We start from the raw sequence: 288,358 nt of genomic DNA, 5'->3' as shown, positions 1-288,358 counted from the left end.
AAATCTATCACCATGCACTAAACTAAGATTTAAATGTATTAAAGATCTAAATATTAAGACAGAAACACTAAACTTGCTGGAAGTTAAGTTAGGTAGAACTCTTGAGGATATTGGCATAGGCCAAGACTTTAGGAACCAAACCTCAGTAGCATGGGAACCAGTAGAAAGAATCAACAACTGGGATTTCATCTTGTTAAAAAGCTTCTGCACCACAGGAGAAACCACCAACAGAGGTAACAGACAACCTACAATGTAGGAAAAAATTTTTAGCAGCTGTAACTCAGACAAAGGGCTACTATCTAGAATATATGAATAACTGAAAAAAAACAGACCCCCCAAATTCAAAGACCCAATTCAAAAATGAGCATCTGAAATGAACAGACATTTCTCAAAGAAATAAAAGCAGCAAATAAACATATGAAAAAATGTTCAAATCACTGGTCATTAGAGAGATGCAGATGAAAACAACACTGAGATTCCACCTTACCCCAGAAAGAATGGCTGCTATCAAGAAATCAACCAATAACAAATGCCGGCGGGGGTGTGGAGAGAAAGGAACCCTTCTCTATTCTTGGTGGGAGTGCAGACTGGTGCAACCAGTATGGAAATCAATATGGAGATACCTCAAAGAACTAGGGCTGGAGGTCCCATTTGACCCAGCTATTCCCCTGCTGGGTATTTTCCCAAAAGAATTAAAAGAATCATACCACAGAGATATATGTGTACCCACGTTTATTGCAGCACAGTTTGTAATAGTTAAAGTTTGGAAACAGCCCAAGTGCCCATCAACTGGAAACTGGGTAAAGATGTCTTTTTTTTATAAAATGGGGTACTACTCAGCCACAAAGAATGAGAAACTAGAGTCATTTATAGCTAAATGGATGCATATTGAGACCATACTCTTAAGTGTAATAAATAAGACACACGTGTAAATACTGAATAGTTTCTCTAGTGTGAGAAAGTGAGAGTGTAAATAAGGATTAAAAGGATTAATAACTAATAATTGATACTTTGAAATAGGAAAAGGTCCAAAGGGGTAGGGGTGGAGGGAGGACATGGGGAAAAGAAAGAGTGGAAAGGAAAAGTTATGAGAAAAGAAAAAAAATGGAAATGAAGTATGTAAATAGGAAATGGTGGAGGGGGTGAAGGGAGCACAGGTAATGGGGAAAAAATAAGAACCAAGGTATATCATGTACAGGTACAAGCACCCAATGATAAATGTAAATGTATTGTATACCTAAAATGTACCAATAAAAGAATTTAAGCAAAAAAAAAGAGAAAATCTTAATTTTTTTTCTGGTACCGGGTGTTGAACTCAGGACCTCACACTTGCCAGGCAGGTGCTGTGCCACTGAACTATTCTCTGGCCCTAAGAAGATGTTAAATTTTAAAATACTCACTTCTAATGAAAATTATATGAGACAAAATGTTTCTATGTATAAAACTGGCAGACATTAAGGGATCTAATGTACATCACCAAAAATTCATGTTAATGTCATGTACTTCATGATATATTGCAATCGGAAAGTACTTTCTCATAATTTTTCTTCCCATAATTTCATTCTAATTATCCAAAAAATATCAGACAAGCCTTCAAATAAAAATTATTCTAGAAAATATTCACTAACCTTCAAAATTCTGAAATTCATGTAAGATAAGGCAACATAAAAAACCTGTCATAGAATGAAGAAGATAGCAGAGACATAACGAAATGCAACATTGTATCTTGGCTGGGATTCTGGAATATTAAATGAAAGTAGATGGGTAATAATGACATACCAATGTAAGTTCATCAATTGAAACAAATGTACCATTTTGGTGGGAAACGCTGTCCATGGGAGACAGGATGCATATGTAAGGACAGGAGGTAAATGACAAACCACTTTACCTTCTTTTCAATTTTCCTGTGAACCTAAAATGGCTATAAAAAAGAAAGGTCCATTTAAAAAATAAAAGAGACATTTAAAAAAATTAAAAGTAGTCCAACTGGGAAGGATATTTAAAAGATTTTTGACAAAACAGTGTAAATTTCTTCATTTTGATAAATCTGCCATGATAATAAAAGAAGTTAATTCTATGAATACCTACATGATATATACATAGGATTTTTGTACTATTATTTTGCTATTTTTATAAATTTTAAATTACTTCAAAATAAAAATATGAAAATAAATTGGTATATCTTCCTGAGTCTATTTCAAGACTATTTTGTCTCATTGATCCCTACATCTAGATATTTTTCATACTCTATTATCTTGATTATTGTAGCTTTTCCCCCAAAAGAAGACCTAACAAGGAAATAAAACCTAGCATGATTCTTTAGGAAATTCATCATATAAACCCTATCCCCCAAATAAGCCACAGTTAAGAGCACCATACAGATATATTTAGAATGTACATTGCTACCCGTAATGGACATATTGAATTATAAAATAATCATATTAACATATAAATAAATGTTAATAACATTAATGTTTAAAATAAATGATAGTATAAATTATAATTAAATATTCATACATATACAGGTGGTTGCCTTTTGATAAGCAGTAAAGGCCTGTGCAAACAGATGAACTTATTGCTGAATAAGCAATCAAGGTACAGACCCAACACACAAATAATGTGTGCACTTGAAAATGAACAGACATGGTTATGTCTGAGTCTTGATAATTTAACATGTTATATATTGTAATGGTATACTTAATGTGCTTGTGTGTAATAAAGAATATTTTCTGAATTTTAGTGCCTGCAACTTTTTGTTGCTTTTATGTGAGCCATTGTTCTTAACTGTAATCAGTTTTGTTGTCACTCCTGGCTTGTAAGTCTTCAATTAACATTTGCTAAAATGATAGATTTAAAAGGAATAGTATTTTGAAACCCAGAAAGATGACTGCAAAAAGAAAGAGCTGTTCTGTCAAATACAAGAAAAGAATTTTGGAAGACTCCCAGGGCAAAATATTATGGCTTTTTGCAAAGTTAAAATTTCCAAATGGTCTGAAAATGGCAAGCAGAGTATGACTATCTCAGTTAACAGGTGGAGGAGGGAATTGCTAAGAACTGTAAGCATGGATCAGGTCAGCAACCATTATTTCCTGAGCTGGAAGACATCATCTATGAATGGATCACTGGGAGAATAGCAAAGGCCTTGGTTGTGTGTAGGGCTGATATTTAAGCATTTGCCCTTGCAGTGCTGCCACAGTTAGAAATATCCCCCAAGGGAATTCAAAGCATCACAACACTAGCTTGATGACTTTCTTCAATGATATGATCAGTTTCTAAGAAGATCTACAGAACTATTCAGCCTGAAAGATACTGAAGTTGTTAAACATGCACTTACATTTAAGTCTTTTGTTCATGGCATTGACATTTCTAAATACCAACTCTCCAACATGATTGCTATGGATAAAACTGCAATGTTAATGAGCCAACCATCTCAAATGACATTTGTTCAGAGGGTTGCCTTGTCAATCAACATTCCCTTGACTGGATATGAAAGTGCATGTGTTAAGTGTGTTTTGGTAATGTATATGGATGGAAAGAAAGTCCCACCTCTAAACATCATTAAGGAAAAGAAAGATAATTCTGAATGTGTCTGAGACATTTATGTCCTTGATCCCAATAAAACTGGGTGCACGCAAGCAGTTATAAGGAACTGGGTCAATTTTATGCTGTCACTTATTTTGTGAGGTGGCCAAAGAAGTCTGCTAGTCTGGGATTCAGACAGAACTCACTGTGATAAGGACAAGAAGAATGTTCTTGCAGAAAGAAGAATTGATGAAGTGATGAGTCCTAGACTCTTGATAATTGCAATAAACAAGCCATTCAATGACCATTTGTACATTGAAATCAATGACTACATTGAAAATAGAATGGAAAGATATCAGCATGGAAACTTTGTGAAGGCTAGCCTGTAAGAGTTTGTGTTGGCTGATGAATTCATGGGATAAAAATCACTGATAGCTGTGTTGCCAATCCACTATGAGCAGGGTATATTACAAGAAGTGCTCATTTAAAGAGAGCTCTGTTGCTAGATTTGAGAGATGGTTCTAAAGAAAATGGAGTCCCAAGAAATTCAGGGTGGAATTTGTGGATTGCAGAATAATGATGATGTTTCAGAAGATGACATGACTATATTTGAATGAATATAGGTCACTGTATACAAATCAGATTTTTGTACATGAATAAATGTAGATTGTCATACATGAATAATATAAGACATCAACTGATAATAAGCCCTATTGCACCTTTTGGAGCAAAAATTAACATAAGATCTGGTCTTATTTTTTGAGCAATATAGCAGTGAATACTGAAATTTGATTGTAAAAGTTCTCTGTTTTTCTTTCACAGAATTAGTACTTATAGGTCTTTTGTTTTTTCTTATTTTATTCCACTTTCAGAGAATTTTTTACAATTTCAGTACATTACCTCTACTGGTTATAAATCTCTCCTTTTAATTTTAAAATGTAGGCTTAAATTTTGCATCATTAATCATTATTTGATTGGAGTTTTATTTCAAAGAATGTTACTATACTTAATGCATAGTTTAAGGGCTCCTCAACAATGTTGTCCCGAGTTCTTACCTCTTTTTTTTTTTTTTCCAGTACCAGTGATCAAACTTGGGACCTTGTGCTTGTGAGGCAGGCAGTGGAACCAATGAGCTAAATCCCCGGCCCTCTTTCCTCTTTCTTCATGTTACTCTTGGTGCACATTTTGCTTTTACACATGTTATTGAAACATAATACAATATATTACAATCCTTTTTCTTTAGAAAATCGTGGTTTATAACAATATAAAAGAAAAATATTATTTTCCCTTAATTTCTTGATCTTTGTATTTATGTAAATACAGGTTTACCTTTGTACCATATATCCTTGATCAGAGAAATTTTAACTTGCAAGAGGAAGTCTATTGAGTTATTTTTTTCTAGAATAATCTTTATTTCTTCTTCATTCATAAAACTTAGTTTCTAACATGAAATTTATCCGTTCCTCTCTTTTCATTCTTACTTCCCTTTTTTCTTCCTTTCTTCTTTCAGTGTTTCATTTTCTTCTGTCTTTCAAGTTTACTGACAAAATATTTTTCAATGTTACTTTTCGTATTTATGAAGTACGTCATTTTTCTCTGGATATCATAGAAATTTTCCCTTTGTCTTTGGTTTTGATTGTGTCTTCATGGAGACAATGATTGAGGCTCTTCCTCAGCATTTTAGGGCTGTGGTAGAGAAAGGCATAGAAAAGCTCCAGATGAGTTATCATCCCATTTCCTCCATGACTACTGGGTGTATTCTATGTATGAGTTCCTCACAAGATCATGGAAAAGAATATACACAAGATATGGATTTAAAAAAAAATTTCTAGTACCCAAAGACTATTTAGCCTACTGTCAGTGCATGATTGACATTTGCCATTTTATGAACTATTTTAGGTTAATTCTAACCAATATCCAAAAGAGTCTATTCAAGGTCATCAATAATTTTGTCCCATTATTTCTCTATTTGTCTTCATTTCAAATTAATTGTCTGCCCCAGTAAACTTAGCTCTCTGAAAGGTCTAAAGATTGTGATTTTGTCAATTTTAAAATATTATTGTGTTGCTTAAAGCTTTAATGAAAGTTTTAAATTAATTTTCTATACTACAAGTAGAATCTGAAATTTTCTTTCAACATTGCGAGCTTTTTGTTTAAGACGATTTTGTTAGAATTTTTGTTAGCGGTCACCTACTTCATCTATAAGTCCTCAAAGTTCATATTTGAAATGCAAACTCCACTTTCATTGTCTCTTTGGGTTAAAATGGATCGATTTCATAAAATTCCACAGAAAAATGTTGTTTCCCTCTATTTGTGAGATGACTTATTGGTGCTCTTTCATTTGATTTGTGTCATTCTCTCTTTCATTTAGTTTCATTAAATTTCAGTGTCCCTAGGTCTTTCTGCATTACAGAACTGAAGCTAATGTTGTTTTCCATTTCTTTTTTTTTTTCATTAAGTTTACTGGTACATTTTAGGTATAAAATACAGTTACATTCCTTGCTGGGATCTTGTACCTTAACATGGTCTATCTTAGTTCTTATTTTTCCCCATTTCACTGTCCTCCCTTAAAATAAATGTTATTATCTTTTAAATTTCAATTTAATAATGTTTCTCCATTTCACAGAAATACCCTTTATATGAACCTGTTAAAATCTTTGTGTGAGGAAATTTGAATGTTCATTTATGCTCTGTAATATTCTTATGAATATAAATTTCAAAATATAATGTAAACAATTTAAGAAATAATTGTACTCTCCCTGCATATTTGAATACTTAAAATGTGTCTGCATATTATTTTCATGAAGTATCTTTAATATAGAATAACAGTGAATTTGAAAATTCATTTCAAAGAGCTTTGAATTCTAATGAGTTAGTTTAGGGTCGTGTGCTAGCATTTTTTCTGGAAAGATGAATACATTATTGTATCACAGGTAAACAATGTGAATCGTTCACTTTCTTCTTCCAGTTTTATTTATAGCATTGAGCTAAGTTTTATTTATGGTGTGACTGCCTATTTAGATATACATACAGAAGACTGTGCTAATTATTCTGGGTCACACTTGTATTTTTCTCTATCAATTAAAATGTTAGATTTTCTCAGAAATGAGTGATAAATACACGAGAATCAGACAGAAATTTAATAACTAAAAATAAAATAATAGACATCAAAATTTTTTCTAGATAACATGAAAATGTGATTCCACACACATATAAACATGCAGAAATGTTTTCATTGTTAGCTAATGTAATAAGCTTCCATATGATATCAACACTTCTCCATTTAATATGTTAAAACCTACTGTTTGTTACATGTAAAGTACTGTAATCAGAACTGTAGGAGGTACACAGAAAAGTAAATTTCCTGCCTTTTTAGAAATTAACATTTACATTCCATACATGTATTAAAAATGATAGACACCTGCAATCTCCTTAGAAAAGCAAACTTTTCAATATAACATTTGAAGGTAATTTAGCCCATTTATTTATTCATTCAGTAAATATTTCCTGACATTTGTAATGAGCCAAGCACCATTCTAGATGATAAGATTAAATTTGTAATTGTCTGTTTCTGCTCAACACAAGAAAGTGTGTGGACCAGAACATAGAGTTTATTGAGTATTGGACAGAGTAGGACTTGGAGAAGAAATGATAACTAAGTTGAGACTTATAGCACAAGAGCTAAATAAGTAGATAAGGAGGGGGGGAAATGTTTCATTTAGTCTGAGTGCAGGTACTCTACATTAGAAAATAAGATGAGAGAATATGAAAGAATATATAAGAGAAAATATATAATAATGAAGCCCTACAGTCTAGGCAAGTAATCTAGCAACCATAAAACTCATGAAATGAATTCTTTAAATCAGGCTGCCATGATTGGAAATAGTTGAGCACTTCAGTGAGACTTTGAAAACTTAATGTGGGCACACACTGGCTAATATCAAGAACAGTATATTGAAAATAATTGCAAGAATACTAACCTATATCTTTAAATATAATGTATGTCCTAAAATGATGTACTGTTGGGAGATATTTATATAGCTACATTTAAAGTGTTTAATAAATAATTTAAATGACAGTAAAGTATTAATATAGAGTCTGGGAGAGAAGTGAATAGATACGAACACCTGAATATGAAGAGAGGTGAAAGGTTTTTTTAGAAAAAATACAATATTTTTAAATGTTTTTATTTCAGAAAACTGAAAAAGAATTAATTTTAAAATTTCTCTTCCACATCTGCAATGATTAAGAAAACTTAGATTGATTTCCAAGAATGTCACAGTTTGAATGTCCCCCACAACTTATGTTGAAAAAAATTATTTTCTGTTGCTTATAATTTCTGAAATGGGACATATTTGTGTGTAAATGTATTGATTGAATATTGGTCGATCTGTCCAACAATTTGAAAAAGTTGATTTTCAAATGTAACCAAATTTACTACTTTAAAACTACTTTAAAGAGGAGATATAATATCTTTTTAGAAAAATATTTTCAGAACAAATGTAGATGTCAACTCGGGAACATTTTAATAAAAATCTGGGAGGACAAATGAGATAATATAATAAAATGTTATGAAAATTTTATGCAAAACACTATTTAAATTCATTATATTCTATTATTATAAGATATTCCTCATTCATTTTTGAATCTTTAATATGTGTAATATTAAAAGTTATACTTAATTAATAAAAGAGAAGCACGAAGTTTTTATGCACTTATTTAAATAAGTTACATATATTTAGTAAGCAGTTTGACTTAAAGAACATTGACTTTTATATAAAAATGAACATATACACTTTTGATTTAAAAGCATTTTTAGATGGGGACAAATGTAACATTGGAAGAAGTTGTGGAATTAATAATTTTATTCATCTGTTAACAAATCTCTTTGTTAATAATCTAAATATTCCATTACTAATTTTAATTGTGTTATTTTAGTTGTTTGAGTAATGTATGCAGTATTAACTTAATGTTTAGTTATTCTGGAAAATACTGTAACAAATTCACAATAATATTCCTGAAAGTTATTTTTCAATGTTCATTCTCATCCAATTTGATGCCATGTTGTATAGGGTTAAATAATGATTAAGAAAGAAAAGGTAGAGATAAAAGATAACTCATTTTTACCTTTTGTAAATATAGACAGGAAATGAAGGTGATCAGTAAAACTCATTTTTAATTTGTTTAAAGTTTAGCAAAAGATTATTATCCTTGTTCATAATAGTTTATGGGAATGCACAGCAGTCCATTTTATTATAAGGAACAAATTACAAAAAAGTATTATAGACAAGCACATCAGTCTATTTAACTATTAATTGCTGCAATTAAATAAATTTTACTTGATTTTTTAATGTAGAAGTATAAACAGCATGATATTTTTCATTAGTGTTAAAAATTATCTTTATTCTTGTAACTTGAGTATATTTCTGGGAGTAATACCTTAAACTACAATTTAGTTCCTGCTTTATGAACTATCCTTGTCCATACTAATAAAAATGTATGAGGTTTGCTAATCAGCTAATACTTTGATTTGATGGTTTCAAAATGCATACATATATGGAAATATAACAATGTGTCCTGTAAATATGCACAATTATTAATGTGTCTATTTAACAATTCAGTAAAATCTCAAGTATGCTTTCAGTCATATAATGGAAAAATTTGATCATTTTGGACTAAACAGCTATTTTAGTAATTCGACAATTAATGTCTACATGGCATGGTATGATAAGGTAAAGCTTTTAATATTGAATTAAATGTAAAATCTTGTAGGTTTTTTGTTTTGTTTTTCATTTTTTCCCCAATATCTAATATCTGTAGACTGCCTTGTGATACATTGTAATATTGATGGTGAAGTCTATTAGTTAAAGAAATAGCACACATGCCTCCCTTTTCCCTGTCACTACGATTTAAATAGAATGTGTCCAAAAACTTTAATATGCTCAAAGGCAGTTTTTTTTTTTAATATAATTGGATGATTGGGGCACTATACTCATCAGTGGTTTCATCTACTAATGAGTTTAGTAGGTAAGTATACAGTTAAGAGTTGAAGCCTGGTTGTAGGTAGGTCTCTCTCTCTCTCTCTCTCTCTCTCTCTCTCTCTCTCTCTCTCTCTCTCTCTCTCTCCTGGTCATCATCACATATGCAGTTTTTCTCTGCTATGCCACTCTGCTATACATTCTGGTCTTGAAGTCAACTGAGCATGGACTGATAACAGGAGCCAAAGTAAACCTCTCCTCCTTTAGGTTGTAGGTGTTTTCAGCTATTTTGTCCCAATGACAAGAATGTGTTCAAGACAGATACTGGTACCAGGAACTGAGTCGTTGACAGAAATATAACTGACCATGTGGTTTAGAAGCCTTTGGAATTTGTTTGCAGGATGAGTTTGGCAAGGTTTGAAGATGTTGTCTATAGAAGCCATATAATTCTGTAAGATGGACTTCATGGGATAGTTTGATCAGGGCTCAGGAGACTAAATTTTTGAGAGAACTACAGACAGAAAAGGCTTGAGTCAGGAGGTTTCAGATGGGAACAAGAACTCCATTGGCAGTTGGACTCAATGGTATGTGAATTATCCTCTGGCCGAAAATTTGTCTACATTTGCTTGTGAGACTTTTCAGGTTACTGAGATCTAGGAAAAAAGACTAATTAATTAATGTGGCTGAGGAAATTTCAGTGCAGCCCATTGTTGAGGTGGTGACATAGATACTTCTGACTGTTTTCAGTCAGTTTTGTAGTGTGATTCACAAATGAAAAACCCATTTGAAAAGTTTGGAGATTTTCCAGAAAGAAAGTGCCTGCCACATTAGGATCTTGGAGAACATAGTTGCTGAAAAGCTTAGCATTAAATAGAAAGCAAGTATTTCTCAATGAAATGACAGAAAAATGGCCTGAGATCATCTCAGGAATCAGCAAGACCCAACCTTTTACTGGCTCATGGGTGTAAAATAGTAAAGATACATTTATTTGAAAGACTTTGCTTTGAGAAGAAAGCCTTAGAAGATCTTGTTGGAGAAGGCCAGCCTAGGAAATTGGTTTCTCAGGATTCAGTTCACAGAGCTTAGCAATCCAGGAACCAGAAAACATCTGTCACCATTATCCAAAGAGGCCTGACTATTGCTGAAGGTGGAAGAAGAACTATCAGTACCCATGTGGTACTGGTTTTAGATATTCAGAATGCAAGACCTGTAGGGTCAGGGAGGCTTCCAGTCACATTTCAGAAGAAAGGCCTGGAAATCCAGGCAGTGTGTTCCTAGGAGGACAGTGGGCAAATCTATGAGAGTAAAGTCAAAAGTGCAGTGATTACTGCAGGAATTTAGAGATGCCAGGAATGTGGTTTGTCTAGAAGGAAAGGCAAAGACAGTGAGAAAAGCCATCTAAAGAGAAAGGCCACCGGGGTTGTAATCAACAGTGCAACAGTGGTGGGGCCCTCAGCCATTTGGAGCTCACTTCATTCCACAACTTGCCCTGAGCATTGGATAGGGAGATATAGAAGGTAATATTTGCCTGTGTTTTAGTCTTGCTTTGGTCAGATTACTTTCTATCCCAATATTTCTCCTTTTTGGAATGTGAAGATATACTATGTACCATTGTATACTGGATGTGTTTAACCTTCTTTTTTATTTTTACAGGAGCTTATACGTAAGAGTTTCCCTTGAGCCTCAGAAGAGATTTTAGACTTGGTCTTTTCAGCACTGGTGGAACTGTTACAATTTTGGTAACACTTAGAGATTGACTAAATGTATTTTGCATATATATGCACATAAGAATTCCAGGCAGTTTTATGGTTATCCCCTAAAAGTCTCATAATCAGAGAGGTGGGGCTTGCCAAAGGGACTGGATCATGGGTGGATTATGCTGATTGGTATATTCATCACTAATTTTTTCATCAGTTGATTGTGCTGCTGTGGATGCAGACTGGTTAGAGGTCGATAACTATGGATGTGAGCTGGAAGGGTAAGTCTGTAAGTCTTCCTCTCTGGATCTCTCTCTCTCTCTCTCTCTCTCTCTCTCTCTCTCTCTCTCTCTCTCTCTCTCTCTCTCTCTCTCTCTCTCTCTTCCTTTCCCCATAACATAAGCAACTTTCCTCCACTGGGCCCCCTCTACTATGCCATTCCTGCCTTGGAGCCAACTGACTGTTCTGAAAATGTAAGGCAAAATAAACCTCTCCATCTTTAAATTGTGGGTCTCATGTATTTTGTCCCAGTAAAAAAGTGACTAAGACACAAAAATAACATCTAACATTACAGATATCTGTAACTATCTGTGATGGGACATTATAAGAAACCTGTGCCATGTATCTGGGAGAGCCACATGGTATAGTAGGATTAACTACTGATATTTTAATGCAGCTACAAGGCTCTTAGCAAGGAGCTTACCCTGTGTGTGTTCATTTTCTGATTCTAAATGGAATCACTAACTGTATGGTTGGTGTGAATAGCAGTAGGCAAATTTCAGTGCTTAAGCTTTCTTCTGCACTGCTAGAGTCAGTTTTGCTAAAACTCTTAGGGTCTCCAGCAGCACCTAAGCAGCACTCCCTCCTAAGAAGTCCAATTACTTCAGGGCACTTCATCTTAGCTCCAATTTACGAGCAGCATCCTGGGGCATAAACCAAATGAGTCTGGAATGTGAGCAAGGAGGAGATGAGTAGATACAATTGAAGAAGAGAATGTCTACTGTAACTCAAAATAACCCAAAAAATTTTCCTTATTCCTGTCTATCTTTCTCTTATTATTGTTGCTATGTGAATGGCCATTTCTTGCACACACCAAATTTGTTATGATGAGCTTATTATTGCTCATATTCTTGTACATATATGATTTCTGTCATATGTCAGCAGATCTTTGGTTACTGTTAATTTTATTATTAAATATAGATAATATATTATTAAATGAAGGATCTGGTTTAGCAAGATTATAATCTTCTAAGAACAAAAACAAGGTGTGCCTTTTTTCTTTCTTTGTTCCCATGCACAAGTAGTGTACTGCAGAGAACTTGAAATCAAGTGAAGGATTTGTTAAAGGATGCTATGTAACTTTTAACACCAGCCACTAAAAAGGAGATGCTACATTTTTGTTCACTTCACTCTTTTCCTTATATAAATACTTTTTAGCATTCTATATCAAGGTGCTGTTTCCCTAAGAGAGTTTGTCTGTACTATGTGAGGCCAGTGATCCTGATTCCTTTTGATTGCTTATTTTCCTTATGCAAATATACTAAGATTTTATCAGCTTCTTTTTATCATGAAAGTGAGCTATTCTAAAGAACAGAATTTCAGAAAATTTAACTTGATATTGCTAAATATAAAGAAATAGTTTTAAAAATTAAATAACATTCATCACATTCTTTTCTATAATTTTTTTTAAAAAAATTCCTTAAGTTTATTGATTCATTTTAGGTATACAATATGATGACATTCATCATTGGGAATTTGTACCTTTACATGATATATCTTGGTTCCTATTTTTTTCCACCATTCACCTGCCCTCCCTTCACCCACTCCACCTCTCCACCGCTCCACATCTTCCCTATTTACAAAGACTTTGTTTCTGTTTTTCCTTTTCTCATATTTATTCCTTTCCCTTCCCCTACCCCTCCCACTTCCCTTTCCCTCCCACTTCCCTTCCCCTTTGGGCCTTATCTTCCATTTTCATCATAACATCTGGTAATAGATGGATTTCTCTGAGTTTTGATATAAATTATTTAAAGTCTTTTGTCCATATACTCAGATGTCAATTCTTGCAGCTATATTTAAATGAAAATATGTGATTGGAGGGGTAGCTTAGTTTGAACCATGGTTGTTTTACAGCTGTTACAAATGCTCAGCTGTTCGCACTGATTCTTTTCTATCCAGGGAAAGAGAATGAGTACTCATGGGTTTGAGGGAGCATCTCTATTATACATTTCATTATTCAGGCTCTTTTTTAGCCTAGGAGTTGAATGCTAGGGGCCTGACTTTTCCATACTGGAACTGACCAAGATAATTATTGGTATTTTGCAGCTGTTTGAAGAATATTTTTGTAGGCAGGATATGAAGAGTGGTGGATTTCTGCTATTTTGTCAACAACCCACGATAAAATAAGATCATGTGTAAGAATTTGAAACACAAGAAATGAAGTTCGAAATTTTTGTTTTCCAGTAGTATTCCAATGCAAGAGAAAGAATCAAAAAATAAAGTTCATAATTGCATTAGTTGGTTTTTTCATAGTATAACAAGATACCTGGGGAGGTTAACTATAAAGTGAAGAAATTTGTTTAGCTCACACATCTGAAGGTACTCCATCATGGTTTCTGCATCTGCTCAGTTTGAATGAGGCCCCTTTTCACTGTGTAACATCTTGGCAAATGGCAATAGTAAGGCACATGTGGGAACAAATTGATTAGATCACTGTTATGAAGCCAGAGAGAGTTGAGTGGGACCAGGTTCAGACTTTTATGAAAATTCTTTCAGGGGAACTAACCAGGGACCACATCAATCATAACTCTTTTCCAGGGTATCCCCCAAACTGACTGAAAACTTCCTATTGGGACTCATCTACTAAAGATTCCCAATCTCCCCAAATCACCAAATAAACCACATAAACCACTGAGTATATAATTTCCAACCATCTCCAAAGCATACCAAGTATGTACTGAACACAGCATTAACTGTTGACTATTTTTCTGAATTATCAAAAAGATATATTCTTATCATTCCTTTATGGGAAGTATTTGAAACTCCCAATATACCCCAAATTGGACACAATGAATTTCTGAGATGACAGCTCATCATTGCAATAAATGATTTTCATTAAAAATATTGAAATTAAGAAGATAGTTTAATGATATGAATATTTTTTGAAATTTTCAAAACTTGCAAATCTTTAAAAATTATACACAATATTCTATTTAATCATTCACAGTGTTGGGAAGTAGCGAAATCTGAGGTTTGAAAGTAGTTTGAGACTAGATTTTGAAAGTCTTTAAGGGTAAGCCAAAATAATTGTAGTTTATCCTCTCACGTACAGAGCTGCTTTGAAAAATTTTGAAACAGGAGAGTAGCAGGGGACAAATAAAGATGAGAAAGGAACATTTTATTGCTGAAAATGTGCAAGAAGAGTAGAAGAAAATATGCAAAACTAAAACTCTATTAAGACATAAGTGCAACAATTAAAAGATGTTTTAGGAACAACTCTCCTCTTTTGACTTCCACAACACCAAGGTGATTTTCTGATTCCAGATCTATTCTGTGTTTTGTCCACTGTGTGTCTATCTCTTCATGTGAAAGTTCCTTATTAATTAGCTCCTTTCTTCTCCTCTCCTCTTTTTTTTCTTTCCATTCACTTCTCTCCTGATTTTTTTCTTTTCCTTTCCTTTTCCACCTCTCTCTCTTTCTCTTTATTTTTTCTGTTCCATTTCTCTTCTTCCCTTCCTATCTCTTGTGTTTTCACCTCTCATGATATTTACCTCTATTATTATATTCATATATATATATTATACATAGCATCTCTTTCTTTCAGAAATACCTACATGTCTTCAAGTATTATCTCTAAGTGAATAACTACATAATACATAGTTTTAGCCCTTCAGAAATGCATTTGGTCTATCAAATTATAGATTGCAATTCCAAAAATCTGAATACAGTTATAATGAGCAACATACTTTGACTTATGGTGTAAAGTTAATTTAACAGATTTCTCTGACTCTTAGATATTACCTATATAATGAAAATGACCTCACTTCCTAGGGTCTAAGGATTAAATTAACTTTGTTTAACCACTTTGTTCAACACCTCGCTATGTAGACATTACCAAATTAGGATACATCTTAATACTGGCAAAAATATTTACATGATTTGTTCCTAAGATAGTTACTTTTTCTTTCTAAAATGGGGAAAATATAACTAAGGACATTAAAGACTTCTTTTAAGTAAAAGCAGCAAATAAACATATGAGAAAATGTTCGGCATCACTGGTCATTCGGGGGATGCAGATGAGGGCAGTGCTGGGATTTCACCTCACCCCAGGAAGAATGACTGCTATCAAGAGATCAACCAATGGCCAATGCTGGCAGGGGTGTGGAGAGAAGGGGGCCCTTCTCCATTGCTGGTGGGAGTGCAGCCCGGTTCAGCCACTGTGGAGGTCAGTGTGGAGATACCTCAGTGAACTGGGGCTGGAGGTCTCATTTGACCCAGCTCTTTCCCTGCTGGGTATTTTCCCAGGAGAATAGGAGGAATCGTGCCACAGAGATATATGTGTACCCATGTTTGTTGTGGCACAGTTTATGGTGGCTGGAACTTGGAGGCAGCCCAGGTGCCCATCGGATGGAGACTGGATAAAGAAGATGTGGTTTTTTTGTAGAGTGGAGTGCTGCTAGGCCATGGCGGGCGAGAAGCTAGGGTCATTCATGGCTGGGTGGATGCATGTTGAGGCCATACTCTTAGGAGGGGTGGATGGGACACACATGTGTAAATACTGAATGGTTTCTCTGGTGTGGGAAACTGAGAGTGTAAATAAGGACTAGAAGGATTTATAACTAATGATTGATACTTTGAAATAGGAGAGGGTCCAGGGGGGTGGGGGGGAGTGGAGAGAGTGGAAAGGAAAAATTATGAGAAAAGAAAAAAAATGGAAACGAAGTATGTAAATAGGGAAAGGTTTAGGGGTGGGAGCCGCACAGGTAGTGAGGAAGGGGTGAGGACCGGGATGCATCATGTACAGGTGCAAGCGCCCAGGTATAGATGTGAATGTGTTGTGTACTTGGGGTGTGCCAATGAAGGAATTTGAGAAAAAAATAAAAAAGACTTCTTTTAAGTGTCAAAAGATATGGTGTATATAAAATATATGTGCATATTTAATTCCAGAAAATTATTACACATTATCTAATCCTGAATAGAGGGATCAACTTACACTTCATTGTGGCTTAAATAAATTTCTCCTGATCCTACACTCTGGAGGCAAAAGTGTATTCCTGAATATAAACTTTGAAAGAGATCTAGACCACCATAATATTTTCTCTTTCTATGTTGAGGAATCCATATTAAAAATGCTTGTATTTTTCATTACATAATTATTAACTAGCTTATAAGGTATTTATGTTGAGACAAAAAATTATAACAAATGAAATAAATGCATAGAAATTAATCTTGAAAAATGTCTGTTCATTTCAGATGCCAATTTTTGAATTGGGCCTTTAAATTTGGGGGTGTCTGATTTTTTAAAGTCCTTCTTTATATTCTAGATAATAGTACTTTGTCTGAGGAACAGGTAGTAAAAATTTTTTCCCACATTGTAGGTTGTCTCTTAGCTCTGTTGGTGGTTTCTCTTGGACTGCAGAAGCTTTTTAATAGGATGAGATTCCAGTTGTTGATTCTCTGTGCTAATTCACATTCGACTGAGGTTTAGTTCATAAAGTCTTTTCCTATGCCAATGTCTTCAAGAGTTCTACTTAACCTGTCTTCCAGCAAGTTTGTATTATTATAATTAAGACTTTATGTTTTGTATTCTGTTTGGTATTTTTGAATACTTGAGCCACATTGTTCCTTCTAGATCAACTTTCTCTCTCCATATATTTTACCTAAAGAGTGAAGAAAATTAGTATATCAAACAGAAGGAATAACATGCTCAAAACCATTGAAGTATTTAGAGTTGGGTTGCAAATGGACTTGAGGTCTCTTGCCTAAATTTGAGGTGCTTTTTGTAGTAATACTACATGATAAATTTTATATCTTAAAAATATTATCTCAGTATTTTCTTGAGTTATGTCGATGATCACTGAAATTAGCTGAGTGAAAATATTCTTGAAAACTGCTATTAGGTTAATTACTTATTGCCACAGGAGCATCTAATTACTCAAGCCTGTAATCCCAGCACTCAGAATGCTGAGGCATGAGGATTGTTGCAAGTTCTAGGTGAGCCTGGGTTACATAGTGATTTCAAGGCCAGCCTGAACTAGACAGCAAGACCTTGTCTTAAAAAACTATGGAGTTTTATAGTACAAAACTTTTCATTTTAAAGCAAACTAAAATAATGTGAAGATAATCATATCAAAATATTACATACTTATTACTTTTAATTTTCTTTTGGAGTTACTAAGTGTAAAAGTATATGTAAATTTGAACTACCATACACTTAATAACTTTGACAAATTTTGTTTTCTTTACTTTTTAGGTATGATACACTTTATTTAATTCAATCCAAGTAGTGATACATTATTTAGCAAAATATTTATCTTCCAAACCAAAGCATGAAATTTAGTCTGTTTATGAAAATTGATTTTTAAATTTACTTTTCCCTTATCACAATGTTGAAAACATTTGGTGGAAATAAAATAATTGTATAAATGTACACAAATTGATATATTATGTCAAAATTATTATTCAAGGAATAACACACTACACTTACTTTTCATATGATGATAGTTCTAGAATCATGCAGATAAAAAACTTTTTCTCTATGCAAGATGATCATTGAATTTATTATTTTTATCAACATTTTAATACCAGATTATTAATTTGATAAAAAATAATTTTAAAAAGTTAAAATTTTGCTTTAATCTATTTCATCTTGTCAGTGTATTACTTTTTCAAATGTTGTCTTAAGAAGTCAGATTACTAAATAATAGACTCATGAGTAAATTAAGACTTGAAAACCTCTCAATAATTGCTTGAGGCCTGTACATTGAGTACATATTTCAATTATTAATTTAATTTTATCAATTCATATTTTTACTTTGAAATTCACATAATTAAAAACTACTCTAGCACTATGACAGATAAGTTTAATTTTCTAACTAAAATCCTTTCCAGTCCCCTTCTTTGTTGACAATAGCCCAGTTCTGTTTCAATAACTGCCATCTATAGATCCATGTGCACCTTCCCAAGGGTGGAATCATGGCTGGTCAAGTCATGTGTACATGTGACCTAAACTTCTCCATTGGGAAAGGTCATCTGGAGGATATTAGGAAAGGCTTTCACATCAATAAAAACTGTACACATGAAATGTTTCATCTTTGCTGGAATGATAAATGCTGCATGTGACAATTACAAATGCATTAGCCATTTGCAGTGATGAGGGAATAAATTTTCAACATGGTGAAAAGCCAGGGAAGAATTGCAAAAGATGACAAGATTTAGCTAATGTTCAATGTTATCTATAGCAGAAAACATCTCCTGAATGTAAAGGTAAAGATTGAATCTGAGATAGTTGGAATTATTGCTTAAAAGATTTCTTGACAAACAATAAAAAGCTGAATGTGGTACTAATATTCAAGGATAAAAAGAAAATGTCCTTCCAATGCAATTATTCATTTCCAAAAGCCCTTTCTTTCTTCTGTTTTTTGGCCATCTTTTGAGAATTGAGTTATGAGAAACAATATATGCAACATACAACCGATTCAGGGGCTGGAATGCTGGTGTGAAATGTTCTTATCCTTTAATTTTGTGACTCCTTTAGGGATGCTGTGTCATTAGTATTTAAATCACTTCATAAATATTTCACTTTAAATACCATTGTAATGTCTTGTGTATGGCTTAACTTGTGTCTAACATAATGGTTTTGTATAGTGAGACAATTTCATCAGGGCACTTACACAATTAAAAAGAGATTTAATAGAGCTCTTTATCTTTACTTTGAGTTGACCATGGAATAGAAAGCAAAAAGTCATTTAGTTTGTCAGGAATAGCTTCTTATATTTATGTACTTTGTGTTTTTAAAGAAAAATCAACATATATGTCTGACAGTACATAGTCAGGAAAACTGGACACTGACTTAAACAAAGGAAGTTGAAAAAAGAAAACAAAGAAGAAAGGGGGAAAATAGTCCAAGGCTAAAATAAAGTTTTATGGGGATACTGATGAAAAGGGTGGCTAAAGAATGGACTTTACAAATGAAGGTAAAAATAGAGGAAATTTCTCAGACCTTTTGTTAATTGTATTTTCTTTCACCTCCTTTCTGTTTTTTTCCCATTAGAGTGCCCTTTTACTATATTAAACATTTGCGAAATTTCTCAAATGCAAAATCATTATCATTCCATTACGTACATGATGGAAAATTCTCATCTTTTCTCCCTTTGTTTTCTACTAAACATACTTCTGGTGAGAATTCAAGAGGCACATTTCATTTTCCCAAACATCTATTTGTTATATAGTTTGATCTCATTTTAATTCAAAATCCTCATAAGCTTATGAAGAGAAGAGTTATGTTTTCTACTTTGCAACTTTTTTTTTACTATCAAGATAGTTATATAATAACTGCTGTCTTTTTAAAGAAATTCCTTTTGAAGATTTGGCTCAGGATGACAGAGTAAAATTATCTAGGATTTTTTCTCCATCATATTCTCAACCATAAAATAAAATTAGGAGGATATTTTTAAAGTACACTTAATTCTAGAAAAAAGAAAATTTAAAGGAAATATGACACCACGTTAATTTGAAAAACCTATATTATTGGTATACCTACCCATGAGAACACTTGAACAATCCACTTGACATTTTTGATATTCAGGTGTCTGAACTATAAAGTGATTAATTAGCATTAGAATTTTTCTGAGCTCAAATTTCTCATAGAATTAAGACTATCTAGCAGTAATGCAAAAATATATTTATGACTTCTGCCTCCAAATGATAGAGCAAAATGCTTTCCCCTATTTCTTCAATTAGGCATAACTAAAAGCCTTATATTTATATATAAAACATATTATTTAAGAAGACCCTGAAAGTGTTGAAAAGATGACAAGCTGGTCAGGATCTTCAGCCTGCAGAAACAGTGTGATAGTGACTTTTCTAGTTTTTAGTTTTCTTGGTATATTCTCGACTGTTTGTAGGAGAAGTCGGCAACCCAGAAATGTCAGTGGGTTCAATTAATATGGGACAAACCAAAGCTTGCTCTTTCTAGCCAATTGACTTGAAAAGGGAGGCATAACCATACAGTAAAGTTTTATTCATTATTCTTCCAATTCAGCCACATACCACAGACACAAATCATAGCCACCCCAACATCCACATCCACATGCAGACACACAACAAAGGCCCAATGAGGAACTAGGACATCCACGCTTGCCAGGCAGTATTGACGTAATACAAATACCTCCCATTACAAAGGTCAGAATAGTTTAAGTAGGGAATAGCATTTGTCAGTCTTGCCAGCTCTTTTGCAATCATTCAAAGTACTGTATCCTATATTTTACCTCCTCTTCTGTGTTAATCTTAGAAAAAAGAGCACATTATATGTTGAGGTGAGAAGAGATATAGGGAGAAATATCTGAAACTCTGGAAATGTTTAGACTAGTTGAAATAAATCAAGTTGTTTTGTTTAATTTTTTGTTGTTTTTGCAGACCCCACATTTTATCCTTCTGTTTAAACTATCTTTCATTCAATGATAAAATGTGTACAAATTAAATCAAAGTATATTTATAGTTTTAAAAAAAACATCAAATAGTAAAAAATAAATTATTTCTTCTAAATGTGTTGAATGAGATAGCATATTCTTTCTAAAATGCTGCAAGATCTATTTAACAATATATGGGAAATTATAGAATTTGACACTATTTTAATTAAATGTAAATAGGCTCACTTGAAGTATTTTTATTGCAGTTAATATCACAGAAGGTAATGAATAACATGGTAAAATATCCCCTTTGAGTTTAAGTACAGATCTTGAAACATTTCATCCACTGAATTTTTCAGCTTGTACATTTCAGGAAAATTGACATTGAATCTATACCTTCAAAGACATGAAATACTCAGCAGGTGCAATACTTACAATAAAATTGTCTCTTATTTTCATCAGGGACATTCTAGCATCCTTATCCATGTGCCTTGAAGGTAAAAAGAATATCTTGCAGTTTTTTCAAAATCATTTGCCATTATTAGATTAATGTTAAGACTTTAAATATATAAAACTTAAGCTGAAATAATATTTTATTATGGGTGATAAATATTAATTTTAATTGTTTTATATTGTATTGAGGGAGATGCTGCACATTATAGTTATTTTTTTAAACCCATATGAAGATAAAAAGGAAACTTTAAATTTTTCCTAAAGATTCTCATCCTATTAAAGAGTGTTAGGTTTTACCCACCATTTTATGTACATAGCAATATGGGTTTGTTAGCTTGCCTTACATTTCAAAAGTAGGAATCATTTCTGTTTTAGCTCAATGCCAGTTGTGTGCTGACTGCCTGCTGCTTCTGAACTACATATCTAGAATTTTGTAGTTTAATTGCCACTTGCACAGTGGTACTGTACATAAACACAGCAGCTGCTACTGTATGTTGGAAGTGGCTCAGAAAAATCTATGGACACTATTCAGCTTTGACTAAAAAGCCAAAAATTTTAGACCCAGCTGCATTACTCTAACAGCTTGGCAATATAACACCTTAACAAAAAGAATTCAACTCATTGGAAATCTTCTTACAATATGTTTGAGACCACACCAGAGAAAATTGCATGGAGCCATGTGGTCTAGTGTTAAAACTTTTGAAAAATGAAGATTTTTTTTTCTTCTTATCTAGTCACAGAGGTCCTCAGATTTTGTTCGTTAGTATTCTGTATTGCTACAGATAGCCACTAGAGATAAGAAAGCTAATATGAAACTTGGATATCTTCCTGCTACCAGGTAGATATTATGTTCTTTTTGGTTAAACCAATTAAAAATGTGAAATCAAAGGGGAAATACACAGAGACCTTCACAGAAGACCTTTGTTGAAGCAGCTTGCAGACTTTAATGAGTACTCTGATATTGGAAGAGGTAGACTAGTATCAAATTTAAAAAACAGGCATGAAAAAACTCAGTTGGTACTTAAGTTTCTGCACATTTTTTGAAAGGGAAAAATTAACCATTTTTATTCTTCACATAGGAACAAATTTCAGAGAACCACAATAAAAGAAATGAAGACATCTCATTTGTTTTAACTTAATACTTATCAATTCAGATATATGACCTTCCAGCAGTTTTCTGTATTTCAATATTTAGATGTTCAAGTAGCATTCTCTGAAGAATAAAGCTTCCCATGGAAATTTTAAATTAAGCATTATCATTTTACTAGGAAATAGCATTATTGCCTGATGTTATTTTCCTGAGTTTGGTGAATTTTGGTACACTCAATATCATCCAGCAAGAGCTTTTGCTCAAGTCAATTAGAAACACGAATCTATTTATTTTTCTAACACTGTTAAGCTACTCTACATCAAAAAGAATGAAACATTATCAATGGTTCTGTCAATTTTGGTATTTTAGGTACCTAAATGAAAGAGAAAGTGAAGGTCTTATGGACTAACATATCCCTTTAGAATACAGTAGTTCCAAATCCAATTGGTAATTTTTAATAGTTATAGATATAACTACTGTGATTTGTTCTGTTTATCAATGATAGAAACTATGAAGAGACAGCTCTGATAAACTTAGTTCATAGAGCTACATTAAGGAATTTCTCTGGGGTAAATAATCCACAACAGCAATCTAACTGTAAGAAAAGGTTTCCAAAGCTTTTATTAAATCAATAGACATATCTCTTGTGATTTTTTACCTAATTAACTCAAATAAATATAGCCAAAAATAATAAGGAATTGGCTAAATAAAAGCAATTCATCAAATTTAACAACATAAAATATGATTAATTTAATAAGAAAAATCAGATTGAGTATCATTCTATTTTAGATGTAAAAATTGATGTTAATATTTCAATAGCAGCTATAAGTAAATAATGCACTTATAGAAATCTAGGTTTTAAAATGCTTATCTTTTACTCATTTCCCACAGCTAATCAGTTATTAAAGTTTAAATGATTTTCTATACAAATCTTGATGATCAAAAATGAAATTGTTAGTAATCTGTAAACTCAGGTTTTTCAAATACTTATGTAAAAAGAAAATGTGAAGAACATTAATATTACTGCTAAACCATAAAGGTAGAAGACATGGAAAAATTTAAATACAATTAGTATAAATAATATATTAGAAATTCAATAATAATGTGCTTTGTTTCCACAACGAAAACTACATTAAGCACAATGATCAAAAGGAATAGATATAGAATTATCCTCCAAGTCTATTCATTCTATACTGAAGTACTTGGTAAAAATAAAGAGCCACAATGAATAATAAAATCCACTGATATTAGCTATCAGAGTGAGCTCTTATCATTCCATTTGACCCTGAACTTAAGAGGCTCTTTAAACAATTGTAATTATAACTATAACTTACATAATCTTTTTATACACCCATTAGTTGGTCAACATTTATGCTAGTATATAAATGAACTAAAACCTATCTCTGTATGTACAGCAATAAACATTTACTTTTTGTTCATGCCATATGAAAGTTGACCTTCAGCTTCAGCTTTGGTTTCTATCTGGCTTGTTTGAATCAGGTAGTCTTAGCCTCATATATCTGTCATCTTAGAATACACAATGAAGGATTTGTTTCAAATTGGATCATTTTGTTCTCATGGTAAAGAGAAATAAAAAACCACCAGGAAGTCATATTAGCACCTTTTGAGCATTTGCTGGGATACAGCATATGTTGGTCTGCTCAAAATCCATTGAAAGTAGTAAACCATGTGAAAAAAGACAAAAATAAAAAGGATAGATAAGAATGCTTCACTTCCCATTAAGTATGGTCAGGATGAGGGGAGAATAATTTTGAAGACATAGTTAGTTGTACTACAGTCCCCAGCCAACGTGGTACATGTGGGAGAGTTATTTATATCCATCATTTAATTATAATTCTTTCTATTTCACTTTAAGCAACTTAGTTTTTTAAAATATTCAACCCTTCAAATTTTTCTTTTTTCGCTATTTCCCAACCCAAGAAAGGTACAAATATGTAGGTGAACTAGGGAGAGTGATGACACCAGAATTCTTGGAGAAAACTGAAATTTAAAAAAGCTTTTATACTGTTTCATAGTGGACTAGTTTGGCTTTGCAATTGGTCCTATATATTGATATCCAATGAACTATAGCTGCTGAACTTGTGAGCCTTCTTTTGGCTCATTCAACTCTGAATGGTCTCCCCTCGGGGACTCAGCACTTTTTAGTGGTTCAGTAATGGGGCAGTTCTTTTTAACTTGGCACTGTATCTTCTTGTTGGGCTCTGAATACATTATTTTCAGCTACTTTACAGGGGTCATTGTTCCTTCACAGGAGTTATCCCATGCAGATTTTGTGGCTCTTATTGCTGTTAAATTAAATCTCCTGCCTTGAACCTTTGGCAATTTGAGATGTTTTTTCACCCTACATAGAATCTGTTGTAGGGGTGGGACTGTGAATATTTTAAACCTAGTAGGTCACTGTCTTAACCCATTGTATCCTTTATTTGAACTCCCAGTCTATAAAGAACTGACACAATCAAACATTCCATTTCTTCTTTAATACTTTATCTTCTTCCTTAGATCAATAGAGAATTGTCTTTCCTTGAAATACTACTATATATTTCAGTACTGTGTCAAAGGGCATTATCTTATTCCAAATCAGGAACTTAGAGCAAACAATTAGTATATCCTTTGATCATCATTGTTGTTAGGGATAGCATATTAATGATCTTTAATGGTGTCTTCCATTTAAAAAATTATGGAAATAGTCATTCAGTACTTTCCCTATTTCCATAGCTTCTTTTTTTTTTTGTACCAGGGATTGAACTCAGATCCTTGTGCTTGTGCAGCAGGCAGTGAAACCACTGAGCTAAATCCTCAGCCTTCCATAGCTTCTTTAATTCATCAAATTTATCCACTCCCATTTCTTACTAGTTTAATTGTCTATGAATCTAATGCCCCTTTTGTTTAATCACTATTTAATATTAGTCTACATTGAACATTCTAAAATCAACAATTCTTCTGAGCAAGAAAGTTTTAGATTTTTGTTTGTTTTCTATTTCTCTCATTTTCTCTTCTTATTTGATTCTGTTCATCTTTATAAACTCCAGCTCTTTGAAACACATCAAATTTTTCACTCATTACTATCATTAAATTTTGCCTGACTTCTCAACTCTTTCGTCCTCAAAGTTAGATACTACTACAACATTATATTTATACTACGATAGATTTATTTCCTTGGTCATTTTCCCTTGTAAACTTCTATCAAACTAAATTCCATATTTCCTTATTCTAGTTCCCCTCCAGACAAAGTATTTTGTAAAAGGTCATGAGAAATGGTGATGCACATCAAATCACACCATTGAAATTTTAAAATGTGTTGCTAATTCAAATTTTATTTATTTTTCTCTCACCTCTTGATTGTGATATCTACTATAGCTTCTTTAAACATTTTCCACGTTCCTCAAGAAATCCTTCCTTCCACAAGCTTCAGTGGCAGCTCTCTATCTGACTTATACCTTTTCTCAGAAAATAGAGAAAGAAACATATGCATGTTTCTCATGCTCCCTGGAACAAATATAGCATAACTGATCACTAAAAGTCAACTTGAAAATATTTTACAATTTGGGCATGTTGCTATTCACCTGAAAGACAAATTTTGAGAACTTCCTGTATATAGAAGTAAAATTATTTTTTGAAACTGATTTTTAAAATACATTGTTTTGGAAGATGAATTTGGTAAATGGAACTGGAAAAATCTTAAAATTGTCTCAGAAAATGTGACACTAATAGTATCCTTGATTGATCATTCATAGGCATATTCAGAGCATATCATCTAATTTTGTGATGTAGTTCATGCACACTAACTTGATAGATGTGTCTCACCTTAGCTCTTCCTACCCATGGAGCACAGCTGAAACACACTTCAAGTAATCACATCGTCACTCACAGGAGCACCTGAAAATTCTGCAAGAGAACAAATGGATATCATGGAAATATTTTTCTCATGTGTTTCAAAACAATAAACTGACTACTAAAATCATGATGTTTGTAAAAACAAAATAAATATTTAAATTATCTTTTATCCCTTTAAAAGATGTTATAAAATGACCTCAGGTAGTCAAAGAAAATATTTTCCTAAAATCCTAAATGAAGTATCCTAGGAATACAATTTTTACTGCATAGAAGATGGAAAATAAACACTCTTTTTGCAATGCCAGTAAAAAAGTCAGTCATTGTTTCAAAAACCTTAAATTCTGGGTTTTGAAGAAGACCTTGCATCTAGGATCTATTACCTCTGCTGCCAGATGCATAATACAATTTCTTGAGATCTAAATGATATATTTTCAAGTAGCATAAAATATTCCTGAAGGACAAGACACAAACATAAATTGTTTTAAATTTAATAAATGAAATCTAAACAAAATTTGAAAAAAGAAAAACAATAATTTCCTAATTAAAACATTGTAAGAAATTCTGAATAATAATATATTTTGTACTAAAGGTGCCAATAATTTCTCTAAATTTGATTGTGTTAGCCAGTCAATGTAAAATAATAATTGTCCATATTAGATTTTTTGTCAGTGTTAAAATAATCTAGTATCCTTCTGTATTTATCAAGGTAAGCCTTCCTTTCAGGAATGCACTCCTGAGAAACTTTAAAAATATATTATGCTTATTACTTTAATTAAAAAATGTAAATCAAATATTGAGGATAAGATCTCAAACATGTAATAAAGTGAAGAAAATGAATACTGAAGAAATAGGAAGATACAGTGGAAGGTTGTGTTTGAAAATGTGAATATATCTGACCTTATATAGAAATAGACTAGATTTTCTCAGATCTTCAAAAAAAATTATAGTAATAGAAAGGGAGGCAAAATATCCTGTATGAGCAAATATCCAGGCTAATGTGTCCAAGAGCTAGCTGGTTATAGGACAAGTTCTCTAATGAATTTTCTCCTTCTCCTCCTTTGGAGAAAATGGAAGGAAGCTGTCAATTGAGAGTAAAAATTGAGAAAGAAATGTTGAAAATGTATGGTACAAAAGAAGATATAGAAACTCTTCTAAATAAGTAGGTGAGGAGGTGGCTCAGAATAGGCAGTTTCATAAGCCCATGCTGACCTTATAGTAAACAATTGATAAGGTAAACTGAGGTGTTGGCCCATATTCCTCTGGTTTTCAGTGATTTGTTGTAAAGATTTTTTTATTATTTTGGGTTTATAATTAGGAGACAATTTTACTTTTTACTACAAACAATAGTAGACAAAAATATTATTGTCCAAATTCAGAAAATAATTTATAGATGCTCCATCATCACTATTGCAGCATAAAATTACTCAAAACTCTGAGATTTAAGGAAATGTCCATTTATTGAGTTCAAAATTCTGTGGATTTAACAAATGAGGCTGAATTAAATTAGTTTGATTGCATCTGTACAGCTGTTGGAAAGCTACAAGCTCTGTTAGAAGATGAACTGTCAAGGCAATGAGTGCTCCTGGGCTATGCGTGTCTCTTCATCCAATACCAGCTAATGATTAACACCACTACTCTTTCAGAATACAACTCTCCAATACCCAAACACCTTCACTTTTACTCAGAATACTATCTTATTATTAAGCTAATGATTAAGACTACTACTCTTTCAGAATCAAACTCTCCAATATCCAAATGCCTTCACTTCTACTCAGAATAGTTTAATGTCTTTATAATGACTAATCCCAAAGGTGATTTTGTATCATGCTATCCCCTGTGCGTTCTATCTATTCTCTTAGAATTTGTTACCTACTACATTTCATCTCATTCTTCTGTAAGCCATGCTCTCTTCCTTGTCCTTCTTAAATATGTCAGGCAATGCTCTGTATCTCCTCTTGCTTTGCACTTACCTGTCTATATAAGCAGGAATATATAGACACATTTTTAAATTTCATAACCAAAATAGCTACATGTCTTGTTTATCTCAGTTCTCTTGACAGAACCTTTTCATCATGGGTTTCCTTGTCTGTGCTAGTCTAAATTTCACCCCTTAATCCGCCTTATTTTCTCCATGGTCCAGTTATTATGTGGCCTAAAATTTGTTGTTACTTTGAATATAAAAACTCATTAACTCACACAATACAACAATGAAATGGACTTCCACCCATGAAAAGCTAAAGCAACTAAAGATATATACAGACACGTATATTAGCTGATGCCATGCTACTATTAAATGACAAAATCATGATTCAAATTTAAACGTCTGAGTACACTACCCACATCTATCAACCATTTCCTTATTTTGCTGAATTAATGAATGTTTAGCATCATTCATGCTTTAGTACTGTTACACTTTTATAAGGTAGATACTATTGCTGTCATGATTTAGTAAAGGAAAACTTGAAACTGGAGACCTGGACACACAGTCTATGGAGCCAGGACTCAAGTCCCATCCATTTCATGATAAAGCTTTTGACTCTGCTACACCATTTACTCTGTCTGTGATCTTATCCTAATTTTTCTCATGTTCATTTTGAATTAATTTTAGGATCTTACATGTGTCATAATGTTTTCAAAAATATTTTCTTCTACTTTGAACATTTTCCTAGTTAGTACCTTTTTATTCTTATATTTTGCATAGTTCTGCATTCTAGCATGCCTTGAAAGAAATTTTAATTACCCTTCCCTAAAGAAATTTAAGATAATAAGCCATGTTTTCATTGTAATTTTATTTCCAAGATTCTATATAGTTTTCATCATATACTAAATGTTCAGCAAATGTTTTTGAAATAATGAAAAATAGGTATATTTCTTGAAATAGTTGAGGACAAATTAAGTGTACAATTAATATCTTAATATAGTGCAAGTAAAATGAAATCATACTAAGTAAAACAAAAGGTTTTTTCCAACTTTATAAAGAAGTTGGAAATTTCTTTTTTTCTTTTGTTTTTTTTCTGTACCAAGGTTCAAACTCAGGACAGTGCCCAAGAAGTTGGAAATTTCCTGATACTCAACATATACAACAGATACAGGTAAATCCTTTCAACCCAAGTCAAGCAGGAGAGGTTGAAAGGCTGTCATCTTTGTTCCTTGAGGGACGTCCTGAGGCATTCTAGTGTCATGGAAAATTTTAACTGAAATACATTGGTGTGGAAGAAATATTAGTTGATCATCAAGTAACTTAAAGGAACCTGGATTTACCATTAACTAAGAGTATGACCTTAAATAAACCAGGTCATTTTTCTGTTTGTTCTTTAACTTATAAACTGAAGGATTATATTAGGTGATAATTAATATTCATTTCAAACATAAAATTCTTTGCATGATTAGTAGTTAATAAGTACAATTTAATTCTTGTTCTTTCTAATGTATCTTCCCTCTTTACACCCAGGGCATATATGTATTTAATATAGGCTATCCATAAGCATTGCTATTAAACACACACACACACACACACACACACACACACATACACACAGAAATAATGAGCATGAGATTGAGCAGCAACAAAATCAAATGGAGTCTTAACTGAAAGTTTAACTTGAAAAAGGTTATGTCTGGGCCATATATGACATTCTAACTCGATAAATAAAAAGAGATGAGGAAACCTTCAAGATGTCTGTAAAAGAGAAACAAGAGGATTCCAATTTATTTCAGGTACCTAATGTTTTGAAGGATTATACCTATTTTGTCCCTTCATATTTTTATTTTTGAAGCTTATGTACATATCTTCTCAGTGATCTTTAAACAGAAACATAACCTTGCCGTCATGTTTTGGTGTGATAGTTTGACAGCGTTATTGACTTTTCCTGGACATTGTAATACAAATGAGATATACTAAATGTATCTAAATATATTTAATATATAAATCTCCACATTATATTTGCTATTATTTTTTAATTTTAATCTTATTGGGTCAGAGACTATTATTGTATAATCAAATTTTTGAAATAATTTTAATTATTTATACTTTATTGATATATAGTTGTGTTTAACACACTTCTCAACTTATGAAACTCAGATCAAGGGGTTTCACACTAGATTTTCATTTATAATTGGTCAATGAGCAGATATTGAAAGATATTTTCATTGTTAATTTGTGCAGTTTTCTTAATCATTAATTTGATAAAATATTTGGTATGTATATAAATAATGTCATACACTATGTCACCACTTTTTCATTTGACATCGTTTACCATTATACATTATGTTCATTGATTCTAATTGTTATTCTAATACCACATGGGAAGAATTCACCACCATTTGTGAGTCTGTTAGAAATATACATGAAGTTTGCCATCCATATCCCTAATACTTGCAAAGAAGGTTGCATATATATCCTAGTACACGTAAATTTCTTGTTTCACTTGATAATTTTTATATGCATCCAAGAAATGAATGACTGAGTCATAATGAATGTGTGAGAAATTATACTTCACTCAGAGATTTTTTTTCTACCCACTGCTTTATGACTTGTATTCCCCAATGAGAACAGTATCCACCTGAATCAATTTAGTCAATAAGAGTTAAGGTAAACAAAATGACATTTTCCCATTCAGAATGGAGTCCTTAATAGCCATTGCAAATTCCTGTCAGATCTCTTGTTTCATTCTTCTCCTTCTATGAAAAGAAAATATATTTGAGATTTGGCAAATTTTGTCAGTCCAGACCCTAAATAAAGATGTATGAAGACACATGAAAATATGTGAAACAGAACTGACAACAGCCAGAGCCAACCGTATTACTTATTACTGACTTTATAAATTTTTGTTGTGATGAACCACTGTAATTTTAGAATGACATTTTCATGGCAAAGCCTAGTAAAAAATAACTCTTACAAACTGTGCATAATTAATTACTCTAACTACGAGAGGTGAGTTTATACAATGACCAATCTCCACACTACAGAACAATAAGAAAGGTGTTTGTATTGCTCTGTCAGAGCCAATCCTTGACATATCAACACATTTTCTTTTTTTTTTCAAATTACAGGAAGAAGAATGATTATTATTCTACTTTTGATGGTTGTGGTTATTAATGCTTTGAGTATCTCATATATTTGCTGTAATTTTAGCTTTTTTTCTCTGTAAATTGTGTTAGGTAAGCAATTGTTACATATAATTTGCAAGTTTCAGTTTTTTCTCATATTTGACTAAAGAATCTCATTTTTTTTCTTTTTTGTAATATTTAATTTCATGAATGTTGAATTGATATCTCAGATTTCCATTTTGCTACATTGGTCTACATTTGTTCTTGTGAAAATTTTACACTATTTTTTATTAGAGTGACATTAACTTCTAGGAAAAGGCTCATCCTCTTTTTGCTTCCTTTTTTAAAGGTTAAATTATATTAAAGATTTTCAGGAACATCATAGATGTTATAATATTTAGAAAATAACCCAAGGAAGTTTCTGGGTCTTTTTTGTTAATGTTTTATAGATTAACTTGTCAAATGGGGAAATATGTAACATTACTTCAATCACACAAAACAAAGGACTGCAAGGATTTTAGCTGTGGCAGCTTTCTCCAGTCTTCCCTGTTGTTTAGTTCTGTTTAAATTCTTAGTGTTATTAATATCTTAGCTAATTTTCCTAATTGGCTCTGGACTGTTTGAAGAAAAATCTTACATGTTGATCATTCTATTTGAAAAGTTTGGAAAATTTTCTTATTTCTAGTGTTTGTTTAGTGGTTCTATCCAACCCAACCCAAGCAATGACACTCTCAAAATAAAATAATGTTCTGGGGCTGGGGGTTTGGCTCAGTGGTTTCGTCACCTGCCTTGCAACCTCAGGGTCCTGAGTTAGATCCCTGGTACCCTCCTAAAAAAACCACTATGTTCCTTTTATTATATGCTGGTGTTAATAATACTATCCTTCAGATCTGTTTATCTCTATAGAAAAGAAGGCTGAGAAATATGCTTCTACTCATGTCTAGGAAAATATCAGTGACTACGTCTCTAAGTAAGAAAGAGAGCAAAAGTATTTGATGATAAGGTGAAGCTCTGCTGCAGCTGCTTTCTTCAATAGAATTAATACGTCTTTTATTCTTAAAAACATTTTTATGACCTCATAAAAGATACTGCACATAGAAATTATTAATAAATTCTTCATGAAAGATTTATATCTTGAATGAAGAATGGATTCCAAACTTTCATTCTATGTTATTAACTCAGTACCAAGGTGAAGAAAGATTCCAGCCTTAATGGCTTTATTCATATATGTAAGACTCGATGTTTTCCTAGGTCATAACAGAAGGGCTAAAAATTAATACCTTTTATTTAATGCTTTTTTTATTTTACTAAAATCTTAATTTTTACCAAATAAAATACAAGGATCCTTTAGAATATAATGTAAATTGATATAATATGTAATTAATGCAAGAATATTCTACCAAAACATATATGTTTAATTAAAGGTCTCTATAATTTCACATTTGTAAACTTGACCTTTAAAAATAGGGTAATACAAAAGTGTCCAATATCTTATTAGAATAATTAAAAATAAAATGAAGGAAAATACATGGCTTCAAAGTGACATTGGTTTTTTTTTCAGTACTTTTATCCAATAGCATTGGTATATTTTATACAAGTTTTTTTCCATGCCTTCAGGTATTATTAAAAAATGTCTTCAATTAATGTAGCATATGTACTCCACAAATTAAAATGTATGATCTACTAAGTGGAAAACTAGAGCAGAATCAGAATATATTGAAGAAAAATTACTGTTGTGCAACAGATGTTATTTCAATGACAATAATAATACAACATTTATTTCAAAGTTAAGAGTAAACTGAATTCTTCTGTCTTCCTAAGACCGCTTTGAAATGGAAATGATAAGAAACTTTATTGTTTTACCCAAATAAGAAGGTTTAAAGAAGTCAGAGCTATGCATGCCAAGAGATGAGACATTGCAAATAAAGTGGAGAAAAGTAAGTTTAACATGTGTGATCCTGACAGAATAAGGACAAGATAGAATGGCAAGGGATTTGAAATGGAGATGGTTAGTTGTAACTTATTTAAGTGTTATCTTGTAATAGTGGTGATGTAAATATTTATTCTGTGTGCAGGGATGTTGTAATAAACTTAGATAAAAATTAATATGAACATTGTTATTGAGCTCTAGAAGTGTCCCCAAGATTTCCTCTTTGATATTTTTTTTTCCTGTGTAGCACAAATTGTTTTGGTGTTATAACTACAGCCCTGGTTATATCATATATTAGAACTCTTAACATAAAATCAGATGAAAACTGATGAAGGCATTCAGAATTGTGTTAACTCTAAGTACAGAAAATAAAGGAAATAAATTTAAAAATATATTTACTTATGTGCTCAGGAAAATTGCACAGATATAACAAATAGAATTGACATATTGAGAAAATGTTCTGAGCTCTTTCTAAACAAACACTGAACTGTGGAAAACCTTGACCTGTTTTTTAACTGCTCTTTATCAGACAGCTTGTATGGGGGATTTTCTACAATAACAATCCTTGTTACTGTTCTTTTGTTGTTATCTAGAAAGAGCACTTTTAGAAAGGTAAGAGGAACAACCACTGTACACCAATGAGGAAAATTGATAGTTCACCATGGACAGCTGAGACCAGAATGTACTTCTGCTGAATACAGATTTGTTGGTTTTCCTCTTTTTCAGGAAGACAGTACCCCATTGGTGCTGTCGAAGTTCTTGCTTCTAGACTATGTAGATGCATTTTGAATGTGAAGAAAAAAATCACATTGCTCTTATTTGCTTCTGTTTCATTTTCAACAAGAATTTCAGAAGAGAAATAATCTAGCCTTCACTTACATTATGACTAAATAAGCAACAAAAAGCACATATAGGTAAATTCTTTACAGAAATTTATAAATTACTTAATCTACAATAAATTTCCTCCTATGTGTAAATTTTTTCCTTTCCAAAATATAAGCACATAGTTATTAAACAACCATTCCTACAGAGAATTGCTTCTCAGCCTTTTGGCTAAGATCAAGTGTAAACATTTCCTACTGAGAAAAGGAAGTGGCTTTGAAACAGCTGTCACCTAGAAATTTCTTTAAAATTATCTTTTAGCTCTATTTGTTTTTAACAAGGGGATTCTATTGAAATTGCTAAAAATATACCTTTGTAAATTGAGTTTTAGTTCATCTCTTAGTATATAACATTCTATGGAATTAGAAAACATAAGAAATGTGCTTTACATTGACCAATAGTGTTAATCTGACAATGAATAAATAAAATACCATTACCAATATTTAGTTTAAATTTTAGATAAAAATGATTGTGTTTATTACATATCTCCCAATTAGTGGCTCATTATTTCTAAGTTGTTATGCCAATTCTAGTTGAATTTGGAGCACTGATCATAGGGTATATTTGAAAATTCTAACCATAAGTATTTCTTGTATCTGTACACAGTAAATTTTCTTTAAACAATTAAAATAGTATAAATACAAATGAAATTACAGTCTATAAGCTTTACCAAATATTCAAAAATAACCGTTATGATTAAAAATTAGGAAAACTGGACTGATACAGATTGAAGAGATTATAAGGGAATTGTGAAACAATAACTTTAGAAAAGCTTACAGATCAAGATACCCATAAGTTTATTGAATATGCTGTTAGTTTTTGTTGTTGCTGCTGCTGTTAATTTTGTGATTATTTTAAATAACATGGGCAACTGTATTTCCTATCATGACAAACGATTGTGACAAATAGTCTTCTTTGCCATAAATTTGCCAAACTCAGCCTTGGTTTATATTGACACTTAAATTTATAAATCAGTATTTTTTTCTTTACATGCTGAAGATCTGTTAATCCAAAATTTAGTCAAATGTATAAAACTTTATGCCATCATTGGTTTTTAAGTGACAACTTCTATATACATCTCTTTTAAAATTTAAAAAGTGATATTGAATTAAAGCATCACAAAATGTTTAGGAAAGTATGTCAAAAAGGTTAAACATATAGGAAACTCTTACATTATAGATTTGCAGTTGTAAATACTGAAGCTAAGATATTAATAGGTAACTAGAAATAAATTGCTAGAATCATACAATCTATAATTACTATATTTGTATTCACACTGCATATCAATCATGTATTTAGTAAAATAGGTAGTTAAAATGTATGCTTACTGTTTCCTGGATACATTCAATTTACTACAATATCTACCCAACAAATTACAATCTAAATGAAATGAATGTTTACGATTCTAAATGAGTATATATTAATATTTTTTATTTGTTGATGAAAATAATTATTTTCAAGTCTTCAAATCCATGGCAAAAATTCACATTTAATCTAGGTAATTGACTATTCCCAAGTTTTATACTAAATATTTGAGAAATTGTGTAAATTTTTTCATGTATGCGAATATAATGTAGTAAGTTACTACAGGACTGTTTTGAGGATCTGAAAAATACGAAATCCTACATATAAAACTTTCAACAAATGTTTATTCTTCCTTTTGAGAAAGTGACAAGTTATCCTGATTTATTATTTTCCATCCATAATAAGGAAGACAGTTTGATTAAGATGAATATTGCTGAATGGTTAGAAGAGCAAATGGAGTCAAGTTTTCTTTAGACAGTTGTATAAATTATTTTATAGAGGTCAAAAGGACAGTAGGTTCTTAAGAATATGACCTTGACAAAATAAAAGCAACTTAATTTCATTATAAATGCAAAGGAATCTGATGTTGCTTAGAAAATATCATTGAAATACCATATTTGTTTATCTTCAGTGAAACTTAGGTGTTTTTCTATATCCTCAGTGACAATTATTTTCAAATCTGAATGTAAAAACAAAACGCCTGAGGATCTTCTTAAAATTCAAACCTGATTCAGTAGGTCTTGATTGGAAGCTGAGAGTCTGTATTTCTGGCTAACTCCCAAGTAAAGTGTGGGCTGTCATTTCCATGAAATATATTTAGTCTAGGGAATGCTGACACCTCTGGTTTCTCAAAATACACAAAGTTCTGAGATGTTCGTGGGTGCAGGTAAAATTCAGTGCCCCTCATATTTATACTCACTCATAATCCTAGTTGTAGGAAGGTGGTTTTATGGTTTAGTTTTCTATTTTCATAAAGATTGATAGCAATACCTTCTGTGACACATAAAAGAAACAATGAATAAAATTAGATCATATCTAAAAGTTTAGATGTAGTGGCCAATTTTTCTCCATTAGCTATCTCTGTCACTTATCCTTGACTTGACATAAAATGGATTTTTATTGAGAATTCATATCTCACTGACCTAAGGTAAAAGTACTTGAAATTTATGCAAACTGTAAAATGTGGGAGAGAAATAGAAGTCAATCCATTTATGGTAAATTTTGGAAAACCAAAATAAAGACATGTACCCTATAAATTATGTTTTGGCTAATAAACCACATGATTGATAGTATTCCCACAGGAGTGTAATAAAAATGAAAATTTCCTAGTGATGTCTTAGCTATCAAAAGAGGGTGGTGCAACACATTAGCGACATGCTTATATTGATGCTGGAAAAAAAAATCTACTTTGCTACCAGGCACATAACAGTATAGCAATACAGTTAGATTCAGTACATAATACATTACAATGATCATACAGGAGTATGGTACTGCTTTAGGTATTTACCATACTATTATGGTTTATCATTACTCTGTAGTGTTCTACTCTACTTATAGAAATACTATAGACAGTATATTGAATAATGCCAACATCAGCCTCATGCATCTCATGTTTACTAGTCATGTCTGCATCGAGGAGCCATATCAAGTGATTGACAAATACCATCTACGTTTGTTCTAAGCATGCTCTAGGATGCTTGCTTAATGCTGAAATTGTCTAATGGTGTATTTTGTTAAGGTTGTGGTCATTAAGTGACACACAACTGTATTTATCTTACCATTTTGCTTCATGAAATGTCCTTAATTATTCAGACTTCTACAACCTCACATAGCTTAGCATCCAAATATGTAAACGTCTGTGTTGGGATTGATGACAGGAAATATGGTGAGATTGTGCATTTGTGTATGTGTGATTAACAATGATGATGGTAAAGAGAAAAAGAGTGAAATGAAAATCATTAGGATAAAAGATTTTGAATTTTTCACCTAAGTAACTAATATTAAGAATTGAGATTTGCTCTTCCTTGTTCTCTAAGATCATTAGCTTTTGTATAACTTCAACCAGTATTTTCTGAGTAAAGAGTAACCTGGTTTCCACCTTTGTCATAAATGACCCTAATATGAATTTTTTTTTCCTTTTCTGAAATTCAGGAATATGCAAAGAGATAATGCTGGTGGTATCTTAATGAGTTTCGTTAGATTCCATGAAAGTTGAGTTCTTATTATTAATAGCTTTCTTGATCAGCATTCCTATTCAGATACAGGGAAAACCACTTCAATTTCTTATACATTCTACACATCATTTTCTTAAATTTTTTGATAACAGGTCCAATAAACACAATAAAATATGGTGAGACATACCACTACACATTTTATTATGTCTGAGAAACTAATGCATTATTTGACTTGTGCTTGTGGTTCATTATTTCACTTGCCAAAAATCAACAGAAGGAAAATCATTCAGACTAGATGGTCCACAATGCTACAGGATTATCAGATGAAAGATATCTGGGCCAGTTTCACTTCCAAAATGATTTGAATCTGAGGCAGTGCTTTTGGGGTTGGTTCTCAGATTATCTCTTTTGGTCATAAAATTTTATCTGAGGGTATTTTCAATTTCTTTTCCTATTTAGTCATGTATAGAAAATCTTCTATACCATATTCTATTTCAATATTTTCATATTGAAATTATTAATAAAAATGTGTTTCTATTAATATCTTTATCTAACCCCTTTATTGTAGCTCAAATAGGGATGAAATGAGAGGACCTGAAGTCTTAGTCTGATAGCTCACCCTCAGTTTCCATGTTGCTAACAGCATGAGAGAGAATATTAGAGCATTCTTCTTGATTTGGGGAAATTTAAGCTCTTCTACCAGCTCACTCTAAATATTCAGTTTCAACAAGATAATTTCAGAACAAGACCAATCTCATCATGTTTGGCATACAATTCACAGTGTATTTCTCTCTTACTACTTAAAATGTTCCATATTCCAAGCCCACATCAATAGATTATACTACCAATTTTATGTCTTTTTTTTCTATTAACTTTATTGGTACATTTTAGGTATACAGTACAGTTACATTCATCATTGGGATCTTGTACCTTTACATGATGTATCTTGAACCTTTACATGATGTATCTTGATTCTTCTTTTTCCCCATTTCCCTGCCCTCCCTTCAATCCCTCCACCCTTCCCTATTTACAAAGACTTTGTTTCCATTTTTTTCCTTTTCCAGTATTTTTTCTTTTCCCTTCTTTTTTGTTTTATTCATTAAGTTTATTGGTACATTTTAGGTATACAGTATGGTGACATTCATCATTGGGAATGTACTTCTTTAGAACAGGAATCTACAGATCTCCCCAATACACTTTAAGTGTATTAACCATGGACTATGCCTTTTCTTTCACACCAGTCCTGTCTTTAAAGTTTAGGCATTCAAATAGTTAACAAATCCCATTAAGAGGAAAAGAAATCTTGTTTTTAGTCACGAAACTTCAACACTGCCTTACATCAACAAGCAAAAATGACAAATTAGTAGAAATAGAAGGAAATAGTTTAAAAAGTATTGATTCTCAGTCGGGGATTTATCTCAGTGGCACCATGTCTGCCTCACAAGCGCAAGGTACTGAGTTTGATCCCTGGTACCAAAATAAAAGTATTGATTCTCATTTTATTAAAAAATTAATGAATAAAAGAAACCAAAAGGCCAGGGATTTAGCTAGTGGAGCCTGAAAACCACAAGATCCTGAGTTTGATCCTGGTATGAAAAAATTTAAAAAAATAAAGAAGCAATGAACATTACATATCTACCAGATAAAAATTAATATGTTTGGTAATATCTAGAGATGAAGAAGTCTAGATGAATGGGAGCTTTAATGTCTTGCCTATGGCACTGTAAAAAGCATTTGTATTTTTCATTTGCTTAAAATAGTTGAACGTATTTTATAGAGATAAGTTTCTTAGCATTTGACCTACAGAAATGTATGGTAACATTGTTTAAAATTCCTCAAACCAGGATGTAACTAAATGTTCTTGTATATGCCATTTTGTCCTAGTCAGATAGTGAACTTCAAATATCATTGAATATTTATGTTTTTCTCCATGCTAAGCCACAAGAAGATTTTAAAAGTTTATGTGAAAAATAGTAAGGCAGACACAGAGTATGTATCCTCATCTCATGTCTTCATTTATGGAACATTCAAAAGTATTTAAAAGATTTATTTTTGGATAGCAAAACTTATTATAAAGAAAAAACTGAAAAATTATAAATTTCAAAATAGTAGCACCTCCAAAAGAAATTAATGGCAAAATACATAAAAGGAGTTTTAAGTTATTAGGAGATATATATATATATAGTTATAGTTATAGTTATAGTTATACCTTGTGATTTGAAATTACACACATTTTTGCATTAAATACTTTCAATTAAGTGGTATATATGCTACAAATAAATGGTTTATTTGGAATATAAATGATTTATATAAATTATATAGTAGCAATGGCATTCACCAGTACGGTTTCTTCAGAAATACTCAAAGCCCTTATATAATCATGAGGAAAGTATCAGACAAGTCTCAGTTGATGATAATTCTGTAAAATACCTAAGTAGTGCTTCTCAACTCTGTAATGATCATTAAAATGAGAATCATTCAATGAAGAAGAGCCATAGAGTCTCTTATGGGTGAAACCTTGGAAGAGAAAAAGATCATTAAGTAAAAAGAAAGAAATCCAAAGAAAGCATGACTTTTAGTCAATAATAATGCATCAGTATATTTTATTAATTGTGATAAATTTACATATCAATCATATTAAGAATGAGGAAACCTAGTTATAGGGAAACTCTACTATGTTCACAACTATTTATAATTCTAAAACTATTCTTAAATAAAAATTATACCTACTCTCAATGTAGATAAGATTTTTATTAAATAAGTAAAAAAATCTACAAAAAATCATATTGAAAATTTCAAATACATCAAAATTCTTAGTGTCACTTCACAAAAAGACAATATATGGAAGGAGAAATGTGAGTCATTAACTAAGAAAAATACTGGACATACATAGAGATGACAAATAATTAGTATATTTCTCATTTAAGATACTTGAATTACCAAGATATCAATATCAGAAAATATAATGACATATATAAATATGTGTATCCTTCTATCTCTCTGTCTCCCTCTCTTTCTCTTTCCCTCTCTCTCTCTCTCTCTCTCTCTCTCTCTATATACACACACACATAAGCTAATAGGTTGTTATAATATATATGACATAATACATCTACAATATATAATATTGACATGTATAATATGTATAAATATAATATGTAATACATCTTAGTTGCATATAACATAGGAAAACACAAATGTTAAGAAACATAGAACAAAGATTAAGTATTATTAATACATAAATAGGTGTAAAGCTACTTATAGTATGTTTTACTCTAAGATCAGTAATCATTAATAATCTGAAAATCAACTTCTGCTGAACATGTAGGACCATTATAACTCTGAATTACAGTCTACCAGACAAGGACATATTGTATAATACACATCAATATATTAAGACAATTTATTTTTAAAATTTGATTGTACTTCACTTTTCAATTAAACAAGAATGATTAACGGTCCTTTATAGGTCCCTTTATCTGATTAGCCTCAAAAAATAAATGCTTATGTGTTGAAGTAAATATGTTTGTAAAAATAATTTGTAGTCAAATTCAAATTTTTAAGGATTTATTAAATAAAATAATTTTGTGACAACTATTTTCAATGGTCACAAAAGGTTTTCATAAGGGAAAAGAATCAGATATTCTCTATTTAAAAAATTATTACTCTTTAATAACTGATTATATCATTAAAAAGTTCTAACTCAATAATTTTAGAACATGAAATGCCTTTCTTTTCTAATGCTATCACTTGCCCTAATTTCTCCTACAATAATTAAAGCAGTAGATTTTCCAGAGTGATAAGATTGCTTCACTGTAGATAAATGAAAAAAAGAAAAAAAACCCCACAATTTAGACTTAATAAGGCACAAATGTTCTCCCAGAAAATAGATTATATTTTCACTGAAATTCTTTATTTTTAGTTTTAATACAGAGTTGGAATTTGTTTTACAATTTATTTTTTAAGTTACATATTTTTAAAGTTACCAAAAGAAGAAAGAAAGGTGATTTTGATATTTGAATAAAGTTGAATTTAGAAAAAGCCTGGATAGAAAAATTTAAATCAACCAAACTAATATATTTAATCATGATATTTATCATTTTTATGTATATTTGAGTAAAATAAAAATTAAATTTGGTTTTGTCAAGTACTTTTATTTTTTGTCAACTTTACATCCTTCTGACTTTAGTGTTTCTCTGAAACCTTGGCTTCTCTAGGCTTGTTACATCAATCAGAACTAATATATATGAAATGTTTTCAACTGGAAAATTTTACACTCTGAACGGAATCTTTTATTTCTGCACTATTGAATTAATTTCTTAATTTCACCTTAAACATTATTACACTTCACCAAAGAATCAAAATAAGCATATTCAAAACTAACTTTTGGTTTTTTCAATTCCCTTTCTTTTCTAACCTCATTTCACTTCCATAAACAATCTCAATATCAAGTTTTACCATCTCTATTACTCTTTTGTTATTTCCCATACCTTTGGAGAAACATCACAATAATGGAATTTTTTTCTTGTATTAAAAAGCAGAGTGGCTAAATATAATTATATAAAAGAGATTATTAACTGTTTATATATTATAAACTTTTATAATTATATATATTATATAATTTTAGTGTTTATTAACATTTTGTTGGTTTTCTCACTAAATTGAAAATAAGTATCTTAAGGTCAATATATACTATATTCACTTTTGAAATTTAAGGATTTCCAGGTATCTTGCATGCGAATTTTCATCACAAAGATCTTAATTTTAATCTAATAAAAATAAATGAGGCTATTTTATATGCTTATTGTCTTTTATTTATAACTTTTTATAGTTCTTTAAATTGTCTTTTCTTTCAGTAGACATGAAATTAGACAGGACATTGCGTTTTCTTATGAGTATGTATTTTGGAGTTTAAAACATAGATTATCATACTACCATGATTATTATCTCTTTATTTAATGTTCAGAAAGTATTATTTTTAAATAGTTATATATGTTTATTTCTTTATTATTTGGTATATTTGTTTTATATTGAAAAACTTCACTCCTCTCTGGACATAATATATACATAAAATGTTAGTTCTTTAATCATTTATAATTTATTTCTTAGATGTAATAATTCAATAATTAGAAAAGAGCTTAATGTATTCAGTGAACTGAAAATACAATTTTCCCCCAAAAGCATATTCTCAAATAATATTTATTGAGAAATGTTTCCTTTAAAATAGATTTTAAATATATATTATTTTACATATTATTCACTTTTCAAGAATTTGCTTGTCAACCCCTCTTTATAGCCTTTCTGTACTCTTATTCCCATGTCACTTTTCAGCCCAATTTAGCTCAGAAGCCCTTTTTAAAAATAAGCCTAGGGGCCGGGGATTTAGCTCAGTGGTTCTGCTCCCTGCCTCGCAAGCACAAGGTTCCAAGTTCGATCCCCGGTACAAAAAAAAAAAGAAAGAAAGAAAGAAAGAAAGAAAGAAAGAAAGAAAAATGCCTTTATCAGTGTGTTAACCAGATGTGTAGCATTCGTATGTTTGTGTTTCTGTTTCTACTCAGTGCACTTGGTAAACAGGAAGTGTGCATAATTATTACTGTCATTTTTTACAATAGTGACTGCCATGCTTTAAAAATCTACAAGTTGTCGGTGAATGTAGGACAATGGAAAATGTAGTTAATATTTGATTGTCAATTGAACAGCATGTAGGCACCTGAAAATTAACTTGTTATCTTATTTTAAAATTTTACTGAAGGATCTATTTTCTTAAGATTCGGATTTGGGTAAACAACATCACAAATTATCCAGTGAGTTAGCTAAAGCTGAGAACTCATCTTTGAAATTTTCCTTTACCTATGTGTCCATCTATTCACTCTGGAGCTATTAAATAATTTCTGTGTCTTAATCTATCCAGTTTTCTTGATCTCCAGTAGCTAAACTTCATTTCAGCCACCATCTTTATTAGTTGGAATTAAAGCAATGAGGCTTTTAACTAGAAATTTTCTCTTGCTTCCACCATTATCCACTCTGATTCAGAATAGACTTTCAAAGTAATTATCATGGTGTTTCTTCTGAGGTACTACCATTTACTGTGTGAATGGCAACATATTTATATTATTAGGTAGTTCATTGAAAATTATCCAAAATATGCAGAAATTATTACACAATAAGTCCCCAACTTATGAAGGAGTTCCATTCCAGGAGAACATTTGTAAGTCAGATTCATTCATAAGTTTGACAAAGTGAGTCTTATACACATTTTACACAAATATATAATGTTAAGCATAAAAACCAAACCCATACAAACAAAAATACCTTAGGTCCCTGACTGTACTGTACTGCTGGACATTATTGCTCTGTAGAGTAAACACACAGTAGGACAACTGTGACAATGTCTGGCAGACATGTGAGCTACTTCTGTGATTTGTTTGCCACTATGAATGTTCCTAATATGTGGTCTGTTAATATCTGTGAAAGCTCCCAACCTGAATGTTTGTATGTTGAGGACTTACTGTACTTCAAATTAAAGCCTACTGGAGTTCTATAAAGCAAATTATTTACCTTTGCATGCTCAAGTCTTAGCACATTGACTATATCATAATACTTGTTTAATCAATTAATCAAAAGACATCAATTAATACAAAAGAAATTCCACCTACTATGAATATTTTAAGTTTTTATTCCCACAAATATACTCAAAAAATGTGTGCTTGTCCTCTGTGCTATTTGAAATAACATGTCACCTGTCTAGCATGTATCTGGTGGGAAGAGAGATGAAAAAAATGGTAACGGGAAGAGACTATGGGAAGTCTGTGACATGAAATGGAGAGAATGATGAGGGAGAAATAGTATAACTAGAAAATGGGGTACAACAGGATCAGTATGGAGAGTGTTTTTGGAATTTTGATTGTGATAATTTTATAGCATGCTAAAGTATGATATCTTCAACTGTACTATCAGTGAAAATTGGATGAAGGCAATTTTATAGGACAGTACGAGCTAATTGAAGGTCATATTTATAGGCGATTCTCCCAGGAAACAGGCTGAGAATGGAGAAAGGTCTTCAGAAAGTTGTGAAGTATGTGCTGGGCTAAGGGGAGGAGGGTGATGTGGGGGAAATGTTTTACACTATTGGAGCTCTGGAGTGGGGATTCTCTTTAGCATTAGAAGGTTTGGCCTTTTTCAGGTCTCTGCATGTGAGTTGGTTTCAGACATGAGAAATAATCTGCTGGAAGCAATTCCTAGAGATATTAGTTTTGAGCCACCATCAACCAACATTCCTGACAGCAGGGGAAAGCTTGCCTCTCTGTGTTTTGAAGAGAGAGTCTGGGGAGGATATCTGAGTGAAAAACTATAGAGTTTCTTCTTTTTTTTTCAGTATACTCCATATTATTCACAGCTATTTTACTATAAAGATAAACTTGAGTCATTTGTGGAAAAATGAATGCACCCTGAGACCATAAATTTAGGTGAAGTATGTCAGACACAAAAGGTTAAATATCACATGGTTTTTCCTATATGAGACCAAAAATATAAATAAAGAGCAAAAGAAAGGATAAATATTAGGAAAAAGGAGATAGATCTTTTTCAAAACAGAAAGGAACCAAAAGATGAAGAAAGGGGTAGGAAAGAGAAGGGAAGGGAATGAAAAAAAGAATTAAGATGTATTATGTGCATGTAACAACTCACCACAATGGATGTAATCATTATGTATTGCAAGAGTCTACTAACATAAATATTTTTAAAAAGAGAAAAAAGACTCATTCAAATTTCTGAGGGGTGGTAGAGGTAGGAGAGCCGTTCAAATTTGTCTAACACTGAGTAAAGCAATGAAGAGGACAAGCAGCTGCATTTGAGCTGCTTCCATTTAAGACCTTACCATTAGGAAGGGCAGTTTTCTGTCAGAAAGCTATTCCCAAGAAGCCACTCTGGAATGTGAGATGTCATCAGACCATGTTCTTGCTGGGAGAATGAATGAGCTCTTTGGTTCTGGAGGGGAACTGAGGCACACCACTATAGCTATTGATGATTTAATCAGTCATCTCAGATCCAAAACAATAAAATAAAAACTAAAGAATGGAGAGATCAAATATAGACAATTCTTTCACAAAGCTTTGATATAAAGTAGAAAAATAAATATTTTTCTAGAAAAAATATGGATATAATTATCTAAATACTAATAGGAGTGGGGTATGAATGGCTTAGAAATGGAGACACTTTGGGTCTCTTTTGAGAAGAAGGTGGTAGTGTGGATGAGCAGAGCACCTTTTGCTCTTTGAGGCCAGTTGATTGAAAAGAAATGTGTGCCATAGTATAAAATCTGCTGAGCTTCTCTGTGTATGTCTGAGTTTTCTTTCCTCCAAATATTTTGAATAATTTTGACATGTAGACATAGAGACAAATGATTGGATTGATTCAGTACAAGATTTTACTAAACGTGAGAACGTCAAATTACTAGCTCTGCATGTCGAAGAACCCGGACTCTAGCTTAACTGGTGTGTCAGGCAGAGCTTACTAGAGAAACATTTAGTGCAGGATATAGAAATATATAAGAATTTAAAAGATCAGTTTACAATGGCCACCCACAGAGTCAGGTGTGGAAGGTTGCAAAAAGGCCATCTGGAGATATGAAGGATGTAGTCAAAAGCCTGGAGCTCACTCTAGTGTCGCCTGTGAATCCGTATCAGGAAGGTGAGGGTTCTGCAAAGGAAGGCTGAAGAGTCTGTGTTGAAAGCCAGGAGACAACATTCAAGGTGAAGATAAAGACTAGAGCTTCTCTGAAGAAATAGAAATGAGGTTTCCTTCCTTATTTCCCTTTTATACAATTCAGATGACAAGCCAACCCAGGGTTGGTCTTCTGTCTTTCGGAAATCCCCTCAGCCATACCCAGAACTATGCCAATCCAATTTAGTTGAGAGTTTCTTACTCAAGTTGACACAATCAATTAACTATTACAAGTAAGGAAGAAAGAACATGAGTCATAAAAAAGCTGACGTATTATGAGAATAAGTGAAATAAATGAAAAGAGCAATATTTTATACAATCACATACTAAATACAATAGTTATTGTCATATCAATGGTGATGATGGTAACAAGGACAGATCACAAAAAAATGCTCAACCAAAATGAAATAGAATTAAAATCACCTCATTACATAAATGAGAAAAAAAATGACTATAAGACTCACTTATGCAAAATGTTGGCTGAAATACTGACAAAAGTAGCATAAGTATTCTGTAATAAAATTTATTGGAGATGTCTTGGAGAATGCCCAGGTGACCCAAAAGATAAACAGAACTTGGATATTATAATGAATTTGTCAAGGATTATAACTTTTATAACCAGATATTCTTCATTTTTATAGTTCAGGTTACAATAATTTGTCTCATAAAAGTGTATAATTTAGGATAATATTAACCTAAATTACATAGGAAAATGCAAATGTAATTGTATTGTATTCTTCAATATCTACTTGATTTCTTCTCTGAAAAGATGTTATGGATAGAAAATTTAAGTTTATAATTTCCAAATGAATTATCATGGAAATAGACTTTGCAGCTGAACTTGAAAAATAGTTTTATATCAGCTGGTTAACATTAAAATATTTAGTTCATATATTGGCTATTAATGCTAAATATGTCATAATATTATTGTTTAAATCAGTAAAAGTAACATTAAAGGTATATAATGGAATTTGAAAAAAGATAAAATGAACAAAATAGGGAGTTTAGAATAACTTAGATTTATATCTAATAAGTTTGAATGCATATATTCACATTAACTTCACACTATCAGTTTCCTCAATGTTGTGTTATGATAAGAAATAATGGCTTCCTTGAAGAGTTCACATTTATACAGGTTTTATATTTTACTTGCCAATCTGACTTAGACTTTTTCCACAGTTTAATTAAGATTCTCTTTAAAAACAAAATGGAACAAATAATAACTTTGTTTCTCACAAAAGTCTTTTGGCAATTGCTTATCTCTAGGAACATGTGAGAATCCTAAAATAGATCTGACTAACAATCCCTGTTTATTTTCATTGGGATAGTTCTTTATCATTTCCTCCTACATAGAAATTTCCTATTCCTCTCAAATTAACTGTATTCTAGAGATATATTTTGTTGTTGTGATTAGTGAGTAATTTTTTGGACTGATGTAAAGAAATTATTCATGAAATACAATGCTAACATTAGGCACATACTATTAATCTCTATTGAATCTTTCATGAAATATCCAGAATTAAGAGAAGCTGAGCCAGTCCCAGCACCTGGAAGGAAGCTCCCCCGCTGGCATCCAATGCTCCTAGGGCAGAGAAGGTGAGCCAGAAGCACACCCCCCCCCTTGGAAATGAGAAGACACATAAACAGGCCTCAAAAACAGACTTCCAGATCACCTACAGCAACCCCAAAGGGAAATGAGATGGAACAATCTGATACTCAACCACTTGGTCTCTCTGAATTGGCAACAAAAGAGGATCTGGGAAAAATGAAATCAGAAATAATTACTCAGATAAGAACAAAGATTGTGCTCATGGTGCAAGACATGATTAATAAATCTAAAGAGGACACAGGTTGAAAAAATAGAGGATCTGAGGAACATGATGGAATCCCAACATAGGAAAGAAATGGAATCCATAAAACAGATACAAACAGATTTCCAGGAGATTAAAAACTCCATTGAAAGTCTGTGCAGCACAATGAACCAATGTGAGGACAGAATTTCAGATATAGAAGAAAAGATTACAATTAGGGACCAAGAAAAGAAAAATTGCTTTCAAATTGTAAGGGAACACAAAAAATCAACCCAGCAGCTGCTAGACAATGCAAAGAAGAATAACATAAGACTGATTGGAGTCAAAGAAGAAACAGGAGAGAGTGCAGATGACATAAAAAAAAAAACTGTTCACAGAAGTGATGTCAGAAAACTTCCCAAGGAGGGGAAAAGTACTTGACATACAGATAAGTGAGGCATATAGGACTCCAAATGGCCTTGATCAAAAAAAAAAAAATCTACCCATAGGCATATAATAGTTGGATTCCAGAAACCCAACAGAAGAACAAAATTCTACAAGCAGTGAGAGAAAAGAAACAAATCACATACAAGGGAAAACCCATCAGAATCACAGCAGACTTCTCAATGCAAAACCTCAAGGCAAGAAGACCTTGGAGTTATGTATTTCAAGCCCTAAAGGAAAAGAGCCTCCAACCCAGATTGATGTACCCTGCAAAACTATCTTTCAAAATTGATGGAAAAATAAGATACTTTCATGATAAGTAGTACCTCAGGAACTTCATGAATATCAAACTAGCACTCCAAAAAATTTTAGACAATATCCTAGGAAAAGACAATGAGAATCACAACACCAGAAAACCCAGCAGAATGAATCCATAGGTGTGACAAATTAAATGCAAATGAGGAGAATCCAACAAAAAGAAAAAGTCATGACAAGGTTTTTAAAACTTTTAACTTCATCTCCCTAATGAGTGTATAATTCAATCTTGTTATTGTACTGATTAGTATTTTTCTGATTCTAGAGCTGCACATCTTTCCTTGTGCTATACTGGCTATTTATCATCTTCTTGTGTCTACTTTTTAATTGGGTTATCTATTAATGAGCTCTAAGAATTCTTTATATATTCTGGCCATAGGTTATATGCATTGTAAATATGGTCTGTTTAAGGACTACTTTTGATTTTAATGATGTCATTTAAAGTTCTAAATTTTGATGGAATCTCATTTATCATTTCTTTTTCTTTTATACATCATGTTTTCTGTATCCTAGGTAGTACTTGCCTACTTTAAATTCATAAACATTTTCTCACAATTTCTTCTTAAAGTTTTATACTTTTAGGCTTTCTTATTTAGGTTCATTGATTCCTTCAAGTTATTTTCATGTATGGAAATAAAGGGGTGAGGTTATTTTTTTATATATGAATACCAGGTGTTCTAGTGCCATTTTCTGAAAACACTATCTTTTTTTCAGCTCTTGAATTGAGTTTATATTCTATAAAATGCTAATGTTAAATAATCTTTCAAAACTCAGTGGACCATATATGTGTGGTTCTATTTCTAGATTCTCTGTTTTATTCCAATGATGTATATGTCTTTCCTTACACCAACACTGCCTTGATTACTGTAGCTTTAGAAGAAGTCTTAAAATTAGGTACTAAACGTCTTCCAACACTGTTTTTTGTTTTTTTTTAAATTTTTCTAGGTCTTTTGTACTCCTACATAACTTTTAAATTTCAATATCCAATTCTTCATTTATAGTAAGTATACACAGACCTGAATTTTTATGTATACCTTGTGTTTTCTAATCCTCCTAAATTCAAATACAAGTTCTAGAGGCTCCTACGGGATCTTAGTATTTTCTTTGTAGATGATCATTTCAGCTACTTATAAAGATTTTGCTTCTACTTTGCCAATCCTATCCTAATTGTGTCATTTTATTGCCAGACTATTTTGGTGGGGACTAGGTTTCAAAGTTTAATGGACAGATAAAGAGTAAGCACATCTGCCCTTGTTCCTCACCTTAAGGAGAAGGCATTGCATCTTCTGCATTCATATAAGGCATACTCACTGGAAGTATGGAGTACATGTCTTTAATCTGTTGAGAAGGTTCTGTTCTACTTCTAGTCTCCTGATATCTCTTACCATGAATATCTGTAGAATTTAGTTCAATACTTTTTCTCCAACTAGTGACAGGATCATATGGCTTTTTCCTTTCCACTGTTAAAATGATGACTTTTGGGGGTAGATCTTCCAATGCTGAACCAACACTGACATCCCTATAACAAAACAACTTTCTACATCCTGCCAGATCTGACTTCTAATAGGTTGTTTTGTTAAACAAATTTCTGTCTATAGTCATACTTTTTTCTTCTATTATCTTTATCCAGCTTTAGGATTAGCACAATGTTGATTTCCTAAAATGAGGGGAGAAGTGTTCCTTCTTTTTTCTGCTTTAATTGTTTGATATAATTTATCAGTTAAAATGTGTATGAGCCTGCTGTTGTCATATAGGTAGGATTTCAAGCTAGAAATATACTTTCTTTAATAGGTGCTATTCAAATTTTATATTTCCTCCAGAGTTAGTTCTATTAATTTGTCTTCCAAGGTACTTCTTAGAAGTTGTCAAATTTATTTCAAAAAAGATTTTTGTAATGTGCTCTCTATATCCTTTTAAATTCTGTAAAATCTGTGGTAATGTCACCTAGATCTTGATATTGTAATTTTAAAAAATGTATAATTGATATTGTGTAATAGGAGGAAAAGGTCAAAAGGAGCAGGGGAAGTGGAAGGGGTAGGGGAAAGGAAAAAAAGGGAAAAGAAAAAATATGAGAAAAGAAAAAAAGTGGAAACAAGGTCTTTGCAAATAGGAAAGGGTGGAGAGGGTGAAGGGAGGTCAATTGAAGGGGAAAAAAATAAGAACCAAGATACTCATGCAATGGTACAATATCCCAATGATGAATGTAACTAAATTTTATACTTAAAAATGTACCAATAAACTAAATGGGAAAAAAAAAAAGAGAAATATCCAGAGTTTTGCCTCCTTTCTTGAGTCGTGCCATTCCACTTATTATCACATATTTATCACAATTTTATTGGCATTTTATTTGGTAATTTAAAAGCAATAGCAAGTGGAGACAAATATCATACCTGGTCTTATAAATTTTATGCTCCATCTAGAAATAATTTACAAAATTGGAAATTCTAATTCCACTAAAAGGAAAAGAAGTTCATATGACATGAAACACTGGAGGAATTTGACCAAATCATGGGTGTTCCCTTGAAAAAATAGTAAAATGAGAGTACCACAGTTTTTGCAGGGTACAGAATTTTTGTTACAGTATAGATAGTGTGATGTGAGAAAATAGTAAATAACCAAAAACACGTGTATATGGTCAATCTGACAAAAGTGGATGGAAAAGTATTCATAGTCTACCAGGATAAGAAATTTTATGGCTCTTTAAGAACAATAAGGAGCCACAAAATGTTTTCCAGAAAGGGTGAGAAAACTATTATTTTTATTGAGAGCTAGATTGAGCCTCCTGTATGGGAAGAATGGAGGAGAATGAAGAAAGTGGAGGTAATATAACTGAATTTTATTGCACTAGAAATACTAGAAAATATGTTTTTGGGCTAGATGGAGATGAGGCAGCTAATAAGAAGTAGAATATTTCAATAAATTAGTATTCAAGAGACACAAAGTAACTTTATAATGCTTGGAGAAATGGAGAATAGGAAATGGGGGATGCAAATGTTATTCCTGGATTTTGGAGGGATAACTGTGAATTCATGAAAAGAAGAGGGTAATTCATAAGAGAATTATATTTGTGAAAAACCTAATAAACTTTTATATATACCATTTAACATATCCAGGACACATTAAAGAGAGTGATAACATACTACATTAGATGGCATGTGGGTTATTTTTCTCCTTATCTAAATTGTTTGTTGAAAAGAAAGGACTGGAATATAGATACAATGGAGTGAAAGTAAGTGATTTATTATTGAATTTCTATTGATATCAAGGATATTTTTTACTAATGTGTCTAAGAAAAGGGAATAGTAAATAGATGTGTTGGAACTGATATTATGAAAATGTGTTATGCATGAATTACATGTTCTAAATGTCTGTTATGGTTTAGATCTAAAATGTGCCCCAAAATTCTCCTGTTTTGGAGACAACTGTGTCACGAAGGTACTATGATCATCAGGGGATATATCTATGGATGAGTTCAATAGCAGAGTTTACTTTTGTGTGGTGGAGCCTGGTTGGAGTTGGGGCAATGGGGATGGGGTGTTCTTATCTCCAGGGCTTCCCTTTCCTCTCTGCTTCTTGGCTGACTTGTGGGTGAATAGCTTTCCACTTCCATACCTTTCTTCATTGTTATTTCAGCCTTGGAGCCAGTGGTCATGGACTGAAACTCTGAGACAAAATATATCATTCCACCTTCAAGTTATGGGTGTCAGGTATTTTATCCCAGTGATGGGAAACTGATTAATAAAATATCACATTAAAAAATATGATTACTGAATTAGCCCTCCACAGACAGGCAGGTCTGCAGATGCCCTAACAAGGTCACAAGTTGCATGGAACATGCCGAATTAGCTCACTGCAGACAGCCACCTGGTTCCATACTACAAAGAGGCAGGGACACTGGACCACCAGAGCACTCTACTGGGTCCCGCCTCTCCCAGCCCAGAGGGAGGGGCTTCTGAGCTGCCCTCCCACTGTTTTTGGTCCAGAGGAAGGGGTTTCCTGGCCACCATCCCCCCTGCCACTCCCGGCCTAGAGGTAGGGGCTTCTGAGCCACTGTCCTGCTGTTCCTGGTCCAGAGGAAGGGGTTTCCTGGCCACCATACCTCCCACTGCACCCAGCCCAGAGGAAAGGGCATTTGGGCCAGCTTCTGTCCCATTGCTCCTGGCCCAGAGGAAGGGGCTTCTGGACCACCATCCCTACCGCTGCTCCCAGCCCCTGTTCCACCTCTAACAGCTCAGAGGAGGTGATCCTCACAGGTGCCAATAGCAACCCCCTGCCCCACCCAGTCAAAATGAGAAAACATGTAAATAAGTCTCAAAACCAGACTTCCAGATCACCTACAGCAACCCCAAAGGGAAATGAGGTGGAACACTCTGATACTCAACCATCTGGACTGACTGAACTGGCAATAAAAGGGGATCAGGAAAAAATGAAATCACAAATAATTTCTCAGGTAAAGGAGAAATTGTGCTCCTAGTGCAAGACATGATTAATAAATTTAGAGAGGACCTCAGGAACATGATGGAATCCCAACATAGGAAACAAATGGAATCCATAAAACAGATGCAAATAGATTTCTAGGACATGAAAAACTCCACTGAAAGTCTACACAGCAGAATGAGCCAATGTGAGGACAGAATTTCAGATACAGAAGAAAAGATTGCAATTAGTGACCAGGAAAAGAAAAATTGCTTCAAAATTATAAGGGAACATGAGAAATCAATCCAACAGCTGCTAGATGATGCAAAGAAGAATAACATAAGACTGATTGGACTCAAGGAAGAAACAGGAGAGAGTGCAGATGACATAAATAAAACTCTTCACAGAAATAATGGCAGAAAACTTTCCAAGCAGAGGAAAAGAATTTGACATACAGATAAGTGGGGCATATACGACACCAAATACCCTTGATCAAAAAAAAAATCTACACATAGGCATATAATTGTTAAGATTCCAGAAACTCACCAGAAGCACAAAGTTCTAAAAGCAGTTAGAGAAAAGAAACAAATCACATACAAAGGAAAGCCCATCAGAATCACAGCAGACTTCTCAACACAAACCATCAAGGCAAGAAGAGCTTGGAGTGACATACTCCAAGCTCTAAAAGAAAACAGCCTCCAACCCAGATTGATGTACCCTGAAAAACTATCTTTCAAAATGGATGGAGAAATAAGATACTTTTATGACAAAGAGCACCTTAGGAACTTCGTGAATACCAAACCAGCACTCCAAAGAATTTTACACAATTGCCTAGGAACAGACATTGAGGATCACAACCCCAGGAAGCAAAGCAGAATGAACCCACCTGGCATGACAAGAAATTAAATGTAAAGGGGGAGAACCCAACAAAAAGAAAAAGTCATGGAAATGACAAGTCAATATGTTTCAGTTGTAACCATCAAGGTTAATGGTCTCAATTCACCAATCAAAAGAAACAGACTGGCAGAATGGGTCAAGAAGCAAAATCCAACAATATGCTGCATACACTTAATTCAAAAGGAAACTCATAGACTGAAAGTTAAAGGGTGGAAAACAATACTGCATGCAACAGGAACCCGAAAAAAAAGCAGGAGTAGCTATCCTCTTGGCAGATCAAGTAGATTTCAAACCAACACTGATTAAGAGAGATGAAGAAGGACGCTACATCCTTGTAAAGGGAACAGTCCAAGAGGAAGAGATGACAATCATAAATATTTATGCACCAAACACTAGTGCACCCAACTATATAAAACAAATACTGACAGACATGAAAAGTCATATATGCACTAATACAATTGTAGTGGGGGAACTCAACACCCCACTATCACAAATAGATTGATCAACTAGACAAAAAATAAGTAATGAAATACTAGAGCTCAATCGAACTCTTGAACAAATGAACTTAACAGATGTTTACAGAGTCTTCCACCCCACAAAATCAGAATACACATTCTTCTCAACTGCACATGGGTCATTATCCAAAATAGACCACATACTCACACATAGAATATGTTTAAGTAAGTGCAAAGGAATTGAAGTTATCCCCTGTATATTATCAGACCATAATGAGATGAAATTGGAGATCCATAGCAAAAGAAACTGGAAAAATGTCATAAACACATGGAAATTGAACAACACACTTCTGAATAACCAATTGGTCACAGAGGAAATTAAAGAAGAAATAAGACAGTTCTTTCAATTAAATGACAATGACAATACAACACATCAGAATGTATGGGACATAATGAAAGCAGTCTTATGAGGGAAAGTCATAGCAGTGAATATGCATATTAGAAAAAAAGAATGAGCCCAATTAAACAACCTGAGGTTGCACCTCAAGCTTCTAGAAAAAGAAGAGCAGGACAAAACCAGAGCTTATACAAGGGAGGAAATTATAAAGATCAGAGGAGAAATCAATGCAATGGAGACTAAGAGAACAATACAAAAAATCAATGAAGCCAAGAGTTGGTTCTTTGAAAGAATAAACAAAATTGACAAACCCTTAGCCAACCTTATCAGAAAAAGGAAAGAAAAGGCCCAAAGCCACTCAATTAAGAATGAAAAGGGTGAAATTACAACAGAACCAGCAGAAATCCAGAGGATCATTGATACCGCATCCAGAACATATATGCCAACAAGATGGAAAACACAGAAGAAATGGACAGATTCCTAGATACATATGAATTACCAAAGTTGAACGAAGAAGACCTAAAAATTCTGAACAATCCAATATCAATCAATGAAATTGAAAACATAATTAAAACCTTACCAACTAAGAAAAGCTCAGGTCCTGATGGCTTCACTGTTGAATTCTACAAGACATTTAGAGAGGAACTGTTGCCACTATGGTTTAAACTCTTCAGTGAAATTGAAAGGGAAGCAATACTCCCAAATTCATTCCTGGAAGCAAGCATCACGTTGATCCCCAAAGGAGAGAAAGACTTAATCGAAAAGGAGAACTATAGGCCAATCTCACTAATGAACATAGATGCAAAAATCCTTAATAAGATAATGGCAAATACAATGCAGAAGATCATCAAGAAGATCATACATCCTGGTCAAGTGAGATTCATCCCAGGGATGCAGGGCTGGTTCAACATATGCAAATCAATCAGTGTAATACACTATATCAATAGAGCCAAGGGCAAAAATCATATGATTATCTTCATAGACACAGAAAAATCACTTGACAAAATCCAACATGCATTTATGATAAAAATCCTACAAAAAATTGGAATAGATGGTCTCTACCTCAAACTGATATAAACCATCTATGAAAAATCAACAGTCAATATCACATTAAATGGTCAAAAACTGAAATCCTTCACACTAAAATCAGGAACAAGACAAGGATGTCCACTATCACCACTCTTGTACAATATAGTTTTGGAAACATTAGCCAGGGCAATTAGACAAGAGAAAGAAATAAAAGGAATAAAGACAGGAAATGAAGAAGTCAAATTGTCATTGTTTGCAGATGACATGATGTTCTATATAGAAGACCCCAAGAACTCCAACTAAAGTCTTCTAGACTTAATAACCAAATTCACTCAAGTAGCTTGTTACAAGGTCAACACACAAAAATCAATAGCTTTCCTCTACACCAAGGACAGACTCACTGAGAGAGAAATAGGTCAAATAATTTCTTTCACAATAGCATCCAAAAAACTGAAATACCTAGGAATCAACCTAACAAAAGAAATCAAAGGCCTCTTCTGGGAAAACTATAGCACTCTGAAAAGAGAGATTGAAGATGATATCAGAAAATGGACAGACAAACCCTGATCCTGGGTAGGAAGGATTAATATAGTGAAAATGGCCATACTTCCAAAACTGCTATATAGATTTAATGCAATTCCATTTGAGATCCCAGCAGCATACTTCATGGATCGTGAGAAAACAATCCAAAAATTCATTTGGAACAAGAAGAGACCCAGAATAGCAAAAGCAATTCTAGGTAACAGAGACATGCCAGGGGGAATCACAGTCCCCAATCTGCAACTCTACTACAAAGCTACTGTGATAAAAACAGCATGGTACTGGCAAAGAAACAGGCTTGAGGACCAGTGGAACAGATTAGAAGATGCAGAAACCATGCCAGACACACTCAGCCATCTCATCTTTGATAAAGGAGCCAAACACCCTCACTGGAGGAAAGATAGCCTCTTTAATAAATGGTGCTGGTAAAATTGGCTTTCAACTTCCCAAAGATTAAAACTAGACCTATATCTCTCACCATGCAGTAAACTAAAATCAAAATGGATTAAAGATCTAAATATTAAAATAGAAACTCTGAACCAGTTGGAACAGAGGTTAGGTAGAACCCTTGAAGACATTGGTGTAGGAAAAGATTTTATGAACAAAACCTCAGTTGCCCGTGAACTAGCACAAACAATCAACAAGTGGGATCTCTTCTTATTAAAAGGCTTCTGCACAGCAAGAGAAACCACCAGCAGTGTGAAGAGACAACCCACAATGTGGGAAAAAATCTTCACCTGCTCTTCCTCAGACAAAGGTCTACTATCTCAAATCTATAAAGAACTTAAAAAGATCAGACCTCCCAAATTTAAAGACCCAATCCAAAAATGGGCATCTGAAATGAACAGACATTTCTCAGACAAAGAAGTAGAAACAGCAAATAAATACATGAAAAAATGTTCAACACCACTGGTCATTCCAGAGATGCAAAAGAAAACAATGCTGAGATTCCACTTCACTCCAGAAAGAATGGCTGCTATCATGAAATCAACCAATAACAAATACTGACAGGGCTGTGGGGAAAGAGGAACCCTGCTCCACTGCTGGTGGGAGTGTAGACTGGTGCAACCACTGTGGAAATCAGTATGGAGATACCTCAAAGAACTAGGACTGGAAGTCCCATTTGACCCCTCTATTCCACTGCTAGACATTCTTCCCGAAAGAATTAAAAGAATCATACCACAGTGATATATGTGCACCAATGTTCATAGCAGCACAGTTTGTGATAGCTAAAACTTGGAAATAGCCCAAATGTCCATCAACTAGAGATTGGATAAAGAAAATGTGGTTTTTTTAATTAAATGGAGTACTACTCAGCCATAAAAAATGAGAAATTGGAGACATTCATAGGTAAGTGAATGCTCATTGAGGTGATACTCTGAAGTGAAATAAATAGGACACACATGTATAAATACTGAATAGTTTCTCTGGTGTGAGAAACTGAAAGTGTAAATAAGGACTAAAATGTATAGTAGGTAATGTGAAATAGGAAGAAAATGGGGAAAGGGGAAGGAAGTGGCAGGGCTAGGGGAAAGGATACAAGGGAATAGAATTAATATGTGCAAATGGAAAAATAGGAACAAAATCTTTGTAAATAGGGAGGAATGGAGAGGTTGAAGGAAGGGCTGGGCATTGGTGAAAAATAAGAACCAAGAGAGACTATGTAAAGGTGCAAATTTCCAATGATGAATGTCATTATATTGTATACCTAAAATGTGTCAATAATTAGAATGAATAATCGATAATGTAAAATAGGAATAAAAGGTCCAAAGGGGTAGGGGTGGTGGGAGGGGCAGGAGAAAGGAACGAAGGGAAAGAAAAAATGCTGAGAAATAGAAAACATGGAAATAAAGTCTTTGTAAATAGGGAACGGTGGAGGGGGTGAAGGTAGGGCTAGGAATGGGGAAAAAATAAGAACCAAGATGCATTATGTAAAGGTACAGTTCCCAATGAGAAATGTAATTGTGTTGTTTACCTAAAATGCACCAATAAAAAATTTAACAACAACAACACAAAAAGTATGATTACTTTTATTAGATATATTATATAATGGAGATGAGAAATCTAAGCCTCAGAAAAGTTTTCTGTTGTAGTGTGTGTGTGTGTGTGTGTGTGTGTGTGTGTGTGTGTGTGAGAGAGAGAGAGAGAGAGAGAGAGTTGTTTGTTTTGGTTCTAGTTAATGCTATGCTTTGGATATTTTTCCATTACCAAACTCATCAAACTTTATGTTGAAATTTAATTCCCATTGGGCCAACATTAAGGAAGGAGGTCTCTCAAGAAATTATTCCTTTGAAAGGAATAATTCCTTTATAAAGATTGGGCCCTTATTACCTTCTCTTTGCCCTTGTATTGTCCTTCATTTGAGGAACATGTTCAAAGTACTATCAGAATTGACAAACTTACCACCATCTTTATACTGGACTTTTCAGCTTTAGCTGTGAGTCAATACATTTCTGGGTATTATAAAGCATCCAGTCATCATTTTATTATAGCAGCAAAAATAGCATAAGAGAGCTAATAAACTTTGCTTTGAAAAGTGTCCTTTAGCCTCTTTGTCAACTAAGAAATCACCTATACTATTGTTGATGTAGCAAAAGTTGATATTTTAGTTTAGAATGTTTCACACATTTTGATCTTCTCACCATTTATGTGTAAATGTGAAATATATATATATATATGCAAGACCATGTGTATAATATATATATATTCAATATATATGTGTTAGTGAATTCTAAGTAGAGCATATCTCATCAATGATGTCCTATAAATTCCTAAACAATAAAGTCTGTGATGTCTTAGAGATAAAATATATACAATATTTCATGAGTCATATAATGACTTACACATAACAGTCTTTATTTTTTAAAGAAAAATAAATAAACAAAACTTTCCAAGCAGTTGCAACTAGAAATGTCAGAAATCAAAGTTTCAAAGAGATGGAGTTCATTCATCATGAGATTCCTTAGCCTGACTTATTCAGTAGGGATTTTGTCTTCATCACTGACATGTATGTGATTGTGTATCACAGATGGCAATGGAAGGATAATCATTTCTGATGAGCAACAAAGAAATATCCTTTCTTCAGATTTTTTATTCTTCATGCAATCCCATTTGACAGATGTTGCTTAAGGTTAGACACTATTTATAGGAACATGGATTTTTTAAATGTAGAAATCTAAAACTTCCTCTGTACTTGTAGAAGAGAAATATTTGAGGAAAGAGAAAATGTGTTGCAATTAAGATTTAATAATCTTCAATAAGAAACTTAAAATTTTAATATACTTGAAATTATAGTAGCATTTTTAGTTACTTGTACTTAAACAGCTTGTACTTAAAAAACTGTTTCTTCTTCTATTCCCAACCCTACACAAACTGCAAATTCATTTTGATTATGGGGCATAATCTGGGAAGATCATTTAATGTAATATTAAAGAAACATATCAATGAAATATAGTACTAATAAAAACCTTAAAATACTTAAAAAGGTCTTGGCATTGATCTTTATATTGTTTTTGTCTCATGAATAATTAATTATTTAGAATTCCAGTAAAATACATCTTGCAAATTGCATTGGTTCTTCTCTAAATGGTATCATGTATTGTACATTTTTCACATTTTCTTAGGGCATTTACAGAAAATAAGGAATTGTAAGTTCCTTCCAAACACAAGTCAAGAAATTTGTATTGTTCCAAAATGGAATCTAGGTGAAAATCTAATATAGATAGAGTCCTCAAACATGATTAAAATATTACATTGCTGAACTTTGAACTTCTTTTTGTAACACTGAAAGATATATGTCAAGAAAATCAAATAAGAACTTACCAAGAGAGAAATTAATTAAAAAGCCCTCCCACCATTTGTCTGAATGGTGACAATAGAGTTTTACAATTTACTTGGGTTTCAGTTTGTGTATTACTTATTTTTCTGATTATCATACAAATCTGAAGTGCAAGGAGGCAAAAATTAGTTCATTTGTTGTTTGAAGTTTGTTAAAGAGATTTTAAAAAGCCGAAATTGAGATATTTTGCTCAGGCATGTATATATATACATACAATTACATGCATCTGCAAGGGTAGTCTGTTTTGTTTTTGTTTTTTTGTTATGGTATCGGGAATCAAACTCGAGTCCTTGCGCTTGCTTGCGAGGCAGGCAGTGGAACCACTGAGCTTAATCCCCGGCCCTGCAAAGGTATTCTTAAAAGATAGAGTAGTTTATGATAAAATTCCTTTATGTGTAAATAGCACATTTTCTTTATCTTTTCATCTGTCAATGGATATATAGGCCTTTTTCAAAATTTAGCTATTGTGAGTAGTGCTGCTTAGATTGAATATGCATGTATTGCTGTAATATGATATCTTTAACTCTTTGGGGAGGATATCTAGAAAAAGAGTAACTGAGGCAAGTGCAATTTTTAGTTTTAGGTTTTTTTTTAGACTTCTTTAATATGAATAATTCCAAGTACAAATTTTTTTTAAAACAAAATGAAAAATATTAGGAAATAAGGATATAGATCCTTTGCAAATGAGAAGGTAATCTAAAGAAGGAGGAATAGTGGAGGAAGAAGAATGGAAGAGAAGTTTAAAAACTAAAGTATGCTAACTACAAGCACCTACTCACTAAAATGAATGTAAGGATTATGTATTATAAGCAGCACTAATAACTAACAGCCTAGCTGCCCCCAAATAGATGCATGAATAAAGAAAATGAGACTTATTGACACAGTGGAGTATTATTCAGCCATAATGAATGCTAAATCCAACTCATTTGTTGAAAAATAGATTGAACTTGAGATTATATTACATGAAATAAGTCAGATGTATTTTAATTTTCAAATGATTTCTCTTATGAGAAACTCCAAATATAAAGGAATTGAAGAGTGAAAAAGAGAGATGTTGGGAAAGAGAGATAACCTGCTTGGGGATGGAGAATGAGAATATGGAAAAGAGAGATAGGCGAGGGGAGGGAAGGACTAAAAAGGGCCCTCAAACATTGAAAATGTATAAAGTTATATACAGAATATGCCAAAAATGTATACACATTTCAGTGAAAGAAAAAAACTTGTATAAATATTTTAATACTAAATATATTGAGACATCATGAGATTAATACCAGATACTTTTGGCCTCTATAATTATAAGAAGTGCTGAAAGTGGCTGCCATTAGCCTGCAGATATTTATCGTACAGTGAACTGCTGTTTGTGTAACCCCCCTCATTGAGATTGCTCTACATACATTTTCAATTTCTTCTCTAAGGACTGGTAGTGTAGTGGGTTTTTTGTAATATACAACAACCTCCAGGGTCTCTTTATGAGGATAACACCATCTGTTGAAAAAACACTGTACTATTTTTTTTCCTAAAGTTTGTATACAATATTTGGCAGACTCTGTATGTATTAATTTCCCAAAATGAATGTAATTATTAGCTATTACAAACATATACTGAAGAAAATTCATGAGTGAAAGAAAACAAAATATTACACCTTAAAAAATACTCTAAAATAAAATAAAAACTGAATGAAAAAGTTCCCAATCTTAAACCTAATATAATTGAAAAAAATCCTTGTATAATTGCCTACTAAGTTTTGAGCCTCCATAAATGTATAAACACTTTAAAGAATGAGAACAGACTGTCATGTGTAATCTCTAAATTATTATTTTTTCTAACAAAAACCTTAGATGCAAATATATTTGCACTGAGCAAACAGAGGGATTTATTTTTCTTAAAGGTAAATATTGATTCACAAATGTAATATTGACATTATACTTTGGTTTTGAATTTGCCTTAGAAATAACAAATGCACAACTTGATAACCATTTATATTTTTTCTCAAAAGCCATTTATTCACACACACATATCCATGTATATTTAACTTATTCTTTAGGAAAAATGTGAGCCCATAGATTACAATTAAAATTATCAATGTAAACTTTTGTTTTATACACTTTGCTTCAAATTATATCAGTAGTTTTCATGTCACTAATTTCACATCACTCAACATACTGATAAATTACATGAATGTTATAAAGCATTCATATAAAACTTACTTCTGAAGAGGAGTGGCAGTGACAAAATACAACAATACTATTCATATATTTAACTGTCAAGATTGTGTGAGAAACAACATGGAAGCTTTGGATCCTTGTCTCTCCATGTGCGGACTAAAAATGTTTTTCCACTAAAAACAAGATAATACTAAAGCAATATCATTAGTCATCTTACAAACTTTATCTACCACTGGTTATATATTATTTACAAAGCACTCAGTCAAGGTTTTCATGTAGCTAGAAAACAAGTACAAACTTTTTTATTTTTAAGAGCATTGAGAAATATTGCACATAAAAGTCAAAGCATGAAAAGGACTTATTGAAATGTTGGGGAGAAAAGACCAATGTTTTCAAATATTAATTGGATGCACGCATTCTCTCATGTATTAGATAATAATTAAGTTAATACTTTCTTATAGAAACTTAAAAATATCCACAAGAATCTTTTCAAAATAATATCATAATTCTGGCAAAGAATGTCTAGAAAAATAATTTAAAATGAATACAATATTCTGCTAAATAAATTTTGTTACCTTAAAAACTCAGTAGATTTCTACCATCACATACTCAATCTCTACTCAGATATGAACATGACAAAGTAAAAATCTGTGCATTTACAGCAAAATGAACAATGTCATAAAGCCCTATCATTTTTAGTCATATCTAAAAACTAAGATTGGTACAGACATTAATTTTTCTAAATCTTTAGGGTATTTTCTTTATCAGCCACAAGAAATTTCTCAAAAAACTTTCAAACTTTCCTTAAAGTTCTAACTGTGAGAATATAGTTTTGCAACAGAAGGACAACTATTTCAAAAGAAATTAAACAGGAGTCGAATGAAAGATAAATTGGTTATTAATTTATGCCAAAAGAAAAAGATACGTATTTTTAAAATGAGCTAGTGCTTACTCTTGTTTGAGATTTGGGATTATCCACCCTCTCCATAAAAACTAAGGATAAAGTAATACTTTCACACAGGATTGGTCAATCTCTCTCTCTCTCTCTCTCTCTGTCTCTCTCTCTCTGCCTCTCTCTCCTCTCTCTCTCTCTCTATATTTTTTTGTTATTTAATATATTTTAAGGCAGTTCAAACTTCACAGTTCAATTTTAGAAATTTCTAAGGGGGGTTTTCAAAAATTATTTAAATCATTCTTGAATAATTTCTCAGTTTAGAATTATATTGAAGATTCATTTGCCTAGAATAAATCTCAGGTTATGAAAATTTAAGAAGAGATCTAATTCTAAGTGATTTCATCAATTTCTTTACTAAAGGACATTTGATAACAATACAAAATTCCATATATTCTGATTACAAGTCCTTCTTCAGATATATAATTTGCGAGTATTTTTCTCAGATTTTGACTTGAGGTTTCAATTGTTTAATCTGTCATCTGACTTTTTACAAAGAAATTTTTTCACTATTATTATATTTAAACTTGATGGAGTCAATTTATCTAATGCTTTTTTTTAAAGTTTGGTTTTTTAATATTATATATAAAATTTCTTAACTTACCCTCAATTTACAAAATTTTTTTGGTTTTGGTCTAAAATTTCAATTTATGTTTTGATATTTAGTTTATTTAGAGCTAATATATGAATAAGAAATTATGAAATTTTTGTTGGTGTGTTTCAGTTTTTATTAGATTATATTTGTGATACCTACTAATTATATTTATTGTATGAAAATACACAAAAATTTTTTAAAAATTTTTTCTTAAAAAGTTTTACTTCCTCTTTCTCTCCTTATTGTTTCACATCCTCAGGTCTCCTTCCCATCCACTAAAAATTATTTGCTTTTTCATATCTTCTATCTTTTATTTTACTATTTAAAATATACTCATGTTTAAATATAAGAAAATATCATGTTTAAATATATTATAATAAATTCTTAATTATAATATTTTAACATGATGATAAACAATTGTTTCATTGTCATTCACTATGATCACCCTTTCACCATTAAAGTCCACTGGTATCTTTGCCAAAATCCCAATGCCATCTTTGTAAGGATGTTTGCATGAGCTCTCCATTTTGTTTCATTGGTTTATATGCTTATCTATTTCTCAACTGAGTATCATACTGTTATGAACATTTTAAGCTTATTGTAAATTTCTTAATATCTAACTGTTTTTATGCAAAATTGTTTTGACCATCCTACTCCTGGCTTCTCCACATAATGCTGAAAACTGACCATCAAAAAAGGCACACACACACACACACAACATAAATTTGTCTAACTGTTTTTAATTAATTGGCCTTCCATCATTAATGTGACTGTATTAAGTTGTGTGTCTATTTTGAGATAATATCTTTACTATCTTGAATCCATGCCACTATGTCTCCCAATTTATTTAGACATTTATCTCTTTTATTTGCACTTTGTAGATTTCATTACACAGATGTTTCATTTTGCTTGATAAATTTATACCTAATTATTAATAATTGGGGTTAAAATAAAAGATTTTAAAGTTGTAGATTTGGGGGGTTCTGCATGGTCAATCATGTTGTGTGAAACATAGGCTGTTTTTTTTTTTTCTTTTACAGTCTGAATTCATTTTATTGACTTATTACTCTGAGTAGAATTTTTATTACCAGTTGAATAGGAGTGTTCAAAGGGGGTATTCTTATTCCTGGCTTTAAGGGGAAATTAAAATACATTTCTCTATTAATTTGATGGCAGAATGTACACATATTCATATACTGAGATCTTCTTTAGGCTATTATTATGTTGTGTTACATTGATTGAATTGCAAATATTCAACAGACTTTGTATTATCACAATAAACCTCACAGCATTTATAGTATTTATTGTATAATTCTGGTTTATAACATTTGTTAAAAAGTTTTGTGTCTAAATTTATGAAATATATAGTTTTTAATGTTTCTTTGTTTTGTATTTGTATGGTTTTGATATTAAAAAAAGGGAGGAAGTGTTCATTCTTATTCTAATTTCTAGAAGTGATATGCAGAATTGGTTTTTTTTTTCTCAAAATAGTTGGAATTTGTCAAGTGTTTTACTCGGTAGATATTAATATTTAAAATAGAAATTTGCTTTCTTTATTATTTAAAGAATATTCACATATTCTTTTTCATGTGGGATAAATGTTGGTAGTGCACAGTAATTATAACATTGTGTGGGTTAAATACTAAAATGATGCAAACATCATATCACATTATTAACTCTTTACTAGTTGCCCTGCTTCTAATGATAGTTCCGTTTTATTCTTGATTTTTATAATGCGTTTCTTTTTTTTGTTTTTGCTTTGTCTGTCTTGCTAGAAATTCAGCCATTTTATTGATATTTTCTTAAAGAACCAGATTTGGAGTCATTGATTAACTTTCCCATTGTGTTATTCCTCTAAAGTTTATTGATTTTTCACTTTTATCTTCTTAAATTCTTTGACTATATTGCAATATAAATCACTCTGTTCTTTTCTAGTCTATATAAAGGAAATTTTAGATTATCATTTGAGATAAACCCACTTATTTTGCTTTTTAAATATGAGTATTAAATACTGTCATAATTCTAGGAATTTTTTAGGTACATTCCAAAAATACTTATAAGCCATACCTTCATTTCTTTTTTTTACTTCTTAGTATTTTCTAATTTTACTTGAAATTTCTACATTAGCACAAAAATTACAACCATTTTCTTAATTTCCATATGCTTGCTTATTTCTCACATCTTTTTGTATTGATTTCTAATTTCATTCTATAGGGTCTGAAAAGATTTTGCACAATTAACATTTTTAATTGTGCTATGCTTTGATTTTCATCCTAAAATATGGTCTATTTTACAAGTAACTATTGAATGTGGATTTGCAAAGAATGCTTATTCTTTTCTTAGATAAAAGTTCTATGAATACTAATTAGATTAATTTGGTTGATGTTTATCTGTATTTCAATATACTTACTAATTTTCTATCTACTCGGTCTGTGTTACTGAGAAAGTATTGAAATATCCTTTGAGAGTATTTATTCTTTCAGCTTTACTAGTTTTTGCTTCATGTATTTGAAATCCATGTAGTATGATGTAGTAGTATTCCCATGCCATCTTGGTGAGTGGCTGGCTGTGTTCATATATTTTTCTGCCTTTCTGGTACTCTACATTGTTATAAAATTTGTTTCATTTGATATTAATAAACCTACCACAACTTCCTTTTGATTAATTCATGTGTGGTAAAATTTCATCTTCTTAAAACATTTTGTTTCATAAGGAATACTGATAGGTAATTTTATTTCCATTAAATTCTATTAAATTTGAAATGTTTCTACTCTAAAACCATCAAGATGAGACAATTTTTAAAATTACATTCTTTTTATTTCTTATGGACAAACCATTCATATTAATTTTAAATATATTTAATAAATTTCATTTAGACCTTTAATAATGAATTTAATATTTATACCATTGGTTTATTTGAGTTCACTTATAACTTTGTAGTATTTAATTTCTACTATTAATACAGTAGAGTCAAATATAGAAAATTATAGTTATCTGAATCTTTACATTTGCTGTATTACTGCACACATCATGATCATCCAATATATTTCTATTTTAGCATTAAATTAGGTAATTTATGTTGCTTCATATCTCTATCACCTTTCTACTACTAATTTCAACCAATAAACTATGAGGTTTTATTTTTTTGTTTTCTTCTAAACTTCTAATTTGTTTCTGCTTTACATCTATTATTTCTGTACTGATACAGTACTTTATTTTTCAGAAATTTTAAAACAATTGTTCTGTTTGAATATTTGTATAAATGCTAACTTAGTCAAGCATGCATGCCTGTAATCCCAGCATTAGGGAGTGTGACACAGGAAAGTTGCTATGAGTTCCAGGGAAGCTGGGAATACAGAAAGGCCACCTTATAAAAACATCTAACTTAAAGTCATTTTTACATAGTGAAAACATCTTTGTACCTGTGCTAGCATGTATTTTTTTTCTATGCAATTTGAGGTTTTCTTAGTCTTTTGTATGCTGAGAACATTTAAAGTACCTTTTGACTATTACTTAAGGATTCTGAATCTTTAAGAAGCTTGTAGAGCCAGAGACCCACCCAGATTCCATCCCTAAGTGCCCACAGATCCCAGCAAGAAGCCCTCATAGACCAGAGTTGGAAGGTTGCAGGCAGGTCCCAGCCAGGGTGCCACTGTGACCCCAGCAGCTTGAACCTACAGGCCCAATCCAAAGGCCTTCCTGGAAAATAGCTGCATAGGCACACAAGGAACAGTGAGAGGCCCACCCAGTTACCATTGGATGCAGACCCTAGCCAGAAGCTAGCTCAGACACCAGAGACTAGGCTATACAGTCACCAGGTAAAGGCCTCCCAGACAATAGCTAAATAGAACGGGCAGGCCCAAGCCAGAGGCATGCCCAGAAACCATCCCAAGTTTGCACAGCCCCCAGCCAGAACCCCAGACAGACAACAGAGCAGCACAGAGATCCAGAAGGCCACCATTCTGAACCCAGGAATTGGCGCAGGGGTGAGCAGCAGAGAAAAAGAATCTCAGTGGCTTGCTGAGAATTGATAACCACTGGGTGAGCAAAAAGTCACCTTAACAAAGGCGCAACAGGCTGCATCTGTTCAAATGAAAACACTCATAAACAAGTCTAAAAACCAGACTCTCAGATCACCTAAGGAAACCCTAAAGGGCAACAAGATGGAACAATCTGATACATAACCACTTGGACACCCTGAAATGGCGAACAAAAGAGGATATGGAAAAAATGAAATCAGAAATAATTTCTCAGATAACAACAGAAATCGTGTCCATAGTGCAAGATGTGATTAATAAATCTAGAGCAGAAACAGTTGTTAAAAAGAGGAGATAAGGAACATGATGGAATCCCAAAAGAAGAAACAAATGGAATCCATAAAACAGATGCAAACAGATATCCAAGAAATTAAAACCTTCTTTGACAGTTTATGCAGCAGAATGAGTCAATGTCAGGACAGAATTTCAGATATAGAATACAGGATTGCAATCAGTGATCAGGAAAAGAAAATTTTCTTAAAAATAGTAAGGGACCATGAGAAATCAATCGAGCAGCTACTAGATGATGAAGAAAAGAAAAACATAAGACTGATGAGAGTCAATGAAGAAACAAGACAGAGTACAAATAACAAAAAAAAAAAAAAAAAAAAAAAAAAAAAAAAACCTGTTCACAGAAGTAATGGCAGAAAATTTCCCAAGTAGGGGAAAAGAACTTTACATACAGATAAGTGAGGCATATAGGATGCCAACTAGCCATGATTAAAGAAAAAAATCTACACCTAGACATGTAATAAATAAGATTCCAGAAACCCAACAGAAGAACAAAATTCTAGAAGCAGCTAGAGAAAAGAAACAAATCACATACAAAAAAAACCCCATCAGAATCAAAGTAGACTTATCAATGAAAACTCACAAGGCAAGAAAAATGTGGAGTGACATATTTCATGCCCTAAGGTAAAACAACCTCCAACCCAAAATGATGTGACCTGAAAAACTATCTTTCCAAATTGATGGTGAAATAAGATACTTTCATGACAAAGAGCCCCTGAGGAACTTCATGAATACCAAACCAGCACTCTGAAAAATTTTAGACATTATCCTAGGAAAAGACAATGAGGATCAAAACTGCAGGAAGCCCAGCAGAAGGAATCTATCAGGCAGGACAAGAAATTAAATGCAAAGTGTGTGTGTGTGTGTGTGTGTGTGTGTGTGTGCGTGTGTGCGCGCGTGTGTGTAGGGGGGAGAATACAAAAAAAAAGAAAAAAGCATGGCAAGGATAAGTCAATACATATCAGTTATAACCATGAATATTAATGGTCTCAATTCACCAATCAAAAGAAATAAACTGGCAAAATAGGTCAAGAAGCAAGATCCAACAATATGCTGCAGAAAAGAAACACAATTTAAAAAGAAACTCATAGACTGAAAGTTAAAAGGTGGAAAACAATACTCCATGAGACAGGAATCCCCAGAAAAAGATAAGTAGCTATCCTCTTTGAGGATCAAGTGGATTTCAAACCAACACTGATTAAGAGAGACAAAGAAGGTCACTACATCCTTGTAAAGGGAACAATCCAACAGGAAGAGATGACAATCATAAATATCTATGCACCAAACACTAGCACACCTCACTATATAAAACAAATATTAATGGATATGAAAAAATCATATAAGTACTAACACAATAGAAGTGGGAGACCTCAATTCCCCACTGTCACAAATAGATAGATAAACTAGACAAAAAACAAGCAATGAAATACAGGAACTCAATTGAACTCTTGAACAAATGAACTTAACACGTGTTTACAGAGTGTTCCACCCCACAAAATCAGAATACACATTATTCTCATCTGCACATGAGTTGTCCTCCAAAACAGACCACATACTTGCTCATAGAACATATTTAAGTAAGTGCAAAGGAATTGAAGTTATCTCCTGTATATTATCAGACCACAGTGTGATGAAATTGGAGATCAATAGCAAAAGACACTGCAAAATTTTCATAAACACATGGAAATTGAACAACACATTTCTGAAAAACAAATAATTGGGTCATAGAGGAAATTAAAGAAGAAATCAGACAGTTCCTTCAATTAAATGACAATGACAATACAACAGAGCGGAATCTAAGGGACACAATCTAAGCAGTCTTAGGAGGGAAATTCATAACAGTTAATACTCATATTAGGAAAACTGAGTGAGCCCAATTAACATGATGCTGAACCTCAAGCTTCTAGAAAAAGAAGAGCAGGACAAGCCCAAAGCCCATAGAAAGGAGGAAATTATAAAGATCAGGGCAGAAATCAATGCAATGAAGACTAAGAGAAAGATACAAAAAATAAATGAAGCCAAGAGTTGGTTCTTTGAAAGAATCAACAAAATTGACAAACCCTTAGCCAACCTTGTCAGCAAAAGGAAAGAAAAGGCTCAAATCCATGCAATTAGAAATAAAAAGGGTGAAATTGCAACAGACCCAGCAGAAAGCCAGAGGATCATCAATACCTACTTCCAGAACTTATATTCCAATAAGATGGAAAACACAGAAGAAATGGACATATTCCTAGATACATATGAATTACCAAAGTTGAACGAAGACCTAAAAATAATAAACCACCCAATATCAATCAATGAAATTGAAAATGTAATTAAAAACTTACCAACTAAGAAAAGCCTGAGTCCTGATGGCTTCACTGCTGAATTCTATAAGACATTTAGAGAGGAACTACTGCCACTACTGTTTAAACTCTTCAGTGAAATTGAAAGGGAAGCAATACTCCCAAATTTATTCCTGGAAGCAAGCATCACCTTGATCCCAAAGGGCAAGAAAGACCCAACCAAAAAAGAGAACTATAGGCCAATCTCACTAATGAATATAGATGCAAAAGTCCTTAATATGATACTGGCAAATAGAATGCAGAAGATCATCAAGAAGACTATACACCCTGACGAAGTGGGATTCATCCCAGGGATGCAGGGATGGTTTAATATATGCAAATCAATGAATGTAATACACTATATCAATAGAGCCAGGGACAAAAACCATATGATTATCTCCATAGATGCAGAAACAGCATTTTGCAAAATCCAACATGCATTTATGATAAAAACGCTACAAAAAATGGAATACGCAGTCTCTACCTTAATCTGATAAACATCATCTATGAAAAACCAACAGTAAATATCATACTAAATGGTCAAAAACTGAAATCCTTCACACTAAAATCAGGAACAAGACAAGGATGTCCACTATCACCAATCCTGTTCAATATAGTTTTAGAAACACTAACCATGGCAATTAGACAAGAAAAAGAAATAAAAAGAATAAAAATAGGAAATGAAGACATCAAATTGTCACTATTTGAGGATGACATGATACTTTATGTAGAAGACACCAAGAATTCCACTAAAAGTCTCCTAGGCTTAATAACCAAATTCAGTAAAGCAGCTGGATACAAGGTCAAAACACAAAAATATCAATAGCTTTCCTCTACATGAACAACAGACTCACTGAGACAGAAATAGGTCAAACAATGGCTTTCACAATAGCATCCAAATAAAACTGAAATACTTAGGAATCAATCTAACAAAAGAAATCAAAGACCTCTTCTCTGAAAACTGTAGCACTTTGTAAAGAGAGATTGAGGACTCTATCAGAAAATGGAAAGACATCCCTTGCTCCTGGGTAGGAACGATCAACATAGTGAAAATGGCCATACTTTCTAACTGCTATATAAATTCAATGCAATCCCAATTGAAATCCCAGCAGCATACTTCAGGGACTTTGAGAAAACAATCCAAAAATTCATTTGGAACAAGAAGAGACGCAGAATAGCAAAAGCAATTCTAGGCAACAGAGACATGGCAGGGGGTATCTCAATCCCCAACTTGAGACTATACTACAAAGCTACTGTGATAAAAACAGCATGGTGGTGGCAAAAAAACAGACCTGAGGACCAGTGGAACAGATTAGAAGATGTACAAACAACGCCAGACACAGCCATCTCATCTTCGACAAAGAAGCCAAACACCCTCACTGGAGGAAAGATAGCCTCTTTAATAAATGGTGCTCAAAAATTGTGTTTCAACTTCCCAAAGACTAAAACTAGACCTATATCTCTCACCATGCACTAAACTAAAATTGAAATACATTAAAGATGCAAATATTAAAACAGAAACACTGATCTGGCTAGAACAGATTGGCTAAGCACTCTTGAAGACATTGGTGTAAGAAAAGATTTTATGAACAAAACCTCAGTTGCCCATGAATTAGCACAAACAATCAACTTGTGGGATCTAGTCTTATTAAAAAGCTTCTGCACAGCAAGAAAAACCACAGCAGTGTGAAGAGACAACCTACAATGTGCAAAAAAATATTCACCAGCAGTCCCTCAGAAAAAGGTCTACTATCTAGAATCTATAAAGAACTTAAAAAATCAGACCTCCCAACTTTAAAGACCCAATCCAAAATGGGCATCTGAAATGAACAGAGATTTCTCAGACAAAGAAGTAGAAATGGCAAATAAACATACGTAAAAATGTTCATCATTACTGGTCATTGGAGAGATGCAAATGAAAACAGCAATGATATTCTGCCTCACCCCAAACAGAATGGCTGCTATCAAGAAATCAACCCATAACAAATGCTGGTCAGGCTGTGGGGAAAAAGGATTCCTTCTCTCATGTTGGTGGGAGTGTATACTGGTGTAATCACTGTGAAAATCAGTATGGAGATACCTCAAAGAGATATTAAAGGTACAATTTGATGCAGCTATTCCCCTGCTGGGTATCTTCCCAAAAGAATTAAAAGTATCATAGCACAGCAATATATGTATGCCCATGTTTATAGCGGCACAGTTTGTGGTAGCTAAACCTTGTAAACAGTGCAATTCCCCATCAATTAGAGACCACTTACAGAAAATATAGGATTTTAAAATAAAATGGAGTACTATTCACCCATAAAGAATGAGAAATTAGAGATATTTATAGCTACATGGATGCACACTGAGGCCATAGCCTTAAGTGAAATAAATAGGACACACATATGAAAATACTGAGTAGTTTCTCTGGTGTGAGAAACTGAAAGATAAATAAGGATCAAAATATATAATAGATAATATGAAATAGAAAAGATGCAAAGGGGAAGAGGAAGTGGTAAGGGCGGGGAAAGGAAAGAAGGAAATGAAATTAATATGAGAAAATGAAAAATAGAAACAAAGTCTTTGTAAATAGAGAGGTTTGGTGGGATTGAAGGGAGGGCAGGGGGAATGTGGAAAATAAGAATCGGGATATATTATGTAAAGGAACAAATCTCCAATGATGAATGTCATTATATTGTATACCTAAAATGTACTGATGAAACTAATTTTTTAAACAATTCTGCATCACTGATAAATCTATCAGGCATATGAACTTTTTGGTTTTAGGCAAGAAAGTCTGACCCATGTTCTGTGAGCTTTGGCCTGTCATGGATTCAGCTTGAAATTTGTCCTGTTTGTGTGACAGCTTATGCCCCCTTCATTTCCATCTAGAAGTCACCCTTACCAAAATGTGATGGCCTAATCATTACTTCTTCTCAGTGTTATTTGCACTCAGGCACATACCCTAATATGGGCAAATATCTAGAGGTTTATATAGAGCCTTGCTTTCCAAGCTCTCCTTCTCTTGAACTCTTTCTATTACTTTCTACTTGACTAAAGGCTTTTATTTATTTCTTAACTTTTTTGTTAGTATGTTTGCTACATTTAATGATCACATTCATCCTAGAGAATATGTATTTTTCCATGATAATTGTTATATTTCCATGATAATTTCTTTTTTTATTCCCATTACCCCTTCCCATTCAATCCTTTTACCCTTCCCCATTTACTAGGGCTTTGTTTCCATTTTTTCCTTCCATTCTCATTTTATACTTCCTTTTCCCTTTCCTCCACCATTCCTCCACCCTCCTCCTTCCTCTTCCCACTTGAACATGTTCTTCCTATTTCCTCACATCTATCCTCCATTTTGTTCCTTATTTTTACCCTTTTGGTTTCTCACACAAGAGAAATAATGTGGTATTTAAACTTCGGTGTCTAATTTATTTCTCTTGGAATTATGGTCTCAACGTGCATCAATTTACCTAAAAATGTCTCACATTTATCTTTCTTTATGGCAGAATAGTACTGCATTGTATATAAAAATCACATTTTCTTTCTCTATTCATTTATTTACTGTTTATACTTCTTCATCTGAGAAGTCTCTATTCATATCAGCTGCCCATTTTTGGATTGGGTCTTTAAATTGGGGGGATCTGATTTTTGGAGTTCTTTGGTAATCAGAAGAAAGGAAGTGAAAGACATTTAGATTGAAAATACAGTACTCCAAAAAAGAATTTGAAAGACTGTATCTAAACATGGACAATATCCCTGTTCTTCACAGGCAAATCCAATACAATGAAAATGGCCATACTTCCAAAACTGTTATACACATTAATGAAATCCCAATCAAAATACTAATTGCAGCACCTGAAATGAACAGACATTTGACCCAGCTATTCTCCTACTGGGTATCTTCCCAAAAGAATTAAAAGAATCATACTACAGTGATATATGTGCACCCATGTTCATAGCGGCACAGTTTGTAATAGCTAAAGCTTAGAAGCAGCCCAAATGCCCATCAACTGGAAACTGGATAAAGAAAATGTGTTTTTTTTTATAAAATGGAGTACTACTCAGCCATAAAGAACCAAAAACTAGAGTCATTTATAGCTAAATGGATGCATATCGAGGCCATACTCTTAAGTGAAAAAAATAAGACACACATGTAAATACTGAATAGTTTCACTAGTGTGAGAAACTGATAGTGTAAACAAGAGTTAAAATGATTAAAATGAATAATTGATAATTTGAAATAGGAAAAAAGGTCCAAAGACAAAGGAGTGAAGGGAGGGGAAGGGGAAAGGAAAAGAGGGAAAGGAAAAACCATGAGAAAAGAAAAAAAAATGGAAACGAAATCTATGTAAATAGGGAAGGGTGGAGGGGGTGAAGGGTGCACAGGTAATGGGGAAAAACATAAGAACCAAGATATATCATGTACAGGTACAAACACCCAATGATAAATGTAAATGAATTGTATACCTAAAGTGTACCAATAAAATTCATTTAAAAAATACTAATTGCATACCTCAGAGGTGTAGAGAAAATAATCCTAAAATTCATATGGAACCAGAAGAGACTTAGAATAGCAAAAGCAATTCTAGGTAACAAGGGCAAAGCCAGGTGCATCAACATCCTGAACTTTAAAGGCACTGTGATAAAAAAGTGTAGTACTGGCAAAAAAAAAAAAAAAAAAAAAAAAAAAGACTTGAAGATCAGTGGAACAGGATAGAAGATGCAGAAACAACTTCAAGCACATTCAGTTACCTTATCTTTGACAAAGTGACAAAGGCGTCAAAAACCTTCATTGGAAGAAACATACCCTCTTTAATAAATGGTGCTTGGAAAACTGGCTTTCCACCTGTCAGAGATTAAACATAGACCCATATCTCTCCCCATACACTAAACTAAAACTAAAATGGTTCAAAGGTCTAAATATTAAAACAGAAAAGTTTAATCTGCTGGAAGATACAATAAGTACAACTCTTGAAGACATAGGTGTAGGTAAACAAAACCTCAATCACATAGGAGATATTACAAAGAATCAACACCTGGAATTACATTAAATTAAGAAGTTTTTGCACAGCAAAAGAAATCATGAACAGAGTAAAGAGACACCCATAGAATGGGAAAATTTTTTTTACAGCTACTCCACAGTCAAAGGCTGAAGGCTCTTAGATTCTATACCTATAACTCTCAATTCTGTGATTGCAATGTCAGGCTGGAAGACAAAGGAAAACAATACAAAGCAGTGTGTTTGACTTCACCATCTTAGTCATAGATTCATCTATCACAGAGAAAAGCCAACTCCTCTAGAATTTCTGTTCTGGCAGTGGGCAACTTTTGTTAGTGCCACTCTCAGTATAAAGTGCTTGATGTATGGAATATAAATTAAAAAGAAAAATGGATAATTTCTTCCTTTTCAGTGGGTTGTAGAATTCCCCTTTCCACTCCTTCAGAAAGAAATAGAGGGTTTCTTTCAGATCTCTGTTTTATTTTCATCTAGGCAACCTAAGAAAGAAAAAGACTGTTAGATTTGGTAACATTTTCAGTACTTAAATTTTACCATTTGTCTTTAGCCTGCCAACAGATATTTATGTTAGAAATCCTTGAAAGAGTAGTTCCATACACTTTATCTGGGTGTTATAGGTGCATTTTACTTAAAATGTTTAGTTGAAAAAGAAATTTTTCAAACATTTCATGAAATCTCATCTGTGTGTTTGAAATTCATATACTTAAACAAATTTTTCACCCTGAGCAAAAAGTTTTGGTATTTCCATGTTCTTGCAAAACAAAATATTTCAGATGACAATTTTTAAGGCACAAGGAGCTTGCTTTAGTCACCAAACTAAATTTTGCTCAGTTGCTTTATAAGCTATCCTCAACTTTTTTCCTCATAGCTGCAATTACAATTTGCAATAGATGTCATAGCTTAATAAGAGACAAATTCCACTTACTTCTTTCTATTTTGCTACTCTTGATATATTTTTATTTTCTTCTCCATTTCCATCTCTAGTAGAAAATACTCTTTATTCTCTTCCTAGGCTTTTGATCTGTAATGTATATAATTGGATCTCCATTATTTGATTCTACTAATTCACTGTATCTACTTCATTATCCAAGTATGTTGAGGCTTCTTGATCTATCTTTCTATGTATCTAGGCATCTATGTATCTATCTATCTCTCTATTGAGATACAGGGAAAGAAATCTCTATACATGCCACCACATATTTCCCATGTTGTGAATGGAGCTATAATACTATAGGCAGAAAATCTTTTAAATAGTTTTTATTTATTCAACTATCTGAGCTGTCAACTACTTGCTAGGAACTATTCTAATCTTTATCTTCATTTTTCAGTTATGTAATTAAAAACCAAGTTTAACTTTAGGTGGTGTTCAGTAAAAGTTGAGTTTATTTTTTAAAATTTGACTTTATATCATTTTGTTTTCCTTTCTCTTGCTGCATTAACATGTCCTTCTCAAATAGCATATTTTATTTACATTATTTATCTCAAAAATTTCATTTCTACAGGAAGAGAACCTTGTGTGTTATTACTCTTACAACACTTTGGAGTATTTTTAAACTTTATTCTTATTTTGGCCTTTGCCATTTATGTTTTTCAAAAGCTTGTTATGTTCAATATTTATTATGTATGAACTTGATAAACACCTATCTAATTCTAAACATAAAAGTGAGCACAAGGTCTTTCTTTTCAACACTAACTCTCCTTTATTAGTCCAAGCCAAGTCTACATTTTATCACACATTCCAGTACATCTTCTCCCCCTAATCTTGAGGTCTAGCATAGGCATTTGATTGATTATGTCATTTTATGGAAGAAAATTCTTTTAAAACAATTTTAGAAAAGTTTAACATCACATTATACATTATAATTTGAACTTAACTTTGATATTAGAATTCCTGTCACACATACAAATTAAAATTTACTAATAATCAGTAAGAAGTAAAATGTAAAATGAGCATTTGAAAACTTTATGTTCCTATTTATTAATTTAGCAATATTTTGAAATAATGTGGACAATAAAGTCCTATAAATATATGAATTCACACACACATATGTTTTCTGTTATATCAAACATTTGGAAAATATGGAACTTCTTGAAAGAAATAAAGCTAGTAGCTTATATTTTTCTGTAACCAATTTTTTTCTATCAAAATTATTTAAGTTTTCTAGTACTTTCATTAGGAAAATATACTATTGCTTTCTGTTGAATTTTATCTCTTTAAACTACTTCAGATGAAAACTGCAGTACTTGCATTTTTTGAAAATCTTAGAATCAGCACATTAATATTGTTGGTTTTGCTGGCTGTGCATAATTTTTCACCACTATTAATTTTTGAAGATACACATAATAAGATTGTTTTTTGCATGGTTTCCACAAAACTGTCTTCTTGGAACACATTTTAAAGTCATATGCTATGAAAGGTGATATATGAAATGTAAACAAGAGTAAAAATTAAAATAAAAATGTTTGGAATACATGCAAAAAGACCTTACTGAATTTTGAAAGTGCTAATAGTAATATAATAACAAAAATGAAGTTGAATATCAAAAATTAAGTATCAAAAAGTTCAATGGAAAATTCTGAACTGAGCAAGGTTTTTCATGTATACTGAATGGATGCTTATAAAAAACTTTCATTATAAATAGTCAATAAATAATTGCTTAATGAAAAAGAATAATATTGTTTGTGTAGATAATACAGTGTATTCCTTAAGTATAACAATAGAAAAGTATGAAAGACCTAAATATATCAGCACATTCATGTACATAGAAAACTAACCCAATGCTTATTATTTAAACCACTTTGTATTCTCAAGGTTCAGAAAATCATTCATAATACTTGAAAATCTATTATCTTTTATGTTTAAAATAATTTAATTTTAATTTTTGAAGCAGTCTTAGAAGTAAAACATAGTAAAATAAATATTTTCAGATCTCAGCTTTGTTAATGATGAGTAGCCATAAAAATCAGATTTCTGATATTTGCAAAAATACAAAATTTTTAACAGACAAGAGGAGAAAATATTGAATCTTAAGTAGACTTGACTACCAAGTGAAATGTGTATTTCACATCATGAAGAAATCAGTATTTTTAGGTATGTGCTCAGGATAACGTGTAAAGCTTTTTAAAACAATGTGCAATATAGATTATTTCTACATAATTTGTATGAACATTTAATGTTGAAAAATAATGGGAAGACTCTGAAAATAATTGATATAAATAGAATAAGAAAATACTTAAAACCCCAAAAGACCAGATAATTGTGGGAATACATCCATTTATTAATAAAGTTGAATTTGTTGATAGAAAAAGTTGAGAAACTGCTTTACAAGAGAAAAATCAGAGCCCTATAAAAAGCCCTAGAATTCACTGATTGATGAAGAGATACACATCGACTTGTTAAAATCAATACTGACATGAATAGCAGGAATTCTAAGCTTTTTCTGTAATAGCTTCCTACAGAAATCATGTAAATACTGAGTTAATAACACAGTGATAATTTTCATATTCAATGTAATTATGAACAAGCAAGAAGATTCCTAATATTTTGAATATATGGTTAAATGTTAGCTAGAATTACTTTTCTTATGTCTTTACATACAAAAGCATTTTCCTGTCTTATTCCTATACAAATTTTCTAATTTCATTAGTGTTTACTGATATACTAATAAAATTTGAGAATAATTTTGTATTATAAGATACAAATTTATTAGATAAATTATCGTACACTATACATCATATATATGTTGATATGTGTATATGCATATGGGTAATGTTCAATCTCAGTGTATGAGAAAGAAAGCTAAGTAGAACTTTATAATAATGTGCTCCAAAATAAAGTTATTATTTCCTTGTGTCAGTATATTTTAGAGTATAGGCTGTAGCAAAATTTCAAGGGATGCCAGAGTTAAATAGTATATCTAAATTCTCAGATTTATAGTTTTATAGAACGGTGATAATAAATCTTAAATTAATTGATCTTTCTGTTGGTATTTTATAAAGTATTTTTTCAAAACTGAAAACTTCTCATCAACTTTATGATTTTAGTGTCCGGATAATTTATGGATCTCACTTTTATATTAAAAAGTATTTTATGGACTAATTTTCTTTGATGATAAATCCTGTTTTTATTCCCTTATATCTTATTTCAATCACTGGAAAAAGTACAAAAATTGTTTTTTTGGTGACTCTACTTTCCATTGCTCTAAATAATAATTTGGTGAATCCTTCAAATTCACTAAACTTAATGTATCCTCATCTCAAATTATATAAAGAATGAATACCTATCTTTTTATCAATGGATATTATTTATACTAGGCTAGAAACACCAAACTAGTAAATCCAATCTTACCAACTCTCTGTAAAAGAAAAAAACAGATTAGTTTTCCTATATTATTATCTTTAATTATGATTCTGAATCTCATGCTTACTTCTAACCTTTGCACAAAATGGAAAAATCTCTTTCCCAGGCACCTATCCAATGGGTAGGCCACTTATTGTACATTCAACTGGTATTTGGTTTCATTGACCAATTCATTTCATTATTTCTATTTAAAATGCATCCTCTTCAGCTCACTCTATACTATCAGTCCCTTTCAAAACTACCTCTTACTCTTGTGTGTCATTTTCATCTCTCTTTGATTTTCATGATGCTAGATATCCGTCATCTACTTGAATCAAGCCACAATTGAAACCAAAGGTGCCTGAGTAAGTTTGATAACCCATAAGAATCTCAGCTGCACAATATTTTAATATGTGTAATTATTTATGGGCAATTTAAAATATTAATCAATATAATTATAGTAAACCAGGATATAGTTTTGTCCAAATAATTAATTTCAGTATTTTACTCTCCAGTGTCATTATTGGAGACATCTACTCTATCTACCCTATATTCAAAGTTCTGTAACAACTAGTGTAATGAGTTGGTTAACAAAGAATGAGAAATTGAAAATATGAATATAAATGAAAATATTATGTATTCACTATTATATAAAATCTATGGTCTATTTTATTGTCGAAAGGTATTTACTGAGCTCTTTGATAAAAATATGAAAGTTAATTTGAAAAATCTTTGTACATCACACAAAGTTAGCTTGTATTCAAAGAATAATATTTCATAACATAATAAATTATACTGATTTATATTTTCTTGAATATAAAAATATTAATTTGTTCCAATGCATCCTTAAAATAGAGCGATCATTTCCAACTTTCATCAAAAGAATACTAATTTATAACCTAATAAAATTATACTGATTTATAGTTTCTATGATGAATATATAAATATTAGTTTGTTCCAATGCATCCTTTTTTTTTTTTTGGTACTGGGAATTGAACTCAGGACCTGGTGCTTGCCAGGAAGGCACAGCTCCAACTCATTCTTAAGACAGAGATCATTTCTTTTAAGTTGAAACTGTTATAATACTAGTTATAATGCAAAAGCACTGGGTGATAGTACTAGTTAATAATATTTGAGGTAATGAATATTATTTTTAAAGGACAATAACACTGGAAATTAAAATATATTTAAACTTTAAAACATTCTTTTTAAAATATGAAAATCTGTCTTGTAAATGCCAAATTTCAATAGATTGATTTTAAAATACATAATTGTAACTTCATTTATTCAGATGTAATTATTGTACAGAATTTTGTTTACATTACCCATTGCCTTTTTAAATTACTATAGAATGAAAAGTGTTCAGTTACAAAAATAAGAAAATGAACATGTGCCAGTATATTCTACAGAGAGTGTAAGACAAATTACATTTTAATTAAGATTTTGCATATTTTAAATTAGTGTAAGAATAAGGAAGAATTAAATAATGGCAAATCAAATTTTCCGTTTTCTGTTTTCTTGGTTATTCTAAAATGTCAAGCTTGAAAATTTGCAAGACCTTTTAAAAGTATAATATTTGCAAACATTAAAATGCACTTTCAATTGTTTCTTATAGGATGTTTCCCACTACAATATCCAAAATGTATAACACCTCTATTTTATAGAAATTACAAACTTATCAAAATGCAATTGACATTTGAACAGCTGTACTCCACAAAAGATTTTCTAGCATGATCATAAGAATTTCAAATCATACTTTCCTTAATAATAGAAAAGCTGAAGTTTAATGAAGAAGTTTCTTTTTGAATATATGTATGAGAACATATGTTGTCTTGAAAAATAATAAATTTAAATCTCTCCTTACAGGGTTATTAATGATGAGGATGTCATTAGAGTAAGAAAGAACTGTTCTAACTATAGGAATGTAAATCCAGATTATCATCCAGAGGATACAGATGCCTTAACAGATGTAGAAGTTAATAAAACAAGCTTCAAAAAGCAACTCAAAACTGGAATGAATCCTGCCAGTTACACACACACACACACACACACACACGGTATGATCTCTTACATTAGTCTATTTTATACAATGGGGATAGACTTGAATTCTATGTAGGAAAAATATAAAAATCAAAATCATTTTGTCTGATATAGTCATAAGATTACTTGCAGTTACCTAGAAATTATTATTTTTTATCTTTCACACATAATTATGTATACTCTTTAACTTTATCCTTCAATTTAGGTAAATTTTCATAAAAATCCATTTTTACAAGATGTATATACTTACAAAATATAATTTTTTAATAACTCTATATTTCAGCATGAGAATTTTTAAGGCCTAGTTTCTCATTTGTATATGCATGTATAGGCACTTTTTTATAAGTTTATTATATTGTACTCAGTAAACATTACTTAAGGTTATCTTATTTGATTATGTATTTGGTATATTTATGCATATTTTGATCATTTTCATAGGATCTTAAAAAAAAGATAGCCACAAAGTCAATATCACAGCTTTAATTTTATTCTAATGACTAATACTTTACATTTTCCCACAGGCTTCTTTTCAATACATTATTATTTAATTTTTCAGCCATAGCCTATAATTCTTGGAAAGCATAGTTATGGTTAATTCATGTACAACTTGACACTTTGCTGCTTTTTAATAAATTGGTGTAGTCATTTCTTAATGTTAATCTGGTTCATCTCTTCAGCGTATTAGTAACAGGTTAGTCCTGTTATTTATAATTCAGATAATGGACAATGGCTTCTATTGCTTTCTATAATAATAATAATATTTCCTTCTCCCTTCTTGTAGGTTGCCAAGCTGAGCTGGCAACTCATTACTTTCAATCCAGTGCACTAATTTAAATATTAACACATTATTGAAAAAAATAAATTCTTAAAATGATTATATTTTAATATTTACATTAAGGTAAATGGTAATTTCTTACATTCTATAATGCAGAACTGTTGTAAATGTTTCATTAATATACTTTCAATGAGCAAAAGTGTTAAAAGAAGGCAGACTTTTATGTTTATGAACTGAAAAACAAAAGATCTCACATCTTCAGGGGTTAAGTGTGAGGGAGGTTATTGCTGTTGCCTGTTCTTATCTAATATAGAAGTCCTAACAAGGGACAAGTATCTTTACTACTCATTTGTCTATTGTTTTTCTGTAAAGCTCATAATAATTACATTTTCCAAATTAAACCCTCTATTGGACAGGGAGAAACTTTTTAAGATCTCAGGTTGAGGACAACATAGAGAATATAACGTTGTCAGCACCCTGATTATCATAGCCAAAGAAAAAGCGTGTGCAGTCCTGCATACGATGTTGAATTGTACTGTTAATGCTGAGGGGATTAAACAGTTCAGGAATCAATGTTTATCACACAATGTGAAAGTGAGTATGGACTGTGACAGGTGATGTGAAAGCAGCTGAAGTGTTTCTTTTGGAAACTCTAGATAAGCTGATGGTGGAGGAAAATTACTTTCCAGAGCATATGTTTGATATTGATGAAAACTGTTTGCATGACAACAAATCATGGAATTATACATTTCTCAGAAATATCCATGTCATTATGTGATACATGACTGTCTTTAATACCTTGGAACTATATACCCAAAATTCTTAAGGTGGTAAATTTTATGTTGGATATATTTTGCCCCAATAAAAATAGTGCTAAACCAATTGACCATAATTTTATGTGTTTATTTGTGGACTCTATTTCATTCACCTATATGTCCCTTGTGCTAATACTTTATTGTCTTGACTAGTGTTTTTGTAATAACTTTAGAAATCAGGAAGTTCGACTCTCACAACTTTTTGTTTTTTAATAAAGATACTGGCTATTCTGGGAAAAAAATCTGCTCCTGAAACTGAATTTACAGATGGTAATTTGTAAAAAATAAAATACTAGCATGATAAATTTTGGAAGGACAATATTGGATAAATTTAGGCAAAATATAAAGGTTATCTGTAAGTACTCCTGGTTTAGATTGAACTTCCCCTAATCAGAGAGATGGAAAAGATCATTTTTATGATAGAAAAAGCCTCATGCATACAAAAAATTATCATGTTATTCATAATTAACTCAAAGTTCATTATATTCCCCTTAATGTTCTTAGAAAACTGCTAGGGGCAAATGCTTCCACAGCATCAGTATTGTGTTTTGGTGATTCCAAGTAATTTGATACTGAGCATGGTGAAATATTTTTAGGCATGTATTAATGTATTTCAGCATCAGTTTTACCAGCTCTTCAGATTTTCACATCTTAATTGTAAATATTAAAAGTTATGGCATTTTTTCTTATTATGTCTTTAGTATCTGCTTCTTACATCAAATTCTTCATGAAATATTTATTTATTTTAAAAATCTGCAAGGAATTAAGTCAGTTTTGCTTATATGAGAGTAAAGAAAATTGCTAATAAATAAATCTAGCCCAGTTAAAAAATATGTAGTTTAGAAATGTATGGTTGTTTATATTTTTAAAAATTGAACTTAGTATCTTGAACCTTCACATGAAGTATCTTGGTTCTATCTTGGTTCTTTTACTGTACGGTGTCCCTCACATGTCATACTGAGGGTGCCTGTTTATAATTATTTTGCCTTTACTTATCACCTAGCATGTATTGTAACATGGTACATAGATAATTCTAAAGAAAGTTAAATTACAAGGTAGAATTATTTCAAAATTTTAAGCAAATTACTTATGAATTTATTTTGGACTATTGAAGTATGCTTTCATTTGGATCTTCAACTATATCATCAATTGTCCTTTATCTTTTAGAATTACAGATACAACCCTTTTCCTACTTCTTTGCTTCCTTCTTTAATTCACATCAGTTCCCAGTTTCTCTGTCTTTTCTCTTCTCTGTGTTCTACAAAGGGACACAAGCTTTATCCTCTGCCCCAGGCTACTCTCTCTCTTTCTTTGCCATATATTCTGCCTATTTTGTCTTCTAGGATACTCTTTCCCTTCGGGCAGTCAAACATCTCACCTCTTTGAATTAATGTTTTCTTTGGCCCAGTTTTTGTTAACTCTATTCATCCCGTTCCTACTAAAATATAATGGTTCCCTTGGTCACTGTTTTGATTTATAGAAATACCTCTCTTCCTTGTAATACTTTTCTCTTTCTAAATGGATTGAAAATGGGACCAGCACAGGATAGTTTCAAAGAGAAAGATGACAGTCAATGAACTTTTCCTTGGACTCATTTTCCTAATCTTTGATTTCATTGAATCTGCTGATTCCATCCAGTGTGTCACGTTTACCTGTCACAGTTACTGGGGCTTTGGACCCACACATTATCTTCTGTTGATTCCTCTTCTTTCTATGATCCATTAAGTCTTATCTATTTCTCTTTAGCAGAAGGCTGTTCTAGTTAAGATAAGGAGGTCACCTCTGTTAAGAGAGGAGGCATCTGAGTCAGGTCTCTTTTGTCAAATTCAGGCTGTAATATGTTCCAATTGTTGTGCCCAGATTGCGAAGTCCCAAAGACCACCAGGAAGCTGTTCCCGATGCAAACACACGAGGGTCGTTTATTCAAGTTCCAGCAGGGGCTCTCAGCCGTCACTGACGCAGAGGATCAGAATTGAGAGCCCCGAATTTCAAATTAGCGGGGTTTTTATAGAGGTTCCAGCAAGGTTTGGAGATTTTTCACTTAGCAGTTACATGATTGGTTGACAATTAGCGAGCATGAAGTGTATATTTTTGATTGGCTAGGTACATCAGGGGTTGAGGGGTGGCTACAGGTAGGTTTTACGAGGGAAAAGAGGGACAAAGGTTAGTGGTCGACTGTCACCTACTGATGGTCAGCAGATCTACAGATTGTTCTATGGATAGTGGGCCTGGAACATTCATTTTCTGGGCAAACAGATGGCTGAGTAATTAATTTAGGAACTTTGGTTTGTTACAGATTGTATCTTCTGTCCCAGAGCAAACACATTTTAACCATTAATTTGAGAGGACAATAGGGACTAGTGCATTTTAGCAAAATGGAGTCGCTTTGGTCTCACACAATTAAGAGAACTTGGGCACATTACTTAATTTTCAGTGTTTTAATTCATAGCTCCCTTATCTACTAAATTATAGGAATAATATGTGTAAGTAAATATTTTTTAAACTAATCAGATGTTGATTATAACAGAGCCTTAGAATAGGTCCTGAAAGAGTAAATGTCAATATAAATATTAATATTTTTATTAGTATTGTTATAATGATTGTATTTGTTGTGACAGAAGTTTAGAAAGTTATCTCAGAATTTACAAGTGAGATGAATTTGAAATAAAATATAAATATTGCTTATTACACTTTTCAGTTTTGAAGCAAACCAAAATGTTGAAAACCACAATTTTAATAGTTATGTATATTCATTATGAAAAAAGTTTTAAAACTATTAAAACAATGCAAAATACTTAAAAGTAATTGAAACATGAACAAAAGTTCAAGTTATTTGAAAAAAAGCAAAAATTCTCCACAGTTTTAGGATCACATATGAGAAATAATATAAAATATATAATACAATTTAAATAAGACATCATTTCAATAGTAAATTAAAATGAAATACAGTGAATAAAGGATGTTTATGACTAAAAAATAATGTATAAAATGTATATCCAAAGTTGTGGGAAAAATTGGAAAAGAGAGGTTAGAGATAGTTAAATGTCAGATAATTACTCATAAAGGAACTTCTGATAATGGTACACCAATGACAGTATACAACAGCCAGTGACAAGAGAGCTTATTGATTTTTCCACTTACAATGTTGTAGAAATTATTACAGCCTGACATGGATTGGGAATTATGATAATGTTGCCAATATGACTTCAAGGAATAGAAGAATGTCTATGTAGCAATAAACTTGGTTTTCCCTAGAAGCTAATGCTTTCTTCTCCTGTCAGATTTGTAGATCTGCCGAATCACTTTGGCATATGAACCAAAACCTTAACCTGATATGTAAATTCAGGATTAACAGGTCCACATCTGTGTCCAGTGATATGTAATGTTATATAATTACCTACTCAGGAGACTATTACATGGCCTCCTGCTAAATTTCCTATACATTTATATAATGGTAGGAAAATTGTTCTTTCCTTTTGGAAATTTCCACAGTGGTTTCAGATGTGACATTCATGAAGAGGGCTGATATGTATATACATAAAACTTGAACTACATTGACCCTTCTATTTTTAAGTATCCCCCCAAATTTACTTTTCATCTACCTCTGATTTCATTGTGATTCTTTGTCACTATATACTGCATACACCTCTTTGTAAAATAATAGCATAGAGTAAATACAAAAACAAGTGATTTCAAAGTTTACTATTGATGATTATTTGGGATTATAGACATATATTCTTATTTGGCCAGCATCAATATAATAATGTTATTATTGATAATAATAATCAATAATGTTATTATTGATAACATTACCATCCTAGATTCCTTCAAGAACTGATTTTTCACATAACAGTTAAGATTCTATTAGTGCTGTCAATCATATTAGACTCCTTCAAACTTGTGGGAAATTGGAATTGCAAATGACATAATCCAAATTATGAGCAACCAATTATATTCTCCTTTTTATTTTCAAATCTCACCTAGATTATATAGAGATGCTTGGCACCAGAGTTCATGCTAGTGAGCCTACTGAAAATCTATGAACTTCTTAGGCTGAAAATATTATTTTACTTTAAATAAGCTTTGATTATAGAAAACTAGACCTTATAAAACTCCAGTACTGTGTATTTACAACATAAACTTATTACTACATCTTGTATCATGAAATACTGCTTCAGGACCACACATTACTCTCAGGTTGCTTGAGGCTGTTCTGTATGTAATAATGAAGCTTCTGTTGATAGATTAAATAATCGACCCAGCTTCACTTAATCAAAACATATTAGAATCGTGATTTGACCCTTAGAGTCTCACTTCAATGCTTCTTCTCTTAACTAATATCCACACCATGTCACTAATGATTTCACATTCTAAAATTTTCTGTTAAATCTCTAAAATAAAAACAAGGTTTCTTTTTTTATTGTATTATAATCCACATTTTATTTTATTTTTTATATCCTTTTATTGGTACATTTTAGGTGTACAATATAATGGCATCCACCATTGGAGATATGCACCTTTACATATTCTCTTGGTTCTTAATTTTTCCCCCTTCCCCTGCCCTCCCTTCAACACCTTCCATCCCTCCCTATTTGCAAAGAGTTTGTTTCCAATTTTTTATTTTCTTAAATTAATTCCATTCCCTTCTTTCCTTTCATACTTTTATTATCATGAAGTGTTGATTATCTATAGTACAGCCAGAAGAGAATGACTAGGAATGTTTGTATTAAATTGTACTGGATACTGTCAAATTGCCTCAAATGCATCATTGATAAAATTTATTATTTAGCAATTTCAAATCATTCATGTATAAATAGTATATAAATATAAATTACCATTTATATTCCCTTAATAATGTATAAAAATAATAGTTACTTCATGTGCTCACATAAATTTGATGTTTTCAGTCTTTTAAAACATAATTTTCTGCATTGTGGTATATTCATATTTTATTTTTATTTGCATTTTCTATAGGTTATTTATAAGTCTTTGGAAATATACAAAGTCTCATATAAGATTTTTTTCCCCTGTCCCATTTGTTCTAAACATTTCTGTATATTTCCTAGTTATCAGAAGAAATTTATATATTCTGAGGAGTCTTTTGCTCATTATATGTGTTATAAAAATATTACTTCTTTGTGGATAAATTTTTAAAATTATAATTGACATAATTGTACAAATTTATGATATACAGTGCAATTAGGAAGAATGAGTTATGGCACTCTATTACATAACAGGGTAATTATAGTTAATAATGTATTTTATATTTTGAGCCATACCGTGATTGTTATCATGATAAAGAAAAGGTAAATTATTGTGTTGATATGTTACCAGTTGTCATGATTCCATCCTTTTATAAAAGCTACCTGTGAACAATTTTTAATAAAAATAGTTTTTATTTTAACAGTCATATATATCAATCCTTTATTCCTAGTACTCTTGATATCTTGTTATTTAACTTTGGCAAATGTATCCATACAGTTGTCCATATCACATTCTAAAAATCTCTAAGGTTTTATCTTTTTGTAATTTTGTCCATGATCAGGGTATTTTTGCACATACAGTGATATAGACTTCAAGCTTAATTTTGTTGGGCCAGGGATTTAGCTCAGCGGTGCTGCCACCTGCCTTGCAATTGCAAGGTCCTGAGTTTGATCCCCAGTACCAAAAAACCCATTATTTTGTTTTCTCAACATGCCTAGTCAATTTACTCATCAATGATTTTTTAAAACATTCATCTGTCCTTCAGGCTCTATGAAATTACTGTCACTATGCATCAAGAATTAGTAAATGGACCTTCATCCAGAGCTTCTCTCCTCGGGTTGTCCAGGCAGCCTGAGGCTCCTTGGCTGTGTTCCAGTTCCTGTCCACTGCACGGTGAGGTCCTGGGAGCGGCTTGGAGCCCCGCCTTCATCCAGTGCCCTGCTTAGCCGCTGGTGCACCTACAAGGCCCAATTCTATCTCCCCCTACACTGCCTTCTGGCTCATCTGCTACCTGATCCCCCACTACAGAGGCACAGGGGATTTTACTTCACATAGTTAAATATGATACCTTAATGACTACCACAAATTGTCATTTTCTAAGCTACGCTTGTTGCTGTGGTATTGCTGATTGTATCATTTGACCTAACAAGTCGTGATTGATCTAGTCAGTTTTCCTTCCTGGTATAAGGAAAATAAAATAGCCTCAGAGTCATTAGAGCCTCAAAACCAAAACACAAGCCATATCTGGAAGACAACTCTGAAAAGCAATCATTACACAAGGGTCTTAAACACAAGCAACAAAGATATCTACATTAAGCAATTTTGAAATATCAACCCAGGAATTAAACCAAGGACAGTACCAAAAACAAAAATGAGAAGACATTTAAGCAAGGCACAAACACAGGCTTCCACACCACAAAAAGGAAATTCTGGGGGAAATGAGGTGGAAAAGTCAGATAATCAACCACCTGGACACTCTGAACTGATAGCACAGGAAGTAACAAAGCAGATACATGAGGCTCTAGAAAAATTCAAAGCAGAAATTATCTCCCAGATGAATACAGAGATGGTGAGTAGAGTGAAAGACATGATTAGAGGCTCTAGAGCAGAAACAGACAAGAAAATAGATGAGATCAGAAACATGCTGGAAGCCATGAATGCCCAACATAAGAAAGAAATGGAATCCATGAAGCAGATCCAAACAGATATTCAGGAGATTAAAAACTCCATTGAAAGCATGCAGAGCAGACTAAGAGAATCTGAAGACAGAATATCAGATATAGAAGACAGGATTGCAGTTAAGGACCATGAAAACAGAGATTTCTTAAAGATAGTAGGGACCATGAGAAATCAATTCAACAGCTGCTAGATGATGCAAAGAAGAATAACATAAGACTGATAGGAGTCCACAAAAAACTAGGAGGAAGTACAATTGATATAAAAAAAACTGTTCACAGAAGTAATAGTAGAAAACTTCCCAGACAAAGGTGGAGAATTGGACACACAGATAAGTGAGACATATAGAACTCCACCCAGCCATGATCAAAAAAAGTCTACACCTAGGCATATCATAGTCAAGATCCCAGAAACCCAACAGAAGAACAAAATTCTACAAGCAGTTAGAGAAAAGAAACAAATCACCTACAAAGGAAAGCCCATCAGAATCATGGCAGATTTCTCAACACAAACCCTCAAGTCAAGGAGAGCGTGGAGTGAAGTATTTCAAGCCCTAAAAGAAAATAACTTCCAACCTAGACTGTTGTATCCAGCAAAATTAACTTTCAAAATCAATGGGGAAATTAGATACTTCCATGACAAAGAACACCTGAGAAATTCCATGAACACCAAACCAGCACTCCAAACAATTTTATGCAATATCCTAGAAAAAGACAATGAAGGTCACAACTCCATGAGGGCCAACAGAGAGAAGACACCACACAAGGTAAGGCACTAAAGGGAAAGGGGGAAAAATAAGAAAAGAGCCAACAACAATAAAATATCATGGCAAGAATGAGTCAATATCTGTCAATTATAACTATCAATGTTAATGGCCTCAATTCACCAATCAAAAGAAATAGACTGACAGAATGGATTAAGAAGCAAAACTCAGCAATATGCTGTATCCAAGAAACACACCTAACTCAAAAGAAAATTCGTAGACTGAAACTAAAAGGATGGAAAACAGTTCTCCACATGACAGGATCCCAGAATAAAGCAGGGGTATCAATCTTACTTGGAGACAAAGTAGACTTCAAATCAAAACTAATTAAGAGAGACAAAGATGGTCACTACATCCTTCTGAAGGGAACAATCCAAAAGGAATGAGATGACAATCCTAAATATTTATACACCAAATACAAATGACCCCAACTATACAAAACAAATATTAATGGACATGAAAAATCAAATAAGCCCTAACACAATTGTAGTGGGGGACCTCAACACCCCTCTATCACAAATAGACAGATCATCTAGACAAAAAATTAACAATGAAATTCTAGAATTGAACCAAGCTATTGAACAAATGGACTTCAGAGATGTTTATAGAGTGTTCCACCCCACAAAATCAGAATACACATTCTTTTCAGCTGCACATGGGTCATTCTCCAAAATAGATCACATCCTAGCTCATAGGGGAAATCTAAGTAAATGTAACAGAATTGAAGTTATCCCCTGTATATTATCAGACAATAGTGCAATAAAATTGGAGATCAATAACATGAGAAACAACAGAAATCCCAGAAACACATGGAAATTGAATAACACTCTCCTGAACAACCAATGGGTCACAGAGGAAATTAAAGAAGAAATTAGACAGTTTCTACAAGTAAATGATACTGCCAGTACAACATACAGGAATCTGTGGGACAAAATGAAAGCAGTTCTATGCAGGAAATTCATAGCAGTGAATGCCTACATTAGGACAACAGAGAGAACTCAGTTAAATAACCTAATGCAGAACCTCAAGTTCCTAGAAAAAGAAGAGCATAACAAACCCAAACCTCATACAAGAAAGGAAATTATAAAGATCCAAGCAGAAATCAATGCACTGGAGACTGAGAGAATGATACAAAAAAATTAATGAATCAAAGAGCTGGTTTTTTTAAAGAATAAATAAAATTAATAAACATTTAGCCAACCTTATCAAAAAAAAAAAGGAAAGAAAAGGCTCAAATCCATGGAATTAAGAATGAAAAAGGTCCACAACAGATCCAGCAGAAATTCAGAGGATCATCAATACCTACTTTGAGAACCTGTACTATAATAAAATGGAGGACAGAAGAAATGGACAGATTCCTAAATACATACAAATTGCCAAAGTTAAATGAAGAAGATATAGAAATTCTAAACACCCCAATTACAATGAGTGAAATTGAAAATGTAATCAAAAATTTACCAGCAAAGAAACCCCATGTCCTGATGGGTACACTGCTGAATTCTACAAGATGTTTCAAGAAGAACTATCACCATTATTCTTTAAACTCATCAAGGAAATTGAAAGGGAAGCAAGGCTTCCAAATTTTTTCCTGGAAGCAAGTGTTACTTTGATTCCAAAATCAGCAAAAGACCTAACCCCAAAAGAGAACTACAGACCAATCTCCCTAATGAACATAGATACAAAAATTCTAAACAAGATACTGGCAAACAGAATACAGAGGGTCATCAAGAAGATCATACACCCTGACCAAGTTGGATTTATCCCAGGGATGCAAGGATGGTTCAACATTCGTAAATCAATAAATGTAATACACTATATTAGCAGAGTCAAGGACAAAAACCATATGATCATCTCAATAGATGCAGAAAAGGCATTTGGCAAAATCCACAACCATTCATGATAAAAATGCTACAGAAAATTGGAATAGAAGGTCTTTATCTCAACCTGATTAAGGCTATCTATGAAAAACCAACTGCTAACATCATACTAAATGGTCAAAAACTGAAAACTTTCATGCTAAAATCAGGAACAAGACAAGGATGCCCACTATCACCACTCCTGTTCAATATTGTTCTGGAAACATTAGCCATAGAAATTAGATAAGAGAAAGAAATAAAAGGAATAAAGATAGGAAAGGAAGAAGTGAAACTGCCATTATTTGCTAATGATATGATACTTTACATAGAAGACCCAAAAAACTTAGTCAAAAGCCTTCTAAACCTAATTGACAGAATCAGTAGAGTAGCTAGATATAAGGTCAATACTCAAAAGACAATAGCCTTCTTATACACAAATAGCAGACTCATTGAGAGAGAAATTCGGGAAATAGTTCCTTTTACAATAGCATCTAAAAAAATGAAATATCTAGGAATCAACCTAACAAAGGAAGCAAAAGACCTCTACACTGAAAACTACAGCACTCTGAAGAAGGAGATCAAAGAGGATATAAGAAAATGGAAAGATATTCCTTCTTCATGGTTAGAAAGAATCAATATAGTGAAAATGGCCATACTTCCAAAACTACTATATAGAATTAATGCAATACCAATAGAAATTCCAACAATATACTTCACAGAACTAGAGAAAACAATCCAAAAATTCATTTGGAAGCAGAAGAAATCTAGAATAACAAAAGCAATTCTGCACAACAGAGACATGGCTGGGCGTATCACAATCCCCAACTTGAAACTATACTATAAAGCTACTGTGATAAAAACAGCATGGTACTGGCAAAGAAACAGACCCAAGGATCAGTGGAATAGATTGGAAGATCCAGAAACTACTCCAGACATACTCAGCCACCTCATCTTTGACAAAGGAGCCATCCACCCTCATTAGAGAAAAGATAGCCTGTAGAATAAATGGTGTTGGAAGAACTGGATTTCAGCCTGCCAAAGATTGAAACTAGACTCATACCCAAGAAAATAATTCCATTTATAACATCTATAAAAATAAAATACATAAAAGTAAATTTAATCAATGTGGCAAAGATCTCTACACTAAAATCTATAGGATTGATGAAAAAATTGAAGAATATCGCCCAGTATAGAAAGCTATCCCATGGATTCATACATTGGAGGAATTATTAAAATATAAAGTGATGTACAGATGCAATGCAATATGTACCAAAGTATCCATCATGTTCCTCACAGAAATAGAAAATTCTATGATCTATAAGAAAGAAACAACAAAGTTCCTGAATAGCCAAAGCATCTTGAGCAAAACAAGCAGAATTACAGCTCTAATTCAATTAAAAATGTACCACAAACTATAGTAACAAACCTGTGTGATAATGGAATAAAAATGAACACACAGATTGACAAAAGAGAGAACCAAGAAACAATCAACAGATTTATAATGACCTGATTGTTTACAAAGATGTCATAGTATAAATGGGAAAAGCCAGGCTCCTAAATAAATTGTGTTAGAAAAACTGGACATCTATGTGCCATAGAATGGAACTAGATACTTATCTTCTATTTATTAAAAAATATATTTCATTAAAAATCAATTCAAATGGATTAATAAATTATATATAAAACCCATAAAGATAAACTTATAAGATGAAAACATTAAGAAAAGTCTCATGAAATTGGTCATGAGCAATGATTTTTTTGGATATAATATGAAAGCACAGGGAGCAAAAGTTAAAATACACAAATTGTGTGCTAAAATACACAAGAAAAGAAACAATCAACAATGACGAGAGCCTGCTGCACACAGGAAGGTCTGTGCATGCCCTACCGAGGTCCTGAGTCACACAGAAGACACTGAATCAACCCGCTGCAGACAGGCAGCCACCTGGTTCCACACTACAAAGATGCAGAGGACACCAGACCACCAGACCAAGGTACTGAGTCCCGCTGTTCCCGGCCCAGAGGTAGGGGCTTCTGACCTGCCGTCCCACTGCTCCTGGTCCAGAGGACGGGGCTTCCTGGTCACCATCCCTCCTGCTGCTCCCAGCCCAGAGGAAAGGGACTTTGGGCCACGTTCTGTCCCACTGCTCCTGGCCCAGAGGAAGGTGCTTCCAGGCCACCATCCCTCCCGCTGCTCCCAGCCCACAGGAAAGGGCTTTTGGGTCACCATCCCTACTGCTGCTCACGGCCCCTGGCCCACCTTACCCAGCTCAGAGGAGGTAATCCGTGCAGGCGCTAACAGACCCCAGGCCCAGTTGAAATGAGAAAACACGTAAATAAGTCTCAAAACCAGACTTCCAGATCACCTACAGCAGCCCCAAAGAGAAATGAGATAGAACACTCAGATACTCAACCACCTGGACTCACTGAAATAGCAACAAAAGGGGGATCTGGAAAAAATGAATTCAGAAATAATTTTTCAGAAAACAGGAGAAATTGTGGCCCTAGTGCAAGACATGATTAATAAATCTAGAGAGGAGCTCAGGAACATGATGGAATCCCAACATAAGAAACAAATGGAATCCATAAAAAACGTGCAAATAGATTTCTAGGACATGAAAAACTCCACTGAAAGTCTACACAGCAGAATGAGCCAATGTGAGGACAGAATTTCAGATATAGACGATAAGATATTAATGACCAGGAAAAGAAAAATTGCTTCAAAATTATCAGGGAACATGAGAAATCAATCCAGCAGCTGCTAGAGGATGCAAAGAAGAATAACATAAGACTGATTGGAGTCAATGAAGAAACAGGAGAGAGTGAAGATGACATAAAAAATCTCTTCAGAGAAATAATAGCAGAAAACTTCCCAAGCAGGGGAAAAGAGCTTGACATACAGATAAGTGAGGCATATAGGACTCCAAATAGCCTTGATCAAAAAAAAATTTACACGTAGGCATACAATTGTTAAGATTCCAGAAACTCACCAGAAGCACAAAGTTCTAAAAGCAGTTAGAGAAAAGAAACAAATCACATACAAAGGAAAGCCCATCAGAATCACAGCAGACTTCTCAACACAAACCATCAATGTAAGAAGAGCTTGGAGTGACATATTCCAAGCCCTAAAAGAAAATAGCTTCCAACCCAGATTGATGTACCCTGCAAAACTATCTTTCAAAATGGATGGAGAAATAAGATACTTTCATGACAAAGAGCACCTTAAGAACTTCATGAATACCAAAGCAGCACTCCAAAGAATTTTACACAATAGCCTAGGAACAGACATTGAGGATCACAACCCCAGGAAGCAAAGCAGAATTTATCCATCTGGCATGACAAGAAATTAAATGGAAAGGGGGAGAACCCAACCAAAAGAAAAGGTCATGGCAATGACCAGTCAATACGTTTCAGTTATAATCATCAATTAATGGTCTCAATTCACCATTCAAAAGAAATAGACTGGCAGAATGGGTCAAGAAGCAAAATCCAACAATATGCTGCATACAAGAAATACACTTAATTCAAAAGGAAACTCATAGACTGAAAGTTAAAGGGTGGAAAACAATACTGCATGAGACAGGAACCTGAAAAAAAGCAGGGGTAGCTATCCTCTTGGCAGATCAAGTAGATTTCAAACCAACACTGATTAAGAGAGATGAAGAAGGACATTACATCCTCGTAAAGGGAAGAATCCAAGAGGAAGAGATGACAATCATAAATATCTATGCACCAAACACTAGTGTGCCCAACTATATAAAACAAATACTGACAGACATGAAAAGTCATATATGCACTAACACAATTGTAGTGGGGGACCTCAACACCCCGCTGTCACAAATGGATAGACCAACTAGATCAAAAATAAGTAATGAAATACTAGAACTCAATTGAACTCTTGAACAAATGAACTTAACAGATGTTTACAGAGTCTTCCACCCCAAAAAATCAGAATACACATTCTTCTCAGCTGCACATGGGTCATTCTCCAAAATAGACCACATACTCACACATAGAACATGTTTAAGTAAATGCAAAGGAATTGAAGTTATCCTCTGTATATTATCAGACCATAGGGTGATGAAATTGGAGATCCATAGCAAAAGAAACTCTAAAAATTTCATAAGCACTTGGAAATTGAACAACACACTTCTGAATAACCAATGGGTCACAGAGGAAATTAAAGAAGAAATCAGACATTTCCTACATTTAATTGCAATGACAATACAACATATCAGAATCTATGGGACACAATGAAAGCAGTCTTATGAGGGAAATTCATAGCAGTGAATACACATATTAGGAAAACAAAGTGAGCTGAATTAAACAACCTGATGCTGAACCTCAAGCTTCTAGAAAAAGAAGAGCAGGACAAACCCAAAGCTTGTACAAGGGAGGAAATTATAAAGATCAGAACAGAAATTAATGCAATGGAGGCTAAGAGAATGATACAAAAACTCAATGAAGGCAAGAGTTGGTTCTTCGAAAGAATCAACAAAATTGATAAACCTTTAGCCAACCTTGTCAGAAAAAGGAAAGAAAAGGCCCAAATCCATGCAATTAGGAATGAAAAGGGTAAAATTACAACAGACCCAGCAGAAATCCAGAGGATCATCAATACCTACTTCCAGAAACTATACGCCAATAAGATGGACAACACAGAAGTAATGCACAGATTCCTAGATACATATGAATTACCAAAGTTGAACGAAGAAGAACTAAAAATTCTGAACAACCCAATATCAACCAATGAAATTGAAAATATAATTAAAAACTTATCAAAAAAAAAAAAGCCCAGGCTCTGATGGCTTCACTGCTGAATTCTACAAGACATTTAGAGAGGAACTGCTGCCACTACTGTTTAAATTCTTCAGTGAAAATGAAAGGGAAGCAATACTCCCAAATTCATTCCTGGAAGCAAGCATCACCTTGATCCCCAAAGCAGAGAAAGACCCAATTGAAAAAGAGAACTATAGGCCAATCTCACTAATGAACATAGATGCAAAAATCCTTAATAAAATAATGGCAAACAGAATGCACAAGATCATCAAGAAGATCATACACCCTGATCAAGTGGGATTCATCCCGTGGATGCAGGGATGTTTCAACATATGCAAATCAATCAATGTAATACACTATATCAATAGAGCCAAGGACAAAAACCATAGGATTATCTCCATAGAAGCAGAAAAAGCATTTGACAAAATCCAACATGCATTTATGATAAAAACCCTACATAAAATTGGAATAGATGGTCTCTACCTCAAACTGATAGAAGCCATCTATGAAAAACCAACAGCCAATATCATACTAAATGGTCAAAAACTGAAATCCTTCACACTAAAATCAGGAACAAGGCAAGGATGTCCACTTATCGCCACTCTTGTTCAATATAGTTTTGGAAACATTAGCCATGGCAATTAGACAAGAGAAAGAAATAAAAGGAATAAAGATAGATAATGAAGAAGTCAAATTGTTATTATTTGCAGATGACATGATACTGTATATAGAAGAACCCAAGAACACCAAAAGTCTTCTAGACTTAATAACCAAATTCAGTCAGGTAGTTGGTTACAAGCTCAACACATAAAAATCAATAGTTTTCCTCTACACTAATGACAGACTCACTGAGAGAGAAATAGGGCCAATAATTCCTTTCACAATAGCATCCAAAAAACTGAAATACCTAGGAATCATCCTAATGAAAGAAATCAAAGGCCTCTTCTTTGTAAACTATGGCATTCTGAAAAGACAGATTGAAGATGATATCAGGAAATGGACAGACATTCCCTGCTCTTGGGTAGGAAGGATTAATATAGTGAAAATGGCCATACTTCCAAAACTGCTATATAGATTTAATAATGCAATTCCAATTGAGATCCCAGCAGCATACTTCATAGACCTTGAGAAAAGAATCCAAAAATTCATTTGGAACAAGAAGAGACCCAGAATAGCAAAAGCAATTCTAGGTAACAGACACATGGCAGAGGGTATCACAATCCTCAACCTGCAACTATAGTACAAAGCTACTGTGATAAAAACAGCATGGTACTGGCAAAGAAACAGACTTGAGGACCAGTGGAACAGATTAGAAGATGCAGAAACAATGCCAGACACACTCAGCCATCTCATCTTTGACAAAGGAGCCAAACACCCTCACTGGAGGAAAGATAGCCTCTTTAATAAATGGTGATGGAAAAATTGAGCTTCAACTTGCCAAAGATTAAAACTAGACCTGTATCTCTCACCATGCACTAAACTAATATCAAAATGGATTAAAGATCTAAATATTAAAATTGAAACTCTGAACCAGTTGGAACAGAGGTTAAGTAGAACCCTTGAAGACATTGGTGTAGGAAAAGATTTTATGAACAAAACCTCAGTTGCCCGTGAACTAGCACAAACAATCAACAAGTGGGATCTCTTCTTATTAAAAGGCTTCTGCACAGCAAGAGAAACCACCTGCAGTGTGAAGAGACAACCCACAATTTGGGAAAATATCTTCACCTGCTCTTCCTCAGACAAAGGTCTACTATCTCGAATCTATAAAGAATTAAAAAAGATCAGACCTCCCAAATTTGAAGACCCAATCAAAAAATGGGCATCTGAAATGAACAGACATTTCTCAGATAAAGAAGTAGAAATAGCAAATAAATACATGAAAAAATGTTCAACATCACTGGTCATTCGAGAGATGCAAATGAAAACAATGCTGAGATTCCACTTTACTCCAGAAAGAATGGCTGCTATCATGAAATCAACCAATAACAAATGCTGACAGGGCTGTGGGGAAAGAGGAACCCTGCTCCACTGCTGGTGGGAGTGTAGACTGGTGCAAGTACTGTGGAAATCAGTATGGAGATACCTCAAAGAACTAGGATTGGAAGTCCCATTTGACGCTGCTATTCCACTGCTGGGGATCTTCCCCAAAGAATTAAAAGAATCATACCACAGTGATATATGTGTGCCCATGTTCATAGCAGCGCAGTTTGTAATAGCTAAAACTTGGAAACAGCCCAAATGCCCGTCAACTGGAGACTGGATAAAGAAAATGTGGGTTTTTTATAAAATGGAGTACTACTCAGCCATAAAAAATGAGAAATTAGAGATATTTATAGCTAAGTGGATGCACATTTAGGCGATACTCTTAAGTGAAATAAATAGGACACACGTGTAAATACCGAATAGTTTCTCTGGTGTGAGAAACTGAAAGTGTAAGTAAGGACTAAATGTATAATAGGTAATATGAAATAGGAAGAAAAGGGGCAAAGGGGAAGGAAGTGGGAGGGCTAGGGGGAAGGTTAGAAGGGAATGGGATTAATATGAGAAAATGGAAAAATAGGAACAAAATCTTTGTAAATAGGGAAGACTGGAGGGGTTGCAGGGAGGGCTGGGCATTGGTGAAAAATAAGAACCAAGAGAGACTATGCAAAGGTTCAAATTTCCAGTGATGAATGTCATTATATTGTGTACCTAAAATGTACCAATGATTAAAATGAATAATCGATAATGCAAAATAGGAATAAAAGGTCCAAAGGGGTAGGGGTAGTGGGAGGGGCAGGGGAAAGGAAAGAAGGGAAAGGAAAAATGCTGAGAAATGAAAAAAATGGAAATAAAGTCTTTGTAAATAGGGAAGAGTGGAGGGCGTGTAGGGAGGGCTAGGAATTGGCAAAAAATAAGAACCAAGATGCATTATGTAATGGTACAATTCCCAATGAGAAATGTAATTGTGTTGTCTACCTACAATCTACCAATAAAAGAATTTAATACAAAAAAAGAAAAATAACTATGACGAGTCAATTTCCACTGTTGTAGAAATTATTTACAAAATGTATGTTTGATGAAAGATTAATATCACAAACATATAAAGCATTTTTAAGAAAATAATTAAAAATGGGAACCAAAACAAATGAAAAACCTGATTTAAGAAATAGACAAAAACTTGAAAACCTATTTCTCAAAAGAAGACATACAAATGGGTGTCAGATTCACGTAAAGATGTTCAACTTCATTAATTGTAAGGGAAATACAAATCAAATTACAATGAGATATCACCTCACTCCTATTAGAATGGCTATCATCAAAAAGGCAAAAGATATTGGGTAACATGATGTGAACAGGGAATTCTTATATATTCTTGGAATGCAAATTTGCCCAGCCATTACAGGAAAAAAATGTGAAGATACTTTCTGATATTAAAAGCAGAGCTATTGATTTTTTTTTCCTTTTTCTCGGTATGGGGGATTGAACTCAGGACCTTGCGCTTGCCAGACAGGCATGGTGTGACTGAGCTACATCTCTGGCCCTGAACTATTGATTTTTGAGTGCTGACTTTGTCTCCAGCTATGCTACTGAATTTGCTTATTCAATCTAGAAGTCTTTTGGTGGAGCTTTTGGCCTCTTTTATGTAGAGAATCATGTCATCCACAAATAAAGATACTTTAACTTCTTCTTTTCCTATCCTTATTCTTTTTATTTCTTTCTCTTGTCTAAGTGTTCTGGCTAACATTTCCAGAACTATATTGAACAGGAGTGGTGATAGTAGACATCTTTATCTTGTTCCTAGTTTTGGAGTGAAAGCTTTCAGTTTTCAACCATTTAGTATGGTGTTGGCTGTTTGTTTGTCATAGATGGCTTTTAACAGATTGAGATAATGACCATCTATTCCAGTTTTATGTAGGGTATCATGAGTGGATTTTGGCCTTTGTCAAATGCTTTTTCTGCATCCATGGAGATGGTCATTTCATTTTTGTCCTCGGATTTTTAATGTGGTGTATTATATTTTTGATTTGTTTATCTTGGACCACCCCTGCTTCCATGGGATGAATCCTCCTTGGTCATCATTAATAATCTTCATGATGACTTGCTCCACTCTGTTTGCCAGTATCTTACTGAGGATTTTTGCATTTATGTTTATTAGGGATATTTGCTTGTAGCTCTTTTTTTTTTTTTAATCGGGATAAAGCTTGCATCCAGGAATGAGTTTGAGGGTATTGCTTCCCTTTCAATTTCATTAAAGAGTTTGAGGAGTAGTGGCATTAGATCTCTGTGGGAAATTGTAGAATTCAGCTATATAGTTGTAAGAATAGATCACAAGAAGTTTGTTAACTGAAAAGATTAAGTCGTTTCTGGGAAATTCCACAAGTCTGTTTGTTAAAAAAAAATGCCAGTAAACTTTGAGAGATGTTGTAAAAGTCTCATGGAAAAAAAACAGGTTTTCCTAGTTTTCTTATTTACCATTTTCTGAGATCAGAGGACTGCGACCCAATAACTCTACAGGTGGTAAGAGAGATATGACTCCCTATTCACATCTGTGATGTTTGTGGTGGGTCTGTGCACTTGATTTTGTCTAAAATCACCCTGCTCTCTTGATACTATCTGATAAAAAGAAGGCTGTGGTGTGCTCTTTGATGTATGGGATTGGTAAACAAAAACAGGGAACTTATAAATTCCCCTGTAGCTCTTATGAGTCACTTAAAGTCATTTGTCACCAGAGGTTAAAATAAAAAAGATGATAGCCAAAATAACTAAACTGCTTTCCTACATATATAAAAGCCTTGCTTCTTTCCTTTGTGATTGTCAAATAGTGCCAAAAAAAATTAAACTGCTGTTCGTCCCCCAGGCTGTCTCCTTGTGCTTTCTGAGGTTCCAAGTCTCCCTCTAGAGAGACCAACAATAGATCTCCTCTAAATTTCTTATAGAATTCAGCAATAAATCCGTCAGATGCTGGGGGTTTTGTTGTTGTTGTTGTTGTTGTTGTTGGTAGGTTTTTAGTTATATCTTCAATTTCATTGACTGATATTATATTATTTAGAATCTAAATCTTGATTTAGTTTAGTAATTCATATGTATCTGGGAATCTATCCATTTCTTCTGTGTTTTCCATCTTATTAGAATACAGGTTCTACAAACTCACTGAGAGAGAAATTAGGGAAACTATCCATTTCACAATAGCATCCTAAAAATGGAAATACTTAGGAATCAATATAACAAAGGAAATGAAAGACCTATACATTGAAAATTATAGTACTCTGAAAAATAAGATTGAACAGGATATCAGAAAATGGAAAGATATCCTTTGTTCTTGGGTAAGCAGAAGCAATATAGTGAAAATTGTAATACCCCCAAAATTGTTGTACAGATTTAATGCAATTCTGATCAAAATACAAAAGACATACCTTACCAAATTAGAGAAAACAATCCTAAAATTCATTTGAAATCAGAAGAGATTTAGAATATCAAAAGCAATTTTGTACAACAGAGGCAAGGCAAGTGGTATTACAATCTCTGATTTGATATTATACTACAAAGATGCTGTGATAACAAAGCATGATACTTGCAAAACAAAACAAAACAAAACAATACAAACAAACCTGGACCAGATCTGATCAATGGAACAAATTAAAAGATGCAGAAACAACTCCAAACACACTCAGTCATCTTATCTTTGACAAAAGGGCCAAACACTTACTAGAAGAAAGAAGAATGGGCTTTCCACATGCCAAAGATTAAAACTATACCTATATCTCTCACCATGGACTAAACTAAAATCATAATGAATCAAAGATCTAAATAATAAAATAGAAACACTAAATCTGCTGGAAAACAGAATAGGTAGAACTCTTAAAGACAAAGGTGTAGGCAGATTTAATGAACCAAACCCCAATCTTACAGGAAATATCACAAAGAATCAACAGCTAGGATCTCATCTTATTAAAAAGCTTTTGCACAGCAAAAGATATCACCAACATAGTAAAGAGATAACCCATAGAGTGCAAAATTTTTTTTCCATCTGTTCCTCAGACAAAGGGCTAATATCTAGAATATATAAAGAACTAAAAAGATAACCCCTCAAATTTAAAGACCCAATCCAAAAATGGCTATCTGAAATGAATAGACATATCTCAGACGAAGAAGTAGAAATGCAAAATAAATATGTGAAAAAGTGTTCAACATCACTGGTCATTGGAGACACTTAAATTAAAGCAACAGTGAGTCTGTCTCAATCCAGAAAGAGTGACTATTATCAACAAATTAACCAATAACTAATGCTCATGGGGTTGGGGGGGGCATCTCCACTGTTGGTAGGAGTGTAGACTGCTGCAATCACTGTGGAAATCAGTGTGAAGATTCTTCAAAAAACTAAAAATAGAGGTTCTATTTGACCCAGCTATATCCTTTCTTGTTATCTTCCTGACAGAATAAAAAGTATCATACTACAATGCACATATCAATATGTACACTGATGTTTATAGCTGCACAATACATAATATCCAAATCTTGGAAAGACCTCAAATACCAATCAACCAGATGAATGGATAAAGATGTGATTTTTTTTTACACAGTGGAGTACTACTCAGCCCCAAAGAAGGATAAACTTGGAACATTTCTAGGCAAATATACGCACCTTGAGACAACACTTTTAAGTGAAATAAATTGGACACACATATTCAAATATTGCATAGTGTCTCAGGTGTGAAAAACTGAAAGTGTGAAAAAGACCACAATGTAAAATAGATATTGCAAAATAGGAAGAACATATTCAAATGGGAAGGGAAACTAGGGAGAAAGGAGGGGTGAAAGGAAGGTAAAAAAAGAGACCAGAGGCAAAAAATGGAAACAAAGCTTGTGTAAATAAGGAGAGGATGAGGAGTTGATGGGAGAGGAAGGAAATGAGCAAAAGAAGAACCAAGATATACCATGTTAATAAGAGCTTTTTTCACAATTATCAAGATATGGAATCAACATGATTTTACACAAGTGAATTAATACATGGATAAAAATGTGGTATATATTCAGACACAAAGAGAAAAAAGTACTGTCATTCTAAACAACATGGGTGACCTCAGAAGGCATTCTCTAAAATGAAATTTTAAAAACACAGAATGCCAAATGTAATATGTTCTTACTCATGTCATAGGAATAGAAACAAAATCTGGGTGTAGCAGATAGTTGGATACTCAAGAGGGAGAAGAGACATAGAGATGTTGGTCAAAGGATTTGTGGTGCTGTTAAATAAAAGAATAAGTTCAAGTGATCTATTGTATACCATGCAAATGAGTACTGATGATATATCATGTTATTGAAGAATGCAAAAGTGATATCAGGTGTTTTCTCCACAAAATGATGCTTATATCAGGTGCTATATTTGTTGATTAAATAGTTTAACCATTTCACAAGGTATGAATGCTTAGACAAGAGCTTCTATATGTTACTTGTTACTAAAAAAACAAAAAAAAGAGAATATTTTTGGCACAAGAAAAAATAACAGGTAACTAGCACTGATTTTAGAAAATTTCATCCTCAAAAATGAAGACTATATATTTTTCTACTGCTTTGTGCCATTTATTGTTGTTTTTATTTTTGCTATAATTTTGAGAATCTATCATTTGATTTACTTCTAGAAATATGATATTCTTCAGGAAGAAGTCGGCCTTTTTTCTTTATTAACTGTTACTGAAATTTAGAAATACAATTGATTTTTATATTACTACTAGCCAATGAGTTTTCAAAATTCTTTTAGACATACTAATCATTTACCTGTAGGTTTTTAAAATATTTCACATGTATATTTGAAAAGTCCCAATCTTTTTTGGTACTGGGGATCGAACTTGTGACCTTGTGCTTGTGAGGCAGGCGGCAGAGCCACTGAGGTAAATCCCTGACCCTCACATGTATAATTGGATAATTCATTCTACTTCTTTCTCATTGATAATTAATTTATCATTCATTTTTTAATTATATTTTCTGCAATCTTCAGGACAAGTTCAAATAGGAAACATTGGTGATGTTGGGAATCAAGATGTTATTTTCGATCTCATGAGAAAAGATTTTAAAAGTCCTCATTTAATATAATCTGTACTATAACATTTTTGTTGGTCTTTATAATAGAAAGTTTTTCTATTAGAAGGATAAGTTTATAATGATAATATGATGATTTTATTAAATAGGGTCTTTTTCTGTCTTGAAAACAATTTTTCTTTTTGTTTAACTTCTATTCTTCTACATCTTATTTTTTTTCTGTTAATATGGTAAATTATACTCCCTGAAAAACGAATGTTAAATTAATCCTGTATTTCTCTATGAGTAATATGAGCTTGTCATTGTGATGAATAATTGCAATTAGTAATTGGATTGGTTCCAAAGAAGCCCGGTAATGAGTAAAGCACATTTCTGGGTAGGTTTGAATAGGTCAGGGAATGACCCTGAGGACTTTATCTGGTATTTGAACCCTTCTCTGCCAGCTTTTTCCTTATCTCTTTGCTTCTAGGCCTTCATGAAGTAGGCAGCTTTCCTCTGCCATGCCCTTCTCTCATGTTTCTACTTTGGAGCCAACTGCTCAGGTAGTGATAACTCTGAAACTGGAAGTAAAATATGCCTGTAAATGCTCTATGCCAGTTATTTTGTTACATAGAAAGCTGACTAATATAGTCATATGCACATTCCTTCTGTCATAATAGTTTTTGTATCTTATTCAGTCTAGGGCTTTTGTATCTCCCATGTCAGTTATTTTCAGCACAAATGTGTTCATATCATTCCTTATTATTTGGTTGATCATAAATCCTATAGTGAAATCCTCCTTCTTAAATATTGGTATTAAATTACTTTCTATATTACTTACACAAGGAAAAAGAGGTATAATTTGTTTTGGGTACTATTGATCTGTTTTTCCAGCTTTTTTATTAGAATTTGTTAGTTTTTTTCAAGGGATCAACTTTTGATTTAATTATATCCAGAAAATATTTTTGTTTTGTTATTTACCTGTTATTTTCTTTAAAATTTTTCTTAACTTTTAGCAAGATGCTTGGATCATTGATTTTTCTTCTTATATAATAAGAATCTAAATCTATAATAAGGTCTAAAAATGTTCTCCAATATAAAGCTTTAAGTGAATTTCCTATTCTTGGGAAACTTTTTTTTTATGATTCTTTTGAATACATTTATTAACTTCTGTGGTTCCTTGTTTAGTATATGTTTTATACTTAACTACATTGTTAATTACTAAATATTTTGGGAATGTTTAAAGTTATGGTGTTATACTTGACTACCAGCTTAATTCTACAATAAGAAAAGGTTATACTTACTACAATTTTAAATTTTTAAACATTTCCGAAGCTCACTTTATGAGGTTTTATGTTCACCATAAAATTTTATTAACTGTTCTGTATTCAGTTGAAGGCACGTGTATTCTGATGTCACGTGTGCACTAAGTACGTTGTTGGCTTGTTTACAATTCTTAATAGAATTCTGATTTTCTGTATGGTCACTGATTTTTACCTGTTTTTACACTCTTTTTACATTAGCTTCTTTTAAATCCATCCAGATTGATAAATAAATTTTGATGCTATGTTATGTGCCTATGAATATAATACTGTTATATTTCCATGGTAGATTGATTCATAGTCATGACATGTTCTTCTTTAGCCCTAGTCATGCTTCTTGCTTTACGAATACTTATTTAATCTTATTTTAGTATAATGAAACCAACTTCCTAGGTTAATGATTTATATATACCTTTTTTATGTTTTTTTCTACATTGATTTTGAAAGAGGTATATATATTATGTGCATATAAATATTTTTTTAATTGAAACACTTAATGTTTTATATAATAACTACCATCATGTCCAGAAAGTGAATCAAAGAATATTTTACCCATATTACATATTTTTGCCACACTGTATTTAATTATATGCATAAAACTATAAGACATTAATGTTATTTTACAAAGTCAATATTTAAATTATCCTTGTTTATCTCTTACATTACCCATATTTCTTTCTTTTTTCCTTGATTGGAGTTTTGTGTAAGTTTCTCCTGCTTGAAAGGATGTTCCTTTTAATTTACTTCAAGAGAGATCCAGGGGAAACAAGTTTCCAAGTTTTTGTATAGTGCAGAGTATCTGAAGGTGTTTTCATGCTGAAAGATGCCTTCACTGAGTCTCCAATACTGAATTCTCAGGTTTTATTCCCCATGCTTTGAAGGTACTGTCCAGTGATGTGACAGGCTGTAATACAAATGGAAACGCAATCTGACATCTAGGAACTTGTTGGCACTGACAGCAAGCCTTTAGTGTGCTGAGAATTTGGCTGGGCTGGGAAACTACTTGGCCATGTTGTTGTCCTTCCTGCTGGGCATGCACACCGCCCAGAACATCACCATCAGAAAAGGACCTTGCACAGCCATGCTGAAGCCAGACAAAAAGGATCATCTCATAACCTTATCTAATCAGGGACCAAACCAAGGTCATTGTGCAATTCAAAAAATACCAAAGAAAATCCTCTCCTGGCTAAAATGAGTGGCTGTCCTTTATCACCAGTTCTTCTTTTGTTCCTACATTAGTCTGTCCTCCTCCTAGATAAGATTTGCTGATACTAAGTTATGGACTGGTCTTTGCTTCCTAGCTACATCCAATCCAGAGTGAGGGCCTGCTTCCTGGGACTGTCCTTAGTATCATGCAACCAAAGTCTTAGATTAAGACCTTTCTAACACACTTTTATGGATGCCATACGTTTCCCTGTGGTGCATTTTCTTGTTCACTGAAAAGAGAAATCAAACTAGCTTGTTCCACTATCAAACTAGCTTGTTCCACTATTGTTGTGTTCCTAGAGGCATTTGGGTGAATGATACTGAAACCATTATTTCTTATAGGAAAGCTACAGTCTATTTCATTGCTTATGCTTTGATGAGAGTCTTCCTTTTATTTCAGGTTACCCTTTAAATGTTTCTCTTTGTATTCATTTATTGTATGCATTCTTACCACAGTGGTCCTAATAGTTTTTATTTAATTTAGTGCCCTTCAGGTGTGCAGAATTTATTCAATAAGTGAATTGTTGACTTCAAATTATTTTGGAAAATACTTAGTAGTTACATCTTCAAATATTCCTTGTGCTACATTGTTTCTCTCTTCATGAAATTCTAAGTACCTATAAGTTAGACCTACTAAGCATGTTTTCCATGCTTCTTACAATTTTTCTGAATATTTTCATGTTTTGTTTTTTTTTTCCTGTGTGCTTCTCTTTGTTCAGATACCACAGTATTTTATTCCAGGTCTGTACTTCCTTCTGTGTGCAGATGTTCTGTCTCAACTGACTCAGAAAAGCAGGTAAGCAATGCCCAGGGCTACTGCTTCACAGGCACCATTTGGCGACAATTTTTGCATTTGTTTTACTCAAATCAATCTCTTTAGATTATTCTTCTATTTTGCAGCGTTTTAGTATCTAAGTTTTCAAATATTTTACAAATATATTCAAAAGATATAGCTTATATTCCAATTTCCTTCTAGAAATATGCAGTAACTATTAGTTTATTTTTATCATCATTTTTCTCCAAAAGTTTATTATTTATTTATTTCTTACTTTTGTGGTGCTAAGCATTGAGCCTCAGTCTTCACGCACACTACCAGTGAACTATGCTACCAGGCCTAAAATCATATTTTAAAAAAATTATTTTACTATATTCCTACACATTAATATGTTTTTTAGTCTTTTAAAATTTTCTTTGTGATAATTTAATTTTTCTCATATTTACTTGTGTCAGATATTCTTATTTATCTAGTTTTCCTGTGCATCTGTTCTCACATTGCTATAGAAAATATGTTATGCTTTGTTTTTATGTGCATATTGATTTAACTCTGCCCCTGGTTCTAATGCACAGTGCTTATTTTTAATATGTTCTGATATTTCTTTTTACATTTCTTGTTCAACTCAGAATCATGAAACATATTCTAATGCCCCAAGTCACTCTTTTCCTCAAAAAATCACACTGGACCCTCCACTCTCCAATTAAAATTTAGAGTAGTTTCCAGAAGTCTACAGTGTGAGGTTACATTATTTTCCTTCTTTTTTTATATTTTATATGCTGTATCATTTTTTTTACTTTTAATATGAAATTTTTATTGGAGTTTTCCTTAGAAGTTTTAGTAAGGCACTAACCATAATTTTACATAAAAATATTTAATACTTATATTAGTTTTTTAAGGCTATGATAAAAAAATCACATTTTTTTCATTTAACCAACATGAATGTATTTCACATAGATCTGGAGGTTGAAAATTCAAGATGAAGGGATAGGGATTTTTGGTTCCTCCCGAAGCCTTCCTCTTTGGCAAACAGGCTATGTTCTTGAGGTACCCTTACATGGTTGCTTCTGTGTGCACATTCTTGATGCATATAATTTCACTTTTTTTTGCCATGCATGTTAATAATTTTATTAAATAAATACCTAATCTAGAAAATTAAAGATCAAAAATATTTTTAAATTTTCATATATAAAATATGAAAAGTGACTTTATCTTGTTCTTTGTAGTTTCAAATAGAGTATTTTGATATCTAGCTGTCTTATGTAGTGCAAAAAAATTCACACTAATCTTCATATGCAATCTTCTTTTAGCATTTTATTTAATTGTATCACTAAGAAGTCATGGAAATATGTGGCACAGAGGAATACTTCCCTTCTTTCTTTAATGCATTTAATAAAATATATTGAAATGTGTTTGAAAATGAAAGACAAGTATAAGTTTGTAGCTACTAAGAAAGTTTTTTCTTAATTTTTGTAAAGAATGATAAGATGAGAAATAAATTCTAGTTATAAGAGTTCGAGTTTTAAAATCTCACTTTACCACAAACCTACTTGTCACACCCTTCCTTTTGTTTTCATTTAAATTTTTTATAGTTTGAGTGAAAATCATAGATGTAAATAGGAAACAAAAAAGACCCATAAAACTGGAAATAACATCATGACTTTATTGAACAAAATAATTTAGCTGCAGTAATTCAGAAAAAAAATCAATAAGACTTAAAAAAATGAATGAAAGTTTTATCATTAAAATGGCAAGTGGTTAAATCATTCATATTTAAATTTATCAAGCAAAACAATAGCATCTAAAAGTCACATCTTTGATGATTCTTTGTACAATTATTTCTGTAAGGTTTCTTAGTGTCCTTATGTACAACAGCTTGTTTTGTTTGCCATTTTTTATCATAATATAAAAGGCTCAGAAATTCTCCCATTAGAAAGAAAATGTCTATTTTTTCTTTTCTATTTTTGCACAAAAAATTAAGTGATTATTTTGTTAATACATGATACATTATAAGTTATTTCAGGATATATAAAGCATATTTCTAATATTTCCAAGCCCTCCCCTTCTCAACATCCTTTTTAAAAAATTTTTCTTCTTTTCACAAATAACTACCCTCAATTATGTAAAGGAACAATTCAGATTCTATAATGTGTCCAGAATACACACAACAATCTTCAAGATCAATAATTTACTAAGAAAACTCCCAGGCCTCAGAAAACCTGTTAAATTCACAATATTTCTAGCAATTTGAGAAAACTTATACAAATTGTTGCCAAACAAAGAAGTCTATGCAAACCTTGTCCAGAATTTTATTGGGACAGAATAGGGGGATGTGCACCATCATTATGCCAGACTCACCTTGGTTCACCTGCATTCCATCTCCCAGCAAAATGCACATTCACTTTATTATTAATTTATCTGTTCAAGCTAGTACAACACAGTCCAAGGTCTCAGAATCATACAAAAATATTCTCATGCAAAATATTTCAAAATCTTAAAGGATATCTTTCAGGAGATAGGCAATGGCCAATGATGAAAACAGATATTTCACTGCAATTTGCAGAGTCTAAACAACACATGGCTTTGGAGCTAATCCTTCTCTGTCCACCCAGCCCAGTATATAAATTCTTTTCATAATATTGTACCTATTTTCTTTTCTCAACCCATTAACTCCCATTCTGTTGCCCCAGTCTCCTGTCATTCCATGTTCTGTCTACAGTGAATTACTTTCCATTCCCAGGAAACATGCTACTTCATATTTCCATGTGTTTAGCCCTCCACCAGATTATAATATTATGAATCCCTCAGTATCCACTAGGGTTGCAGATTTCCCTGTCTGTTAGTTGGCTTGTCGGTGAGATTGCATTCTGTATAAAGGAGAAGCCATTTAAGAGTTAATGAAAAGAGTCTGGGACCAAGTTTAATTGCCATTTACTATCTGACTGTCTTCATGTTTCTTAATCCAGTACTTTGAATGTGATGATATTAATGTATATTTCATAGTGAAGTTATGAGATTTATCTGAGTTATTGACATTAAAAAACAAAGTATGATGTGATGAATAGGTGTTTTTAGGTGTATGTGAACAAGGAAATTTTGCTGGTATATTATCATCAAATTAGGTTTGAAAAAGGATTTTAATATATACAGTTATATTAAAGTTTGGTTTTTCATATGGAAAACACACTAAACTATTAAAATATTATATATGTTTATTAAACTCTGTTTAAAGCTAATTATCTATTTATACAAACAATAGAAGTAGAATTAGCTCTTATTGTTTTTAATGATATATTATGATTAGAGATGATCTAGGTGCTAATATCTTTATAATGCTTTTATGAGAAGGCAAAAGGATCTCTAGGTCCTGGTATTTCTTTTTGGCTTATTATCTGTTGTATTCAGAATGCACATCTTTGAAATGAAGCTGTAATGGTGAACTGTAGTATTTTTCAAATAATTTTTCCTCTCGTCATCTCTGTAATTAATCCTAAAGCTCAAAACAAAACAAAATAAAATGAAAACACTCTCCTAACTGTCCTGTTAAGCAGGTCAGAGGACACAAGTTAAGTTTGCTCCAGTTTCCTTTGTTTTTATGGCTCTGTCCATAGATTCTCTTGAATGGGAAGAAGTATGGCACTAACTGATGGATGCTGTGGTGGTGGCAGGCTATCATCCCCAGTCTCCTGAGATCCCCTGGTCTTATCCCTTACTGGAGTTGCTAGAGTAAGGATTTCATTCCCCGTGCTGTACCAACAGTTCTTGAACTATGGCTAGGATATTTCTGAGAGTCATTACTGTGCTTGACATAAAATTTATGTTTTATACCATAAGAAAGTTAAATCTCTATCAAAACAGAAAAATAATGGAAGGCTAACAGAATGATACTAGCATCAGTTTTGTAATTTGAAAGCTACTGTCAGTACATTTGATCACAGATAAATGTCTTCACACAAGTCCTAGTTATAGATTAGTACCCTGAATGACCACTCTTGACTTTTCAAAATTAATGTGTATTTATTAGCTCTTAGGACTTTAGGCGACAATAAAATAAATCACTTAATGTAGAGATAGAATGTGCAGTATAGCCTTTCAATCTGAATTATATCTTTTTAGGATTATTTAAAAGATTGCTATTGCCATTGTCCCCTTCAAGGTTTAAAGTAAATTTTGTGTAACTATTTGGAATTTATCTTTCAGGTTTGTTTACATCATTAAAGAAAATATTGATGCTCGCGTCTACAAATATTTTCTTGTTTTTAGGTGATATCATAAATCTCATATTGTACATTTTGGCTTCTCAGAGACCAACAACAACAAAAAAAAGAACAGTATTCATTCTGCCTCCTGTAACTTGCACTTGTTCCCTCACTATGTCATATTCTCTTTCATGTCCGAAACATACTGAACTTTGCCACTTTGACTCACCTGTGATGTTTCAGTGAAATTGAGCACTTAAGGTGACAGAGGCATATTCTAGTTAAATCAAGACCCATATTATTTTCTGCACAATATTGAACATATCAAATGTCAACCAAATATTGGCCCAGCTCTTTGGAGAATATTAGTTCCTGAATTACTTCCATTTCATCATAAAATGTTTTTATGATGCTGAAGATTTGGGGAGAAGAGATTTCCCGCACTCTGAGGAAGAACTTAAATATTTTCAACTCGATTTATGTAAGTGCCCATTACTCATTTTAGAGACCAATAAGTGCATTATTGCAAAAGTTAACAGGTTGATTTACCTATGTATTGCTAAAATACCTTTAAAATGTCAGATTTACCTGAGTTCGATCCCTGGTACCAAATTAAATAAGTAAGTAAGTAAATAAATAAATAAATAACAGGTTTAGTTATTTTCTATCTTGTTACTTTTAATAAAGCAAAAATAAAAATTATACTTATATATTTACATGCATACAGTTATATTTACAATACTATTGCTAATGTTTGCCACACTTAGTCCTTAAGGATACACTAATGAAAATCTTCATTAACATACTAGACATACAACTCCAGAAATAGTGTTTCATTCAAAATAAAAAGTTCAGGGCCAGGGATTTAGCTCAGTGGTTTCGCCGTCTGCTGCGCAAGGGCAAGGACCTAAGTTCGATCCCCAATACCAAAAAACCAAAATAAAAAGTTCATTTCTTAGATGTGTCTCAAAAGGGAAACAAGAACAATTGAAAATTGTAATTTGTCAAATGCTAGATGGATGGACACATTTTGTCATGGGATTTCTGAAGCTCTAAATGTGGGAAATGTTTACCACAAAGCAAATTAATCTCACTGGTAAAATTATTTGCAAAAGATCAGGTAGAATAATTTTTCTTCAGGGACATAAAAAGTACCTTGGGAATTAAAGCAATATTTAGTATTAACACAACATTTAGAGAATGAAAGGGGTCAATTTAAAATATAAAGATGTGTTCCAGTCAGACTACGCATCTATCTAAAACCCCACACACATACATACCATTTTTGATTCAGTTTTATATTTTTAAGAAAATAAAAAGCAAAACTATTTTATATTTAACTGGAGTTTGTAATTTTAAAATTAAAATCTGAATTATGTACCACGAATATACCTAGAGAATTTAGTCATTGAATGCTATGTATACATAGGTGGATTTGTTACTATTTGTTTGATAGCTAAAGTTAATTTTTATACATTTGTTCAGTGTTCTAAACCCTCCCCATCATAAATGTTTTTCTATTTGTGCCGGGCGTCATGGCACATGCCTGTAATCCTAACACTTGAGAGACTAAGGCAGGATATAGTGAGTTCAAGGCCAGGCTGAACTACATAGCAATATACTGTCTCAAAGAAAATTAAAATCCTAAAAAATAAAAAATTACCAGGTAGAGCAAGAACAAAAGGAAAAATCTAATGGTGAAGAGATAAATTAATTAAAATGAAACTAGTATGAATAATACCGATGTTAAAATTAATTACAAGTATACTAAAATATCAGTTAATGAATTGTATTTATTTAAATTATTAAAACCAGAAAATAAGGATTACATAATATTGAGTGGAAATGTGGAAGATATAATGAAGGTTCAATTTCAAATTCTAGAAATTAAAACACATCACAGGTGATTTATCACATTAGATGTTGCAGAAGGAATTATTAGCAAATGAAAGAGAATATTAGAAATTATTCAATTAATATGAACTCTTTAAAAAAATTATTAAAAATGACAAAAAGCATAAGTGATATACGTGACTTCAAAGAGAATTAACATATAAATAACTATTTGCAGTTCCCAACCAATAGGTTACAAGAATCATATATACATTTAATAACGACAAAATTTCCTAATGTTTTCATGGAGCTTCACCTTTATATAGTTGTTGTTTTATTATAAGATTAATATTTTCAAGTATACTGCTAATTGGGCCTCACCACATAATTCTCAGGTTATTTTAGCTCTAGCAAATCCACATCCCCTTTTCTTTAATTAAATTAAATATTTCCAACTGTATCCACTTAACCTCACCATGTAAGGATGAACTAAAATTTTATTTGAGATAATATCAAAATTAAGAGGGAATTTAGAGGTATTTTTTTCAGAAAACATCTTAAGCATGGACTAGTTGACTTATATTTCATTTATCTTTCAAGGCACACATGTAATTATCCAAACATTTTATTCTAATGTGAATGAACTAGATGATTTTATTCTGGGTACATTTAGGGCTTAATGTAGTTAATGAAGTGCTTTCTGCATAACTACCAACTTGTTGTGAAGTTTAAAATCTCTGAATAATGAATAGTTGTTATTCTTTGGTATGTTCTGCAATGCATAAGACACATATATTTATCTCTGACTTATAAATATACATGACATAAAAATACATTTGAAAAAATGGCCCCATCCTTTCCAAATCTGATAGATGCAAATCTGATAAATTCCAAGCTCACAACATATGAAGAACACTAATTTTGGCACAATTAAATTGCTCAGAACTGTTCCTATATATCAACTACATACAGTTGTGTTTATGTATGTGTCTATATACCAGGTACTTAGAAATATAGATAACATATGTGTAGACAAGAATATGCCCGCAGATGACATCACTCTCGTTATCAGAAACAATGAAAATCCATGTCAGTTGAGAAGTATTTGTAAAATATTGAAAGGAATGGACTAATGTTATACTTACTGGAAACGTCTTGTCAAAAAGTAAGACTTTTTACAAATATATATACATATATATGTGTATATATATGTATATACACACACATGTGTGTATATATATACGTGTATATATATACACATATGTGTGTATATATATATAAATATTCATCACCAGTGGATATGTAACAAAGGAATACTTCAAGCAGAAGAGAAATGAAATCAGAAAATAATATGATTCTACTGAAATGAAGAGCGTCAAAATGATAACCACATAGACAAAAAAGTAGTAAAATCAGGCTTTAAACAAATATAAAAGAAAATGTATGAAAAAATAGCCAAAAGTCATGAAAGATAGACCCTAGGAGACAGGAAGATAGAACAATAGATGGAGGGAGGGAGAAAATTAAGGTCAAAAGAAAAAAAGAATTAAGACATATTTTGTACATTTATCAGCTCCCCATGGTGAGTGTAATTGTGATGTAAGCAGGTACTAAAAGAAACATGAAAAAAATCTTAAAAATAATAAAAAAGGAAAAATAAAATGTATTAAAGTTACACTTTGTAATATTACAAAAGTGATATTATGTAATCATAGAACCACTCAAGTACAAAAAAAGCATAAAAATCATAAAAGGATAACATAAAATAGCAAAAAAAATAAAGAACAAATAGTAAAATGATATAATTAATGTCAACTATATTGTGTGTCTAACTTGTACCTTACCTTCTTTGTTTTCCTCATTTCTTGTCCAGGGGCAAATCTAAAATATATAATTTAGTTGATATATGTAAGTAAAAAACCTGCATATATAAGATGACATAGGAAATGCATGTGAAGAGATTTAAATATTGAAATATTCATAATTTTTTCTAGCACAGCTCATTCTCTGCCCACCATGAATTGACATCCCTTTAGAATGCAAAGTTCCTCCATTCAATCCCAATGTTGTCCAAGTTTCACCTCATCAAAACATGAACTCTTATACAAAGTTTCTAATGTCAATATAATCTCACTTCATCATCTCATCTCCTCATAATTCAAAAATCTCATAATTCAAAAATCTTATCTAAATCAGTTATAATTGCAAAACTCTTAATCTATATCATCTAAATACCTCTATGAATACAATATTCCATCTATGAACCTGTGGATTTAAGAGACAAGTTTCCTGTCCTCAACACTTTACAACACAATTTTGCCAGAGCTATTATGTTTAAAGCCACACTCATTCAAAATTTTTAAAACTGTACAAGATCTTTAATAAGTTTTGTTGATGGAGGAGTTAGTCAACAAAATATGATATTTACAAGTAACAAAATATTAAGCTTTAAAGTATAAGGGTGACTTACTTTTTTCTTGTTCCTGAGACAAAATACTTGACACCCAAAGTTAAAGAGGGAAAGATTTATTTGGCCTACAGTTCACAGAGGTTTCATTCCGTAATTGGCTGGCTCCAAGGAAGCATGGGAGAAGGGGAACAGTTCATGCAGAAGATAGCAAAAGCAGCAAGGGAATTCTAACAGCCTCTTTCTGCCCCTTTTGTCTTATCCAGACTACCAGGATTAGGGCGGTGCCAAACCAATCAGTGTACTGGTTTAGTAATCACATGCCTTTAATCCCAGCACCACACACTCTAGATTCACACACCTCTGAAGCCACCTATGACCAAATAAGGCTTTTAGGGGTGCATCTAAACCCAAACCATAACAAAAGGAATTCAGACATGTACTACAGTACCGGTGTGTCTTGAAAATTGGTAAAAGAAAATAAGCAACTACAAATGGAAAAACATTATTTAACTTATAAGAAATATGAGATATTCAAAGAAGAGGCAAAATGCAGTGGTTATTAGAAACTACCAGATAAAGGAGAGAATAGGGTATACTCTTTTTTTATTAATTAAGTTTATTGGTACATTTTAGATATACATAATGATCATATTCATCATAGGGAATTTGTACCTATTCATGATATATTTTAATTCTACTTTTTTCCCATGTCCCTTACCTCCCTTTAACAACTCTTCCTGTCATTTACAGAAAACTTTCTTACATTTTTCTTTTCTAATCTTTTATTTTCCCTTCCTTCTTTTCCCCTTCTCTCCTTCCTTGTTTCCTACCCATTTGAGCATTTTCTTCCTATTTCATTCTATCTAGTATACATTTTCGTTCTTATTTATACTTTTGGTTTCTCACCCCAGAGAAACAATGTGATATTTTCACATGCATGTATGATTTATCTCACTAAATAGTATGGTCTCAAGGTGCATCCATTTTACCTCGAAGTGTCTCAAATTTATCCTTCTTTATGGCTCAGTAGTACTCCATTGTATTAAAAAAACACCATATCTTCTTCATCCATTCATCAATTGATTAATTAATTATTTTGGAAAGATACCCAGAACAGGAATAGTTGGGTCAACCTCTTTAATAAATATTGCTGGAAAAAACTGGATTTTCACATGTCAAAGATCAAAACTAGACCAATATCCCTCACCATGCACTAAACTAAAATCAAAATATATCAAAGATCTAAGCATTAAAATAGAAATAGTAATTCTGCAGGGAGAGATAATAGGGTGAACTCTTGAAGTCATAAGTGTAGGCAAAGACTTTATGAACAAAGCAATGATCACATAGGGAATATAACAAAGAACCAACAACTAGGATTTCACCTTATTGAAAAGTTTTCACACAGCACAACAAATCATGAACAGAGTGAAAAGACAAATCACAGAGTGGGAAAAATTTTTGCCACTTGTTCCTCAAAGGACTAATATCTATAATAAATAAAGAACTCAAAATAAATCTGATACCTCAAATTTAAAGACTCAGTCCAAAAATGTCCATCTGAAGTTAATAGGCACGTCTCAGATGAAGAAGTAGAAGTGTCAAATACATGAAAAATGTTCAATGTCATTAGTCATTTGAAAGATGCAAATTAAAGTAACACTGTGATTTCATCTCACTCCAGAAAAATGGCATTTACCAAAAAAGTCAACCAATAACAAATGCTGGTGGGGATGTAGGGAAAAAAGAACACTTTCCACTGTTGGTGGCTGTGTAGACTGGTGTAACCAATATGGAAATCAATGTGGAAATTCCTGTGGAGGTTCCACAAAAAACCAAAACTAGAGTCATTCAAATATTAAAAATGGACCATGAAAGACAAAACAAACTCACTTGGCCAAAGTTGTGCTGAAATCCTATATAAAACTGCACCTTCTTGATTAGGTTTTAATACCTGGCACTAATTCTTGGCTCTTGGTTACATCTACTCATTTCTTGGTTGACTTTTCTGTAATCCCCCCATTGTTTCTGAAGTTCAATAGGACATTTATAGTTGTGCAGTTTTACCACCCTTTTTCTTGATCAACTTATAGGAGGCTTCTCAGCTTCTCTTCCTGTTTGGACATTTCATTCAATAAAAGCTACCTCAAAATTTTTTTTTTGCCATAATCTCTTCTCTAGCTTTGGATCCTACTGAGAGAATAATGTCCTTAATTCATCTCTCAAGTTTCTTGTCTGATCAAGGGGATCTGTGAGGAGCAACTTCAGTCTCTTGAATGAGTCTTTTGGTGTACATACATCTATTACTATTTCTTTTACCAAAGGTTACGCAAAGGGAATTCAGCTTTTGCTCTGAACCATGTTTTACTAAAGGAAAATTTCAGAACATTGCAGGCCTGGAGAATTTTGTTAGTTCTTCCCTCACTTTAATTCATTGTACTAGAAAAGGAATAAGGAGCACCTTTACTTTAATTTGTTTGCAAAGCTCCTTAGCCAGACAGACTAGTTTATAACTTGTATTAAAGGTTTTCCTTCTTATATAATTCCGTATCATTTTGTTAACCCTTCTACTACCTAGTTAGGATATTTCTTCCGATGCTTTCAAAAAAAGGTAGGCAAATAATTTTGTATTTTCAATTTTGAATATTTTTTTCAAGGGAGACTTTTAAAAAGGTATCACTTCTTTAAACAATATTCATTTAGGGGCCCGGGATTTAGCGCAGTGGTTTAGCTGCCTGCTGCTCAAGCACAAGGACCCAAGTTAGATCTCTGATACCAAAAAAACTAAAAATTCATTTAAGGAAGGCATAAAAAGTATTCAGGGAATTAATTTCAGAAACAGGTGAAGAGATTTTGTAAAAGTAGTGAGGAGTTAGTGGATGTCTCAGGGTTTTATGAACTTTGGGCAAGATAGTGATTCTGGCAATCTTTTATGACACTTTTTGTTACCAACAATATGTGCATCAAATCCAATCCTTCACAACCTTACAGTATTCTGCGTTTTTTCTTAGGATTTCACATGGATGGTTCCATTTTGATTTTTTTTTTTAATTTTTTAATTTTTCTAAATTTTTTTAAAATTAAATTCTTTTATTGGTATTTTGTAGGTATACAACACAATTAATTTTCTCATTGGGAATTGTACCTTTATATAATGCATCTTGGTTCTTATTTTTTCCCCATTCCTAGCCCTCCCTTCACACCCTCCACCCTTCCCTATTTACAAAGGCTTTATTGCCATTTTTTCCATTTCTCATCATTTTTCCTTTCCCTTCTTTCCTTTCCCCTGCTCCTCCCACTACCCCTACCGCTTTGGACCTTTTCTTCCTATTTTGCATTATCGATTATTCATTCCAATCATTGATAGATTTTAGGTATACAATATAATGACATTCATCACTGGAAATTTGCACCTTTACATAGTCTCTCTTGGTTCTTATTTCTCACCAATGCCCAGCCCTCCCTGCAACCCCTCAATTCCTACCTATTTACAAACATTTTGTTCTTATTTTTCCATTTTCTCATATTAATCCCATTCCCTTCTGTCCTTTCCCCTATCCCTCCCACTTCCATCCCTTTGCAACTTTTCTTCCTATTTCACCTTACATACTATATATTTTAGTCCTTATTTACACTTTCAGTTTCTCACACCAGAGAAACTATTCAGTATTTACACGTGTGTCCTATTTATTTCACTTCAGAGTAGCACCTCAATGTGCATCCACTTAGCTATAAATGTCTCCAATTTCTCATTTTTTATGGCTGAGTACACTCCATTTTATTAAAAAAAACCACATTTTCTTTATCCAGTCTCTAATTGATGGGCATTTGGGCTGTTTCCAAGTCTTAGCTATCACAAACTGTGCTGCTATGAACATGGGTGCACATATATCACTGTGGTATGATTCTTTTAATTCTTTGGGGAAGTTCCTCAGCAGTGGAATAGCAGGGTCAAATAGGACTTCCAGTCCTAGTTCTCTGAGATATCGCCATACTGATTTCCACAGTGATTGCACCAGTCTACACTCCCACCAGCAGTGGAGCAGGGATCCTCTTTCCCCATAGCCCCATCAGCATTTGTTATTGGTTGATTTCATGATAGCAGCCATTCTTTCTGGAGTAAAGTGGAATCTCAGCATTGTTTTCATTTGCACCTCTCGAATGACCAGTAATGTTGAAGATTTTTTCATGTATTTATTTGCTATTTCTACTTCTTTATCTGAGAAATGTCTGTTCATTTCAGCTGCCCATTTTCGGATTGGGTCTTTAAATTTGGGAGGTCTGATCTTTTGAAGTTCTATATAGATTCAAGATAGTAGACCTTTTTCTGAGGAAGAGCAGGTAAAGATTTTTTCCCACATTGTGGGTTGTCTCTTCACATTGCTGGTGGTTTCTCTTGCTGTGCAGAAGCTTTTAATAAGAAGAGATCCCATCTGTTGATTGTTTGTGCTAGTTCATGGGCAACTGAGGTTTTGTTCATAAAATCTTTTCCTACACTGATGTCTTCAAGGCTTCTACCTAATCTCTGTTACAAGTGGCTCAGAGTTTCTGTCTTAATATTTAGATCTTTAATCCATTTCAATTTTAGCTTAGTGCCTAGTGAGAGATATAGGTCTAGTTTTAATTTTTAGCAAGTTGAAGCCCAATTTTTCTAGCACCATTTATTAAAGAAGCTATCTTTCCTCCAGTGAGGGTGTTTGGCTCTTTTATCAAAGATGAGATGGCTGAGTTGTCACTTTGTTTGTGTGTCTTCTAATCTGTTCCACTTGTCCTCAGGTCTGTTTCTTTGCCAGTACCATGCTGTTTTTATCACAGTAGCTTTGTAGTATAGTTGCAGGTTGGGGGTTGTGATACCCCCTGCCATGTCTCTGTTACATAGAATTGCTTTTGCTATTCTGGGTCTCTTCTTGTTCCAAATGAATTTTTGGATTTTTTTCTCAAGGTCCATGAAGTGTGCTGCTGAGATCTCATTTGGAATTGCATTAAATGTATATAGCAGTTTTGGAAGTATGACCATTTTCACTATATTACTCCTTCCTAGCCAGGATCAGGAAATGTCTGTCCATTTTCTGATATCATCTTCAATCTCTCTTTTCAGAGTGTTATAGTTTTCAGAGAAGAGTTCTTTGATTTCTTTCATTAGATTGATTCCTAGGTATTTCAGTTTTTTGGATGCTATTGTGAAAGGAATTATTTGACCTATTTCTCTCTCACTGAGTCTGCCATTTGTGTAGAGGAAAGCTATTCATTTCTGTGTGTTGAGCTTGTAACCAGCAACTTGATTGAATTTGGTTATTAAGTCTAGAAGACTTTTGGAGGAGTTCCTGGGGTCTTCTTTATAGAGTACTATGTCATCTGCAAATAATGACAACTTGACTTCTTCATTTCTTATCTTTATTCCTTTTATTTTTTTTTCTCTTGTCTAATTACCGTGGCCAGTGTTTCCAGAACTATATTGAACAAGAGTGGTGATAGTGGACATCCTTGTCTTGTTCCTGATTTTAGTGCAAAGGATTTCAGTTTTTGACTATTTAGTATGATATTGGCTGTTGGTTTTTCATAGGTGGCTTCTATCAGTTTGAGGTAGAAACCGTCTGTTCCAATTTTTTGTAGGGTTTTTATCATAAATGCATGTTGGATTTTTCAAACGTGTTTTCTGCATCTATGGAGATAACCATATGGTTTTTGTCCTTGGCTCTATTGATATAGTGTATTACATTGATTGATCTGCATATGTTGAACCATCCCTGCATCCCTGGGATAAATCCCACTTGATCAGGGTGTGTGATCTTCTTGATGATCTTCTGCATTCTGTTTGCCAGTATCTTATTAAGGATTTTTACATCTATGTTCATTAGTGAGATTGGTGTATAGTTCTCCATTTCAATTGGGTCTTTCTCTGCTTTGGGAATCAAGGCGATGCTTGCTACAAGAATAAACTTGGGAGTATTGCTTCCCTTTCAATTTCATTGAAGAGTTTCAACAGTAGTGGAAGCAGTTCCTCTCTAAATGTCTTGTAGAATTCAACAGTGAAGCCATCAGGGCCCGAGATTTTCTTAGTTGATAACTTTTTAATTACATTTTCAATTCCATTGATTGATATTGGGTTGTTTAGAACTTTTAGGTCTTCTTTGTTCAACTTTGGTAATTCATATGTGTCTAGGAATCTGTCCATTTCTTCTGTGTTTTCCTTCTTATTGGTGAATAGGTTCTGGAAGTAGGTATTGATGATCCTCTGGATTTCTGCTGGTTCTGTTGTAATTTCACCCTTTTCATTCCTAATTGCATGGATTTGGGCCTTTTCTTTCCTTTTTCTGATGTCTGGCTAAGGGTTTGTGAATTTTGTTGATTCTTTTGAAGAACCAACTCTTGGCTTCATTGATTTTTTGTATCATTCTCTCAGTCTCATTGCATTGATTTCTCCTCTGATCTTTATAATTTCCTCCCTTGTATGAGCTCTGGGGTTGTCCTGGTCTTCTTTTTCTGGAAGCTTGAGGTGCAGGATCAGGTTGTTTAATTGGACTCATTCTGTTTCCTTAATATGTGCACTCACTGCTATAAATTTCCCTCATAAGACTGCTTTCATTGTGTCCCATAGATTCTGATATGTTGTATTGTCATTGTCATTCAATTGAAGGAACTGTCTGATTTCTTCTTTAATTTCCTCTGTGATGCATTGGTTATTCAGAAGTGTGTTGTTCAATTTCCACATGTTTATGACATTTTTCCAGTTTCTTTTGCTAAGGATCTCCAATTTCTTCCCATTATGGTCTGATAATATACAGAGGATAACTTCAATTCCTTTGAACTTACTTAAACATGTTCTATGTGTGAGTATGTGGTCTATTTTGGAGAATAACCCATGTGCAGTTGAGAAGAATGTGTATTCTGATTTTGTGGGGTGGAAGACTGGAAACATCTGTTAAGTTCATTTGTTCAAGAGTTCTATTGAGTTCTAGTATTTCATTACTTATTTTTTTGCCTAGTTGATCTATCTATTTGTGACAGTGGGGTGTTGAGTTCCCCCACTACAATTGTATTAGTGCATATATGACTTTTCATGTCCTTTAGTATTTATTTTACATAGTTGGGCACACTAGTGTTTGGTGCATAGCTATTTATGATTGTCATCTCTTCCTCTTGGATTCTTCCCTTTACAAGGATGTAGTGTCCTACTTCAACTCTCTTAATCAGTGTTGATTTGAAATGTATTTGATCTACAAAGAGGATAGCTAGTCCTGCTTTTCTTTGGGTTCCTGTCACATGGAGTAATGTTTTCCACCCTTTAACTTTCAGTCTATGAGTTTCCTTTTGAATTAAATGTGTTTCTTGTATGCAGCATATTGTTGGATTTTGCTTCTTGATCCATTCTGCCAGTCTATTTCTTTTGATTGGTGAATTGAGGCCATTAACATTGATGGTTATAACTGAAACGTATTGACTTGTCATTGCCATGACTTTTTCTTTTTGTTGGGTTCTCTTCCTTTACATTTAATTTCTTGTCATGCCAGATGGGTTCATTCTGCTTTGCTTCCTGGGTTGTGATCCTCAATGTCTGTTCCTAGGCTATTGTGTAAAATTCTTTGGAGTACTGGTTTGGTATTCACGAAGTTCCTAAGGTGCTCTTTGTCATGAAAGTATCTTATTTCTCCATCCATTTTGAAAGATAGTTTTTCAGGGTACATCAATCTGGGTTGGAGGCTGTTTTCGTTTAGGGCTTGGAATATGTCACTCCAAGCTCTTCTTGCCTTGATGGTTTGTGTTGAGAAGTCTGCTGTGATTCTGATGGACTTTCCTTTGTATGTGATTTGTTTCTTTTCTCTAACTGCTTGTAGAACTTTGTTCTTCTGTTGAGTTTCTGGAATCTTAACAATTATATGCCTATGTGTAGATTTTTTTGATCAAGGCTATTTGGAGTCCTATATGCCTCACTTATCTGTATGTCAAGTTCTTTTCCCCTGCTTGGGAAGGTTTCTGACATTACTTCTGTGAAGACATTTTATGTCATCTGCACTCTCTCGTGTTTCTTCATTGAGCCCAATCAGTCTTATGTTATTTCTTCTTTGCATCATCTAGCAGCTACTGGATTGATTTCTCATGTTCCCTGATAATTTTGAAGCAATTTTTCTTTTCCTGGTCATTAATTGCAATCTTATCTTCTATATCTGAAAGTCTGTATTCACATTGGCTCATTCTGCTGTGTAAACTTTCAATGGAGTTTTTCATCTCCTGGAAATCTATTTGCATGTGTTTTATGGGTTCCATTTGTTTCCTATGTTGGGATTCCATCATGTTCCTGAGCTCCTCTCTAGATTTTTTAAACATGTCTTGCACTAGGAGCACAATTTCTCCTGTTATCTGAGAAATTATTTGTGATTTCATTTTTTCCAGATCCCCTTTTGTTGCCAGTTCAGTGGGTCCAGGTGGTTGAGTATCAGAGTGTTCCATCTCATTTCCCTTTTGGGTTGCTGTAGGTGATCTGGAAGTCTGATTTTGAGACTTAGTTACTTGTTTTCTCATGTCAATTGGGGATGGCGTTGGGGGGGCTTCTCTTGGCACCTGCGAGCATCACCTCCTCTGAGCTGGGAGAGGTTGGCCAGGGCCTGGGAGCAGCAGTACGGATGGTGGCCCATGAGCCCCCATCCTCTGGGCCATGAGCAGCAGGACAGAAGACAGCCCAAAAGCCCTTTCCTCTGCCTGGGTGCAACAGGAGGGATGGTGGCCAAGAAGCCCCTTTCTCTGGGCTGGGTGATGCTGTCCAGGAAGCCCCTTCCTCTGTACCAGGAGCAGTGGGATGGCAGCTCAGAAGCCCCTACCTCTGGTCTGGGAGTGGTGGGACCCAGTACCATATTCTGGTGGTCTGGTGTCCTCTGTTTCTTTGTACTGTGGAACCAGGTGGCTGTACGGGGGGACTTGTGTCTAGTGGACTGCTGGCAGAGCGCAGGCTGATTCGGCATGTTCTGTGAAACTCGTGACCTCGGTAGGGTGTCTGCATACCTGTCTGTCTGGAGTGGGCTGATTTTCCATGTTTCCTGTGACTCACGACCTCGGTAGGTCATCTGCAGACCTGCCTGTCTGCGGTGGGCTGATTCAGCGTGTTCTGCGTGACTTGCAACCTCAGTAGGGCGTCCCTCTTAAAGTATAATTATTGAAGCAAAATAGGTAAAAACATTTTAAAAATAGTTTAATTTTTCAGTTTTTTATTAAACTCCAATGACAAATATATTCCTTTTATAATTCAGAAATTGTAATACATTTTTTAAAAACTTTGACAAATAATACAGGAAAATAAATTGTTGGTATAATTCTCACCCAGACTTTATGTTTTAGGTTCAGTATAGAAAGACTCAGATTGATATATTGTGGAAAATAAAAATGAGTACAATTCTATGGTATCCCCTTGTGGTAACAAGATATTAAGAAAATCATCAATCAACTATGACAAATTATATTTTATTTGTTGTCAGCCAAAAATTGGCCTTCTGGATGTCTCTGTTTCATCTTTATTTGTATAAACAAAATATATCATAGTTATACATTGAAGATAAGCATATATATGTATACTCTGAATATTAAATAATAATTTTAGAATAATATATAAGAAATAGTTGCCAAATGCTGAACCATAAAGCAAGAATAAAAGCACTTTTCAGAGGAATCTACATAGTACAGACACACAAAGATAATTGGAAATACATGAATTAGAAAATATGTAAGCTTAACTGAAGCATTGCTGAGAAAGATAATATATTACACATTGATTTCTATAATCTCCATAAAGATTTATTGAAAGAATCCTTTAATGTATATTCTAAAGACTTTCTAAGGAATTATAAATACATGTTCAACAACATTTAAAATTCTTTATAATTAAAAATAGTTTTTTCTCTTCTATTATATAATTTAAGTACTATGAAATGGGAGATGAAAGATGTAAAAATACTGGAAAACAATCATTTTATCTACCAAAATGTTTCTGCAACTTTAGTAATATTGCTGCTAAAGCAAAATTAAGAGTAAATTGTCCAGAGTTTAGAAAGAATATAAGACTAGGTTAAATTTCCACACTGGTTCTCACCTGATATGGTGAATAAGTGAAATAGTGTATATATGATCAATAGAAGATAATTAGCTTCCACTATATTAGCACGAAAATTGTCAGAATCAAACTGGAGACTCCCTACCAAGGTCCGGAGTTGTCAGGAACATGCTGAATCAGCCCTCTTCAGACAGGCAGCCACCTGGTTCCAAACTACAAATACGCAGAGGACACCAGACCACCAGACCACCATACTAAGTCCCACTGCTCCCGGCCCAGAGGTAGGGGGTTCTGAACCATAGTCCCACTGCTCCTGGTCCAGAGGAAGGGGCTTCCTGGTCACCATACCTCCTGTTGCTCCCAGTCCAGAGGAAAGGCCTTTTGGGCCAACTTCTGTCCCGCTGCTTCTGGCCCAGAGGAAGGGGCTTCTGGGCTACCATCCCTCCCACCTCTCCAGGCCCAGAGGTAGGGGCTTCTGAGCCATCATCTCACTGCTCCTGGACAAGAGGAAGGGGCTCATGGGTCAACATACCTACTGCTGCTCCTGGCCCCTGTCCAACCTCTCCCAGCTCAGAGGAGGTAATCCGTGCAGGCACCAACAGCCCCCCCCACCAGTTGAAATGAGAAATCACGTAAACAAGTCTCAAAATCAGATTTCCAGATTGCCTACAGCAACCCAAAAGGGAAATGAGATGGAACACTCTGATACTCAACCACCTGGACCCACTGAACAGGCAACAAAAGGGGATCTGGAAAAAATGAAATCACAAATAATTTCTCAGATAACAGGAGAAATTGTGCTCCTAGTGCAAGACATGTTTAAAAAATCTAGAGAGGAGCTCAGGAACATGATGGAATCCCAACATAGGAAACAAATGGAACCCATAAAACACATGCAAATAGATTTCCAGGAGATGAAAAACTCCATTGAAAGTTTACACAGCAGAATGAGCCAATGTGAATACAGACTTTCAGATATAGAAGATAAGATTGCAATTAATGACCAGGAAAAGAAAAATTGCTTCAAAATTATCAGGGAACATGAGAAATCAATCCAGCAGCTGCTAGATGATGCAAAGAAGAAATAACATAAGACTGATTGGGCTCAATGAAGAAACACGAGAGAGTGCAGATGACATAAAATGTCTTCACAGAAGTAATGTCAGAAACCTTCCCAAGCAGGGGAAAAGAACTTGACATACAGATAAGTGAGGCATATAGGACTCCAAATAGCCTTGATCAAAAAAATCTACACATAGGCATATAATTGTTAAGATTCCAGAAACTCAACAGAAGAACAAAGTTCTACAAGCAGTTAGAGAAAAGAAACAAATCACATACAAAGGAAAGTCCATCAGAATCACAGCAGACTTCTCAACACAAACCATCAAGGCAAGAAGAGCTTGGAGTGACATATTCCAAGCCCTAAACGAAAACAGCCTCCAACCCAGATTGATGTACCCTGAAAAACTATCTTTCAAAATGGATGGAGAAATAAGATACTTTCATGACAAAGAGCACCTTAGGAACTTCGTGAATACCAAACCAGTACTCCAAAGAATTTTACACAATAGCCTAGGAACAGACATTGAGGATCACAAGCCCAGGAAGCAAAGCAGAATGAACCCATCTGGCATGACAAGAAATTAAATGTAAAGGAAGAGAACCCAACAAAAAGAAAAAGTCATGGCAATGACAAGTCAATACGTTTCAGTTATAACCATCAATGTTAATGGCCTCAATTCACCAATCAAAAGAAATAGACTGGCAGAATGGATCAAGAAGCAAAATCCAACAATATGCTGCATACAAGAAACACATTTAATTCAAAAGGAAACTCATAGACTGAAAGTTAAAGGGTGGAAAACATTACTCCATGTGACAGGAACCCAAAGAAAAGCAGGACTAGCTATCCTCTTTGTAGATCAAATACATTTCAAATCAACACTGATTAAGAGAGTTGAAGTAGGACACTACATCCTTGTAAAGGGAAGAATCCAAGAGGAAGAGATGACAATCATAAATATCTATGCACCAAACACTAGTGTGCCCAACTATGTAAAATAAATACTAAAGGACATGAAAAGTCATATATGCACTAATACAATTGTAGTGGGGGAACTCAACACCCCACTGTCACAAATAGATAGATCAACTAGGCAAAAAAATAAGTAATGAAATACTAGAACTCAATAGAACTCTTGAACAAATGAACTTAACAGATGTTTCCAGTCTTCCACCCCACAAAATCAGAATACACATTCTTCTCAACTGCACATGGGTCATTCTCCAAAATAGACCACATACTCACACATAGAACATGTTTAAGTAAGTGCAAAGGAACTGAAATTATCCCCTGTATATTATCAGTCCATAGTGGGATGAAATTGGAGATCCATAGCAAAAAAACCTGGAAAAATGTCATAAACATGTGGAAATTGAACAACACACTTCTGAATAACCAATGCATCACAGAGGAAATTAAAGAAGAAATCAGACAGTTCCTTCAATTGAATGACAATGACAATACAACATATCAGAATCTATGGGACACAATGAAAGAAGTCTTATGAGGGAAATTCAGAGCAGTGTGTTCGCATATTAAGGAAACAGAATGAGCCCAATTAAACAAACTGATGCTGAACCTCAAGCTTCTAGAAAAAGAATAGCAGGACAACCCCAGAGCTCATACAAGGGAAGAAATTATAAAGATCAGAGGAGAAATCAATGCAATGAGACTGAGAGAATGATACAAAAAATCAATGAAGCCAAGAGTTGGTTCTTCAAAAGAATCAACAAAATTCACAAACCCTTAGGCAAACTTATCAGAAAAAGGAAAGAAAAGGCCCAAATCCATGCAATTAGGAATGAAAAGGGTGAAATTACAACAGAGCCAGTAGAAATCCAGAGGATCATCAATACCTACTTCCAGAACCTATACGCCAATAAGATGGACAACAGAGAAGAAATACACAGATTCCTAGATACATATGAATTACCAAAGTTGAACAAAGAAGACCTTAAAATTCTGAACAACCCAATATCAACCAATGAAATTGAAAATATAATTAAAACCTTATCAAAGAAGAAAAGTCCGGGCCCTGATGGCTTCACTGCTGAATTCTACAAGACATTTAGAGAGGAACTGCTTCCACTACTGTTGAAACTCTTCAATGAAATTGAAAGGGAAGCAATACTCCCAAATTCATTCCTGGAAGCAAGCATCACCTTGATCCCCAAAGCAGAGAAAGACCCAACTGAAAAAGAGAACTATAGGCCAATCTCACTAATGAACATAGATGCAAAAATCCTTAATAAGATAATGGCAAATAAAATGCAAAAGATCAAGATCATACATCCTGATCAAGTGGGATTCATCCCAGGGATGCAGGGATGGTTCAACATATGCAAATCAATCAATGTAATACTCTATATCAATAGAGCCAAGGACAAAAACCATATGATTATCTGCATAGACACAGAAAAGGCATTTGAAAAATCCAACATGCATTTATGATAAAAAACCTACAAAATTTTGGATAAATTGTCTCTACCTCAAATTGATAGAAGCTATCTATGAAAAACCAAAAGCCAATATCATACTAAATGTTTGAAAACTGAAATCCTTTGCACTAAAATGAGAAACAAGACAAGGATATCCACTCTCACCACTCTTGTACAATATAGTTCTGGAAACATTAGCCATGGCAATTAGACAAGAGAAAGAAATAAAAGGAATAAATATAGGAAATGAAGAAGTCAAACTGTCATATTTGGAGATGACATGGTAGTGCATATAGAAGACCCCAAGAACTCTACCAAATGTCTTCTGGACTTAATAACCAAATTCAGTCAAGTAACTCGTTACAAGCTCTACACAGAAAAATCAATAGCTTTCTTCTACACGAATGACAGACTCACTGAGAGAGAAATAGGGCAAATGATTCCTTTCACAATAGCATCCAAAAAACTGAAATACCTAGGAATCAACCTAATGAGAGAAATCAAAGACCTCTTCTCTGAAAACTATAACACTCTGAAAAGAGAGATTGAAGATGATATCAGAAAATGGACAGACATCCCCTGCTCCTGGGTAGGAAGGACTAATATAGAGAAAATGGCCATACTTCCAAAACTGCTATATAGATTTAATGCAATTCCAACTGAGATCCCAGCAGCATACTTCATAGACCTCAAGAAAACAATCCAAAAATTCATTTGGAACAAGAAGAAACCCAGAATAGCAAAAACAATTCTATGTAACAGAGACATGGCAGGGGGAATCACAATCCCCAACCTGCAACTATACAACAAAGCTACTGTGATAAAAACAGCATGGTATTGGCAAAGTAATAGACCTGAGGACCAGTGGAACAGAATAGAAGATGCAAAAACCATGCCATATACACTCAGCCATTTCATCTTTGATAAAGGAGCCAAACACCCTCACTGGAGGAAAAATACCCTCTTTAATAAATGGTGCTGGAATAATTGGCTTTCAACTTGCCAAAGGTTAAAACTAGACCTATATCTCTCACCATGTACTAAACTAAAATTGAAATGGATTGAAGATCTAAATATTAAAATAGAAACTCTGAACCAGTTGGAACAGACGTTAGGTAGAACCCTTGAAGACAGTGGTGTCGGAAAAGATTTTATGAACAAAACCTCAGTTACCCGTGAACTAGCACAAACAATCAACAAGTGGGATCTCTTCTTATTAAAAGGCTTCTGCACAGCAATAGAAACCACCAGCAATGTGAAGAGACAACCCACAGTATGGGAAAAAATCTTCACCTGCTCTTCCTCAGACAAAGGTCTACTATCTTGAATCTATGAAGAACTTCAAAAGATCACACCTCCCAAATTTAAAGACCCAATCCAAAAATGGACATCTGAAATGAACAGACATTTCTCAGACAAAGAAGTAGAAACAGCAAATAAATACATGAAAAAATGTTCAACATCACTGGTCATTTGAGAGATGCAAATGTAAACAAAGCTGAGATTCCACTTCACTCCAGAAAGAATGGCTGCTATCATGAAATCAACCAATAACAAATGGTGGCGGGGCTGTAGGTACAGAGGAACCCTTGTCCAGTCCTGGTGGGAGTGTAGACTTGTGCAACCACTGTGGAAATCAGTATGGAGATACCTCAAAGAACTAGGACTGGAAGTCCCATTTGACCCCTCTATTCCACTGCTAGGCATTCTTCCCGAAAGAATTAAAAGAATCATACCACAGTGATATATGTGCACCCATGTTCATAGCAGCACAGTTTGTGATAGCTAAAACTTGGAAACAGCCCAAATGCCCATCAACTGGAGACTGGATAAAGAAAATGTGGTTTTTTAATAAATGGAGTACTACTCAGCCATGAAAAATTAGAAATTGGAGACATTTATAGCCAAGTGGATGCACATTGAGGTGATACTCTGAAGTGAAATAAATAGGACACACGTGTATAAATTCCAAATAGTTTCTCTGGTGTGAGAAATTGAAAGTGTAAAGAAGGACTAAAATGTATAATAGGTAATGTGAAATAGGAAGAAAAGGGGCAAAGGGGAAGGAAGTGGGAAGGATAGGGGAAAGGATAGAAGGGAATGGGATTAATATGAGAAAATGGAAAAATAGGAACAAAATCTTTGTAAATAGGGAGGAATGGAGGGGTTGAAGGGAGGGCTGGGCATTGGTGAGAAATAAGAACCAAGAGAGACTATATAAAGGTGCAAATTTCCAATGATGAATGTCATTATATTGTATACCTAAAATGTACCAATGATTAGAATGAATAATCGATAATGCAAAATAGGAAGAAAAGGTCCAAAGGGGTAGGGGTAGTGGGAGGGCCAGGGGAAAGGAAAGAAGGGAAAGGAAAAATGCTGAGAAATGGAAAAAATGGAAATAAAGTCTTTGTAAATAGGCAAGGTTGGAGGGTGTGAAGGGAGGGCTAGGAGTGGGGAAAAAATAAGAACCAAGTTGTATTATGTAAAGGTACAGTTCCCAATGAGAAATGTAATTGTGTTGTATACCTATAATGTACCAATAAAAGAATTTAATAAAAAAAAAAGAAAATTACTTTAACTAAATTCTTCCTTTTACTGAAAATAAGAATGAAAGAAGATTTAAGAAATTTACAGGGAAATTCAAGTCTATGGAAATGTCTGTAACTGAGATTATCTTTTAAAGACATTTTAACCAGAAGAGACTGAACAGATAACAAAAGACTAAGCCAAACACACAAACAAACAAAAACCCAGCTGAAAAGTAAAGACTTGTAAGAGGTAAGTTGCCATGTGGTGTTTTCATGTAACTTTCCTCTATTTTTGCCAGAAATTGTATGTTATATAACATACAGTATATGTAAGAGCTAAACTGGCACTATTTTTTATACTTTCACATATACATTTATACCAAATCTCACATGATTTAGTATTTCAGCAAGAAATTGCATTTCATCCAGTCTTGTGATTTGAGATGCACCATGCTACAGAAATGTAGATGAATTTTTAAAAATCTCATCCCTAAATTTTAATGTAGGAAGATGAGCAATGTAGTATTTTTTTAAGAATGCTAATGTCTTACTCACTTAAATGTTTTCTTTTCATGGCTTGCTTCTAAAATAGAGGTTTAGGTAATTCATTTTCTAATTTCCACTCCTGTTTGAGTCTCAGCTTTCACATTCATTAAAACATCCATTTTGCATGACAAACCTTACATTTTAGTAGCCATTTTCTGCTCTCTGTAAATAACAAGATTCAATAGGCAGTATGTGATGCAATATTTTGCAAAGCTTGTTCTCATCTCACTCTGATCAGATATTCCATTTCTAATCCTGCAGAATAGCTTTCTCTGGTCTGAATGTACCTTTCTAGTCATTGGTCAGAAATCTCTTCCTTAGGTTACTAAGAGACTATAGTCTTTAATAAAAACTTCAAAAACTCATTCTTTTAAAAATGCTTTGGTTTCTTTTTTACTGGTCATGCTAAGGTTGCTATAACTCAGCCAATATTTGGTTTGTGCAGCTAGCAAGTTCATCTCCCCATCTACCAGTGTGAAATGAGGAACAGTGAATCCTATTATTGCTTAAGGTTGCATTCTTACTCAAAACTGGGAAGGTATTCCAGAAAGAGAAAAAAAGAAAGAATACAGTGGATTGCATCTGTCATTGACTAAAAGGCTGCAAATTTGCTAGGTGTGGTGGTACAAACCTGATGTCCTAGCTCTAGACAGTCTGAGGCAGGAGGATTACCATGAGTTTGAGGCCAACCTGGGCTACATAGTGAGACTTTATCTCAAACAACAAAACAAAGCCAAACAAAAGGTTGCAAATAGGCAGAACATCCTTAGAAAGTAGCACGTTTACCCATTTAACTTGGAAAAATTCTAATTAATCAAGAGAAAAACATGTGAACAAGGACAAGAATGCTTTATGTTAAAATTGGCATAGGGCCGGGGATTTAGCTCAGTGGTTTTGCCGCCTGCTGCACAAGCACAAGGACCCGAGTTCGATCCCCAGTACCAAAAAAAAAAAAAAGAAAAGAAAAAAAAAAATTGGCACGCATGAATTTCTGCATTAGAAGGGAAGAAATTGTATATAAAATTTGTGAGAGATATAGGAAGTTTACAGAAAGTTGTTACAGAAAGGACATTGGAGAGAAAACATATGCCAGAATTAGGCTTAAATTCAATAATTAAAAATATTGTTTTGTAATCGAATTTATCTTTATATATCCTGAAATTTTCATAAATTAATAAAGTATAATTTTGTATCTATTATACCATATCATTTTTTCATAACTTTGATTAGTATTTTAGGACATTCAAAATTGTTTTTCAAAATTTTCTTCATAATGAAGCTACCACACTCTAATTAGCTGATTACCTGATAATTCATTCAATAAACATATTTAATAGCTCATGTTTTGTGGAAATTTATTTAACGTAAAAGGTTCTATGTTTCATTGATCTGCTTAATTGGTGCAAAACCACAAATTGAGATTTCAGAACTAAATGCACAATAATTTCAACAATACTTACATACTAATAAAACACCTAAAATTTAACAGTTCTGCCACAATCATCACAACAATTACACTATAGGTAATGAGAACATTTTTTCATAGATAAGATAGTAAGTTTGAAGGCAAGTCAATCTGTGTAAATCATGCTGGTGTGTAACGTTCATTCAGATTGCAGCCAGTAAACATATCCTTAATATTTCCCACATGAAAAGCAGTGTGCTATCTTTGAGAATATCTCAATACAAGGAAAAATAAAATGAATGATTTCCATTTTCTGCCCAAAATGATTCTAATTTTGTCATTTTGGCTTCATAAACTTAATTTTTCCCAGTACTTTTTTCTACATTCAAAAAAAATCAATTTTGGAATGTTTCAAGCAGTGAAATCTAGCTGGATGCAGTGTCACATGACTGTAATGCCAGCTACTCAAGAGGTGGAAGAAGGAGGATAGCAAGTTTGATGCTAGCCTGGGTAACTTAGTAAGATACCGTATCAAAATAAAAATATAAATAAAAATAAAAAGGACTGTGAATATGTCTCAGTGGTACATGGGTATATTACTGAGCAACCAGGTGCAAACACACACAAACACATGCACAAATCTAATTAGTACTTTAAACTTTTAACTTTTAACCTTTATGAATCGTCATTTGAATTCTAAGCAATAGATAAGTCCATCAAAATTATATAATTATATAATATCACTGCAAATCACAATACTTCCATAATATGTTTATATCAGTGGAAATAACTATACTCCTCTTACACAATAAGATATTTGATTTGTCTCATTCTCATTCATTCTTTTCACCTGATAAATGGAAAGGAAATGGATTATTGAAGAAACTAAGTCAATATAAAGTATTTACCACAGTGTCTGAAACATTGCAAGTGCTCAGAAAATGTTCACTTTCATAGAACTTACTCATTGCAAGTAATAAAAAATTTCAAAGTGATTTAACATACATTATTTAATACAACAAATTCGACATTGGGGTAAATACTGTCACATTTCATATTACCAGATATGCTAACACAGGTTTATTGAGGTCTAAATCTCCCTTTTAATTGCTCTAAGAAAAAACTAATATATCCTAAAGAATATGACAATCTAGAAAGGAAGACAATGTCAAACATTTGAATTTAAGGAAAAGGAAGAATTATGTACAAAACTGAAAGTAAAATCGAACTGTGAAGAGCAAAGAAGAGAGGTTGCAATGGTTTTCAAACAAATGTATTGCTATATAAGTTCTTAGAATTGATTGGCAAATAATTTTTCTTCTATTCCTTGGAGGTATTTTGAAAGATCAATGACTTTATCATTGATATGGACACTATAAGTTCTATTATAAACTATAGGTTCTCAAATAATATTTAATTACAAGTATACAGTTTATACCTTCCCTAACCTAAAAAAAAAATCTATTATTCCTAGCCCACAAACCAGTGGGTTTTAATGATTTACAATGACTCTCTGTTGTCAGCCTCTTAAATCATGTATCTTAACCCCACACTTTGTAATTCCTTGCTGCTTAATTTCTTTATGTTAGAAACTGAAATTTTCCATCCACTCAGTTACTTTTGCCTCTGTTCCAAATGAAAAACTTTATCTTAGCCATTTTTCCAACTTTTGGCTTTCCTAATTATCCATCTGATACTCCTAGCATCTGCTTCCAAAGACCTCAGGTGGATTTCACTGGAATCTTAGTGTTTTCCTGAAATAGCCTGCAATTGCTGTAGTTGAGACGGAGACATATGCCTTGTGAACTCATCTCTGAGTTTCCTGGTTCTGTGAGATGCTTTTCGCCTTTGACTAATCATCGTAACAGAATCCGTGCCACCACATTCCCCTTCATGAAAGCATATTGAACTTCAAAAGTCATGTAACAGATTGTGTTAAATTCCCAAAATGTGAAGACATGAAATTCTACTCTGAATTGTAGAAATTTGTGTAAGCTTGGGCAAACCAGTGCACTTCTCTGTCATATTTCTTGCTTGAGAGACACTTTGAATTATTTATATTATCCTTCTCAAATATAAAATACAATGACTTCATAGATCTTAACTCAATTCTTTGCCATGATCATGATATATTATCTTGGTATCCAAATGCATAAGTGTGCTACTATTTTATTTGGTTCCTGTATATATTTCATTGTGGTACAAAAAGAAACCCCTCAAAGTTGCTGCTTTGGAAATTATTTTAATACACACTATAGCTTTTCTATATAAGAGTGAATCAAATTGGGAAAAGACCATATGAATGTATTTCAATGTCATGCTTTTGTTGATAGCTTTTGTCTTGCTTTTTCTTTATAGATTTTTAATCTATAAAATGATTGCTATACATGATTCAATGCAACAAATTTGAAAAAAAATCTACTTTTGGCACTGAAAACATGGAAATGTATTACACAGATGTCATTGTGATTCATTCTCATGTAAATATGAAATATTCATTTTGATATATTTAATGATCTAAAGTTCCACATCCATTTTATAGATATTTACTTTATTTTAGTAATTCAGCATAATTCAATAATTCACATTTCTCTATCTTCTTTGTACTTTTATCTGTGCATTATTTCCACTATAACATGTATGAATGTTTCTTTTAAAATTGTACTATCGTAATATTTCAAAACATGCATATTTTACTTAACTTTTCAATTCTGACATGAAATCCCTCACATCTACAATTTAAAGGAAGAGAGATTAAATTTGGCCTCAGTTTCAGAGGTTTCAACCTATGGTCAGCCATCTCTAGACAGAAACATCATGGCAGAATGTGTGGTAGAACAAAGCTTTTTAGTACATGTTGTCTGCTGGCAAATATCAGGACACCCAGAGAGGAAGGGTCAAGGGACAAGATACAGTCTTTAAGGTTACTCTGCCATGACCCACACAGACATATCCAGAAATGTGCTTTGCTTGTCTGCTAGCTGTTTCTAAAGCCAATCAATTAGACAATCAAGATTAACCATCATATTGTGTGTTCAAAATAGAAAATAAGTTCTCAAGGAAAATAGAAAATAATAATTTAGTATAATATAAAATGAATATTCTATAAGTGTGAAATCATATTACATATAAAGTCTTTGTATCAATTGGAGATTATTAATAATTGATATTTGTGACATAAGAATGAATACACTGATGCATTATTCTACTTTAGAATATAAATTGTTGTAGTGAAAAATGATATGTGAAGGAATACCACTAGAGGAATCTTAAAATATTCTTAGAATGACAATATAGAGTATAAAACAGAAAGAAAACAATTATGTTCATTTGAAATGAATATTTTTTCTAGAATAGACATAAAATCAAAAGACTCAAAATACATATCTATACATACAACCAAGGGAACAAATAATAAGGAAACTTTGTTCTCTGTCATAGTGCAGAAGGAAAATTTATCTGGCTAAGCTTCATATTTATGACAAGTTTTCACATTGTCACTTCACTAATCCACAAATGTAATGATTAGTCAGTTCTTCCAGTGACACAACATGCTCCTGTCAAGGTGGATTTCTTTTACAAGAAAACTACTAGTCTGAACATTGAAGATAACAAAAAAACCCATAAATTTATAAAACTTTTCAATACTTGCAAGTAAATATCTTATTAATTATTTTTTTTAAAATGTTATAATCCTAGCATGAAAACTGAATCAAATCATGGCCACAAATAGTATATGTTTTTAATATAAATAATCATTCCTTTAATTTTTATAAGCTTCTTAAACCCTTAGATGAATATGTTAAAGTTACATGCAGCCTGTGTTATGAATTGATGTACTATGTTACTGCTTAGGACAACATATTTAAATACCCCAAATTCTAATGCATGAAACATTTAATCTTTCAATTATTTCATTATAAATATCCTCCATTAAAAAAACTGCTTACATCCAACTTTACTCCTAATGACTAAAGTAAGTTTAGCATTATTAGCTAGGTAGTGAATGATTCCAAAATCATATTTCAAATAATTGGTGGTAAGATAAGTAGCTAAAATCTTATACCATTAAAAAGAAAGTTTAAAAAACAAAAGCAATAAGGACTAAAATGTATAATAGGTAATGTGAAATAGGAAGAAAAGGGGCAAAGGGGAAGGAAGTGGGAAGGATAGGGGAAAGGATAGAAGGGAATGGGATTAATATGAAAAAATGGAAAAATAGGAACAAAATCTTTGTAAATAGGGAGGAATGGAGGGGTTGAAGGGAGGGCTGGGCATTGGTGAGAAATAAGAACCAAGAGAGACTATGTAAAGGTGCAGATTTCCAATGATGAATGTCATTATATTGTATACCTAAAATGTACCAATGATTAGAATGAATAATCGATAATGCAAAATAGGAAGAAAAGGTCCAAAGGGGTAGGGGTAGTGGTAGGGGCATGGGAAAGGAAAGAAGGGAAAGGAAAAATGCTGAGAAATGGAAAAAAATGGCAATAAAGTCTTTGTAAATAGGGAAGGGTGGAGGGGGTGAAGGGAGGGCTAAGGATGGGGAAAAAATAAGAACCAAGATGCATTATGTAAAGGTACAATTCCCAATGAGAAATGTAATTGTGTTGTATACCTAAAATGTACCAGTAAAAGAATTTAACAATAAAAAAAACAAAAGCAAATATTGTTTACTCTGTATGATAAGGACTACATAATAATTATGTCCAATTTATAGTAAAGAACTGAACTGACAAACTTTGACATTACTCAGTGTAGCTTAATGTGAAACCATATTCCTCTTTCTTGTGTGCCGAGTAAATTGCTAAATGTTAAAAAGTAAAGATGGGACTTATTTTACCATTGTAAATTAGATTATATCATTTTAACAACAATTTTTGATGATCAACTGAGTTACAACATTTTTTATTAATGATACTGTTTCTAGGAGAACAAAAACAAATCGGATGTGGAGACCACCTCAGAAAAAAATATAATCATGAAAATAGCTAGAGAGCCTTCTTAGGTTAAGAATTATCCCTAGCAAAATCATGCAATGATAATTTTTTATTTGAGATAAAACAATATTTAGTAAATATGTGCATATTAATTGCACCTCAACTGAAATCTGGCACCCAACTGAAGTTCAAAAAATGGTTGTTGAAATGGAATAACCTACTTGCACAACCAGTAGATGAGTAACATGAGAATATAAAAGTAATGTGATTTTTTTTCTTTGTCTTTGGCAGCTGGCAATAATTCAAAAGTTTTGTACTATTATACTTAAAAAATTAGATTAATTCCTTGTTTATTATTTAATCTACTTTGTTGACTCCACTAAAACCCATTCAAGAAAATTATCAGGTTATTATTTGAATCTGAATACGTCATATTACACATATTACTCATATTACACATAAAAACTATTACTAATTAATTATTAAAAGAAAGATAAAATTAGAAAATGTTTAATCTCTTACAAGTATTAGGAAAATATGTCACAGCATGAAGGATTTGTAGAATCATTTTCAACTTTGGGTTATCAGTGTGATTTCTAGTACTACTCAAAAATATAAAGTAAAATAGACCATTCTACATTTTTATTTATCAATAATGAACTTACACAAATAGGAAGAAAGTGATGGGAAAAGGAAAATCTTTATGCTTCTCTTTTCAAAACTTAGAAATCCAATTATATTCTTTTCTGAGAAACTTAGTTTGAGTCTAGCTAGACTATGCACTTGAAGAACATAATACATTATTTATTGTTATTTATTTCCTCTTGCAGTGAAAAGTTCTTCACTTTATGTTCATTCTTGATACTACTCAGATTGAAATCTGAAAACCTATATGCAACATGTCTAAAATACTTCATCCATACAATAATAAACATAAGCTAAAATTATCTCTAATATAGCATAATTTATTTTTGTCTTCATTGATATGCTATATCCATAAGAATAATGGATTAGAGAATTTATTTGTATGTGCAATTTGAACATTTGAAATTCATCTGACATGAATGAAAACAATTAAAAATGAGGTACTCCATAATTTAAAAGTGTGTATGCTTACTTCAATATAAGTATATAATTGCTGGCATATGGCAATAATATACGAAGCATATGTCCTCATTTTTAGTAGAACATATGGAAAAATTTTAAAGTTAGTACCTCATCAAAATATGACAGGGTTGATAAAGGGTATTTTTTCAGTAAGTAAACAATATCCTGTGGGAATAAAATGTGAAAAAGAGATAATACTGCAATGTAACTAGAAATCTTAGGTAGTTTAAATTGACGATTTAAGTGCTTAAATAGCATTGTATCAGTAAGGTCATTCTTGTTTATTAATTAAAATAAAATTTTCATTTGTGTAAGTATGTTTATGAATGTGTATGTACATGCATATGTGTAAGTGTGTAGGTAACCTGGTGGGGCAACTATGATGATTCTATTCACATTCAGCAATGACATACACCTCTCTAGTACTAAATGAAGAATGTTTAAACTCTTTGTGATTTGGAAAATAAAAGCAACTGTCTACATTTTTTTGCACATAAACATATTTTTAAATGTTAACACTTAATTAAGGAGTCAATAAGCTCAAGATAGATATTTTCTTGTGTCGTATGTTTGATGAAATAGACAGCGCAATAATGCCCATATTCAATAGGTACAAAGGCTTGTGTTCCCTTAATGTGAGCTTCAGATTCTTTCCATATTTGCCATGAAACTTTTTTCAGTGCTAGACACTAATATCTCTAATTCCAAACTATTTACTTTAGCTCATCTTTTCCCTTGTGCTACATGTCAAATACAAATTTAAAAGTATTGAAATAATAAAATTATATCTCTTCATTAAAATCAAACTACAATATAGTGACATTTAAGTGTTTGTTAAATATGAAGCATTCTTTAGTTTGTCCTAATTTTACACTGAATTTGATAGCTTCTTTATTCTATTCTTCTTTCAATTATTAAAAATGTATTCTTTTAAAAAATCTATTTTTTATTACATGTTTGCAGTGCATAATGAGAACAGTGGTACATGTACATAATACATGGCAATTTCTTTTTCATACTCTTCTCTTCCTCTCTCTTCATCCTTTTTTTAAAATTATTATTTTAGTGTATTAATACATGTGCACAGTATATAATGTTTACATTCCTCAAATTTTCATTTTTCTTAGTTCACGTTTAAAATATATAATTATTGCATTCATCATGGAGAGTTGGTACATGTACATAACACATTCTAATTCTTCTCCTCTCTTTCCCATCCCTTGGTGCCCCTTTCCATTTGCAAAAGTTCTCTTTCTTTGTTACTTATTATTTAAGCTTTCAGTTTCTCATATAAGAGAAATCATACACTATTTCAATTTGTATGATTGATTAATTTCAGTGAACATTACGGTCTCAAGGTGCATCTATTTTCCTACAAATGACTCAAATTTATCCTCTATTATAGCACAGTAGTATTCCATTATGTATAAATACTAAATTTTCTTTATCCATTTATGTTGATATACATATGGGCTATTTTGAAGATTTAATTATTATGAATCATGCTGCTATAAGCCTGGGTCATTGTAATATGTCTTTAATTGTCTTGGGAAGATATCTAGGACTGGAACAGCTGGGTCAAATTAAATTTTTATTTCCAGTGTTTTCAGGAATCTCCATAATAATTTCCATAGTGGTTGTAATAATTCACAATTCCATACCTCTCATCAAAAATGTAGATAGGTTCTTTTTTTTTCCTGCATTCTCACCAGCATTTGTTATTAATTGATTTTTTTTTTTCAGTACCAGTGATCAAACTCAGGACCTTGTGCTTGCAAGGCAGGCACGGCACCCCTGAGTTAAATCCCTGGCCCCTATTAGTTGATTTCTTGATGATAGCCATTCAACATAGAGTAAGGCAGAATCTCAGCATTGTTTTAAAATTTACATTTCTCTAATGACCTGAAATGTTTAGCATTTTCTCATGTATTTATTTGCTATTTCTACTTCATCTAAGAAGTGTCTATTTTATTTGCCTTTTTAATTTTTTTGGGGGGGGGGTCTGATTTATTCAAATTCTTTGTATTTTCTAGATATTAGTTCTCTGTCATGGGAGAAGCTGGCAAAAACTGTTTCCCATTTTGAAGGTTGTCTCTTCACTCTTGTGTTTTTTATTTGCTGTGCAGAAGTTTTAATTTGATGTAATTACATTTGTTGATTCTTATGTTATTTCTCGTGGAATTAAAATTCTGTTCAGAAAGTCCTTGCCAATGCTTATGTCTCTAGAGTTTTGCCTATTTTATCTTCCAGCAGATTGTTTCTGTCTTAGCATTTAGATATTTTATCCATTTTGCTTTTATTTTAGTACGTGGTAAGAGATTCAGGTCTAGATTTGATCTTCTACATGTGCATAGGTAGTTTTCCCAGCATCAGATTCTTAATTCTAAAGAATTGGAAGCAATTACAAGGTGAAGAAAGCATCAGCAAAAATGAATGAAATAGGAGATTAGGCATATAAGGTATGAGTAGAAATGAGTAAAACTCACACTTCTGCAAACAATCAAGAGCTGCTTATATCAAAAAGCATTCAGTTTTTTACTTGTCACTGATGTGGCATACATTGGCTATTAGGTAATCAAATATGTAGTATAAATGATGGAGAATGTAAATAAGGATTAAATGCAAAACACTCCTAAAGCAAAGTATTTCTGCAAAGTTGTAAGTAAATGAAAACAGACAATTAACAAATGAAAGAATCCTAAAAGAAAAATAAACTGGAAAAGGAACTCAATTTGAAAGTGTTCCAAAAATAAAAATTAAAGCAATGAGCTATAAAATATACTTCCTGGTTGTAGTCACAGCATTTAATTAAGGATATATTAATACAATTAAACATATTTCATATAAAGACACACAAAAATACCTGAAAATGAAGCAAACTACAGATATTTCTTTGCTTACAAAGGTCTCATGCCCCAAGGAATACATCATCAATTGAAAATATTGGATGTCAAAAATGCTAGGTAGTACAATGTAGAATATTTCTTGTTTACAGCTTGCCACTTCAGCATAGCATTTTGAGAGTACCATACCAGATATGAATAATTTAAGAATAAAATAAAATTTCAAAATAATATTTTTAATGAATATTTGCAACATTCGCATCATTGTAGTGTCAGTGTTAAAAAATTATAGGTCAGACTATTATAATTTGATGATTGAATTCCCACTATTAACTGATTGTTTAGGATATTGGTTTGGAGAAAGCAATAAGGTAAGTCTGTCTCAATTTCTCTTGATCACGATTTTATATTTAAAAAAAATTGTTTGGCATATATTAAATTTGTACTTTTATATGAGTGCTTGCTGGCTAAGAATATTGTAATTTTGAGAACTAACAATTTATAAATATTGTATATATTAAAAATAATTATCACAATTTCAACCACTTTCAGTTTTCATATTATGAACAGGTTTTTGGGGGTTTGGGGTTTGTTTTACATTTTAAATGTAAGAAATGCATTCTGAGGTGTGTTTTGAAGAGGTCTATTGTCAAGGTTATCTAAAGTGAAAATATTAAAATGAAAAATATATGTGATTTTTATTCCCATGTTGTAAAATAGATATCATGGAGCCCCCTCATCGAAGAGAAAATAGCAAAAAAGTCAAATTTTAAGATGTAATCTCGATTTAATAAGTAGTTTACAATTTATGTGGTATGCTTACCTAAGTTTTTGGACTCTTTAGAGTGTGTATAATGCTCCAATAAAATATTCCTTATGTATAAGTGAATAGTAAAATAAAAGTAAATTTTTCACTTGCCCCAAGCATTCAATACATAATATTCTAATATCAACATATTTTGGTTCTAAAAAAACCAATATGCCAAATTAATTGTATAGTTAATTGCATACATTTTGAATGTGTATACAAATTGATTCATAGAAAACACATTCATTTGTACTTTATTAAGCATATATTAGCAATATAATTGTTTTATTTATATTTGCTTATATATAGTCCACTGACTAGATTTTATATTTATATACAATTTTCTCATCATTAATATCTAGATTATTTTTAGATTTTTGTTTTATTACAGCTGATATTTTAATGACTAACCCTACAAATATATGTTAGGGTATTTTTCTGTATAACTAATGGCAAATGAAAGTCAAGAATTTTCTGCTTCAAAAATATGTATATTTAAAATTTTTAATATGTTGTGAAATTTTCCAGTTTCTAACTCACAGATATGAAGAGGCCACACCTTCAAATCACTGAGAATGCTGATATTATCAAATATTTTCCACTATAGTAAGTAGAATATATTTAACACATTTGAAACCGATGTTTGTTTAATTTTCAGAGTTAAACTGAGCAAATTTCACTATATATACTGTTAAATCTATTTTTATGTACAAATTTATGGGTTTGCATAAAGAAATTCCTCATGAAAATCAATAACTTTTCCAAAGGCATTTTAGCTTATTTAATTCTTTAGCTTGTTGATATCTATTAGAGTTTTTGAATGCGATGGTACATTCTGAAAATTTTCTGTTTCATATCTTTTTAAGAAATTGTTCAACAGCATAGCTGAGTTGTCTTTACTATTATCTTGTGTCATGCCTGGTAGTTCTTTTATATTTTGTAAATATAATTTGATCTTAATTTTGGTTTTCTTTTTAAACTTAAAACTTTGATTCACTGACAATGTCTCTTATTGTAGAATAAGGAAGAAAGTTAATTTTCAAAATAGCTTCTTCCTTACAATAACAATATTTATTAAGAACTGTTTTCTTTATGAATATAAACTAATATATTTTGATGTAGACAAATCCTGAGGATCTCAGCACCTAATCTGAATTCTAATATTTGCTTTGTTTATTTTTTCAGAAATATTTTGGCTACTTTCATTTGTTTCTTTCCAGATGATGTTATACATTTCTCCCAATATCTAACACAGCGGCATTTTGAGATCAAATGTACGATATCTTTAAAAATTGTTTTCCTAAACATTAATACAATAGATATTTCATTGAGCTAAATTGTGTTTTTAAGGTAAGAGAATAGTTATACTCAATATATTGAGTCTGGTCATTTCTTATTAACTAATTTTATATGTAATTTTTGATGTATTAAATAATTTCTTGCCACATGTATTAGCACATCTCTTGTCTATATGACACTGATTTTTACCTAATAATCTCATTGTTTTCTCATTGTAACCAGTTATTTCTGGATTTTTAGATTACAATTCATTTAGACATAAAATACACAATACAGAAAATAATTTGGTCTTATTGCAAATTCCGTACCACTTATTTTTTATTAATTACATCAGTGAATATATATTTAAGCCTATGATAGTACTTTTCCTGTTGTTTTCATTGAAAAGGACTTTTAATGTCATTTAGAAAACAAGTCTAACACATAACAAGCCCCAAAAAACATGAGATTAGAATGCCTTGTTGATATCTTGACTTGATTGTTACTATTTATATGATGTTAAGAAAAAATGATTAAAACAAATAACTGATAATTTGAAATAGGGGAAATGGGAGGGGAAGGGGAAAGGAAAGAAGGGAAAGGAAAAATTGTGAGAAAAGAAAACAATGGAAACAAAGCCTATGTAAATACGGAAAGGTGGAGGGGGTGAAGGGTGCACAGGTAATGGGGAAAAAATAAGAACCAAGATACATCATGTACAGGTACAAGCACCTGATGATAAATGTAAATGTATTGTATATCTAAAATGTACCAATAAAAGAATTTAACCAAAAAAAAATTATTGAATCAGTGCTTCAATTACTTTATCACTTTATCTCCAATAAGGGGGTAGTAATAACAGCTAATCCATAGATTTGCTGTATTGAACAAGATATACATATGTGAATGAATTAAAAAAAAATCTCACTGTTAGCAACATTGAAAAAATGTATTTGTATATGCCTACATTCATACATGTGTATATATGCATAAGTATATTTCTATGTCAATTTGTATGTATAAACTTTTAAAATGTAACCACATAAATATAAAGACATAGATGTATATTTTTAAGAAGCAGAAATAGATGATCACATGAACTGAATGCTCTCCAGTATGTTTTGAGATGATTCTATAATTGTTTGATGACTCTTAAATATAATGAATTTCATTCTAATGTCATTGTTTGACAATACTCTAGTATTATATTAACTTTGGTTTCATCTAACACTTGCATTCTTATTTAGAAGTAAAGTTAGTTGTATTTTATATTCAATAGAACTTTATGGAAGTGCATCACAAGTAGAGATGAGAACACTAGCTATATCTGCAATAACTGTGAAGTGCACATTTAACATGTACATGAAGCACCACTCTTGTCAAGATGCAGGAATTTACTAGAATTCCAGAAGCCCTTACTTAGCTCCTTCTCCACCAGTGTTCCACTCCGTAGATCAACTTATCCGTTTTTGAAAACGTAGATATTTTACCTATTACAAAATTTTACGCAAATGGAAATCACAAAAAGTTAAAACTTACACTATATTTTAGTGATGTCTTTCATTAATGCTAGACAATTATTGTATGAGATAATTTGAGAGCATGAGGATATTCTTACAGTCTAATAAACAATCAGTTTTCCATTTATAAACTGAAAAGTCAGTTTATATTCATTAAATAAAAATAATTTTGTAATCTTCCTCATACTTACTTTATTCTACCTTTTGGCAGAGAATGACAAAGCATAATTAAGAATTTCTATTTCCATTGTGTTTCCATCAATTCCTTTTAAACATTTTCTCTGCCATGCAAGCATTATGAGTTTAAAGACTGTGTTATTTAGTTCAGAAATATTTGTATTCTTTCTCACTGTAGATTGTAATGTCATCTTATTAAATTGCTTCTGCTACCTCCTATTTTCTCTGGTGTGGGAAACTAAAAGAGTAAATAAGGATTAAAATGTATATTTGATAATGTAAAATAGGAAGAAAAGGTCTAAAGGGGAATGGGAAGTGGGAGGAGTAGGGGAAAGGAAAGAAGGGAAAGGACAAAATATGAGAAAAGGAAAAAATGGAAACCAAGTTTTGTAAATAGGGAGGGATGGAGGGCAGGGAAATGGGGAAAAAATAAGAACCAAGATACATCATGTAGAGGTACAAGTTCCCAATGATGAATGTAACTGTATTGTATACCTAAAATGTACCAATAAACTTAATGAAAAGAAAAAATACAACTGGAGACAATAATGGTTAGACTTTAATTTTGAACTTTAAAAATTTCACCCTTAATATTTTACTTTTAAATTGAACATATAAACACAAAATACAACTCAAATTTTAGTAATAAAAAAATCAGTCAGTTGCTTTTTTTGTTGGTTACTTGTTGCTTAGGATCTGGGCCTTATCTCTTTATGTATATTATAAATGGTTAATTGAAGTATTTAAATGAACTACTTAACTTGTCAGCTCTTTCTTTCTTTCTTTCTTTCTTTCTTTCTTTCTTCTTCTTTCTTTCCATATTTGATAACCATTCTTTTACTTGAAACTACTTGAAAGGTAGTAATATTTAAGTGTATGTACTATAAGTAAAATTTTGATGATGTCAATAGTAATAACTAGCAACTAGCTAATATCTGGGTAGTTGCCAGGCAAAAATGTGTATTATAAATTTGTACCCTTAACAGATACATATGGTAATTTATCAACTTCTAAACTGCATTTTCTAGCACAAATAAAATCTTAAGTTCTAATAGTCAAAAATTACTTCAACAGCAATCATTTGTACCTTCAAGGACTTTGGAGGATTAATTTGAAAAATTATTGTCCAAAATAAAATTTATTTGTATTATTTTAGTGGATGAATATGTATATTTTGACATAGCTGTTGTAGTATCAAATAGTAGTTCTGCTATGGCTTTGATATGGTCTGTCCTCATCTAAACTCAGATTTAATCATGATGTAACAGTCCTGAGATGTGATGAAGCATGGCAACTGCATCTTTATGGAGATCCACAAAAGTGAGTTAGCGTTCAGGAGAGCTGGATGTTATGAAGTTGTTCAGTTCCCTTCCCACTTCCTTCGCTTCCACATATACACTCTGGCCCTTATATTGTAAGGTCTCACTAGAAGCCACGCCAGTCCCATGCTCCTGGACTTTCAGCAAGAGGAGTTAAATGCACTTCTTTTTATAAATAACCCAGTCTTGGTTAGTCCATTAGGGAAACAGACAATAGATTAATTCAATTTTTATAAACTTAAAGTGAGCTTGTAACTTTGTTATGCAAAACATGCTGTTTACCTATTCATGGTTTTCTTTATAGTTCCATAAAATCACTTAAAATGAATAAGTAAAGGACCCGAGTTCGATCCCCAGTACCAAAAAAAAAAATAAAAAAAATAAGTAGAAACAAGTAAATAAACTTGGGAGAAGGTGAGTCTGATAATATATATTTTTTTCAAATTATAGATAGATAGGTATCATCAGGATACACTTTCAATTTATTATAGGATAATTAAATAATTTACCTTTGATAATAGTCTAATTAAGACATAATACAATATGATGAAATAAACCCTAAGTTGATATTAGAAGAGAAAAGAGTAATGTTCTTAAGTAACTAACTGTAATCAAATAAGAACTAACTCTAATCAAATAAAAATAAAGTTTGGCCAATATTTTCATGGAATGTTTTTGGAGAAGAAATAAAATCAAATTATCTGAGATTTTAAAGCACCCCTCAAATATAAAATGATATGAATTTACTGATAGAATGTTAATGAATTTATTAAAATACTCTGAACTGTATATATAATTCATATAAAAACAAAGTAGGGCTTCAAATTTTTTTAAATTACACTTCTATTAAAATTGACTGTATATTTTCTTTGAACTATTTTCTTGGTTAAAATCTGAGAACTTAAACAGTGTATGGTGACACATGCCTCTAATCCCAGCAATTTGGAGGCTGAGACAGGAGGATCAATGCAAGTTCAAGACCAGCCTAGGCTACAGAGTGAGTTCAAGGGCAGCCTGAACTATATAGTGAGACTCTGTCTCCAAAAAACCCAAACAAACACAAATGAAAATAACCCAAAACAAACAGCACCCCCAAAAAAGAAAAATTTGAGAAATTAAATTATAAAAAGTAAAAATTTGTGACTTGTTTTCCTAAATTATACTGTAGGTAAATTGATTTCCTCCTCTATCAAATAAAGTCAGAACCTTTTACTATCATATAATATCTTCCAATTTATTGAATATTCTCAAAATAAATGATCATATATGCATTTTAAATTACATCAATATTTCAATACAAAGTATGTAAAATGAATGTCTGGGTTGAATATTAACATTAAATGAAGAAATTATTGGTATATACAAATAATGCTTATGAACCAAAAAGATTAACATTTTTTCTAAATTATTTAAAATTGTTTAAAATTTCATGTAGATTTCATCTTTTTAAAAAGTATAGAAACATGATTCAAATTTACCTTTTTCTTCAATACCAAATTTAATCTTACTACCTAAAACACTTGTTTGATACATAATGATAGAAATTTGCTTGACATTTAGATATTTCTTTTTAGCCTTAATAATATCAAATAAAACTGTTTTGTGTGTGTACTATCATGGGCAAGATGGAAAAGAACTGTTACTAACCCTCCATGTTTATGTTAAGTTGTAAAGTCTATTTACATTTTGGACAATTATAGGCTTACAGCTGCAGTTGCAACAGGAAATCTGAATTTTTATACATTAGAAAAAAGTAGAAAGAGGAAAAATTGCTATTTCCTCCTGTCAATTTGTGACATCTGCATACTAAAAAGATTTTTTTTTCTTATACGTACAATTGTTCTGTCATACACATTAGCCAACTATTATTTTGTATTTTGAGAAACTGTGATAATGAATTTTGGGGACCTCTTTAGATCATGCTTTGTATGTGTATTTATTTTTTTCCATTAAGTTTATTGGTACATTTTAGGTATATAATACAGTTACATTCATCAATGGGATCTTGTACCTTTACATGATGCATCTTGATTCTTTTTGGGGACCTTTTAAAGAAAGAAAGTCTTGAGGAAAAGGACAACCAACTACTCATTTAACACTTTCATGTCTACATAAACTATATAATATATCAAGGCATTTTTATTTTGTGCAATGACTTCTTTTGCCCTTCAGTTCTATTGTTCTATATCCAAGTATAGTGATAACTTTCAAATAATGGCTTATGCTGAATTATATTAGATTGAATGTTATTACATGAAACAATGAAAATGTCATATAGTAGTAGAAAATTTGAGGAAAATCAAGTGTATTTTAAGACATTCCTCACAATAAAATTGTTTGCCATTCTGAGGAAGACATGGTCATAATTTTGCAAATGTTTATTATTTTTTAATTTATTGATATCGTAATATCTATAAATTAACACATCCTACTGTTTTTCCCTGGATTTTTTAGCTCTCCTACTTCATGTAAATTTTCAAAAAAAGTGATTGTGAAGTAAATTTGAATTAATTTTATTGTACTTCACCTTAAGAGAAATAACATATAAAGTTATTATTATAATGCAATCTTAATTCTGTGCAATAAAGCCTTCATGATATAATAAGAGAAAGGAAACCATATGCATTCAAACTCAAAGCTTGGCTTAGGAACAGTTTCCCAAAGAATTTTATGTTACCCAGTTAATTAGGTAGGTGCAGATCAGGGACAGTAGGTGAAGGAAGGTCATAATCATTGCAGAGGAAGACTGAGAGGGAAATATTAGTTCAAATATACTTCTCCTAGGGGAACGTTTTTCCATATCCTCTATTAAACAGCCTGTGATTGTAAGATCAGAAAGCCTAGTTTTCCCTTTCTTAATGTTTCAAAATTAGCATCACAATTCTATTGAAGAAGGCTATTATTTGGCACTCAGACAATTCTATTTAGACTATCTTGTACCTGAGAATTGTGTGAAACAGTGGAAAGAGCTTCTTGTATATCAAATACTCAAACTTTGATTCTAATATCACCTCCAAACTAAAACATAATTAAAGGGACCAAAATACCAGAATATGTTTTCAGAGTTATTTTTTAAAACTAAAAGAAAACCATTTGCTACAGGTAAGTTTGAAAAATTTGTACTTTTCTATAGCCTGCAGATATATCTTTTTAATTCTACAACTTCTTAAGTATATAAAAATTTTACACACTTTACACAGATTCATTCTGGTCATATTTCCTCCTCTCTTTCTGTTCACTTTCCCTCCTTGAAATTGTGTATTTAATTATTTTTTATTAAATATTAAGTTTCTACTTTAATATTTTACCTTCACAGGAAATATCCATGAACTGTTAATCTTAATTCATCCACATATGTTAAAATCTCAACTATATTTGTTTGTTTTCTTTCATAAAAAGTATTTGGTTAATTTTCCTTACATTCATTTTATGTATTTTTCTCCCATGATTAGATCATAAGCTCCATGAAGTCAATAGTCTTTTTCATCTTACCTACTTCTCTTCTTCTGAACCTATCACTTAGGAAAATCTGAACACATAATTGAAGACAGTAAATTAATTGATAAATTTATTGTTTGGGCACTCTTATCCTTTTAAATAGACTTGCAAAGAAATTGAAGAAAAAATTTTAAAGTTTTGTATTATGCCCACTGACTCATTTAATTCTAATGTCATTGAGTTTTTACTTTCAGATTTCAAACTGGTTCCCACTGAATCAAACCTCACTTTGAGAAAATACAGGCCCTGGATTCATCTTTTTAATTTCTGTTTTACCCTGATTGATCTGCAGCATTGGGTAAACTACTCAAAATCTCTGAGTTAGTTTCCTAATTTATAAAATTATTAATATAAATTATATTATAGTACAACCAACAGAATGTGTTTATATGAAAAGTTATTTACCAAAAGAAATTGTCTCTTGCTTCTATAGATACTGGCAAATTGAAAATCTATGGCGTGGGCCAGCAAGCTGGAGATTCTGAAAAGATAATAAATTAAAACCCAAAAGCAGTCTGACATAAAACTAGGGATAACCAATGCTGCAAATGAAGTTCAAAGACAATTGGCTAAAATATCACTGATTTAATCTCATTCAACATATACTCCAAGAAACACCCGGAATAATGTTTGACCAACTATCTGACTATTCCATGGCTCAGCCAGGATAACACTTAAAATTAACCATCATACATTCCACAAAAGGCCTTTCTAGGACCTCCAAACATCACTCATGCCATTGTAAACATGCAACATATTTTAAATTCTCAAATGATATTACCTAGTGTTCATTTTTAAGGTTAATAATAATTATCGGTGACTTTGTTTCTATTTCTGCAATAGTTTTTCTGAAGGATAAACATAGTTTGTAAAGTAAGTGATGGATATATTATGATTTTAAAGGAGATGTAGGTAATGTGGTATTATCTATGAAAATCATCATTATCCCTTAAATTGTTATTCAATTTGGTTCTCTTAATTCCCTTGATTCTAACCTATAAATGACAAATTCTCAATAATGAAATACTGCCTATGGTGTGGATTATTTAGTTTTTACAATTTTTGACTAGGGAAGTCTTATGCATCCCTCAAGAACAAGTTGAAACTTTACCTCATTTTTGGTTCCTTCCAAGATATTTATTTATACCTTGGCTGGCACCTACCATTCACAATACCATTGTTTCTAATTTTATCATTAATTGATTCATTTCCAATATTCAAATTTATACTTAAAATATGATTCTAAAAATGTTTAATATATAGATGTAAAGAGTAAATGGTGGTTACCAAGGACTGGAAGGAGAAGATACAGGCTGGAAAGATGTTCAAGACAAAATTTCAGTTAGGTAGGAGAAATAACCTCAAGAGATTTGTCCTACAACATAAAGACTTAATAATAGTGCATTTTTGAAAGTTGCTACAAGTGAATTTGAAGTGTTCTCACCATAAAAATATATGTATTAACTCTTTTGCCATTTTATAGTGTATATACTACATATTTCAAAATAATAAATTGTACCTAAAAAACATATGCCGTCTTCTCTTGTCAATTAAAAAAATAAAATGATTCTATCATTAAAAAGAAAGCTACATATTTGAGCTTTTTAAAATATTCACTTAGAAGTAGAATTCAGCTTAAGTAACACAGTACTGAGAAAATTTATATTCAGATGCCATTTTAGTTATGGACACCAAACCACTAAAAATTTGCTTTGGCATAATTTTTTTTCAACCCTGAGAAATTTCTAAAAGATTAAAGTAAGCAATTTAAATAGCATCATATTTTATTAAGAGCCAGATATTGTTCACTTTAACACAAAATTTCCTCAAATGTGGGGTTAAACCATGAGGGTGCTTACTTATCTACATTAGAACCACTATACCATAGACCCACAGCAAATATCTATTCACTGTATGTGCACATCACAGAAGTTTTTTGTTTCAACAAAAAAATGGATCTCAATAAAAATACAGATATTCATTAATATTAGAAAAATCCTTAATTATTAATATTAGAAAAATCCTTTTTGAATTTAAAAATAATCATTTAGCACTTGGAATAGTAACACATATTTTTTGGAGAATAACACCCTTTCTGCCTTTCCAGACTTGTTTTAGAGTGTGTGTCAGAGAGGAGGCTCATGAGCCAAAGTAGAGGAATGTAGATCTTAAATCTGGAAGGCTATTTTCACTTCCAAGGTCCTAATTAGGGAAGAAATATTAAAGGATGCCATTTAGGGTACAAAATATCAATTTTATTGCTGAAAAGTTGTATTTGTACTTGAACCTACTTTTAATTGAGGTCAAAATGAACTTCCTCCTTCTTAATGAGGTTTAGAGATGTGGAATAGGGAGATTTCACTGTGCCAAGTCCACACTTGTGTTTGTCTTCTGCACACAAGAATTGCACTCAGCCTTCCACCATTCCCACAGATATATACAGTAAAAAACCATATGTTCCATGATGTTTAGCATAAAAATCCTGACCAACAAACAGGAAGTATGGGGTATATCTCTACCTTAAGGTGTTGAGAGAGGATGAACAATAAGTTTTTTTATTGATTGAAGAAAGGTGGAAGAACAGAGACAGGAAGAAAAGTTGTCTTTTCACTGCTCTTATAGTGGACAAAAGGATATAGTTTTTTGATGAGCATACTACACAAATAAGAAACAGATTAATTATTTTATGATAATTATTCACTAAATGTATAATTATGCATCAAAACAATTAAGTGATCATTAACAAAAATTTTTAAGAATAAAACTATATGAGAATAAGTAATCATCTCAAAAGTGTTTCTTAGATCGAGAAGATTCAAATGATTTTGAATTAGAAAATATAATCTTAAATAATGATATATGTTTTGCATCTGGCCAGAACAGGTTTATCACATCACATTCTTCTTTTTTTATTTTATGAAAATGAAACAATATTTCATAACAAAATAAAAAAGAATAACAGTAGTTAATATTCTGTGGATTGTTAACTTTCAAAGTAGTTACTCAGAGTCAAGACATAAACCAAAGATTCTTGCAAAAAGGAAACAGATAATAACACAAAATTTTCTTTTTGATTATCTAAAGCTAGAAGTATATATGGAAAAAAATTTCAGGTCTATTAAAACATTTTGAAAATGAAATACATAATTTGGGGAAGTATATAAACTTCTCCCTACTTCTACTAATCTCTCTTCTATTTTACTCTTTGTGTATTTATAAATATTTTGTTTCTCATAAGAGAAACCATGTGATATTTGAATTTATGTGACTTATTTTATATCACTTTGCGTTTCTCATAAAATTAAGTATCATTAAATCACATTGTATTAAACATATGACACACACTCTAACAATTTGAACTCAAGTTCTTTGAAGAGTATTTCCAAAATGAAGGTTAAAATAGCCTTCTTTGTGAGCAGCCATTTAAGAGACAACATATGTCTATACAGTCGTGTTTGGACTTCTATCATTTGTTGTGTTTATAGTCAAATGGTATAACAAGTTAGAATATAAAATGTTTTTTCTTGTTGATATGCTTCAGAAACTATTGAAATTGTTTATATATTGACTAAATTGTAAGGCATTTTTCACTTTCCTGTGATTGCCATAAATGCATCCAGAAAGCATTGAGCAAATATTAAATTTTCTAGACATTTTTGTTATGACACAGCCAAGTTCTCTTGAATTTATCTGCACATTAAAAGACATACCTTTCCATGTTGAAGTATGATAGGTCTCCCACCACCTCAGCAGCTATTATGTATAGTAGCTGCCCTCTTCATATGGTGCCTTGTCCCCTCCCCTGTGTGACATCATGCCAAAATGGTTGCTCCCACCAAAGAATAAACCCTTCTTCCCAGCATGCCCCTGTTCCCGCCTAGAAAGTAACCTAATACTCGCTCACCCCCTACCACCTAGTGACATCATGGGCTCCTCCATTCTCTAGTCACTACCTCACTCAACCCCACCTCTGCCCCTACAAACCCCACCCCAGTCTCTATAACAGACTCTCCCTGCCCCAGCCGTATTGCTTTTGTCTCTCCTTTGTTCAGAGACAGCCCGGCAGAACTATTCCCCCAATAAAGGCTTGTTGTGGCCTGGTCTGGTCTTGGTCTTCGGCCCTTTTACCTGACAAAGTAAAAATATAAATTCAGAGAATTTAACTCATGGAAGATGGAAGTTTCTTCAAGAATACATATGAGCATGAAGGAAGGACTCTCTGTTCCCAGACAACACCTGAACTGATTTTGAACATAGGATTCAGATAAAAGGGAACTATACTGCAAATGATTATTACTTGACTAAAGAATTCACTAAGAATAATTGACTAGGATGTCAATAAAGATATCAATTTGAGTGACAAGTAGCAATTCAATTTAAAGCACAGATATAGGTATATGACATTGAACATAATTCTGTTATAAAATTTTAGATTTATAAGATTAACAAAACCCCTTTCTTACAAATAAAAAAGATTGTGAGAAAATAGAAAAAAAAATAGAGATTCCCTACAGTCTGCACTTTTCCCAGCTCCCTTGAAGATATAATAGTAAGAAGCAAAAAACAGAGCCCCTCGTCTTTCTCATGGTTTTTGCCACAAACAAAATTGCCACCATTACTAAGGCAGTACAATTTGAAGTAGGACAGATTTGGCATCAGATTCAGGAGAGAAATGAGAGAGAAAAGCCTGAAGACCTCTCAACACACTTTACAGGCAAAATGGCTGTTTTTGATTCTTCTATATAGAAGATGATTTCTCCGGAAGTCTGAGGAGCCTGTATGACCACAGGCTTAATTCTTCAGGCTATTTCGCTCCCTGATTTAGGCTGACCTCCGAAGAACAAGACTGGGAGAGGAAAAAAAAAAAAAAAAAAAGTTTTTGCTACCCCTTCCAGATTACAGGGGAAACTGAACAGGAAACCTATTATATCATGTTATTCTCACTCTGGCCTCCCTCCCATTTCCAAGTTTTAGTGGTTACACTTCAGCAAATCTGGGAACTCTTTTTATTATTTTATCCACAATTTTTAGTTCTAATAAACGGCAAATATAGGCTGTAGTAAGATTATTGAACCTTTGCCAGCAGACCATAAAATCCCCATATTTGTTTTTGAAACAATTGGTTAGAAAAGATGGGAAGAAATTTGTAAAATAATTAAAGCATATGCACAAGTATGGGAACTATGATTCTAAAAGTTTAGCCAATGTACAGGGGGTGATGAACAGGTTTGACATGACTATTTTTCAGCATTTTTCTTCATATTAGAAAATTATAAATGAAACATTGATAGCATATCAAAATTAATTCATTCAGGAATTATTAAGTTCCCTTAGGAATTCCATCAATGATGTGCATAGAATGATAGTAATATTTTAAGCTCCAGGAACATACATACACAGTATAAATAGAAGTCTAACATAAAATATCTTAAAACCATGATGGGCATGACATGTGGATTTCGAGGTGGATATAGATTCAGCAAGCATAAACAGGAATGCTAAAAAGAAAAAATATTCAAATAAAAAAGTCAGTCTGAATTTGAAAAGGGTCAGAGTCTTTTAGGACAACAGCCAATTTCAAAAAATAAGAGGATATAGCCTAAATAAATTACTAGAATTCATGCATGAAGAATATAATAAACATCCAGCTAAAAACAGGAATCTTTACTATACAAACAAAAGTAGGTTAAATAAATAAGTTTTGTTGGCTGAATATTTAAAGCATTTTTTTTTAATCTGGTAAAGTTGCCATTCACTGTATATGTGAAAACAGAGGAAAATATTAAAAATTCAAAGACACCTGTATATTCTCAAGCAGAAATTGATTAGAAACTGCATGACAACCAGAGGTCATGGTTTAAAATTCATAAATGTGAACAATTAATCCATTAAAAACTAACTTGAAATAGTACTTATAATTATATTTACACCACAGTGGAGATTTTTTTATTAAATATTTTTGACTCTCCTTTTTATCTAGGCACACTGGAGGGTTATCTTCCTCTGTCCCTTGAAGTTAGGCATGATTATGAGCACTATTTTAATCAATGAAATATGAATAGAATTGAAGACCTGCCATGCAGTTTTCCGTCCTTTCTTTCTTCTCCATATAAAACTTTGAATACATTAGTAGCATGTTAATATAGTTGAGCTCTGGTCAACATAGATCATTTCTGAGTGACTACAATAAGATCAATCTGTCATAGTCATGCAAAATAATAGAGAAGTATATCATTTAATTAGTAACTGAGATGTGCATTTGCCCAGTACTAACATATACTAACTGAAAAACACAATGTAGTGTTGAAATTCTAGAAGTAACATAGTAGATGAAGATATTTAAAATGTCACCATACCTTTGTTGCAGTTTCTTGATTCAGGATGACTCAATATATAAAATTTTATATGTGAAATTTATGTATTCAAAGTCACATCTTAAAAATAATGGCTCAAATTAAAAATAAATCTTGAGGGTGGGGGTGTAGAGTTCTTGTCTAGCATATCCAAAGCCTTGGGTTGAATCCTCAGTACCCCAAAAACAGAAAAAAATGCCTATAGCTTTTTTAAGTTCCAAAATTCCAAAAGAGAAACAATAAAAATAGTGTTTGCCTTTATAAAACATATAGCTGAAAATAAAAATTGCAACTATAGGTGCCACATTAATACCAGTGATTAAAATAATTGAGAATTAGAGAAATTCCTGTATTTAAAAAAATTATCTAATTGGATCTAGGTTCTTCCCCCTTAAAATTATGATCTTGAAAAAAAAAATTATGATCTTGACACTTGTGTTGAAGAATTGGCATACCTTTGGCTGGTCTACTCACTCTTTTAATACTAGTACCAGCATCTCACAGAGCTTTTAGCTCTGTTAAGCTTACACTCTTCCATTTGTGTGATCAATGAAACTTCTACACATAGTAGCTTAGCTGTCACATTATGACTAGACATTATGACTGGACAAAACTTTACTTAAAGGTCTGGAGCTATAAAGCCCCTAGCCTTTGTCAAGGGAGTCTATGCTTGAGAATATTCACTCAAAGCTCTAACAAACTGTCTAAAGTTACCTCTTAGTCTTCACTTCCTGTTACACAGAACCAAAGAGGGGAAAAACAACCAAAACGCCTAGAGCTACCTCTCTTTTTTTTTTTTTTCCTGGCTTGCTCACAGCCCTGGAAATGCAAATAACCTAACATAGTCCTGTTAACTGTACAAAGATTTCCACAGTCCCTATGGTCACTTAATCGCAAGATTTTGGGTCATTTTGGTGTTTGTTCCCACTGTTATTGCCACCTTTATCATCCATGACAGCTGCAATGTTAAATAATCTCCCCTGAAATTAAGGCAGTGCTCTGGGAACATGCCTGTGGAGGAGTTCCCACCTCATTCTTCCCTCCCCGTTGCCTGAGAGGTGTTAGTTCTGCAGGATACTAAAGGGGTGGAGAGGTGGTAATGGGAACAGTGAGAGTCAAAATATCAAAAAACACATTTTCTTTTAAACATATCTTGATTTTTCTAAACATCCCTCAGATAATTTCAATTCTTTGAATAATTTTCAGAGTGCTGAAACAGTGATTTTTTTTTTTTTTTGCCAATATTTTCCTTGCTTTTATGGAAAACAAGATTTTCAGTGGTCTTTTTCCCCCATTTCTGTTGACATCAGTGTTCATTTTCTGTTTTATATCCAAATGTATTATAATTTTTAAAATTTACTCCAATCAGTTATACTTCTTGCCTCCTAAAGGCCTCTGTTATATAATTATTTACCTTGAAAAAATTATATGTCTCAATCAATATAAATATGCTGAAGTACAAAAAAGGCTCATCTCTTTATGTTCCTCTTACTATGTTAAAATCCACAGACTCCTGTGCTTTAAGCTACAATCATCACACTCAAACATTTTAAGTTAGATATCTTTCATCTTTATTGGTATTAAGGTCTGAGACATTGTGAACCAATTCTGTACTGCTCTGTGAATTATTCTTGAGATCTCACAGAATTCTTGATTACCATCCAACACTCATATGGAACTTTTGTGAATATAAAGACTTTAATGAATATATATAATATATTAAATTAAATATATATATACTTTTAAAAATATATTCAACTATGTATCAGTTGTTTAGTTTAAAAGTAGTATATATTTGTACGGCGTTTGAATTTTATGATATTTTAGTTGATAATCTCTAATCTTTATATTGTTGATATTCTTTAGTTAGAATCTATAGGGATTCCATTCTTATTCTCTTTATAAAAGTTGATGTAAAAAAACCCCACTACATGACGGGGATTTAGCTCAGTGGTTCCGCCGCCTGCCTCGTAAGCGGAAGGTCACAAGTTTGATCCCCGGTACAAAAAAAAAAAAAATCACTACACATTCCGTATTGTCCAGACACACAGTCAGAAATGGACTAAAATGAAGCTGTGTCATTTTTATTCCATAAATGTGTGTTTTTCATAAGACAGTTTCTCTCGAAAAATTCTGAATTGGAAGATAATAATTATCACCTTTCTCCTTTCTGTATTCCAATATTTACCAGCAGAAACTTAAGAGAAGATTCTTAGTGGATCAATAATGTCTCAGATATATAATTTCTGGAACATTTTTAGTAAGCTAAGAGTACACTTTTTAGCAAGGAGTACATTCTTTATAAGGGAAAAAAATTAGCTATGAGTATGTAATGTTGTATTTAGGTCACATTGCTACAGTAAAATAATAGAGGGCAATGAAGAGCTTTGCTGGTTAGTATTAAGTGACTGTATTACCCAGACAATTTTTAGCAAGGCTTTATAGTAGAGTTTTGTTACTTTATTTCAAGTAGGCAGGTTTTGGACATTCATTCAAATATTCACAATCACCTTTTTCTTTAATGTTCTAGTGCATATTGATGCTGAGAACATTATAATTCCTAATAAACTGAGAGAACTATTATAGTTGGGGATTACAATAGCTATTTCTTAGATTTCTGTCCACATTTTCTTAATTGAAAGATTCCTTATCATAAATAATTCTATTACTACACTGAGTGAAGATTTTCCTTTTTTTGTTAAAAACAGGACATGATTCGGAGCAGCATTCAAATGAATCATTAACAATACAATGGAATTATTATGGTAAAAACACCAAGGAATCTATCTTTCACCTCTCATCACCATGGGTGCTCATCAAGACTGACTTAACAGACACTTAAAAAAATAATTTAATAAAGATGATTGCATGCTAAAAAAATTGTGAAAAAATTGGATTTAGAGGTTGAAAAAAATTGTTGACCCAAGATAATTTTGGTTAAAAAATTATACACACACATACACATATATACACACACACAATCAATCAATTAATCAATCAAATAAATCAGAACATTAGAAAATAAGACCCAGGGTACAATGTAGCATTTTGAGATAGTAGACAAATTAGACCATTAATCATAATTAATATAAGAATTTAGACAAGTAAAATAATTCAAACAAAACAATTTCACAACATATATTTTGTTAGCATCCATAACTGAAGAAGGGAATTCATGATGGAATCCTAAATCTATGGAAGGGCAACCAAAAATAACAGCAAGATTTTCTTATTTTCTGATATTTTAACCAGGCTCCAGTAGTTTCATTTGTGATTTAGTTAATACATCCACAGGTTTAGGAAATAATACTTCACAATTTTATAATTTTAAAAGTATGTAGAGTATTAGGAGATATTTATTCCAGCTCTGTTGCAGTTGAGAAGACGATTTGTGTTTTGTATGAAATATAAAACATTATTGGAAAACTAAAACTAGAATTCAGAATTCAGTTCTCATACTTCAAATGGTCTTTCTTTTTTTTTTTTTTTAACCTTGTTCATATTATTTATTTCAGTGTCAGTATTTTTGAATTTTTTTGTCCTTAAACTTTATTTTAGTCTTCTGGAACTTATAAGTATGATGATATATTGTTCTTTTTCTTTCTCTTACACTTCCTAGGCATGGCCTTCAATTTTGGCTAAGAGCATTGTCATTTGTCCCAGAAAGAAAGTGCAAACAGTTTTACTCTCTTTTCACTATAATATAGAATACAATAAAGCTATTTCTTTACCTATCTGCTAGAAATCGTCTGTGAAGATTTCTGTGCCTGAGCTTTCTATCCTGGGAAAAGACATTCAATTTCTTCTTCAATCCTGTTACTTTTTCTAGGTTTATACAGATTTTATTTAGTTTCAGTAATTGCATCACTCTGGAAATGTATTTAATTATAAGATGATTAATGTTGCAATGAAGTTTCTCATTATCTTTTAGCTTCTATAAATCCATTATAATGTTTGCCTCATTCATTCCTGACTCTATGTGTTCTCTCATACGTTCACTCATTCTCTCTCACCTATAATGTTTGTATAACGTAGTATGTAGATTCCTATTTATGCCTATCTATATATGTATATGGAATCTTTCTGACAATTTGACATTGTTATTATTATAAAATCTAATTTATCTTGTAAGATTTTTACTTCAAAATCCATTTTTGTCTGTTATTAATATAGCCAGTCTCCTTCTCTTCAAGCCACTTTTTGCATGGCGTGCCTTTTCACATTACTGTGTTTTCAACTTGTAAGAAACTGTTAGAAGGGACAGTATGTATACATAAAGTTTGTTATATTTACCTTATTCATTTCTGAATTTCTTCATTATTTTCTCTTTCAAGTCACCATCTGTTGTCATTTCTTTTTTCCATTAAGACTTTATTTTCACTCATTTCTTTACGTTGTTACTGTAAAATACAGGTATAATTTAAGCCCAACAAAACAATTGTGTATATACTGATTTATGGAATTGTTTTATAAATTTGTTAAGAAAGAACAAATATTCTAACATATTGTCTTTTTTTTTTTTTTTTTTTTTTTTGGAAGTACCGGAGATTGAACTCAGAACCTTGTGCTTGGAGGCAGGCCTGGCACCACTGAGCTAAATTTCTGGTACACACTGAATTTTCTCATTTTGTTTAAGAGTTTCTTTTTTATCTTCTATGCCTTTACTATGATATGTGTGGGTGTAATCAATTTGATTTGGTCTCACTTACAGGACTTGTTATATTCTTTAGTAAGTAGATTACTGTCTTTCAATAGATTTGTGAATTGTTTAGAAATATTTTAAAATAGCTTTCTTGCTATTTTTATCCCTCTTCTTCACACTATATTTCAAAGAAAGTCAGTACCACTAGGCTATGTTTCAGTACCCTTATCCTTATGAGGAACCTGTCTCCTGATCAGAAACTCCCTGGAATTGGGCATCAGCAGCTGAAAGAGACAAAGGCCCACTTGTCCTGGAGTGATACTCTCCTTTATGAGAAAAAAATATGAGATCTTCCTTGATATTATCAGCTTGTCTTCCTGATGTAGAACCTGTGGTCCAGGAAGTGCAGAATGAAGGCCAAGTATGCTCACTCTGTTCCCTCTGGGGCAGAGATTCTGTTCATGAGTAGGACCCAGCTGAGTAAAAGGGATGTTGATTTTTCTTTTCTTTTATACCCAGAATAGAGCTTCAGCAGAATGATTCTGGAAGAGACAAGAAACGCTTATAATCTTCTCCTAGGATGCGACCATGGCTCTAACCTTTAATCCAGGCCTAGGAATCAGAAAAGGCCCTTCTTGTGGCTTCATCTGCTTGAGGTAGAGTCCCAAGGTGTATTACTTAAGATGAAACCAGGTAGAGAGGAACAAGTTATGTCTACAATGAAGAGATGCTGTTCTCACAAAAATGTGTGCATTTTTTTCAAGGAATAATTGGCTATTTGGTGCATACCTTAGGAAACCTTCCATTCTTCAGGATGATATCAGATCTAAGCTGTCCTATCAAAAACCTGCTTATGCTGGGGATTTAGCTCAGTGGCTCTGCCACCTGCCTCCCAAGCACAAGGTCCTAAGTTCGATCCCCAGTACAAAGCAAACAAACAAAATCCTGCTTACTTTCATACCACAAGAGTTGAAGATAGCACTTTCTGTTCCCAGGAACAGGGCTTGGAAACTTCTGTGCATATGTCTTGGGCATCCGTGATTGACAGGTCATGCCCATTTGTTCAGCTGGTTTATCCCATCTTAATCTCCTGCCTCAATACTAGATTATATCTTTGTTAACTGTTTGCATTTGTTGTGGTGGTTTTATTAAATTATATAATTGTTCTTCTGTAATCACTGTCTTATTCAATAAAAAATATATAAAATATATTTATATATTTATATTAAAATATATTTACTGACACTCGGACCAATTCTTTATAGAACAAGATTAATATAGCCAAATTTTGGACCTTTCTTGTGTTGCATTTAAGAAATCCTAGAAATATAAATAATTAGCAACAAGCATTCAATTGAATATTGAGACCTGTTAACTCGTAGGTTCACACAATCTAATGCATAAGAATTATTTTTCCCAAGAAATAACTCTCATCATTCATTCTAAATGTTTAAAATACCCTACAGAATTAAAACCAAACTCCTAAGTATGAAATTCTATGACCTCTATCATAGCTCTAGATTTCAACTAATTTGAATGACATTTGATGAAGACTTTTTTCTATTTTCTTGTTTTTGCCCACACTTATCTTTAAAATTTACTGTTATTAATCACTTATTATACAAGTGCATCTGTTGAATTATGTAAACTAGATATATTTTTCAGCAAATATAAAATATGCTCTAACATATGGGTCTCAATTGTAAACAACTTATTAAATGGAGGCATTATTTATCTCTGACCTTACTATAACTCTTAAAAAGTAATTTTCAACTTAAAATTTTAGTAGACCTGAATTAAATGGGTTGGAACATCATGAAAAATCTATAACATATAATTGCACATTCTTTCACACACAATCTATCTCACTGTTTCCTATTATCTGTCTTGTTTTCTCGGGAAATTATTTATACTTTGGTTTTCTCATGTAAGAGATACTGTGTGATATTTAAGCTCCTTGCAAATGGAAAAGAAATCAAAAGACAAGAGAGGGAAAGTAAAAAGAAATAAGATGTGTCAGATACATATGTCAACTCCCCGTGGTGAACGTAATCCGCATGTACTCCAAGTATGTGCAAATACAATTTCAAAAAGCTAAAGCAAAAAATATGTACATTCTTAGTCATAATATCTATTGATGTTATCTTTTGCATTTAGTAATGTTTTTCTTCTTTTCTAATTCCTGTTTCTATCTCTCATTTCTTCTCTCACCTTCTCTTTTTGTCTCAATATCACAGTCTTTCATTCAAATTCATTTGTTTTGTTTATCATGTTTGAAGGTTACTTTAAAGTTTACAGTTTTAAGTTGATTTTGAGGACCATATTTGTATTAATGTTCTATAACTAACATTCGAGGAGATTTACCTTTTGCTATGGATTATTCTCCATATATTATGGACAGTAATTAAATCTAAAAGTGAAAGTATAATTTGTTTTAATCAATAGATTACTTGCTAGGTGCCAATGTAAATCTTCCTTTATTTAAATTTGAAATGTTTGTTTTCTTCTAATACTTGCTATACTTGGCCGATATTTAATCAATATTTAATAGCTTAGTTCTATTTATAAGTAGCAGAAGATTTTTTTATTCCAATTTTATTTGGATTTATTATCAGATAATAGGTTAGAAACACATATGCTATAAAAATTTCTCATTTCAGAAATTTATACTCTCAGTTTGTTCAATTATACCTTGTTCTATTCATCCCATTTATTAGTCATACTACAATATTTATAAGAAATAATATATTGGACCTGAAAGTTATCATGAAGAATGAAAAATATTTTCTGTGCTTAAGAAGCTCACTACAAATTGTTTGGCAAAATTCAAGTGTAAATTACTGAAAAATGAAGCACAAATAGATATGCAAAATGACTTTTATGACCAAGAAGAAAAACAACTGGGGATTTAGCTCAGTGGCATCACACCTGCCTCACAAGAGCAAGGTCCTGAGTTTGATCCCCGGTACCAAAAAGAAAAAGAAAAAAAGAAAAAGAAACAACAATCTTTGTTGTTCTACATTGGATAAATCAAACTTTGTAGGTACTTTAATTGAGTGGAAGTAATTATATAGACAATTTTTGTAAGACTTGGTGTATACCTTTATTTTCATAGAAAAATCTCATAATTAGATGATGATATTTTCAATTATGACAGTGCTATATGTCTCAGGTAAAATGAACAGAAGATCAAAAAACTTTTTGTAAATGGGATGCATTGATACTAAAGAGAAAGGGACAATAGGAAAATAATTTTCATTATTAATGCTCAAGAATATTCACTTCTTTAAGTATTGTGAAGATAATGTGACAACTTGACTGGTTTAAAAGATATCAAGATAGCTGCTAAAACATTATGTCTGGGTATATTCTTGAGGATATTTTCAGAAAAGATTAGCACATGAATCAGTGACTTGAGTAAAGTTATGCCATTACCAATGTAAATAAGGATCTTCCAATCCTTTGAAGGGCCAAGTAGAAAAAAAGTTGGAGGAAGGGTGAATTTGGACTTTCTTCTTGAACTGGAACATTCATCTCCTCCCTTCTTTGGATCTCAATCCCCTGGATCTTGGGCACTCAAACTCTGGAGACAAAAAGGGAACCATTTTAAGACCTTCAGCCCAGGAATGAAAGTAACATCACTGGTTCCATGGCTGTCAGACCTACAGATTCTATGCAATTATAGCTCTGGGTTTTCTGGTTCTTTAGCTTGCAGATAGCATGTTGTGGAAATGCTCACCATAATTTTGCTAGCTAATTCTCATAAAATATATACTCAGAGACACACATGCTCCATTTGTTCTGTTTCTTTGGAGAACACTAATTGATAATCTCTCTTTATCCTACTATGGACACACATATAGGTAATACTTAATTTTTTTGTCTTTTATTGGAGAGTAAATGTCTTTCCTGGTTAGTTTACATTACCATTTTTTTCTAGAGACATAAATAAGGACTGAGACTAATATTTTAATAAAGGCTCTTGAAAGGTTTTCTAGAGTATAGAAGTTGTAGCACTGGGAATACATAAAATAACTATTTGATATCAAGTTAGAAAATCTAACAAAAACTATGTCCTTTTTAAATAAGATTATGATAATTCTGCAGTTAAATAAAGGTGGGAAGTATGATCAAAGAACTGACTTAATTTTTTAGTTTATTATAACATCACATCCATTTAAATATACTATATATCCCAATAGTATGAATGCTAATCTCTAGAGTTATATTTTATAAAAATTATTAGACATTTTTCTTTAATCATTCTTCATTAACTAAGTCATAAAATTCAACTTATAGAACTATATTATAATTGTAGAAATTTTATGCAGGTAAAGAAACTGCAGTGGGAGACAAAGGAGGCACAAAATAAATGTACACTCCTTCATTTTGTTTTGAAAAATATAATGCATAAAATAAGTACACACAAAGGAAATACCCTATATTAGTCACCTTTCCAATGTTGGGACAAAATATCTAACATAAAATTTGTCCTATACAGAGAACCAAATTGATTTTCTTCCTTTTGTTTTTCTTCTTTCTTTTTAAAGGAGATAAGGTTTATTTTGACTTCTATGTTCAAGAGTTTCTGTCCAGGGTTACCTGGTTCTATTGTAGATAGATAAGTTAATTAGATATTTTGTAGACAGTTAGAGAGGGCCAGCCCTCAAGGGGGCAACACAGTGAGGAGCCAACATGGGAGAACAATTAAGCCACATTACTGGTTAGCACTATAAAGAAAAATAAATAGGTACTACTCCCCTAGAAATAGATAACCATGATTGATATTCTAATGGGAAATTTCTTAAATGTGACTTGCTTTCCCATTTGATCCCCATTTAATCAACATTACCTGGGTGATTGTATTTGTAATCTCATTGGTTGGCCACGGATTTGCCCCGCCTCATGCCCATCTTGTAATTTTTCATTGGGTCTTATAGTTTTGTCCCACTTTGCACCCACCTCACCTCATGGTTTTGCCATATAAAACAACTTTGCAAAGCAGGGTGGTTGGGCAACCTACTTTCTAATCCCCTTCTGTCTCTCTTAGACAAAAGCTATCTTTCTCTCAATAATTTTTTTCTTCTCTAACCTCTGTTGTTCCTAGAATTCATTCTTTGCTTTTAAAGAACACAAACTCACACTTTGCATATTGAGAATGTTTGGGAGTTACATCTATTCCCCCTATATCATTTTGGAGGTCTTCCATCAAGATTACTAGATAGAGGTAAGAGTTTGCTTCTTTTCATAGGTTCTGATTTTGGTCTTTTGCTTCATAGCTTATAACTTTTGTTTCATAAGTTATGGTTCTTTTTTTATAGATTCTTTTTGTTTCACAGGCTTTGGCCTTTTGTTTCATAGATTCTGGTTTTTTGCTTCATAAATTCTGGCCTTTATTTTGGCTTTTGTTTCAAAAGTGTCATAATTTTAAATTGTATGATGAAATTTTTGCAGACTGCTTGTTTCTCTTATGATGTATTTCATATGTTAAAATTATGTTTTATTTTTGTTTTGTACATGCTGTGTTTGGACTTAGTTGCTTAAAAATGCTATAAAATGGGTCTTTTATGAAACAGTCTCAGGTAAAGACAGTTTAGGCTTTTATCTCTCCCTTACAAAATGCAAAACCAACAGTTGTTACTCTGCCAGCTAGTAATTGCCCTTAGGCCAACTGCCACTCTCAAAACAGAGGACAGGTTTCTCTAGTTGCCCTCTGCTGAATCCCTACTCTCACTGAAGCCAATGGCTGGTGGAACATTGACCGGATAGGCCCGGAACTAGTGGAAACTGAGGTGACAACTGATGGGTCAAGGCCAGGGCTACTCTCTTGCAGACACCCAAAGGTTCCTCAGCAGAATCTAGTTCCTGACAGCCCATCCCTGTAATCAGCAGAAAATCTCCATATCTATCTGGGCTCCTCAGTGAGGTGAAAGGGGAAATCTGTCAGTGATCATCAGGTATTCTGTCTCATAATGATCTGAAAGGATGCCATCAGAGCCCTTTCTTAAGCCTTCCATAAGAGCTGAGCTACAGGTTTGGACTACTCTCTCTACTAGGAAGATAGGACCCCAAGTCAGATATAAAAAGCAAATCTTTGATAAATTAAAAACTACCCAAACCTTCACTTCCCCCATGCCTAGTCTTCATCATTTACATGTGTCGGGGAGAAATTAGAAACTACCCTTGCTGATAGGTTGTGGACTTTGGAACTTTGAGTGCTATATGGTTATTTTTCTCATATGTTTAAATGGCTTGAACTTTATTTGGACTTTTTCTCTCTGCTAGTGAGTTAGAATCTCCCTTAAACTTTTCTCCAACTTGTTGAGAATTAAGTTTAGAATTAACCATCTTATGGTTAAACCCCCTCTTCTTCCCAGAGACAGCTTATATAGACTGTTTTGTCTTACACAAGGGAAAGTGACAATCAGTTGGTGACTTGTATTTGTGTTTTTATATGCTAACTAGAATAAAAGGAGAATTTAGCCAGCCTTTCTCTTTTTTGTGCATGTAAGAAACTGATAAAAGTGCCTTTACTCACATGTGAATTAGGCCACTGGACGGACTGGTGAGTTCAAATACTTAGTTAATTTTAAATGGACCTTAAAGGAATAACCTTGTCTTACTGCTAATAAAGGCTGCCTAAATAAATGACTGGATAGACAACAGCAATGTCTCAGAGCTTCCTCTGCCAAGGTCCCAGGGCAGAATCTCTGACCTACCTGTCTCTAGAGGTTATCTCTTTTGCGGTGGGGGGGGGGCTAATTTGACTATTGATCTGTTTTCCTCTCTCTTTCAAGAACTAGAAAGTAATGGTTTAAATCTTTTGGTTTGCTAACAATGTTCCCTTCTCTAATTGTGATTGTTCTTGTGCTTTAGGAGTACCTATGGGAATAAGGACATGAGTTTTCTGGGAAGATAAGATCATGCACTGGTAAAAGGGTCTTTTCTGTGCCTCTCCAGAGGGTAGCTACCTGCCCTGGAGAGGAAAAGCTGTAGGGGACTCCCTGGGGATAAAAATTGAGCAGAGACTCACAGGATGCTGTTTTGTTTCTCTCTTACTTAACCTATTACTTCTTTGGAATGCATTAAAGAACAATTTAGCATTTCTCTCAAGCTGTGTATGGTATGCCTACTTCCTAGAGCCAAAATATGATGCAAAGAAAAGTATTGATTGTGATGTTATTTAACAATTAAAAATTATACTGTAAGAGAATAAAATGGTCAAAACTGTCTTATGCTGAGACTTTCTTTACATTAAAAAGTAATCCTTGCTTATATTCAAATGTAAAATGAGGGCCATTAAATACAGTCACCTCACCCTTAAGGCATCAAGTATCTCTAAGTCTGAGGCTACTCCTCACCTATAAAACCTGAAAACAAAGTTTCCAAGGTGACTTCAGTCTAAGCCTTAACCACCAAGTGCTAAAGGTGGAATTTCTAGGTCAGCCATAATTAAAACCTCCATGAAGCTATATCCACCCTTGACTAAGCTGTCCTGGTCCCTCAAAGACAATATTCCTTGCAGGAAGTAAATGGCAAATACAAGACTACTCATATTTATGGGTCCTCTCCTCTCAGTGACCTAAGACAGATAAAAAAGACCTAAGAAAGTTTTCAGATGACCCTGATATCTATGTACATTGAGGTCTTTAAAAGACTTAGACCTGTAAACTAAATTAAAAAGATGTAATGTTGACAAGCTGCTATCTTAATTTTGGAAAGTCAAAAGACAGGCAGCCAGGGGAATGACTGGTTCCTACTGAAACACAAGCAGTTTCTATACAAGACCCTCACTGGCCTACCAATCATATAGGAGATTAAAATAAAAGACATTTTCAGGCATGTATTCTTAAAGGTCTAAAAAAGATGAGAACCAAGCCCTTCAGTTATTTTGTCCACTGTTTATCAGAAAAAAGATGAGGACATCCTTAGTCCCTAACTTGAAAGAAAATGCTATAGTATTTCCCAAGACACAGTCTTACAATATGTAGATGGTATAGTGTTATGTGTCCACTCAGAAGATCTCTCTAGCCGAGGTATATGCACTCTGCTGGATTTTCTAACAGACAGGGGTTTTAAGGTTTCTAGATCTAAGACACAACTTTGCAGCCTTGAGGCAAAATATTTAGGCCTTATTATATCTAAGCAAAAACTGTGGAAAGAAAGAATTAAATCAATTCTTTCCTTCCTATAGCCCAAGACTCTAAAGCTGTTAAGGGGGTTCCTAGGGATTACAGGCTGTTGTCACCCTTAGATAGGAGGATGTAGTGAGATTGTGTGACCCCTCTCTCAGCTTACAAAAATCCCAAAAGATAGATACCTATATTTTAACCTCGAAACCTGATTCCCAGGCCACATTCCAGAAGCTCAAACAAGCACTTCTAAGTGTCCCAAAACTGAGCCTATCTAGAAGACACCATTTCAGTTTGTATGTTAATAAAAAATGAGACATGGCTTTGGGAGTGTTTATACAAGATTGAGGATGTGCTCAACAGCCTAGAGGATATTTAAATAATAAATTAGATATTACAGATTCAGAGTAATTCATTAAAAAGATAAGCTCTAAACAATATAGTTAAAACACTTTCATTCTCTCTCACTTGTCTAAGAGACAAAAAATAGCCATTTGGGTTCTTTGATTATTGGTTTGTTTGCTTGCTGATTCAGTTGGAGTCAATCATAGCTTTTGTCTCTGGAGATGTTTTGCTAAGGTTTATAGACACTGGGTAAGTTCTTGATCTTTTCTTTCTACACCTGAGATAGTTAAGATTTAGTTCATGTGCCATACTTAAAAGTCACCCTTCTGTCCCTTCTCCACTGCCCTGCCCCTGAGAAATAACAGTTCTCATCAGTGTTTGGTTCAAGGCACTTCCCTCCTCTATGGCTGCTGCATTTCAAGACAAAGGTTCCAAAATGGTGAGTTTCCCCTCCCTGAAGCCTTTTCAGAATAAAGCTGTCCTTCACTTATCTCTGGGTCATATAGAAAACTGGTCAAGGTTTAATCCTAAAACTCTCAAAGAATAAATGTAAGTTTTAGACAAAATTTATCTGTCTTTCAGTCCTCAGGTAGAATTGGAAATTAACTCTTATGTCCCTCAAAAATGATGCCTCTTTTTTTAATAGCACAGATAAGTTCATTGATAAAAGAAAACATTCCCAGGAAAACATGAGTTTAATAATAACAGTTTAAAGCAAAAACAGGTATTAAAAATTAGGCACAGGCCCAGTCTCCAGAAGACTGGGTCCCTCATCATGATTTCTTTCCAGAACATCTTGCTAGACCAGCCACTATTCTCAAAGAGATGCTGAGGCTCTGAAAAAGTAAAACCTGTAGCTAGACATGGTCATATGGCAACAGGATTACAAGGAAGGTGATCCAGGTGCAAAGTAAAAATGGCTAACTTGGCTCTGGACATTTCCTTGCACCTCCAATTGGCTCCTGCTGGCACTAGATGAGATAAAGTATAAGAAACACCTTGGATTGGGCACAGAAAAAGAAAGATAGGCAAGGATGTATTCTTTCCCTTTGTTTCTGTTAAAAATGAAAAAAAAAAAAAAAAGGGCTGGGGATTTAGCTCAGTGTTTCTGCCACCTGCCTCACAAGTGCAAGGTCCCAAGTTCAATCCCCAGTACCATAAAAAAAGAAAAAAAAACCCTCATAGGTAGACATCTGCAGCACAGCAGGTTGGAGCCTTGGCAGACCTTTTTCCCTCACTTTTTAAAATTCATATTTTGGTCAGGGATTTAGCTCAGTGGTTCCCATGCCTGCCTCACAAGCGCAAGGTCCAGAGTTCAATACCTGGTACCAAAAAAATAAATAAATAAAAATAAATTAAAAAATGAAATAAAATAAAATTCATACTTAGCTCCAAAAAGTGTTACCTAGTCTCTTTCTAATCCCAAACCTGTCCTGAGTGCACCCCACTGGAGATAGTCAAAATTGTCTGTAAAAGTCTGTCCTTTTCGGGGAAACAGTTACATGTGGCTGTCAAAAATTATGGGTATCAAAGCAACATTGAAAAGCCTGTATGGCTGTGTATTCCAATCAGATAAATTGTTAGCCTAGGGTCCATCTTAAAAATGGTCTTTGTTTTCACAGGTGTAAAAGATTTTTATTTCTTCTGCTTCTTATTTCAAGAGATCTCTGTTAATTAATTAACCTACAAAGTTCTGACTAGTTTTATGCACAGTTACAGACCTAAAAATTATAAAAGGGTTATTATAATTCAGTTTGGCCAAATACATACAAATGAACTGTGGTTTATAATCAAGTTGTCATATATGTATGTTTGTCTGTCCAATTTGTTATGACATGTTCAGCTGTTTTGTTTGAGATCAACAATTTTTTCTTTTGGCCTTTTGGATTTTTTAAAGATGTTTGACTATAACTTAAGTTGTCTTATAGATAAATGTCACTAAAGACATGCTCCCCAAGGTTTCCAGAGGATTCAAATGATCCAAATATAATACCTAATATCTACTGTTGCTGTGTATAATAAATCAAGAATCTTTCATTGGTCAAAAATAATGTGTTAATTGATATGATCTCATAGGTCATAAAAAAATTTGTTGAGATACTTAAAGACCCTTGGGCTAAAGAAAACTACTAGACTCCTTGGTAAATAAAGGAGTAGCTACCTGGAAATATTTATCTGAGCCTTTGTTTACAAAGGGGACCCCAATAATTTCCATAGCCTTGTAAAAATGCATTGCTAAACATATTATTGTGATACATTCACTCACATTGGTCATGTTCAAATGGCTAAGTTTCTGTGAGAAAACAATAAGATTTTGTTTAAAATGCTCTTTGTATAACACTAAATTAAAGGACAAAGGGTTACATATCACTGATACTAATTGTTATTTCATGGTGTACTAAATATCATTCATGCCTTCCAGGTGTACAAGTCTTCTAAGATATTATTTATGGTAATGATCTACTTTTTTAGCCCAGTATCTGCCTTTGTCTTGTACTCCAGCTACTTGTGATAAGAGGTACTTGTCAAGCCAATATGAGATAACCAATCATATAATAGTTTTTCTTAAGAACTCATGTGATGTATATCCTACACTTAGGGATGCTCAGATGTCAAACAGTCCAATGTCACACACTCAATGTCACACACTAAAATTAGGGGCTAGACATTATAAACTTCTAAGGTACATTTATAGGCCAATATGTATCTTTAGATGACATTCTATTGAAGGATAACACATTAAATAAGACTTTTCTTTATGCCATTTAATGTCTTGTGATCAGATGATGGTATTTGACTGAAAGACTATTCCATACTAAGATGGACACATGCTAAATTGCTTTGCAGCTCTTAATCTTAAATTTTTCTATATAGTGTATAACTGTGGTTTGTTAACATTCTACAGGGATTCAACTACTAAAACATCCATGGTTTTTAAGAAATACCAGTCTTCTAACTGTGCTTAATATTTCAAAAGTGCTTATTGTCCAGACAAAATTTTAATAGTTCAGCTCACTGCTCCTACTGTAATACTAACATCACTAATCTCTTCTGTGTGTTCAACAACTAAAATTTGGAGACCAAAAATAAAAAGGTAACTGGGCTAAGAGAACAGCCAGTATTTTGGCCCTGGCCCTTCAAGGTCAACAAAGATCCAGGACATCAGAAAACCTTTTCTACAAGATCCTACATCTTTGATAAGTCACCCAACATCCTGAGCAGGGAAATTGCTGGACCCCAAACCAACAAATGTACTGTGTGCCAAAGGAGGGTCACCAAAAAGCAAAAGTCTCCCATGGTTTCACTAATATCAACATGGTCAAGCAAGACCATCAACCATCCTAATGGCTGACACTGACAATGTGTCAGACTCTATGCATAGTTCCAAAATAATGCCTGAGGAGACTTCATGAACCTTAATAAATAGCAAGAGGTTCATATTGATTGACACAGGTCTCACTTTAACTTGGTCTTAAACACCCAAGAACAATAACAACAACAACAAAAATAATCAAAAGAGATATAAAAATAAATCCATTGTAATAAAGCTAGATATAAAAAGAGACTCCAATCACTGACCCCTTCTTGCAGTTTCCGGCAACAACAGTAGCTGACCACAGTTATAGATCATTCAGAAAAACTACAGTAAAATCTCTAAGTGCTCAACTAGAATTTTAACTTTCTTAGCTAAATTTGTTCTTTAAATTATCTCTAGCTTCTTACAGCTGGAGAGACTTATGACAAAATATCAGACTTACAGATAAACTTCATACATAAAAGAGTTTAAGAGCTAACAGATTAGAATCACTATCCCAGGTTCTAAGTGTGACTCTTTCCCCAACCTGACTTTAAATTCTAGTGCTCATGCTCAGATTATACATACTCTAATTTCTTTAAATTTTTTTTATTCTTGCCTAGAGCTGCCAAACTTCAAGTGGTCATACAAATAAAACCAAAGACAAATGTGCTAGACTTCTTTTACCAGGATCCACTGGATCAACTTTGTAAAAAGCTCATAACTCCTAAACTACAATGTGAATTCTATGTTGGATTCTGAAGTCCCCTGGACCTTATCCTTATCCTCTTTGTGGGAGACTATTACTAGTTACTCCTGGTGGAAATGCTTGTTGGCTATATTCATAACAACTCTGCTGACTTTATTATTTGCTCCATATATCCTTAACTGTTTCTTTGGCATTGTCTCCTCCAGATTTAAAGCTATATGGCTACCCAAGATGACAATGCCTGATACCTATTGAAGGCCTTTAGATAGACTTTCTGAAAAATCACCCTGACTGTTAATTACAATCATCTTCAGCCAGCAATAGCCACAATTGTCTTTTCCCTTTATCCCACCACATAGCAATTAGGGGTACTTCTTCAGAGGGGGAAATAATGTAGATAGGTAAGTTAATTTGATATCTTATAGACAATAAGATAGGGCTGCCTTCAAGGTGCCAGCCCTCAAAGTGCCAACACAGCGAGGAGCCAACATGGAGAACAGCTAAGGCACACTACTGGTTACCATTATGTAAAAAAGGAGAGATACTACTTCCCTTAGAGATAGACAATTGTAATTGATATTCTAAATGGAAAATTCTTTGTATGTGACTTGTTTTCCCATTTGGTCCCCATTTAATCAATATTACCTGAGTGACCGTATTTGTAATCTCATTGGTTGGTCATGGTTTTGTCCCATCTCATGACCACCTTTTAATTTTCCACTGGCTCTTGTAGTTTTGTTCCACTTTGTACCCATGTCATCTCATGGGTTTGGCATATAAAGTACCATTAAAAAGTAGGGTGGCTGGGTAGCCCATTTTCCGTTCCCTCTTCTGTCTCTCTTAGATATAAGCTATCTTTCGATAAATTTTTCCTCCTCTTAACCTCTGTTGTTTCTAGAATTCATTCCATTTTGGATATCTACCAGGTTTGGGAGTTACATCTATTCCCCCATATCAGCTCCAAAACACAAATATCCTGAAAGAAGGTCTTGGTGGAGGAGTCTGCTTATCTCACAGTAAGCAGGAAACAGAGATAGAAAGAGTCAAAAAGAACAGGGTCAGGGACCTTAAAATTAGACTTCCTTGACCCATGAAAACATACACCAAAATATGCTTTACTAATAGCCTGTACCTCAATTCAAACCAATCCAGTGGAAAATCAAAATTACTGTCTTATGTAGAAATAGTATGTATAAAGATATTAAAATTTATAATACCAGGGCCCCTGCCTCACAAGACAAGGTTCTGAGTTTGATCCCTGGTAACAAAAGAAATAAAAAATAAATAAAATTTACAATTGAAAACTACCAGCATTCCAGAACTCATTCCTACACATTTCCAAATAACACACAAACACACACACACACACACACACACACACACACACTAGGAGTGAGACTCCTTCAGACTTCTTAGGCTGTGCATAATTCTATTTATTTTTTCCTTTTTTTAATGTAAAAGAAACCTTACAGTACTTACTGTTCTACCATGTTTCTTTTGCATGATATTTGTTTAATGATTTCATTCATATCATGAAATAGAAGCATAGGTGTTTATTGTCATCCCTGAATTGTAGATCATTCTGTGAAAATGCAAATGTTTATTTATTCAGCTGAAATATACCAGAATAATTTTCAGTTTGGTACAATTAATATCTCTATGCTGAAAAATGTTTGTCTTTTAGTGAAAACATGCACAAATTTCTCTTGAATGGATATTTGTAGAGAATTTTTTAAGTCTACAGCACACATATATTTAACATATTAGAAACTGCTAAAGAGGTTGGAAAAATAATTTTAACCTTGAGTATGTGAGTACTGGCAATATACAAAACAAAAGACATTGGTCTCCAATCTATGCAACAAATGCTTTTGTCTGTCATTTTCATGCCAGTTTGCCCGAGATTGTATCCTGTTGTGTTTCTGTTTCTTATTTTCCTGTTGCTAATGAAATTGAGAATGATTTTTCATATGTATTGAACCTGTGTTTCTTCTCATTTCATGTCTTCTTAACTACTTCACGTCATTATTTCCGTTGTTGTTGTTACTTTTATTTTTTCTAGGGATAAATCATTCAAAGTCCTATATTAAAAATTGCCAAGAACCTCAGTTGATATTATGGTAATATCAATGGTGATTAATATTGGATGCATGTTTGTATAAAGTTTTAAAAATATTTATTTATTTATTTGCAGTGCTAAGGATTGATCCTAAAGTCTCATGCATGCTAGAAGTATTCTTTCATTGAGTTACTTCCCCATGTCCTTAAAAAACTATTTTTATCTCTAGCTTCAGCTTTGTGTTTTGACATATAGTTACGTATTCAAGTCTGGCTTTGCCTGAGCATTCTTTTTATTTTACAGAAAAATAATTTTCCTAGTCCATTGTATTTAAATGTTCTCTTTCTTTACTGACAAATGAATCTCTGCTAAATAGCTTTTAACTCCATCTACCTATTTGGCATTTTTATTATGATGCCCAGGAGTTTTCCTTAACTTAAAATGATAAAGCAGAATTATTGATTTCTTCTCTATATATCTTAACACTAAGACTTTTGAGTAGAAATGAGGGTCACTATTAAATTATACAGGCCAAAAATACAGGTTTCAATCTCAATCTTTATTTTCCATAACCAAGTTCTGTGTTTAGAAATACACTTGAAAATGAATGATGTCTTACTGACTTCAATGCTGCCATTCAAATTTAAATAATTTTTTTTAGTGGACTTCAGAAGTAGTTTATTTTTATTTCTGATCCCATTGTTATCACTCTCACAGTCCATTACCATAGAAAAATTAGCCCTTTCTGAGAGTTGAAGGCAAGTTCTCCAAGAAAAGAAAGGAAGAAGGATAACTAGTAAATAGGAATAAGGAAAGCAGAAAATGAGACTCTTTAAATATGTGTCTCATCACATTAAAATAAAATCTGAAATGTTTGACATTTCCAACTATGCCCTAGATTATCTTGTCTTTATCAAACCTTATGTATCTCTTAAAAACTGAATATCCATAAGCAGAGACCTCTGTCTATTTATGATAGCTATATGAATATGGCACTGAGTGCAGTGTCAAAAGTTTTCTTGGCTTATCCAATTAATGTATAACCTTTTTAACCTCAAGTATTAGAGGTTCAGTTATTATCTATTAAATCAACCACTGGATATTTGATGAAGTTTTGCTAAAAAACACCTATTGCAGTAAGTAAATATGTTTTAACTATATATTGATTATATATTAATAATTAGAAACATTTTCTCAATAAGCCAATTTTGCAAATTGTGTTTAATAATGTTTAAATGAAATCAATATTACTCACTTAAACCTGCATGTTTGATTTAATATTTTTGAAAATATACTTCTGTCAAATATAGGATTTCACATTTGTCCTAATCTTTTACTTATAGCAATATCAAATATAGAATATGTCTACCTATGTGTATGCATTTTACAAGTCACTCAGTCTCTGAACATCAGCACCCTGGTATTTATTTTGGTTTTACTGTCTTTCTTCTTGTTTGTGTTGGTGCTGTGAATTCATTTAGGTGCAAAATAAATGTTTGTACATTGAGTAAAAAATCTGGCTGAGAGTTGATATGTGAATTCCTATTACTTTCCAATTTAGACACTTAAAACAATAGGTATATTAATTTTTTGTTGCTGATTTACAAATCACCACAGATGAAGCATCTCAACACAGTGAGGATGTATTGTCATTGTTCCTGGGGGTCCAAAAATCCATGTACAAATTCTCTAAGTTCTCTTTTCAGGGTCTCACAGATGGAAATTATGCTGTTGGCTTGGCTATGCTTCCTTCCAGATCAAGCGTGACTCTTCTCAACTCATGTATCTTTCATAGAACTTAGGTCATTATAGATGTGGGGCTGTGACCATCTTTCTTTTGGCACCTGAAGGCCTAGTGTCACCTTCTGTACTTAGAAGCCATTTACAATTTCTTTTTTTCTTTTTACTCCACTCTTTTTGTTGGTTATATGATTAGATCTGTACATGTACATAATTTACTTTGATAATTTTCACTCTCTTGTCATTCCCCTTGTTCTTCCCTACCCTCTGGTTTCCATATTTTGTAAGGGTTTCTATGTATATATTTTGCTCATATTCATTCTCCCATTACTTGCCTTTACATCTCTTCCCCACTTATACTTTTTTTCTTGTCTAATAAAAGTTTCCCTTCTACATTCTTGTCATTTTTTAAAAGTTTATACATATTAGGGAGAACATTCAATATTTTTCTTCCTGAGTCTGCCTTATTTTGCTCATTATGACAGTCTCCAGATCCACCCATTTTCTTGAAAATGATAGAATACCTTTACTTTGTTATGGCTGAATAATATATATATATATATATATATATATATAACACATATTATTTATCATTCATGTAATGATGGTCATATAGTTTGCTTCCATATTTTGGCTATTATGAATTGTGCCACAGTAAACATGGATATACAGATGTCCCTACAGCATGCCAACTTTAATTGTTTTTGATACAACTAAGGAATGGTATGGCTGGATTAAATGGTAGTTCTATTTTTAGTTCTTTGAGGAACCTACATGCAATTTCTTTAGTGGCTTTACTAATCTACATTCCCACCAGCAGTGTACATGGCCTCCTCTTTCCACCATATTCTCACCAGCAATTATTGTTTTTTGCATTCTTTTTATTTTTCAAGTATTTGACTTTTAATTTTTTAAATTTTATTTTATTGGTAGATTTTAGGTATACAATATAATAACATTCATCATTGGAAATTTGCACCTTTACATAATCTCTCTTGGTTCTTATTTTGTTTTTTGTATTCTTGATGATAGCCATTCTGATTTTCAGCTCCCTAAAGGCTAATTAGAGAACATTATGTTCACAAGATGTTGAACAGTTTTTCATTTATTCATTGGCCATTTTTTTTTGTACCAGAGATTGAACTCAGGACTTACACTTGCCAAACAGATGCTGTGCCACTGAGCTACATCCCCAGCCCTACCACTTGTCCTTTTCTTGAGAAGCATCTGTTAAATTTATTTGCACAATTGTTGATTTGGTTCTTTGATTTTATTGTTGTTTTTTGAGTTCTTTATATATATAAGACATTAATCCTCTGTCAGAATATAAAGGGATACATAGATTCCAAAACAGTAATAGTTAGTGTTTTCAATACTCAATTCTCACCAAGAGATGCGGGTCATCTGGAAAACAAAACAAGGAAACATAGAGTTAAACCATACCATGAATTAAACACACTCAATAGATAGCTATACAATATTCCCTCCAACAATTACAGAATACATGTTCTTCTCAGTAGGTCATGGAACATTCTCCATAATAGATCATATTTTAGGTCATGCAGGGAGGCTTAACAAATACAAACAAGAGATAATTTCCAGCATCTTATCAAATTATAATGGACTGAAACTAGAAATCAATAGTAAGAAAAAAAATAGAAACTTTACAAACACAGAAATTGAACAACTCAGTTGTGAATGAAGGAGGGAGAAAATTTTCAAATTCCTAGAATCAAATGATAATGGAATACAACTTGCCAGAATCTAGAATTAGCAAAGGCAGTTCTAAAACTTATAAGTATAAGTACCTATATTAAAAAGAGATATATCAAATAAATAACCTAATCATGGATCTCAGGGTCTTAGAAAAACAAAAACGACCGCAATAGAAGAAAGAATAAAGCTGAAATTTGAGATAGATACCAAAAGAAAAAATTCACAAAAAATATCAGTGAAACAAAGACTTTGTTCCTGGGGGCCAGAGATTTAGGTCAGTGGTTCCACCACCTGCCTCACAAATGCAAGGACCAGAGTTCAATCCCCAGTACTAAAAAAAGGTTCAGGACAAAGACTAGGTTCTATGAAAGGATAAACATGATTGATGCACTCTTATCCAAAACAATCAAAAGAAAGAGAGAAGACCCAATCCATACAATTAGGGATGAAAAGGGGGATGTTACAAAAAACAGCACTGAAATCTATAATATTACTAAGGAATACTAATCTAGAAGAAATGGATATGCTTCTAGACACAACCTACCAAAACTGAACCAATGGAATATAAGAACCCACAGCTAAATTACAAGGAATGAGGTTGAAGTCATTAAAAAGCTTGTTTTCCAACAAAGAAAAGCCAAGGAACAGATGGCTTCATGGCTGAATTTCACCAAACTTTTAAGAAGAATTAATTCTAATGCTTCTAAAACCATTTCATGAAATACAGAGGAATGAAGCACTTCTAAACTCATTCTATGAGGCCACCTTCCTGAGACCAAAACTGAAAAAAGACATAACAGCAACAACAGTACTGTAGATTAATATCTTTGATGAACACAGGTCCAAAAATCCCTAATAAAATGCAAACCAAATTGAACCATATATTTAAAAGGTCACACACCATGATCAAGTTATTTTTACTCCAGGAATGCAAGGGTGGTTTGTATGCAGATCAATAAATATAATATACCACATAAACAAAATTCAGGATAAAAATAGCATGATCCTCTGAATTCTACAAGACATTTAGAGAAGAAAAGTCACCACTACTGTTTAAACTCTTCAATGAAATTCAAAGCAAAGTAATATTCCCAAATTCATTCCTGAAACAAAGCATCACCTCAATCCCCAAAACGGGGAATTACTCAACTGAAAAAGAGAACTATAGGCCAATCTCCCTAATGAATATAAATGAAAATGTCCTCAATAAGATACTGGCAAACAGAATGCAGAAGATCATCAAGAAGATCACAAAACCTGAGCAAGTGGAATTCATCCCAGGAATGCAGGGATGGTTCAACAAATGCAAATCAATAAATATAATACGCTATTTTAATAGACCCAAGGACAAAAACCATATGATCATCTCAATTGATGCAGAAAAAGCATTCAACAAAATCCAACACCCATTAATGATAAAAACCCTACGTAAAATTGCAATACATGGTCTCTATCTCAACCTGATAAAAGCCATCTATGAAAAACCAACAGCCAATATCATACTAAATGGTCAAAAACTGAAATCCTTCATGCTCAAATCAGAAAGAAGACAAGGATGTCCATTCTCACCAGCCCTGTTCAGTATAGTTTTGGAAACAGCCTCAGCAATTAGACAAGAGAAGAAAATAAAAGGAATAAAGATAAGAAATGAAGTAAAATTGTCATTATTTGCAGATGACATGATACTTTATATAGAAGACTCCAACAACTCCACCAAAAGTCTTGTAGACCTAATAACTAAATTCAATAGAGTAGCTGGATACAAGGTTAATGCACAAAAATCAATAGTCTTACTGTACACAAAAACAGACTCAATGAGAGAGAAGTGGATGAAACAACTTCTTTCACAATAGCACAGAAAAAGATGAAATACCTGGGAATTAACTTAATGAGAAAAATAAAAAACCTTTACTCTGAAAACTACAGCACTCTTAAAAAAGAGATTGAAGAGGATATCAGAAAATGGAAAGACATGTTAGGCTTCTGATTAGGAAGAACCAATTAGTGAAAATGGCCATATTTGCAAAACTGCTATATAGATTCAATGCAATTCCAATTGAAATTACAAGGGTATACTTCAAATAACTTGAAAAAACAATCCAAAAATTCATTTGGAACCAGAAGAGTCCTAGAATAGAAAAAGGAATTCTAGGTAAGAAAGACAATGTAGGGGTATCACAGTCCCCAACTTGAAACTATACTACAAAGCTACTGTGATAAAAACAGTATGGGACTGTCAAAGAAATGGACCCAAAGATCAATGAAACTAGTGAAAAGATGCAGAAACAACTCCAGAAAATCTCAGGCACCTCATCTTTGACAAAGCAGCCAAACACACTCACTGGTAGAAAGATAGCCTCTAATAAATGGTGTTGGAAAAATTGGGTTTCAACTTGCCAAAGATTAAAATTAAACCTATATCATACTATGCACTAAACTAAAATCAAAATGGATCAAAGATCTAAACATTAAAACAGAAAACTTAAACCGGTTGGCAGAAAGTTTAGGTAGAACTCTTGAAGACATTGGTTTAGGAAAAAATTTCATAAACAAAACCTTATTCACAGGTTGAATCAACAAGTGGGATCTCATCTTATTAAAAAGCTTCTGCACAGCAAGAAAAACTACCAACAGCATGAAGAGACAACCCACAATGTGGGAAAAAATTTTTACCGGTGTTCCTTAAACAAAAGTCCTACTTTCTAGAATATATAAAGAAGTTAAAAATAAATCAGATCTCCTAAATTTATAGATCCAATCCAAAAATAGGCAACTGAAGTGAATAGACATTTCTCATACAAAGAAGTAGAAATAGCAAATAAATACAAGAAAATAATGTTCAGCATCACTGGTCATTTGAGAGAAGCAAATGAAGACAACACTGAAATTCCATCTCACCCCAGAATGAATGGTTGCTATCATGAAATCAACCAATAACAAATGCTTGCAGGGCTGTGAGGAAAAAGAAACCCTTCTCTACTGTTGGTGGGAGTGAAGACTGATCCAACCACTGTGGAAATCAGTATGGCAATACCTCAACAAACTAAGAATGGAGGTCTCATTTGACCCAGCCATTTCCCTGCTCGGCATCTTCCCCAAAGAATTAAAAGAATCTGGTCACAGTCATATATGTGCACCCATGTTTATAGCAGAACTATTTGTAATAAATCAGCCCAATTGCCCATCAACTGGAGACTGGATAAAGAAATATTTTTATATATAAAATAGAGTGCTACTTAGCCATAAAGGTTGAGAAACCAGAGACATTTATAGCTACATGGATATTCATTGAGACCATACTCTTAAGTGAAATAAATAGGGCACATGTGTAAATACCAAATAATTTCTCTGGTATGAGAAACTGAAAGTGTAAATAAGGATCAAAATGTATAATATATAATGTGAAATAGAAAAGGTCCAAAGGGGAAAAGGAAGTGGGAGCAGTGGCAGAAAGGAAAGAAGGGAAAGGAATAAATATGAGAAGAGGAAAAAAATGGAAACAAAGTCTTTGTAAATAGGAGGGGTGGAGGGCTTGAAGGGAGGACAAGGGAATTGAAAAAAATAAGAACCAAGTTATATTATGTAAAGGTACACATTCCCAATACTGAATGTGAGCATATTGCCTACCTAAAATGTACCAATAAAATTAATGAATAAAAAATTACATGATCTTCTCTATTGAGACAGAAGAAGCTTTCAACAAAATTCAATGTCATTTCATGATTACAAAAACACTCTAAAGACACTAACTAGGTATTGAAGGGTTGTTCCTCAGTACTGAAAAGGCCATATGTGTAAAATCCACAGCCAACATACTTTTGAATGGAGAAAAACTGAAAGCTTTTCCTCACAAATCAGGAACAAGGCAAAGGTATTCAATATAATTCTGAAAATTTTAGCTAAAGCAATTAGGTCAGAGAAAGATATAAAAGTAATACAATAAGAAAATAAGTCAAATTATAGTTGTTTGAAAAAGACATAATCCTATACTTAAAAGACCTTGAAGTCTATTAGAAGACTTTTAGAGCTGATAAATCAATTCAGCAGTATAGCAGGGTATAAAATCAACAACTTGAGTCTTCACCAATAATGGATTAAGTGAGAAAGACATTAGGAAGACCATCCTATTCACAATAGGTTTAAATAAAACAAAATACCTAGGAGTCATTCTAACCAAAGAAGTGAAAGACTTTTACAATGAAAATTTCAGAACACTGAAGAAAGAAATTAAAGACACAGGAAGATATAAGGAACTCCCATGTTCATGGATTGAAAGAATTAATATTATCAAAAAGTCCATATTAATAAAAGTGATCTACATATTTATTACAATTTTCATCAAAATATCAATGACATTTTTCACAGAACTAGAGAAAAAATCCTAAAATAAATCTGGAAGCACAAAAGACACAGAATAGCCATAGCAATCCTAAGGCAAAGAACAAGGCTAGAGGCATCACAATATTCAATTTGAACTCATACTACAAAACCACAGTAACAAAAACAGCAGGATACTCCCACAAAAATAGATGTGTAGACCAATGGAATAGAATAAAGGAGTAGTGGTCCACTTCTCTCTGGTGTCCATGAAAAATCTGCCACAGTTGATTGATTGTTCCCCTCTATGTGGTCTCCTGCTTGTTTAAAGCTGCTTTCTTTTTTAAATAAAAAATGACTTATTTGAAGTGGAAGAAAGGCTGAAGAGAGAGTTGGCAAATAGCTACTTTGGAAAAGTAGGGAGTATTCAAAAGGAAAATATTCATGGATTTGCCTGCAGTTTCTTTTGTTGAGATTCTTGTCCTAGGCTCCTGGAATCTGATTGGCTTCCTGGCATGTCTTTCATTCTAACCTTGATTTTCTTCTGGACATAACTTTTCCCTTTTTTTTGATGGATGGTAAAATTATGGGTGGGGGCCTTATGGACTGGTAGTTTAGTTTCAAGGATTAAGTAAAGGGGAAGTTTGTGATTCTTATGTTAATCATGCTACCTAGGAACTTCTGGGTCTTGAGTTTCTTCCTCATTCTTTGCCTTTGCCCTTCTAATTGCTTGAGTCTAGGCTTTCTAATTACTTAAGTCTGGCTGCAGAGGTGAGAGCTGCCTTACTATTTTTGTTAAGGGTCAATGAGGCCTTCATTCTACCTTTTCTCTACATATAGGGCCCCTTGTCTCAACATTCATCACTCTGAGACAATCATCCAACTGCTTTTGGGGAAATGGGCAATGACTAATCTGGCTACTTTGAGCTGTGTGGGGTCATAGTTGGGGAGCTGTGGATGGAAGTCTTCAACTGGAAGGTATTTCAGTTGGGCCTCAGTGAAGGAGTCAAGGGAGTCTGGCAGCTTTAAAGTGGGTTTTGTCTGTAATATCACTTGGTGTTTTGTGGCTTCTAGACAAGAATAAACAAGCTTTACCAAGATATTAAAGCATGTACAACCAAAGCATGAGCAATAGAATGAAAACACAGATGGTGAAGGAGTCATGTTGATATACAGGGAAGAGATGCAACTCCCAAACCTGTTAAATACCTAAAGTGTGAGTTAATGTTCTCTAAAATCAAGGAATGAAGTCTAGGAACAAGAGAGGTTAAGAGTAGAGAACATTTATTGAGAGAAAGATATGAGAGACAAAAGGGGGGACCAGAAATTGGGTTACCCTCTCACCCACCTTCTCAAAGGTGTTTTATGTGACAAAGCCTAGAGGCGAGGTGGGTTCAAGGTGGGACCAAACTTTAGTCAACCAGTAAGATTTCAAGTACAGGTGATTGGGTAATATTGATCCAATGAGAAATCAAAATGTGGACAAATCTATGAACAACCAATAAGATTATGACAAATATAGTCACAGGTAATATTGATTAAACAGGGATCAAATGGGAAAGTAAGTTTCATAGCAAGTATACAAGGAATGGCCAAGGATTTTCAGTGGTAAGGGGTGGATCATTGATCTTTCTTGGAAGATCTTGGTCCCCCATCCAGGTGATTGATACCTATTTAGAATACCAATCACTGCTATTGGTCCTATGTGGGTGGTAGTTTATCTTCTTTTACAATGCTGGCCTTCAGTGAATGTGTCTTGATTGTCCTCCATGTTGGCCCCTGAAGGGCCACCCCTGTCTAACTCCCTACAAGATATCTAATTAAATTGCCTATCTGTAATATTCCTCCCTCTGAAGAAGTACCCCTATCCACTATGAGGTGGCAAAGGGCAAAGACTGTTCTTACTACTTCCAGCTATAGAGGGTCATGGTTGTGATCAGCAGTCAGAGTTATTCTACAGAGGAATAATATTTCTATCTAAATAAAGGCCTTACATAGGCACGAGGTATTGTCATTTTGGGGAGGCATATAGCTTTGAGTGTCTGTCCAATAATCTTGGTGGAAGAACTCCAAAGTGACATAGGGGGAAGAGATGCAACTCCAAAACCTGCTAGGTATGTGATGTGCAAGTTCACGTTCTCTAAAATCAAAGAATGAATTCTAGAAACAGAGGTTAAAACTAAGAATAATTTATTGAGAGAAAGATAGCTTCTGCCTAAGAGAGACCAGAATGTGGGTTACCCCCATTTACAATTGCTTACCTCTCCAAATTTTAATTTTATGAACATCCTCATTGCTTTTAAGGGTTCACTAAATTGGATCAGAACATTCTTTTTTAATTCAGATAACTTCATCAAAGTACGATACCTTATCATAATCATAGGTTCTTCCCACAATCAAAAAAAGACTGTTAGAGGTACAAATCAGAAGATGAGATTTTGTGAACCATCTTACAATCATGTTTTTTTACATTTATATATTTATATGCCTATATTCCTAATACCCATATATCTATGTTCTTTTTACCATAATGGGCAAGGGAGGCATTTACTAGAAAGTCTGAAAATGTGGAATTGATATCTCTGCTACCTGCAAACACATAAAAGAAGATAGACACCTACTGAGTGTTGCCTCCTCCATTTGATCTCTTCTAAAACAAATTCTTCTAAAAACATACAAATTGAAGAAGACTAAGATATAAAAGATTGGTTAAAAAAGAAATTGAGAATTAATATCTCAGCTTCCACAACTGAATAGTTAAAATTCATATTAAGTATAAATTTTAAATATAAAAAGAACATTAAAAATATTCTAGGTTTCTACAAAAGTCAAAAGTCTGTAGCACGTCATAAAGTGACACTGTCATTTCTGTAATGGACAAGGAGGATGATTTCTCTACTGAACTATGGAAGACAAAAGATCAAACATAGCAGCTTTCTGGCCTCTGCTGATTTGGTCAGCCCCTTGTCTTCTGAATTCAAAAGAAATTTTGCTTCCAAGGGCATGTCTCAGGTTTTCTGTTCTTTTCTCCACTACCTAGTTACAGTTTGTTCAAGGTTTGAACTTTACTGGTTTCCTATTTTTGATTTGAAACTGAGACTTGTTCTTTTTCTTTTTTGCCATGAACATTGCTCATATTGGTAGACCTTCTGTGTGCCTGGAAAAATTATATAATTATTGAGACCATGCTTCTATGTATTTCTTCAAAATTATGCTGTTAACTTGGTTGCACAGATGCTATAGTTATCCTTTTTTTTAATATTTAGAGGAATCTGTTAAAAATATCACATATATTGATATCTTGCCAATTTTACATTTGCTTTCATCAATTGTTAAGAATTTTATGACTAATTTATTGTTCGTGTGCAGCTTTTAAACTGCCACCATTTGGTAGAGGGTTAAATCTACTTATTTTCAATATTTTGTGATGCACTTTAAAGTTTCCTTTATCATATATGCATATATGTATACTAGTTTTCTTCCAAAGTATTATCATTTATTATTTTTTATTTTTACAAAAATGTTTTTAAACAGTGCATAACAGCATAAAAAAACTTATCCTTACCTATATTGTCAAACTTATAAATGGTGTATCTAATCCAAATATATTCATTTATTTACTTCCTTATATATTTATATACTTATTTTTATTCATTGCATGAGTTTGAAACCAGAGCTTTCATACTGGGCTACATCCCCCATCTTATTTAAAAAAATATATTTTATGAGAGAGGATCTTGAAAAATTGTTAAGATATACAGATTGTACTGCAACTTGAAATTCTCCTGGCTCAGCTTCCCAATCCTGTGGGGATTATAGATGTAGGTCATCACACCTAGTCAAAACATTTATTTGATTGATAACACATTTAGACCAATCTCAACTATCATCTTCTGTGGGCTGTATTTTTCATATTTTATTAAAAGTTTTGATGTCAAAATTGTAAAATTTTCCTGTCTTTTTAAAGAATCTTTTGTTGTTTATTATAGAAATATTTTATTAAAATTTTTTTTTTAGCTAACTGTGTTAAAGTAAATATAATTTATAAAGTATTGGAAAATCAAATGACAATCACTAACTGCCAAGGGTTCTTGAAAACTTCAAAATATAAAAATCCTTTAGAATATGTCATAGCCATCATATTCTTAGGATTTATATGCAGTTAAAGATCTCAATTTTAGGGTTTTAAATTCACAAAATAGACTTTATCATAAAAAAAGCACTTTTCCATTTATTTATAAATTTCCCTTGCTCTTCTTTCTCCTAGCATCAAAAATTTTTCTTGAAGGCTCTTCTTTTACCCCATTAACTTTGTTGGTACATTTTTGGTATAAAATACAGTTACATTCATCATTGGGATCTTGTAATATTGCATGAGTCTCTTGGTTCTTATTTTTTTTCCCCTTCCCTTGCCCTCCCTTCACCCCTTCCACACTTCCCTATTTGCAAAGACCTTGTTTCCATTTTTTTTCCTTTTCTCATATTTTTTCCTTTCCCTTTTTTCCCTTCCCCTACCCTTCCCAATTCTCCTGCTCTTTTAGACCTTTTCTTCCTGTTACACAGTATCAGTTGTACATTTTTAAAACTACAATATTAAGATCTAGGAGACATTACCACAGATTTTACAGAGTTTAAAAGGATAAAGAAAGCATATTACAAAAATCTTTTTTGAAATAAATTTGACAACTTCTAAGAAGTCACTTGGAAGACAAATTAATGAGACTAACTCTGGAGGAAATATAAAATTTGAATAGCACCTGTTAAAGAAAGTGTATTCCTAGCTTCAAAACCTACCTGTATGACAACAGCAAGATCATATACATTTTAACTGTTAAATTATATCAAACAATTAAAGCAGAAAAAAGAAGGAACACTTCTCCCCTCATTTTAGGAACTCAACATTGTGCTAATCCTAAAACTGGATAAAGATAATAGAAGAAAAAGTATGAACATAGATAGAAATTTGTTTAATAAAACAAACTATTAGAAGTCAGATCTGGCAGGATGTAGAAAGTGGTTTTGTTATAAGGATGGCAGTGTTAGTTCAGCATTGGAAGATCCATGCCCAAAAGTCATCATTTTAACAGAGGAAAGGAAAAAGCCATATGATCCTGTCTCTAGTTGGAGAAAAAGTATTGGACTAAATTCTACAGCTGTTCATGGTAAAAGCTACCAGGAGACTAGAAGTAGAACAGAACCTTCATAACAGATTGAAGACATGTATTCCATACTTCCAGTGAGAATGCCTTATATGAATGGAGAACGTACAATGCTTTCTCCTTAAGGTGGGGAACAAGGGCAGATATGCTTACTCTTTATCTGTCCATTTAACTTTGAAACCTAGTCCCCACCAAAATAGTCTGTCAATAAAATGATACAAGTAAGATAGGATTGGCATGGCAGAAAGAAAATCTTTATATGTAGATGAAATGATCATCTACAGAGAAAATACTAAGAAATCTCTAGGAGCCCCTAGAACTTGTATTTGAATTTAGCAGGGTTAGAAAACACAAGGTATGTATAAAAATTTAGGTCTGTGTATACTTGCTATAAATGAAGAATTGGATATTGAAATTTAAAAGCTATGTAGGAGTACAAAGGACCTAGAAAAGTTAAAAAAAAAAAAAAAAAACAGTGTTGGAAGATGTTTAGTACCTAATTTTAAGACTTCTAAAGCTACAGTAATCAAGGCAGTGTTGGTGTAAGGAAAGACATATACATCATTGGAATAAAACAGAGAATCTAGAAATAGAACCACACATATATGGTCCACTGAGTTTTGAAAGATTATTTAACACTAGCATTTTATAGAATATAAACTCAATTCAAGAGCCAAGGAAGAGATAGTGTTTTCAGCAAATGGCACTAGAACACCTGGTATCCATATATAAAAAATGAACCTCAACCTTTTATTTCCATACATGAAAATAGTTTGAAAGGATCTATGAACCTAAATAAGAAAGCTTAAATGTATAAAACTTTAAGAAGAAATTATAAGGGAAAATATTTATGAATTCAAGGTAGACAAGAACTACCTAGGATACAAAAAACATGATGTATAAAAGAAAAAAATCAATAAATGAGATTCCATCAAAATTTAGAACTTTAAATGGCATCATTATAATGAAAAGTGTCCTTAAACAGACCATATTTACAATGCATATAACCTATGACCAGAATATATAAAGAATTCTTACAGCTCATTAATAGACAACCCAATTAAAAAGTAGGCATAAGAAGATGATAAATAGCCAGTATAGCACAAGGAAAGGTGTGCAACTCTAGAATCAGAAAAATACTAATCAGTAAAATAACAAGATTGAATTATGCACTCATTAGGGAGATGAAGTTAAAAGTTTTAAAAGCCCTGTCATGACTTTTTCCTTTTGTTAGAGTCTCCCCCTTTGCGTTTAATTTGTCATGCCCAATGGATTCATTCTGCTAGGTTTCCTGGGGTTGTGATCCTCATTCTTTTTTCCTAGGGTATTGTCCAAAATTTTTTGGAGTGCCAGTTTGATATTTAAGAAGTTCCTGAGGTGCTCTTTATCATGAAAGTATCTTATTTCTCCATCAATTTTGAAAGATAGTTTTGCAGGGTGCATCAATCTGGGTTGGAGGCTGTTTTCCTTTAGGGCTTGAAATACATCACTCCAAGCTCTTCTTGCCTTGAGGGTTTGCATTGAGAAGTCTGCTGTGATTCTGATGGGCTTTCCTTTGTATATGATTTGTTTCTTTTCTCTCACTGCTTGGAGAATTTTGTTCTTCTGTTGGATTTCTGGAATTCTAACTATTGTATGCCTATGTGTAGATTTTTTTTTTGTTCAAGGCTAGCTGGAGTCCCATATGCCTCATTTATCTTTATGTGAAGTTCTTTTTCCCTCCTTGGGAAGTTTTCTGCCAACACTTGTGTGAACAGTTTTTTTATGTCATCTGCACTCTCTCCTCTTTCTTCATTGACTCCAATCATTCTTATGTTATTCTTCTTTGCATTGTCTAGCAGCTGCTGGATTGATTTCTTGTGCTCCCTTACAATTTTAAAGCAATTTTTTCTTTTCCTCCTTGCTAATTGCAATCTTATCGTCTATATGTGAAATTCTATCCTCACATTGGTTCATTCTGCTGCACAGACTTTCGATGGAGTTTTTAATCTCTTGGAAATCTGTTTGCATCTGTTTTATGGATTCCATTTGTTTCCTATGTTGGGATTCCATCATGTTTCTCAGATCCTCCATTTTTTTATCTGTGTCCTCTCTAGATTTATTAATCATGTCTTGCACCATGAGCACAAACTTTGTTCTTATCTGAGTAATTATTTCTGATTTCATTTTTCCCAGATCCTCTTTTGTTGCCAGTTCAGAGAGTCCAGGTTGTTGAGTATCAGATTGTTCCATCTCATTTCCCTTTGGGGTTGCTGTAGGTGATCTGGAAGTCTGTTTTTGAGGCTTGTTTATGTGTCTTCTCATTTCCATGGGGGGGGGCTTCTGGTGCCCACGTGGCTCACCTTCTCTGTCATAGGAGCTTGGGATGGCAGCAGGGGAGCTTCCTTCCATGTGCTGGGACTGGCTGAGCTTCTCTGCCTTAGGAGCCTGGAATGGAGGCATGGAGCTTCCTTGTAGGTGCTGGGACCAGTTCACCTTCTCTGCCCTAGGAGCCTAGGATGGCAATGGGGGTGCTTCCTTCCAGGTGCTGGGACTGGCTGAGCTTGAAGGCTCTTTTTATTACTGTTTCTATTTTTCTTCTCAGCCTCTTCACTCTCCTGTCCTCCCTCTTCTTTCTGAGGTACATATTTCACAACTAGGAGATTTGTGCCTGGTAAAGTTAATAAGTTTCTGTCAGTCTGAAAATGTACTTGTGTTCATGACTTCAGTGTCAACATTTCAGAACAATTGAATGTGAACATATTTTTAAATTACTAAATTTTTCCTGTCTACATTAATTTGACTCTCTTTTTAAAAAGTATGCATATTTTCCACTTGCTAATGGTTTTATTTAAAATGCCCAGTTTGCTATGTCACCTATGTATTTTTCTCAGTTATTTTCTGATATGGAACATGTCCTCAGAATTTTTTCTAAGTTATTTTTTGCCTGATTCAGTGTCTGAAATATTTTCTACTTTTAATGAAAGCTTTGCTGTATTTTGGATATTATATGTCCCTAAAGGTCCAAGTACTAAAGGTATGATCCCCAGGATAGCATTATTGGTAAGTGGAGAAAACTTTATGAAGTGGGCCTGGTGGCAATTCTAGGTCACTGTGGAGTGTGCCTGCAAAGGAGACTAAAGCCACTTTTTCATTCTCCTGTCTGTGTCCTGGCCATGAGATGGGCAGTTTTGTTCCCCATACATGGAGACCATGAAGTTTTTCCTCACCTTAGGCCCAAAGCAACAAGGTCAACTAATCATCCATTCAAACCTCCAAAACTGTCAGCCAACATACTTCTTTTCTCTCTATAAGAACATTATCCCAGGCATTTTGTTACAGTGATAGAAAACTAACATAAATTTCATATTATTTGGTTTTTTGTGCATGTGTTTTGTGTGAGTTAAATTTTGGATCAGAAAATTCTTTGTTAATTCAGATAATTTCATAAAAAATGTGATACCTTATCATAATCATAGGTTTTTCTCACACTCAAAAAAAGATAAATTAAGTTAGGGTACAATTAAGAAGATGAGATTTTGTGAGCCATCTTACAATCATGTTTTTTACATTTGTATACTTGTATGCCTATATTCCTAATTATGTTATATGGAGTGGGTGCAAGTTTATGTAAATTTTGCTTATGAGTATTTAATTTTCTAGTACTCTATCTTGAATACCAATTCTTTCTTCATTGAAAGACTTCATACTTTTGTCAAAAGTCATTTGTCTATCTTTGAGAGTCTGTTTCCAAATTCTTTAAGATGTTGAACTGGTCTGTACTCCAATTATTTGATACCTCCACTTTGCATTTCCACAAACAATGGAGGAGGGTGTTTCTGTTCCTTCCCATCTTCACTATCATTTAGAATTGTTTGGGATTTTAGCCATTTTAATGGTTGAGTGCTACTTTCACGTTGTTTTAATTTGTTGTTTTCTGATATATGGTATAGAGTACCTATTCATATGCTTATTCCTTTCTAAAAAATATGGTTAGAAATTTTGCCCACTTTTTATTGATTTATTTTCTTATTATTTAGTGCTAAGAATTCATGCAAGGAATTTACAACTATTTCCAAAACACACTGTCAAAAATAAATTGCTTTTCTGAGTCTGTACTCTATTCTGTTCCATTGATCCTCCCCCCCCGCCCCTTTTTAAAACCAGTACCATATTCGTGTGATTATAATTGTGAATCTTAGGTTTAGATTGTTAGTCCTGCCATTTTGCTTTTCTTTAAAACTTTGGATTTGAGGGGATTTTTGCCTTTGTATTATAAATTTTTGAATCAGTTATCTATATCCAAAAGACAATTTTCTTTCTTTTTAAAAATACTACTTTGACTATAGATAAAGTTGTGATGAATGTACATTTTAACAATACTTGAGTCTAGCTCTGTTTTGATATGATGTATCACTGCATTTTTTTATCTTTATGTTTTTTATCAGAATATTGTAGCTTTCCTCATGTAGACCTTGCATACACTTTATTAAATTTATACACTTTTTTTTGTTGTTCTGATAATGTGCTCTTAATTTCAAATTTCATTATTTAATTGCTGGAAAGCAAAATAAAAAGTAAATGATTTTTGTATTTTGAATCTTATACTATACTTAATTAGTAATTTCAATTAGTAATTTTAGCAATTATAATTAGTAATTTTAGTAATTATAATTTGAATCTTATACTTACTATAATTTCTTATTAATTCAAAGACTTGTTGACTATATCAGATTTTCTATGTAGACAGCATATATTTCATGATTAAAACATTTGGACAATTTCATTTCTTCCTTTCTAGTTTGCATAAATTTGATTTCTTTTAGTTGCCTATTGAATTAGGCATCACTTCCAGTAGAATGTTGCATAAGAAGCTGAATCTGGGACAGTTATGCCATGTTCCTATCAAAAAGGAAAATACTTAGTTTCTCATTATTATATGTGCTGTTAGATATGAGATTGTAAATATTTTTTTCATCAACTTCAGGAAGTGCCTATAATTTGTTTGGGATTTTTATCATATATGTGTGTATATATATTATATATATATACTATATATATATATACTATATATATACTTATGATTTTCTTCATTAATGCTGGATGTAATGGATTACATTAATTGATTTCTAAATGTTGAACAAGCCTTGCATATATACAATAAAACTCTTGATCATGGTTTATAATTACCTTTTCACACTAGTAAATTTACATTGCTGGTATTTTGTTGAGAATATGCATACCTATATTTATGATAAACATCCACCTGTAGTTTTCTTTTAATAAATTTTGATGGATTTGATAATTCAGGAGTTTTCTCATTTTTCTTCTCTAGAAGAGATTGTAGAAAATTTGTATCTTTACTTACATATTTGAGAGTATTCCAGGGAAATCACTTAAATCTGTTACTTTCTGTTTTAAAATGTTATTAATAATTGATTGAATTTATTTAATAAATGTAGTTGTACTCAAATTATCTATTTGTTAGTTTTGATATACTTTGTCTCCCCCAAATTTGGCCATTTCATCTAACTCATCCAATATATGGGCAAAAAATTGATTATAGTATTTCTTTATAACATCTTGAATATTTTGAGATCAGAAGTGACTGCCCTTCTTTCATTTTTATAATAATAGTTAGTACATTTTCTGGCTTTTTTTTCATGTGCTTGGCTAAAATTTTGGAAATTTTATGGATCTTTTCAATTAACTAGCTTTCCATTTTGTTAATTTTCTATATTGATGTCTTTTTATAATTACATTGATTGCTGGTTTAATATTATTTTCCTGCTTATTTAAATTTAATTTTCTGTTCTTTTATTATTTTCCTGTTAGGAACTTACGGCACTTATTATAGATATTTCTTGTCTAATACTATTAATTTCTTCCAGTACTGCTTTTATTACATCTCACACATTTTAATAAATTATGTTTTATTTTTATTTCCAGATGAATTTTTAAAATTTCAGGGATAATAGAAATCAACCAAGCATTCAGTAATATTTAAATTGTCTCTTTGAATAAAAAAATCACCTACAATATTAAGCTTGAATAAAAACATTTACTATCCAACAGTTTCTGAGGTCAATAATCTGGGAGAAGTTCACATAGTTTTGTGTCAGAAACTCAAAGTATTTTAATCTAGCTTTCAGCCTGGATGCAATCATCTCAAGGAATAATTTGGAATAGAGAATCCTCTTCTATGTTTACTTGTATGGCTTTTTGTAGTTTCAGTAGCTTTGTGGCTGGTGGCCTGAATTTAATAACCCTTAGCCATGATGGACATCTATAGAACACTTCTGACAAAAGATCAAGTATTTTTCCTCTGAGCATGTCAATCAAGAGAGCATGAACTAAGGTGAGAGCTTACAAATCAGCAACTTCAGTTTTTAAAATGTAATCTCAGAAGTGTCCTACTGCTACCATTGTTTGCACTGTGATACTTAGTCACATTAGCCAATCTTGATAGCTCATGGAATGGTGGGAATACAAGATGTGATGATCAGGGCCACTTTGGAAGGTAACTACCTCAAGTAATTGGTTGCTTTTGGATATTTTGGTTAAGATGAAAATTCCAGATAAGGAATTGAATTTTGCCAGATCTGCCAGATCTGCACACTGCCTATCAGGAGGAAAAAGTAAGATCTCAAAAGTGAATTGAACAAATATTTCCTTTAGTTAGAACACAATCACACTTGAGTAATAATTGCATTAAAGACTAAAGAGTCCAAAGGAAAAAAGAATAAAGAGACAGACTAAATACACAGATAATCAGCGAAAGATCTAAGTTGCTTTATAGATCAGTGTCAACAGCTTCCTGGTGAGACACGGCAGGAATATATTTTATGCATTTATACAAATCTACGCATTGGTACCATAGATCTATGTCCCTAGCATGAGAGACTAGAGCATGATGTTTCTTATTTATGTTGTTAATAATGTTCTACTCTTACAAAAATGTGAACGAGCAGAAAATCTTCCAATCTGTTTAGCTATTGAAAGATAGACATTCATGAAACAATTCAAGAAAGGAATTTGTGTGGTTCTATTCTTGAGTATTAAAATACAGTACATGATTGTACTGAAAACAAAGTTAGACAGATTAAAAACCCCCAATTATCCCGTGTTTTTCTGTTTTTTGTTTTTTGTTTTGTACCTGGGATCAAACTCAGGTCTGTGCACTTGTGAGGCAGACAGCAGAACCAGAGGGCTAAATTCCCAGCTATTAGACAACTCAATATTTTTTTTGGTACTGGGGATCAAACTCAGGACTTTGTGCTTGCAAGGCAGGTGTCAGAACCACTGAGCCAAATCCCCGGCCCTATCCCCAGTCTTTATAGTTTTGACCCAAATGATGACTATTCTTATGAAAGGGAATCTATCCCAACAACTTGTGTCCTTGAAAGAATTTATTGGTCATATATAGGGTGATGTAAAGAAGATTTTACATAGAAAGAATAAGAATTAAACTGATAGGAATAAGGTTTGGATATTTACCTCAAGTTAGAATTCAAATGTTTAATTTAAAATGGCATAAATACAAAAAATAGCCATTAAAATTGTAATTGTTTAATGGAAGAGATTGGGAGGTCTGGCTTTTCTAGTAACTCTTCCAATAACAAATAAACAAACAAAACAAAAATCATTGACATTTAAATAACTTACTCCATCCCTGATTAATTTTTTAAAATCTTATAAAGATAAGGCATGAGTTCTCTATAGAGCTTCTACAATCACTATAACCACTTTTTTCTGAAAAAGAGATAAATGAAGTTTATATGTCTTAACAAAGGACTGTCTAGAATCTCTTTGAGCAACCCCAAGAAGATGATCAAGATGGCATTTGATATTATGGCTAAAAGGGCCGAGGTATGGTGAAGGAATTATATTGGGATTACTGAACAGTGATATACAATGTCATAATATAGAGAAATCTTGCATTATAAAGATTATATAATAACCTTGAATTGTGAAGATTATATAATAGGATGATATAATGATATAACTAATGAAATCATAAACGGTAAAAGTATGGGTCAAGAAATTAGGAAAACTATACTATTCACAACAGCTTCAGGAAAAGTTAAAAATTTAGGAATGAATCTAAAAGAGAAAATGAAAGACTAGTAACAAAAACTGTAGAACTCTGAAAAAGAAAACAAAAAATGACATCAAAAAATGGAAAGACACCCCTATTCCTGGATAGACAGAACTAATAGTTTTAAAATTCCCAAACTATCAAAATGGCTACACAGGTTTAATGCAATCTCAATGAAAATATCAACAGCATTTTTCATAGAAATAGAAAAAATTTTTAAAAGTATTTGGAACCAGAAAAGACCAAAAATAGCAAAAAACAATCCTGAGTACCATGAGCTAACCAGAAAAAAACACAAGCCCAAGTTTCAAGTTATATTAGAAAGCTACAGTGATAAGAAAAAAAACATGGTATGGTACAAAACCAGACATGTGCACCAATGGAACAGAATGAAGAATACAGATACAACCCCAGGCAATTTCAGCCACCTGATCTTTCTATTTTAGAGTAGGAAAATTTATTGAGTGAAAGAAAGCTTCTTCCTAAGAGAGAGAGAAGGGGGACTGGAAAGTAGGTTGCCTGCCCACCCCATGCTTTAAAGATGTTTTATATAGGAAAGCTATGTGGTGAGTTAGGTACAAAGTGGGACAAAGCTATAAGACCCAATGGAAATTTGCAAGGTGGGCATGAGGTGGGACAAAACCATGACTGACCAATAAGATTACCAGTACAGTCACCCAGGTAATTTTGATTAAATGGGGATCACATGGGAAAGTAAGTCTCATAGCAAGCTTACAAGGAATGACCAAGGATTTTAAGTGGTAAGGGCTGGCTCATGGATATTTCTTGGAAGTCCTTGGTTCCCCACCCAGCTGATTGATACCTATTTAGAATATCAATTACTGCTATTCATTCTACATGGTAGTTCTCTTCTTTTACAATTTTGGTCTTCAGTGAGTATGTCTTCACTGTCCTCCATGCTGGCTCTTTGACTGTCCTCCATGTTGACTCCTCATGGACTGGCCCTGTCTAACTGCCTACAAGATATCTAATTAACTTACCTATATGCAATATTCCCCCCTCTGAGGAAGTACCCCTAACTGCTGAGAGAGGACAAAGGGCAAAGACTCTTCTGGCTACTTCCAACTGAAGAGGGTCATAGTTGGGATCAGCAGTGAGAGTTACTCTACAAAGGGTCTATCTAAAGGCCTTCCATAGTCACCAGGCCTTGTCATTTTGGTAGCTGTATAGCTTAGAGTCTGGAAGAGACAAAGCCAAAGAAACAGTTAAGAGTTAACAGTTAACTTGGTCATTGTATAATGGTCAAATTATAAGGTCAGTAGGATTGTTATGAATGTAGACAACAAGGGTTTCCACTGGGTGGAATGAGTAACAGCCTCCCACAAAGAGGCTAAGAAGGTCCAGGGGACTTCAGACTCCAACATAGAAGTTGTATTGTACAGTTTAGCAGTTATGAGCTGTTTACAAGGTTTACAAGGTTAATCTGTTGCATCCCAGTAAAAGAAATCTAGCACATTTGTCATTGGTTCCATTTGTATGACTGTTTGGAGTTTGGCAGCCTCTAGGCAAGAATAAACAAAGCTTTTAAGAAAGTGGAGCATGCATAACCTGAGCATGAGCACACTAGAATGGAATGACTGGTTGGGGAGAAAGTCACACTTAGAAATTGAAATAGTGATTATAACCCGTAGGCTCTTAGATTCTTTCATTGATAAAGGTTATGTATAAGTCTGATACTTTGTCATAAATCTCTCTAGTTTTAGCTATAAGAAGATGAGACAATTTGAGGAACAGCAAATCTTGCTTAAGAAATTTAAAACTTTAGCTGAGCTCTTACAGATTTTACCATAGTTTTTTCCTAATGATCCATAACTGTGGTCAGCTACTGGTGTAGCTAGAAATTGCCAGAAGGGGTCAGTGACAGGAACCCCTTTTTAAATCTAGCTTTATTACTATGGCATTATTTTATACCTCTTTTGGTTATTCTTTTCTGCTGGGTGTTTAAGACCAAGTTAAAGTGAGACCTGTGTCAATTAATATGAACCTCTTGCTATCTATCAAGGTCAGTTAAGTCTCCTTAGGCATTACTATGGAACTGTGCACAGAGTCTCTCAGCTCCTCTGTCAGTGTTAGGATGGGTCACAGCCTTGCTTGACCAAGTTGCTCTCAGTGAGGGAGACTTTTCCCTCTTTGTGACCCACCTTTAGCAGATGGTACATTTGTCTTCTGATGCCCAGCAATCTCCCTGCTCAGGAGGTTGAGTGACTTACCAAAGATGGAAGATCCTGTAGGAAATGTTCCTTTGTGTCCTGGATTTTTGTTTACTTTGAGTGGTCAGGGCCAAAATATTGACTATCTTCATAGCCCTGTTACCTTTCTAGTTTTGGTCTCCAAACTTTAGTAGTTGAAGACCCAGAAGAGAAAATCAGTGACATAAGTATTTCAGTAGGAGAACTGAGCTTTACTATTATAATGGTTAAAACATCAATCACTTTTGAAGAATAAAACACATTTAGAGGGCTGTTATTTCTTACCAACCATGGTTGTTTTAGTATTTGAATCCCTTCAGAATGTTAACAGACAGCAGTTATATATTATAGAGAAACTTACGATCAAGTGCTACACATAGTATTTTAGCTTGACAATCATGATGACATTTTCTTTATAATATTTATATGTCCATCTTAGTATGGAATAGACTTTTAGTCAAACACCTCCATCTGGTCACAAGACATTAAATAACATAATGAAAGCTTATTTGTTATCCTTTAGTAGAATGCTGTCTAAAGAGAACCTACATATTGGCCTATAAATGTACCTTAGAAGTTTATAATATCTACCCCTTAATTCTTAGTGTGTGACATTGTTTGGACTGTTTGGCCTCTGAGCATACCTAAGTGTGGTGACACATATAACATATGCATCACATAAGTTTTTAAGAGAACTATTATTTGACTGGTTTTCTCATGCTGGATTGACATGTATCTCATAACAAGTAGGTGGAGTGTAAGAGAAAGGCAGATACCTGAGTCAAGAAAGGTCATTACCATAAACAATATCCTAGAAGACCTGTACAATGGAAGGCATGAATATATATACCATGAAATAACAATAAGCATCAATTACATGAAACTCTTTGACCCTTAATTTTGTTTTGTATGAAGTACATTTAATAAAGTCTTATTGTTTTCCCACAGAAAACTTAGCTGTTTGACCATGACCAATGTATACATATCACAATAATATGTTTAGCAATGTATTTCCAAAAAGGCTATGGAAATTATTGGGGTCCCCTTGGTGAACAAAGGCTGGAATAGATTTTTTCCAGGCAGCCACTCCCTTATTCACCAAGGAGAGTCCTGTCTAGTAGTTTTCCTAAGCCCAAGAGTCTTTATTTATCTTACAAATCTTTAGATGACCTGTGAGAGCCAGATCATAACAATTAACATATTATTTTTGACCAATGAAAGATACCAGAGATATTATATATAGACAAAATATGTACTGTGTTCGTAAAATCAGTTAACACTATTTGGATATCTGGTAATCTGGGGGAAGCGTATATTTAATTATATTTATCTATAAGTCAACTTGAGTTACAGGCAAACATCTTAAAAAATCCAAAATACCAAAAGAAAAAAGCTCAAACATAACAGCTGTATATCTTGTAACACATTGAACAGACAGACACACACACACACACACACACATAAGACAACTTGTTTATAAACCACAGTGCACTCAGATGTACTTGGCCAAGTTGAATTATAATAACCTTTTTGTAATTTTTAGGTTTATAACTATAAAAAGATTAGTCAAAACTTTGTAGGTCAATTAACAGAGATTTCTTGAATCAGAAGGAATAAAAATCTTCTACACCTGTAATACAAAAACAATTTTAAGATGAGCCCTAAGCAGACAGTTTATATGACTGGAATACCCAGCTATACAGGCTTTTCATTCTTGCTTTGATAACCATAGCTGTTTGCTAACCATATGTAATTGTTCCCTCTAAAGGAACAGACAGTTAAAGGTAATTTTAACTCTCTCCAGTAGGAGTCCACTCAGGCCAGGTTCTCATGTAGAAGAGACTAAGTGAAACTCTTTGGACCTACATATGAATTCAAAGTAGTGAGGGAAGAAGGCCTGCCAGGGCTCCAATCTGCTGTGATGCAGATGTCTACCTATGACAGTTTTTCTCATTTTGAAAAAAAAAAGGAAAAGAAGGAATCTCCACCTATCCTTTTTGTTCTGTGCCCAATCTAAGGTGTCCCTTAGACTTTATCTCATCCAGTGCCAGTGGCAGCTAACTAGAGGTGCAAGGAAATGGCCAGAGCCAGGTTAGCTGTTCTTATCATTCTATAATTTTGTCTGAGGGCCAAAAGACAGATAAATTTGGACTAAAACTTTTATATTTATTTCCTGAGAATTTCAGGATTAAACCCTCTAAGGGTTCCAGGGAGGGGAAACTCACTATTCTGGAAGCTTTGTCATGAAATCCAGCAACCACAGAAGAGGGCAATGCCTCAAACCAAACACTATTGAGAACTGTGTTATTTCTCAGGGGCAGGGGAGTGGAGTAGGAACAGAAGATTAATTTTAAGTATGGCACAAGAACTAAATCTTAACCATCTCAGGTATAGAAGAACAATTAAGATCAGGAGCTTTTCCAGAGTGGATCTGTAATCTTTAGCAAAAATGTCTCTAGAGACAAAAGCTATGATTGACTCCAATTGGATTGCTGAGGAAAAATCAAACCAATAATCAAAGAACCTGAATGGCTGCTTTTTTGCCTCTTGAAAGAGAAAAAAAAGTGTCCTACCTATATTATTTAGAGCTTTTAAAATAATTTTTGAATCTATAATATCTATTATTTAAATACCCTACAGGCTGTTGAGATGCTCCCCAATCTTGGATAAACACTCCCAAAGCCCTGTCTCACTTATTATGAGCATGCAAACTGAAACTGTCCTGTAGGCAGGCACTTAAAAGTGCTTGTTTGAGCTTCTAGAATGTGGTCTGTGAACCAGGTCCCTGGGTTAAAATATGGGTATCTGTCTTTTGGGTTTCTCTATAAGCTGATAGAGGGGTCACACAATCTAATTATATCCTGCTATCTGAAGGCCACAAAAGCCTGTACTTTTCTAGGAATGTCCTTAGCTGTGTTAGAGTCTTGGACTGTGGAAAGGAAAGAATTGATTTAATCCTTTCTTCCCCCAGTCTTTGGTTACCTTAGATATAATAAGGCCTAAATATTTTACTTCAAGGCTGCAAAGTTGTGCCTTAGACCTAGAAACATTACTACCCCTGTGTGTCAGAAAATTCAGCAGAGCAGATGTCTTGGCTAGAAAACTCTTCTGAGGAGCCACATAACAGCCTACCAACTACATATCCTAAGACTGACTTGGAAAAAACAACAGTATTTCCTTCTATCTAATCAGGATCCAGGGATGTCCTCATCTTTTTCCTGATAAATAGTTGACAATTTAACTGAAGGGCTTAGTTCTCATCTTTCTTAGACATTCAAGAATACATACCTGAGGGCACACAGGTAATGGGGAAAAAAGTAAGAACCAAAATACATCATGTACAGGTACAAGCACCCAATGATAAATGAAAAGGTATTGTATACCTAAAATGTGCCAATAAAAGAATTTTTTTAAAAGAATACAAGCCTGTAAATGTCTTCTATTTGATCTCCTATCTGACTGACAGGAAAGTGGAGGTCTTGTATAGGAACTGCTTGTGTTCCAGTAGGAACCAGTTGTTCTCCTGGTTGCCTGTCTTTTGAGCTTCCAAAATTAAGATAATATTTGTCTCTATATGTAGTAGCAGCTTGTAATACTTCTTGTTTCTCATTAGAAATCAATATTTGATTTAAGAGCAACATTGCATCTTTCTAATCTAGTTCATAGGTCTGAGTAAGTCTCTAAAGACATCACTGTACATATCAGGGTCATCTGAAAACTTTTTGGGGTCTCATTTAATCTGTCTTAGATCACTGAGAGAAAAGGACACTTGAACATGGGTAGTCCCATATTTGCCAGTTACTTTCTGAAAGGGATATTGTCTTTGAGGGACCTGAACAACTTAGCTAAGGATGGATATAGCCTCATAGAGGTTTTAATTATGTCTGTCTTAGAAACTCCACCCTCAGCACCTGGTGATTAGGGTGAAGAGTAGCCTCAGGCTTCATTTTTCTATGGCCCACATTTACATTTGAACACAAGCTAGGATTACTTCTTAAGGTAAAGAAAGTCTCTACAGACTATTTTGAACTTTTCTTTCTTTTACAGTATAATTCTAATTTTGAGATAGCATCATAGTACTTTCCTGTGTACTTGGCTTTAGGAGGTAGGCAAACCACGCACAGGTGTAGAGAAATAATACATTGCAAAGGAGTAGGAGGTTCAGATATGGAGTTCCTAATCTGAAACAAGAGAAACAAATATGGTGTCCCATAAGTCTCTGTTTGATTCCTATGCCCCCTAAGGCATCCCTAGGGCATCTCCCAAGGTTTATACCACTCCAGGGTAGGTAGCTACTGTCTGGAGAGAGAACCAGAAAATAAAACTGGACTAGACTATTTACCCTTTACCAGCATGCAAACTTATCTTCCTCAGGGAGCTCATATCCTTACTCCTGTAGGTACTTTCAAAGAGCAAGTTACAACTGACTTCATCCATAACAATCATGTTTAGAGAAGGAAGTATTGATAGCAAACCAAGAGATTTAAACAATTGCTTTCTGCTTCTTTGAAAGAGAGAGGAAAATAAATCAACAGTCAAATTAGAGCACTTTTCCTGCAAAAGAGATCACCTCCAGAGGTGATAAATCAGAGATTTGGCCTTGGGCCTTAGAGTAGAGAAAGCTCTGAGAAATTTCTGTTGTCTATCCAGTCATTTAGGCAACTTTTATTAGCAAGACAAAGCTACTCCTTTAAGGTCCATTTTAAATTCACTAAATATTTGAAACTCATAAGTCCTCCTAGCATCCACAACCTACATAGTAAAGGCACTTTATCAACTTATGTGCATGCATGGAGGAACAGAAATGTTGACCAAAATAGTCCCATATTCTAGCTAGCATGTAAAAACACAAATGCAAGTTACTGATTGCTGTTTTCCCTAGTATAAGACAAAATAGTTGTTGCAAGTTGCCTTAGTCTGACTTTCTGGAAGGAGGAGCTGTCTGACTACAAGGGATTATCAAATGAACTCGAACAAGTTGGAGAACAGTTTAAGGGAAGTTTCTAACTCACTAGCAGAGAGAAAAAGCCCAAATAAAGTCCAAGCTGGTTAAACATCCAAAAATCACCATATAGCACTCTATAAGTCCACAACCTATCAGCAAAGGTATTTTTTCTACACACATAAATGATGAAGACCATGCCTGGGGGAGAGAAAAGATTCAAGTAGGTTTTAATCTATCAACAATTTGGGATTTTTTTAAATCATTTGTCTAGAGTTATGTCTTATTAGTAGTAAACAGTCCAAACCTGTAGCTCAACTCTTAATTGAAACTTAAGAAAGGGTTCTAATGGCATCATTTTAGATCACTCTGAGACAGAGGATATCTGATGACCACTGACAGAGCTCCCCTTTCACCTCACTGAGGGGTCCAGATAGGGACAAGATGCGGAGATTTTCTGCTGATTACTCAGATGGGCTGTCTGCAGCTAGTTTCCTCTGAGGGACCTTTGGGTATCCACCAGAGAGTAGCCCTGGCCATGACCTCTCAGTTGTCACCTCAGTTTCTACTAGTTCCATGCAACCAGAGATCTGTCTCTGAAAGGAGACATTTGCCTATCTAGTCAATGTTTCACCACCATTGGCTTCAATGGGAATGAGGATTATGAGAGGGCAACTAGAGAAGACTGTCCTCTGCTTTGAGACTGGCAGCTGCCCTAAAGGCAAAGTAACCACTGTTTGGTATTCTATAAGTGACAGATAAAAGCCTGAACTGTCTTTATTTGAGACAATTTCATAAGGGACACATTTACATTTTTAAGCAACTAAGTCCAAATGCAACATATACAAAACAAGAATAAAGCACAATTGTAACAAAAGACAATGCAAAAGAAAAACAAGAAATTTGCAAACATTTAAAACACACAACTTAAAATTAAGAAAATTTTGAAACAAAAGCCAAAACAAAGGCCAGAATTTATGAAACAAAAACTAGAATCTATGAAAAAAAATAGCCAGAGCTTATGAACTGAAAAGTAACAATCTATGAAGCAAAAAGACCAAAATTAGAGCCTATGGAACAAAAGTAAACTCTTACCTCTGACCAGTAATCTTGGTAGAAGGCCTCCAAAATGATAAAGGGGGAAGAGCTGTAACTCCCAAACCTACTAGATATTCAAAAGGCAAGTTTGTGTTTCTAAAATTGAAGAATTAATTTTAGGTACAATGGAAGTTAAGAGTAGGAAAATATTTATTGAGTGAAAGAAAGCTTCTGTCTAAGAGAGAAACTGGGGCTGGGTTGCCTCAGCCATCTGATCTTTGACAAAGGAGACAAAAATATACACTGGAAAAGATGTCCACTGTGACAAATGGTGGTGGGAAAACTGGCTATCCACATGCAGAAGATTGAACTAGCTCCCTATCTCTCACCGTGTACTAAAATAACATCAAAACAAGTAAAAAACTAAATCTTAAAACAATCTGCTTAAAGATGTAATAGATAAAGATTTGAAAACATAGGCAAACTCAAGAACTTTCTGAACATAACCCCAATTACATGAGAAAAATGTCAAGGACTGATCAATTGGATTATATCAAATTAAAAAAAAAACACTGTGGAGCAAAGGTAACAATTAACGAGTATAGAGTCAACTTACAGAATAGGAAAACATTTTTCCAGGTACTTCCTGAACAGAGGACTAGTATGCATCTAGAATATATAAATAATTCAAAAGAATTAGACCCAGCAGAACAAATGACCCAATCAAAAAATGGTGACTTAAATGAATAAACAAATGGTAACAAATATGGTAAGGCTGTAGGGAAAAATAATCCTTCTCTATTATTGATGGGAATGCAAACTAATACAAAAACTATGGAAATCATTATTGATATTTCTCCAAAAACTAAGAGTAGAAATTCTCTTCTATCAAGCTATTCCTCTTCTAGGTATCTTCCCCAAAGTTTTAAAGATACCATATTAACAGTGATATATGCATTCTCATGTTTATGTTAGTACAATTCATAGTAGCTAAATCTTGAAAGTGGCCAGTATGTTAAAAAATGCATAGATAAAGAGAAGGTGGTATTTACGCACAATGTAATGTATGCAGTCAGAAAGAAGTACAAATTTGAGTCATTTGTAGGAAAATGGATTGACTTTGAGACAATAATTTTAAGTGAAATAAATCAGACACATGAGCTTGAATATCATATGGTTTCTGTTCTATGAAAAACAAAGTAAATAATTTAGGAGCAAAGTGAAAGATAAAAACTAAGAAATAGAAACAGATCTTTTGTAAATGAGAAAGAGATGGCAAAATGGGGCAGGAGGGATGGGTGAAAAATAAAAGGGAAATAAAAGGAATTAAGATGTATTATGTACATGTGCCTACTTCCCAAGATAAATTTAATCATTATACATTGTAAATGTGTACTAATTTCTTTAAATTTAAAAAAGAATTAATGTATAAAAGTTATAAACATTTTACGTCACTCCTCCACTAATAAATTACTGAAAGAAATTTGATGTTAAGTAAAATATAATGGACAGGGTTTTGCATGAAAATATTTCCTTTATACTGCTTTGACTATTTTAAATGAAACACTTAGAGTTACATAAATTCAGTAATAGCATTGTTACAAAACTTTGCAAAATATATAAATTCTTTCAAAATGTTTGTGTTAAATTTTAAAAGCATGTTAAATGCATATATACTAATATTGACAAATCTCTATATTTTCTGGAGCCTGTAAGAAAGTACAGTGAACCCTCAAGTTATGACCAGCCTCACATATCAACAACTTGGATTATGACTAGAATTTTACATTCAACTTATAACCAAAGTCTTGAGTTTTACTTGATGCCAGTTGATGGTCCTTCCAGATGGTATCAGATACAGATTTAACCCTCAAAGAGTTCTGGAAGGACTATTACAACATCCTTTTCTGTGTGAGGTTAATTGAGAAATCTTGGGTCATTGTCTCTCTTAGGACACTGAGATCTGCCTGTGCACAGGAGAGAGACTTTGAAGGCTGTGGAGAGGAGGCTGAGCCTCAATTGACAAAGCTGATTTACAACCAGGCCTGGTGAACAAATTGAGTTTGTAAGTCAAGGGACCACTGTATCACCTCTAAGAAAATTTTGAAACTTGAAGTTTAAATGCAGACTACAAAAGGTTAACTATATTTATATCTCCAAAAGTATATGCTAGTTCAATATAGTATTAAAAATTTAGGCTGAGCAATGAAATATAGGAGATTGATATTCAGGGATGAATTGTATTAGCACTTTTTTCTTAGTTTTTATCTTGCAGAAAAATCAAAGCCAGTGTCATGAACTCCAAAGCTTGTTTCCTCTGTTTTCTCAGGATATTCAAATTTTCCATATTATTTCTAAACTTGTTCACATAAAAGTTAGATTTGATACTTTGAAAAATATTATTTTCATGGTGTAATTCTAATCTCTCAATCTATATACTAAGCTAAAACTGAATGTTTAATAATAGTCATATTACCATAGAGAGTGACTGAGTTAAAGTATATTCTGTGGTATTAGATATAGTCCTCAAACAAAATAAGTTATTATCTTGAAATCAAAACAAAAGGATAATATTTGAATGGCTTGTTTAATTTATGAAAACATAACTTGCCCTGTCTGGAAATTTCAGAAGCTGAAAGTCACAAAGATGTGAAGAAAAGGACTGAATTTTCCATTGTTTTCTGGATACCTGCAGGCCTTGTTGCAGCTTCAAAGAGTGATCATCCAGTTGATTCCTTTGGGGTCACACCATTGCAAGGTTCAAATGATGTCAGCAGCTCATCTACAAAGAGGAGCTTTTGACACTAGACATGACTGCCAACCAGTGGTGATGGTGGCAATGTGTATGAGAAAACTAACTTCCACGTAATATTGCCATATGATGTCTCTAATTTTGGGGGGAAGATACCTAGAAGGAGCATAGCTGGATTTAATGGAATTTCTAGTTTTAGTTTCTCCAGTAATTTCCAAACTGATTTCCATAGTGGCTTTGCTGGTTTATATTCCTACCAACAATATAGAAGTGATCCTCTTCCCCTATAGACTCACCAGTATTTGATATTATTTGATTTCTCAATGATAATCATTCTTTCTGGAGTAAGATGAAATCTCAGAATTGTTTTAATTTACATTTCTGAAATGGCCAGCAATGTTGAATATTTCTTCATAAATAGACATGTTTATAGTAGCACGTCATAATAGCTAAATCTTGGAACCAGTCTATATGTCCATCAACAGATAAATAAAGAACACATTGTAATTACACACAGTGGAGTACTACTCTGCCTTGTTGAGTGATATACTTGAGTCATCTGTAGGAAAATAACATCCATTTGTCTTGCAATCATGATATTAAATGAAATAAATCAAACTTTAAAGCTTAAATATTACATGCTTTCTCTTATATGAGAAACCCAGAGTGTAAATAAACAGCAAAATAAAAAAATAGATAAATAGGAATTAATGAGTTAGATCTTTCTCAAATGGCAAAGTGGTTGAGTGGAGGAAGAGAGAAGGGAAAGGAGAGGTAAAGGACAAAAAAATAATTAAGTTGTGTTATGTACATGTACCCACTCTCCACAAGGAATTTGATCATATTGTACACATGTACTAATCAAAAAAGAATAAACATTTAACATTAAAAAGTTTAACTCCAAGTATGCTACTTGAGAGCAAATTATGGGCCTGTTACTTAACTTTAGTTGAAATTGTTACATTACATAGACATAAAACTTATTCTAAAATGTAAAAGTACACAATTTCGTGGACTGTGTCAGGATAACATTTTAAAATGGAGGGAAATTCATCCTAAAATAGAATATTCTGCTCCATATTTGCCAGAGGATCACCAATGGCATCCATCATAATTCACCAAGAGGCTCTTATGTCTTTGACCTCGACGTCAGACTTCCTGAGAATTTATCTAATTCACAGTCAATTGGCCCAATTTCTGAAATTGCTTAGCAGAATATCTTACAGGGACATGGTTTTAGATGGTCACTGATCAATAGAAGGCTAAAAGTCACATTGGAAATCAGTTGTATTATAACTAAAAGAAAAAAGCAACAGACAGGATAAAAATGGTAATTCTTATAATTGCATAGAAAATAGATAATAGCAATTATTATATTACAGAAATCACCCTTCATTATATAAAGCTAAATGTTCAGAATGAGTCTGGGTGGATTTAAGAACTATTTACTTCAGAGTAATGTAGGTTTCTGACATTTCTTGGTGGTAGAATTTTTACAATGATTTTGAAGTTACTCTGTGTTTTTATTTGTTTCACTGATTTTATATGTTTCTGAGGATACATTCTAAATAAAGAATTGTTGATTCCCAAAGCACAAAAACAGCTTGTTGAATAGCTGAAATGTGGAAAATGTGTAACTTCTAAATTAAACAAGGATCTTTTCAGAGCAGTGTCCAGATACAACAGTACCAAGTATTTCCTGCTTTCATAATTTGCACCCTAGTGCTTATAGACCATGTGTTCATGGATACAAAACAATGATCTAGGAAAATTATCTATAGTGTACTAAACCTAATGCCATGTGCAGAATGAGTAGAGTTCTGTGAGTCCCTTCAGTTGTCCAACACTGTATGGTTTCAGCATGCACTGTCTCTCTACAAGTCCCCAGCTTCATATTATGTGTTTTTCTGAAGCATGTGATCCCTTCTATTAGCAAGTATCTCTACAAGTGAAAGCACTATATAGAAATTTGGGGGAGGGGGTTCAGTGTTTTGCAATTGAAGTAAAATTCACATAACATAAAGTTAAACATTTACAAGTGAAAAATTCAGTAGCATGCTGTACATTCACAATGTTGCACAATCACTATCATCAGTCAATATCATTTCAATGCATTCTGGTCACCCAAGCGAATTTCATGTTTATGAAAGAGTTACTCTTCATAACTCCTTGCTCCAGTCTCTGACAATCATCAGTCCACTTACTGTCCTTATATATTGATCCATACTACATATTTTATATACATGGAACCATGAAATATGTGACCTTTAGGCCTGGCTTCTTCTGGTTAGCATAGTGTATTTGAGGTTCATTTGCTCTCTGGCCCAGCACTACTCTCTATGTTTGGGAAAGATCAGTGATTAAAGAACACACATTATGTCCCAGGTATTTTATAATTTAGCAAATGGATAAACAAGAACCACAGCATATAAATATTTTGCATTTCTTATCACGGTACATGATAGTGAGTGACATGGGAGAAACCAAAAGTAAAGCTGATTAAGTGGGATTTTGAGAGATGAGGAAAAAATAACTGTAATAATAAGTAATAGAACATATAAGGACTCAAAAATGTGGAATTATACCAAAGAAGATAATGAGGTGAGAGCACTGGTTAAACAGAATGACAGGGGAGTGTTCCATGCAAAGAGGTTAACACTAGGAAATGCTCCGAGGTGAAAGTGTTCTTACTATGGTCAAAAAATTACAAAGAAGTTCATGTGACTGGATTGTAGAAAACACATAAGAAGAGAGGAAAGGTAGGAACATAAGGGTAGTGAGGAAGTACAAATGATGTACAGGAAGGCCATATGTATTGAGAGGATCTTGCTTTTATTCTCCTCAAATTGAGAACTTATTGAATGATTTTGCTATGGTCAGACTAACCTTTAGTTAGCTAGTTTCTCTATTTAAAATAGATTGAGATGATATGGTACATTAAGGTAACTAGAGAAGAGATAATATCAACTCAAAGTATGAGGTAGCACAGAGATACTGAACCACGCATACATTTCCATGCCTTATGAACAAATTTCCTAATGAACTGGATGTAGAGAAAATGTGTGAAAAATTCCTATTTTTGGACTGACCAACTGAGAAAGTGATTATAATGGAAATGAATGAAGATCTAATCACTGAGCATAGAGCATGGAACCAATGTACAAGTTTCCTATGGTAGGAAAGCTTAGATGTTACTATAAATTATCTCAAATGAAAACTTTAAACCTGTAGGAAATTTTCCCAGGATATCTGGGATATGAAATCATGATACCTATCAGGTTGCCTGAGGAAAATATCTGATGTTGTCCCAAGTACAAGCGCAATAATATGGAGGAAATATGGAAAATTTTAGATTTGCTATTTAATTACCTTCTTTTCAGGAGATTAATCTTTTAGAAAGTCCCAGGGGTTCAGAAATTTCAGAAAGTACGGGATCTGGGAGCCCAATAGCCATCTACATGTTTGGCCACTTTTTCCTGTAGAATATGGATTGGTAAATCATGGCCCACAGGCAAAATTCACCCTCCCTCATGTATTAATAATAGAGTTTTTGAGTGACACAATCAAATACACATACTACATTATCTCTGTGGTGACTTTAGACTTACAAAACCAGATATGACTGGCGATAGAAGAGTTCATGACATGCAAATATGTGGCCCTTTACAGAAAGCATTTGGGGACCTAGATCCTGACTATGTTTGAGAGATCAAAACAAAAATCAGTGTATCCGGCAAGAATGTTCTTGTTCTCCTGTTCCTCTCCTTTATTTTTAGATTTCTTGTCTTGTGGGCACTGCCCAAAAAAATCTAAAATGAAATCACAGTTATGGCGCAAAACAGTGCTGTAACAATTGTACAGATAATGGTTTCTGACCAAGCTTGCTGAGGCTCCATTATTAACTCGCAATTGGTTATTCAAGGAATTAATCTATCTCATAGTAGTCCAGGCTCATCAATAAACTGGATAATACCTGCAAACAAAACTGTTTTGTAAAGGAAGTTAATTCAATTGTGAAATAATACTCTTAAGTAATTTGTTTCATTTGCCTTTATTTTCAGACCTAAAGAAAAAAATTTACATATGAGAATTTACCTAGATGACTCATCTCTTTGACAACAAGGTTTAAACAAATAAAATAATGATATATTTAAGTTGTATACAGCCATCCTTTTATTGCTCTTAGCTACTCAGGCAATATCTCATATGGGAAAATGTTACTTTTATAAAAAAGAAATATTCCAGAACTCAGGGAGCACACAGGAACTATTAGAAACATATTAAAATTCCCAATAAATCCTAGAAAATGTTATTCAAAGGTGAAGAAGTGCTTTAATTACTGTATTCCAGAATCCAAATGCCTTTACACAGAAGATATTGGCCAGCTGTTCTTTATCTCCAAGGAAAAGAGAATATAGCAAGCAGGCTGGAATAGCAGCAGTAAAGTGAGCAATAAGGAGAATCTAGTAAAAGCAAGAATGGAAACATTTTTAAGGCATATTAAGAAGATTTCTCTGGAGATCTTTTAGTCTTAAATGGATTCTCATTTGTCTGGAATGGTGAGCACACAGCTCAGGAAACTCTTAGGGAGAGAACTGGATGTACATTAATTTCAGAAAAGTTCTATAGATGACTTTAAAATTCCCAACACTTAAAACATATGTGAGTTAATTCATGCAAGACATTTCCTAGGTCTTGGGTTTTAGTTTATAATAAGATAATTTGTCTTGTAAAATGACTGGGACATTGAAAATATTTTTGAAGAGAAAGAATAGCTTACCGCTCCAAAAATAAATCTTATAAGCTTTGTATTTGATATTAGAATATAGGTACAGAAGTAATAGAAACAGGTTATTGAAGCTAGCTTCAATATTTACAATTGTTTGACAAAGTAAGATCAAATGAAACATATAAAGAATTTTCTAGATATTATGTTAATAGAGTACATTTTTTAAAAATATGAAAGTATTTGATTACCTGAGGAATAGAATTTTCTTCCTATTTACATTTATAGGTAATTTCGTTGTACTATTTAAATAGACTACCAAACAAGAAAAACCAAAATAAATGTTATCAAAGTAAAAGTGAAATATTAAAGAACAGACTTTCAAAAATAAAAGGCAAACAGTTGGGCATGGATTTTGTATGCCTAAATTCCAGCTATCCAGGAGGTTGAGGCAGAAACAAGTTCAAGACCAGACTCAGCAACTGAGAGATACCCTGTCTCAAAATAATAAGGTCTGGGGATGTAGCTTGGTGGAAAGTTCTGGCTTTATTCACAGAGAAAGACAAGAAAGAGAGAGAGAGAGACAGGGAGAAAGAGAGAGAGGGAGAGAGAGAGAGAGAGAGAGGGGTTCCAATGAAAGAGAAAGGCAAAACAACTAAAAACCTCTGGAATTATTAACTTATTATTAACTCTGTGGAATTATTAATTGTCCTTTTTAAGTAAGTAATACTACATCAAACAAAATGGGATATAATAGCATGAAACAGCATATTGAACAATAGAATAGCATTCAATAATTTGGAAAATTATAGATTGGCATGCTATATTCTGTTCAATGTTAATAGCAGAACTTTGTCAAGACTAAAATCTGTTATGACTAATATAATTATTCAGATAAAATAAAATGCAAGCAAACCAGAGATATTGAGAATTAGGTTTCAAACTACTTAATAATGTTTGTATTAACAAAATAGCTCAAACAGCTTTTATTCCAGTGTATATAAAACTTACATTTGAACTGTACATTAGTCTATTAAGTATGCAATAAATTTTTGTGTAATACGAAAATGTACATACATTAATTAAATAATATTTTATGGCCCCCTAATATGTATTACCCTGCATTCAATGCTTAGTATTTCAAAAACAAAATACAAAATAAAATAAACTTTATTGCTAAAATTGTTGAAAACTATTGGAGCTATTGGGAAAATGGTATTGAAAGATTTGTTTGCCACAGCATTGCCAAAAACTTTCAAATTTCAAATGAAACCAAATATCTGCTAAGCAAAATTAAGTGAAGTAGAATAAAATTGGGGATCTCTGTAAAGAAAGAAAGAAGAAAAATGAAATTTTATAAAATTTCAATATCTTTCTGAGGTAGTTAACTGTTGTGTTAACTTGAGTAAGTTTGGATTAGCATAGTTCTGGGTGCGGCTGAATACATTTACTGAAGATGGAAGATTTGTGCTGGGTGTAAGAGTCACCAGTCAATAGGTTTGTAGCCTAAAGGGAAGAAAAAGGGGCAAGAAGAAGTGTCACTTCAGTTGCTTTAGAGGAGCTCCAGTCTTTGCAGTTGCCATGAGTCATCATCTCCGAGCTTCCAGAGAAGACCTTTCAGCCTCCCAGCTCATATTCTTCTGCCTTCCAAGTTAGACCCTTGGCTACCAACCAGATTCTGCAGCTAGCTTCAGGTCTTCCACCTTTAACTGGATTGTTCCACTCTTGAGTTTATAGATAGACTTTTGCACTCATTCACACCTGATCTTTTGGCAGCCATTGTAAGACTATCTTTTAAATCATATGTATTAGTCAGTGAGCCCTGACTAATACACTTCCATATATTCAAAATAAAACAAAACAAAGTTAAATTAAATATCAATTATACTAATAAAAACCTTTTATGTTCTTGGAACAATCTAGTTAATACTTACCATATAGTAATTCATTGAGTGAAAATTTGAAGTATAAATGCAGGGTGAATGTTATTAACTACTAAACTGTAATGAGACATTCCTTTGTGAAGACCAAAGGAGGGGAATTGTATAAATAACCCCTAATGTGTTATCAACTATCACAAATTAGCCATCCCAGGGCAAAGGAACACTGTATTTATAGGAAGATAAAATGAAATTTTGAATTTATATAAAAATTGATTTACCTATCTTATAAATAATTTTCATTTTATTTTATTATTGAAAGATTCTGTTATTAGGAACTTTTCCAATATTCTTCATAAATAAAAATTTTATTTATTATTTACAAAACTGAAACCAAATAAAGATCATTTAGTCATATTACTTATTAGAGGGATTTGACTTTAAAACACCATCTATGAACTCTGAAAAAAGTCATGGGAGTTCTCTTTAAAAGTGATTAAATTTAGATTTTCCATACAAATAGCTAAATTTAAAGCATTTTCTATATTATAAAAGACAGAGTTTATAACAGAGGTAATTTTTATGTCTTCTTATCCATTTTATTTCCCTAAGAACTATTTAATATATCCTCCACATTTTTAAGTGCTATAGCAACATATTTAACATTAGGCCAAATAATTTGAACAAATAAATGGCTTGATTCTAGATTATTTTTTAGTCTTTTTTGTTTGTTTGTTTTTTTCCCCATGAGATTATTTGTAGTTTAATGATTTGATCTGTGAATCATTAAGGTTCCAATTTCCAGGTATGGTTTAATTCTCACTGCAAAAATATCTGCTATATATTCCCTAATATATTATAAGATTTTTTCCACATTATTTTAAATCAAAATAGCTTGTAGTTATTTCTATGGTATCTATGCAGATATTCCACGTTCTGTTTTTCTTTTTTCACCTGTCATTTAATTATTCAAGCTAATTTTTATTTTTTTCAGGCTATCTGATGTTTTTGAAAATAATCATAATGTAGTTGCTAATAGCATAAAAACCTACTTTAAATATTGGGTTGAAAGGTTTTAATTATAGATTTAACACTAGATACAGAGGCGCAATATGTGCACAGTCAACAAATTGCCTTTTCCATTCCACTTGGTCATATGTATCTAACAGGTTTTTAAAATATTATTACTATGGTGGCTATCCCTATTTAGAAAGAATAGTAAAAATAATTTTAAAAAGTTCTCCCTTTGAGATGTCTTTGAAACAATTTTTCTTTTTGGAAAGATTCTAGGATCTAAATATGAATGCCTTATTCTATAAACAGTTTGTACTTTGCTTTTAGAAATAAAAATAGACATTGTCAGAGAAAACTTAAATTTCAAATGGACCTTAATTATTCCATGTTTGGGAAAAGTACATATATAGATATAAGCTTTAGTTTTAAGTTATTTTTATTTCGAGCAAACAATGAATTATATGATTTATTTTATAGTAGACTACTCATTACCAAAATTTAACAATTGCAGAAAGTAATTTTGTCAAATATGTTACCATATGTTATTGAGTTTGTAGACACGACTGTAAGAAATTTATCATCCTGAAGTGACACACAAAGTTTTTATCATTGTCTGAATTATTGCTGGACAAATACATGCAACCACGCTGGTACAGAGTCACTGCAGACATGCAGATAGGAAACCTCTGCCTGCCCTGCTTGCAGCAGCTCCTCTGGCCATTTTAGACCTGGTACTGATGGGTTTCTGAGGGAGCAACATTCATCTGCCCTTGGGCAGGAGCACATCATACAGTCTGAAAAATGTAAAAGCTGAATTCCTTAAAGGCAAAATCTAAAATCTTTTTTAAAACTAGCAATTTTAAAGTTTTCTTCATTCCCAAACTATTAATATGAAAAATGAGGCCACTTTTCTTTGATCTACAGTTCATATCTCCAGATGAAAGGCATATTTAATCTTGACTTTATTAATTCTCTAGATATAAACATCTGATATAGAAGTGAACTTTCTAAAGGCTTAATACAGAATGTTACTCCATACTTCCTTTCCCTCACATTGACTTCTGCTTACTATAGCCATTTTTAAAAAGTGAATGAAAGTAACCACATGCCCCAGTTCAAACTCAATACGTACTCCTCAAATATATTCTTGAGATACTGAAATAGAATGAAAATATATTCAGGGATTTCTCTTAACCTCCATAACAGTTCTAGGTATATTGGTTCAATCTAGAATACTATCAGATATTTCTACTTCTGAAAAGTCCTTCAATAAAATAAGAAATGGAAAATTAAATGTAACTCAATATGATGATTTATAGTTTGTGAGATATTTTCAGTGAAAATGAAACAAATTAATAATAGTAATTTTCTATTAGTTTGGAAAGTGAATAAAAAACTTGTATTATTTAATTCTGTACAGAAATAGGGTTTCTCATTTATTATTAGAAGTATAATTCATCAAAAGCTTATTAGAAATCATTTAGGAATATCAACCAAAATTACAAAATATATTAAAATCCAGTAAATTTGCCCTCAGGTAATAATTTTACTAGCACGTGCAAATTGTTCATTAAAAACTTATTTGTAATAAAAAAATTTGAAAAACTCACATAGTCATGGTTAGGGGATTTGATAAGGAATTGTGTTGCTTTCATGCAGTAAAATACAAAGCATATATTTAGAAGTGAGGAACATTTTACATATACCATCATTAGAAAATTTACCACAGAAAATTATGAAGCAACTTATATTTCATAAAATATGCACAATAAATATATTAAGATTGAATTAGGAAAGTTTAACTTTTTCTATTTTTATATTTTGAATCCTTAAAATAATATATCATCATTTGAATTGTAATAAAAATAAAATTTAAAATAAACATGCATTTTTATAATTTAGTATCAGGTTGGAACTCAGAACCTTGCTCTTGTGAGGCCGGTGGTGGCACCACTGAGCTAAATCCTCAGCCCTGAATTTAAATTTTTTAATGCAGGTACATACAGTTCATTTGTGAATGAATTAACCAATTAAATGTGAGAGGGTAACTTACTTTTTTACTTTTAATATTTATATCAAGAAATGATTAACAGTTCTAGGTGCTCTTACTGAGATATCATAAGATGATAGTACTAAAATTTTTAAGGAAATTCTATAAATTCATTTCTTAGCGTTTCTCTATTTTTAACTACAAGGCTCAAGATTTTATGCTACAGTGTGTTTCTGTTTACTTAATAATTTTCTCAATCTAAAAGATAGACTTAAATATTTCTAAATTGTTTATAACTCATTGGGATGGTATTAAAACATTATTTTACATATGTATATTTCATCATATAAGAATCTCAAACTTCTTTGATGGATTTCCACAGGTTTAAGGAGTTTTCAAAATCCTGAAGTGGTATTCTGTAAGAATCATAAGGCAGCTTTATTTTTTCGTGATCTTTGTGTCCTTTCTGAAGGTCAAAACTTATTTGAGACTGTCCATTTCTTTCTACCCAGAAACAACCCAATATTTCCTTTTTATCATCCCTTCTCATAATAAAGACAATCTTACTATCTTATTTCACTTTATTTGAAATTATGTTAGCCCAGTAACACAGTTTTCATTCCAAAAAATGCCAAGCAAACAAAACAAAACCATAGTGCAAGGCTTTGCAATATGTTTATGAAGCACAACCTCCCACACTTCTGCATAATGGTTTATAACTCTCAGCCACGGTTTTGATCTTGTATAGCTAGAATCTAAGTATGTTCTAGATAAATAAGATCAGACAGATGTTTTCCTGGGGATGATATAAAAAGAGAAAATAGCAATAAACCTAAAACAGAGAAACTTAATTTATAAATTATATGCATTGGCAGAGATAATCCCAGATAATTAGAAAAATAAAAGCATTTTGGAGATTTTTCTCAAAGAAAAGGAGTAATCACTTGGATATCCTCACTATGCTTTGTGATGCTGAGAGCTGTATTTGCAGAGAAGCCAATTAAAAATATTAAATGGTAGCAAGGTTTTAGTGACAGATTCTATATTAAGCAGACACCAAGAAATCTATAGAAATATAGGGTTTAAATTCTCTAAAATTCTGTTTTATACCTTACCGCTATAAATCAAAATAAAATATGGAAATGTTTGTTAAAAATATTATTTTTTTAAGTGTCCGTTTCATAGGTATTACTTAAGATTTTCTTGGCTTTATATATTAAAATAAAATCAATTTCAAAACTGCACTTCTTGCTTAAAGTTATAAAACTACCCACCATTTTTGTGCATTCAATGAGAAATGAAAGGGAATTAGGATGTGTCACTCCAACATATGCAAAGTGGTATGTGAATAGTTGAAGAACATATACAACAAATTCTCTGCTTTTCTCCTTTGTGCCTAAAAGCAGAGTGTAATTTTGCTTTTGTGCAGCTGTTTTCTGTCCAATAAGAAAAAAAATAACCTTCCTTCTCCCTCCTGCCCCCCCTCCCATAACTGTGGATGGGACCACTTCCCTCCACTAAGCTGAACCCTGGGCAATGCCCCAGGGCAACCTCCCTGACCTCTGTCTTAAGGCTAACTACCCACACTACCCAGAGCCAGAGATGAGAATAACAAAGACTCCTGCCAATTCCAAAATTCCAAACTAAGATGCCTGTGTGCTAACATGTGGGCACCACCTACAATGACCTTTTTACATTGGATCTTGTAAATGGACTGGATCTCCTTTATCCAATTATAACAGAATGAATTATGAGAAAAGACATGCACAGTATATATAACAGACTAGACTCAGCACCCTGTCAATTGCATTCTGAAAGACCCAATGGGAGGTGTCCTAGACTCAGTACAATGTTTTAAATTCTTACAATATTTTAAATTCTTAAACCCAAAGCCTAGAAATGCTCATGCCATCTTCTTTTTTTCTGCCCTAGCCTGCTCACTTTGTGGGAACCTTCTCCTTAAAAATTTTATTAATCTTAGCTGCTTTTTTCTTACCATTGTTTGCCATGTTCAATACTATGTCACGCACAAGAACATGGAAACCTGTCCTGGAAGCTTGTCATCCATGTCAACACTTCAACAACACCCTTAGTCTTGACTAGTATTAAACTTCAAGGGATCTGTGATTGAAAGCAAGAAAATGGAATTTTCTCAGAAATCATCCTCACCACCTGTGGAAAGCAACTTTACTTTTTTTGACTACCACTGTGAGTGATTTTTTGCAAGTTGATCAATATATTATTTGTACCTGCTTCAGAGATGCCCCCTGTATCTAAATGAAAAAAGTAAGTTCTTTCTAAAAAGGCTTCCTTCTTTGGTGTGCCTTAGGAATGAGTATACAAGTAGAACCCTCAGAGATTCTACTCAGTTTTGTCCAGGTGATGGGTCTTCAGAGTTGGCAAAACTTTTATATTTAATAAAATCTCAGAGATTTCTCATCCTAAACAAATGCTTTATTAGTAGCTGTGAGTAGTCAAAATGGAATGACTCCCAAAAAGCACTTTGAATAGGGATTTAGCAAAAAGTATAAGATAAAAATCAGATTTTGGATTTCTAGATCCCTGTGTTTCCTCCCAATTCTGACCCTAAGTCCTGAATAAATTCCTTTAATTCACACAAACTCCTTTGACTTCCTTAGAAAATATTGTGAACATATAGCTACCCTATTTAATTTCCATTTCTTTACAAGAATTGCAAAAGTATTTAGCCTGACCACCAGAAATGAGCAGTACACACTGCGTTTGTAAATTGTAAATGACATTGGCAGAGGCCCTGGGGAAACACAACAAAGATCATTTTGCTGATTGATGACAACTTGTAATTGTGCCTACTTCCTCCTAGAGCTTTATAATCAAATCCCATCAGTATGAAGCTCCCTGGACGATGTCCTTTAGCAATGAATTCTTACCTTGAATGTACAGATAGGTGTTCAATAGCCAATCAACAACTTGTGCTATTCTTGTTAACTAATGTTTTATAAAAAATAATTTACTCTAATCTACTTATTGTTCTTTTTTCTTTTTATTTATTAATGGTTGCAATACATAATAGTTACATTTGTTTTGCAAAATTGGCATATACTGTATTTCGCAGAAAATAAGACCAAACTGGAAAAGAAGCCCTACTATGTTTTTTCAGAAGCTTGTATATTAGTCCTATCTCAAAAATAAGTCCAATTAAGATCATCAGTCAGACACTTTTAGTTTGCATCCACTGTAACACAATGAATGTATTGAAATATTAAATAGTAATATTAATGTATAATTGAATATAAATACATATTTTGACATTAATCCTTAAAATAAATGGTAATATAAATTATAATTTAGTACTCATAAATACACAAGTGGGTACCTTTGAATTAGAAGTGTTGCCAATGCACTATGAGCAGGATACATGAACAGGAAGCACTTGTTTAACGAGACCTCTATTGCTGAATATGAAAGATTGTGGCCAGTGGTTCTACAAGAAGTGAAATAGTAAGAAATTTATGCTAGAATTCATGTTTTGGATGTTTGGTGTTATGATGATTTTCCAGAAGAAGATGACATGACTGTTTGAATAATTGTAGATTTTTGCACATGAATAAATGTAGATCATTGAACATGAATAAATGTAGATTGTTATACAGGAAAAATATGACATTTCCTGAAAATAAGCCCAATTACATTTTGGGGGACAAAATTTAATACAAGACACAGTATTATTTTCAGGAAATATAGTATACATAACTTGATCATTTTTAATCTCTTTTTACCTATTAAACCACACTCATTAGATACTATTTAGTAGCTCTAATTTTGAATAATTGGAATGATTGTGTATTTTTGTCTTTCCCCAGCTAGTCATCCTCACTTTTGTTCATTTCAACTTTGTTTTCCCATAAAATATGGCTCAACTTGCTTTTTAGTTGGACACCACTCCCAAAGAATTTATGCCTTCTAGACTATAGAAGACTTTCACAATTGCAAAGTGTTTTACCTCTATTTTCAGAAGACTTACCAATTAAGAAGGGAGGTAGAAAGATTAGTGGTCATCCATAATTCCATTCATAGAGAACTTGACTGGCCATTAAGGAGTTTTATTACTACCTGTGGTTTTTCTGTAGCTGCACAACAAACCAGCTGGCTTCCAGGAGAAAATCACCTACCTTCAGGAGAAAACAGTGTCTGGATCTAGTCCAGTAGTGATCCAGGAAATGACTCAGATGGAGGTGACAATTCCAGTCCTGATAGGAAATATTATGCCAGATCCCCCCCTAAGAGGAATTGGTCTGAAGTTGAACTGAAGACTCAGAAAAAAGGAAACTATCCCATCACCTTTGTGAAATACTTTATCCAATATTTTTCAAAGTCATAACACATTAAATTCATAGGACAGGACAACCTTTCAGCTTTATTTTTAAGGCTGCCATCCAATTCTTTGAAAATAGCTTACAGAAAAGCAAGAAAAAAAAAAGAATTAAAGCAATAGTCCTTGTTTTGCATTATGGTTTATATGTAGAATGGTCCCTAAAAGTTTCATGTGCTCAGAGATAGTGATTTGGGAGTGTGGTTAGACCACAGGTACAAGCCACTCATCAGTGGACTCATCCAATGATGATTTTATAGCTAAATGTGTTATTAGAAGTTGAGACTTGTTGGAAAAGGTGAGTCTGAGAGTGGCTTTGGAGGGTGCAGTCCCATCCCTGTGCACTTCCTGGCTGGTGAGAAACTCTCCTCTCTCCTGCCATTACATTATGCCATTTCTGCCTTGGAGCCAGGCAGTCATTAACTGAAATTTCTGAAGTCCATGTGTCTCAAAATGAAACTCTTCTTTAAGCTGATCAGATATTTTATGCCAGTGATAGGAAAGCTTTGAGCATTATGTCTTTACAAAAGCAAAAATATGAATGACAATAACTCACAGCCTTTCCAACTACCAATGCCTGTTCTAACCCTTTCATTATGCTTCCAGATAATATAAAAATGTAAAAAGCTAGTATATTGGGGAAAATTGCCCTGCACTCAAGTAAATTGTTTACATCACAATTTTCTTAGACTCTTAGCACCTTCAGAAAGTCCATTTTTCCCTTTCTGTTAGGTAGTTCTCTATAAATCCCACTGGTTTGTGTAATTACTCAATCCGCAGTGTCAAACTAGAGTCTACAACTCAGATTAAAATACAAGATTAGGAACTGGATTTCTTAACTGATACTACTGTAGCTTTCTCTACTATCTGTTAAGAGGATCCTTCTCTAACAATCAATCACCTTTTATTTTTATTCAAGCTGTCAGTCTCTGGAAAACCTGTTTCCCTGACCTTAGCTCACTGCACTATCCTAAGCCCTTCTCAACACTGGTCTTGTGGCAAAACTTACAGATTTGTTATGCAAATTTAATGTCACCATACAGTGTAATAAAAGGGACGATTTTAGGTATCTGTGATTAAACCTCAAATTTATTATTTTTCCTAATACAGTCCCAATTTAATTAAAATCATATAAAGAGAATTTGTCTTTAAAGATGTCCTAATTTGTCTTTGTAGCTCAAACACAAATGAAATCAGACTACTAATAGTTAAACCTGTGCACATTGCCTGCAAAAGTACATCAGTAGCCCAATCTCTCTTTATCTAGATGCAGAATGAAGAGTTGAACCTGTAAAAGAATGTTTTTAACAGCTGGACATTTTTACTCTTACATTCTTCATCTTGCAATATCTCAATCTTCCCAGCAAGTAAAGATGGAACACTTTATTCTGAAGGGAATCAAATCTATATATACAAGATTTTGAGGTCATAAACATTTTTGTAATTCTTTTCTGCCCAGAAGTCCCTAATTCAGCTATTGTTCTTACCTCAATTCCTGCTGACTCAGTCTGGCTTGTAGTAGTTGTCTTCTGGCCAACTACTATTTTCAAAGTTTTTATTCTATTTCACCTTGACTCACAGTATCTCTTTCTGTCTGTGTTTAGGGGAAAACAATTAACTTGTACTTATATAACTGAGGTCTACTGAGAGACTGCCTCGATTTTTTCCTAGTTTCTTAAAACTAACTTGGAATCTAACTTTAGTTAGGGCCCCACCCTTGTTCAGCATATCAGTGACCTCTTCTTTGTAACAAACCTAAGTAAGGTGGTCTTGTAGATTTTCTCATTCCTCTAAAAGCACTAGATGAAAAAAGCCATAAACTGTGTAGATCTAAATGTCAAAGCACAACTGCCTATTCATGTCTTGAGATACTACAAGGAATTCAAAAACGGAAGAAACAGTTACGTGTGTACATTTTTAGGGGAAGCAGTCTCTTGCTGTCAATGGATTAGTTATTTGCTACTCTTGTTAAAACCTCTATTTTCTCAGGAGATATTACCTTAGAGTACATTTTCTGGTCTTCAGATGAATTAACTGTCTTTGAATCTATAACAATAGCAGTGCCCATAGCCCCAGATTATAGCTTATTCAATTTGGATACATCTTCTTACCTACACTCTTAGAAACATGTCAAAACATTTGAGATTGTTATAGATATTGTAGAACAAGATGTTTTTCTCCTTCAGAAACATCCTTGAATGGCTTTCCTGCCAGTTAGACCCTGTGTCATTAAGCATAATCTCGCACCTACATGCTTTAGCCACCATCACTGCCTTGCCTAGGATAGTACCATTACATTAGGCTCCTCCATTCACCTCTATGTTCCCCATACTGTGTCTCTTTTATTACAATTTTATAAAATACAGGAAGCTCCCTAAAGAATGGCAGGACTCTTAAGAGTCCCATTTAACAAATCCTTTCATCATTTTACATTGATATTATACTCTGTATTCTACCTGATGATGGAGAGTCGTGTTCCATTCCATATGATTGATTTAAGCTTATAGAAATGGTTTCAAAGCCACAAGAGGCCCTCTTAGGTATACTCTTAGAAAACACACACTTCCATTTTTATTATAGCTCCTATAGCAAAGTTTCTATGGAAATGTAATGGATTATGCCATGGTTTCATCCTATGAAGCACTTGAGGCATACTCTAGTCCAATATAAAATCAGCTCAATGCTACTGAACACAGTGGTGATTACAGGTAATCCACTTCCCTGCTAAAATTGGTAATGGTCACTGTCTTACTTTTACCAAGAAAACTAATACTGTATCTCTAGGAAATGGTAGAACAAACAATACTAGTAGATACACAACTAAAACAGGACCTCACTTTTCAATAATTTATAAAGGTAATTTTATTCCTGACTGATATCATCAACTATCATACAAATCCTCCAAAATCTTGAAGAGGCAGGTATATACAGAAAATGGCTATTTATCAGACTGATTAATAATTGGACAAATTGAGTTTCCTATAGGCTCCTGTCTTTTGAACTTTATGATGTTAATTTTTTTTTCTTCCGATGGGACATATGTGAGATGGCAAATAGTTAAGATAGTAAAAGAGAAATGGTTCTACACTAGCATCTCCAAAAGTTCTGACCAAATCATCTCCCAGTTTACTACTTTTAAATCTTACCACATTTCTGGAGGAAACTAGCAGGACATCTCCCACACCCACAGAACTCTTTGCAATATTCCAAAGAAATTGTGTAAATGTATCTCTAGCTTTAGGCTGTTCACACTGTTTCATTATTCTTTTCATGTTTTGTGCATGGACTGGATGCTACCCAAGTAGATATGTCAACACAACAAAAGTGCTCAATGCAATTAGTAACCAAGATTATTCCTCATTTTTTTCATTCCTTTGGGGATTGAATCAGACCAAGAAACTCATTTTACAGCAGAAAGAAACCACTTGCTGCTAAAACTCTGAGGTACTCATTAAAATTTAACGCCTTCTACCATACACAATCTTCAGGGCAAATGGAAAATAAAATTCTAGACATAAAAAAGAACTTGAGGAAAAATACATCAAGATATTGGACATAAACAGCTAGAAACATTACTCAATGACTTTGTAAAAATCTATACTACTCCAAAAGGAAGACATGAATTAATCCTTTTGAAATAGTTCCTGGTCACCTTATGTCTACTGGTAAATGTAGATTTTCCAAATAGTATCTAGTAAATGTAATTTGGACTTGAGAACAATTTGATGCTATAATTACCTGTGTAGGAGAACTAATCCATACTAGAGCATCTCATCAGAGATGAAAAGTATGCCCTCTGCTGACTGACAAGACTTAACAATCATTTTCTTCCAGGAGAAACAGTAGACACCTAAGAATGTAGAATAAAGTATGCATTGCCACCTCACTGGAAATGAACTTACAAATATTGTTAGCCACCTACAGGGCAATTGAAGTACAAGTTCTGAATTCTCTCAATCCATTCTAAGGAGACCCAAATCATCACTTCCAAAAAAAAAAAAAAAAAATTAGAAGGCTATCTCCACAGCTGAACTCAAAATGAAGATTTGCACAGAAATTTCATGATGCTTGAAGCAGAAAGGATCTTCTAGTAGACAACAGTGGATCATGGATCAAGAACACATCCACATCCTCTAAACATCTTTTTTTTTACCCTGAGAGAAGAAAATTAAAGAAAGCAAACTCTTGACCCTTTAGAAAACTACTCATCTTTTTTTCCCCCATTTAAGGAAATGCTGACTGGAGATCATTTGTCTCAATCTATTGTATTCTTCTTCTAATCTCTCACTAAGGGCTTTCATACAAACTCTGTCCTGATTTTAATGACCTTCCACTTGTCTCAATAAGCCAAACGCTGACAATATATTATAAAGACTGATAAAAGTAAGAAAGGCTGGTAAGAATGCGAATAAAGGGATACCCTCAAATACTGCTGGGAATGTAAATCAATACAACCATTATGAAAAACAGTATGGGTAGTTTCTCACATAGGTAATAACAGTAACCCTACAGCTGGGGATCTAATCGAAATAAATGAAATTGGTATTCACAGTAGCCAGTTAATGGAATTAAACTAAATATCAATCAGTAGATGAATGGATAAAAAACATGTGGTAAACAAACAGTGAAATACTCTTCAGGCAATATTAAGTATGTAATCTTGTCATTTATGACAACATAGATGAAACTATTGGATATTATGCTAAGTGAAATAAATCAGGTATAGAAAAAACACATTGATCTTACTTGTAAGTGGAATATAACAATGTTGATTCTGTGAAAGTTGAGTGTAGAAGAGTGATTATTACAAACTACAAGAGTAGGAGGAAAGGGGAAGAGAGATTGGTCAAAGAGTAATATGTTTAGAAAACTAGAATAGTTTTGGTGTTCTAAGTCCCAGGATGGTGAATATGATTAATAATGATGTATTATATATATTACAAAATAGAAAGAAGAGAGGAGTTTGAATTTATTCACCATAAAAATGAGAAAAATTTAAAGTGAGGACTTAGATATATAACACTAAAAAAAGTTTAAGGTAAAAGATATGTTGATTACCCTGTGTTTATCATTACCCAATATAAAGACAAATGTATCTATTTATGAGTATGTCTATATATGAATATATATAGTACCAAAACATAATATTATATTTCATAAATACATATAAATACTACGTCAATTAAAAAAATTAAAATGAAAAATACCATAATACTATGCATAAATTGTAGTATACTACAATAGGATACAATGGGATAACATATGGCAGAGTAACAAACTAGCTATAACTAAAGCTCTAAATATAGTATCATTTCACATCTTGCGTGTGTGTGTGTGTGTGTGTGTATTTCAAGTCTGATTGATTTAATGCAATACACATTAACATACAAAATCTTGGAAGACATTTAGGTATTAAGCTGTAAAAAAGTCAGGGTTATGTTTAAAATACAATTCAGCATTATGTTTAATTCTAGAGGGGAGGGAGGTAACTACTCCCATTACACATCTATTAATTCCCATGCTTTCAAGCTTATAGATCATGCCATTAGATTTAATATGTTTATTTGCACCTGCCAAAAATATGTGAGAATATATTCAAGTTCGAGAAAGACTCCATTGTTTAAAAAATCATTTCAGTTCTCCAGACTGAAGTTTTCTATATTGAACATTTTACTGGAATATATTATTCTTACAATAGTATATACTTTAAAAGGATGAATTCACAGTAAGTTTGATGCCTTCCTAATAGAGCATTTATAGATTATGCTAACATATAATTTTCTTACTTTTCATGTGTAGATTAAATACTTTTAAAATAATCTAAGGATTAGACCTTAAGAAGGTAACTATTCTGATGTTACTGTTGTCCTGATGAGTACTTACAGAATTTCATTATTTAGATCAAAATTCTAAATGTAGTGTTCAAGTACATTAAAATATGAACCCCAAATTCCATTTCTGGGTTTATCATTTAGTCTGAAGAAAAGTATTTCTTATTCAAATTAGAATATTAAAATCTCTCAACCTCTCCTAAATTATCTCCTACTAGTTATTGACCATTTTTCTCACATCTTCCCTCTCCATAAAATAATCAATTTGTCTGGCTTTATCTTTCATTTTCTACCTTTTCTCTGGAAGTCTCTCTGGATGCTTCCATTCAGAAATAAAAATCCTTCCCTCTCTGCTTCTACAAAAGTGTAATAATATCATTTTTTAACTTACATTTTATTTTATATTATTGAATGTGTCTTAATCTCTGTCAAATAAAATCTTTGAGAATAGGGACCATATTTTACTCAGCTTTATAAGCTTATTATACCTAGTGTACCTTGTAAATTTTTAATACATTTCAGCATAAATTTCTACTGATGGAACACCACAAATTTCTTATCTAAAATATAATCATAGACAATGAGAAATCCACTATTTTTCTTTTCAGGATAGGGTATTTGTTTTCCTGGTTTTCTTACTTTATTTGCTTCTTGTAGAAAAGAAAACTGATTTTACTTAGTGTAGCATAGTATTTGCAAAGAATGTGAGTTTGTTTCTGAGCTCTTTCGGTGTTTTTATTTTTCCTTAAATTCTTTTATTGGTACATTTTAGGTATACAATATGTTTACATATATCATTGGGTGCTTGTAGCTGTACATGATGTATCTTGGTTCCTATTTTTTCCCCATTACCTGTGCGCCCTTCACCCCTCAACCCTTCCCTATTTACATATTTCATTTCCATTTTTTTTTCTTTTCTCATAACTTTTCCTTTCCATTCTTTCCTTTCCCCATCTCCTCCCAACACCCCTACCCCTTTGGACCTTTCCCTATTTCAAAGTATCAATTATTAATTATTAATTCTTTTAATTGTTATTTACACTCTCAGTTTCTCACACTAGAGAAGCTATTTGGTATTTACCCATGTGTGTCCTATTTATTTCACTTAAGAGTATGGCCTCAATATGCATCCATTTAGCTATAAGTGACTCTAGTTTCTCATTCTTTATGGCTGAGTAGCGCATTTTATGAAAAGAAAACACATCTTCTTTATCCAGTTTCCAGTTGATGGGCACTTGGGCTGTTTCCAAGCTTTAGCTATTACAAACTGTGCAGCTATAAACATGGGTGCATATATACCTCTGTGGTATGATTCTTTTAATTCTTTTGGGAAAATACCCAGCAGGGGAATAGCTGGGTCAAATGGGACCTCCAACCCTAGTTCTTTGAGGTATCTCCTCGCTGATTTCCATAGTGGTTGCACCAGTCTGCACTCCCATCAACAATGGAGAAGGGTTGCTTTCTCTCCACACCCCCACCAGCATTTATTGTTGGTTGATTTCTTGATAGCAGCCATTCTTTCTTGGGTGAAGTGGAATATCAGTGTTGTTTTCATCTGCATCTCTCCAATGACCAGTGATGTTGAACATTTTTTCACATGTTTCTTTGCTGCTTTTACTTCTTTGTCTGAGAAATATCTGTTCATTTCAGATGTCCAGTATAGAACTGGGTCTTTGAATTTGGGGGGTCTGATTTTTTCAGTTCTTTATATATCCTAGATAGTAGCCCTTTGTCTGAGTTACAGCTGCTAAAAATATTCCCACATTGTAGGTTGTCTGTTAGCTCTGTTGGTAGTTTCTCTTGCAATGCAGAAGCTTTTTAACAAGATGAAATCCCAGTTGTTGCTTCTTTTATGCTAGTTCCCGTGCTACTGAGGTTTGGTTCATAAAGTGTTTTCCTCTGCCAATATCTTCAAGAGTTCTACCTAACTTATCTTCCAGCAAGTTTAGTGTTTCTGTTTTAATATTTAGACCTTTAATCCACTTCAATCTTAGTTTAGTGCATGGTGATAGATATGGGTCCAGTTTTAATCTCTGACAGGTTGAAATACAGTTTTTCCAACACCATTTATTAAATAGGCTATCTTTCCTCCAGTGAGGGTGGTTGACTCCCTTGTCAAAGATGAGGTGGCTGAGGATGTCGGAAGTTGTTTCTGCATCTTCTAATCTATTCCACTGATCCTCGGGTCTGTTTCTTTGCCAGTACCACGGTGTTTTTATCACAGCAGCTTCGTAGTGTAGCTTCAAGTTGGGAATTGTGATATTCCCAGCCATGTCTCTATTGCCCAAAATTGTTTTTGCTATTCTAGGTCTCTTCTGGTTCCAAATGTATTTTTGGATTATTTTCTCTAGTTCTGTGAAGTATATTGTTGTAATTTCAATCGCCATTGCATTAAATCTATATAGTAGTTTTGGAAATATGACCATTTTCACTATATTGGTTCTTCCTACCCACAAACAAGGGATGTCTTTCCATTTTCTTGTATCCTCCTCGATCTCCTTTTTCAGGGTGCTGTAGTTTACAGGGTAGAGGTCTTTTGCTACCTTTGTTAGATTGATTCCCAGATATTTCATTTTTTTTTTTGTATGCTATTGTAAAAGGAATTGCTTCCCTAATTTCTTTCTCAGTGAGTCTGCTATTTGTGTATAAGGCTATTGTTTTTTGAGTGTTGACTTTATATGCAGCTACTCTACCGAGTCTGTCAATTAAGTCTAGAAGTCTTTTGGTAGAGTTTTTTGGGCCTTCTATGTAAAGTATCATATCATCAGTAAATAATGACAATTTCACTTCTTCCTTTCCTATCTTTATTCCTTTTATTTATTTATCTTTTCTAATTTCTGTGCCTAATGTTTCTGGAACTATATTGAACAGGAGTGGTGATAATGGGCATCCTTGTCTTGTTCCTGATTTTAGCATGAAAGTTTTCAGTTTTTGATCATTTAGTATGATGTTGGTTGTTGTTTTTTCATAGATAGCCTTAATCAGGTTGAGATAACGACCTTCTATTCCAATTTTCTGTAGCATTTTTATCATGAATGGGTGTGGGATTTTGTCAAATGCCTTTTCTACATCTATTGAGATTATCATATGATTTTTGTCCTTGACTCTGTTAATATAGTGTATTATATTTATTGATTTATGGTGATAGATATGGGTCTAGTTTTGAACCATCCTTGCATCCCTAGGATAAATCTGACTTGGTCAGGGTGTATGATCATCTTGATGACCCTCTGCATTCTATTTGCCAGTATCTTGTTGAGGATTTTTGCATCTATATTCATTAGGGAGATTGGCCTGTAGGTCTCTTTTTGGGTTGGGTCTTTCTCTGGTTTTGGAATCAAAGTAAAACTTACTTCCAGGAATGAATTTGGAAGCCTTACTTCCCTTCCAGTTTCCTTGATGAGTTTAAAGAGTAATTGCAATAGTTCTTATTTAAATGTCTTGTAGAATTCAACAGTGAAGCCATCAGGACCTGGGCTTTTCTTTGTTCATAAATTTTTTATTACATTTTCAATTTCACTCGTAATTGGGGTGTTTAGAATTTCTATATCTTCTTCATTTAACTTTGGCAATTCATATGTATCTAGGAATCTGTCCATTTATACTGTGTTTTCCATTTTATTAGAGTACAGATTCTCAAAGTAGGTATTGATGATTCTCTGGATTTCTGCTGGGTCTGTTGTGACTTCCCCTTTTTTTGTTCTTAATTGCATGGATTTGAGCCTTTTCTTTCCTTTTTTTTGATAAGGTTGGCTAAAGGTTTATAGATTTTATTTATTCTTTCACAAAATCAACTCTTTGATTCATTAATTTTTTGTATCGTTCTCTTAGACTCCATTGCATTGATTTCTGCTCTGATGTTTATAATTTCCTCCCTTGTGCAAGCTTTGGGTTTGTCATTCTCTTCTTTTTCTAGGAGTTTGAGGTTCTGCATTAGGTTATTTATCTGAGTTCTCTCTGTTTTCCTAATATGGACATTCACTGCTATGAATTTCCGGCTTAGAACTACTTTCATTGTGTCCCATAGATTCCAATATGTTGCACTGGGATTCTCATTTACTTGTAGAAATTGTCTAATTTCTTTAATTTCCTCTGTGACCCATTGGTTGTTCAGGAGGGTGTAATTCAACTTCCAGGTGTTTATGGGAGTTTTGCAGTTTCTCATGTTATTGATCTCCAATTTTATTGCACTATGGTCTGATAATATACAGGGGGTAATTTCAATTCTTTTACATTGACTTAGACATGTCCTAGTAGCTAACATATGGTCTGTTTTGGAGAATGACCCATGTGCAGCTGAAAAGAATGTGTATTCTGATTTTGTGGGGTGAAACACTCTGTAAATATCTATTAAGTCCATTTGTTCAATAGCTTGGTTCAGTTATTGAACTTTGTTGTTAACTTTTTGTCCAGATGATCTGTCTATTTGTGATAGTGGGGTATTGAGGTCCCTCACTACAATTTATTAGTGCTTATTTGGTTTCTTATGTCCATTAATATTTGTTTTGTATAGTTTGGGCATTCATATTTGGTGCATATATATTTAGGATTGTCATCTCTTCCTCTTGGATTATTCCCTTCACAAGGATGTAGTGACCATCTTTGTCTCTCTTAATTAGTTTTGGTTTGAAATCTGCTTTGTCTGCAAATAAAATTGCTGCCTCTGTTTTTTTCTGGGTACCTGTCACGTGGAGAGCTGTTTTCCATCCTTTTACTTTCAGTCTATGAATTTCTTTTTGAGTTAGGTGTGTTTCTTGTATAGAGCATATTGCTGGATTTTGCTTCTTAATCCATTCTCTCAGTCTACTTCTTTTGATTGGTGAATTGTGGCCATTAACACTGATAGTTATAATTGAGAGATATTGACTCATCCTTGTCATGATGTTTTACTGTTGTTGGCTCTTATTTGTTTCTCTGCCTTTCCCTTTAGTTTCTTACTTTGCCTGATGACTTCCCTCTGTTGAGCCTCATGGAGTTGTGACCTTCGTTGCCTTTTTCTAGGATATTGGTTAGATTTGTTTGGTGTGCTGGTTTTGTGTTGATGAAATTTCTCAGGTGTTCTTTGTCATGAAAGTATCTAATTTCCCCATCTATTTTGAAAGATAATTTTGCTGGATACAACAGTCTAGGTTGGAAGTTATTTTCTTTTAGGGCTTGAAATACTTCACTCCAGGCTCTCCTTGTGTTGAGGGTTTGTGTTGAGAAGTCTGCCATGATTCTGACGGGTTTTCCTTTATAGGTGATTTGTTTCTTTTCTCTGACTGCTTGTAGGAATTTTTTCTTCTGTTGGGTTTCTGGGATCTTGACTATTATGTGTCTAGGTGTAGATTTTTTTTGATCATGACTAGGTGGAGTTCTATATGCCTCACTCATCTGTATGTCCAATTCTCTACCTCTCTCTGTGACGTTTTCTATTATTACTTCTGTGAACAGTTTTTTTATGTCAATTGTACTTTCTCATGTTTTTTCGTGGACTCTTTCGGTGTTTTTTGATACTGCTTTTCAAAATATGAAGTCTGTAAATGGAAAAAAAAAGAAAAGGTATGTTTTTTTCTTAACTGCTATATTTTGACTTAATAATTATAAATAGCATTTGTAAATAAAGGATCCAAATATGTTTTGAGTTCTCATGGTTTAATCACTTTTCTGCTAATCAAACAGAACTACTCAATTAAAGGAAATTTATTGGCTGGCTTCCAGGTAGGTTCAGTTAAAGAATTATAGCACAAACTTGGAGGGGTAGAGATGGAAGAGATAAGGTGCATTATTTTTGCTTTATTTTTATTAGGTCATGGTCACCAATCCTATGACTAAGGTTCCAGTGAGTGGCCCCTCTTGTGTGTTCAGAAGTCACATTATTCTATTGTTTACCTTTTTAGCACTAGAGATGATAAGAGCTTCTTGCTTTTGTTAATTTTGATCATAAACTCCCTTATTCTCTTAATCCTTCTCAAATATATAAAATCAAGTGTCCATATATTATTTTTGTGCATTTTATAATACCATCATAGATTTCAAATTGATTGACATGAGGGACACATACCCTACAAGACTGATGATTTTGAATTATGTATCTCAAGGCTGAGGTACATAATTCTATAGGAATCAGAATTCAGCAGCTTTTCTATTACAACTGTTAGGTATTTTTAAACTTGGATAAATTTTTCAAAAATTATCTATAATCTCTATACCTGGCTGATTATTATATTAATGGACACTGCTTGATATAAAGATATTCCTAATAAAAATGCTATTTTGTAGTGTCACCATGTTATTTTTCAAATATATTTCACATTTATAGTGATAAATCAGAAATAAACGTGTGAGTAGAGAATATATTTCTAAGTGAAATAAGAGAAACCATCCAGATGAATTTCTGCCCTGGTGCTATCATGCCTCCTTAGTTTATGTTTTCTTCCTTGCTGTAGTCCTTGATGTTACTGTTGTAGTTGAAGTTCATTTATGGACTTGCAAAAGGTTTTTTTTTGCTAAATTTTATCTGTAATTTATTAATATAGTATTGATTGGGTAAATCGATTGATATATGTAGTGGCTGTGCATTTGGAAATAGAAATTATGACTATGAATTCTTAACACCTTTTCTATTTTCCAGTACTTACCACAAGTAAAGCACATAAGTAACACTCAATGGAGAAGCTACATGATGTGTATTTAGTTTTACAATCCTGAGACACTTTTAGATTATTTCATGAAACTTTTATGGGCTGCCTGTAATTAAGATTTCAACTACTGTAAGACAAAATACTAAGACTTTTGAGCCCTTATCCACTCCAACATATGACTTTCACTGAAGTTATATATTTCACTGAGTAACTCAAACAACTTCACAAAACCTTATAGCTATCTCAAAGTTACACTCAAACTTATTACTTGGAATTTACCACTGAAAATGTGGGCTTTCTAGACTTCACTTAGACATGCTTCAAAGAGGTAAAAAGGTAAAATAATTATCACAGTACTTTACAAAATATTCCCACCATGAGTTCCACAAATTAGAGCATGATTTCTAGGCCTGACTTCTCCTAAGCATTAGTACATTTTCATCAGAAATACCATGAGCTAAGTAAAAGAATATTTGCCTGTCATCATAAAATATGAGTAAGTGATTAATGTTTGAGGATAATTATTGCATATGATTTTCTCTTCTCATGTTGAATAATTGAGATAAGCTTTATACTTATGATTATGAAAAACTGCCTATATTAAGAATTTTGTATTTTATAATTTTGAATTTACTTAATAAAGCAATTTTATTTAGAGTTTTTGGAAAAAGAAAAACAAATTTTTTTCCCTGTAACACCCATGACAACTCCTAAGAAGTTTTTTAGTAATAAAGCTTTTGGCTTGAGGCTAAATAATGGAAAATTTCCAGATGAAAGGTGAAATATTCTTCATTCTGAAAACATGGAAATTGAGATATAAAAGGAGATCCTCTGCAGCTATAACTACACCTGTCACTGTACATGAAAGATATAATGAGTGTGGTTCCCCTGGGTTCCAGGGAAAATGAAATAGAATGCTCAAGAGATCTTATCATTCTTAGAAACTTAAAAGGTTGACAGGTATGTTTATCAAATATGCGTAAGTTTTGTATTTTCCTCTATGATTTCCCATTCAACTTCATTGTCATTAATAATGTCACCTATTTTAAACAAACCTCTCAAGCAGTGCTGTCCAAAAGAAATATAACATGAACAAGACATATGGGTCATACATGTAATTTTAAATTTCTATTTGCCACACTGAAAATAATTACAAATAAGAAGATGAGACTGATTTAAAGTTATACACTAACTTCACATATCCAAATATATTATCATTTTAATATGTTTTAGATCTTAAATATCAGTGATACATTTTGCTTTACTGCTAAGAACCAAAATTTGGACCCAGACCCCTGACCCTCCTGGGGACGCTGTGTTCTGGTGTAGGCCTGCCCAGACCCAGGCCTGCAATGCCCTGCTTGCTGATTGTGAGTTGTTCCCTGAAATTATCTCAAGTAACCTTGTCCTTTGGTCACCCATCTCTGGTGAATATGTGGAAGAAATAATTCCTATTATAGTTCTAGATTGAGCACTTTAAGAAATGTCAATAAAGTTAGTATTATTTCAAAGACAAAAACAATAAAGACAACTCAGGCATGAGGAATGAAGTGTTGCTCAAATTTGGAAGGCTTCACTAGCACAGAAAAATGATTTTTTTTTTTGTACCAGGAATCGAACTTGGGACCTTGTACTTGCAAGGCAGGCACCAGAAATACTGAGCTAAATTCCCGGCCCAAAAAAAAGAAAAAGAAAAAGAAAAAAGGTACTGGACTATCTCCAAATATGCAGAGACCCATCATGTGACATAGCTTGGTTTCAAGTAACTTTGGAGAAATAGATTTCAGCTTCTGAGAAGATTTCCTTCTAGCACAAGTCAAAGAAGAATACCTCAGCACTTGTGAATATGTTAACCATTGGGTTTGACTCTAAGTAGATTCTGAATGTTCAACATGAGCTTGGTGCAAGGAAACCATATGTCATACAATCTCAAAGTTGGAAATAACATTAACATAACCAACAACTAATTCAGCCTTTGACATGATCATCTTGCTTCATCCTCCAGGAGTGAAAAATATAACATGAAGCAAGATGATCATAAGTTTGAGTCCAGCCTAGGTAATTTAGAGAATTAGCAAGACCTTGTCTCAAAGTTAAAGATAAAAAAGGGCTAGAGATGTAGCTCAATGTGATGTTTCTGGATTCAAATCATAGCAGTATGAGAAAAAGGAAGGATGAAAGAAAAAGAAAGAAAGAAAGAGAGAGAGAAAGAAAGAGAGAGAGAAGGAGGGAGGGAGGGAAGAAGGAAGGAAGGAAGGAAGGAAGGAAGGAAGGAAGGAAGGAAGAAAAGAAAGATTTCCTACAATGTTAATTATTGACCTAATATCTGTAGAGACATTTTGCCATGATTTTGGGGAAAACTATTAAGAAAATTAAATCATAAATACTAAACATAATGAAGACTGGAATGAACCTACTTCAAGAAGATAAAAAGTTGTAAATTCACACTCTTAATTTTTAATCTGTGTAAATATTAATTTGCAAATTAGAAAAATAGATTGTGTCTGAAAGAATAAATATCTTTATGGAGATGCTTATTTATTAATTTTCAATAATTTGATTATCCATAGGAAATGATTACATATATGCATGCATATGCAATAAAAATTAACTTCTAGGGTTTTAAAAATATTTTTCAAACACCGTTCTTCAGAAAAATATAATAAGTTGTGATATTTTAGATATGTAGATGAAGACCGAATTGGATAATTCAAATTTTTTTGATATCTGTTGTGTTACAATTATTCTATGTTTTAAACCAATCTAATTACTCAAAAAAAAAAAAGGTTATCTGACACACAGAGGTAAAGTTTGAAGGGAAGTAGTTGTGTTCCAGAGATTTTAGGATAGCGCAAATGAGGAATTTTGGGGATGATACCAATTATTTTTTAAGTTTTCCTCCTTTACTTGGCATTTTTCTTCAGTGTAATTTCAATTTGAAGGAAAGTATAGAAATAGTCTCTCACTCATTTTTGAGCAGCCTACAATACTGTTATATTTATTCAAATAGGAGTGTAGTTATATAACAGATATTCACCCAATTTGCTATTTTATTTTTAAACATCTTTTTTAATGGCATACACCCCTCTTAATGAAAAACAGTAAATAAAATTAAACAAAATTTCATATACATAAAAGTTTATATTCTACCCTGTTACAGAATGAGACATGAGAAGAGTTAAAAGATTCATTTTTTTAGTAGAAAAGTGTGATATAAACAGGAAGCCGCTCACAGGAGCTGGAGGTGACATGAAGAAAGGAAATCAGCAAATCTTCACTCTCCATAATCTTTTCCTTTAGTGATCATAAACCTTCCTTTAAAGCATTGAAGTCTCTGTGTCAAAACACATCATTCAAATGGTTAAAGGAAACTTTACCAATTTAAACAGGAAACCTGTGCAATCATTTCAGTATTTAAAGGAAAAAATAGTGCAAAGTTCTGAAGTTTTGATAAACACAGTGGGGACTGATTATTCTTGTCTTCATTAAGAATACTACAAACTAAGGCAAATAGTGCCTTGGAAATGTATTCATTTTTACAAATTTTATTTATTTTCTTCTCTGGGAGGATGTAGGATATTTAGTAAAGCAAAGGAAGGAACATGGATTTTCAAGGAGAAACTTAAAGGTATGGTTTTGATTTACTATATAATAAAATACTTAGAAAATATACCACATTAAGAATTTTGGTGGTGTTTTTCTAAGTATGTGAAAAAGTCATTGTAGTACAGTTAGTATAGAAAACAAGCTATTTTTGACTGCCAAATTAACTATAGCAAATTAAAAATTTGATGCTATATTTAAAATGAACATATGTTTCTAATGAACCAATACTTTAGAAGTGCTAATTGTTCTTGTTTTTTGCAGGAAAAAAAAAACTTACTTATCAAATCAGAAAATATATAGTCAGGTAAAATGAAGTTGAAATATTTTTTCAATACTACAAATAAACATATTTTTGCAATAGGGAACCCAACACAACCAGTTTTCCTTCAAGATCTTGTGTATTCAGTCTTCCGCAACGGTAACAGAATACCTGAGACCATTAACCCACAAAGAGAAAATGTTTAATTCGGAGGAAAGCTTTAGAGATTCTAGTCCATGAGGGAGCAGACCCATTACCTAGTGGGGTGCTGGATAGCACTTGCAACTGCAGAGGAGGAACTGCTCATCACATAGCCAAGATGCAAAGGTAGAGGAAGCTTAAGGCCCTGAGCCCCATAAAGCCCTCTGAGGGCTGACAGCACTGAGTTGGGGTTTTCTCTCTAGGCTTCAAGCCCAAAATGCTCCACCACCTCCCAACAATGCCATGCTGGGAGTCAAGCATTGGACACATGAGCTTTTGAGGGACTTTCAAGATCTGATCTATAACACCTGTAAAAATATCTATTAGTCCCGAATTTTCCAGTAAGCATAATTTATAATGGCTTTATTAAAATATTTAAATAAACTATCTGCTTAAAATGTATTTGTCTGCATGAATTGATTTCATTTATTTTATCAGGGCTTAACTGCTTTTCACAATTTATAGTGAGAATTAAAATTATATGATCATCATAATAAAGAGAGCTTTAATTATTTGACTTTTATGAACTGCGTTACATAGTTTTGAAGAAGATTAACAAAATTTCTTTTTATATATTTAAGACATGGAAGTATTTAATAGTTAGAACTCACATATTTTGATAAAATCTGTATTGAGAAATCAGATTAATTTTATACGTGTTTTATACATAAATTATAATTATTTTTCTTTTATAGTTTATTGTTTTGCTCCAATATCTCTCCAGTCATATTTAAAATTGTCTTCTTTACCTCTTTTATGTTTTTCTTTTTTTGTGCTTGTCTTTGTCTTCTTTTTACACAGCTCCTACTAACTATTTGAACAAAGTAAGAAGATTGATTTAATAGTAGACACTATTGAGCTTAAAAAGAATTCAGTAATATTCATTAATATTATTGAGCTGAAAAGAATTGTTAATAATTTGCTGAAACACAGCATACCATTTTAGAATGTGGAGAAATAGAAATAACAGGGTTTTAGGGACCTCATTACTTCATAGTTGAGCTTTCTAATAACCACTGAAGATTTTCCTCTTCATCAGACAATGAAAATACACATTTATGTTCACAAAGTATTTGTTAACATCTTGTCATTCTATATTAAATATTTCAAAGTCCATTGGAAATACAAATATATCTAAATAGGTCATTTTTATATAGCTAAAAAGACAAGAACCCCATATAAGCAACTAGATACTCTTAAACTTAATTTCATTTCTAAAAATCTTTCTCATTGTTATGAATTCATAAAACAGATGATAAAAATCTACACATGTCACTTAAAAATAGTGAAGTAAGGCTTTAATCCTAGTCTTCTAAATTCCCCTCATAATCATCACTGGTGACCTCTACATTGCTCAAGCCAGAGGTCAGTTCTTGGTTATTCACTTGCATGGCCACATAGAAACACTTGACAAGACATCACTCTTAAAATTTCCTTCCCTCTATTTCCTATAATTTCCTTATACATTGTTTTTGTAGCTTATTGTTTAATTTATCTGTTCCATGACAGCTGATATCTGTTTTCCTCAGTGCTGTACTACCTCATATGCTATATGCAATAATCAATGGATGATATTGACTTACTAATGATAATAATATAATAATAATAATATGTATGCAATGAAAGAAAAGATCATTGTAAAAATGAGCAAATGTCAAATTACCTATTTTTATTTTTTTTCAGTTAAGCTCATTTTAGGCATATTTTGTTGAAGTCCATTATATTACACTACAGAATAAATTTCTCCAGAGGAACAGAAGCATAGCATGTATGTACATATGTATGTATGTATGTATGTATTTACTTACTAGGACAGAAATCATTTCCTTTAATATTAAGAAGGAAAGTCTGCCCATTCAGGCAAATTTATTTAGCATAGAACTGGAAGGCATGGCCAGAGAACATATATACATAGAAATAAAAAGCATTCAAATTGGAAAGGAAAATTAAAATTATGTGTATTCTCAGATGACATGAACTCATAGTAGAAAATCCTAATGATTTCACCTCCCCCAATAAACACTGTTAGAACTAATAAACTCATTAAAGTGGCATAATACATAATCAGATCATAAAAATCACTTATATTTATACACACCAACAAGTAAAATTGCAATGGAAAATTAAGAAAACAATGTATTTGAGATAGCAGTAAAAGAATAAAACACTTTGCAATAAACTTCACCAAGAAGATAAAAGCCTTGCATACTCAAATTCCAAAAAAAAAAAAAAAAAGCTAAAAGAAATTAAAGAAGACATAAATAAAAAGACATCTTATGTTCATAGATTAGGAAAATTAATATTTTCAGAATGGCCATTCTACTCAAAGTGATCACAGATTCAGTGTAAATCCCTATAGAATCCCAGTGGACTCTTCACAGGAACAAAGAAATGATGTGCTCTGCACAAGAGAACAATGGTAAGGATGACCTCAGAGTTCCTATTGGAAATGAGGAAAGTCAGAAGAGAGTGAAATAAAGTCTGTAATGTACTGAAAGAAAAAAACCTGTTAATCTATGAGTCTATACCTGGAAACAAAGGCTATAAACAAGTTTAAGTTTATTGGTACATTTTAGGAATACAATACAGTTACGTTCATCATTGGGATGTGTACCTGTACATGATGTATCTTGGTTCTTCTTTTTTCCCCATTCCCCTGCCCTCCCTTCATCCCCTCCTCCCTTCCCTATTTACAAAGACTTTGTTTCCATCTTTTCCTTTTCTCATATTTTTTCTTTTCCCTTAAATTTTTAAAAACAGCAATGTGGATTTAGCTCAGTGGTTTTGCTGGTGCTGCGCAAGTGCAAGGACCCGAGTTCAATCCCCAGCACCACAAAAAAAAAAAAAAAAAAAGAATAGCAAGGTGATAGATTAAAACCCAACCAACATCTGTAGTGATAATGTTAGATGAAAACTGTCCTGGTTAAATGGTCTAATTAAAAAACAGTTTGTCAAATTTAATAAGAAAATAAAACCTAACTGCATGCTGTCTACTCCAAAGCCACTTTACGTATAAATTCTTAAATAAAAGTAAAGAGGATGGAAAAGATGGACCATGTTAGCTGTAGTGAAAAGTTTATATTAATACTCGGTGAAGTTGTTTTAAACCAATGAATGTGAACAGGCATAAAGAAGGTCATGTTGTAGTTCTGAAAGGACAAGGTAATGAAGTGGATATAACACTAGTGTTTGTGTACCAGGGGACCAGGCTTCACAGTACAGGAACTATAATTCCTATCTTCTAGTTGCAATATCTAGTTCCTCAAGGAATTCATCTAATGACTTTTTCCACCTAAGGGTATGTGTCCTTTACTTGGTTTTTGTATGTTGAATGAGTTTGAGTTGAGTAACTGTGGAATATAAAAAGAATTAATTCAATAGTTTTTACCTAAACTAAAGAAGTAGACAGGTATATCAGTATCTAATTGTAATTGTTTTTCAGCATAAGCTAATTTTTATCATCAACAAATGTACAAGGTACTTTATTAATATACACAAAATGGTTTTGTTTACAAGTTGGCTTATGATCTAATTACAGAAACTATACATACATCCAATTCTTGTATAAGGTGTAAGTATTTGCAAGAAATGAAATTCATATTCAGTAAAAATAATTGAACATCTCTATACTTTCCCAGATACTTCATATGGAAGAGCTCAATGCTGTTATGACTATGATGATGGACCAACAGTGTTGGTGAACCTTTCAGAGTTTTCAGTGATACCAACAGACTGCTGTGACATGTGTGCCATAGGTCCCATCACCATGGGCCTAGCAAAGAGTCCTACTTCATGAATGTTAGGAACTTTGTATATTTGTCAAGTCAGAGCAGGAGGAAAATGGATCCATAATCCTTAACAAACTGAACAAAAGTTCTTTTGAAAGAGAATGTGTCAAATGAAGAATGGATGGAAGGGTAGTTTCAATGTAATGGTATGGAAACTTGCAGGTGTTTTTAATGTGTTCACAAGTGACTGATAGTCATGAAGAAATAAAGGTTTGGGTGTCCCACAGAATTATTTACAAGAGAATTGGTCAGTCTGTGTTGTTTGTCCAGCCATGTATGCTGTCACTCTAGTAAGTTAATCACAGAATAATTTTTCAAACTATATTCTTTAAATTTTTATTAAATACATTTCACCTATAGTCTGTTATAAAATGTATATTTTATATTTAAGCAATATTTATTATCTATATTATATTCTATTTTAAAAATGTCTTATGTCTCTGGGACACTTTAAATTCAATCACTTAGACAAATATGTCATTTCCCCTTACCAACATTATGTCACACACTGTTGGCTTCTGTATTTAAGCCAATTACCATTGATAGAGCAGTTGATGGATCAAGATTTGTTGATGAGCCGCTAGTTGAATCTTCCAGTTCATAACAAAGGAAGAAATAAAAACAAATTAGAAAGTATAGATTTATATTTAGGAGAAGAAATTTTATTGTTTTCTGTTTCCATTTGAGATATTTAGCTATTTTAATGGAAACGACAAGTTTATAATTTTCTAAGAAGCAAGTATTATGTGGAAAATGGAATTGACTGAGCTGTATTTCACCATAATCTCAGGAGTATTTGCATGGCCCATGTAGATTGTTGTTCTAGTTACCTAGATGTCATCTGGTCTGACCATTATTGTGGATGAGTGTACGAGTGGGTGAAGTGGCATCCTTGGCAGAATGTACAGTACTTATGCAGCAGATGAGCAGTGAGTCTGACCTTGACAACTGACCAGTTGTAAGAAAATAAAAGACTTATGGAATTCAATTCAGGACCTCCCAGAGAAGCAGGAAAGTCTGTGATTACCACCAGAAATTCTCAGCAGTGTAAACCAAAAAAAACAAAAACAAAAACAAAAACTTAGCAAATAGTTATTTAGGATTCACTCCTTTGTATGGCTAAAACCAAGTAACACTTTTTAACCCTCAACATACTCTAAATTTCAAAGCATACACCCACACATATCATATATGCACTCACTCAAGGAGCTAGGAAAAATTCAGAGTACTTATTACTTGATTCTGAGAAAACAGTCTAGGTTTTCCCATTTCACTTTCTTTCCCTTCTGTTTTTCTCTCCTAAGCGCCAAACTATGACCCTTCACATTCTACCAATCAGCCCTGTAGTTCTTAACCTAACTAAAACAAAGCTTTTCACAAGTTTTCCCCCTCTAGTCTCTCTTTAGGTGTAGTAATTGGAAGCTAACTTCTGCAGCATCTTGTAGCAAATAGCTGTGGGTTTTCCCTGATCATTTCCTTTTCCTCATTCCTTATAGCCAAATAAAAATATCTTGTTGAGTCTGACTTCATTTTGTTCTTGTTTTCTGCCATCTCCTATTACAAGGTTCTAGTCAGACTTCATTTTAACTATGCAAGGATCTCTCTTTTAAAAATCATGTAATGCTAGTCCTTTTATTCAATAACATCATTGGTTGTTTATACCTTAGTTAGAAAAACCAAATTTCTTACCAATAAAATGTCCAATGTAAGTTAGCCTAAGATTTGGAGATTTGAAAATTCTCCAAAATGTTTTTGTTTTACAACTGATTTCTTCTTAATCTCAATATTCTAAATAAATGAACATTATTTAGTCTCCTGAAATGCACAAGCCACTTTTAGTCTTGAAGTCTCTGCATTAGTTATACCCATTATTTGGAGCATTCTCCTTACTCTTAATTTGATTAGCTCATTTCAAATATTTCAGCTCTCCAACTGTGAACTTCTCAGAGTGCCATCTGACCACTATACACAAAATAGTTTATGGACCACACTATGCCATAGACATATTCTGTATTATATCATTACATTGATTAATTTTTTCCTGGCACTTTTCACCAGTTGAAATTTCCTCACTACCCATTTAGTTAAATTGCCTTATAGAATAAAAATATAATGGCCTCATGTCATAATAAATGTGCAAACAAATGTGGATTATTAAATGCAGGTCCTAGAGATGACAACTTCACTACTATGTGTGAAATGTTTGGGAGGCCATTACATGAGATAACAGAGATAAAATTCTTGTTACATGTCACCCGCTAAGGGCCTATTATTTAGTTCAGAAATGTGAGTTATAGGATGATGATGATGATGATGATGATGATGATGTTAAAAAAGAAGAAAAAATAGGAAGAGAAAGCAGAAGCATATTAAAAAAGAAAAACTAGTTCATAAGTTAATAATGTCTCAATGGGATGTTAACAGTGGGAAAGAAAAGAAACAACAAAGTGAGTTGCCTAAAATAAGGAGTTATGATAAAGTGTAATGTAGAAATACATTCAAATGAAAAATATTAGTTTTGAATTCCAAATTTATCATTTGTTTATATTACTTTTGATAATTAGGTTTCCTGGGATGCAATTTCTTCACTTGTAAAAATGCTCTACTTATGTATGTAACAATATATTATGACTCTTTTAGTTCTGGTAGTTGATTGGCTTCAGTTACACCATTGTCACAGTCCCTCATGAAATGACCGGAAGATAATGAATATGGCTGGAATTATCCACAGGGTTCTAACTTTAGCTACATGCAGAATGGAGGTTGCAGATATTTGGATTTCTTTCATAGCAGCTGCAATCACCCATAGCAAATTTTACAAAGGACAAAGATTGCTTTTCTCTTGGAAGTCCCATGATAACTATTTGTTACTAATGGCTGTTAAAATATTCTTTAGATGCAGTTAATTTTATGCAAAACTCAAGATTATTACTATCAATTTTATGTTACTTTGTTTAAAACTTGAAATGCTTCCTTTTTCCTAGTTAATCATTTCTATTATTCCACAAAGCCCCACCTTGTAGTATATTCTATTCTCAAATAAGATGTGATTGAGAAGTTTCTAGTGTTCTTTCTATTTTTTTTTATTTATTTAGCTAATAAATAAGTCTATCATTTGCTTTGGTCAGTTTTCTTTCTATGGTGTTTCTTTAGCATAAAGTTAATAAATATCAAATCAGAAATTAAAATGGTTTCCCAAATAAGAAACAGAGATGAAACATGTGAATAAGTAGTGAGTCTGAGGGAAGCTAGGAAGAATAGTTACTAATATGTGCACAAAATTTTAACTATTTTTCTATGAATAAATATCAAACCTTTCCTTTAATATGTTATGTGGAAAAACTTCTATAATTTTCAAGATTCTCTTTCTTAACTTTTTAAGACAATAATCAGTTTTTTCATAGAATTGTTTTCTGTGTGTGATACAAGAGGAGACACATATTTAGCAACTTATTTTATATGCTTTTGTAAGCTTAACCTCTTACACTGGGAATTTCAAATAGAAAATCCTCAAAATTATTAATGATGAGTTATACACAACAGGAGTCTTGATATGAGGTCCTAACACATGGAACCTATAAATCTTACCTTTTAGGAAAAAGTCTTTGGATTGCGAATAAATTAAGGATCATGACCCAGAGAGATTATCTTGGATTATCAAGCTACTCTAGAAATCTAATCACAAGTGTGATTATAAGAAAAAAAAAATCACTGAAAACTTTGACATAGAGAGGTGAAGATTAAGTGGTGATGGAGATAGAGATTGATGGGATCAAGTACAAGTTGTGTCAAAAATGTTGGCAGCCACGGAAGCTAGTGCAAGCAAGGAGCAGAGCATCCTGTAGAGCTTCAAGAAAGAGAATTGCCTTGTTGATACCTTGCTTTCAGAATTCTGCCCTGAAACTAGGAAAAAATAAATACCTCTTATTTTAAGCCCTCAGCTAAAGGAATCTAATACAGAAAAGTTTATGTATGAATAGATTAAAATAGGTGATATGGAGATTTTAGGATCCTTAGATTTGAAAACTATCTAAAAGAAACCACATTCCACTAAACTATACTAAAATTCTCAATGATATTTTCTTGCTTTTATCCATTTTGTTCATCCACCCTTCTTCCATTAAAATATTTATCAAAAGGAAATACAGGGCTATATTCTAGGGAATAAAATGGTCATGAAATTTATATTCTACCAGAGCCTATGGACATTAGGTAATAATTTATGGCTTAACTATTGATTGAATGTATTTGTTTTAAGAACTATGAAGACAAATGACCTGTGCACAGTGAAGAAACTTAATTAATCTCACAGAACCTTTGTTTTGACTTGTTCTGTTGCTTAGTAAGGTTTTAAGAGGTTGAAATGAGATTACATAATACAAAGGATGAACAAGTTAGAGGATCTAATATATAAAATGAGGAGTATAGTTAATAGTGGTCTGTTATATTCAGGATCTAAATAAGTACATTGTAACTTCAGGGGGTAAGTAGATATATAGGATGATGATGGGTACGTTAATTTGTTCCATTGTAAAATTTTTTTATATATATGTATATTATATGTAATTTATATAGAATATCATATTATACATCTTGAATATATCAAATAATTTATTTTTTAAATAAGATATATGTCTAGTCTGTAGTAATTTTTGAGTTCTTATGCAACAAGTTGAAATTGCAACCTAATTTTGTACATAAATAAACTAAAATCTAATTTGGGAGTGTTTGGTTTTTAGCCAATCACAAATAGCCATGCTTCATTGAGCCCAGGCTGCCAAATAATCAAATCATGCCCAAATAAGGCAAATACCTCATCACACTATCCCCAAATAAGGCAGATGCCTGATTGCAGTGATTCAGATGACTAATCTACTTTATTTCCAAAGTGCATTACAACAGCTGTTGAGCACAACTCTGAATCTCTTCTATTTCTCAATGTCGCATGATTCGTTCATTGATTTTTCATCAAATAAATTGTTAAATATAAATAAAATGTTTCCCTTTAACATATAGTACAAAAATTTCCCTTTGTATTATTTCTCTACCCCCTTTTTTTTCTCTAATAAAAGAGTGTAGCTACGGTATTGTAATTCTTTTAATTTCTTCATAATACTACTAGATTTTGTATCATCTTTAGTTCATAACCATAACAAAAGAACATAAATATAGTTCATAACTTAGGTGTTTAAATAATTTTTCCTAGTGTCTATTTTAACACCAGCAGTTGACTGATAGCACATCGTGAGCCTTCTGTAAAGTAACAGAAAAAGTTGTTTGTCAGGTTCAGCTGTTAGATGTTCCTAGAGTTAAAAAATATATATCTTGTGAAGTAAGTAGTGTTTTGTCTTTTCATACTTAAAATTCTGAACAAATATTAAATTTAACTCTAAAAGTATTTAAACCCCCATGTTATCAAGTATAAGATAACCTCAGTTGAACAACTTGTATTCCATGAAATCTACAGAATGTATAGTTGCTATTCAGGGTATTTGTCAATGAGGAAGCATTTCTTAAAGTGGCTACATGAAATAAATCAACATAGTAGAGAATCGAGCAATTGTAAAAACATAGTTTTAAATAAAGATGCAATTTATAGTCTAATTCTAGTTAGGTCAATCTTGTACAATTATGTCAGAGTTTAACATATACCTGTGTGAGACAAAAGCTGATCAAACTGAATTAAAATAATCATACAATTTATTAAAAATAATACAACAAAATTTACTTATAAGCAAAATTGATTAACTTGTTCTAATTTCAATTTTCCTCACTGAACTCTTATATTAGTTTATGTAGATTAAATAGACTGACCAGACTTATAAATATGCTGCTAAGACATCTGATTTAAAATTCAGCATTATCATATATTATGGTCTGGATTTGAATTGTCCCCAGAAACTCATGTGCTAAAGACTTGGTTGCAAGATGATAGTCTTTTGGGAAAGTGATTAGATCATAAGAGCTCTATCAACTGGATTAATGCATAATTGTATGGCATTATTGGGTGGTGGTGAAAACAAAAGGTGGTGGCTAGTTGAAGGGAGTCGATCATCCAGGTGTAAACTTGGAGAATATACCTACTCCCTGGCCTTTTCCTCTATGAGTCTTTCCCTTTCTGCTTCCTAGCTAGTAGGAAGTCAGCAGCTGGGCTGTACCATGCCCTTCCATCATGTTTCCACCTTACTACAAAGCAATTAAGCCAGCTGATCATAAACTGAAAACTTTGAAGATGGAAGCCAAAAGAAATCTTTCCTCACTTAAATTGTCATTCTCAGTCATTACTTTACAGTGATACAAAGCTGACACACATATCATATGATCAACCCAGAATATTTACAATCATCTTCCCTACATCTCCTTCCCTATTCTTAGGACAGCTCTGTGTGCTAAAATAGTAAGTTGTTCAACCAATAAAAATTCAGTGACTATATACAAATACAAAATTACATGACATAGATTTCCTTAAAGAAATTACAGAAGTGAAAAATCTGAATTATATTTTTGAAGATTAAACAAGAATGTACATAACTGTTTAGCTCTGCTTATTATGGAGAAAATGATACTAATTACTTACAATAACATTAAAAGGGAATAAAGAAAAAGCACACGAAACATCATTTTTTGCTCTCAAAGAATTGAAGGAATTAGTAAAAACATTGCAAATAAAGATAGTACCAATGCAAATGTTAGCTAAGTAGTAATAGGTTTCGCTTATCTTCCTTACAGTAGAAAAGTTATATAGCCAAATTATAATTAAAAGCATGCTGTTAAATTGATAAAAATTAGTTTCAGTTTTCAGAAAAACCGTTGAACATGTTTTTGTTTGCATTGCATATATTCTGTTTATTAATAGAATCTGGAGAAAAATATTAAAGATAAAGAACATTTTCAATGATCTGTTTCTATATAACAATTAATTGAAACTACTCATCTTCAAAGGTATAAAAAAGGTATTTTACTCTTCTAGCCAGCTAGAGGCCCAAGCAAATTAGACTTAAACTGAGGTTATACATCTTCTTAACTGGAATAATGTGCCAATGCATTTCTTGGAGGAGAAAAAAATAACTAGGAAAGAAATATTCAGTTTAGCTATCATCCTCCCATATATTTCCTCTGTGAAACATAGCCACCAGTTTGATAAAGAAAAATAGAGTAGGTGAATTAAATTTAAAAACTCTAATACAGTAATTATGATGAAACAAAAGAGTGTTACATTTCAGTCAGAAATAGGTAAATTATTTTTCAAACTCCTTTGACAAAGCAATAATTTAGAATTCCTAAAGCAGTTCATTGTAAATGCTGATATATTTTTTCTCCCTGCTATTTCCAGGTAAGGACAGCTATGAACACTTGAAATAATTCTAGACATGACTAAAGAAGAACTCTGAAAGGGAATGAAAGTAAAGTATACTGAGTAAGTGCCTAAGAGCTGTGGAAAAAAGACAGTGTTGAGACATCTTATGATTTCTTTCCTCCATCAACCCCAGAGAACAACCTTGACCCCAAGATTCCTTATGCCCAAGGTAGAAACAAAAAGAAGTCATTTGGCTCATTTATCCCATGGATTAACTACCAATCTCATATCAGTAGACAGGTACCACCAGGAGAGGGAGTTCAATCCAGAAGCCATTAGCAATATGTTTCCAGAGTTCTAGATTAGAGGTCTTCCAAATCTTGGTATAAGATTCTCCACTCTCCACAGAGATTGGATCACTGGGGGCATCCATAAGAAAACTCCTATCATAATAAACATTTGGTCTAAAAAGCTTTTCTACCATTTATTCTCAAGCAATCTCCTACTACTACGAAGCAACAAGCAGATTGAGAATACTTCCAACAGATCTTGCTTGAACAAGTACTCTGGGCCAGGAACAAAGCCCTCACACCCCCAGGGAGATAGGCCTGACTAGTGAAAAGGCACAGACAAAGACATCTCCCTACAAAAAGCCCAAGTGTGAGGAGTACTCTCCCTAGTCCAAAAAAGGGGAGACTCTGGCTCCAAGCCCTTGGCCTAAGAAATGCTGTCTTTCCTATACATATCTCTTTTATTTCTTTCTCTTGCCTGATTGCTCTGGCTAATATTTCAAGTACTAATAAAAGTGGTGATGGGGCATCTTTGGCTTGCTCCTGATCTTAGAAGGAAAGCATTCAATTTTTCCCCATTTAACATGATGTTGACCATTGATTTGTAATAAATGGGTTTTAGTAGATTCAGGTTAGATTCTTCTATTCCTGTTTCCTTCAAGACTTTTATCATAAATGGGTGTTGGTTTTTTTTTCAAATGCTCTTTCTGCATCTGGTCATGTGATTTTTGTCCTTGCTTTTGTTTATATCATGTGTTACATTTATTAATTTGCATATATTGAACCATCTTTGAAACCCTGAAAAGATACTTACTTGGTCAAGATGTACGGTCTTTTTGGTGATTTGTTACATTGTATTTGCCAATATTTTATTAAAGATTTTTGCACCTATATTCATTAAAGAGACTGGCTTGCAGTTTTCTGTTTTAGTTTGGTCTTTGCCTGGTTTGGGGATCAGAGTGGTGTTGCTTCCAGAAATGAATTTGGAAGCACTCCTGCCCTTTTAATTTTACTGAAGAGGTTGAGAAAAATCACTTTTATAATGTCTTTAGAGTTCTTGTAGAATTCATTGTGAATACATTAGGCTGTAGGTTTTACTTGGTGGAATTTTATTTACTACTGCCTCAATTTATCTGCATGTTATTCAGTTGTTTACAATCTTTTATGTATTCCTCATTTAGGTTTGATAATTCATATGAGTCTAAGAATCTGTCCATTTCTTCAAAATGATAACATAACTTTAAGTGAAATAAATCAGATGTACAAGAGGCTATGAAGGAAGGAGAAGGGGACATAAAAAGATTTAAAATGTGTCATGTACATGTACCAATTGCACTCAATGAATGTAATTTTTATGTGTTAATGAACTAATAATGATGATGATAATAATGAAAATAGTAATAATGAAAATGGAGAAAGGGGACTTAAAGAGGAAGAGAGAGAAGTAGGTGGGGAGGTGAAGGGGAATAAAAATAATCAGGGTATGTTTAGTAGGTATGCTCACTCCCTAAGGTGAATGTAAACATCATGCACTCCAAACATGTACTAATAAAAGAAAAAAATTCTCTTTCTCCACCATCAAGAGAATCTCTAATCCTAGCAGTATTTTCCTTGAGCTGACATCAGTAAGAAAACTCCCTCCATATGTACTAGCCTCACCTAGGGATCTTTCTCCCCTTTTTGGCCAGAGATTTGCTTTTATGTAGAGCAACTATGTTGCTATGTCTAAGAAATGCTCTGGGACTTCCTGAGGCAGAATTAGCAAGGACTAGAGAATGCTCCACTTGGAAAAAATCACCTAAGTGGGCAAAAGCAATACCACAGAAACCTCAGAAATTTAAAATGTCATTACTAAAAAAGGCTCTTAAAATAGGCTAAGAGGTGTACACTAAAACCAAGTAGAGTACCTACCTGTTAAACTAAAGTATATGTATAGAACTAGTGTCTCAAAATATGATATTCAAAGTGCACAACATACCATTGAACTATTTTCCATTCTGAAAGTCAATAAATCATGAATTTCAGTCACAACTTTGTATGTGCCAACAATTGGCTTGAAGATGCCCTCCCCAGATTTCCACACATCAGCATTTTTGAATAGTCAGATCCTTTGATTTAATGTTTCAGATGCTCAAGGTTGATTCTCTGGATGCAGGACTTGTGGATATGGAGGGCTCATTGTGTATGTATTGTATACTGAAAACACTGAAAAGAATCAGTGACATTTTAAAGCAGCTGCTATAGAAATCCTTTACTAGCAATCACAATTATTTACTAAACAAGTCAAAAGTTGAAAATTTCAACAGTCATAGAAATTATACAAAAGAATTACACAAAAATATATAACTACAGAATACAATTACCAAAATTAAAAACTTGCAGGGTAGGTTGATTTAGTAATACAGTGAGATGTCATAGGATAGAATCAGTAAACTTGAGGATAGAAAATTCACAAAATCTGAATAACAAAAAAGAGAACAATTTTCTTTAAAACAATGAGCTATGCTCATTTTGTGAAATGTTGTGAAACAAAAACTTCTCAATGTTGCATAATTGCAGTCTCTGAAAGAACATGAAGAGAGTAGGGGTGAATATGTATTCATAGTGATAATAGTTGAAAAATTCTCAAATTTGGCATGAGGGTGAGTAAATGTATTAGGATATAAATCTAAAGAAACTCACATGATGTCACACTCACACACCATGACTAAATCTTTGAAAACAAAATTTAAGGAAAAAGTGAAGAAAACATCTAGAGAGACTCATTGATTACAGAGAAAACTTGTTTCAATGGTACCTGATACATCATCTGTGAACATGGAAGCCAGAATAAAAGGATACACATTTTTCAAGTGCTGAAAGAAAAGTGTTATACATCAAAAATTTTATCTGTAGTGAAACAAACTATCCTTCAGGAAGGAAGAAGTAAGTATACACTCAACAAATAAAGGCCAAACTAAAGTTTTTTCTGTAAAACTTGTATTAAGATTGCTTTGCTTTCCAGAGTTTTCTCTTATGGATCCCAAAATTCTAGTGCCATTTTTGGTGATCATGACAGTGTGTGGTTTTTACAGAGTGGGGTTCAATTGGGTGTTCCAGTTAAGTCTCAATTTCAGACTCTAGGCCACAGACCTAGTTCATGTGGCCTTCAGAAATGTTCCTCTTCTTCTCTATGTGTAATGGTCAGCCTCATTTCTTTCTCAGATATAAAAATGTTTAGTTTTGTTGTTGTTTATCATTGCTCTCCCTCAGCTACTGTTTTGACACATTTTCTCAAATAAAATAAGAGGTTTTGTGGCTTAAAACAGAAAGTGAAGAGGGATCTGTGGGATATTTTTGGTGTGTTTGACATTTCCCTCCCAAGCTTCAGTAATTTTTCTTTCTTTTAGTTTAAATTTTTAAAATTTATTTTTATTAGTATATATTCCTAGTACATAATGATTACACTTATTGTGGTGAGTTTGTACATGTAGAAAACAAATCTTAATTCTTATTTTTTTGTCCCCAACTTTTCCTATCCCTTCCTGTTCCCCCTAATTCTTCTACTTTCCCATCTCCAAAAGATCTATTTCTATTTTTTCTTCAACTTTTCTTTTTAAAAAGCTTCCTTTTCCCTTCCTTGCCTCCCCACTCCTTACATTTCTTGTTCCCTTCCCATTTGAAGATCTCCCTATATCCTACTATCTATATTTTCTTTTGATCTTTATACATTTGGTCTATATTTATTTGTTTATACATTGCTCTTTATATTTACTCTATGGTCTTTATTCATAAATTTTCTTTTGTTCTTTTTTATTCATTAAGTTTGTTGGTGTATTTTAGGTATACATTATGATCACATTCATCATTGGAATTTTGTACCTGTACATGATATATCTTGGTTCTTGTTTTACTCTTTATATTTAAGTGGTATTTATTTCAGTTAATGTTATGGTCTCAAGGTGCATTCATTTATCTACAAATGCCTCAAGTTTATTAATTTTTTCTATTAAGTCCAACTGTGACACTTAAGGAGACTCTGGTTTTAGACCCCATTGCAAAGAAGAGTCACTGAAATATTGTAATGTTGCTGTTCAGAAGAAAATAGCAGAGCTAAATAATCAAGAAAATGCCTCCTCTTGAAATGGATATACCTATCTGAATTCAGTAGATGAGCTACAAAGTGTTGAACATCTTATAAGAACTTTGATTAGCAGTGTGTGCTGAGCTATAAAGCAGATGATGATAGAGCACTTGGAAGGTTTCTTGGACTTTAGAAAAAAGAAGTATTTAAGTGAGGTTTGTCACAAAATAAAAGTGCTGCAGTAAATGCTAAACAAGAGAAATTCTCATAGACTGCCAAAGATAAGGCCAGAGCATTTACAATACAAAAACAATAAAAAAAGATAGGAGAGCCCTGAGAGAACCAATCTACACATAACAAATATATCTTAAGCAGAGGATTACATAAATGAAGCTGAAACAATAGTTAAGAAATTAACCTAAGAAAACTTTCCAGAGTTGAAGAACAAAAAATAGGCCTGCAAATGAAGAAGGCTCACTGGGTACCTATAAAATTTAATATAAATGAAGCTACAACTGTACACATCCTGGTGATATTTTTGAATTTCAAGGAGAGAAAAAAAATTCTTTTTCCAACTACCCATTCAGAGAAATCAGGTCACCTACAAAAGGGCAAAAGTCAGATTGACCTCAGATTTTTTTTTTCTTACAATTCTAAGTACTAGGATAAAATAGAATATCATCTACAGAATTTTAAGGGAAAATTATTTTGAACTCAGAATTATATACAGTGTCAAGTTTATACTTCTGTATTAAGGTAACTGAATGACATTCTCAAATATTAAGGGATTAAGAAAGTGTATTGAACAGAACCTTTCCTGAAAATTTCCTGAATAATTCACTGCAGCAAATAGAAAAAATTAAAGAGTAGAGAGGTTTGATGGTAATCACTGAAACTAACTGAGAAGGATAAAGTCTAAAATTGTTACATGTAAGGTTACAAAAATGCAAAATAGGTTTGTAAGCTAGATCTAAAATTTTCAGTTTATGCAGTATTAAAGTGTCAAAGTGCATGTCAGGTATTCAGGACATTAGACAAATAAACACTTTTATTTTCACCATGTAATATTATAGATAAAGGTTCATTTTATTAAGCAAAATATATGTTAGATAAAAGTGCTTTATCACTGTGGACAGAATGAATTCAGTACAGACTTTCTAACTGTTATAACAAAATTGGAAAATAGCACAGTTTTATCTCACTTAAAAAATAGAAAGTGGATATTGTTAATACTAGTAATGTAAGGAGAAAACTGCCACACTATGTACAGGTTGAAAAGAGGTGGATATATTTGAAATATTGAATTGGGAAAAACATTAATTATTTTTTCACATGGTAGTTCTTACAAGTCAACTTGTCACTGAGCTGCATAGAAAAATAGGCTAGTTTCTAGAATATTCATAGTTTCTAGAATGTAAAAGCAGTAAAAAAAAAAAAAAACAAAAAACAAGAAAAAGTACCAAAATAAAAACACCAAGGAAGCATTAAAATTTGCATAAAAGATATTGGAAGGGATAGAGCTGAATTATATTCATAAATTTGTTAAATTTCCAATTAATATGAACCAAATTATGTTTAAAAATCAATCTGATCTGAGACATTCACACCTGTATAAAACAAAGGTTAAAAGAGTTTATAGGTTACAGAAACTCTTTAAGTCATAGACATGGAGAACACATTTATTAGTCAGAAACAAGAATATTACAAGATGCTTCACATCTAAGAGACATGTGAAATTCATATGTAAGACTATTTTTCACTGTCTTCATATGAGTGGTAGTTTTACTGTTGTGAATTGAAATAGACACATATATTTTAAAACACTTAAATTAAAGCATATTATGTCCTTAAATTCACTGAGTAATTCATTTTTGGGGGGGGGGCGGGGTACCGGGGATTGAACTCAGGTCCTTGCACTTGTGCAGCAGGCGGCGAAACTGCTGAGCTAAATCCCCAGCTCACTGAGTAATTCTTTTTTTTTTTCTTTTTTCCATTAAGTTTATTGGTACATTTTAGGTATAAAATGCAGTTACAAACATCACTGGGATCTTGTACCATTACATGAGTATCTTGGTTCTTTTATTTGTCCCCTTCCCCTGGCCTCCCTTCACCCCCTCCACCCTTCCCTATTTGCAAAGACTTTGTTTCCATTTTTTTCCTTTTCTCATATTTTTTCTTTTCCCATTTTTCCTTTCCCCTACCCCTCCCACTTCCCATGCTCCTTTAGACTTTTTCTTCCAGTTACACAATATCAGTTATACATTTTTTAAATTACAGTATCAAGATCTAGGAGACATTACCACAGATTTTACAGAATTTAAAAGGATATAGAAAGCATATTACAAAAATCTGTTTTGAAATAAATTTGACAACTTCTAAGAAGTACCTTGGAAGAAAAATTAATGAAACTAACTCTGGAGGAAATAGAAAATTTGAATAGCACCTATTAAAGAAAGCATATTCCTAGCTTGAAAACCTACCTGTATGACAACAGCAGGCTCATATACATTTTAACTGTTAAATTATATCAAACAAAGCAGAAAAAAGAAGGAACACTTCTCCCCTCATTTTAGGAACTCAATATTGTGCTAATCCTAAAACTGGATAAAGACAATAGAAGAAAAAAGTATGAACATAGATAGAAATTTGTTTAACAAAACAAACTATTAGAAGTCAGATCTGGCAGGATGTAGAAAGTGGTTTTGTTATAGGAATGGCAATGTTGGTTGAGCACTGGAAGATCCACCCCCAAAAGTTATCTTTTTAACAGGGGAAAGGAAAAAGCCATATGATCCCGTCACCAGTTGGAGAAAAAGTATTGGGCTAAAATCTACAGCTGTTCATAGTAAAAGCTATCAGGAGACTAGAAGTAGAACAGAACCTTCTCAACAGATTAAAGACATGTACTCCATACTTCCAGAAAGAACACCTTATATGAATGGAGAAGATACAATGCTTTCTCTTTAAGGTGGGAAACAAGGGCAGATATGCTTACTCTTTAACTGTCCATTAAACTTTGAAACCTAGGCCCCACCAAATAGTCTGGCAATAAAATGACACAATTAGGATAGGATTGGCAAGGTAGAAGCAAAATCTTTGTAAGTAGATGAAATGTTCATCTACAGAGAAAATACTAAGAAATCTCGAGGAGCCCCTAGAACTTGTACTTGAATTTAGCAGGATTAGAAAACACAAGGTATATATAAAAATTCAAGTCTGTGTATACTTGCTATAAATGAAGAATTGGATATTGAAATGTAAAAGTTATGTAGGAGTACAAAGGACATAGAAAAGTAAAAAGAAGAAGAAACAAAAATAGTGTTGGAAGACATTTAGTACCTAATTTTAAGACTTCTTCTAAAGCTACAGTAATCAAGGCAGTGTTGGTGTAAGGAAAGACATATAGATCATTGGAATAAAACAGAGAATCTAGAAATAGAACCACACATATACGATCCACTGAGATTTGAAAGATTATTTAACATTAGCATTTTATAGAATATAAACTCAATTCAAGAGCCGAGGAAGAGACAGTGATTTCAGCAAACAGCACTAGAACACCTGGTATCCGTATATTAAAAAATTAATCTCAACCCTTTATTTCCATACATGAAAATAACTTGAAGGGATCTATGAACCTAAATATGAAAGCCTAAAAGTATAAAACTTTAAGAAGAAATTATAAGGGAAAATCTTTATTAATTCAGGGTAGGCAAGAACTAGCTAGGATACAAAAGACATGATGTATAAAAGAAAACAATTGATAAATGAGATTCTATCAAAATTTAGAACTTTAAATGACATCATTAAAATCAAAAGTAGTCCTTAAACAGACCATATTTACAATGCATATAACCTATGACCAGAATATATAAAGAACTCTTACAGCTCATTAATAGACAACCCAATTAAAAAGTAGACATAAGAAGATGATAAATAGCCAGTACAGCACCAGGAAAGGTGTGTAACTCTAGAATCAGAAAACTACTAATCAGTTCAATAGCAAGACTGAATTATACACTCATTAGGGAGATGAAGTTAAAAGTTTCGAAAACCTTGTCATGACTTTTTCTTTTTGTTGGATTCTCCTCCTTTGCATTTAATTTGTCACACCTATGGATTCATTCTGTTGGGTTTCCTTGGGTTATGATCCTCATTGTCTTTTCCTAGGGTATTGTCTAAAATTGTTTGGAGTGCCAATTTGATAGTCATGAAGCTCCTGAGGTGCTCTTTTTCATGAAAGTATCTTATTTCTTCTTCAATTTTGAAAGATAGTTTTGCAGAGTACATCAATCTGGGTTGGAGGCTGTTTTCCTTTGGGGCTTGAAATACATCACTCCAAGTTCTTCTTGCCTTGAGGGTTTGCATTGAGAAGTCTGCTGTGATTCTCATGGGCTTTCCTTTGTATGTGATTTGTTTCTTTTCTCTCACTACTTGTAGAATTTTGATCTGTTGGGTTTCTGGAATCCTAACTATTATATACCTATGTGTAGATTTTTTTTGATCAAGGCTAGCTGGAGTCCTATATGCGTTAGTTATCTGTAGGTCAATTTCTTTCCCCCCCCGCTTGGGAAGTTTTCTGTCATCATTTCTGTGAACAGATTTTTTTATGTCATCTGCACCCTCTCTTGTTTCTTCATTGACCCTAATCAGTCTTACGTTATTCTTGTTTGCATTGTCTAGCAGCTACTGGATTGATTTCTCATGTTCCTTTGCAATTTTTCTTTTCCTGGTCACTAATTGCAATCTTTTCTTCTATATCTGAAATTCTATCCTCACATTGGTTCATTCTGCTGTGCAGACTTTCAATGGAGTTTTTAATCTCCTGGAAATCTGTTTGCATTTGTTTTATGGATTCCATTTGTTTCCTATGTTGGGATTCCATCATGTTCCTCAGATCCTCTATTTTTTATCTGTGTCCTCTCTAGATTTATTACTCATATCTTACACCATGAGCACAATCTTTGCTGTTATCTGAGTAATTATTTCTGATTTCATTTTTCCCTGATCCTCTTTTGTTGCCAGTTCAGAGAGTCCAGGTAGTTGAGTATCAGATTGTTCCATGTCGTTTTCCTTTGGGGTTGCTGTAGGTGATCCAGAAGTCTGTTTTTGAGGCTTCTTTATGTGTCTTCTCATTTCCATGGTGGCAGAGGGGGTGCTTCTGGCACCCATGCAGCTCACCTTCTCTGCCCTAGGAGCCTGGGATGGCAGTGGGGGAGCTTCCTTCTGGGTGCTGGGACTGGCTGAGCTTCAGTGCCCCAGGAGCCTGGGATGGAGGCAGGAGAGCTTCCTTCCGGGTGCTGGGACCAGCTCAGCTTCTCTGCCCTAGGAGCCTGGGATGGTGGTGGCGAAGCTTCCCTCCGAGTGCTGAGCTCACTGAGTAATTCCTCAGGAGAAAATATACAGAAAAAACTGTAGGCTCTAACTTAAATAATTATGATTTTTGATAAATCAAGTAAATGGAAGGTTAAAAATATAAAATTAAGAGATAAATTATAGTTATGTAGTTGAAAGGTAACCAGAGAGAATGGCTGCTATCATGAAACCAACCAATAACAAATGCTGGTGGGAAAGTGTGGAAAGAGGAACCCTGCTCCACTGCTGTGGGAGTGTAGACTGGTGCAACCACTGTGAAAATCAGTATGGAGATACCTCCAAGAACTAGGACTGGAAGTCCCATTTGACCCAGCTATTCCCCCGCTGGGTATGTTCCCCAAAGAATTAAAAGAATCATACCACAGTGATATATGTGCACCTATGTTCATAGCAGCAAAAGTTGTGATAGCTAAAATTTGGAAGCAGCCCAAAACTGGCAACTGGATGAAAAAACACGTTTGTTTGTTTGTTTTTTTATAAAATGGAGTACTACTCAGCCATAAAAAATGAGAAATTAGAGACATTTATAGCTAAATAGATGCACACTGAGGAGATACTCTTAAGTGAAATAAATAGGACACATGTGTTAAATAATGAATAGTTTCTCTAGTGTGAGAAATTGAAAGTGTAAACAAGGAATAAAAGGCATAAAGAAAATGTGAAAAAGGAAGAAGAGTTGCAAAGGGGAAGGGGAATTGGGAAGGGTAGGGGAAAGGAAAGAAAGGAATGGAACTAATATGAGAACAAAGAAAAAATGGAAACAAAGTCTTTGTAAATGGGGAGGGATGGAGGGGTTGAAGGGAGGACAGCGGAATGGGGAAAAAAATAAGAACCAGGAGAGATTATGTAAAGGTGCAAATTTCCAATGATAACACCATTATATTGTATACCTTAAATGTACCAATAAAATTAATTTAAAAAGAGGTGAGGTATGTGTACCCAAATATATTACTTTATCTCTTTTTGCATATTCAAATTATCCTAAAGTATTTCCAAAGATTTTAAACTAGAATTCTGAGAAAAATTTAGTATACTTCTACAAAGCACAAATGATCACATGACAAAAAAGACCAAGAAATGACAATGAAAAATCACATACTTAGACTTTTTGAAATGTTCGTAAATATCCTTTGGGTCAAAGAGAAGCTTATGTCAAATGCTAATGGTTTAGTAAATGCAATAATGAAAATTTGCTTTAGCTGTTATGGGATGAATGTCAAAAATTCAAGGACCAGATTATTAAGACAATAGGTACAACATGGGATATGTACATAGAAAGAACTTGGTATGTAACTGAAGTATTAAAATGTTGCTACCTACAAATAAGGAAGCAGTCTACCTGAGTAGTACATTTATTCTCAAAATAAACGCCTTGAAAGCCTCTTTGGTCTGCCATACCCTTCCACCATGGTAATATGGCTTTGAAGCTAGCAAGGAGCTAGCAAGTGATAGACTGAATTCCCTGAAATTATACTCTAAATTAAGCCTCTCTTCCTTTAAATTGTGATAGGTGGGTACTGTTTCTCAGAAAGTGGAAAGTGGACTAATAGAATAGAATATTTCAACTTATCTCTCAAATTATAGAGCAAAAAAAAATTACTGTCATAATTATAGGACAAAATTGTGTCTCTTTTCCAAATAGTTCAATGTTCAAATTGCTCATGGTTCTTGAGAAAGGTAAAGAAAATAAATGAAATATTAAAAAACAAATGTATCTAAATTGTTATATAACCTTACATTCTGATGACCTACTTTTTTATCACTAAGTCATTTATCTTTTCATTCTCACTTCTCAGTTAGTCACAGATTGCAGTCACCAATATAAACATGAAATTAGGGGCCAGGGATTTAGCTCAGTGGTTTTGCCACCTGCTGCATAAGCTCAAGGACCCGAGTTCGATCCCCAGCACCAAAAAAAAAAAAAAGTTAAACATAAACGTGAAATAAAAATATATCTGTCTATACTGCTTACTGGGCTTTTACAAGCTGATAAGTGGAAAATTTTGAAGCATTAACTCAGATCAGTACTACAGGTGATGTCCATTTTTTGGATGATCTAAACATCTCCTATATGAATTAAATTAGATAAACTGGTATTCTGTAAAGGATGTCAGAGAAATACTGATCTTGAATGTCAGTGGGAAAATATATGTCATTAGATACTATTAATAACAATGTAAACATTTTACTATTGGCTGGATGTATGTTAACAAAGTAAAACTTCTGCATTCATTACCAAATAAAATAAATAAAATTTACATCCAGGGAAGATCTTAAATTGAGGTTCTTCAATTTACAAAGGTTAATTACAATTTAAGTTATTGAAACATGTGTAAGGTAGGGAGATGTTGCTCACTATCCATTGAATAAGGTATTTTTAGATTCCTCAAACCTTGGTTTTCATATTCTCTTTGTATATGTTTGCACTTTCTTTTGTAGCTATCTTTTTCCTCTGCCCTTGTTTAAGGGTATAGGTAATCTAACACGGTTCTTTATTACTACTAATAATGTGCCTGAATCAAAGTTTTACTAGTGATTGTTAATAATCCTGCTCTCTCAAACTACTGCTTGAACACTCAATTTATGTAATTATATGCAGTTTAACTCCAAGAAAAGATAAACGAATGATCTGACAATAGTAGGTTATGTCTGTTCTAAATGTTCAAACATAAAACAAAAAAATGAGAATAATATATAGCTACGTCAGAGCATCTTCTATATAATGATACTCTTTTAAATGTGAAGAAAATTATCTTTGCAATGGAATCAGATATATATAAATATTATTGGAATGCAACTGACTGAATTCTCTGAGAAGTCCCAGAAACAATATAACTAGCACTCCTCTGAAAATGGCTACATTTCTTGTGTATTTCCTAGTTTCTTTTCTTAAGAAGGACTCATTCCATTTTATAACAAATAAGGAGCAAGATTTTCTTTTCTGTGGGATGAGAGCTAGACCATTATTACAAGTGTCTGTCTCTCCAGATTTCTCAGAAGAAAATTTTTCTTATCAAACTGAAAAAGAAACGTTCCTTTTCTGGTTGTATTACTAATGCTTTTTAGAACAAAGGATATTCTGAGGATTTCAATATTTCCATGGGAATGAATGACACAGGGTAGTAATTATGTAGTCCTTGCTTTATCCAATATAAAAAACAATCATAAAATGTAAAACAGCTTAGGCCCTGGGTCATGATCTATGAGTTCAATTTTTTTTCTTTTTTCTTTCAGTCAGTTAGCAAGAAGTCTGCACTACTACTGAATTTCAGGTACCTTACATAGTACCACAATTAAGATGGCAAAACAGTATCTGTAGTGATGAAAAAGTAGAATGACTAAACCTTATGTAATTTAAAGAAAACAATTATATATCATATATGCTTTTTTGAAATGATGGAATTAGGCATCATTGCCACTTGTTTTCTTCAGCAAGTGGGAAAAAAACCCGTAAAATACTTTAACTTATACTCATTTCATATGTTATCTAGAGCTTTTAATTCTTTTATGAAGCCATTATCATTACATGATCTCATACATTATTTTTAAAAAGCAGTATGAAATCATGCTGATCAAGCCTGAAGCTAAGCATGCTGATCAATACTGAAGCTAAACATTTATAAATGAGACTTCCATCTTCTGATACAATCAACAACACCAAATAGTGATAAACTCCACACTACCTGATGATATGGCCTAAGGCTTTGGCTGGGAGTGACAAAAGGGAAGCAGTAAGAAGTTTCTGACCTGCTAGGCAAGGACTAAGTGTTCTTGAGCTCCAGTAACACCTAACAGCAGAACTGTGTGAAAATAATTCTAAATGATCCATGACAATTTGGTTGTAGCAGCCCAGTTTCTGAAAGTCAGCCAACCAGTGACAACTTCATGTTTCTGAAAGTCAGCCAATCAATAAAGCAACATGGCAGTTAACACTGCAGTTAGATATATGTAAATTTAAATTTTGCACTCTCAAATAAGAACTGCTTACTTTTCTTGGAAACAGCACTTCTTAAAAATTTTCAATAATTTTCCCTTCATTACTGAATGACAATTTCAACTTCTTTCCTCCTTCTTTTTCTCCCTTCCTCCCTTTCTTCTTTCCTTCCTTCCTTTCTTCTTTCCTTTTGCATTTTTATTCTTCACCTTTCCCTGGTGTACAATGGAGTCTGGCTGCCTCTATGTTGTCCATATTTAACAGTGCAAATTAGTGCACTTCAGGTGATAGGGCCCAAAACCAAAGGTAAAATAAGAGTACTCTACATATTGCTTTATTTTTATATTTATACTATATATGCATATCTAGTCAACATTTTTACCTAGATGATAAAAATCTTAACAGTTACACAATAAAATTCACATATAATGGTATATATATATATGTATATATATATGTATATATATATAATTTTGCAACAAAAGAGCTAAATTAGCAGCATTGAGAATGACAAAGAGATTCAGTAAAAAATATGACACAAAAGAAAGGTTGTACATAATTTTCCCAATGTTGGATACTGAAATTTCGGAAAAAATACCAAAAAGAAAAGGAAAAATTCAGCATGGCCTTGATTTAACAGTTCATTGACACCTCATTGACATCTCATTAAGAAGATCTATTTTTTCCCTGTCAAGATTTTCTCATAAAATCTATTTTTCTTCTAAAATGAGAACATTCCCCACAAAAATAAAGAGCTATGTATGAAATGTATAAAGCAGAGAAATGCTTTAGGGGGCACGTGTGGATTGGGAGAGAATAAAGTATTTGGCAAAGAATTTGTTCATGTTCTTGTGTTTACAAGCTGAAACATATCAAAGGAAATAAAATCTCATGACCTTATCCTAGAGAGATGCCAGCTATTGAGGAAGAAAACACTTAAGGGCTTTAGTAAGACTCATAGAATAGGTCAGTTAAATGCAAATTGTAAAACTCAAAGGTTGGTTTTAATCTACTTTTCTTGCTTGGAAGAGAGTTTAAGCCTCTCAAAATTCCAAGAGGCTCATATATTTAGAGCTAGTTGAAATCCTATTATACCAAAGAAGGATTATGTGGATTAATAGAAAGATGTAGGAGTATTTTTTCTTTGTTTTAACATAACATTCTCTGAACCGTTCTTGGTTATTAGTGTTTAGCATGAGTCTTTGTGAAACTTCACTGTTCATAAACCATTATAAACTAGATGAAGGAAATTGATAGGTAATATTTTTATGGCAAATTTTATACAAATATAGTCATTTAAATATTTTTCTTATAGTTGTATATGATAGAAGAACATACCAAGATTAAAAACTAAAATTGCATAAATAGCTGCATAGGTCAGATCCACCAAGCATTTGCATGTTAGATAAAAAATTTTCACCACCTCTGTTTAAATTTTTTGGCCTTTTACAGCATTTTTGGGGGTGTTTGATTTTGTGGTTTTTGTTTGTTTGTTTGTTTTGTATTCTTCTTCAGAAGACATATTTGGAGCTGAAGATGTGGCTCAGTAATAGAGCACTTGCCTAGCATGTGTGAAACTCTAAGTACAACTCCCTTTACTGCTAAAAAATACACACATATACACATCCACACATACACACATATATATATGCACACACACACACACACATATATAGGTATACATGTATGATCTCTTATTTTTTGAGTAAAATTTAAAATCTAATATTAGTGACATATTGACAATTCATAAAGAAATTCATAACTGTCAAAAGTAATATATGGCTTGTTCATTTGTAAAAGTAACAATGAATACATTAAGCCTTATATATATTTACATACTTATACATAGTTATGTATATAGTTATGCATTTAGTTTTATATACATATATAGTTATAATTATGTAAAGTATGTGTACCTTCTTCATTTACTATTTCTTTCAAATAAAAATCATTATAATGGCTACTTAGTGTTTGGATTCTGATTAAGAGATAGAATGAAAAGTGTACTCTACTTATTTATTTATTTAGGTATGCAAACTACATTTCAAGGAACGTTGTATCCACAATGAGAATGAGTGAACATGGACTCTTCCCGTGAGCCATCCATTAAAGGAGTTTTTTATAAGCAAGTGGTTGTACATATCGATATTTACAAAGATAGTAGAGAAAACACTTCCATGTCAGAGTAGTACTCTATTGTGTATAATGCATAATGTAAAATGACATAAATCAGAATCACAAATATAGGATGGGTTCTCTTACAGGAAAAACTGAAAGTAATTAAAGAGCAAAAGAAAAAACATAGCCAATAGTACATAGGGAGATCTTTTCCAAATGGGAAGGGGACCAAGATACTCTGGGGATGGGAAGAGTATGTCCAAAAAATTAGGATGTGTCATGTACATATACTAATTACCCACAATGATTTTATTCATTATGTACTACAACATAAACTAATAAAAAAGCCTTAAAGGGTACAAGTATATAAAAAAGTACAATTTTTAAATGAACTTAAGTTCGTTACACTATCTTAGTGCTTAAAAGTAATTTATTCTGGTCTCCTAATTCTGTTCCTGAAGTGCATTATTCCTAAAGAGGACTCACTTTAAAATATCTCCACAAAAGACATTGTTATTTAAAAAAATAGCTACATAGGCCAACTGGGTAAAAATGAAGAAAGAAACACCTTTGAGGAGAGTTTTGTTGTTACAACATTTGCCCTTAAATAAATACATGGACCTGGTACTGAAAATGTATTACGTATGTCAAAGGAATGGTAATTAAACCTCTCCCTGTAAGCTGTTTTGATAGACCATTTTTAGAATGAATGATTGAGGCTGAAAAAGGGCACTTGGCATTTAAGATCTCTACCTTTAGGATATTAATTTCCATGATTTTTTCATTCAACAAGATTTTTGCTTTACATTTATGTCAACTTTGAAGGAAATTTGCTGTTTTAGCAAATGATGAGTTTAGAACAACATAGAAATTTTAAGTTGTTGCTAAGGTTTGTTTAATTATTTTGGTCACTGAATAAAAATGGTTAACTCTGAGGATGCATACGACCCCTACAGGAAGATAGAGAGATTAAACAATTGGTAGAAATGGCAACCTTGGCAGTGTGGCACTGAATATTGAAAATTAGTCTATATCACAGAGTCAGAAGTATAAAATGATTTAAAATCACTATTTTTATAGTTATTGTTATATAGGATATAATGTATATTTTGTATATCTAAATGCAAATGTGTGCATATTTGCATATATAGAACAACATACAAGTCTTTTTAAAGAACAAGTATTTCATAAATGAAATTGTTGTTAATCTATAAATAAGAGATTGAATTTTTACTAACAATCACTAATGTCTTCCAAAACTTTCTTATAAAATCAAATCTAATTTTCACATGTGCATTAGATTCTCTTTACTATAGCTCAAGATACATGTGTACAGTACACACAACACTTGCTACATTAAAATTTACACTTTCGGATAATTTGTCATAATATCTCTTCTCTATGCCTAAGCCTACTTACTTACCAGTGGGCAAGAAGGGGGACAAGGCAGATTTATAAGAAGTTAAGCACTAGACATCACAATTTCCACCTGTAAACACTCTTGCCACATTGTCTTTTAAAAGTTGACATGTTGTGCTAACTTTTTAATTTTTTCCTTATGCTTTCTATGTATTTCAGTTTAGGTAATTTTGGGTCTAGTATATCTTTTTTCTCCTTGTGTGCATAAAATTTGTAAAACAAAATTGAAAAATTAGCTTGTGAGAGTATCATTTCTTACTGGTAAGGTACATAAGTTAATTGTACTTGTTTCCTTTTATTCTTTTATTCATTCACTCATTCACTTATTCATTCTACAAATATTTAAGGATCTCCTGTGTGTTATTAACTTGTTTAGGTTAAAAATTATAAAAAGAGAGATTGGAAAAGGAAGATGAAACATAGGCTCTGTTATAAAGCTTACAATTAAGTGAAAAATGGAGTAAAACAAGTAGCTAGTAATATTCAAGCTAAGACAAGAGTAAATCCATAAATGGGAAAAGGAAGTGAATGTAAGCAAAAGTCTTGGAGGAGTTTAAATAAATCTGAATATCGTGTATTATTTGTAGACATATATATATATATATATACACATACACATACATACATATATAAAGAAAAACAAATGAAAACAATCATTTTCACATAAAGATAATATGAATTGGGAACAGAGGCCAAAGAGTGCTCAGCATTCCAACAATGTCCTTGAGGAGATTGAATTAATAATACAAAATAAATCTCTTGATAATAGGCAAAAAACTACAAGAATGTTGGTTCCTGATGTTCTAATATAGGCATTAGTTTTCTAACAAGTGAATATAAAATCAAATAACATGACAAACATTATTTTAACAATTCTTGGTTTCTATACAAAAAGTTCTTCAAATAATTCCCTGCTATGTAATATAAAAGCTGAACAACCTTCAAAAATGTAGGATAGATTAGGATTTAGGTGATAAAAACTGTTGTGTAGTTAATGTTAATTACCTTAGAATTATCAATCTGATACATATTTATAACGTAGAAATGCATTATTTAGCAAAAACAATCCTTACTTTAACATAAGATTCTAAAAAAAGACATTGACCTATATTATGGAATGAAAGGGTCAGTTGATCACACCCCTATTTACTCATATTGTTAGATGATAACTGTATTTAAGAACCAAATTTCTAGGAATTTGCTACCTGTCAAGTAAAACATTAAAGTGATGTAGCTCTGGAATTCATGCCATTTTTCTTACTGAAATAAGATTACCTTAATTCTACAAGAGATTTTTTTTTCAGTTCATATGTGTATTGGTTAGTACAGATATACAGAAATAAGAGATCCCTTAAATGAAATAATATGCAGAGTTTCATTATACAAAACAATATTGGTGATGTTTCTTCTACTGAATCAAGATAGAAAAGTGCTTATCATTAATCATGAGTTCATTTCTGCAGTCTATGATAAAGAGTCCAAAGTTCACCAAAAAAAGTACATGTATCACTATTTGAAAGTATTTCCTATGAAAATGTGGCAATTTTAATTACTATTTCTTTATAATTATTAACATAGTACATATAAAACAAAAAGATACCCACAATGGTAATTTGTATTAATATTTTTACTAAACAATGACTAAAAATTCATGGTGTTTCAAAGTTTATCAGCTGCAACTGACTTACTGAAAAATGTCAGTGTCAATTTTAATATCATTTTATCAAGTTTTTATACTACACATATTTCTTTCTTATGTAAGACAACATTTCTTTTCCTTTAATTTATCAAAAGGCACACAATATTACATCACAAATTAGGCCATTGATATTTTAAAAAACTATTTAACAAGGGAACACACCGAATCAGCCCGCCGCAGACAGGCAGCCACCTGGTTCCACACTACAAAGACACAGAGGACGCCAGAACACCAGACCACAGTACTGGATCCCTTCGCTCATGGCCCAGAGGTAGGGGCTTCTGAGCCACTGTCCCACTGCTCCTGGTCCAGAGGAAGGGGCTTCCTGGCCACCATCTCCCCCGTTGCTCCCGGCCCACAGGAAGGGGCTTCTGGGCCACCATCCTTACTGCCACTCCCTGCCCCTGTCCCACCTCTCCCAGTTCAGAGGAGGTGATTCTAGCAGGCACCAACAGCACCCCCATGCTCCCATGTCAAAATGAGAAAACCCTTAAATGAGTCTCAAAACCAGACTTCCAGATCATCTACAGCAACCCCAAAGGGAAATGAGATGGAACACTCTGATACTCAACCACCTGGACCCACTGAACTGGCAACAAAAGGGGATCTGGAAAAAATGAAATCACAAATAATTTCTCAGATAACAGGAGAAATTGTGCTCCTAGTGCAAGACATGATTAATACATCTAGAGAGGAGCTCAGGAACATGATGGAATCCCAACATAGGAAACAAATGGAATCCATAAAACAGATGCAAATAGATTTCCAGGACATGAAAAACTCCATTGAAAGTCTACACAGCAGAATGAGCCAATGTGAGGACAGAATTTTAGATATAGAAGGTAAGGCTGCAATTAGTCACCAGGACAAGAAAAATTGCTTCAAAATTAGAAGGAAACATGAGAAATCAATCCAGCAGCTGCTAGACGATGCAAAGAGGAATAACATAATACTGATTGGGCTCAATGAAGAAACAGGAGAGAGTGCAGATGACATAAAAAAACTCTTCACAGAAATAATGGCAGAAAACTTCCCAAGCAGGGGAAAATAACTTGACATACAGATAAGTGAGGCATATAGGACACCAAATATACTTGATCCAAAAAATTCTACACATAGGCATGTAGTTGTTAAAATTCCAGAAACTCAACAGAAGAATAAAGTTCTACAAGCAGTTAGAGAAAAGAAACAAATCACATACAAAAGAAAGCCCATCAGAATCACAGCAGATTTCTCAACACAAACCATCAAGGCAAGAAGAGCTTGGAGTGACATATTCCAAGCCCTAAAAGAAAACAGCCTCCAACCCAGATTGATGTACCCTGCAAAACTATCTTTCAAAATGGATAGAGAAATAAGATACTTTCCTGACAAAGAGCACCTTAGGAACTTCTTGAATACCAAATCAGCAATCCAAAGAATTTTACACAATATGCTAGGAACAGACATTGAGGATCACAAGACCAGGAAGCAAAGCAGAATGAACCCATCTGGCATGACAAGAAATTAAATGTAAAGGGGGAGAATGCAACAAAAAGAAAGTCATGGCAATGACAAGTCAATATGTTTCAGTTATAACCATCAACGTTAATGGTCTCAATTCACCAATCAAAAGAAATAGGCAGAATGGGTCAAGAATCAAAATCCAAGAATATGCTGCATACAAGAAATACACTTAATTCAAAAGGAAACTCATAGACTGAAAGTTAAAGGGTGGAAAACAATACTGCATGAAACAGGAACCCCCCAAAAAACGCAGGAATAGCTATCCTCTTGGCAGATCAAGTAGATTTCAAACCAACACTGATTAAGAGAGACTAAGAAAGACACTACATTCTTGTAAAGGGAAGAATTCAAGAGGAAGAGATGACAATCATAAATATCTATGCACCAAACACTAGTGCACCCAACTATGTAAAACAAATACTAACAGACATGAAAAGTTATATATGCACTAATACTTAATGTTGTTATTAAAATTTAATCTTAACTCTTTCCTGGACTGATGAGATGCTGCTGCTACTTATATTTTATTTTTTGATGCAGAGGATCAAACCTGGGGCCTTCCTCACAATAAGACAAGTGCTGTGCCACTGAGCTAGATGCTTCTTGATTAGCTGTTTCTTAAAGTTCATCTTATTCTATATAAAATCATCTCTTGAAAAGAATCCAGGCCAGTTTTCAGATTAAAAACAAGACAAAAAATCCTTTGCAGTCTCTTGTGCTTAGGCCTCTGAGCACTTTCACTGAAAGAACCATTTTATTCCTGCCCTCCTTGGCCAAAGAGATTTCTCCAGAATTTTAGTCTCTACCACATGCCTCCATCTTCTTTTATCTAAGACAAGAAAGAAGAAGGAAAAACAAAGTTATTTGGCCATTCCTACACAAAGTGTGGAATTTTCCACAACCAAATCTCAGTTCTGGGTGCTCATCAGGAATTTTTCCACTGTATTCACACTAAAGATATGCCTGTGCACTCTGTCCTTTTTGTAGTCAGTAAACTTTTGCTCTTCCTCAGAGAAAGGTCTACTATCTCGAATCTATAAAGAACTTAAAAAGATCAGACCTCCCCAATTTAAAGACCCAATCCAAAAATGGGCATCTGAAATGAACAGACATTTTCCAGACAAAGAAGTAGAAATAGCAAATAAATACATGAAAAAATGTTCTATGTCACTGGTCATTTGAGAGATGCAAATGAAAACAACACTGAGATTCCACTTCACTCCAGAAAGAATGGCTGCTATCATGAAATCAACCAATAACAAATGCTGGTGGGGCTGTGGGAATGAGGAACCCTGCTCCACTGCTGGTGGGAGCATGGACTGGTGCAACCACTGTGGAAATTAGTATGGAGATATCTCAAATAACTAGGACTGGAAGTCCCAGTTCATCCAGCTATTCCCCTATGGTGTATCTTCCCCAAAGAATTAAAAGAATCATACCACAATGATGTATGTGCACCCATGTTCAAAGCAGACCAATTTGTTATAGCTAAAACTTGGAAACAGCCCAAGTGCCCATCAACTGGAGATTGGATAAAGAAAATGTAGTTTCTAATAAAATATAATACTACTCAGCCATAAAAATGAGAAATTAGAGACCTTTATAGCTAAATGGATGCACATGGAGGTGATACTCTTAAGTGAAATAAATAGGACACACATGTATAAATACTGAATAGTTTCTCTAGTGTGAGAAACTGAAAGTGTAAATAAGGACTAAAAGCTATAATAGATAATGTGAAATAGGAAGAAAAAGGGACAAAGGGGAGGGGGAAGTGGGAAGGGTAGGGGAAAGGAAAGAAGGGAATGGAATTAATATGAGAAAATGGAAAAATGGAAACAAAGTCTTTGTAAATAGGGAGGGATGGAGGGGTTGAAGGGAGGGCAGGGGAAAGGGGCAAAATAAGAACCAGGAGAGATTATGTAAAGGTGCAAATTTCCAATAGTTGATGTTAGTATATTCTATAGCTAAAATGTACCGATGATTAGATTGAATAATTGATAATGCAAATTAGGAAGAAAAGGTCCAAAGGGGTAGGGGAAGTGGGAGGGGCAGAGGAAAGGAAAGAAGGGAAAGGAAAAATGATGAGAAATGGAAAAAATGGAAACAAAGTCTTTGTAAATAGGGTAGGGTGGAGGGGGTGAAGGGATGGCTGGGAATGGGGAAAAAATGAGAACTAAAATGCATCATGTAAATGTACAAGTTCCCAATGAGATGTAAATGTACTGTATACCTAAAATGCACCAATAAAAGAATTAAAAAAAAAAGATTGGATGTGGACTTTAAAATATATCATTTCTTGTAGGGAACAGGGGAAGAGGACGTTACCAGAACCTCTGCAGTAAGTCCTAGTCTCCTGTGAACCATGGCAGCACAAGGTAAATTACAGGAAAGGTAGACAAATGAGACTGAGAAGAAGCGGAGCTTTGGGTCTGATCAGTGCTGCTCTGCGCAGCAAAGACAAAGACCCCCTAGCTTGCAGCACCTTTTATTCAGTACATGGGGAAACAAATGTAACAAGTGAAATGCAGAGTTCAGTACCTCACATTGGGATAAACAAGGTGTAACAAAAGACTGGGGGGCAGAGGAAATCTAAGAACAATGAGGAACTATGCAGATGAAGATTTGGTTCCTCCCTGGTGTCTCCCACAGGTGAGGCTTTATCCTGGAGATTACAGTGTCTAGGGATTACTGAGGTCTCAGTTGTGACCCCAGGACAAAATGCAAGTATGTCTAGAATGTCATAGCTGGGGTGTAGGCAGGAGAGCTAGGCCTACTCAAATGATTTTTTCCTAGAATTATGTAGTATTGCTCCCAACAATTTCTTGCCCTTTCGAAGGAAAAAAAGTTAATTTTTCTTTTCCTGGTTATGACCTAGGCTTCCATGCATTTTTTCCACCCTTCAAATTGCCAACTGATTTTAATCAGCCTTTAGGATTTAGGGCTAGTTTAGTATAGAATGCAAAGATGGAACAAAAGGCAATTGGAAAAGTCATAAAACAAATAAAGTTACAAAAATCTCCAAGCTTTTTTACTGAATAATTTAGTATTGAAATAGAATTGTTAGGTATTCAAACACAAATTGGCAAAAACACAAATTTAGATAGAAAATTAACATATTCTTGAATATTGTATGTCACATATGGAAAAAGATACAAATATGTTTATTTTTATAACACAAATAAAGCATATACTGAAGACAAGGCTACGTTTTGTTAGCACATTTCTTGTTTGGTAAAACATGGCAAGCATTCTGTTGAGTAAATTCTATTCTTAAATATAGTGATTTTCAAGTGAATTTCATTTTAAGCATCTGAATTAAATTATTCACCATTAAAAATCAGTAATTTTAACTTCAACTCTCTTCTTTTAAAAACTTAACAAAAACTACCTTCTACCGAAATTATCAGGGTAATTGGCAAACAGTAGATTAAAATAATCAGACCATAGATTGAAATAATTGTGTTAAAATCATTAATCATTGTTGAAGTATTTTGGATTACTAGGGAAATTTTAGCTAGATATATTCATGTTTAAATTGTTTAAATGTTTAAGTTCAAATAAAAACATTTTTCCTTTTATTCCCTTGAAAATTACTGTTAAGATTCTTTTTAAATATTACTTTTTTTTGTTAAATTCTTTTATTGGTACATTGTAGGTATACAACACAATTACATTTCTCATTGGGAATTGTACCTTTACATAATGCATCTTGGTTCTTATTTTTTCCCCATTCCCAGCCATCCCTTCACCCCCTCCACCCTACCCTATTTACAAAGACTTTGTTTCCATTTTTTCCATTTCTCATCATTTTTCCTTTCCCTTCTTTCCTTTCCTCTGCCCCTCCCACTTCCCCTACCCCTTTGGACCTTTTCTTCCTAATTTGCATTATCAATTATTCAATCTAATCATCGGTACATTTTAGCTATAGAATATACTAACATCAACTATTGGAAATTTGCACCTTTACATAATCTCTCCTGGTTCTTATTTTGCCCCTTTCCCCTGCCCTCCCTTCAACCCCTCCATCCCTCCCTATTTACAAAGACTTTGTTTCCATTTTTCCATTTTCTCATATTAATTCCATTCCCTTCTTTCCTTTCCCCTACCCTTCCCACTTCCCCCTCCCCTTTGTCCCTTTTTCTTCCTATTTCACATTATCTATTATAGCTTTTAGTCCTTATTTACACTTTCAGTTTCTCACACTAGAGAAACTATTCAGTATTTATACATGTGTGTCCTATTTATTTCACTTAAGAGTATCACCTCCATGTGCATCCATTTAGCTATAAAGGTCTCTAATTTCTCATTTTTATGGCTGAGTAGTACTATATTTTATTAGAAACTACATTTTCTTTATCCAATCTCCAGTTGATGGGCACTTGGGCTGTTTCCAAGTTTTAGCTATAACAAATTGGTCTGCTTTGAACATGGGTGCACATACATCATTGTGGTATGATTCTTTTAATTCTTTGGGGAAGATACACCATAGGGGAATAGCTGGATGATTTGGGACTTCCAGTCCTAGTTATTTGAGATATCTCCATACTAATTTCCACAGTGGTTGCACCAGTCCATGCTCCCACCAGCAGTGGAGCAGGGTTCCTCATTCCCACAGCCCCACCAGCATTTGTTATTGGTTGATTTCATGATAGCAGCCATTCTTTCTGGAGTGAAGTGGAATCTCAGTGTTGTTTTCATTTGCATCTCTCAAATGACCAGTGACATAGAACATTTTTTCATGTATTTATTTGCTATTTCTACTTCTTTGTCTGGAAAATGTCTGTTCATTTCAGATGCCCATTTTTGGATTGGGTCTTTAAATTGGGGAGGTCTGATCTTTTTAAGTTCTTTATAGATTCGAGATAGTAGACCTTTCTCTGAGGAAGAGCAGGTGAAGATTTTTTCTCACATTGTGGGTTGTTTCTTCATACTGTTGGTGGTTTCTCTTGCTGTGCAGAAGCTTTTTAATAAGAAGAGATCCCACTTGTTGATTGTTTTGTGCTAGTTCACGGGCAACTGAAGATTTTTTCATAAAATCTTTTCCTACAGCAATGTATTCAAGAGTTCTACCTAACATCTGTTCCAAATGGTTCAGCATTTCTCTTTTAATATTTAGATCTTTAATCCATTTCTATTTTAGTTATGTGCATGGCAAGAGATATAGGTCTAGTTTTAATCTTTGAGAAGGTGAAACCCAATTTTTCCAGCACCATTTATTAAGGAGCCTATCTTTCCTCCAGTGAGGGTGTTTGGCTCTATGGTCAAAGATGAGGTGGCTAAGTGTTTCTGCATCTTCTAATCTGTTCCACTAGTCCTCAGGTCTGTTTCTTTGCCAGGACCATGCTGTTTTTATCACAGTAGCTTTGTAGTATAGTTTCAAGTTGTAGATTGTGAAACCCCCTGCCATGTCTCTGTTACCAAGACTTGTCTTGCTATTCTGAGTGTCTTCTTGTTCCAAATGAATTTTTGGATTGTTTTCTGAAGGTATGTAAAGGACAATGCTGGGATCTTGATTGGAACTACATTGAAACTATATAGCAGTTTTGGAAGTATATCCGTTTTCACTATATTGATCCTTCCTACCCAGGAGGAGGGGATGTCTGTCCATTTTCTGATATCATCTTCAATCTCTCTTTTCAGAGTGCCATAGTTTTCAGAGAAGAAGTCTTTGATTTCTTTCGTTAGAATGACTCCTAGGTATTTCAGTTTTTTGGATGCTATTGTGAAAGGAATTATTGGCCCTATCTCTCTCTCAGTGAGTCTGTCATTGGTGTAGAGGAAAGCTATTGATTTTTGTGTGTTGACCTTGTAAACAGCTATTTGACTGAATTTGGTTATTAAGTCTAGAAGACTTTTGGTGTTCTTGGGGTCTTCTACATAGAGTATCATGTCATCTGCAAATAATGACAATTTGACTTCTTCATTACCTATTTTCATTCTTTTTATTTCTTTCTCTTTTCTAACTGCCATGGCTAATGTTTCCAGAACTATATTGAACAAGAGTGGTCATAGTGGACATCCGTGTGTTGTTCCTGAGTTTAGTGTGAAGGATTTCAGTTTCTGACCATTTAGTATGATATTGGCTGTTGGTTTTTCATAGATGGCTTCTATCACTTTGAGGTAGAGACCATCTATTCCAATTTTTTGTAGGATTTTTATCATAAATGCATGTTGGATTTTTTCAAATGCTTTTTCTGTGTCTATGGAGACAATCATATGTTTTTTTCCTTGGCTCTATTGATAGGGTGTATTACACTGATTGATTTGCTTATGTTGAACCACCCCTGCATCCCCAGGATGAATCCCACGTGATCAGCCTGTTTGATCTTCTTGATGATCTTCTGCATTCTATTTGCCAATGTCTTATTAAGGATTTTTGCATCTATGTTCATTAGTGAGATTGGCTTATAGTTCTCTTTTTAAGTTGGGGGATCAAGGTGATGCTTGCTTTCAGGAATGAATTTGGGAGTATTGCTTCCCTTTCAATTTCATTGAAGAGTTTGAACAGTAGTGGCAGTAGTTCCTCTCTAAATGTCTTGTAGAATTCGGCAGTGAAGCCATCAGGACCTGGGCTTTTCTTGGTAAGTTTTTAATTATGTTTTCAATTTCATTGGTTGATATAGGGTTATGTAGAAGTTTTAGGTTTCTTCATTCAACTTTGGTAATTCTTATGTATCCAGGAATCTGTCAATTTCTCCTGTGTTTTCCCTCTTATCGGAGTACAGGTTCTGGAAGTAGGTATTGATGATCCTCTGGATTTCTGCTGGGTCTGTTGTAATTTCACCCTTTTCATTCTTAATTGCATGGATATTGGCCTTTTCTTTCCTTTTTTCTGGTAAGGTTGGCTAAGGGTTTGTCAATTTTGTTTATTCTTTCAAAGAATGAACTCTAGGCTTCATTGATCTTTTGTATCATTCTCTTACTCTCCATGGCATTGATTTCTGTTTTGATCTTTATAATTTCTTCCCTTGTATGAGCTTTGGGGTTGTCCTGCTCTTCTTTTTCTAGAAGCTTGACATGCAGCATCGGGTTGTTTAATCGGGCCTGTTTTGTTTTCCTAATATGTGGATTCATTTTTATTAATTTCCCTTGTAAGACCGCTTTCATTGTGGCCCATAGATTCTGATATGTTGTATTGTCATTTAATTGAAGGAAGTGTCTGATTTCTTCTTTAATTTCCTCTGTGACCCATTGGTTATTCCAAAGTGTGTTGTTCAATTTCCAAGTGTTTATGAAATTTTTGCATTTTCTTTTGTTATGAATCTCCAATTTCATGACACTATAATCTGATAATATACAGGGGATAACTTCAATTCCTTTGCATTTAATTAAACTATTCTATGAGAGAGAATGTGTTCTATTTTGGAGAATAACCTATGTGCAGCTGAAAAGAATGTGTATTCTGATTTTGTTGGGTGGAACACTCTCTAAACATCTGTTCAGTACATTTGTTTAAGAGTTCAATTGAGTTCTAGTATTTCATTACTTATTTTTTATCTAATTGAGCTATCTATTTGCTACAGTGTGGTATTGAGGTACCCTACTACAAATGTATTTGTGCATATATGACTTTTCATGTCAGTTAGTATTTGTTTTATATAGTTGGGCTCACTGGTGTTTGGTGCATAGATATTTATGATTGTCATCTCTTCCTGTTGGATTGTTCCCTTTACAAGAATGTAGTGTTCTTTGCATCTGTTAGTCAGTGTTGGTTTTGAAATCCACTTGATCTGAGAAGAGGATAGCTACTTCAGGTTCCTGTCACATGGAGTATTGTTTTCCACCCTTTAACTTTCAGTCTATGAGTTTCATTTTGAATTAAGTGTGTTTCTTGTATGCAGCATATTGTTGGATTTTGCTTCTTGACTCATTCTGCCAGTCTATTTCTTTTGATTGGTGAATTGAGACCATGAACATTGATTGTTATAACTGATACATATTGACTTATCATTGTCATGACTTTGTCTTTTTGTTGGATTCTCCCCCTTTACATTTAATTTCTTTTCATGCCTGTTGGGTTCCTTCTGCTGGGCTTCCTGGGGTTGTCATCCTTATTATCTGTTCCTAGAATATTGTGTAAAATTTTGTAGAGTGCTGGTTTGGTATTCATGAAGTACCTCAGGTGCTCTTTGTCATGAAAGTATCTTATTTCTCCATCAATTTTGAAAGATAGTTGTGCAGGACACATCAGTCTGGGTTGGAGGCTGTTTTCCTTTAGGGCTTGGAATATGTCACTCCAAGCTCTTCTTGCCTTGAGGGTTTGTGTTGAGTAGTCTGCTGTGATTCTGATGGGCTTTCTTTTGTATGTGATTTGTTTCTTTTCTTGCACTGCTTGTAAAACTTTGTTCTGTTGAGTTTCTGGAATCTTTACAACTATATGCCTATATGTAGATTTCTTTTTTGATCAAGGCTATTTGGAGTCCTATATGCCTCACTTATCTGTATGTCAAGTTCTTTTCCCCTGCTTGGGAAGTTTTCTGACAGTACTTCTGTGAACAGTTTTTTTTAATGTCATCTGCACTCTCTCCTGTTTCTTCTTTGACTCCAATCAGTCTTATGTTGTTCTTCTTTGCATCGTTTAGCAGGTGCTGGATTGATTTCTCATTGTCCCTTACAATTTTGAATCAATTTTTATTTTCCTTGTCACTAATTGCAATCTTATCTTCTATATCTGAAATTCTGTCCTCACATTGGCTCATTCTGCTGTGTAGGCTTTCAATGGAGTTTTTCATCCCCTGAAAATCTATTTGCATCTGTTTTATGGATTCCATTTGTTTCCTATGTTGGGATTCCATCATATTCCTCAGTTCCTCTCTAGATATATTAATCATGTCTTGCACTGTGAGCACAATCTCTGCTGTTATCTGAGAAATTATTTGTGATTTCATTTTTTCCAGATCCTCTTTTGTTGCCAGTTCAGGGAGTCCAGGTGGTTGAGTATCAGAGAGTTCCATCTCATTTCCCTCTGGGGTTGCTATAGGTGATCTGGAAGTCTGGTTTTGAGACTTATTTATGTGTCTTCTCATTTCGACCTGGGGGGAGCTATTGGAGCCCACATGCTCACCTCCTCTGAGCTGGGAGAAGTGGGATGGCAGCTCAGAAGCCCCTTCCTCTGGCCTGGGAGTGCTGGGATGGACCAGGACCCAAAGCCCCTTCCTCTGGCCTGGGAGCAGTGGGACAGATAGCAGCTGGGAAGCCCTTTCCTCTGGGCCAGGAGTGGTGGGTTGGATGGTGACCCAGAAGCCCCCTCCTCTGGGCCAGGAGGAGGAGGAGGGATGGCAGCCTGGAAGCCCCTTCCTCTGTGCTGGGGGCAGTGGGTTCCATCCAGTCTAATATTTAATGTTTTGAAATGGTTCTTCTAGCACATATATTTTGATCTTCTTTTCAGAATAAATTTTGCTTGAATTTCTCATAAGTGGAACATAATTGTTTTGTGGAATAAATGATTATTTTTTAAAGAAGTAAATGTATAAGTTAATTTTGGACTTAGCACTTACATCTGTTTTAGAAAAATTATTTCTTTACTTTTATTTCTTTAATTTCATAGTTCTAAATATGTCTATGCTAAAATCTAATATGTACAGTAATTATATGATAATCTTATTAAGTTCATGTTTTTTGAACTTCAATGTCAGAGTTTGTTTTGCTAAATCAGAGATGATCCGCAGATATGTAACTTACCAAATACCGATTGTGACTTTTATCTAATAAAAGATCTAAAATGACAAACACTAGTGAAATTGTATGTTATTTTACTTCTTTTATTAAATGAACACAGTACTTCCAAAATTTAGTTCTGAAAGAAAAATTCCAATGGGAAGGAATTGGTAGCCAGAAAGTTGTTCTTTCCAAATTTGATTTTTCTAAGTTTTGTATCAGTTAGTTCCATTGTATGGAACTGCTCTGCTTGATATTCCATGTCAAGTAGCTCCCCCTTAGGATAGATTAAAAACACTTGGAACAATTAATACAATTTACTGAACATTAAAAAAGAGAAATGATATGAATGCATGTTACATAAAACTGTGAATGCAGCAGTGGTGACTGATAAGAACATGTTTCTTGTATCTTTTAACATTTGCTTTCTGACTTGAGCACACAATGACTCTAAGTAGTCTATCTTGGTTCTACTTAGGCCATTTCCTTTCTAAGACTCTTAGAAGTATGTTCTTCTAGACATACTTTCTAGCACAGTAACCTTCACAGTGCGTGAGTAAGACAATGTGCTGCAAGAAATCAATTACCCTGGAGTAAATCCTCTGCCAATGTTTCCTTCCAATATCTTATTAGTTTTCATAGGATTCTGTTTTCTTATATATCTTTCCACAATTATGTGCTAAGCATTTTTCCATTAAATGATATTTCATTTGTGTCATATTGAACTAAAAAATCACTTTATTTTAAGCTAAATATATGTTTGATTTCCAGTCACTACAAAATGAAAGATAAAATAAATTGCCTTCAACTCCTCTCCAGCTTTCTTATGTTACTGATGGATGTGAAGGCACGTGTGCTTAGTTCTGCAGTGAAGAATCAGAATATTTGTATTTTGATAAAAATACACACATATCTGATTTTTCCTTAGTATTTATTTGTATTCATAATTCTTGGATACTAGTGGTAGTACATTTTTAGCAAATTTTTTTCAGCAAAGATACTTTTAAAATAATAATTACGGAATGACTTTAGCGATTGGGTAAACTATTTACACTGTCTGCTAATTTTCAAAAGAAAATTTTATTAGGTTCAGCACTTGATAAAAGTGCATGCCAGAAGGATATTGATTTTTATCTCCTATTTATGTCTAGTACAAACACAGAGCATTAAAAAATGTTGCTCTTTATTCTTTGAAGTATGTTCATATGCATTTACATAAGTATGCATGATTATATATCTCTCTATATAATTTATCATTCTTTATAGATGTTGCTGAATAATATTTCTTACTGTAAGATAGAAGCTGTGCTATCACAAAGAATGTAGAAAGTATAATTTGTCATTACTCATGTTGAAATCATTCTCTATTATGATTTTTCATTTGTAAAGATCAGCTTCACTATTATAATTTAAGGTTCATGGTTTCAAAAAATCTATTAGAAAACTTACAATGCTCATAATTCAGCTATGAAAAACTATTTTAACAACTAATTAAAACAAAATACATAAAAATAGGAAAACTTAATAAATGAATCATTTCATTTTCATGCTGAGTTGTGGTTCCCACAATAATGTGGATTTTTGCATAAAAATATAACACATCCATTAATAAATTCTAGTGTTACAATTTCACATATTAAAGAATTTGGGATAATATAAAAGATCATCACTATAAATGTTTTAAAACTCAATTACTACTGAGTTACACTTTATGCTTAGCATAATGATACAATTTTCAATGACTTAGAAGTAAAGAATACATTGCAACACTTAATGCATCAAGAAAGATGAGATATATCTAATATCAATTAGTAGAGGCAATATCAAATTTTCCTTCCTTTTTACAAAGAAAATAAAGTAAAATCAGGAAAGTTAGAAGAGACAAGATATGATTGTCTAAGAAAATAAAGAAGAAACAATAATTACATTAATATAATTTTAAAATTAGCAAGAAAATAAAAAGGAATGTTAACAAACATCATTTAAATTGAAATTATACTAATATAAGTAGATTCATGCCCATAATAACATAATGGTCTTCGGGTTGATAAAGGAGTTTACTATTGTGTGTCTGTGTAGTAACACTATTACTAGTTCCAGTATTTTGATGATCACATGAAATTTTTCTGTCCTCTTGGGTAGTAGCTAAATGCAATATTTAAATGGTACTCCCTCACCAGAGAAATTTAACATGAGAATCTCACACTTGTTGTACCACTTGTTTTATCTTTCCTATGTCCTATGTATTTGGGACAGCCTAATACAAGGCAATATACTGATCTATGACACCTAACACAAGTTTCCCTGGACTATAGTCTTTGTGTTTTTATGTCTTCATCTTTACTAATAAATTTAGAAGCAACATCAATGAAATTTTTTATCACTCCTTCTACTTATAAAATTAGAATCAGTAATCTTTTTATAATCATTAAAGTATAATAGTCTATTCATTGACCATTATCCTGAGTGGAAAGTAGAATAAGAAAAATAAATGATTACTATTCACACTAATTTCTACCCCCATTACTTCATGTTTTTCTATTGCCTACATTATTTCACTAAGAGATATGAGTGCTTTGACTGTTTACCCCTTCATGCTAAGAATTGACCATTGTAACATTTATGATCTAATGAAAAATTTTGAGATCTTGACTTTAAGAATCTTAATTGAAGCAATATTTAAGTGTTGTAATACATCTCGATCTGCATCCATGTGTAAGATCCCTAATTCTAGTTTTTCACTCCATTTTGTCTGTAATTTGGCTGTTCCACGCACTTATCTTTTTAAAAGAAATTTGTTCTGCTTTCTTGTCCAATTTATATTAAAATGACAAGAGACAGAGAGGCTTCACTCTCTCGGTGGAACAGTGACAACACTAATTCTTATCCACCATATCCAGGTGGAGTTCTCTCCTGGTCTGCATCTGCAGAGATACTCAAACCTGAAATGCATGCAGCTGCACTTTGCCCTCACACTGCATAGCAGCTATGGAGTCAGACATTGTAACTTGACCTCCATCACATTCTGATGGAGACATCAAAATTCTGCATCATCAGATGATCACGAAATAACAGAGAGATAGTGATGGCATTGCTCTAACCATACCTGACCCATTAAGAAAATGCACAAATACAGCAATCACCAGAAGTGTGCCATTGGTCTATCAGCATTGACAGTGACACACTCAATGAATTCCTCCTTAAGCTACCTGTCACAGGTGCAGGCTCTTCTAAGGAGTTTACTCCACTGGGGCTTCCTACCCTACTCCAAACCCTGTATTCACTCCAGTTTTATTGAAAGAGATAGCTAGATAGGCTTCTGCCTAGCTTTTTCTCAGGATCTTCCTTGCTGATTTCCCTGTATCTCTCTTTTTTCTTTCAGTGATTTGCTCCAATGCTAATTTCCCAGTACAATCAGCAATCTCATGGGCACCACATATGCAGTAGTAGTTGACTCCTCTCTCCTTTTCTCACTTTTCTGTACTTTTCTACTTCACATTTAATACAATTACAGGTCAGATAATAATGTTTCTTTCAGTCACTGACAGACTGATACATGACAATGATAACATAAGATTATATCACCTAATAATGTTGTCATTATATTCTGTAAAATTATACTCTGTGGTATCCACATGATGACAAAGTCAGATAATGATGTATTTTTTAGAAGATATCCTCATCATTAAGCAATTTATGGCTGTAAATAAGATACCTTTTGTTTTTGTTTGCTTCCCATAAATTTGATGTAATTGTAAAAAGATAATATTGTTATGTATTTTGTTTATTTATGAAGATTTTCTACACCATCTAGAAAAGAGTTAGGCACATTGTAGAACTCAACAATTACTTGGTCCATTAGTGTATTAAAATTTGCAGACCAATATCACCCTTGCTTTAGTTTTCTTTTCCACCCCACCTTTAAACCATAGGTTATTCTTGTAATTTAATGGATAGTTAAGTGTTCTCGGCCAGAGATAAAATGCATCCAAAGGATAAAAATAATTACAATTTATATTAAAGCTTGTGCCACTTTTATTATTGTGCCACAGTGTTATTATCAAAAATTGTTTTATTATCAATGTAATATTGAGTACAGGGTATACAGTGTATGAAAATTTTAAATAATGGATGCAGCAACTACAGGTATCCCAGCATCATGCTTGAGCATTTACATCAGGAAGTTCAACAGTAAAGGTAATCAGTGGGAGGGGCTGGTCAGGGGAATTGCTGCCTTCTATTCTAAAAAATATATTTTGAGTAAATTACTACTGAGTTGTTATGACAATTACATAAATTAATATTGTATATGTTTCTTTATTGGAAATAGGAAACAGAGGAGATTATGGGTTACTAAATAACCTATTGGGAAACAAGACTATATGCATAGTCTATGCATTGACCTTACATAATATTAAATATAAAAAATATAGGTTAATAAAATATAAAAATAAATTTGACAGTGTTGAATATCTATTTGCAATTTTAATTAAAATGTTTTAATATGATGGTAATAACAGATAAATTTTATTCCTGAAATATTTGACAATTTCAAACTGATGAAATAAGTGACAAATCATACATTAAGAGAGTAAATTTTAAAATCTCAATAGATATCAAAAACTTGCTGGAGGTATGTCCTAAAAAAATAAGAAAGTAAGAAGAAATATTCAAATTCTGTGTCCATGAACAGTCAGTCTTTTTACTTCCTGCGGTTTCTAATTTTTCATTGTGAACTAAAGTAATTAGTCTGCCAGTATTTCCCAAACTGCTCTCTCTAGATGTGTGGTGATAAAAGAAACCATATCATAAAAAAATAAAATCAAAACTAATTAAAACCATCATTTTACTTATTCCATAGGCACAATAAATCCTATTTTAAATTAAAATGAGTTAAAATGTTGTTCAAGTTTTAAGCACAGTGGTTTATTGCATTTCATGATGGAGAGAATATATTCTATATATATTACTTTTTTCCAAAGTTATACATACCAAGTTACTAATTGAGAATAAAAAGAATTCATTTTAGTATTTTATGTTATTTTATTTTTATTGTTCAAATTCTTTTATTGGTACATTTTAGGTATACAACACATTTACATTTATCATTGGGAACTTGTACCTTTACATGATGCATCTTGGTTATTTTTTCCCAATTCCTAGCCCTCCCTTCAACCCCTCTACCCTTCCCTATTTACAAAGAATTTATTTCCATTTTTCCATTTCTCATAATTTTTCCTTTCCTTTCTTTCCTATCCCCTGCCACTCCCACTTCCCCTACCCCTTTGGACCTTTTCTTCCTATTTCACATTATCAATTATTCATTCTAATCATTGGTACAATTTAGCTATAGAATATACTGACATTGATCATTGGAAATTTGCACCTTTACATAATCTCTCCTGGTTCTTATTTTGCCCCTTTCCCCTGCCCTCCCTTCAATCCCTCCATCCCTCCCAATTTACAAAGACTTTGCTTCCATTTTTCCATTTTCTTGTATTAATTCCATTCCCTTCTTTCCTTTCCCCTACCCCTCCCACTTCCCCTTCACCTTTGCCCCTTTTCCTCCTATTTCACATTATCTATTATAGCTTTTAGTCCTTATTTACACTTTCAGTTTCTCACACTAGAGAAACTATTCAGTATTTATACATGTGTGTCCTATTTATTTCACTTAAGAGTATCACCTCCATGTGCATCCATTTAGCTATAAATGTCTCTAATTTCTCATTTTTATGGCTGAGTAGTATTCCATTTTATAGAAAAATCACATTTTCTTTATCCAGTCTCCAATTGACGGGCATTTGGGCTGTTTCCAAGTTTTAGCTATTACAAATTTTAGTATTTTAAAATGACAATTTGATGATATATCAGAATATACGAACAAGTTGAAATTTATATGAAAGAAAATTATATGAAGAATAAGAAAACCCTTGGTATTGATACATGTCAATATCAAGGCAAATTTAAAGTTAAACAATGAGAACAAATCATGCTAACACAAACTGAGACATACTCTTTAGTAAACAAACAAATTTATACACAAATCCCTGTAGGTAATAACAGGAAATAAAATTATTGTTATGTGTAAAGAAGCATAAGATGTCCACATAAAGTAATAATGAACATACAAAGGAATATTGAACACCTTGGATAGGGAAGATTTTGAAATGTA

Source organism: Heterocephalus glaber, unplaced genomic scaffold, assembly GCF_053883595.1.
Source record: "Heterocephalus glaber isolate CG9 unplaced genomic scaffold, H.glaber_assembly_v1.0 deba00001461, whole genome shotgun sequence".
Taxonomy (NCBI): domain Eukaryota; kingdom Metazoa; phylum Chordata; class Mammalia; order Rodentia; family Bathyergidae; genus Heterocephalus; species Heterocephalus glaber.
This window is presented reverse-complemented; position numbering follows the sequence as displayed.